This window comes from Callorhinus ursinus, unplaced genomic scaffold (assembly GCF_003265705.2).
Source record: "Callorhinus ursinus isolate GAN/ISIS: 27379988/994484 unplaced genomic scaffold, GSC_fseal_2.0 scaffold71, whole genome shotgun sequence".
Taxonomy (NCBI): domain Eukaryota; kingdom Metazoa; phylum Chordata; class Mammalia; order Carnivora; family Otariidae; genus Callorhinus; species Callorhinus ursinus.
The window spans coordinates 4,729,641-5,001,365 of record NW_027397133.1 but is presented as its reverse complement, the minus strand read 5'-3'; the positions used below and the strand labels follow the sequence as shown (position 1 = coordinate 5,001,365).

Here is a 271,725-nt window from a genome sequence, read left to right as displayed (position 1 = left end):
TTTGACTCACCGGTGCCAGGCCCTGCCAAGCACTGATGGGAGCAAATCATTCCATGGAACTCTCACAGGGGGCCCTGGGGGGTACCTTGAACATCCCCATTTTACAGATGCAGGAAGTTAGGCTCAGAAATATGGTCACCCACCTGGAGAGGGACTGAGCCAGCAGGAAGCCCGTGACAACCCACTCTGCAGCATGGCTGGTTCAAAGGGAAGATGGCCCCTTTCCCAAAATGTTAACTCTTGGGCTGTCTGGGGACATGTGTGGTGATACCATGAGGTGGTATATCTATTACGCAGTGGTCTTGACCAATGGCTTCTTTCCAAAAGTTTCTGGGACTGGCCCCTCTGGTGGGACGGCCTTCTGCCGGGGACCCTCTCATTAGGGTCTCCTGTTAATGCGTCCTGGGTTTCCTGTATGGGGCCTGGTGGCCGCACCCGCTCCCCTCCCCCCACCTTGGCCAAAGACAGCTGGGCAGCCGTTGGCACCCCTTGCGACAGGGCATGTGCCCTTGACCCACCTCGAGGCTGAATGTCAAGAGCCACTTGTAATTATACTTACCTGGCCGGCCTTTATTTAACAAACCCTGATCTCCTATTTCCTGGGGCCCCTGTGCTAAGTGCTCCACAAATAGTCTTTCATCTTTATAACAACCCCTCAGAAGTGGGCCCTATGATTATCCTCATTTTATGGCTGAGGAAACCACAGTACAGAGAGGTTAAGTGACTTGCCCCAAGTCACATAGGCAGTGCATGGCGGAGCCAGGATTCGAACCCAGGCAGTCTGCCCTCAGTCCCCACGCTGTCCTGCCTTGCGCAACAGAGCAACATTCCTCTTCATCCTGGTTTCTGTTAAAAGTGAGAAAACAAGGGGCGCCTGGGTGGCTCAGTCGGTGAAGTGTCCAACTCCTGGTTTCAGCTCAGGTCGTGATCCCAGGGTCATGGGATCTCTGCGCTCAGCCAGGAGTCTGCTTGAGATTCTCCGCCTCTCTCTCTCCCTCTGCCCTTCCCCCTGCTCGTGCATGCTCTCTCTTTCTCTCCTAAACAAATAAAATCTTTTTTAAAAAAAAGTGAGAAAAAAATATACATTCACACAAAAATATGTCCGCACACGTTCATAGCAGCTTTATTCATAATCAACAAAAAGTGGGAAGAACCCCAGTGTCTGTCCACTGATGAGTGGATAAAGGGAACATGGTGCATCCAGACAATGGGATATTATTCAGCTGTAAAAAGAGAACAAAGCACTGGTGTCAGTACTGATAATGGGTACAGGGTTTCTTTGGGGAAGTATAAACGTGCTCTAAAATTAATTACAGGGACGGACACTATATGCAGCAACTCATGTGAATATACAAAAAGTCATTGAATTGGACACTTCAGACATCTCAATAAAGCTGTCAAAAAAAAAAAAGGTGGGGGCACCTGGGTGGCCCAGCTGGTTAAGCGTCTGCCTTTAGCACAAGTCATGATCTCAGGGTCCGGGGATCGAGCCCCGCGTCGGGCTCCCTGCTCAGTAGGGAGTCTGCTTCTCCCTCTCCCTCTGCTCCACCCCCCCCTTGTGCTCACTCTCTCCCAAGTAAATAAAATCTTAAAAAAGAAAAAAAAAGATGGTTTAAGAGGGCTGTAGGTTTTCTAGAAAAGTGAGAGAAAGTACAATTCTGTGCAGAAAAAAGTGAAGGCTGCCCTCACACTGTAAATATTTAAAATTTTATTTTGTGATAGGCTTATTTATTTTTCTATTGATTTGTTTTTGAGGGGGATTCTTTTTTTTTTTCTCTCCAAACATTTTATAATGGAAATTTTCAAACATACGGGTCGGTATATGTTGGAAGAACAGCTCAGCAGCCTGCCTCCCCCTCTCCCGCCAGACTCCACATAGGATTACATTTTGCCACATTGTCTTCATGGCTTTCTCTGTAGCTTGTTTTGGTTTTGCTGACCCATGTGAGAGTATGTTGCAGACATGATGGTGCAGCCCTGTATCTTCTGAGACACAGGAATGCTGCATGCCTACAATTGAATCACCATGCTTAAGAATGTTAGTGAAAAATTCTAAGATGCCTGGGTGGCTCAGTCGCTTAAGTGGCTGCCTTCGGCTCAGGTCATGATCCCAGGGTCTTGGGATCGAGCCCCATGTTGGGCTCCCTGCTCAGCGAGGAGCCTGCTTCTCCCTCTGCCTGCTGTTCCCCCTGCTTGTGCTTGCTCTCTGGCTCACTCTGTGTCAAATAAATAAGTACAGTCTTTTTTTTTATTTAAGATTTTATTTATTTATTTGACAGAGGGAGACACAGCGAGAGAGGGAACACAAGCAGGGGGAGTGGGAGAGGGAGAAGCAGGCTTCCTGCCGAGCAGGGAGCCCGACGCGGGGCTCGATCCCAGGACCCCGACGTGGGGCTCGATCCCAGGACCCCGGGATTGTGACCCGAGCCAAAGGCAGACGCTTAACCGACCGAGCCACCCAGGCGCCCCTAAATAAATACAATCTTAAAAAAAAAAAAAAAATGAAAAGAATATTAGCGAAAATTCCACAGCAGCCCATAATCTAGTCCAGACTCCTATATCCCTAGTTTTCCTCAAAATCTGTTTTCTGGATGGCCCTTCTGGAACGGCGACCCCACGAAGCCTCCTGCGTGGCATTTGGGGCCCGCATTTCCCAGTGGGGCCCTTCAGTGATGGCCCCGCCTGGCCTGGAGGCGTCTGGATCCTCCCCCCACCCACCGCTCTCTCTCCCCTTTCTCTCCAGGGGCCCAGGATGTGCAAGTCCGAGTGCCACCCGAGGTGCGGGGCCACCTGGGGGCCACCGTGCAGCTGCCGTGCCATCTGCTGTCTCCAGGACCTGAAGTCCGAGTCTCGCAGGTGACGTGGCTGCACGTGGACGCAGCCGGGGTCAGCAAGAGCGTGGCCGCCTTCCACCCTTCCTACGGTCCCAGCTTCCGCGGCCCAAAGCCTGGCGAAGAGCGACTGTCCTTTGTCACTGCCGGGCAGAGCCCCGGGACCAGGCAGGGCACGGAAATGGAGCTGCGGGATGCCACGCTGGCCCTCCGGGGACTGACAGTGGAGGATGAGGGCAACTATACCTGCGAGTTTGCCACCTTCCCCAGTGGCACCAGTCGGGGGGTGACCTGGCTCAGAGCCATAGGTGAGCAGTGGCAGGGGTGGGGGGAGGGTAGTGGGAGAGGCGTCATGCGGCTGAGCCCCCTTGTGGATCCGTTTCTCTCTCTGCTGCAGCTGTAATATTGACTTTCCCTGTGGTCTTGAGTCAACTAGCAAATATCCGTTAAGCGCCTACTGCGTGTCGGACTCTGTCCTGCAAGTTGAGGACACAGCAGGCCACGAGGCATACAGAAATATATTATATTGAGCACCTTCTATGTGCCAGGCACTACTCTAGCCTCTAGGAGTAAAGCAGTGAGTGAGAGAGAGCTCCCTGCCCTACTGGGGCGTATACCTCAATAAGGGGGTACCAGAGAGTAAATAACATCAGTAAGAAAAATAGGAGGGAGTCAGGTGGTTATAGGTGCTATGGAAGCTGGGAGGGGGGCAGGTTACAATTTTGGCTAGGGAGGCCTGGTGAAATCTGAACAAAGACTAGAAGGAGATGAGGGAGCCCTGTAGGGCTATCTAAGGGAACAGGATTCCGGGTAGAAGGAATGGCAAGTGCTAAGGCCCTGAGGCAGGGCGCATTTGAGGAAGAGCAAGGAAGTCAGTGTGGCCAGAGACTTGGGAATAAAGGGAAGGTAGGAGGGGGCAAGGTCAAGAAGATGTTGGGGGCCACGGATCACAGGCAGCCTCATGGACCACATGAGAACTTTGGCTTTCGCCCTGAGAGAACAGGAACTATGGGAAGTTCTGAGCAGGGGACAAGTTGTGATCTGGCTTTGGTTTCCACAGGCTCCTTCTGGCTGCACCTTGGGGGCAAGGGTGGAAGCTCGGGGACCACAGGGCAGGAGGTAATGGCAACGAGACCAAGGTGGAGGCAGTTGGGGTAGCAAGAAGAGGTCGAACTTTGGAAATATGTTAGAGGTAATGCCAGGGAATAATCAAATTAGCAAACAAAGGGAACACCAGGATGTTGTGATCCTCCCTCGGAGGAAGCGACCCGGTGGTCCCTTCTAGACAGAACGGACAGCGAGAGCCTCTTAGTCAAGTCCTGAAGTGTAAGGAGTCACCCGTGGACGCGTGTCCTCAAGCAGAGGAATGGATGCACACAGGGAGGGAACAGCATATGGAACAGCCAGGACGTGGGAGTGAGTTCGGCGTGTTCCAGGAATGGAAAGGAGGCTGGTGGCCGGGGCTTGAGTGACCCCTCAACGGGGCAGGAAAACCAACAGGGACAGATTGCGAGGGCCTCCTAGGCAGAGAGGCAAGGCAGCTGGACTTCACGGAGGGCAGACGCAGTGGGGGTGGGGAGAAGTGGGTGGGAAAAAGCCTCCTGGTGTTTTGTTTTGTTTTGTTTTTAAGAAAGATCCTATGTCTTTCTAAATCTTGGGCATTTGCCTGGGATCCCACCTTCCCCCGGCAACGTCCCAGAAGCCACATGATGCTGGACACAATCTTCCCTCTTTCAGCCCCAGAGGGCTTGAGTAGCCTACCCTGTACTGTCCCTGGGAAAAGCCTTCCCTTTTTAACGGAGCCTGAAACCCCAGTTGTTTCCCATAATTCAAAGCACAGATCTCCGCCACACCACCCCTTGCAAAGGTCACTCCCTGTGCCATCATGCATTCTGTTCAAGAGATACGTATGGGGCACCTGCCTCCCACCAGCTACCTCCTGGGGCAGGAGCACAGGACAGAACGGCCAAAGCTCTGCTTTCACGGAGGAGCAGGTGACGTGACTGCCCCTAAAAGGGAGAGTCAGATGTCAGGGAAGCTCCCTTGAGGAAGTGAAGCCTGGATCTGGAGGAGGAGAAAGCGCAAGCCAAGGAGAAGGGAGGCCAGAGCCCTCCAGGCACATGGTCGCCAAGACCCTGTGGTGGGTGGGAGCAGGGACTGAGAGGGGCGTGCATGTGCCCAGAGCGGTCAGAGGACAGATGGGTGGGCGACTAGGGAGGATGTGGGGAGGCCCATGAGAGGCTCTGGCAGTCAGGGCAGAAGAGGGGGGGAAGGGAGGGAAGGAGGGGCGGGCTGTACCACATTGATGAGCTCAGGAGAAACCCAGAGAGGTCCACAAGGTAGCCAGAGCCGTGAGGCAGAAACTCGGGACTGTCTGGTTAAAATTGCAGGTTAGTTGTTAGGGACGTTGTATTGTTTCCCTCCCAATATCTTTCCATGGTTTCCAGGAAGATGGGTGAAAAGGGCAAAACATTTCCAGCTTTAAGAATCTCCACAACCTTTATCCCACTTCTGGCACCACCATCTACTGGTGATTACAGGAAAGAAGTGGAAGGCCTTTTGAGCTGGACCTTTGAACTGCATTATTCTGCTTTGGCTTTTTTGGGAAAAAAAAAATTTCAGCCTCTTCCAGGCTTTTGGACACTGTCTCTGCTTTTCTGGCAGAGGAGAACAGACAGAATAATATCACGGGGCACACTTAGCATAGGGAGCGCCAGGCACTGTCCAGAGGGCTCTTTATATCAATTTAATCTGCCCAACAGCTCTACGGGGTGGGCATTTTAATTCTCCCCACTTTACAAAAGAGGAAACTGAGGTACAGAGCTGGGAAATGGCTTGCCCAAAGCCAGGCACCTGCTAAGCAGCAGAGGTGGGATTTGAGCCCCGGTGGTCGGGACCTCCCTGCTCAGCCCCATTGCCGAGGTGTCCGTGGAAGGACCTCAGGTGAGGAGTGACGTACCCCCTCCATTGCTCTCCCCAGCACAGCCCCAGAACCACGCCGAAACGCAGGAAGTCACGCTCAGCCTGGAACCTGTGCCCGTGGCCCGCTGTGTCTCCGAGGGGGGCCGCCCCCCCGCCCGAATCACCTGGTTCTCGCATCTGGACGGGGAGGCCAAAGAGAGCCAGATGTCAGGGCCTGTGCCCGGCACAGTCACTGTCACCAGCCGATTCACCTTGGTGCCCTTGAGCGGAGCAGATGGTGTCAAGGTCACCTGCAAGGTGGAGCACGAGAGCTTTGAGGAGCCCATCCTGCTGCCTGTCACCCTCTCTGTACGCTGTGAGTGTGTCGGGATGTGAGCGCATCCCCAGTATTGTCTACACTGGCTTTTCTAGGGCACTGTCTACCCTCTACCTGAGCGTTGTCTGCATCAGCCCTCTGGGCCAAATTTGGCACTGCCTTCCTGCCTATTGTCTTTACTGGCTCCCCTGGGCGACGTCTACACCCTGTACCCCCTCCTTGCTCCCCTGGGTGATGTCTATGCCCTGTACCCCCTCCGTGCCTACACCAGCTTCGCTAGGCTCTCTCCTTCCTGCCACCATCAGTGGTAACCTGGAATGGGTTCACAAGGGCCAATTTTATGCATTTTGTCCCAATGCCACGTCCAGTGAAGTCATATCGACAGCTTGAAATCAACCACTGGGGAGTATTTGTGCCAAGGAAATTAGCAAACTACACAAACTGTCTCCATCGACACCCCCAATATTACCCCATGGACCTGGCCAGAGCGTAACTTAACCAGCTCTTCTTCGCCCCGTCCAAACACACCCCAGCCCCCAACTCAGCATTCTCCACGCCAGCTCCCCAGGCAGCGCCTGCGGTTCAACCAATTCCTTTATCTGCTCCGGGCGTGGCAGAAATAACAGGCATTATCTTTGTGGCCCCCTCAGACCCTCCCCGCACTGAACAATAACTCCCTCGAAACGACCCAGGTGGCATCCCTGGACGGTGTCTGTCTCACCTCTGCAGGCGTAGCCCAAATTGATTTGTCCCAGTTTCCATGGGTCCGCCATGCCGACCCACCTCATTTCTTTAGGACTCCCGTCTCTCTGCTGACCTATCCCCTGTTCTGGGACTCTCCCTGTCTCTGAGCGAGTCTCCCCATTTCCTCCAGACCCCCCTGAGGTCTCCATCTCCGGCTACGATGACAACTGGTACCTCGGCCGCAGCGAGGCCACCCTGAGCTGTGACGTCCGCAGCAAACCGGAGCCCACAGGCTATGACTGGAGCACGTGAGTCCGGGGTGGTCCTAGACTCCCGGGTCTGAGGGAGGAGGGGGCTGGGGGCCTGGACCCCTGGGTCTGAGGGAGGAGGGGGCTGGGGGCCTGGACTCCTGGGTCTGAGGGAGGAGGCTCCGGGGGCAGGACCCCTGGGTCTGAGGGAGGAGGGGGTTGGGGGCCTGGACTCCTGGGTCCGAGGGAGGAGGGGCCGGGGGCAGGATTGCTGGGCCTGAGGGAGGCAGGGGCTGGGGGCCTGGACCCCTGGATCTGAGGGAAGAGGCGCCAGAGGCAGGACCCCTGGGTCTGAGGGAGGTGCACCAGGGACCTGAACCCAAGAGTCTCCAGAAGGAGAGAGCTAGCAGTGTCGGGTCCTGAGCATTAAGTTTTTTGTCCCTGGAGCTTGGATTTTTGAAGGCTGTGTCATCGGGGATCAGGCTTGTGCTCCCCTGATGTTCCCCCTCCGGTGACCCCCACACCTTCCAGGACGGCAGGCATCTTCCCAGCTTCCGCAGTAGCCCAGGGCCCCCAGCTGATCATCCACTCAGTGGACAAACTGGTCAACACCACGTTCATCTGCACGGTCACCAACGCCGTGGGCACGGGTCGCGCTGAGCAGGTGGTCCTCGTGCGAGGTGAGCGGGTCTTGGAGGTGGTCAGCTCCCCAAGTGTTCCTCCCTTTGGGGGCTCGGGGGGGGCATGTTGGGGAGGCTGTGCCGCCGGCCTGGGGAGGGATTCAGACCCGCCTCGCCAATGAGAAAGGAGGTCAGTGTGGCTCTTCTCTCTCGCCCCCAGGTGGGATCCGGATTGAGATGACAGGGTAGGACTGGTGGAAGAGTCAGGAGGGTGAGGCCTCTGCTGGGGGCTTTCTAGAAACTAGAGGCGTGGAAAGGGTCTCCAGGAGGAGACCCAGGGACATTGCCCCGGGCTCCAGTTGGAGAGACACATCAGACAGCTAGACAGACACAAACAAACGCATTTGAATACTGATTTCCTATAGTGAGTGCCGGTCAAGTCACATCAGGAAATCAGTTTTTGCATCAGTTGGGACATTTGTGTTTCTAGAAGGGGTGTTTTGGAAATGGCGGCTGATGTGTTTATGGGTTGAAGGTTCTCTGAGTCTCCCTGATAGGAACTCAAACTCACATGGGCCCCAAGACAGGAGCGGAAAAGAACAAAGCCAAACTAGGCCTGTGGCACCGGCTGATGGAAATGGGGTCGAAATCACAACTGTAGACCCACACATCTGGAGGGAGGCTCTGTGCCCCGAGACACAGACACGGGGATCCCAGGGCTGGGAACAGAGTCCCTTTCATGTCTTAGTGGGCAGATGTGCATGCCACATCTCCAGAAACATACTCTGTGCTTTGAGATCACGTCGGAATCAAAACAGAAACTCACCCAAAACAACCCGCACACTCAGACCCACTGTCACCAAAACACATACCCCCCAGAGAGCAGGGGCACATGCACTGAACAAAGCCAGGTGACACCCGGCCAGAGTCCCCCAAGATGTCACGTGTAGCTGAAAAAAAAAAAGTTCTTGGAAACACCCGCCCAGAGCCACCATCCTTGCAGAACACCTGTGCAAACGCAAACACACACCACCGGGAATAGTGGCCTTGGTGGGTAGGAGGGGGGCCCCCCTCAGAAATGTGACCCAAGACAAACGCACATAAGTGTGAGGACAGACACACCCATACACACCTGGAGACGGGCGCCATGGCCAGAGACAGACAGAAACAGATCCCCTTCCTGAGACATAATCTTGTACTGCACTCGTGTACACACACACGCACACAGCCCTGGGGGGAGACACTATCACGCAGACGTGCCAACACGGGGGAGAACCCGCACAGCAACAGTTCCACACACAGAAACCGTCACTCACACGCAGATCCTGACAAAGAACCGCAAAGACGTCCTCAGAGGTGCACACCCGCAGAAACTCTCCAGAAACCCCGCTGCTTTCAACGGATCGTCATCTGACAAATATTTGTTGAGGGTTCCTCTTTGCTGAGCATTCTCCTTGATGTTGGGGATGCCATGGTGAATAAGACTCCGTCCCCGCCCTTGAAGACACACCCAGAGAGGAGGGATGCCCGACTGGAAATCCATCTATCCCAGATACACACCTGAGAAACTGGTCTCCCCATGCAGAGTCAGGAGGCATCTGTAAAGAGGCAGAGCCTCTAAGATACAGATGCAGCCACACCTAAGGGTCATCACAGGGATACACAACCACAAACACATGGATACCTCCCTAAAACCCTTTAAAACACCCACAAATCCCAGAGATGTCCCCCACTGGAAACCACCCCCTCCAAGAACAGACCAGCTTCAAAGTTAAGCCCTTCATCAGTATTCACCCTGTAAAACACATATTTAGCCCTGTCAGGAACTGGTGTGTGTGGGGGGTGGGGGGCAGCAGGGAGTGGAGCACACAGAATCCCCCCCCCCAAGAGAGGTTCAGCCCTGTGGAAAACACCCCTCCTCCGCAGGGAGCCCGATGCGGGGCTCGATCCCAGGACCCTGGGATCATGACCTTAGCAGAAGGCAGACGCCTGACTGACTGAGTCACCCAGGTGCCCCTCACTCCCACCTCTTGAGTCACATCCGGAGGGTCTCAGGGACTCATCACATTCCCACACACGCCCAGACCCAGACGTGTGGTCGCAGACACGTGGTTTGGGGTTCACATTAGCGAAGCCATAGGTACACAGGTCATGCCACAGGCTAGACATCGCCTCAGGGAGACTTGGAGAACTTCTGACCCACAGACTGGTGAACACACCCACCAGTTCCAAAATACCACCTCCAGAAATGCAGATAAACATTCCAGCATGCGCCAAAACAGGTTCCCAGACGTCACTGATGGGCATTCCCACCAAGAAAACTGTCATGCCTCTAACCAGTGTACCGGTGTAGACGTATATTACAGAAAAAAATGTTTCACAAAATAGTACTTACCCTTCCTACTTCGGAGACACTTTTTCTATTCTACCTTTTTTTTTTTTTTTTTTTTTTTAACTGCTCCTTGTGAATCACTAAATGGATTTGACAGCCCAGGGGGTCATGGCTCTATTTGAAAACCACTCTTAAAAGAAACAGGTGCCCTCAGGAGCTTGGGTCCCAGCCCCTCTGCAGGGTGTGGGGAGGAGGGTTTTAGGTGTAAGTGGACTCCTCCCCCCTCCCACCCCACCCCACCCCCGTTTCTCCCCATCAGGGCCCGCATGCGGGGGTGGGGGAAGGGGCGTGTATAAAATGCTTCTAGGTTCAAACTGCTTCAATGTCTATTGGGTGTGGGGCCCAGACCCCCCTCCCTCTTCTCTCCTGCCCCGCCCCCTGGACCCCTAGCACTCCCTGGCTTCCTTCTCCACCTTCCCCAGACCCCTCCCCTCCCAGCTGCTGGCCCACTGCCAGGAGCACTGGCCTAAAGGGCGGGACAGTGGGCCTCATGAGCCCCCATTTTCCACAACTGGGGACATGGCCCAGACAGGAGGGAGGCCACATTGCCTGGACCAGGTGCTCCCAGCCCCTTCCAAGGAGGGAGGAGGATTATCAGGAGGGCCGCCCCCCTTCTTTCCTCCCTCTCTCAAGTCCAAAGGGCTTTGGAATCTGACAGTCTTGAGCCCAAATCCAGCTCTGCCTCTTCCTGGCTGGATCCACCCAAGATTCCATGACTCTAACCTCAGAGCTTTTGTGAGAAACCACCCCAGCCCGTCCCGAGCAGGTCGCAAACTCAGATGCCTACGGGGTCCTGGCCAGTGACCAGGTGGCCGAGGGCGGAACCCCTGTTCCGACCCAAGCAGCCAGTCTTCACTCAGCTACTGCCCATCGCCAAGTGGAGATGAGAGATCGGTGTGGCCCGATCTGAGTTTCTTTTTCCCTGAAAGGAATCTTGGATTTTTTTTTTTTTTTTTTTTATGCAATCGCCTGGTTTTTGCAATGTTTGCAAGTTTAATTTTTGAAAAGCCCCATGCAGGTGTAAGGAAACACATCTGGGGGCCATCGGTCGGCAAACCGTCCCCGCCCCCCGCCGCCGCAGTCCCCCCTCCCCCAGAACAAAGTGCCCAGTGTGCGTAGCACAGAACAGACGGCTTCTCCCTCACCCTCCACCTTCTCCATCTTCTGCCCAGAGTCGCCCCCCCCAGTCTTGCCGTCACTGTCCCTGTGGTGCCCTGTGCCCCCCCAGCCACAGATTTGCCTCTTGAACTCCTGTTTCCCCTTCTCTCTCTCATCCCCTCCTTCTCTCTCCTCAGACACACCCCGGGCCTCGCCCCGAGACGTGGGGCCGGTGGTGTGGGGGGCCGTGGGGGGGACACTGCTGGTGCTGCTGCTTCTGGCTGGGGGGTCGTTGGCCTTCATCTTGCTGAGGGTGAGGAGGAGGAGGAAGAGCCCTGGAGGAGGAGGCGGAGGAGGAGGAGACAGCCTTGGAGGATCCTACGATCCAAAAACTCAGGTGTTTGGGAATGGGGGCCCCGTCTTCTGGACACCAAGCGCCCCTGGTCCCCTGAAGCCAGATGGCAAGGATGAGGAGGAAGAGGAGGAAGAGGAGGAGAAAGCGGAGGAAGGTCTCATGTTGCCTCCACCCAAGGCTCTCGAGGACGACATGGAGTCCCAGCTGGACGGCTCCCTCATTTCACGGCGGGCAATTTACGTGTGACCCCGAGACAGACAGACAGACACAGAAACAGAGCCAGCCATGCCAGCCAAAGGGTTCCAGACTGGTTGGACTCGTTTTTCTGGACGACACTGGAGCTCAAATGCTCCCTCCCACTTCCCCGGGATTGGGAGGGGGCTGGAATCACACACTGGACTTGTGTCTCCAGGGCTGCATGGGGACCCAGAGAGGACCCCCCCCCCCATCCCAGAGAACTTGTTTTTGGCTCCGGCCTGCCCTGGCCCGTGACACTCAGGAGTTAATAAACGCCTTGGAGGAAAACATCGGGGGTGTCTTGTAATACATCAGACCCCCTCACTGGGGGGTGGGACAGGGACTGCTAGGTCCCAGGGGGTGGGAGCCTGTTGGGGGCTAGACCTGGGAGGCCAGGGGAGGGGAGGGAGGGCTCTGACTACTTGGATCATTCGAAGACATACTGGATGCCTGAGACCCCCAGGGCCAGTGCGACCCAGGAAGTGGGTCGCTGGCTTCTGGGCTTAGAGGCTGGGAAGGTTGGACTTGGGGTGTGTGTGTGTGGGGGGGGGTGTCCCAGGACTGAGGCTGCCTTTCTGGGGGAGGGGATAGCCAAACTGTTGAGAGCCCAGAGCTCCCCAGAACGGGATAGGGAACCTGGACTCCTGGGCCCTTGTGGGGAGGGGGCGAAGCTCAAACTCGACCTTCTGCCGTTGCTGAGGATCTCCGGAGGGAGGGAGGCCCCCTTTGTTCTCTGGGCCCTGAGGATACAGGGCAGGTGGAGGTGTTAAGGAACCAGAAGAGTCCCATCTTGATGACACAGAACAGTGGCGTTTCTCAGCCTTCTTCCTCTTGCCCAGATCCCAAGGGGTTTTTCAGTGATTCAGAGGGGGAAGGGCTGCAGCTCTGTGTCTCTTCCCCCTGCTGCCCACTAGAAAATCTCCCAAACCCAGGCCTGGGAATGAGGGACGGGAGTGGGAGGGGGCCGGGGTTCGTCCCAGTCACCTCTGCTGTCCTGAGCCCTCCACGGCCCCCTCTCTTAAGACACAGGTGGAGCTGCCTCTGGTCCAGCAGCGGTGGTGGGGGGCACCAGGGGGGGGCACCGGGGTGGCCGGCCCGAGCCACCAGGTGGGGCTTGGGGCATTCATTTCCCACCAGAATTGATGGCCTCTTATTATTCCGGCGCAAAGGAGGAGATACAGGTGCCAAGAGGCCCCCCCCCCCCCCCCCCCACCTCCCCCGTCAGGGCATGTCGTCAGGATGGCTATGTGTGGACTGAGTGAGCGGCAATTACCATTGTCCCCCCAACTCTGAAGCCCTCCCAAGGCCACCAGGCTGTGGAGCAGGAAGTTGTGGAACCCAGACATTCTTCCTCTAGGCAACTGTATCTCCTCCTCTGAGCAATAGGGCTGACAGAGAGTGGAGCCTGTGGGTGAGGCTTTTGCACAAGTGCAGTTTCCTCATCACCCCCCTCGGGTCCCCCATGCTTCCTCCCCAAAATGGGAGGGAAGCGCCAACAGGCAGGGGCGGGGATTTGGACAGTCTGGCGCGGGGTAGGTCCTTGAGCACTGGCGCTGGGCCCCTCCTTGCACATCTGGCCATCACCAACCGTGTGCCAGGCCGTGCCCCTCGGAGCTCCCAGTGTATTGTGGAAATTGGCAAGTAAACGGGTGACATCAGGGAGCGAGGAGGGCTCCAACCGAAAGGCCCAGGGGGCCACAGCTTCTCTCAATTCCTTTTCCTGTTAGGTTGAAGGAGCCACACCCTCTGTCCAGGATGACTCCATTCCCTGTGAGGAATGAAGGGTTCTGATCCCGATTCCAGAACACCCACCTTTCTGTGCCTCTTAGCTCCGCCCCGTCCCCTCCCTTCCCTCCTCTCCCTCCTCTCCCCCACTTCTCTGGCCCCACGGTCTCCTTGCTGGTCCTTCAAAGTAACAGGAGGCTTCCTCCTCAGGGCTTTTGCACTGGCTGTTTCCTCTGCCTGGAATGTTCTCATTTCCTCGTGGCTCACCCCCTCCCGCTCCTTCAGCTCTTTGCTCAGATGTCACCCCATAGTAAGTCTCTCTCTGACAACCCCTGGGGTCCCCCGCTCTGTCACTTCCTTACCACCGTCCCCACTCTACGTTTTTACCCTCGATCGCTCACTGCCACCTGGCATGTCAGCTGTTGTGTTCGTCTCTGTGCTCCAGGTCTCTCTGCCCAGCTGGAACAGATGTTCCATGGGAGCGGGGGCCTCTATATGTTTTGTTCGCCACTGGCACCCAACAAAGCCTCAGTAAGGACTAGGGAGAGGAGGTAGGCAGGTGGGTGATGACTTAGGGAATAAGGAGCTGTGGCTTCCTCCCGGAGACCCCCTTACGCTGTCCCTCTTCTTGCAGAGACCCCCAACACAGCAGGCGCGGGGGCCACGGGTGGCATCATTGGGGGCATCATTGCTGCCATCATTGCTACCGCTGTGGTCGCCACAGGCATCCTCATCTGCCGGCAGCAGCGGAAAGAGCAGAGGCTGCAGGGGGCAGAGGAGGAGGACGAGTGAGTGATGGGCCCCGAGAAGTGGGTGGAGGGGTCCCGGAATCGGGGAGCCCAAGGGGCGGGGGTAGGGGGAGCGACCCCAAATAACTGACTTAAGTGGGGTGTAGAGGAGAGTTTATTTCTGTCTCCCGTAACGCGTGGGTATGATAGCTGTGCTCTGTGAAGCCATCAGAGCCCAGGCTCCTGCTATCTTGTTGCTCAACTTTCCTTTCACTCAAATTCCAAGATGGCTCCCCATACTTCTAGCACTGTCTGCATACTTGACAACCAGATACAGCTGTCCTGGCCTCAGAGCCCCCATTCCTGCGGGGGCGGGGGGAGACAAATAGAGGGCAGTGAGCTGTCCTATAAGGGAACCCGTCACTTCGCCTCACTTCCCATTGGCCAGAACCTGGTCACATGGTGTACCAGCTTCAGGGGAAGCTGGGAAATGTAGTCCTTACTCTAGGTGGCCATGTGCCCCGCTAAAATCTCTTATAGGAGCCTAGATATGGGGGGGGGGGGGAACTAGCCACACTTCTCTGTGTGGGGCACTTGTTACGTGCCAGGCTTGGCGAAATGCATTTTACATGGGTGACCTTGATGAAGTTTCACATCCGTTCATTGATACAACAAGTATTCAGAAAGTACCTGCTCAGGGCCAAGCCCTAGAGGTTAGGAATGCAATGATGAGACAAACATTTTTAAAGTGTTCACACACATAAATGCAGCATGGAGACAGAAATTCTCACAGGGAACTAATGATACCCATCTTATCAAAGAGGAAACAGGTCCAGAGAGCTGAAATCACTTGCTGAAATTCATCCATCAAGTGAGCATTTGGGGGGCAAAATGATTCTGAAGTAACACTACCCAGTGTGTATGTGTGTGTGTGTGTTTCTGTGTGTGTGTGTGTGGCAGGGGTAGGGACACTTGTTAAAAATGCAGATTCCTGGGGTGCCTGGGTGGCTCAGTCGTTAAGCGTCTGCCTTCGGCTCAGGTCATGATCCCAGCGTCCTGGGATCGAGCCCCGCATCGGGCTCCCTGCTCAGTGGGGAGCTTGTGCTTCTGCTTCTCCCTCTCCCACTCCCCCTGCTTGTGTTCCCCCTCTCGCTGTCTCTCTCTCTGTCAAATAAATAAATAAAATCTTTAAAAAAAATTAAAAAAATAAAAATAAAAATGCAGATTCCCGAGCTTACAGCAAACCTACTGAATCAGAACTTTTACAAGAAGGGCTTCGAAATTGTACTTATAACAAGCTCCCTGAGTTATTCTGATGCACAAGGAAGTTTCTGACCCACTCTCTTTAACATCTGGTCAATTTATTTTTTTAACGATTTTATTTATTTATTTGAGAGAGTGAATGAGAGAGAGAGAGCGCACATGAGAGGGGGGAGGGTCAGAGGGAGAAGCAGACTCCCTGCTGAGCAGGGAGCCCAATGTGGGACTCGATCCTGGAACTCCAGGATCATGACCTGAGCCGAAGGCAGTCGCTTAACCAACTGAGCCACCCAGGCACCCAACATCTAGTCATTTTAAACCAACAACTTGCTCTCAACCTCCTATGCCCAGCCCAGTGCTGAGAGCTAGTGGTGCCTGAGATGGCCCTGGCCCTGCCCTCCTGGGAGACAGACCCATCCCTAGAGAGTGGCAGAGATGGGCTAGAAAAACTGAGGGAGCTGTGAGAGGCCAGAGGGGGCACTTGATGTAGCCTGGAGGGTCAGGGAGGGCTTCCTGGGGGAGGTGACATCTGAGCTGGGGATTGGAGACATAGTAGACACTCATCATGATGTGTACAGGATGCTCTGGTCTGTGGGTATGTATAACAAGGGAATTTTAACATAGTTTGAAGGCCAGGAAAGCCTTTCATTTATTCATTCTTTTTTTTTTAACGAAGATTTATTTATTTATTTGAGAGAGAGAGCATAAGCAAGAGGAGCAGAGGGAGAGGGAGAATCCCAAGCAGACTCCACACTAAGCACAGACCCCCACACAGGGCTTGATCCCATGACCCCGAGATCACGACTCGAGCCGAAACCAAGAGTCGGATGCTTAACCAACTGCACCACCCAAGCGCCCCTTGTTCATTTTTTAAACAAATACTTGCTGACTTCCTCGTAGCGAGTTCTGAGAACACTGCTGAGGACACAGATCTCATTTTTTCCCTCACATTGCTCACAGTGGGATAGTTATTGAATGATATCAGAAATAATATTTCAAATACAAACTCAGTAAGTGCCCCAAAAAGGAAGAACAGCTAGATATAACCATATATCAGGAGTCCCTAATCCTCCTGGAGAATCAGGGAGGCTTCCTGGAAGAAGAGAAATTCATGGGATGAATAGGAGTTAGCTGGGCAAGGGGGCCTGGGGCGGGGGGGCACGACACAGCAGAAAGGGAGATTGGGTAGAGGGAAGAGCATCTGGATAGGAGGGCTTCTTGGGTCTGAGACTCCACTTGACCTACCTCCTACCCAACAGTCTGGAGGGGCCTCCCTCATACAAGCCACCAACCCCCAAGGCGAAGCTGAAGGAGCCTGAGATGGTAAGCACTTACCCCGGAGCCCAGATGCCCCCACCTCCACACCTACCTTTCCCCACTGAGGCCGGGGCTAGGAGGGGGGACTCGTGGGGAGAGGCCAGCTGTGAGAGGGTCCTGACCTGCCCCTCTTCCTTCCCTTCAGCCCTCCCAGCTCTTCACTCTTGGAGCCTCAGAGCACAGCCCACTCAAGACCCCCTACTTTGATGCTGGCGTCTCATGTGCTGAGCAGGTGAGAACTCGGGGGAAGGCAGGGGTGCGTTTAGGGTTTGGGTTTAAGGGCCAAGGATCCTCTCCTGACATAAAAGGTCAAACACTAAAGGTCACAACTCAAGGCCAGCGCTGTATCTCTAGTCCGAGCTCAGAGCACCGAGATGTGTTTAGGATTCAGTGGGGGAGATCATGGTTGAAAAAGTCCAAAAGGACATGAGGTTAAAGCCACTTAGTGAAGATTGGTTGAACATCTACATTTGCCAGATACCGTGCCCAGAGATGAGACAAAACTGAATGAGACAAAACTGAATGTTATTCCCCTCCGTGATCTACTGAATGTCAGGGGTCAGATATTAAAGTTGAGACAAATCAAGGTTCAAGGAGCTCTTTAGGGCTTAGGGCTTAAGGTTAAGTAGTTGAGGTCAAGATTGAAGTCAAAGGTTCATGGAGAAAGGCTTGTGGTCAGGGATCAAAAGACAAAGGAGAGGCCCAGGACTGACAGGCTCTGGGCTTTGAGCTGGAGACAAGCCATATCATTGCTCTAGTGCAGTTTCCACCCAGGCCAACAAGGGATGAGGTCGGGTCTGGTTTGGCATAAGGAGATGGTCAGGATTTGGGGCTGAAGGGGCAGATCGGGATCCTGTGTAATGCACAGGAGATGACCTTGGGCTCTTTTTCCCTCCCTGCCCCCAGGATATGCCTCGATATCATGAGCTGCCCACCTTGGAAGAGCGCTCGGGGCCCCTGCTCCTGGGGGCCACGGGTCCGGGGTCCCCCATCCTGGTGCCTCCAGGGCCACCTGTTGTGGAGGGCGTTTCCCTGGACTTAGAGGACGAGGAAGAGGAGGAGGAAGACTATCTAGATAAGATCAACCCCATCTATGATGCCCTGTCCTACTCCAGCCCCTCTGATTCCTACCAGAGCAAAGGCTTTGTCATGTCCCGAGCCATGTATGTGTGAGCTGCCATGGCCCTGGCCTCTCACCTCTCACTTTCTGATCCCTCCACTTTCTGCCCGGGATCTAGTGCCCCCTGACCTCTGGCCAGGCCACGGTCAGTTAACACACAAAAATGCATCTCATCTGTGACTTCTGCCTTGGTGGCTCCACTATGATCTCTAATCCATGATCTCTGACCCAGAGAAACCGGCCATGACAACAGAAACCTGGTAACCTTATCTCACATGGGGGTGGGGGAGTATGTTCCTGCACAACCTCTGACCCAAGGACTCCTCTAAGACTGTGACCTTAGATCATACCTCTCATGTCCCATCATCTCCGGACTCCCCCCAAATCCCAGAGAAGATCCCAGACCTCCGAGTTGTCCTCGGGCAGTAAAATCCCAATAGTTCTGCCGGGGTAGGTGTCGGGGGGGTACCCTGCTGCTCAGACCTGAGCCCTCCAGGCAGCAGAGCCCCACTCACCCCTCCCCACCCTGTCTGTTCCCCAAAGACAAGAGGAAAGGGATTCCCCAGCCCAAGGCTTCCCCATCTCCTCCCTCCTGCAGGCAGGAGTCTCAGGGTCCAGACCCTTCCCTGAGCCCCCACTACCCCAGTTCCTGTCTACAGGGAATTAAGCCCCAGCCCAGGACTAGATGGGGTAAGCCTCATGCGGTGTGCCTTTCCGGCCCCAGCCTTGGAAGAAGAATTTGCTGTTACTTTGAAGCTACTGAGTCCTTTTACTCCTGCCCAGTGGGATGGGACCCAGACATCTCCCAGCAGGGGGTGGGGGGAGGTTGGAGGCTGGGGATATAATACTGTTTTTGTAATACAGCATTTCCTACAAAATCTGAGTTTATACTTTGACCGGATGTCAACTTGTGTTTTCTGTGGGTTGCGAAGGGGATGGGGGTGGGACATGATGGGAAACAAATAGGGCGCGGAGAGCTGAAGGAAATCAGTAGGCTAGAAGTCAAGATGGGTTACAGGCAAAAAAAAAAGGGGGGGCGGGCAAAGATATAAAAAAATTAAGTGAGGGGATAATGAGCAAAAATGCGTAAACAAAAAACATAATGATGGATAATGGAAGGAGAGGGGGAGGAGCCCAGCGCATGGTGGTTAATGACAAGGAACGGCAGTCTAATGGGTGACGGACGGAAATAAACGGAACAAAGATAGAAATGGCAGTAATCCAGTTTGAGGGACTCGGGTTTAAAGGATAAATGGCAAGAATAGGCCAAAGGCAAAATTAGGAATAATGTAATAACTCAGGGCATTATGGGTAATAGAACCGAATGAATGAGCCAAAGGCAGAGGGATAACAGAGAAACAGGGCCGGCAGGCATGATGGGTAATGGACCCAAAACATGATGGTTAATTAAAGAAGCGTTAGAAGGATGATGGAAGTGAACAGGCAGAAATGGGCTAAGGGTAGTTCAGGAAATGAAGATGAAATGAATGGGGCAGAGGCATGCTGGGTAATGGGAGCGGAATGAATGGGCCAAAGATAGAAGCCGCAGTGACGCAAGTCGGGGCGGGGAACAGAAGGCATGATGGGTAACAAAAGGGGTGGGTCTACGGCAACTGTCGCGTTAGAATAGCTAAGGGGCATTGTGGGTAAGAAGAAGCCTGAGAGGGTTCGCATAACCGGTTAGAATTCTCCCGAGGTACTGTGGGAAGGGCCAGCACTTCCGGTTTTCGGTCGCCGGCTCTGGACTAGGGGGCTGCCCCTCTGCCGCGGTGCCTGGTGGGACGAGAGGCCTGACCTTGCTGCCTAGCAGCCTCTGCCGCGCAACCCACCTTCACCCGTGTCCCTCGACCCTGGCACATTGGCCAATGAATGTACCAGCCAGATTACGTCACCAGGATCGGCCTCCTGTACCCGCCAGAGCCAATCAGGATGCTTCAAGGGCCAAGGCTGACCAATTACAGTGGCCATTTCGCTGCGGGGCGGAGTCGAAAGGGGGGGTGCCCTCTGGAGAGGGGCGGAGGCGACGAGTCAGTGGGCGTTTCAAAATGCGCAGCGCAGACCAATGGCGGGCGAACAACGGAACCCGCGGCGTTGAGAGCCAATAGATGCGGTCTCCGCGGGCCAATGGGAAAGGCGGGGAGGTGTGTCTCGACCTGCGAGTGGGAACCAATAGAAAAGGACGTCCCAAAGAGGTGGGTGGGACTCCCAGCCATGACTCCAATTGCAAGGCGAGGCCTTGAAGCTAGTGGGCGGATCCCAGGGCACGCCGAACCAATGGGCTAGGCGGGGCGAGGCGACGGTGGTGGCAGCGGCGGCAGCGGGTTCGGTTGCGCGTGGCGCACGGGGTGGGAGCGGAGCCCAGGCCGGGTGCGGGCGCTGCCGCCAGTGAGAACTGGGGCCCGGAGCAGAGCGGGGCTTGGCTGGGACTGGACCCGGAGCGCGCGGGCCCTGACCTTCGCCCTCTGACCTTTCCCCTTGCAGGCGACCATGGGGAACGTCTTGGCCGCTAGCTCGCCGCCTGCCGGGCCGCCGCCGCCTCCCGCGCCCGCCCTCGTGGGACTGCCGCCGCCTCCGCCCTCGCCTCCCGGCTTCACGCTGCCGCCGCTCGGGGGCGGTCTGGGCGCTGGGGCTGGCGCGGGTCGAGGTTCGGAACGGACCCCCGGTGCTGCGGGCGGCAGCGCCGCAGGGACCGCGGATGATGGGGCCTGCGGCTGCCTGCCCAACCCCGGCACGTTCGAGGAGTGTCACCGGAAGTGCAAGGGTGAGGGGCGACGGACCCGGCGGGCATGTGAGGGCCCGGATCTCGGGGGGAGGGGGAGCACTCGGAGGACCTTGGGAATTGGCACGGACCACTGGAAACATTTAACAGAGCGTTAGGAGTTGACGTTAGGATCGAATGGTGGAACGTTGGACTTGGGGCATAGAACGATGGGATCAAATGGTGGAACCTCAGGATGGAATGCCAGAGCCGTAGAGGAAAGGCTTAGGGACCTCAAGGAGCCCCGGGGATCAGCCAAGCCAGCCGCCTTATGTGATCGGGAAGGAAACTGAGGCCCAAGGTCACAGTGTCAGCAAGGGTCCAGTGGGGGTGGAACCCAAGGCTTCTGGATCTTGGCTTGGAACAGTTATGATAGCAAGAGTGGTGGTGACTTACTGAGCGCTGTGCTGGCGTTCACTGTATGTTAATTCGCTAAATCCTTGCAATGTCTCCACGTGGTGAGCTTACAGTTGACATCTTACAGGTGACAAGTTTGACATAGTTAAAGTGACTTGCTTTGGGTCACATGGGTAGTAAGCGGTGGCACTGGGATTTGGATGCAGGCAAAGAAAGGCCCTGGTCCTGGCCCTGTGTATTGGGTTAGACTGTCTCTTTATTGGTTGGGGTGCTTTGTGTGATGTTGTGCTTGTGGGTCCCTGGAAGAGGGAGAGCTGGGATGGTAGGGAAGGAAGGGATGAGAGTGTTTGCGTAGGGGTGTGTGTATGCGTGTGGAGAGTGACAGCATTTCTTTTCTTCAGAGCTATTTCCCATTCAGATGGAAGGTGTCAAGCTCACAGTCAACAAAGGGTTGAGTAACCATTTCCAGGTGAGCCTTCCTGGTGCCCTTGCTCTCCAGAGGTCATCCCAACCATCTCCCTGCACCTACGCATACAACCCCTCACTCCCCCTAAAGGGCTAGGCTCCTGGGCACCTGAAAGGACTCAGAGACACAATGCCAGTCTGACTGCTCATTGGGTCCAGTGGAAGTGTTTAGGGACCCAGAACCTGGGGATGCCCCTCCACCCTTCACATCCAGGCAGGACTGAAGCACTGGGTATGTAGCCTCGTCTCCAGCTTATCTTTTCTGTGAGTGTCTAATCTAGTCAGGCTCAACCTCCCAGTCTTCATCCCCTGCCCTACCCAGAGCTGCCTGTCTTTTTCTCCACGATGGGGAAGCCAGGTTGGCGAGTACCTGCATCCCAGGCTTGTAGGGAGCTTTGCTGGGGGCAGGTTCAGCTGGGTTTATTGGGGGGTGGCCCACAGACTCATCCCCACAGCCTTCCCTCCTCTCCCAGGTAAACCACACAGTAGCCCTCAGCACAATTGGGGAGTCCAACTACCACTTCGGGGTCACTTACGTGGGAACAAAGCAGCTGAGTCCCACAGAGGTGAGGTTCCTTTTGTCTTTTGTTCATTGTATCTCTCTTCTAACCAATATGTAGCCAAGCACCAGGCGGAGAAGGCTCTTAATATTAGGAGAGCCGAGCTGCTGAGGGTGGTGGGAGGTGGGGACTGTCTCTCCAGGGTGCTTTGGAACATGGTCACTCCTTCATCCTGAAGCCCTGCTCCCTGCCCAGCCCTGTGCTGGGTCAGGGCCCGGGTCACCCAGAGAAAGCAGGGCTTTTGAATGCCAAACAGGGCATTTGGACTTTCCCTAGGGGGCAGTGAAGAGCCACAGAAAGATTTGGACGGGGAAAGACATGGTCAGATTGACACTCGAGGACCCTACCTTGGGCTGCCATGCAGAGGCTGCGTTAAGGGAATGGGAGTGAAACTGGAGGCCTGGAAGGAGGCTGGGCAGAACACAGGTGGAGCTGAGGGATTGAATTAGGTCTCTGCTTATACTAGCTATTGCCATTCAGGACATTCATTTATTCCACAAACCTTCATTGTACTCCGTTCTGTGCCCAGCCCTGTGCTGGGCAGTGCTGGGGACAGAGCAGTGACTGAAACGGCCTTGGGGCTCATAGTCTAGTGGAGAAAGGGAACGGACCTGTCCCCAGAGAGTGACTGTCCAGGGTAGGCAGGAGTGAAATGTGGGGGGGCGGGGGGAGGAGGCGCCCAGAGGGGCACCTGACTCAGTCTAGGTGGCCAGGGAGGGCTTCCTGGAGGAGGGAACCTCAGTCCGAGGTTTTCTGATGCTAGGCTTCTCACCTAGTCTCACCACACTTGTATTTCTATAATGCTAGACCTCTGACCTCTGACCTTGCTCTCTGCACCACAGGCATTCCCCGTGCTGGTGGGTGACATGGACAACAGTGGCAGCCTCAATGCTCAGGTCATTCACCAGCTGGGCCCTGGCCTCCGGTCCAAGATGGCCATCCAGGTGAGTGGGAGCCACGCCAGCTGCTCCCGAGCCACCCTGAGCACCCGGCTGCCCTCTACCCTGTCCCTCCCCCCTACAGACCCAGCAGTCCAAGTTCGTGAACTGGCAGGTGGATGGGGAGTACCGGGGCTCTGACTTCACAGCAGCCGTCACCCTGGGGAACCCAGACGTCCTGGTGGGTTCAGGTAAGAGCCACGGGCCTGGAGGGCAGTCCAGTCTCAGTTGCAGCTTTCCCCGCAATCCATTCCCTTCTCTGGACCTCCCTCTTCCACCGTCTAGAAATGGTCAGGGGCAGGAGTGACGTTGGAAACACCCGCAACACAGCAGGGAGTGTAGGCAAGTAGGCTCCAGCCCCCGGCTCTGTCCCTGGCTTCACTGCAGCTGTAGGCGAGGTCCCCCACCCCCGTGGGCCTCAGTTTCCTCGTCTGTAACATTGGGCTCCCTCACGGGGCTGTTGAAGAGGTCATTTACGTTCTTTTGTGCGAGAAACTTCAAGAGGTGTGGGGCCTCTACCAGGTCCCAGGGGAATGTGGGCTGCTTCTATTACTTACGGGGCTCTGGAGCGGTTTCGGCGCAGAGATCCCAGGGTGGGTGGGTCCACGTGCAGTTCGGGCAGGTAGTCTGAGTCTGAGACAGAAGCTGACAAGGAAAGTCCCTGTTTGGATTGGTGTAGACAGGGACTGCCTGACTTGTGCCTGTACGTCTAGTCTCTTCTTGGTTCCCCCCCCCCTTTTTTTTTTGGTTTGTCTCTGGGTGTTTCTTTGATTTCTTTACATTCAGCGTGAGTGTTGCTTGGGCATGTACCGTGTACATTCCAGGCACCAAGGATAAAGTGTGGCAAACAAGGAGAATTCAGTTTGTCCTCTGGGAGCTTCCATTCCAGAGGACCGGGACACAAGCACTTAAAAAAAAATGTCAGGTGACGGGGGCTGGGAAAGATTGGGTCATTGGGAGGGGTGTGGGGTGCGGTCCTCAGAGAAAGCCTCTTTAGATAGGTAATATTTGATTAAAGATGAAGGATTTGAGGGAAGGTGCCAAGCAGATTTGTGGGGAAAGAGCTCTTCGGCTGAGGCAACAGCAAGCGCAAAGGCCCTGAGGCAGGACACTTTACTGGAACGCCAGGAGGGGAGTGGCTGTAATGGGTAGGGAAAGAGGGAGAGGGGCGCCTGGGTGGCTCAGTCGTTAAGTGTCTGCCTTCAGCTCAGGTCATGATCCCGGGGTCCTGGGATCGAGCCCCGCATCGGGCTCCCTGCTCAGCGGGGAGCCTGCTTCTCCCTCTCCCACTCCCCCTGCTTGTGTTCCCTCTCTCGCTGTGTCTCTCTCTCTGTCAAATAAATGAATAAAATTTAAAAAAAAAAAAAAAAGAGGGAGAGTTGGAAGTCACAGGGGTAAAGGGCCCAAATCAGCTGAGGCTTTGTAGGACTTCGGCCTTCACTCTGAATGAGTCAGGGGCCTTACCGAGGGTTTCGAGCCTGAGAGGGACAGGAGCTGATTTAGCTTCTAACGGGACCCGCTGTGCTGCCCACCAGAGAGCAGACTATGAGGAGTGAGGAGCGGTCAGGCCCGATGTACTTTGAAAGTGGAGCCCACGGGGTTGGCCAGTGGATTGGGTGTGGGAGGCGAGCGGGAGGAGCAAGATGACTCCGTAGGTTTGGGCTTGAATGACCGGAAGGATGGGAGTGTGGGTTCCTGCTGCCATTTGCTCCGTCTTGGAGAGCAGGCTCTTGGGCATTGAGTGGCTCTGTGAAGGCAGGAAGCCCGAATCCCGGGGAGAGCTCTCAGTTCTGCCTGCTGGAGGCTAGGGAGCCTCCTCCTCAGAGGTATGGCCTCTGAGCTCCCCAAGGAAGAAAAGGGGCTCCCCGGGCAGGGAGGAGGGGGGCAGCTGGAACGGGTGAGGAGAGAGGGAGGGGCCTCCTAGGCGAGGCTGCACCCACGGGTCCCGCGGAGGCATGAGGAACCTCAGGAAGAAACATGTCGTGTTCCCTGCAGACCCGACGTCATTGCCCTCCTCTGCTCACGTGCTTCCTGCAGTTGGGCCACATGAGCTTTTCTGAGACTTTCTGGAGCTGCTGCATTCTTTCTACCCCACAACCTTTTCACGTGCTGTCCCTGCTGCTTGGAGCTCTTCTCCTTGGTCTTGACGTGGCTGAACGAGTAGTTTCAGGGCACAGCTTGCCCTCACAGAAAGACCTTCCATGAGGACAGCCGTGCGCGGTTAGCGCCACATCGTGCCCGGGGCTTTGCAGTGCTTCCCCCGGAGATCTCCTGCCTCCCACGCTAGGGTGGCAGCCCTTCCGGGGCAGGAACTTGCTTGTCTCACTTGCCGCTGTGTGCCGAGCTCCTGGAACCGTGCCGGGAACAGAGTAGGCGCTGAGAAAACCCCGGACAAGGGAGCGAGTGGTGGTAGTGGCATGTCCCGTGTGGTGCTTCTTGCCCTTGGTCAGGCCCTAGGCGTGTGATGCGTATCCTTTCCTTCAGCCATTCTAGGCACTGGGAATAGAGCAGTGAGGAGAATGGCTTGTTGGATTCTCTCAACAGCCCCATGAGGTAGGTGCTACCATTATCCTCCTCTTGCCAAGACCCAGAGAGGGGAAGCGCCTCCCAAGGACGCACAGCGGGTCAGACTCCAGAATCCACGCTCTTCTCTATGGCCCCCGGGCACGGCCTCCCGCACGCACTCGCTGGCTGCTTCTGTGCTTCCCGTGTTTCCTGGCACTGGCCTCCGGGTCCCCCTTCCCCGGTGCCCGAGGCCGCCGGGGGCACTCTTTGTCTCGTAGTTCTTTCCATTCCTTCTAATGACACTGGTAACGGCATCTGTCACGAGGGCACAAAAACGGCACCCCCCCTCTGGGTGAAGGGTCCCGAGTGGGAGTCCGCCTTCGGCTCCCAGTGTGGGACCGGGCACGCGGTTGGGGGTCTCTCAGCACGTCGTGACCCCATGTCCTGCAGCGGGCAGGGGGTGTCCCTGGCTTTCTGGCCCGCATTTCACAGGTGAGGAAAAGGAGGCCCAGGGGTGGAATTGGGTGCCCGGGCTCACACGGCCGGGAAACCGAGAAGCTGGAGTGTGAATCGTGGTCCAACTCAAGGGCCTGTATTCCTTCTGGGTTCCCTCCCCGTGGCCTCGGCCTCATCTCAGGAGCCTCCTGAGAACCTAGCATGTGCCCAGCCCTTGGCAGGGCAGTGCCAGGATACAGCAGTGACTGAGACAGCTCCTTCCTCCCCTCACGGGGCTCCCAGCCCAATTGGGGCCGGGGGCATATGGTTTTATTTTATTTTTTTCTTAAATTTTATTTATTTTTTGAGAGAGAATTAAGGGGAGGAGCAGAGGAAGAGGGAGAAGCAGACTCCCCCCACTGAACAGGGAGCCTGACACGGGGCTCAGTCCCAGGACCCTGAGATCATGACCAGATTCAGAATCAGGAGTTGGACACTTAACTGATTGAGCTAACCGGGTGCCACATAAGTCACGTTTCTTTTCTTTTCTTTTTTTAAGACTTATTTACTTGAGAAACAGCATGCGCAGGGGGGAGGGGCAGAGGGAGAAGCCGACTCCCCGCTGAGCAGGGAGCCCAACGTGGGGCTCAATCCCAAGACCCTGGGATCGTGATCTGAGCCAAAGGCAGATGTGTAACTGACTGAGCCACCCAGGCGCCCCGGGACATTTGCTTTTAAACAAACAATCACACAGTGACTTCAGTACTATTGTGAAAAATCCAACTCGGGGAAAAGTTCAGGTTGCTTAGTGAGAGCTTATAACTACTGCCCCCTTCCCCCCCCACACACACACACCCCTCTCACCTAAAGGCGGGGAACAGCGTCTCTAAGACGGTGGTGTTCAGTCGAAGGGGGGTAGGAGGGCAGTGCTCCTAAGGCCCATGGAGCGCAGGGCGTGGAGAGCAGAAAGACGTCCTGTCTGGCTGGGTCCCAGAACTACACCCCGCTTTGGGTGCTGCCCTTACCTGAGCATCCGCCCTGGGGTGTCTGCCGTTCCTGCCCCAGCTGACTTCCCCAAGGACTCCTGGTGTGGGTCCTAGGCGAGCAGGGGAAAGGCCAGGGGGAGGCGCCCCCAACCTCCCTGCTGCCCCGTCTCCGTCTCCTGCTCCCTGCCCGGCAGGTTGGGGAAGTGGCTCTGGAGGTGCGACTTTGCCGGGTTGCCTGGCTCTGCCGGTTGCCCGAGGCCGCCTCCCTGCTCACAGACCTCACTTGCTTTCTTTCCTTCTCGCGTGGTGTCCGGAGCACGAGGTTCTTCCCGGCCACCCCGCATGCTGCAGAATGGCCCCCGCTTGAGAACCCACAGGGGAGCCCACGGGCCTTGGGGGGCGAGGGGGGCCGGCTGTGGACCCAGCGGCAGGGATTGCCTGGGTTCAGGAGTTAGAGGGGTGAGGACTGTGAGGAGCTGCGGGCAGGGCAGCCCCCCCGGGGAAGAGGCCCAGGGAACGGGCTTGGGGAGCGGGGAGAGCGGGCCGAGCTGTGGAAACGAGGGACAGGCAGTGGAGAGCACGTTGTGACCCCAGTTCTCAGACTTCCAGTGGCCTCTCTCTGCAGACTGCAGGGCAGGGGGAAGGTGAAAGCAGAGCGGGGTGACTGCCCTGGTCCCAGGGTGACCATGGCTGCAATCGGGGCGTCGCCAAATCCAGGAAACAGGTGCGAATATGTAGTCGGCCAGGCTCAGCAGGGGAGAGGGCACCCCGGGCAGGAGAGACAGTGCGTGCACAGGGAAGAGAGAGCTGCTCGAGTTCATTCTGCCTAGAGGGACACGGCTGTGTCCTGGAAAGAGGAAGGGGCTCGATTTTGAAGCTGGGGCCCAGCCATGTAGGACCCTGCAGCTGGGTCTCCTGGGCACTGGGGAGCCATGGCAAGTTCTGAGCAGGAGAACGGGGTTAGGTGTGTGCATGAACAGGATCCCTCTGTGCTGCAGGTGAAATTGGAGAGGGCGAGGCAGGCCAGGAGGTGGGAGGGATGTTCGGGGGGTCCCCAACCCCGAGTCCCGGTGGGTGACAAAGCTGAGAGGCCAGAGACTCTTGAGTTGAAGACGCAGTCTCTCTGTGAGCAAGGACAGTTAACTCTTCCCTCAGGGGCCACGTTTCCCCCCCCCCCCCCCCCGCATCGAGGGAGGGGACAAGCCTGGCCCGGGGTGTGCGACTGCTGGCTGCAGGGGCCGACCCAAGTCTCCTGCTCTAGTGGTGAAGGAGTGCACAGCGAGGCTCACAGAAGCCCAGAGGGGTTAGGTCAGCCGGCCCCTGACCACGACACAGCACCGGAGCCGGGACCCTGGACCCTGGACCCTCGGCCTCCCCGGCCCCACTGGCAGCCCCCATCTGGATCGGGAGAGGCCTCTGACCCTGCACGCTCATTCCTGCTCCGGCCTGGCTCTCCCCCTGCCCCTCACACGTCTGCTCTCTGCTCTCCCCCAAGTCCCCCTGCATCCCTGCCCTGCCTTCCCCTTCCCTCCATCCTCCCCTCCCTCGCTGGCTCGTGACCTCAGCCCGACCGTGTCCTCTTAGTCTCTCCTGGGAGTCCTCGGCCCTCTCTCCCTCCCTCTCTGATTCTGTTTCCACTTCTGCACGTAAGTGTCTTGTTTTCTCCTTCACCGGCACTCCCTCTGCGGCTCCGACTCTCTTCCTCCCCGGTTCTCCGGTAGATCACGTTCGTGGCGTCTACTCTCGGCTCCAAAGACAGGCATGAATGCGACAGTCCCTGGGCTCCAGGAATCCAGCCCGGCAAGCAGACAGTCGCTTGTTAGCCACGCCCAGGGGCCTCGGGGCCAACCCCGCTGCCAAGGGGCAGGGAGAGCAAGCTGTGGGCCTCGGCGTGGCTGGTCCTAGCGATCACTGAGGCCTGGCCACTGCACCGCACCTCATTCGCTCCTTGAGACTTCAGGGCCGCCTCCAGAGGTAGTCCTGCTCACAAGAGAAGTGACCCCAGTGGCCCGCTGTTACTCCACCAACGAGTGGTGGGGCTGGGATTTGAACCCAGGCTGTCTGGCCCCCGGAGGCGTGCTCATCAACAAGCCTCCCAGCGGCGGAAGGGTTCAGAACCCAGGCCAGAGAGGTGGAGAAGCCCAGATTCTGCCCCTGACATAATCTTGTGACTGCGGGTCAGTGAATCACTCCCTTAGCCTCCGTGGACTCCCAAGTGGTGGCGAAGGAATGGCCGCCTCATGGGGCCTGGGAGGCCTGAGGGGTGGGCCCTGAGCCTCCAGCAGGGGCGCGCCTGGAAGGCCGCCTGGAGCAGGAGGTGGGCCCAGCAGAAACTGACCGCACCAAGCCAAGGTGACCCCCCCCCCCAATCTGGCCCACAGGAATCCTGGTGGCCCACTACCTCCAGAGCATCACGCCGTGTCTGGCCCTGGGTGGGGAGCTTGTCTACCACCGGCGGCCTGGGGAGGAAGGCACTGTCATGTCTCTAGCTGGGAAGTACACATGTGAGCCCGGGGCCTGGGGGGTAGGGTAGGGGGCGGGGTCCAGGGTCCCGGCCCCCTTGGTAATCTGCGCCCCACCCCCACCGCGCTCTCTTACAGTGAACAACTGGTTGGCGACAGTAACGTTGGGCCAGGCAGGCATGCATGCCACCTACTATCACAAAGCCAGCGACCAGGTGAGCTGGGCCGGGGACCCACGGCGAGGGCAGGCTTTGCGGGCCTGGGGGGCCAGGGTCCGGTGTGCCCGGGAGCCCGGCCTGGGAAGCTGACCCTTGCGTGTCACCCCGGTCCCTCCAGCTGCAGGTGGGTGTGGAGTTCGAGGCCAGCACGAGGATGCAGGACACCAGCGTCTCCTTCGGGTACCAGCTGGACCTGCCCAAGGCCAACCTCCTCTTCAAAGGTACAGGCCTCAGTTTCCCTGCTTGGAAACCAAGTAGGCATCAGGTGACTCGGCCCTGAGTGGGTGTGTAGGCCAAAGCAGACGGTGGAGGTTGGGGGTGTGACAGACCCATCCCTAGAGAGTGAAGACCTGGAGTGGTCGGGATTGGCAGGAGCGGGGGGGAGGGCCCGGAATTGGTGTGGCCAAGGGCTTCCAGAGGGGAGGGGTCATCAAGCGGGGGTGGGGGTGGGGAAGGGAGAGGACAACTAAGCCAGTTGCTCCGAGGACTGGAGAACTTGGGGTTCGGGAAGAGGTTTCCAGGTGTGGTCAGAGGTCTAGAAGCTGGCAGTCTGGTTGGTGGCTATCTGAGGTGGCCTGGAAGTGTGACTCCACGGGGACAGGGCTGGAAGTTGGCTCACGACTCAGCTGTTTCCCTGCAGGCTCCGTGGACAGCAACTGGATCGTGGGCGCCACGCTGGAGAAGAAGCTCCCGCCTCTGCCCCTGACGTTGGCCCTTGGGGCCTTCCTGAATCACCGAAAGAACAAGTTCCAGTGCGGCTTTGGCCTCACCATCGGCTGAGCCCCTCCTGGCCCCCGCCTTCCACCCTTCCTCCTACAGATCCCCCCTCCCCCTCCCCCTGCCACGGAGGGGAGACCTGAGCCCTCCTCCCCCTCCCTTCCCTCCCTCCTCGGGGGTCAGGGGGGCAGTGGAAAGGAGGGGACCCATCACCCTAGCAGCTGAGGGGGGGATTCTGGAACTCGCGCGCTTCAGGATTCGGAGCACTAGGGACAGGGTGCCTACTGGGCCTGGAGTCACAGGAGGGATTCCGGAATCAAGGGGCACGCCAGGTTCTGAGCACCAGGGGCAGAGGCGGCCAGACAACCTCAGGGAGGTGTTGGGGTATCCGAGTCCCCCCAAAGGGCCCTGGGCCCGGCCCTGAGGGGCAGGAAGAAGAGGAGCTTCCCCATCCCCGGTCAGTCTGCCCCCGCCCACTTTCCCACCCATCCCTCAGTATAAATCATGTTTATAAGTTATGGAAGAACCGGGACATTTTACAGAAAAAAAAAAAAAAACAACAAAAAATATACGTGAACAAAAGTGAACCGGGCGGTGTCTCTTGGTCCGTGTGTCTGTCGCCCCTTTTGCCCAGTGCATCCAGACGGACCTCCCGGGGGCCAGCAGGGGGCGCTGCAGGGCGGAGCCGGGAAGGCTGACCTACCGCCCGGGGAGTCCAGCCTGGCCTGGCCTGAGATCACACATCCTCCCTGTGACTTGTGTGACTTCTGCTGGGACATCACAGGCCCTCCCGCACCAGCAGGGCTGGGTCTTGCGATCACACCCCAGCTTGGCTTGGCCTGGTCTGGCCCGGCCGGAGAGGCTACCAGAAGATTCCCCCTGCTGACTGCAGCAGCAGGGGTGATGTGTCTGTGCTGTGCAAGGATTGCGGCACAAGTTGGGACTTCAGGTTCCGAAAGGGGCAGGGGACGACATCTTAGGACTTCGTGACAGGAAGGCCAGAGCCTTCAGAAGGCTTGCAGGGATTCCAGCACCTGGAAAGACTTCAGAGTCAACTCTGCCTGTGGGGGCAAAGGGCTTCTGGACTTCTGGGCCTAAGGGGCGGGGCTGGAGTCCGACTCTGGTCTGGCTACAGACGGCTCCTTGGCTCACATGGGGGGGAGGAGGTCAGGGTGTGGGTTTTGCCCACCTACGGTTCCTGTAAGCTCCCAACACCCCTGACCTCTCCAGACGGGAACTGAAACCTTGTCTGGCGGGAACACACCCACCACACACACACAGTTTGGGGAGGGAGGCCATTGAGCAGAGAGGACCCCTCATTACCTGGGGAAGCCACCCCGCTCCTTCCTTACCGGCGCCTTCTGACGCCAAAGCCAACAGGCCTGGGCCTGGCTAGCCCTGGGGTTGCCTTCCTGGGAGGAGGCCCAGCCCTCCTTTCCCGTGTGGCCTTCCCCACCTCAGCTGAACCTGGGCTTCTCCGTGGGACAGCTGGGACTCGCCAGCCAGCTGCTGGCGGGGGGACGGTGCTCGCTGGGGCCAATCAGAGCAGGTCGTGCCAGGAACAGCTCTTGGGACTTCGTACATGACAGCAGAGCTTGCATCACCGAGCGGTGGTGTAAGCGTGACCATTTTCCTGGTCTTGTGGACCAAGAAGTAAAGGTGTTCAGATAGGCTAGATCATTTGCCCAAGGTCATGGAGCTGGCAGAGCCCCTACAATGTCCCTGTTAGGGAGAAGGGCCGGATCTTCATCTGCAAGCGGGGAGGGGGGCTCAGAGAGCTGCCTGCCCGTGCCCAAGGTCACAGCCAAAGAGGGAGCGAGGGCTAAAACCCAGGTTTACACAGTCCGCACCCCTCCCATCCCGTCTCTGTTTTGGCCTCCGGTGCCCTTCTCCCTAAGTCTCAGGAGTCTGCGCCCCCGGCCACCTCCCCTCAGAACCCAGGAATCCAAGCCCCCAGCCTTCTCTTTTCCTCTGACCCAGGATTCCGGCCCCCAGTCCCCTACCCAAACTTTATTTATTCATCCACAGGAAAAGAGAAAGGCGGGGAATGGGTGCTGGGGAGCAGCAGCAGCTCCTTGCCCTGGCGTGCCTAGCCCCCCAGAACGGAGGAAGGGGCCTGAGTTACTGGGTAAAAATGTCACCTCCCTTTGTGGGGGCAGGGGGGGGCATCACAGGGCCTCCAACCCCCACCTCCTTCCCCCTGCCTGCTGTGTGAAGGGGAAGGGGACAGCCCACCTCGTGACTGGGGCTGGCCCAGCTCGCCGCGGCCCGGGAGGAGTGGGCGGGGCAGGGCAACATTATAATTGGACGAGTCTGGGATCCCTGAGTCCTACTCAGCCCAAGCGGAGACCGAGGAGGAGGTTCCCCAGGAGCCGGTGAGAAACAGAGTTGAGGGCACAGAAGACCCGCTCGGGGCTTCTGTGAGGGAAGGGCTGGAGCAAGGTGACTGTCATACGCCACGGTCAGGACAGAAGCAGGAGCTGGGGATGAGAACGGAAGCCGGGGTCGGACCTAGGGGAGGAGTGGGCCACAGGGGCATCCCGTCTTGGCTGGAAGGAAGGTGGGATGGGGGAAGCAGCGGGACCTGTCGGAGGAACCAGATGAGCCCCTATCAAGAGCCCACGAACGGTCACTGTTACTTATTGAACACCTCCTGGGTGCCGCCTCAGATCTCCATTAGTTTGGAGGCGCAGGGGTGGCGGCCAGGTCGCTAGAGCGCTCCTCTTTCGGGGAGGGCTTTTTAAATGAGAATTAAGTTAGCTAATAGGTGGAAGATGACGTTTAAATGTGAAGCTGCGGCTTAGAATGTGAAGGGAGAACAAGGAATGTGAAGTCGGAATTTATAAGCCGCAGTCGGGGCTCGCATGGAACTCGGGGCAGGGGAAGTGGAATTTGAACCCTCGAAGAGGGGGATGGAATTTGGGCGGCGGAGGCCGACCCGGTGATGGGGAGAGAGGAGGAGACAATGAAGGAGTTAGATAAACAATGGAGGGACCGCTTGGTGAAATGTTTGTGATTGGATTCGGCCGATGCAGATAATGGGGCGCGGGCAAGACTTGGAAGGCCCGGAACGGGTGGGGCGGGGCTCTGGGTGGGAGGGGTCTCCACTGGGGGCTGATTGACATTTCTCACTCAACCTGACCGATCGCAGGCTGCAAGATGAAGGTTCTGTGGGCTGCGCTGGTGGTCGCGCTCCTGGCAGGTATGTGGACGGGGCTTGCTCAGGTTCCCTGTCCCTTCCCTTCCCGTCCTCACCTGGACCCCCGTGCCCCCCTTTCATCCCTGGGTCCCTCCTTCTGCTGGTCTGTCTCCCCCTTGAGGGGGGGGGGCCCAGGTGTGAGGCCTCACATCCACTGGCTTTGAGCGGCTGTTTTTAGTCTCTCTGGGCCTCAGTTTCCCCACCCTTAAAACGAGAGTTAGAACAGTTCCGAATGCATAGTTGTCAGGCAGGCGGACAGCACTAGATTAGTGTCCGCTGTGACTAGTAGTTCTATTCATCACCACAGCGTGGCCCTGCATGGAGCAGACACAGACACTCAGTACGTGCCCGCCAGTGCTCTAAAGAAGCGCAGGAGCATTTACAGAGCACCTGCTGCGTACCAGGTACTGTGTGCCTGGTGGGGGTGACTGCCGTGAACTTGCTCTGTGCAGGATGCTGGGCCGATGTGGAGCCGGAGTCGCCGCTGGAGGAGAACCTGGAGCCCGAGCTGGAGCCCAAGCGGGAGCTGGAGCAGGAGGTGGAGCCCGAGGCCGGGTGGCAGGCTGGCCAGCCCTGGGAGGTGGCGCTGGCCCGCTTCTGGGATTACCTGCGCTGGGTGCAGACGCTGTCTGACCAGGTGCAGGAGGAGGTGCTCAGCAACCAGGTCACCCAGGAACTGACGTGAGTGCCCCTGCCACTCCCCGGCGGGCAGTGCCTTCTGGACCCCCGGACCTCTGCCGGTGTCCCTGTCACCAACTCTTCGGCATCTCTGGTCATGCCTTGCTTCCTCTTGCCTATGGCGAGCTCCTGGCTTGATGGACCGCTCTCCCTTTCTCCGCTCTTCCTGCCTCTGGCCGCCGCCCCTCCAGCAGGCTAGCTCAGTCCCTCGCACCCTTCCCTTTCACCTCTGCTTCTGCCCGTCCCCGTCCCCACCCTGCCCCCCACGCCCACCCCCAGGGTTTTTCGCCCCGCTTCGGCGCACACACACGCTCCCGCCCTCTCTCGGCCCCCAGGACGCTGATGGAGGAGACCATGAAGGAGATCAAGGCCTACAGGGCGGAGCTGGAGGAGCAGCTGGGCCCCATGGCCTCGGAGACGCAGGCCCGCGTGGCCAAGGAGCTGCAGGCGGCGCAGGCCCGGCTGCGCTCGGACATGGAGGACGTGCGCACCCGCCTGTCGCAGTACCGCGGCGAGGTGCAGGCCATGCTGGGCCAGAGCACCGAGGAGCTGAGGGCGCGCTTCGCCTCGCACATGCGCAAGCTGCGCAAGCGGGTGCTGCGGGACGCCGAGGACCTGCAGAAGCGCCTGGCCGTGTACCGGGCCGGGGTGCGCGAGGGCGCCGAGCGCAGCGTGAGCACCATCCGCGAGCGCCTCTGGCCGCTGCTGGAGCAGGCCCGCACGCGCCACGCCAAGGTGGACGCCCTGGCCACCCAGCCGCTGCGCGAGCGCGTCAACGCCCTGGGCCAGCAGCTGCGCGGGCGGCTGGAGGAGGTGGGCAGCCGCGCCCGCAGCCACCTGGACGAGGTGCGCGAGCAGATGGAGGAGGTGCAGGCCAAGATGGAGGAGCAGGCCAACCAGATGCGCCAGCAGGCCGAGGCCTTCCAGGCCCGCCTCAAGGGCTGGTTCGAGCCCCTGGTGGAAGACATGCAGCGCCAGTGGGCCGTGCTGGTGGAGAAGGTGCAGGCGGCCGTGGGCACCAGCCCCACCACCCCACCCGTGGAGACCAAATGAGTACCCCGCGCGCGCCGCCTGGTGGGCCCCGCCCCTCCCCGTGCCCCCTGCCTCCCCACCCCCCCCACCCCAGCCTCCAGGAGGCGCTGTCCGGGCCCCAACCGGCCTCCTGGAGGGCCCTAGCTTAATAAAGATTCACCAAGCTCCACAGCAGCTGCTGGGCCTCCGTGTGTGATTTCTCCCGGCTCGTGCCTCGGTTTCTCTCTCCCTCCCCACACTGGCCACACAGCTCTGTCCTGTCCCCTCTGCTTGTGCGTCTCTTTGTCTTTTCTGATGTCACTGTTCGCTTCCTTCCGTCCCTTTCAGAGTCTCCCTTTTTGCTCTGTCTCCGCTCAGCAGTGCTCACTCTCTCTTCTCTACCCTCGCTGTCCCTTCTGGTTCTGGACCAGATCCGCCCCTGGGGTAAATCCTGTGGTCACCCCTGACTACCGGGGTCGGGGGTCGGGGGCGAGGGTGGGAAGCAGCCTCTCGGAGCCTGGGCTTGCTCGAGGGCGGGATACCTGCTCCGTGGAGTCTGGACTCCAAAGCCGCGACACCCCTGCCGTTGGGATGAAGCGCTTACTGTCGCTCTCCTGCCTTATCTGATTCTGCCGCCTGCTCTTGGCTGAGAGGCTTCAGTTTCTAGCTTCCTGTTTTCCCCCACCTCTATCTTTTATCTCTTTCTCCTCCAGTTTCTTCCCCCACCTCCCTCCCCGGCTCCGCGGGTTTCTTGTTTCCCTTCTTGCCCCAGCTCGGTTTGTCCTCTCCAACCTGTTCGGTCCTCACTTGGGCCCTCTCTGCCTTTGGCGTTCCCTCTGGGTTAACAGGTGTCTTCATGGGAGCCGTGCTTCCCGGCCCCCTGCCCTCATCCTCCTTCCCTCTGTCCTCCAGCTGGGCTGCTGACCTCTTGTCTAGCCCAACAAGCCTACTGGGTGCTGGATTCTGGCTGGAGAGAAGGCAGCTGCCCTCCCCGCTCCGAGCCCTGGGGTCCACGGCTGGGAGCCAGTTGGTTGACACTCAGGAGCGGCGAGGACTGGAGCCTGGAGCTGCCCCCTGGCATTCTCTCCCACCCCCTCAGTTCTCAGAGGAGGGGAGCAGGGTTCCCAGCCCAGAGGACAGGCCAGGGCTTGAACCTGTAACTCCCAGGCCCAGCCTGCGCTCTCCCATGTGGTTCCTATGGGGCTGGCTGCCCTGAGTGCCACTGTGGAGGCAGGCGCCCCTCCCCACCCCCAGATGACTCACCACAGTCTGGGTGAGGAGGAGAAGGGCCAGTGGGCTCAGAGGCAGGGGGCTTAGTCCCAGCCAAGCATGCTACTGATTCACTGTGTGCCCCGGAGCTGAGGCCAAGCCCTCTGAGCCACAGATGTCAATGGCCGGGGCTGGCCTCAGCCACATCTCCCCCTTGAAGAGCTGAATCTTAAATTCTCCTGGATGAAGACCGCAGTCGGGTCTAGAGGTGGCACAAGGGCTGCAGAAGGAGTTTGGGGGAACAGAGTGGGTGCTGTGGGGCGGAGGCTGACAAGCCCGCAGAGATTCAGAGAGACAAGCCTGGAGTCCAGAAAGTGGAGGGACAAAGAACTGACACCACCGCGCCCCCCCTCCCCGGCGCCTTAGCCCCTGGCTGAGCCATTGAATGCGCTTGGCTGTGCCTCAGTTTCCCCATCTGTAAATGGAAACCCCTGTAGCTGGAATGAGGAGGAGACTGGAAAAGCAAAGTTGTTATTCTGTTCCGGTGGGGTGGGGAAGGAAGGAGAGCAGAACTTTGGGTGGATGGCTGGGGAGTGCTAGGCTCGCAGGGGAAGCAGATGTCTGGGAAGGCAGCTGGGGGGCTGACAGGGACTAGATGCACTGAGCTGGCCAAGGGGTTGTCGCAATCCTGCCAGGGTCATGTCTGTGTGTCCCTTTCACAACCGTCCCCCCCACCACCCCCAGGCTGACACGTGGTTGTGGGGGCACAAGGCCAGCCAACCTCAAGTCTGAGGCCAGGGCCGCCCTTCCCTACAGCTGCCAGGGATCACTGGCGGTCAAAGGCAGCCAGAAGAAGGGGGGAAGCACTGGACTCGAGCCCTGAGGGACGGATGTGGTGGGAGGAGAGACGGGGGGCGGGGGTGCCTAGTGCCAGGAAGGGCCCGAAGGGGTAAGGGCAGATGGAGTGTTTACCAGGGGACCTGGAAGCTTCCAGAGTGGGAGAGCAGAGGGCAAAGAGGGGCCTGGTGGAATGGATGGAGGCACACACACTGGGATCTTTGCAGCTGAGCTTTTGCAGTTCAGACAGGCTGAAAGGACCCCTTCCCCAAAGAGAGATCGGGGGGCTGTGGAATAAAGACCCCAGAGCACAACCATGGAGGTCTGGGATGCTCCCAGATGCAGGGAGGTGGGGGTGGGGCTTGAGGGCTGGTCTGAAAGTGAGACTGGAGGTGGCAAGGGACTAGGAATGAGGGGGCAGGTGGGGTGACCCTAGAGTCTTGGAGGAAGAGTTGCTTGCTTGTGCTGAAGAGGCTTGCTAAGAAGGGAGGGGGGCGGAAGAGGAGGCCTGAGGAGTCGCCGTGAATTGAGTTACAGAGTGACTAAGTGACTGAGAGACCCCCCCCCTTCCCCAGGCCTGGAGAAGGGTGTTCAGCAGGAGAGACCCCCTAGAGAAGTTGGCCACTGGAGAGAGACTAAAGGCAATGCCCCATGTGGGGAAGGGACTACGGCACGCTGAGATCCACCAAGTCAGGGAGATTTGGAGGTGCAGGTGCTGAACAGGCAAGACGCTTTTTTTTTTTTTTTAAGATTTTTATTTATTTATTTGAGAAAGAGAATGAGATAGAGAGAGAGCATGAGAGGGGAGAGGGTCAGAGGGAAAAGCAGACTCCCCGCTGAGCAGGGAGCCCTAAGCGGGACTCGATCCCGGGACTCCAGGATCATGACCTGAGCCAAAGGCAGTCGCTTAACCAACTGAGCCACCCAGGAACCCTGAACAGCAAGACGCTTTAGGCCTAAAGGATGTGCCTAGGCACACCTGACCCACGCACCAGCCAGGCGGGGAAGAGAAAAAGGTGGGTGGGCACAGGGCGGAGGCCATCTGCCGGAGGCTTAAGGGGAGGGATTAATTTGCCCCGCCCCCTCCCCAGCCCAATAAAGGCCTGGGCCGGGCCAGGACCTCCCACCGTGCTGTCCCGCGACTGATCCAGGTTGGTGCTCAATGCGCGCGAGGGCTACCCCTCCAAGAGCACTAGAAAGGAGGTTTGGAAGGAACTCGGGGTAGGGAGGAGGGGTGTCACTGCTCACTCCCACCCCTGCTTCTGCTTCCAGAGTGCCCCTCCGGCCCCCAGCCATGAGGCTCTTCCTGTCGCTCCCAGTTTTGGTGGTGGTTCTGGCGATGGTTTTGGAAGGTAAAAGTGGGATAGGAGAATCCGGGAGTTTGAGATTTGGAAGCTTGAAGCTGGCTACGGGTCTGGGGTCCGAGCTTGGAGGACCCTTGAGAGCTCTGCGGCCCCTTCTGTGCCCTGGTTTCCCTCTCTCTCACCGATCACCCCACCCCCAACGCCGCAAGGTGGGTGAGGGCTCTCTAAGGGGCGGTCCTGCGGGTGGCTAATCTGCCATGGGAAGCTCCAGCAACCGATGATATTATTGACTCGCCCCTCAGGATTGGCTGTCCAGCTTTTACAGCTTGGAAAGGGGAGGGGTGAAGCAGTGCTGAGAGTAAGCTAATTCCCAGCAGCTTGAGCTCCATCTGGTCGCTTTAGTACCCTCTCCCCGCACCCCGCCTCCGAGTCTAACACCGTGACCTCCAAGAATCACTGTCAAGGATCTCCTTTCCCACCCCTGGAGTCTCATCCTAAGGGCTCCCATACTGAAATTTTTGTACTGCTGCCTATCTTCTGGGCAGGCCCAGCCCCCGCCCAGGCGGCCCCAGAAATCTCCAGCACTTTGGAGCGCATCCCGGATAAACTGAAGGAGTTTGGTAACACCCTGGAGAACAAGGCCCGGGCAGCCATTGAGAGCATCAAGCAGAGTGACCTTCCTGCGAAGACCCGGTTAGAAACCTTCCCAGGGCCTGGGAGGGCTGGGGTGCATCACTAACAGATTGGGGAAACGGAGGCCTGGAGAGGCGGACAGCTTCCCTGTGGTCACAGCTGGATCGCAGGGTGCTTAGATGTGGGGCACAGGTTCCTGACTTCCATCTAGGCCACGCTGTAGAAATGGTCCTGCATGGTGGTGAAAGACCAAGCTTGGGAGTCAGTCAGACCTGGGTCCACAGGCCAGCGAAGACTCACTACTCTTTGTGTGATCTCGGGCGTAGGTCTGGACCAGCCTTTTTCCTCGCCTGTAGAACGGATAGTTCTGAGGAGAAGCAAACTAGGGGATTTGCATAGTGCCTGGCACATTGTAAATGCTCGATATGCTGTTTAACCAACATCAACTCCATTTGGCCACTTAGAAAATCATTCATTCATGAACAAATATTTATTGGGCATCGGCTCCGTGTCCGGGCTGTTCCAATGTGGGGAATAATAGTGATGAACAAGATAAAGTCCCAGCCCACAGGGAGCAGGTTGTAAACCAGTGAATGTCCGGGAGATTAGCCCAAACAGGGCTAAGCACTAAGAAGACAACAAGCAGGGTGGGTGTAAACAACCAGCGTGGGGCTTGAACTCACGACCCCAAGATTAAGAGTCGTGTACTCTTCCGACTGAGCTAGCCAGGCACCCCTTTTCATATCTCCATTTAAAGTGTTACTGCTTCGGGGAGCCTGGGTGGTTCAGTAAGTTAAGCTTCAGACTCTTGATCTCAGCTCAGGTCTTGATCTGGGGGTTGTGAGTTCGAGGCCCCATGAGGCCTGGTTGTCTTGCTTAAAAAAAAAAAAAAAAAAAAGTTGAGATCTGAGTGATTAGGAAAATCCAGCCGGGCCTTAGAAACATGGGAAGAATGTTCCCTGTGGAGGGTGAGTGAGAAAGCCCTGAGCCAGGAAGATATGTACATAATCCAGGCCAGAGGGACAGCCTAGGCAAAGACAAAGAGGCTGGAGAGTGCCCTTGAATAAGCAGGAGACAGCTAGGCCAGAGCAGGCTTACTAGCTAGAGATAGCAAGCCTTCTGGGGCATTCTGACTTCAAAGGGCTCTGGTCCCTCTGGGAAACCCAGCCCAGGGCTCCTCCCAATCCCATAGATACCAGAGCCATGCCTTTTCCTGGGGGGAAGGGAAAGGGGAAGGTGGGGGAGGCAGGTAGGGGGCAGGATCTGGGCCCCTGAGGGGAGACAAACACAGTGACTCCTTCCCCATCGCTCCCTGCAGGAACTGGTTTTCTGAGACTTTCAACAAAGTGAAGGAGCAGCTAAAAACTACCTTCTCCTGAACACCAGGAGAGCCGCCCCCACTCCTCTGGGCTGTGCGCCACCGAAGGAGCTCTGAAATTTCCCATGCCCTGGCTCCTGTACCGAGGACTTCATGATGCCCATATCCACCCCCACCCTCCAATAAAAATCCTGTAGAGAATTCTGAGTGCTTCTTCGCTGTGAGGTAGGGGCTCAGGGTGGGGCAGGGTGGGTTGGGGAGAGAGGCAAGGAGTCAAATGTATTGAGCATTGTCTACTTGACCTGTGCGGAGGGCTTTAAACTTCATGGTCTCAAAAAAAATCCTCACAAGAACCTTGCGAGCAGGGCCCTGTTAATTCTGTGAGGGCATTGAAGCCCAGAGAGGTGAAGTCACTCGTCAGGAAGGGGAGAGCTGGATTGGACCCCCAGCCTGAGGCTACTGTTCGCTATATTCTTCCCTGGCCTGGCTGCCCAAGATGAGGGACCTGGTCGGTTCATCACCATGTACACAGCAGGTGTTTATTATACTTAAAATGGATAATAAAGAGGGATGTGGAAGGGAGCAAGGGTAGGACCTGGGCTAGAGCCCTCAATGAGATCTATCTACACAATCCATCACCCTCCAAGGAAGCTTTGATGTCCCCTCCTCCAGGAAGCCCTCCTTCACCCCCAGGCTGGGTCATCACTGCCTAGTGATGGGTCTGTCTTTCCTACTGGACTGTGAGCCCCAGGAGGACAGGGCCGGGGCTGTCATCCCCAGTGTCCCGAGGCACGGTCCGGCGCAGGACTGGGCGCAGTGTGGGAGCTCAGTACTACTTGGTGGAATGATTATTCTCAATCGGAAAAAACACCTAAACATTACACTTTTTTTTGTTTTTTAAAGATTTTATTTATTTGACAGAGAGAGACACAGCGAGAGAGGGAACACAAGCAGGGGGAAGTGGGAGAGGGAGAAGCAGGCTTCCCGCGGAGCAGGGAGCCCGATGCGGGGCTCGATCCCAGGACCCCGGGATCATGACCTGAGCCGAAGGCAGACGCTTAACGACTGAGCCACCCAGGCGCCCCTAAACATTACACTTTTTTAAACAAAGATTTTATTTATTTGAGAGAGAGAGAGAGCACAGAGGGAGAGTGAGAGGAAGAAACAGACTCCCCGCTGAACAGAGAGCCCGATGCGGGGCTCGATCCCAGGACCCAGAGATCCTGACCCGAGCCGAAGACAGACAGTCAACCGACTGAGCCACCCAGATGCCCCTAAACATTACATTTTCACAAAACTCCTCTGAGGTAGGTGCTGTCACTGCCTCTATTTGGCAGAGGAAGAAACTGAGGCACAGAAGTCTCAAGTCACTTATGTGATGTCACATAGCCCAAAATGGGTAGAGCTGGGATTTGAATGTAGGCTGGGGGGTGGGGGGGTTTGTTCCAGGGGCCACATCCTTACTCCACTTTCCTTGTTCCTGAGTCACCGGCCCTACACATTGGCTGCAGCTACACACACACACCCCTACCTGGCCCTGGGGCTCACCTGCATCATCCCCAGTATATTAAAATGCCCCCACATCCCTCATCAGAGAAAATTCATACAAGCAGTCACACTGCAGTTGGCTAGTTGGCAAAAGGATATATTCTGTGCCGATTTAATCAGTTACTCATCTTTACTTGGCCATATTTCCAGCATTTTGGAGGCAGTTTTCAAGCATTTTCCTGACCCCCCTGGACAGCTCTCAGGTTGGAGAGGGCAGGGACAGAGAAGATGGATGGCAAGCAGTTCATGGGGTGTGCTCTCCACCTTTGAAGAGAGGCTTAAGGGGCGCCTGGGCGGCTCAGTTGGTTAAGCGTCTGCCTTCGGCTCAGGTCATGATCCCAGGGTCCTGGGATTGAGCCCTGCATCAGGCTCCCTGCTCAGTGGAGAGTCTGCTTCTCCCTCTCCCTGCCGCTCCCCCTGCTTGTGCTCTCTCTCTCTCTCTCTGACAAATAGATAAATAGAATCTTTTAAAAAGAAAGAAAAAGAAACAGGAGAAGACACCCAGGGTGGTGCCACAGATGTAAACTTAGAACACATGCATGGGGAAGAACCTTGTGGGTTTGAGCTCTGTCTTTCTGAGGACTACTCCAAGCTCATCTGAGGGATGCTCAAGGAAATGAGGGTGGAGAACAATGGTGGGAAATAAATAAATATAAGTCTCTGTACTCAGTGCCCCGTCCCCCGCAAATCAGCCCTCCAAGCTCCTTCTGCTCCCTTCCCACTTGGCAGCCAGAGGGATCCGGTTAGAACACAAGTCACATCACACATACCCTTCCTCTGCTCAGAACTCTCCCTCCAGGGGGCGCCTGGGATGGAGCCCCGCATCGGGCTCTCTGCTCCGCGGAGAGCCTGCTTCTCCCTTCTCCCTCTCCCACTCCCCCTGCCTGTGTTCCCTCTCTCGCTGTGTCTCTCTGTCAAGTAAATTAAAAAAAATCTTAAAAAAAAAAAAAAAAAGAACTCTCCCTCCAGCCTCAGAGGAAAACCCGAAGATGGTATCAGAGTCCACCAGCTCCGCACTACCTGGCCCAGGCACCCCTGTGGCCTCTCCCCCTCCCTCACGTGCAACTCCTCAGGCTCCTCCAACACACTGGGCAGGCTCCTACCCCAGGGCCTTTGCATTTGCTATCCCCCTGCCTGGAATGCTCTTCCACCAGATGTCCAGATATCCACCTGGCTCTCTTGTCACCTCCTTGGGGTCTCTGTTGTGCTCCCCCCACATGGCTCTCCCATCACTCTCCCAACTTCATATCTGCCTTTTTTCCCAGTAGGTGCTACCCTCTAATATATCGTATGTCTATTTGCTTACTTGCTTACTGTCTGTGTCTCCCGCTGCTGAGATGTCAAGTTCGTGGAGGCTGTCTTGTCGCCTGCAGGGCCGCCGAGTGCCCAGAACAGTGCCTGGCACACAGTGAGGGCTCAGGCGATACTTCTGGAATGTGAGTGAACATTTCCATGGGCCAGCTTACATGCAGACCCATGATTCCCATTCATTACCCACTCGTGAACTCATTCATTCTCATTTTAAGATTTTCTTTTTATACTTTATATTTAGAGCCAATGCATTTGTTCTCCTCAGGTTTACAACATACCTTCAGGACCTCAGAGAGCAAATAGCCCGGATCACACCAAGAACAAAAACACGCAGAGAGCCCCAGACGTGCATGTAGAAACATTCCCACTCGGGGAGCAAAGGTGGCACATTTGGACAGCCCCACCCATGGCACACGCTCCACACAGCGGGCAGGGCAGGGATGGGGGCTCCCCGTGGGCACCTGACTCAGCGTAGCTGGTCAGGGAGGGCTCCCTGGAGGAGGGGACATGGCACCCGAAACCCAAAAGACGATTCAGAAGTCGTCAAAAAGAACTGGAGAAGAGCGTGACAAGCAACACAATTTTTGTGCCCATGAATGTTCATTCACAAACTTGATGTGAATGAAAAACTGGATATAACAACGAATGAATGGAACCCCTTTGGAAAAAAAACAGTTTAGCACTTCCTCCAAGAGTTCAACAGAGTGACCATGTGACCCAGCAACTCCATTACTAGGGTGTCTACCCAAAAGAGCTGCTCACAGGTTCACATAAAAATGTGTACGCAGGGGCACCCGGGTGGCTCAGTCAGTTGGGCATCTGCCTTGGGCTCAGGTCATGATCTCAGAGTCCTGGGATCGAGTCCCGTAACGGGCTCCCTGCTCAGCAGGAAGCCTGCTTCTCCCTCTCCCTCTGCTGCTCCCCCTGCTTGTGTTTGCTCGCTCCCTCTTTGAAATAAATAAGTCTTTTTTTATTTTTTTAAAGAGTTTATTTATTTATTTAACAGAGAGAGACACAGTGAGAGAGGAAACACGAGCAAGGGAAGTGAGAGAGGGAGAAGCAGGCTTTCTGCAGAGCAGGGAGACCGATGCGGGGCTCAATCCCAGGACCCCGGGATCATGACCTGAGCCGAAGGCAGACGCTTAACGACTGAGCCACCCAGGCGCCCCTAAAATCTTTAAAAAAAAAAATGTGTACACACGTGTTTGTGGCAGTATTGTTCATGACAGCCAAAAAGTGGAAAGAACCCAAAAGCCCAACAACTGATGAACATCACACAGTGTATGTATATGTGAATATTATTCTGCCATAAAAACAAGGAAACACTGACACACGCCACAGCATGAACGAACCACCGAAAACACGATGCTCAGCGAAGAAGCCAACCGCAAGAGGTCATGCAGGGTACGATTCCAGTTACATGACATCCAGAAAAGGGAATTCCATAGCAACAGAAAGGCGATCAGTGGTGGCCCTGCTGGGCTGGGGGGAGAAGGCAAAGAGAGTGATCCTGGTGGGCTCACGGGTATGGGGGTTTCTTTTCAGGGTGATGGAAATGTTCTGGAATTAGACAGTGGTGATGGTTGCACAACTTTGCAAATATGTTATAAAAAAAAAAACGCCGAAACATTGGATTGTACACTAAAAGGGTGACTTTTACAGCATGTGATTATCTCTGTTTTTTTTGTTTTGTTTTAAGTAGGCTCCACGCTGGGCGGGTTTGAACTCACAACATTGAGTTCAAGAGTCAGATGGGCTTAACCGACTGAGCCACCCAGGCGCCCCAATATCTCTGTGACTTAACAATGAAGGAAAGCAGAACTCTCAAGACAGAAAGCAGAAAGAAGAGATAAAGGAGGGGACATTTCAACCTTTCCTGGGCCCCAGACATTCCTGCCATAACCCAGGAGTGCCAGGATTCTTGGATTCAGGAGTGAGGGGATGGGGTCTGGACTGGGGCAGAGTGATTTTGGTGTCTGGTGGTCTCTCCAACACAGAGCTGCAGGCTCAGAGATGCTCTCTGCCCCCAGACACACGCACTGGGGTCTCCGAGCCCACCCCTCCCACCCCCACTCCCCTCTTGTGACCTCTCTCTCTGCCCCCATCACCTCACACCCAGTTGTTATTCAGCTGACTCTGAGGTCCACCCTGAACGACCTTCAGCCTGTTCCTGTCCCCAAGATGGGCAAACATTGCAAGCAGCAAACAGCAAACAGCCCACACTGACCTTGGAGCCAGGGGCAGGGGTCAGAGACCTCCCCCAGGCCCACCCTGCTGCTAGCCCTGCTCCAACCTCCCTCTTCGCCTCTAAGACCCAGGTGGGGAGGTGCCACAGGGGTTGTCCTGGCTTGGCTAGGTGTGAGGGAGCCAGGTTCAAATTCACCACTTGCTGGTTGAGGAACCATTGGTCCCCAAGCCTCCATGTTCTCATCTGTAAAATGGGAATAATGAAGATGTCCACGCCATAGCGCTGTTGTGTTGATTCAGTGAGTTAAGGCGCCAAACCACCACCTGCCGTGGTGCCTAGTGCAGAGTGTGTGCTCAGAAAACACAAGTTTGGGGCACCTGGGTGGCTCAGTCAGTTAAGCGTCTGCCTTTGGCTTGGGTCATGATCTCAGGGTCCTGGGATCGAGCCCCACGTTGGGCTCCATGCTCAGCGGGGAGTCTGCTTCTCCCTCTCCCTCCCCCCCTGCTCGTTTTCTCTCTCTCTCTCTCTCTTGCTCTCTCTCACTTGCTCCTCTCAAATAAATAAATAAAATCTTAAAAAAAAAAAAAGAAAACACAAGCTTAATAAACAGCCTCTGACCTTGACTGAGCACCCCAGCAGTGTATCTGGTGCTGCTTACAGCAGTTTACGTGAACAGTCTCCTCTACTCTCCAGGGCAGCTGGTCCATGACTCCCAGTCATGGATGAAGAAACAGGCCCAGAGAGGTTAAGCACCTTGCGCCAGGTCACACAGCAGGGCAGATGGTGGAGTCAGGCTCTGAAACCCACCTACCTCGCGGTTGCCCACGATGCACGGTGGGCTTTTCTTTTTCTTTTCTCTTATGGTCAAGTACAGAACATAAAACATACGACGTCAACCGTTTTAGGGGTACGCTTCAATGACATTAGGTACATGCCCAATGTTGTGCCACCATCACCACCATCACCACCATCCATTTCTGGAACTTTCTCACCTTTCCAAACAGAAGCTCTCGGAGATTTCTTTTTTTTTTTTCCAGGAGGTTTCATTTTGCACATTATTGTTAGCCAGGAGCTGCAGGGCACATTTGTTGTGCACCTACTGTGTGCCGGAGCCCATACTGGGGCCCCTGGAGGGAGAAGCATTCTGCTGGAAGTTGCCAGGTCAGCACGAAACTGCCCAGTAGCTGCCCCTTATCTGGGGGGTAGGCATTCCCTGACCCTCAGGGGATGCCTGAAACCAGAGATAGTGCCAAACCCTGGATCTACTGGGGTTTTTTCCTATCCGTACACACCTATGAAAGTTTAACATAAATTAGACACAGTAAGAAATGAACAACAATGATGAATAATGAGCTAGAACAGTTATAATAATACACTGTAATAAAAGTTAGGGGAGTGTCTCTCTCTCTCCCCCAAAGTACCTTGTTGAACTATACTCACCTTTCTTCATGTGATGATGTGAGATGATAAAATGCCCACGTGAGGGGAAGGACATGGGTACTGTGACGTGGTATTTGGTGACTGTTGGCGTATTGTCAGATTATCTGCTTCCAAACCTTAGTTGACCTCCGGTAACTGAAACTGTGGATAAGGGGGGACTACGGTGGGGGGCGCCTGAGGGGCTCAGACGTTAAGCATCTGCCTTCGGCTCAGGTCATGATCCCAGGGTCCTAGGATCGAGCCCCGCATTGGGCTCCCTGCTCGGCGGGAAGCCTGCTTCTCCCTCTCCCACTCCCCCTGCTTGTGTTCCCTCTCTCGCTGTGTCTCTCTCTGTCAAATAAATAAATAAAATCTTTAAAAAAAAGTACCAGGATCCCCGGTCAGATTTGAATTTCAGATGGATAACAAATAATTTTTAGGATACTTCCCAAATTTTGCATGGGGCATACTTATACTGAAAGAAAAACTTATTATTGGGGCACCTGGGTGGCTCAGTCGTTAAGCGTCTGCCTTCGGCTCAGGTCATGATCCCAGGGTCCTGGGATCGAGCCCCACATCGGGCTCCCTGCTCAGCGGGAAGCCTGCTTCTCCCTCTCCCACTCTCTCTGCTTGTGTTTCCTCTCTCACTGTGTCTCCCTCTCTCTCTGTCAAATAAATAAAATCTTTTTTTTTCAAAGATTTTTTTTTTTTTTTTTGAGACAGAGAGAATGAGAGAAAGAGAGAGAGCACATGAGAGGGGGGAGGGTCAGAGGGAGAAGCAGACTCTCCGCCGAGCAGGGAGCCCGATGCGGGACTCAATCCAGGGACTCCTGGATCATGACCCGAGCCGAAGGCAGTCGCTTAACCAACTGAGCTACCCAGGCGCCCGATAAATAAAATCTTTAAAAAAAACATTATTTATCTGAATTCAAACGGGCGTCCTATATTTTATCTGCCAACCCCGAACCGAGGAATCCAGTCCGTGGTCCTCTGGCCAAGCCATGTGCCCTGGCGTCCAAGGAGAAAAGGCTCATTTTCTTTCCACCTGGTGTTGGGCCTGAGCCTGATATTGACAACTTCCTACTACGTGCACCTGGAACTTTCTCTCACGGGACCTCACCCAGTCTTCCCATGGACTCTGGGAGGCAGACGCTTATGAGCATGTGCATTTTACAGGTGAAAACACTGAGGCCCAGGGAAGGAGTTGGAATTTCCCGGGTCACCCGATGAGAGTGTGTCTGGCCTGTAGCCCAGAGCCTAAGGAATCTTAGAAAGAAAATAATCATAAACAGCCATGATCTGTGAGCACCACCATCACCAGGGTTCCGTTAAGATGTTTCCTTGTATCATTTCATTCAGTGAAAGTCCTGCCTCAAGTCTGGGTGGATTGTGGGCCTATTTTTCAGAGGAGGGAACTGAAGCCAGAGAGAGGGGCCAGCAGGTGAGGTGCTGCCAGCATTTGAACACCACTCACTGTAGGAGGCCAGAGAGCCTTCTGTCTTCCTCTGTCAGGCCAGGGTGCCGGGAGGGTAGGAAGGAGGGAGGCCAGCGGGGGCGGGCAAGGCCTCTGCTTGTCACCGTCACCTGGGCCCCTCTCTCTGAAGTCCCTGCCAAGGGGCGTGGGGAGGCAGCCAGGGGAGGGCTCTGATCTCTGCTCTGCACAGCGCCCCCTCCCCCAGCCAGGAGAGCTGAGCGTGGAGGATCGAGGATCGGAGAACAAGAGCCCCCAGAAATGTTGCCTCCTGGACTCAGTCCCCAGGCCCTGCCTTCCCTCTGCTTCTGCATTCTGGTCCTGGCCTGTGTTGTGGGTGAGGAGGAGAGGATGGGCAGGTGCGGGGACCCTGCAGGGCTGTGGGGGGTGAGTGTGACCATCCATATGGTGTGCAGGTTGGCAGACATGCAGGTATGGAGCTTGTGTGTTTCGTCGTGTGCAGATGGGTGTGCGTTTCTGGGAGAACGTGCTGGTGGTGGCCCCGTGTGAGGCGCGTACATGGGGCTGGTGCAAATGACAGTGGTCGTGGATGTGCGTTGCTGTGTGTATTTGCGCAAGAATAGGACGTCATGGTAAACGTGCGTCCATGAACAAACATATATAGGTTTGTGTGCACACGTTTTTATGTAAAAGATACGAGTGTGTGGATGCTGTGAGGGTGTCTGGCACGTGAGCCTGTCTGCATTCTGCACGTGCATTTAAAACTTTAACACTCCAATGTGCAAGGCGCCCTCCCAAGTGCCTCATGCATGGTAACTCTGAGTTCTCCCAGGATCCCCGAGGTAGGGCCTCTCATTATCCCATCCTACAGAAGGGGAAACTGAGTACAGAAGAGGTTCAGTCGTTGGCTAAGGCACTCCGCAGGTCATAGGGGTGCCCCCGTATGTGCACGGACATGCGTGTCCGTGTGAAGGCTGGGATCTGTAGGTGACGCTTTACCTACTGGGCACGAGAGTGATGGACAGGCAGGTGTGTGAGAGGAGGTCAAGTGCGATCCGGGGCAGGACCCCTGGCCCCCCGGAGGGGAGGGAATGAACAGCACAGCTCTGCCAACCTCCATCCCTGGCGGAGCGGGGAGTCTTCCTGTGCTTTCCCTCGGCTGCTAGCAGAGGTTGTTCAGACAGCGTGGGGGTCACGGGAGACCCGAGAAGGCAGCAAGATCAGGTAGTAAAGGAGGCATCAGGAGGGGGGCAGGGGTCAAAGAGGTGGGGTTACACACTGAGGGGGGACACAACAGGCAGCCGGAGGGGTGACAGGAGGGGCCATGGGCACAGAGGGTGACAAGAGATCGACTGATGGCTAAAAGGGGGACAAGGGATCAAAGGGACATGCAAGGTGAAGGGCAGCAGTGATGGACGTCAAGGGGCTGCCCTCGGGCCACCAGGAGGGACAGTGATGGTGAGCACAGAGGCGAAGGGAGGAAGGAAGGATTCTCGGGTCCCGGCCGGCCCATGTGGCCCTCTGGTCCCACCTAGCACGCCAGCAAACAGTGCCCACAGAATCCCCGAGCCCCCGACCAGAGCTAGCAAGTGGTTTTTGGATCCCGGTGCCTGACAATGTGAAGGTTCTGGTGACCAGGACCAGAGAGAAGTGGCAGTGGTTCTGGTGAGTATGTGCAGCTGTGCTTGGGAGGTGGACTCCCGGGTCTGTGGGAGGAGGGCCTGGGAGTCTGGACCCCTGGGTCTAGGGGAGGAGGGGCTGGGGGCCTGGACCCCTGAGTCTGAGGGAGGAGGGGCTGGGGGCCTGGACCCCTGGGTCTGAGGGAGGAGGGGCTGGGGGCCTGGACTCCTGGGTCTGAGGGAGGAGGGCCTGGGGGTGAGGGCTCCTGGTCTGAGGGAGGAGGGGCTGGGGGCCTGGGCCCCTGGGTTAGAGGGAGAACCTGGGTCAGAGGGAGGAGGGGTGGGCCCGGAACTCTTGAGTTCTGAGTGGGGTAAGGCTGTGACCTCCGGGTCTGAGCAGAGCCGAGGGTAAGAGTTGAGGGCAGGCACTCTTGGGTCTGAAGGAAGAGGGGGGAATGGGGCAGCGGAAGGTAGCTGGGGTCTCAACTGTTATATCCCCTCTTCTGCAGGGGACCGGAGGCCCTCCAGGGCTTTGTGCAGACCTACTATGATGACCATCTGAAGGACCTGAGTCTCCGCACCCAGGCCTGGCTCAAAAGCTCCAAAGATAGCCTTCTGAAGCGGGCTCACAACCTGTGCCCCTGGCTTCTCTGTGGGGACGGGGACCAGAATTAAAGTTTCTGCAGCTTCCACAATAAAGTAATGCTTCTCTGTGTTCCTGTCCCCATCCCTTCCCACTGTGGCCACCCCCAGCAGTTCATGAGTAGAGGAAGTGACACCTGGCCAGGGAGGGAGAGCTGGGGGGGGCCTGAGGCGAAGGGGTTGGGAGGATGGCCCCCTTCCCTCAGCCCTGAGATGCACCACTGTGGGCTTGTGGAGGGAAGGAGACACCAGACAGCCGAGCTTGGGATGGAGGAAGAAGGCTGGCATGCAGACGGGGTCAGCAGGCCCCCACAGCGACCCCTCATTCGGAGCTTTGTGTTTGCTTCCCACGTGAGGGGCACCCCAGACCCCTTTCCTGGTGGATGCCCAGAACCCCCAACCTCTTCACAGCCCCCACCCAGCCTGGCTCTCTCAGGAGGGAGTTTTCAGAGTGGGGGCTCCCTGTGGCTTGACCCTTGGGACAGTCACTGCCCTCTCTGCCCCGCACCACCCCCTCAGCAGCCCTGTTGGCTCGGACTTTGGCCTGGGAGACAAGGTGGGGGTGGCGGCTGTGGACAGGGAGGTGGACCTCAAGAGCTATAAAGGCTTTCTCTGCCCGTGTGGAGCCAGTGAGAAGAGCCTGCCAGAGTCGGGTAAGAGAGGGACCAAGAGGGCAACGGGAAGGGGTCCGCAGGGAGGGGGCAAAGATAATATCAAGTCAGAAACCCTCAGGAGTCCCGCCGTTAGAGTCCTCTGTTGGAAGGGCGGAATTTAGAATCCTAGACTGCTTCCCTGATGCCCCCTGGGGTCGGATCTCAGCCTCATCTCCAAACTGAAGATGACAGCAGGGCCTCTGAGCACGGTTGTCGCTGAGCTGAGCCCTTCTGGCATGGGGGTGGGAGTGGGGGTGAAGACAGACGGAAGGCATGCAGACCAGGGCCCAGGGCATCAGAAATGCGCTGAGTCTGTAGGGGTGCATCCCTGTGCCGACAGGGTGTCAGTGGAAGTGTCACCCTCTGCCAAGCCTTTCCCAGGCCACGTGACACGCCCTCCCCACTCCAGAGTGCTTATCCCCCCGGGACACACTGTATTTTTTTTTTCCCTCGTTTAGTATCATTGAGTGTCTTTCTCTCTCACATGGGCTGTGGAAGGGCAGGGCTGTCGCCTATGGTCACAGCTGGGCCCAGGGGCTGTGCTTGGCACACACGGTTAGGTGCTCAAGAAATGCTTCTTGAGGGAATGAATGGATGTTTAAAGGCAGGTGTGAGAATCAGGAGTAGAATCACGAAGTGTTAGACAATGGGGCCCAAGCAGATGCATTGGCAACTGGACTCAGCTGTGGGGGGGAGGGCAGGGGAGAGGGGAAGCCCAGCCCCCTCCTCTTGCGTTTGGCGGGGGTGGGGGAGAACCCCAGGACTAGATGTCACCAATGACCTTGCCCCACGGCCTTCTCAGCATTCCAGGTCTTCTGAAGCCATGGGCATCCGCTACCTCCTGGTTCTGGTTCTTGTCCTCCTGGTATTGGGATGTGGTGAGTGTGTTCAGCAGGGGACCAGGGGTCTGTGAGGGGGATGAGAGGAGCCTCAAGCATCTTCCCAGTCCAGTTCTTGCCTGGCCCTCCCCCTGCCCCCTCCTTCCCTGCCTCATTGTCCCCTGCGCAGGCTCCTCGGCTCTCCTAACGCACTCTCCCCCTGCAGAGGTCCAGGGGGCCCACATGCCCCAGCAAGATGAAGCCACCCCCTCCTCCCTATTCACCCAGATACAGGAATCAGTCTATAGGTACTGGGGGACAGCCAAGTCAGCCGCCCAGGAGCTGTACGAGAAGACATACCTGACCACCATGGATGAGAAAATCAGGTATCATCCACCTGCCCCCACTAGGAACCAGGAGTCCCAGCCCCCAGCCCTGTCCGAACCCTGGATTCTGAGATCCCAGCCCTGTCCTCTCTAGGGATCCAGGAGTTTGGGTTCCTGCCACCTTTTCCCTCGGGACACATGATTCTGGGCCCCCAGCTTGTTTCTCCCTTAGACTCAGGGTACTCCCAGCCTCCTCCCTGCTCTGAACGTCTGTCCTTTCTCCCCAGGGAAATATACAACAAAAGCACAGCAGCTGTGAGCACCTACGCAGGGGTTTTCACTGACCAGTTACTTTCTATGCTGAAGGGAGACCAGTAACAGCTGGGCCCCGACCAGGGGGGAAGGGAGAGTCCAGACCCCTTGGCTCCTCTGACCTACCCCCTACTTCTCAGCAGCTACCAGCATCCTGCTCCCAACGCTCGTCTGTTCTTCTTATTAATAAATTAATTTAAAAAACCATTTATTTTCTTCCATGTGGTTGATTTTTAAGAACTCAGGGGCCAAGATGGTGGGACTGATTCAGTCCATCCAATGGTTATTGAGTGCCCATTGGATGTATGTAGCCCTAACTTGGTCAGTGGGAATAAAGAGGTGAATAATAACAAGGAATAACTATAACAACAAAATTAGAAACTGTCCTTCACCAAGGTCTGGCTTTCTCATACGTAAAATGACAGACCACGAACACAGCTAACTTCCAGCGGCCTCTGGCACTATCTAGGCCCTGGACGGATCCTTTAAATGTACGTCACAGTGAGGTGTCCCGTGGTCCTGTGTCAGAGGGGAGACTGGTGCCCAGAGGTCACTACTGAGCATAGGAAGTCAGAGCCCAGTTTGGCTGGGACCCCAGAGGATCGATCTACAAAAGGTGTGCTCTGTGACCGTTCCTATATGCTTGTCCAACCTGTATTTATTGAAACCCTGCTAGGCCCAGGGAACACTGCAGGGAAAAGACAGAGAGCCCTGCTTTCTGTGGCCCCTTAAAAAAAAGCTATCAATTGGGTCCAGGCCCAATTCTACGCAGTTTTAGTGATTACGGCTGTGTGGTGTGTTCTGTTAGCTGCTCTCTCCTTATTAGCGACAGTAGTAACATCTTCTGAGCTCCCATTCAGGATCAGGAGCTCTGTTCCGTCTTGAGGCCACAGAGTGGCCGGGGGGATAGGGAGGGGGAAGGCAGAGGATGGGCAAGACGACCAAGGGAGAAGATGACTTCAGACGGCGATTTGTGCAATGAAGAAAAGAAGAAGTGAAGAGATCAAGGCCTGGGTGCAGCCCCCTTGGATAGGGGAGGGCCCCCTAGAAAAGCTGGCTGGGCTGGTCCCAGGGGATGCATCACAGTGTAGTGTGGTTGGGGCTGTTGTTGCTGGATTGTGGGGGGGAGGGGGACTCGCTTGGTCGGTTAGTGGTTGGGCAATGGTATCTGGGCAGTGGGGCATTGCCGGCAAAAAGCACAGGGTGTGCAAGTAAGAGCAGAGGAGGTGCAATCAGAGAGGACAGTGCTGGGGCCCCTAGGTAGAGGGCTGGGGGCCTGCCCTTCTGGGTCCCGAGGGAGTAGAGGGTGGTCTGGGGCCCCCAAGTCCCTGGGGTGGGGCTGTTGGCCTCTGAGGATCCAGGGCCTGTGTTTCTCCTAATCTGCTTGGCATTAATCTCCAGCCAGCCTCTCAGCACTCTTGGGGCAGCTTTCCCAGGTCTTGAGGATGGGCAGCTGGGAGTCTAGTAGAAAACGGGGGCTTTGGGGAGGGGCTGTGGGAAATGCCCCCAAGTCCCCAGGGCCTGGGAAGAGCTGAGGCTGCCAAACCCCGGGGGTGATGGGGAGGGGGGACCCTAGAGGAACAATCCCTGCTCTGTCCACTTGTTTCCCACGGACTCAAGCCAAACCAAACCACTGCCCAGGCCAGTTCTGCTTCCAACCAATCCTGGTGCCCTTCCCAGATTCCTCCTTCCTTTCTCAGGCCTCCACCCCAGTCCCACTCTCCCTAGGACCCCGGAGTCCAGGCCCCTAGACGCCTCTTCCCCCAGAATTCAGGAGTCTGGGACCCCAGACTTCGTTTCCCTCAGACTCGGAGTCTGGACCCCCAAGCCTTTTCCCTCAGGACCCAAAAGTGTAGGGCTCCCATCCTTTCCTCCCTTCGAACCTGCAATCGCATCTTCTGGTGGGTGTTGGGCGTCCCCTAGTGGAGGACAGAGGGGCTGTGGGCTGTGACTCACTTAGCTATTAGTAGGAAAGGAAGAATATGGTCACTCAGCAGACATGGGGGAGGGCTTCGCAGGGCTCCTAAAGTCACAGTCTAGCTGAGAGACCTTCATGCTCCAACAGACCAGGACTCTGCAGTTTAGGAGAGAGGAGGGCAGACCGGAGCATTTTGTATCTAGAGTTGAAAGCAGAGATTGGGTTACAGTGAAACTGGAGATTACGTTTCTAAAGCCCCTCACTTGGGCGCCTGGGTGGCTCAGATGGTTAAGCGTCTGCCTTTGGCTCAGGTCATGATCCCAGGGTCCTAGGATCGAGTCCCGCGTCGGGCTCCCTGCTCCTTGGGAGCCGGCTTCTCCCTCTGCCTCTCTCTCTCTTCCATGAATGGATAAATAAAATCTTTGGGGGAAAAAAAAAGCCCCTCACTTGCCTGGGTTTTCTGTGGTCCTCTACTTAAGCTTGTGTATGTAATTTTGTGCTTTAAAAAATTGGCCCACAAGTCTCAATCTGCCTCTTGTCTGGTGGACTTCAATCAATATGTTCATTTCATGCGTAGACTTAAAAACTGGGCCTACCATGTTTTAAAAAAATTTCTATTTATTTGAGAGCGAGAGAGAGCACAACAAGCGGGGGGTGGGGCAGAGGGGCTGGGATCCCAAAGAGGGGCTTGATCCCAAGACCCTAGGATCATGACCTGAGCCGAAGGTAGACACTTAACCAACTGGGCATACAATTTCACAGACTCGTTTTTTTTTTTTTTTTTTTTAAGATTTTATTTATTTGACAGAGAGACACAGCGAGAGAGGGAACACAAGCAGGGGGAGCGGGAGAGGGAGAAGCAGGCTTCCTGCGGAGCAGGGAGCCCGGAGTGGGGCTCCATCCCAGGACCCTGGGATCATGACCTGAGCCGAAGGCAGACGCTTAACGACTGAACCACCCAGGCGCCCCCGTTCTTGCTACTCTTTACTATCTGTGAGTGCACTGGGAAAGACATTCTCCAAGGTAACTTCTTGCCTTTGTGTTGGTCCTCAGAGGTAGGTCATCAACCTTCCACCCTCAGAGTTTCATCCTTTCACTTAGCAATCATCCCCTGGGGCAGTGCTGGAGGGAGAGCAGGGAGCGTGACAGCCCTCGGCTTCCCCCCGGCCGAGAGCAAGACGTGCCACATCCGTCCCTGACAGTGATGACATAAAGTGAGCCGGGATGCGGTTGCGGAGCTCAGGGAACGGGGAAGACTGGGAGGCGGTGCTCGCACAGCCTGGGGGCCAGCAGGGAAGGTTTCCTGGAGGAGGTGGTATTACCAGACCAAGAGGAAAGTGGAAGGAGTAGATAGTAAAATGAGAAATCAATAATTGGAGAATCCCAATGCAAAGCCTGCTCTCCCTTTCAGGTAATCTGTAAGGTCCCTAATAAGAGTGCAAGATATCGATCACTTGCTAAGAGTGAGGTGGGGTTGGGTGGGTAGGTGCTTTACATTCGTGACCTCACTAGGTCTTTCCAAAACCCTGGGGGGGGGCATAAGCGGGAGGGAAATGCTTCGTTTATAAAACAGAGGAAGAAACTGAGACCCAAAGAGATACGTCACTTGTCCGGGATCATTTAGAAGGTCAGCAGCACAACCAGAGTTTAAATCCAGGTGACACCTCCACTCAACTCATAGATTAAGAGCCGCTGATAGTTTTTTCTGATCCTCCATACCACCGTCCCCAGGCCAGGGGTCTCGCAACACGTGCCCAGGCTTGGAACAGTACAAACATACGTAGCTAGGAAAAAGTATGAAGTTCTTTGAGCCCTTGAAGCCGAGTCCAGAGTTGCGAAATCTGCTAGGAAGCAAAGATCACCCCGGAGCGCGCGTGCGGGCTAACCTAGGTGGCCCGAAGGCTTGGGGAGGGGCTGGCGGCTGTGAGAACCCTGAAATAGTAATTCTGAACGCACGGGAAAGCTCTAACCTAAGTGGACTTAGGAGAAAGGCTTGCTTTAGGAAGCGGGGTCCGAAGGTGACGGCATCGGCCGAAGGCCCGCCCTCTGAGTCTGGGTACGGCGGCCACGAAGGTTCATTGACCACAGGAGAGGAGCGCTTCGAGCGGAACGTTTTGAGGCGTTACGGTGGCCGGGAAAGCTCAAGAAACACGAAAACGGAAAGGCCTCGGAGAATCGGCGAGGCGGGCAGGATGGTCTACAAGGCTCACATAAATGGAAGAGGCGGATTTACTCGAGAAAGCAAAGGGAATGGAGCCTGTGGGAAGTTCCTACGCTGGCCGAGAAAGCCCGGAAGTTCAAAGCAGGGAGAACGTCTACTAGGTGAAAGACAGGCGGCAGAGAGGAGGTGCAGTACGACAGCCGGGCTGGGACGTTCTTAGCCGGAAGCGGCTCTCTCTCGAGGCGTGGCTTAAAGCGCTCCTGCCGGATACGGTAGCTGGCGGGCCGGGCGAAGTGTGAAATCTCGCGCGATCGCGCGGGCACCGTCGGGGACGGGGCGGGGCTGGCGGCGGGGGCGGGGACCCGGAGCGGGAAGATGGCGGCGGCGCAGGAGGCGGACGGGGCCGGCAGCGCCGTGGTTGCAGCCGGGGGAGGCGGCTCCGGTCAGGTACGGAGGCCGAGAGGGGCCTGAGGGGTTCTTCCCCACCCGGGGGGCCTCCCACGGGGCGTGTCCTGCCCCCCTTCGCGGAATCCGGTGCACTGGGGGCTCCTTGCCCAGAGGGACCTTGAGTACCGGGCCCAGGCGGGGCCGGGCAGCCCTGGAGGCCGGACAGTGCGGGGAGCGGGGCCCTGTTGCACGCCGGGTCCCCTGCACGCTCGCGCTGGGCGGCCATCAGGCTCCTTGCTCGAGCCGGGAGACAGTGGCACGGAGGGGCGCAGACTTACACCCAAGCGCCCGGGTTCTCGACTCTGCGATTCCAGGCTCCAAGACCTTTCCTAAAGTGGACCGGCGTTTAGGGTCTCCCTTGCAGTACCTGGGATGTGGGCAGTGATGGATTAATTGGGAGTTTTCTAGCTCTGGGGAAGTCAGGGGATCATCGTGGGTAAGGGCACGGGCTGTGGAGGCCGACAGACCCACTTTACAGACGGGAGTCCCAGGAAGAATGAGACTGAGGCGCTTGCAGAAGGTCACCCAGCTCGGGTTTGGGATCCATTCCATGTAGAAGTGACCAGACATTGCTGACCCAGGGTGGTCAGGACTGGGATGGGTGTGCTTTCAGCATAAACTAGTCCTACGGGGGAGTTAGTCCAGGTGCTGATCACTTCTGATCCATTGCTGCCTCAACTAAACCAAAGCTGCAGAACGTTACTAGTTCAGGCATCCATCCTTCAGGCATTTAGGGAATGGATGGAGTGACAGCAAGGTGCTGTCGACCCACCCACTGGGATGTCACTGACATGTGGGAGGCAGCACAGGGAAGGGGAGTGCAGGTTGAGAGGGAAGAAGGAAGCTGACTTTCTGTGTGACCTTGGGCCAGTTCCTTGCCTTCTTTGGGCCCTCGTTTCTCCAGTGGTAAGTATAGGGGTTGCACAGGGTGGCCAGCCATGCGATGGGTCCCAGAGATGGTTCCAGCCATGTCCCTGCCATCAGTGGAGTGGGAGAGAAGACTGACATGTAGAGAATTATAATCCTGAATGACTAGGATGGTGACAAAAGTCTGTGCCAGGGACTGAGGGAGCCCAGAGGAGGGGCAAATAATATCACTTGGGGAGGACTCCAGGATGAGATTTGCGTGATAGAGCCCAACATGTTTGGCTCGGCATCTGTAAGCAGGGCCTGGCCTGGGGGCAGCCTCAGGAAATATTTGTTGAGTTAGCTCTAGAATGAAGACTCAGTCCCTTGTCATCGGGGGGCTTTCTGGTCTTGCTGAAGGAAGGTCTTTTCCCCCCTCTGAGTTTCTGTCGATTACTGGGGGGGGGGAGGAGGGTGGATCAGAGAGACTAGGGTTCAGGTCACCCCCGTTGCCAGGCTTCCAGGGATCCCCTGATTTTCTCTTGTCCTACCTCTGCTTAAAACCTTTCAAGACTTATTCCTTTGCCTTCAGGGTGAAGTACAAATTCTGTAGTAGATCAAGGCCTTGCACGATCTGAATTTTCTTCAGACTAGACTAGGATTCTCAGCTTCAGCATTATTGACATTTTGAAAGGTGGGTTAATTCTTTGTCGTGGGGGGCTGTCCCGTACATTGTAGGATGTTTAGCAGCATATCCCTGGCCTCTCTACACACTAGATGTCAGTAGCACACATACCCCTTTTCCGGCTGTGGCAGTCAGAAATGTCCCAAACGTTGCTAAATGTCCCCTGGGGAGGTGCAAAATCACCCCTGCTTGAGAACCACTGGGAGAGGGGAGTGTCACCCACTGTGAAGCTCTTTTATTTCCAGCAGTGTGCCTTGCTTTCTCTTTATTGCCTTTGCACATACTTCTCCCTTCTTTACCTGGTTGGTCCTTACTAGTTCTGTACGTCTCAGACATCCCCTCCTCTAGGAAGCCCTCTCTGACCCTCTCAGACTGGGTCAGGGCTCCCACGGCCCCTGGGCTCTCCTGTCCCAGGCCTGTCTGCTCTGGGTTATACCATCTGCCTGTCTCTTCCGCTGGACTGAGAGCCCTTCGAGGGCAGAACCAGGACTGCTGTGGTCAATACTGTGGCCCCTGCACTGCCCAGCTTGGGACCAGGCACAGAGCAGGTGCCGGGTGTTTGTGGAATCAACAGAGGTTGAGGCAGAGGCTGGGCTGGGATGGAATTCCGATGGTGGATCAGGCAGTCAGTGAGGATGTGCTGGAAAGCCTGTCTTCATGCTCCCGGCCCAACTTCATGGTCTCAGCTCCTTCTGGGTCCCTTAGCCACTGGTTCTGTAGGTTGCGTGTGAGATTGGATATGTGGGTCCCAGAGCAGGAACTGTGTCGTAGTCACTACTGTGTCCATAGCCGCCATACCCTCCGCGGGCCTGTGGGGCCTAGCACAGAGTGGGTGGACCCTCAGCAGTCTCATGCTCCTGCCAACCTGCTTCTCCAGCCAGGGGCTCAGACACATGGTCCTCAGCCCTGCCTTTCATTCCTTCGGCTAATGTATACTGAGTCCCCATTCCATACAAGGCCCCAGGCCAATGCTGGGGCTACAGCTGTGAACAGAACAGTCCCTGCCCTCTTGGAGCTCATGTTCTATTTAAGGGCTGGGCAGCGGGGATAGAAGAATGGACAGGAAAACAGTGAATAAGATAAAATACAGAGCGGGTCAGATGGTGGTAAATGCCATGGACAGAGTAAAGCTGGAGAAGAGGTTAGGAAGTGAGGGGTGGCTGAGAGGGTTGCAGTTTAAACAAGGTAGTTCGGGAAGGCCTCGCTGAGGAAGTGACTTTTTTTTTTATTTTTTTAAGATTTATTGAAAGAGGGAGAGCGAGAGCTAGCGTGGGGAGGGGCAGAGAGAGGGAGAGAGAAACTTGAGCAGACTCTGCTCAGCACAGAACCTGACGTGGGGTCGGTCCCACAACCCTGAGATCATGACCTGAGCCGAAACCAAGAGTCAGTCACTTAACGGATGGGCCACCCAGGGGCCCCTGAGGAGGTGACATTTGAACAAAGACTTGAAGGAGAGGAAGGAGGGAGGCATGCAGATAGAGAGGGGCGGGAACCTCTCACATAAAGGGAACAGCCCATGCAAAGGCCCTGAGGTGACAGATGCCTGGCTGTTGGAAGGAACAGTGAGAGGCCATGTGGCTGAAGCCAGTGAATGAGGGGAGAGGGGTGAGAGTAGAGAGGCAGGGAGGGAGCCAGATCAGGCCAAGACGTGGAGGTCAACGTGAAGATTTCGCCTTTACTCCAAGGGAAGTGGAAGCCACAGGAGAGTTACCTTTCTTTTGAAGCATAATAGATAACACAGCATTCACCTGTCGTCAGTATGGAGTTCGACGGCGTTTAGTGCAGTACAACCATTGCCACCCGGTCCCCATCCCCTCCGAACATTCCAGTTCCCTTTTGCGGCCACTCTGCCCCCAGCAGGGCTCCTTTTTATGACTGAGTAGCATTCCATTGTATGGATACACCATGTTCGTTAGCAGGTGTTCCTGGCTATTACCAATAATGCCCCCGTGAGCGTTTGCGCATAAGCTTTCCCCTGTCTGTACGTTCTCCTTTCTCTTGGGTAGAGACCTAGGAGTGGGGCTGCTGGTTTGTATGGCAGGTGCACGTTTCACTTTTTGTTTTTATTTATTTTATTTAAACAGATTTTTTTCTAAAGATTATTTATTTATTTGAGAGAGCGCGTGAGGGAGCACGAGCAGGGGGAGAAGCAGTGTCCGTGCTGAGCGAGGAGCCTGACGTAGGGCTCGATCCCAGGACTCCAGGATCATGACCTGAGCCGAAGGCAGACGCTTAACTGACTGAGCCACCCAGGCGCCCCACACATGTCGCTTTTTAATTCTCTGCCGTACTTTTCAAAGCCCCAGCTCCGTTTCCCCACCACTAGTATACAGTCGGTCTGGCTTCCGCACGCTCTCACCGATACTTGTGATTGTCCATCATTTTGATTGTGGCCAGCGTCGTGAAGTGGCTTCTCATTGCAGTTTCCATTTACGTTGCTGTGGGAGGGTTTCCAGCCAGCTTGGGTGGAACCAGGTCCAACAGACCTGGTTGGACCTTGAGTGGAGCCAGGTCCAACAGACCTGGGGGTCAACCAGACCTGGGTTCAAATCCTGGCCTGGACTCATTTTCTGTTTCTTGACGGAAATCAGCTCAGACCTGCTGGAAAGCCTTACTTGGCCCCCGGTGCTCCAGGAGCAAGGCCAGCCCTGAATGAGGGGGCCCTGTGTCTGTCTCTGACCCCGCCTGGTCTCCCAGCCAACCACTTCCCGGAACTTGTCCCTTTCCCAACATGCCCTTCACCCAAATTTCAAAAATAGCTCCTCAGGCAGGCCTCTGACTACCTAATCCAAAGTGGCTCCCTGTCCCCACCCCATCTGCCCCTGCTGCTTTCCTCCAGAGCACTTTTCCCATTTACCAGTTTGAATGATGCCGTTGACTGTTCCGTGGGTGTGTTCCCCTCTAGACCCTGAGCTCCAGGAGGGCAGGGCCCAGAGCTGTCTGCCCACTGCCTACCATGGAGCGTGGCGCATAGTAGGTGCTCAGGAAACATTTTTTTCAACGCACAAAGGAGATAGTTTCTGTCTGTAACACACCAGTACTTTATCAGCCTGGCCCTTGGGTCGGAGACGGGAAGTGACGTGCCCAAGATCTCCCAGCCAGGACCCGCGGGATCCCAGGGCCCCCACCTTCTGCCACGGCGGTGTCCTGCACATCGGGAGATACAGGGATGAGCTCTTGCTGGTGAAGGGGACAAGGCATGACAAACGCCAGGGAGGGGGTGGGCTCGGGGCTGCGGCGGGGGGAAGGCTGGGCAGAGGCGGCCTGGAGGGGAGTGGTGTGGGGGGCCTGGGTGCTGCGGGCAGGCCGTTCGGGGAGCACATGTTGATTCCACAGGGGTTTACTGAGCCCCTGCTCTGTGCTGGGCGGTGCTTCTGCCCAACGGTGACCATGACAGGCCTGACCCTGCCTCTGGAAGGCGGAGCGGTGAGGGTACAGAGCTGGGAGGAGGGAGAGGACCCGGGAACCAGCAGGTGCAAGGAGGGCGGGAAGAGCTTCCCCATCTCAGGCCCTTCCTGGCGTCACGGAATTCCCTGCCTCTGCGCTTCTGTTTCTGAGTGGAGATTCTTCTTCTGGGAAGCCCTGCCTGACCTCCCTGGCCTACCCATGCCCTTGTCATCCCGCTGCCCTTGTCCTTCGTGAGTGACCCAGACAAATGGCTTAGCCCCCCCGAGCCTCCCTTTGCCCGGCCGCAGAGTGGAGGTACTCAGGGCTCTGGCCCCACAGGGCAGTGTGTGCTGTTTGCGGCACGGACCTCTGTCGTGGCTCACACTCTGGCTGTGTTTTTCTACGTCTGTCTCCTGCTGGATAGGAGCCCCTGGAGGGGACAGGCGCCGCACAGGGCTAGCCACAGAGGAGGCCTTAGGAACTGTTTGCCCAGGGAAGGACCTCTCAGACAAACCCGGGCCTTCCAGAATCTGGCTCTGGTCACCCTTCTGCATTTTCCCCAGTGGCCACCTTGCATCCTGAGCTCTGGCTTCAGGGAGCAGTGTGGGCAGTCCTCACCACCAGACTTTTTTCCCCCTTTCCTTTCTGTACTCGCTGCCTCCTCTGCATTGCCCCCTTGTTACATTGTAGGCCTCAGCTCCAATGGTCCCTTCCTCCAGGAAGCCCTCCCTGACCTCCAGGCTGGATCAGATGTCCCCTCTGGGATCCTATAACCCCATCCTGTGCACTCTGGATCATCCCTGTCTGGGGACTCTTTGGCTCCCCGCACTGGACTGTGATCCCAAGGAGGGCAGCACAGGGCTGTCTCGGTCACCTCTGTGTCACCAGCACAGAGTAGGTTTTGGGGGAGTGTTTTTGTCTTGAAGGAATAAGATCCACCACCCTTCCTGGGTGATTTTATTCATTCATTCTCCACTTATTGATCAAGCACCTACTCTGTGCTTAGCCCTGTGCTGGGCCTTGGCATGCAGTGGTGCCTAAGACAGCCCCAGTGCCTCAGGTGGCACCCGCCCTCCTTGAGCTCGTCTCTTGTTTCCTGCAGGTGACCAGCAATGGCAGCATCGGGAGGGACCCGCCGGCGGAGACCCAGCCCCAGAACCCACCACCCCAGCCAGCACCCAATGCCTGGCAGGTCATCAAAGGCGTGCTGTTCAGGTGAGCAGATGACGGTTGGTTTTGTTCACTGAAAAAAATTCAAATAAAGAAAGCATAGAGAAGAAAGGAAAAAGTCACTGGGGATGACCATCACCCTATCGGTGGAGATCTTTTTCTTCTTTTAATATGACAGAGTTTTTTTGTTGTGGTCGTGGTAAAATACACTGTTGTGGGGTTTTTTGTTTGTTTGTTTTTTAAGATTTTATTTTTAAGTGATCTCTACACCCAATGTGGGGCTTGAACCCACGACCCCAAGGTCAAGAGTCCCAAGCTCTACCGACTCAGCCAGCCAGGCGCCCCTAAAATATACTGTATTTGCTAGGGCTGCTGTAACAAATAGCTCAGTCCGGGGGTGGCGGTGCTTAAGCAACAGAAATTTACTTTCTCACAGTTCTGGAGGCTACAAGTCTGAGATCAGGGTGTCAACACGTCTGGGTTCTTCTGAGGCCTCTGTCCTTGGCTTAGATGGTCATTTCCTGTGTCCCTATGTGGCATTCCCACTGTGTGTGTCTGTGTCCTAATCTCTCGTAAGGACACCAGCCCGCTCTAGTGGCCTCACTTAGCTTTAATCACCTGTTTAAAGGCCCTGTCTCCAAATACAGCCACTGAAGTACTCGGGGTTAGAACTTCAACATATGAATTGGCCGGGGAGGGGGGTTCGCGGGGAGGGAACCGGGACACACACACAGCTTAGCCACAACATGCACGTTACCTAAAACCTTCCGTTTTAAAACCTATTTTTAAGTGCACAGTTGTGCAACAGTCACCACCAACCATCCCATTCATCTCCCCAAACTGAAACTGTGTCCATTAAGCACTTACCCCCCATTTGCCTTCCCTCCAGCCCCTGGCACTCAGCATTCTGCTTTCCATCGCTATGAACTTGACTGCTCTACTTACCTCATATAAGCGGAGTCCTACAGGCTGTCCGTTTGTGCCTGGCTGGTGGTGCTTTTTGTATGGGTGCATTCAAATGGTCATTTCCTGGGCTGTGGGAGCGCAGGGCCTGCCTTCTGGAAGCCCGGCCTCTCACCAAGGCCCTCGGGAGATGCTGGGTGGGGGTGGGGAGATTTCCTGGGGCTGAGTTCTTGCCTCTGTAGGCAGTTCTGTGACAGTTCCCTTCTCTGCTCTGGGCCTTTTTTGCCCATCTGCAAAATGGACATTTCTTTGTCTTTCCAGACACATATTTTAGCGAAATGTTCAAGAGACAGGCTCTGCATTTAAGCAGGCACTTTCTGTCCTTATCAGCTATAAGGAGTTCCATGGCAGAGTTGTTTGGTAGTTGGTTTATTAAGGTTTTATTTAAATTCCAGTGTGTTTGGGGCGCCTGGGTGGCTCAGTTGTTAAGCGTCTGCCTTCGGCTCAGGTCATGATCCCAGGGTCCTGGCATCGAGCCCCGCATTGGGCTCCCTGCTCTGCAGGAAGCCCGCTTCTCCCTCTCCCACTCCCCGCTGCTTGTGTTTCCCTCCCTCGCTGTCTGTCAAATAAATAACTAAATAAAATCTTTAAAAATAAATAAATAAATTCTAGTCAGTTAACCTACAGTGTATTAGTTTCAGGTATACAATATAGTGATTCAACAGTTCCGTGCATCACCTGGTGCTCATCATGACAGGTGTACTCCTTCATCCCCGTCACCCATTTTACCCATCCCACACCTACCTCCCCTCTGCTAACCAGCAGTGTGTTCTCTGAAGTGAGGAGTCCGTTTCTTGGTTTGTCTTTCTCCCTCTCTCTCTTTTTTTTTCCTTTACCTGTTTGTTTTGTTTCTTAAATTCCACAGATGAGTGAAATCCTTCTCTGACTTATTTTGCTTAGCATCTAGCTCCATCCATGTCTGGCAAATGGCAGGCTTTCATCCTTTTTTATGGCTGAGTAATATTCCATTACACACACACACACACACACACACACACACACACACACACACACACACATCATCTTTATCCATTCATCCATCAGTGGATGGACATTTGGACTGCTTCCAAAATTTGGCTGTTGTAAATAATGCTGCTGTAAACACCAGGGTGCATGTATCCCTTTGAATCAGTATTTTTTTTTTTAAGATTTTATTTATTTATTCATGAGAGACAGAGAGAGAGAGAGAGAGAAGCAGAGGGAGAAGCAGGCTCCCAAGGAGCAGGGAGCCCGATGCGGGACTTGATCCCAGGACCCTGGGATCATGACCTGAGCCAAAGGCAGACGCTTAACCATCTGAGCCACCCAGGCGCCCTGAATCAGTATTTTTGTATCCTTTGGGTAAATACCTAGTAGTGCAGTTGCTAGGTCTAGGGCAGTTCTGTTTTTAACTTTTTGAGGAACCTCCATGCTGTTGTCCACAGCGGCTGCACCCATTTGCAATCCCACCAGCGGTGCAGGAGGGTTCCTTTTTCTCCACATCCTCACGTGGCCCGAGTTGTTTAAACCAGTCCTCCCCTTGGCTAGGATGGCCTCACATGGCCGTGGCCTGCTACCAGGGAGCCTGGGAAATGTCTTTATTCTGGGAAACCAAGCACCCTGCTGAAAGCAGGAATTAGGTTCCTGAGTAAGAAGAGAGTGGTTTGGGTGAGCCAACTACTTGTCTCTTCCAGGCTGTCTTACTCATTTTTTATTTTTTTTTCTAAACTTATAAATAATACACACTTATTGTAGAAAGTAAACTTGAATACAAATGTGTAGAAAGAAAGTAACAAAAGCGTAACGGATCGGTGGCCATCCCATAAGCACACCCCTGCAGTTTGCCTTCAGTGAGATTGTAGAAGGATGCTCACAGACAGTTGTTGAAATGAGAGAAAAACTGCAAACAGCCTGCTTGTCCACACTGGAGGATCAGCTACGGAAATGGCGGGGGGGCGCTGGTAGAGTCAAATGATGTGTAGGAGCGCAGGTCTGTTCCCACATCTCAGTCCCCCCGCCTCCGAGCCGTGTGTCCTGGTTGGCTGATGGTCCCTCTTGTGCCTGAGTTTCCATCTCAAGAGTTCGGAAGACTGCCAGTCAGCTCGCAGGTCACGAGAGGATGCTACGAGGCTCTGGCGCCCGCCCAGAGTTGGCCAGGATCACTTTTGTTGTTGAGTGTTAAAAAACTTTAGAAAATTACAAAGAGAAACTGCTGGCGCGGGTGGGGGGGGGGGATCCCCACCATCCCAGATGCAGTCAACAGTCACATTTTGGTGTGGGCCAGGCCCGCCGGCTGGTACCCTCCGACAGTGCCACGCAGGATGCGAAATTCCTCGCTGTTCCGCCCGTACGCTTGGGCGCCATCCCTGACGTGCCCCCGATCTTCTTCCACTGCGGAGCCTCCGTCCCCTCCCTTCTCCATTCCACTCTGCCCCGCCGTGTCCAGTAAGAACCTGGAGTTTCTTACCTGTCCGTTTCTTCTTTTTTTTTTTCATGCTCCAAGCAGCTGCGAATCAAGATTATTTTTATCTTTCCCTTTGCTTTTACATAAGAGCAGCCTATTTTACAGAGTTCTGCACCTTGATTTTTTTCTCATTAACAGTATATCTTAGAAATCTCTCCACATCAGTACATAGGGCACTTCCTTCAGATAGACATTTTTAATACAGTCCCAGCTTAGGCTCATTTCCTCCCTTAGAACCAGGCCGCACCGAACAGCCTGGCTGGAGGTCCGGAGAACATCTCATCTGGCATTCTGACAGTGGGGTTCAGGGTTTGTTTTCAGGGACCTGTGAACTCTCCAAAGCTTTGAGTAGACTGCATGGGAATGGCCTTTTTTGGGGGAGAGAGAGTGGAGTCTGGTTTTCAGCGCCTGTTCACGTTATACCCCCTGGTTACCTGGGTGTGGGGGATGGGACGGGAACCAGGTGGGAAAATGGATGAGGTGGGAGAGTTTTCATTCTGTCTTTTCATCTGTTTGACATCTTTCTGAGCCCGTGAATGTAGGATACCTAGGTGGGGTGGGAGGGAAGATTGAACGTCTCTTTTCTTTGCGGAGTCCAGGAGGTTGAAAAGCATTAGGGGGGCGCCAGCCCCCTATAGGCCTGTTGTCAGAGGGTAGGGCTTCATGGCCTGGGATGTGTGGGTGGAGGGGTGTGGCCATGTGCCCTCTGAGAGGACCCACAAAACTGGGTGTGCAGGTAACACACAGGTACTCTTCAGGGCACTGGGGATCTGGAATCCCTAAAAAAACTGTCTGGTCCAGTCGGCCTCATTTTACACATGGGGACCCAGAAGCCCTGAGGGGTTGGGACTCCTGCAGGCCACACACTAAGCCAAGGCAGGGCTGCAAGTGGGTGTCCTTGCTCCCACATCCTTCCTTGGCATATGTACTAAAATGGGAGCCTCTCTTGGAGGTGGAGGGTTCCCCCGAGATTACCAGTTCCAGACCTTCCTCGGCCGTTGTGCGTCAGGGACTTCTTGGGGAGGCAGCAGATGGCTCAGCTGGGCCGTGGCCCCTGAGACCCCAGACCCCAGGGCTCCAGAGCTGCTACAGGCAGAGACCAGTCCCTGTGCCTGATCCTGCCCTCCGGTGTGGTTTGGGGCCCACCTACACTAGAATTCCCTTGTAGTAGTTTTCCATTCCAAAGGGTTTGTCTGCCTCTTTTCCTATGATGAAACTAATAATAGCTAACACTTCTAAAGTACTTACTGAGTATATACCAGGCTTCATTCTGGATGATATATATTTATCATGGGTGCATATGTGTATATACTTAGATAGAGATACATATGCATGCATTTAATGCTTACAAACAACCCCAGGAGGTAGGTAGTGTCATTATCCCCATTTTAACTGTTGAGGAAACAGAGGTCTGGAGAGGTTAGGAGTCTCGCCTGAGGTCACACAGTTGATAAGAGATAGAGCTGGGCTTCAGATCCAGGTATTGCAGCTTAGAGGCTGAGCACTTAACCTCTGCTATATTGCTTTTCATAGTAATTAATAAGTACTTCTCTCATTTAATAATTACACAGCAGCATGTGTCTGAGAGACCTGAATTAACACAAGAGAAGTATTTTATTTCTCTCTCATGTACTGTTCTGGCGTAGACCAGGATTCTGCAGTCTTCTGCAACCCAGATTCTTTCTTGCTTTTTGTTCAACCATCACTAGGTTTTGCCCCTTATCTGCATGGCTTAAGATAGCTGCTGAAGATCCAGCCATCGCATCTGCATTCTAGGAGGGAAGAAGAAATCAAGGAGGCATGCTCTGTCTCTTTAACGACACTTTCCCAAAGCCCAGCACAGTACACGTTGTTTAAATTTTATTGGCCAGGATTTCACCCTGTGTCCACTCCCTACCTATAAGCAGGGCTGGAATTACAGTCTTTATTCTGGGTAGCCAAGGGGTCCAGCTAAAATTTAAGAGTTTCCTTTTTGAGACAAAAGGGGAAGATGGATATTGGGAAACATCTAGCAATCTGCTATAGTTTTGTTTGGAGGCTTTTCTTTTGTTCATTAAAAAGTAAGAAAGAAATTCAAAAAGAAAAGCCTAAAGAAGAATGTAAAAATCACCTACGGATAACCATCATTCGTCATTATTGTATTAGTTGTGATCCTTTTACATGTTGATTCATATAAATGCTGGGGTTTTTTTGTTTTTGTTTTATTTCTTTGTGATCCTTTTACATGTTGATTCATATAAATGCTGGGGTTTTTTTGTTTTTGTTTTATTTATTTTTAAAGATTTTATCTATTAATTTGACAGAGACACAGCGAGAGAAGGAATACAAGCAGGGGGAGTGGGAGAGGGAAAAGCAGGCTTCCCGCTGAGCAGGGAGCCCGATGCGGGGCTCGATCCCAGGACCCCGGGATCATGACCTGAGCCGAAGGCAGACGCTTAACGACTGAGCCACCCAGGCGCCCCTTGTTTTTGTTTTATTTTTTTTTTTAAGATTTTATTTATTTATTTGAGAGAGAGAATGAGAGAGAGAGAGCACGAGAGGGAAGAGGGTCAGAGGGAGAAGCAGACTCCCTGCTGAGCAGGGAGCCCGATGTGGGACTCGACCCCGGGACTCCAGGCTCATGACCTGAGCCGAAGGCAGTTGCTTAACCAACTGAGCCACCCAGGCGCCCTCTCTGTTTTTATTTCAATGTAAAGCAAATACATGGTTTGGGGGTTTTGGGGGCGCATGTGTTTTTTGTTTTGTTTTGTTTTGTTTTTAAAACGGACAGCTTTTTTAAAAGATTTTATTTATTTGACAGAGAGACAGCAAGAGAGGGAACACAAGCAAGGGGAGTGGGAGAGGGAGAAGCAGGCTTCCTGCTAAGCAAGGCGCCCAATGCGGGGCTCAATCCCAGGACCCTGGGATCATGACCTGAGCCGAAGGCGGACACTTAACAACTGAGCCACCCAGGCACCTTGTATTTTGTTTCTTTTTAAAGATTTTATTTTTAAGTAATCTCTACCCAGTGTAAAGCTTGAACTCACGACCCCAAGATCAAGAGGCACATGTTTAGGGTCCCTAGGTGGCTCAGTCGGTTAAACATCTGACTCTTGATCTCAGCTCAGGTCTTGATCTCAGGGTCGTGAGTTCGAGGCCTGCGTTGGGTTCCATGCTGGGTGTGGAGCCTTCAGAAAAGAAGAGTTGCATTCTCTACTGACTGAGCCAGCCAGGTGCCCCAGTGTGGTACTTCTGAAGCTCTCTTGATACCAAATTTTGAGGGTTTTTTTATAACAACAAATTCTGAAACATTAGAGTTCAGTTGTGCTGAGCATCTCAAAGTTATATATAAGAATAATTTCAGGCCTAGGATGAACATATTTTCCTCCAGAGAGGATGTGCTTTCCTTCTGCCGCTGGCTGCTTGGGGCATCATCCATCCGGGGTCTTCCTTGCGCCAAGTTCAGGGCTCTGGCTGTGTCTACCTGGTGACTCCCCGGGAAGACTAGGCCTCGCCTGCCTCCCCTGGTCCTGAATGTGGCACCCTGTGGGGTCTTAACTCTCTAGTTATCCTGTGTGGGCCCTCAGCTAGCATTTCTGTTACCCATCAACATACCTAGCAAATGTCCTCAGACACAAAAAGAAGCTTCTGTTGCTTTTTTACTTCTTCTTTTTTTTTTTTTTTAAGATTTTATTTTTTTGTTAGAGCGTGGGCGAGAGAGTGAGCGAGCAAGGGTACAAGCAGGGGGAGCTGCAGGCAGAGGGAGAAGCAGGCTCCCTGCTGAGCAAGGAGCCCGATGCGGGACTCGATCCCAGGGCCCTGGGATCATGACCTGAGCTGAAGGCAGACGCCCAACCGACTGAGCCACCCAGGCGCCCCTGCATTTTTCCTTCTTTTGGTTCCAGTCTTCCCTTCAGTTTTTGCCTGGTAAATCTACAGTCCTGTCCATTTGGTGTTTTTAAGAACATGTACTTCCATATAATCATATGTAAACCTGATAAAGAACATGTATGAGCAGAATATATTCTTGTTATATCAGGATATGTAATTATGTATGTAAAACTAGTACTGATATGTTCTTAGTATATTCATTCTTACCTAGTTTTTCCAGTTGGCTGCTTCCAGCAGCTGTGTTGGTCTGAATAGCCTAGGCCAATATTACTACCAATTGGGACTAACCCTTTACTCACTCTCCCCTTCTCAAGCGTTCAGTTGATTTAAGCTCTAAAATGTTGCTCTCAAAGCTGCTGTGCGTCTAAAACGCTGAGATTCCAGTTCTTAGGGGCCCCTGACTTTGGGATTCTGGGGGCCTGGTGTACTAGGTTTCCTAGGCCAGAGGGTAGAAGGTCCAAACCCTGCGTCCCTGTGGTCACTGGGGGCTTCTGGAGGACCCATGGGGCGGGGGTCGGCGTGGAAACGGGGGCAGCACCCCAGACGTGGCGTCTGGGGCATCTTGGCTTCTCACCGGTCCGATGACTGCCTCCTCAGGGGCCCTCCCTCCTTGGTTGCCAGCCGTGGCTCAGGCCCGCAGCGCGTGCTGTGTCAGAAGGCGGTCAGGTGGGCCCACGACGGAAAGAAAAGGCTTGGGGCTCACTGTCTGACCCTCTTGCCTCCTCAGGATCTTCATCATCTGGGTCATCAGCAGCTGGTTCCGCCGAGGGCCGGCCCCGCAGGACCAGGCAGGCCCCGGGGGGGCTCCGCGCGTCGCCAGCCGCAACCTGTTCCCCAAAGACACTTTAATGGTAACTGCTGGCTGGGAGGCCAGACTCGGGAGGCGACCATGTGGGGCGGGGGAGAGGGAGTGACATGGGCATTTGGGACAGACCGGTTCCTCGTTGCCGTCAACTGGGTACAGGTCCAGGGTTGAGGAACTCCGGGTCCATCCTCAGCCCATGAGACCTGTGTCCCTCTAGCAACACCCCTGAGGAAAAAGTAAATTCTTTCAGTTTTGTGGGGAAGAGGGACAGCAAAGATTTCACTCAGCTGTTTTGTTTTTTTTTTTTTAAAGATTTTATTATTTGAGAGAGAGAGAATGAGAGATAGAGAGCACGAGAGGGAAGAGGGTCAGAGGGAGAAGCAGACTCCCTGCTGAGCAGGGAGCCCGATGCGGGACTCGATCCAGGGACCCCAGGATCATGACCTGAGCCGAAGGCAGTCGCTTAACCAACCGAGCCACCCAAGCATCCCTCACTCAGCTGTTTAAAAACTGTTTTAACAGGATCCTAACATAACCTATTTCAAAAGTGCATTCAGGTCTTAAAAGTTGCAAAGGGAGAAGAAAAAAAAAGTTGCAAAGGGAGGTGTGCAGGGACGGGAAGGGAAGGAGTGGGAAAAAGAGAGAGAGAGCGGGGGGCCAGACAGAGCAGCCCACGAGAGCGAGCAAGAAGAGGGAGGCGTGTGCTGTCCTGCTGGGTCCCAAGGGGCCAGGGCTTGGGGTTCAGGAACCCCACAGGGAGTGCCCGGACCCCAGTAATTGAGACTTCTCCCACCTTTCACTTCTTGCGCAGAATTCCAGTTAGCAAGGGGTGACCACGGCTCAGCGAGCCTCTCTGTCAGTGGGCCTTCAGGGCTCTGTTCAGAGATGGCCACGGGCACCTGAGAAGGGAGGGCTCTGTCGGCGGGCCAGCTCTGCACTTCCTCTGTGTTGTCAGGAGTCCGCTAGCCCTCTCGCAGCTCTGGGCTTTCTCCGTGAGCCTGTAGACCTCTGACCAAGCAGGCTGTACGAGAAGGGAGAAGATCATGCAAGGAGACTCGATCCCTTCTGACCCCAAATTCTACCTCTTTTTTTTGGTTTTCTTTTAAGATTTTTTTTTTTTTAATTTATTTGACAGAGAGAGACACAGCAAGAGAGGGAACACAAGCAGGGGGAGTGGGAGAGGGAGAAGCAGGCTCCTGGCTGAGCAGGGAGCCTGATGTGGGACTTGATCCCAGGACCCCCGGGATCATGACCTGAACCGAAGGCAGTTGCTTAACCAACTGAGCCACGCAGGTGCCCCCTTTTTTTTGGTTTTCAAAGTAAAAATAATGGGGCTTGAACTCACTCAGTGGCATGCCCTACCGACCAAGCCGGTCAGGTGCTGAGCCCAAATTCTAATTGGCAGGCTGGCCATTCTTCCACTGCTTTTTGCTCATGGATGCCACAGCCTGAGACCAGGAGAGCTGTGGTGGGGGGTGCGGAAAAGAGAAAATGGGTTCTGGGGGCTACTGTTCTTCACTGCCCCCCCCCCCCCCCCCCCCCCCCCCCCCCAAATCCCTCACCCTAGTGCACCAACCGCTGCCCCCGCTCCGGCTCTTGGTCTGCACCTTCTCCGGCTGCCTTCAGAAGCTCTCGGCAGCAGCCCTGAGCTCCCTCCCCGCCCCTCCCCTGCCCACAGAACCTGCACGTGTACATCTCCGAGCACGAGCACTTTACAGACTTCAACGCCACATCAGCGCTGTTCTGGGAGCAGCACGACCTCGTGTACGGCGACTGGACTAGTGGCGAGAACTCGGATGGCTGCTACGAGCACTTCGCCGAGCTCGATATCCCACAGGTGGGGCCGGCTCCTGGGCTCCGGCTCTAGGGCTGCGCTGCTCACGCTGGGGGGCCTTTCTTTGAACCGGCTCCAGGTCCCGCAGCCTGAGTTCGGGCTCCGAGCCTGACGCTGCTGCCGTCCACCTGCTGTGTGACCACAGGGAGGCCCTGGGGGTCTCTAGGCCTCGGCCTCCCCAGCTGACAAATGTGAACAGGGTTGGAATTGGCCTCGGATCTTCCCAGCTACCTACATGGGGCGTGTAAACCTGTGCTTTAAACCAGTGAAAGATGAGTAACCGACCTTAGGGGTGCTGGCAGCCCTGTTTGAAGGTGGTAGTTAATACCGATGGAGCACTTGCTGTGTACTCCATAGTAAGTGGGAGCCTCCCTGCTGCCTTGTGAAGTGGCAGCTATCCGCTCTGTTTGACTGACTGATAAGGAAACTGAGGTACAGAGAGCTTGGGTGACTTACAAGGTCAGAGAGCTTGTGAGAGACTCGAGCTCAGGCTGTCTGGCTCTGGACTGTCACAGCCCCAGGCTCAAATCCTGCCTCCTCCAGGAAGCCTTCCTTGACATTCAGGCTCAGGCAGTGGACCCCCTCTGGGCTTCTGCATTCAAGCCTGCACACTCTGGGTGGTCACTCCTGGGGCTGGTTTGGTCACCGCTGTGTCCCCAGCCCTGCTCAGCATGGGGCCAATACCTCAGCGAATACACGAGTTGGTGAATATAATCAATCAGTGAATCAGTGGGTGTTGATATCTCTTTGGGGCCACCCTCTCATTCATTTCTCCCTAGCAGGTCTTCTCCTCGGCCCCTGGGGGGAGGGGGCATGTCTGCTCTGTCTGGGTGCCTCGAAGCAGGGTCTAGGTTCCGTCTTTCTGAGGCGGGTAGGATAAGTATACCGGGGGAAGGGGGGCGCGGTTCCACTGAGACCTCCGGCCCAGCCCCCAGAGCCCTCCCTGAGATGCGATCCCCGGAAGGCTCAGCGGGTAGCAAGTTGGATGGTGAGAGCCATTCCCAAGCATGCCAGTCAACCCTCCTTCCCAGCTTTGGGGCGGGAGGTAGCCCGTTTGTGCCTGATTTAATTTACTATTTGCATTTCCCATGCGGGGCCACAGGGGAAGCGCCAGGTTTGGTCAGAAGCAGAAGGAAGGGGTGAGGGGGGGTGGGGAGCCCAGCTGGAGCCTTTTCTGGGGTTTCCATGGGAAAAGCAAAAGCAGGGGAAACAGCTTAGGATTGGCTCCTTCGGATGTCGGATGTCAGTGGGCTCTGGGCTAGAGGGGTGGTCTCCAGCTGCATGTACCCCATCCTGGGTGATTTAGGGAAGCTTGGTATGTAAAAGTTATTAGATCAAGGGAGTAGGTGGAGTGTGGGCTTGGGATTGACTGGATTGCATAGGAAAGATGTGTACAAAGGCAGGTGAGTTGTCTCTAGGAATTAGTAGCCCTGGAAGGGGCAAGTCTCCTCAGCCAGCTAAGAATACCCCCCTCCCTCCCCCAACCCCATTGCCCCCCCGCCCCTGCCCCAAGATGTTAAAACAGTGAAAATATATAAAACATGATGAACGCAGAGGTGGGCTTAAAAGGCAGGGAAGTGAAGGGAACAAGTAAATCCAAGTTCTGCACAGAGCTCCGACGGAGGCCTCAGATCGGCCTTGGCTGTCGCCCCGGGGCCTCAGGCAAGTGGCCGCCCTCTTGGGTCTCCTCATCTGTAGCAGGTGGGGCTGAGAATAGTCCCCGTCCTGGGAGATAGCAGGTGACAGGCACAGGCAGAGCGGGGGACACAGATGGTGAGGGGAGAGCCGCACAGGAGCCCACAGACTGAGTTCAGATCCACTGATGCACCACGTTACACAATCCCTGCGTGAGGCCCCGTTGCCTCACATGGAAGATGGGAGTGGTCACACCACGCAAAGCATGAGGTTTACGTGCGTCAGTCATACAAAGGTGAACGCACTGGGTTCGGTGGTTACCATTTGAAGGGCCTGGAGCAGGGCCTGGGCCATTGTTTTACTGTCGAATGGGTTAAGCTTGCTGGCGTGTGTGGAGCTCCTCCTCTGTGCCCACGTGGCTGCGCCGGGTGCTCTCAGATAGTCTTCCCAGCGCTGCTTATCTGCATGGCTCAGGCGGGGGCGCGGAGGCCTCAGTGAGGCGGAGCCTGGGTGTCCCACAGCCAGGGTGTGCTCCAGCTGGGACTCGAATCTGAGTGTGTCTGACATTAGCCATTTGCTCTTGGCCGCTCAGCCCCACTGCCCACCCGAGCGCTCAGTACCGGGGAGCTGGGGGTGGTGAGGCTGCTGGGGCCGGGTGCCAGGAGGGGCTTCAGCGTGTCCCTTTTCCCTGTCGGCCCACCTTGCAGAGCGTCCAGCAGAATGGCTCCATCTACATCCACGTCTACTTCACCAAGAGTGGCTTCCACCCAGACCCCCGGCAGAAGGCCCTCTACCGCCGGCTCGCCACGGTCCACATGTCACGGAGTAAGCACCCCTGCCATGTGGCAGACCCCCTGTGCCAGGGGGGGCCAGGCCAAGAGGGCAGGCAGGAAAGCCTGGGCCCAGGGAGGCTGGGGTCCGCGGGCCGGGCTCGAGCCCCACCCACCCGCTGCACCTCTGCGGACACCTGTGAGCAGACGGGAGAGGAGTCAAAGAGCAGGTAGAGAACGGGACTTCTGAAGGGCAGGGGACAGTGGTCAGAGAAGGGCGGGGCTGGCTCGCGCACGCTTGTAGGCCTGGTCAGAGCAGACACTCAGGAGCGGTCTGTGAATGAACAACAGGAGAGAGCAGGGGAAGCGGGAGGACTCTGGGCTATGTTTGATCCCGTGTGAGGTCTGTAAGTGTGTCTGTGTTACCCCAGTCCCTGCGAATGGGAGCCGCACAAACGTGCCACCCTCCAGGGGCTTTGTGCGGCGGTGCCTGGCTCCTGGGCAGCCCAGTTAGATGGTCCCGTGAGAGCATGCTATGAGGGCCGCGCAGCCGGAGGAGGTCCCCCGTTCTCCTTCTGGCTGGCCACCCGGCCATCCCGACTGCAAGCACAAACCCCAGGGACTGTGAGTGACCCCGGGAAGCCTTGGGTCAGGGCGAGCCATTTGCGACTTCTGACATGGCCGGGTAGTGAGCGGGGGTCTTCTCCACCCAGGGGATCGTCTTCCAGTTCGTCGCTTCTTGCACACAGGTGTTCAGAATTCAAGTAATTCAGCAAGACAGGGCAAGTCCTCCGTCTCGTGTTCCCCTTTCCCCGCCTCCCCCGGCCCCACTCCCCACAGCCCACTGCCTGCAAGTTCCTGTCGCTGTTTCTCCGCTGTTTAACCTCCAGAGCTCCCCCGAGGGGAGAGAAGCCCAGCACGGGAACGAGATTTTTGAGGAGATTAATACTCAGTTTTTAGGTGCCTTTGAGTACGTGGCTTATTGGCATCGGAGCCGCGTGCTGAACGTAGTCCTTTTTCCCTTCGTTTTGTATGAGATGAGTCGTGGTTGTGCAGATTTTCCTTTTTTTCCTCCCTCTTGGGGTCTTTGTCCTTGAATCCACTGTGTCCTGATTGGCAGCCCTGGGCGTCTCTCGCCATACTTGAGTTTCAGCAGATCTAGAGATTCAGTGGCTCCCTCGGAAAGTTCCCTTCCCCCTGTCATGAATCTCGTGTGCCCGCCTCGCTTTTATTTCATTGCCCCTGGGGGTTTAGTTCAGATCCCTCCGGCTGTTTCTGTGTGGGGCAGCAATAGATGCGCTTCTGCTTGTTGGGTTAGGCCTTCCCTAACTTCGGGGCTATAAAAATATCCCAAAGGATGAGAATTTTTTCATTATCCTCTGTAGTGGGCAAAACAAACAGTGGGTGAACCCGTGTCAGCCTCCAAAAAGTGATCTGGAAAAGTCCCTTTGTGTGTGGTGAGCCCTGTTCTGTGAGCGTGTCTGTGGAATGTGGTCCGTGGGGCGTTCTGCCCGGCTGGCTTCCTTCAGCAGGATCTGGTGCAGGCAGAGGCGAGCAGAGGGAGTGTGGCTTGCATGGGTAGTCTCCACAGGTGTGGCCCCGGGAGCGGCATGGATCGGGGGTCCGACTTAAATGTGCCTGACGCCTCAGAGGTTGCCTTGAGTGTGACAGCCGCTCTCTTCCATCCCATTTGCCCCCTATCGACACCACTGTTCTCTTCTGCGGTTCTGCCTTTGGGGAATGTGCTCGGTATCGAGGCGTGGTTGAGGTCACATCCACGGTCAGTGTGACACATGTTGGCATGGTCTGCAAAAGAGAATCTGCGGCCCCTGGACCGGAAGAGCCCACTAGGATTCCCCAGGCCTCCCTCCCCCGTCCCACACCTGGGACGGCTTGGAGCAGGGACGGGAAGGGGCTCAGAGCTGGCCACACGCCAAGTCCAGAGGGAAGAACGGGAGTGTGGGGCCAGAGAAGCCCCCCCCTCCCCGGAAGACCTAGACCTAGTCAGTACCTAGAGCAGCACGGTCCCACGGGTATGACACCAGCCCCGCAAGTCCTCTGTGCTGCCTAGTGGCCACGTGAGTGTGAGGAATAATTTTTTTTTTTTTAAAGATTTTATTTATTTATTTATTTATTCATGAGAGACAGAGGGAGAGAGAGAGAGAAGCAGAGGGAGAAGCAGGCTCCCAAGGAGCAGGGAGCCCAATGCGGGACTCGATCCCAGGACCCTGGGATCATGACCTGAGCCGAAGGCAGACGCTTAACCATCTGAGCCACCCAGGCGCCCATGAGTAATAATTTTATTGACGTCAACATATGGTCATTTCGACATGTAATCAGTGTAAAAAATTAGCGAGCTATTTTACGTTGTTTTTTGCGTTAAGTTTCGAAGTCCACTGTGTGTTTTACACTCACAGCAGATCTTGGTTCGGACCAGCCACCTGGTCAGTGTCCGTAGCCTCACGTGGCCAGTGACTGTACTGGCTGGTGCAGTTCTAGAAGCTGTAACCCCTAGAAAGGGGGACTCTTCTCCCAGACAGAAGCCAGGTCCATCTCATGTTACAATCCAGTCTGAATGCCACCCGGTTGTAGAATGTTCTCCACTTAAACCAAAGCCTCTCTCCTCCTGCGGCGGGGCTGGGCACAGCTCCTGCCTTCCCTGGACAGCCTCTCCCAGGTGTGGAACAGTGGCAGAGCGTGTCCCCCTGGAAGGTTTCCTCTAGGATGCCCACCCTCGGGTGTTTCCTGTGTTCCCCGGAGAGGGGGGCAAGGTCTCACATGAGCTAACATGATAGGAGTGGGGGTTAGCGTTCATGGTAACAAGAAAGAGCAGCAGGCCCTGGGCTGAAACCGAAAGCCAATTCCCAGAAGCATTTTTGAACTTGAGCTCCTCCATAGACTCCAAAAGCCCCAAGCCCTGGTTCTGGGTGGTTGGGAGGGATCTGGGCCCTGTGGTTTGTGGAAGTGTGACGGGCGCAGATGCGGCCTGGCTGTGCTCTTCACAGTGGTCCTGCCAAGAAGGGGTGGTGCTTTGAACCCCCTTCTCCAGAGGAGGGACTGAAGCCCAGGGAAGTGACGTAGCTCACCAACGTCCCTCAGGGAGACAGAGCCAGGATATGACCCCAAAGCCCCCGCTCTTGGCCAGCTCCCTTTTCCATTTCCCCATCTCTCCCGGGCCCGCAGGGGCAGGATGGAGAAGTCACCAGATGGGCAGGCCGTGGTTCGTCCCAGCATAAGGAAGAGTGAAAAGTACCAGGCCAGGGTGGAGGAGGGGAGATGGGGCATAAGCAAGCACCGGCCTCCTCTTCCTGCCAAGTCTTGGCAGTCTTCCGGGCAGGGCGGCAGGGAGCATGTAGCCCACCTGGCCCCCGCAAGAGAAGTGAGGTCCACTCCTGGCTGGGGATTCACAGCCCCATAGTAGTTCTCATATTGGTGGCTCGGGCCTTCTCCAGAACTGTCTGCAGCCCGCCTGTTGATGTTCACGGGGTTCTACTAGCTGTCAGTCCTGGGGTTCGTGGACTGGAGCGGGCAGAGAGCAGGCGAGCCAGCCGACGGGGCGGCGAACTGGGGGCCAGGATAAAAAGTGGGGAGGGAGGCAGAAGTGGCGAGCAGGACAGCAGGATGGCCTCCTGCAGTGGGGTGGGCAGGGAAGCCTGTGGAAGAGGGGCATCTCAGCGGGGACCGGAAGGCTACGAAGGAGCCCACTGGGAAGGTTCCGGCCGCGGTGGATGCGTGCCAGGGAGATGGAGCAGGGCCTCCGAAGGCCCGGGGCTGGCAGATCTGGGGAGGGAGGAGGGAGGCGGGCGAGGGCAGGAGGTCAGTGGGGCCGTGGTGAGCGTCACAGGTGCCCTGCTCGGGGAGCGGGAGCCTTCTGGGTTTCTGGAGCAGCGGGAGAAGAACAGACGCTCGGTTTAAAAAGAATTGCTGGTTGCCCTGTGGAGAGCAGGTCGTGGGGGCAAGGACTGTGGTCATCGGGAGGGGGACGCCGTGGCTGGCCCGGGCTGGGGCCCCGGAGGTGGGAGGAGTGGTTGGATGTGAAGCACGAGCTGGGGCGGGGGTTGGGGGGGGCGCGTCCCTGGAATGGCTGATGGAACAGATGGAGCAGATTCTGGAGAAGGAAGACTCCAGGTTTTTGCCTGGGGCAGTTTGGCAGGTGTGGGTGTCCCAGCCAAGATGGGGAAGTGGACGGGATGAGGTCTGAGAGGGCAGCTTCGGCTCTCGGGCTCCCGTTGCCGTCCCCTCGTTTCGGGGTGCAAGAGCGCAGCCAGGAGACCAGCGGGTGGCTGGCGGCGGGCAGCGGTCTGGTGTCCGGTGCCGGTAGCTCTCCTGTCTGCGCTCTTGCCTCCACCTCCCCTCCCACAGTGATCAACAAATACAAGCGCCGGCGATTTCAGAAAACCAAGAACCTGTTGACGGGAGAGACAGAAGCCGATCCAGAAATGATCAAGGTAAACGGGAGCGGAGCTGTGGGGCCTTAGGGGTGCGTCTGGGCCCTTCACCGCCCGGCAGCCAGCCCCCGTGGGTTCCCCTCGGACGCTACCACTGAGCCCCTGTGGAGGCTTGGTCGGGCTGCCTCACCTCTCTGGAAACCAGGCGAGGAAGCAGAGCTGCCTTTCAGGATGGGGCGGATTTCAGGCAAGGGCATAGCAGCCAGCACCCAGGGAGCAGGTACTTAGACGGACTTAGACGCTTCGCCCCGGCCCCGTCGAGAAGGTCCTGTCACTGTTCCCGTTTTCAGACAAGGAGACTTGCCCCAGGTGTCCCAGGCAGGATGTGGCAGGGCCAGGATTCACGCGCAGGCAGCCCGGCCTAGAGCGGGCAGCCGATAATGAGACTGTAGCAGGAATACTCCCTGGCCGGCTGGGGGCGCTGGCGGGTGCTAACCTGTGCTGGGCCCCAAGAGCCCAGGGAACGGAGAGGGAGGCTCTCTGCACAGGGACGAGAGGGACGGCCCCCGTGCAGAGGCTGCGTGTGGGTCCCACACTCGTGCTGTCACCAGGCCACGCTTTGCAGCCTGGCATATGACCGCATCCACATGCTCAGGCCTCGGTTCCCTGCTCTGTTAGGTGGCTGGGGGGCGGGGGGGCGTGGGATCCAGGGAGGGGGTGGGGAAGACTCTGGAAAGGCTGGTACAGGGGTCGTCTAGAGTAAGCCCTCGGCCAGCGGTCACTGTGGTGGTTTACTCTTCTGCTATCTCAATGTCACGGAGGCCCTCAGGAGGAAGCAGGCAGGTGCCTCTGAGGCCCCCCCCTCCCCCAACCCCGCCTCACCCCATCTTCCCTCAGAGGGCCGAGGACTACGGTCCCGTGGAGGTGATCTCCCACTGGCACCCCAACATCACCATCAACATCGTGGACGACCACACGCCATGGGTGAAGGGCAGCGTGCCGCCGCCTCTGGACCAGTGTGAGCCCCCAGCCCCCTCGGGCCCCAGCCCCAACCCCCTGCGAGATCTGACTGGGTCGTCTCCACCACTCCCAAGCTCCCCCCACCCCGGCACTCCCCTTTCTCTCCTCTCCTTCCTGCACCTCCCGGTGACCCCAGCGCTGACCCCCTGTGTGCCCAAACCAGTCCTCTGGCAAGCCTCATCTAGCCCATGAGCTGTTGCCAACTTTTGAAGTTGAGACGGCATCGTTGAAAAACCCAGATTCCTGACTTCTTTTACAAAACCCTGATATGTGGTCATTGGCGGGGCAGCCGTGGGTTGGAACCAAGCCACGGATGTCCCCTTCAGGTGGGGCCTGCCCAGCCCTCTCTACCCCATCCCCTCCACGGAGGTCAAGCAGCTCTTCAGCTCCCTGTGGTGTAGCCGAGAAGCATCCCCTGTTCTCTGCCCGGGGTCCCCGTGGACATCTGAATCTGCCATCTTTGCCCTTGGAGGCCCGAGGGATGTCCCCGCCCTCTTGGGTGCCGGTGACCTCCGGCCCTGGCTGAGCGGTGGCCCTGCCCCACGTGCCCGCAGATGTGAAGTTCGATGCCGTGAGTGGGGACTACTACCCCATCATCTACTTCAACGACTACTGGAACCTGCAGAAGGACTACTACCCCATCAACGAGAGCCTGGCCAGCCTGCCGCTCCGCGTCTCCTTCTGCCCACTCTCGCTCTGGCGCTGGCAACTCTACGCTGCCCAGAGCACCAAGTCGCCCTGGAACTTCCTGGGTGACGAGCTGTACGAGCAGTCAGACGAGGAGCAGGACTCGGTGAAGGTGAGGCGGGACGGGGGCTTTCCGGCCCCTTCCTGGGCTGCACGAAGGGGAAGTGGGCCCGCCGGCAGCCTGGGGACCTCCAGCCCGAGCTCCCTGCCCAGTTTCGCAACCTCCCGGGCCCCCTCCCCATAGCAGGCCCTGGCTGGCTCTGGGGGGGTCCTGTCTCCGAGGCTTCTGGGGGCCTCCTTGTCATCTCGTCACGGCTTGTCTGTCGCCTCAGCCAGGCCTTTCAGGTCTGGACCTGCGCCCCTGCCCCCGCCCCCAGCCTGTTGCCTTGACCCTGGGCTCCGACTCCGAGCTTCTGCTCCCTCTTAGCGCATCCTTGAACATCTTCTGTTCCCACCTTTCTCTTGGCCTGCGTCTGTGACCTGGAGACTCGGCTGTGCCTCCCTGGGCTTGTCTTCGGTGCCGAGTTTCCAGTACTCACCCCAACCGTCCCTTCATCTGCCTCAGTCACCCTGCCTCTCGCCCCGTCACTGTCACCCCGTCCCCCCGACCCCCGCCCGTCTGCACAGCGCTCACCCGGCCCTCCGTGCCCCTCCGCCCACCCTCACCCACTCTCCTGCTGGCCGGTGTGCTCTCTCCTTCCCCGGGGAAGCTCCGGGGCTCAGGGCCTGCAGGGTCCGGGGGAAGGAGAGTGGGGCTGGCTCGTGAAGGTGCTGCAGCGGTCACCCCTGGGCGAGGGCACGGCTGTGCTCACAGGCATCGCCCCCCACCCCCACCCCCACCCCCAGGTTGCGCTCCTAGAGACCAACCCCTACCTGTTGGCGCTCACCATCATTGTGTCCATCGTCCACAGTGTCTTTGAGTTCCTGGCCTTCAAGAACGGTAGGGTGGGCCCCTGGGGCCGGTGAGGGGCCATGGGGGGGCTGGGGATAGGAGGCTGTGTGGTGGGGGGTAGGGCCTGCCCCCTTCCCCCTCTTCCTCCTTCCCCATAGGTTCTCCCTCTATGTGGGGTCTCTCGGCCCCACTCTCCAGAGGCCTGAGGAGCTGGGGAGGGTAATGACCCCAAAACTCCCAGCCCAGAAACTCCCATCCAGTGGGTGTGGCACTGGGGAAGGAGCTGGCCTGCTGCTCCGGCAGAGGCCGGGATGGCACCACCAGGAAGCGGGGCCGGGGAACTCCGAGGCCGGGATCGATGAGGGAAGCCCCAGAGCCGCTCCTGCTGCCCCACACAGCGGGCTTCTCGTTGGGGGAGACCCCTCGAGGCTGAGTGGGGGCCTACCTGAGTGGGAAGGCGACAGCCCTGTCGCCAGAGGGCCCCTAGGTTGCAAAGTCCAGCAGTGCTGATGGCCAGCACCCTCATCGGTTAGCTTGTGGAGTCCCCACAGCCCCAGCCCCAAGGGGAAGCCTGTCATTACCTCCAGGCTCACAGGTGAGGAAGTGGAGGCTCAGAGAGGTTAGGTAACTTGCCCGCAGTCACGCGGCTGCCAAGTGACAGAGCCAGGATTTGGACCCAGGCAGGGGCTGCGACGCCCGCTTTCTTCCTCGGAGCCGAGTGGGCCACTGCGTCCTTCCCTAGGGAGGCCTGCTGCTCTGTAGCTTGTGCTGGCAGCGGTCCTAGCGGGTGTTGCCGTTACGGACACAATAGTGCCACAATGGACACAATAGTGCCACAATCGAGCGTTACCTTCTAGAAGTTCCTAACATCCAAACTGGACGGTAGGTGGTGGCGACCACTGGGAGGGAGGGAGTTGTTAGCGGGGCCGCATGGAGCACTCACCGTACCCGGCCACGGCCCGGGTGCCCAGACTGCCTGCTGACTTCGAGCTGGGTCGCCCCACGGTCCCACTTCCTCCTGAGAAATGAGGGCACGGAGGGGATCGTCCCTTGCCTGAGGTCACCCAGTGGGGGGCATGGGCCCTGGGCGCCTTTACACCCCATGCTTGTTGCCTCCCTGGCCTGAGGCGGGACTCACATTACCCGTCTCCAACCGAACTCAGTCTCCAGACCCATTCTTCCCAGTCAGTACTGGGGGGCTCTAGGAGTGTCCCCGTCAGGTCTCCTCAGGGCCTGATGGTCCGATAGGGGAGTGGGGCAAGCCTGCCGAGCGTGCTGGAGCTCTGGAATCGGAATCAGAGTGGGTGGACAGCTTTGCACGCTGATGCAGGGCCAGCCGTGTGTGCCCCTGGGCCTGGCTTCGCTTCTGTAAGACCGGCATCATGGTGGGTCGGCTGCCTGTGGCTGCGGGTGTTAGGCCGCACTGGTACCTGCTTTGGCCCCTGGGAGGCTAGGGCTCAGACAGGGGCTGGGGAGGAGCTCTGGTTGGGGACCAGAGCCCAGGGCCTTGTCTGCGCCCCAGGAGTGTCTAAGGTCCTTCCAAGTTTCAGGGTGGTGGGCTAGAAGAGCTGGTCTCGAAGTGCACGTCCCAGAGCCTCCTGCCCAGGGGAGGCGGCCTGGCACCAGGTGGACAGCCAGGTTCTGGTGTCGTGCAGACTTGGCTTGCATCCACATTCTGCCAGGGCAGGCTCTGTGGCCTGAGGAATGGGGCTTCCCTGAGCAGCCTCGGCTCCCAGCGTGTGGCGAGCACCAGGACGTGGCAGGGGCCACCGTTCCCATCCCTGCCGCCACCACCCTGTTGACTGCTCTGGGTGGCGCCCGTGAGGCAGAGACTCTTCATGGGAGGGGAGGGTGGTGTTCACCCCTCCCCCTTGGCAGACCCAGCGCCACGTCGGGGTTTCTGAAGGGGATGGGGCCTGAGGGAGCTACGGGAGGGACTCAGAGGCTCTATAGTCTCTCGGCTTCACCCCAATCCTGCGCAGATATCCAGTTTTGGAACAGCCGGCAGTCTCTGGAGGGCCTGTCCGTGCGCTCCGTCTTCTTCGGCGTGTTCCAGTCTTTCGTGGTCCTTCTCTATATCCTGGATAATGAGACCAACTTCGTGGTCCAGGTCAGCGTCTTCATCGGGGTCCTCATCGACCTCTGGAAGATCACCAAGGTCATGGACGTCCGGGTAAGGTCGGGCCCCTGTGCTGTTCTGGGGGCCGCCGGGGGGTTGGAATGGGGGTTGTCTGCCCCAGCCAGACCCTGGAGCTGGCCCCTGGGGGTTTCCCAATGCCTGTTGCACTCCCAGGACCAAGGGGATTTTCGCACCAGGGGATTTTTTGGGTCACACGTGGGGCAGGGGAACTGGGAACAGTGAGGAAGGGCAGGGGCTGGAACTGGTGGGGGTGGGGGGTGGGAGCCAGGGTGGCAGCTGACCATGACCTCCCTCTCTATCTGCAGCTGGACCGGGAGCACAAGGTGGCAGGACTCTTTCCCCGCCCAACCTTCAAAGACAAGTCCACGTATATCGAGTCCTCGACCAAAGTGTATGATGATGTGAGTGTCCCCCACAGTGGGCCCCGGGGAGGGTCTCCAAGCACCCACACACCTCTGGACCAGGAGATGGGCGGTGGGTGGGGGTCCAGGGCATCTGCCTGCCGACTGACGGGCCCATCCATTCTTTACGGCCTGTGTCACACCCGCCAGTGTTCCGTGCCTGCCGTGTATACTTCCTGTCCAAGTCCAGAGTTCCCAGGGCCACCTGGAAATTCCCCTGGTCTGGCCTGCCAGCCCAGGTGTGGGTGGGTGAGGGTGGGGAGCCAGGGGTGCCAGCCCCGCCCTGTGCCCCACAGATGGCGTTCCGGTACCTGTCGTGGATCTTGTTCCCGCTCCTGGGCTGCTATGCTGTCTACAGCCTCCTGTACCTGGAGCACAAGGGCTGGTACTCCTGGGTGCTCAGCATGCTCTATGGCTTCCTGCTGACCTTCGGTGAGCAGGCCCTCGCCACACTCGGCACCCCTGCCTAGGGCAGACTCAGCAGCGCGCGTTTCTGGGTCCTGTGCTGGGCCACGCAGGGGACCAGCCGGGTCCGGTCAGCCTGGCCCTGTCCTCCTAATGCTCATGGTCCCGTGCGGGAGAGACTCATCCCTAGACGGGGACGACCCAGGGTGGGCAGGGGTGGCACGTGAGGAGCCTTGGAGGGGTGCCCGGTCTAGGCTGGGGGTCAGGGAAGACTTCAGGAGGCCGTGCACGGTACGTTTCAGTCCTTGTGCTCAGGGCCCCTTCAGAGTGGACAAGCAGATAGGCGAGTGACAGCACGTGGCAGGTGCCACGAGGGGCTGAAGTTAAGGGGGTTGGGGAGATGGTTTACATACCTCTCTCAGGAGATGGTATGTAAACTGAGGCCTGAAAGATGCCCAGGGGGTTGGTGAGGAAGCTGTGGTAAGATGCGCCTGGGGGTGGGAGCGGCGAAGGAGGCCAGGGTGGCCAGGGAACAGGGAGGAGAGAGAGACCGGAAGTGTGGTCAGAGAGGTCGGGGGTCAGGGCGCCCCTTCCTCGGCTCACGGGGCTCCTTCCGTCATCACTGCAGGCTTCATCACCATGACCCCCCAGCTCTTCATCAACTACAAGCTCAAGTCTGTGGCCCACCTGCCCTGGCGCATGCTTACCTACAAGGCCCTCAACACCTTCATCGACGACCTGTTTGCCTTTGTCATCAAGATGCCCGTCATGTACCGGATCGGCTGCTTGCGGGACGGTGAGGTCCAGTGGGCAGGCAGGAGGCCCGGCGGGAGGCCCCCAGAGCCGGGCGCAGGCAGGGCCCTGCGCCGAGGGAGATGCCACAGCGTCGGCCTAGGGGCTCAGGCCAGGGGTGCCGGGCGGGCCGCTTCCTCTCACACTGCCCCCCTCACCCCACCCCCAGATGTGGTCTTCTTCATCTACCTCTACCAGCGGTGGATCTACCGCGTCGACCCCACGCGGGTGAACGAGTTTGGCATGAGTGGCGAGGCCCCGACGGCAGCCGCCCCTGTGGTCGAGGCCCCGACGGCAGCAGGGGCCCTCCCACCGCCACCCGCCCCGGCCCCCGCCACAGCCGCCGCCGCCGCCGCCGCCGCCGCCACCACCACCACCACCACCAGAGAGGAGGCCTCCACGCCCCTGCCCGCCAAGCCCACCCAGGGGGCCAGCTCTGCCAGCGAGCCCCAGGAAGCCCCTCCAAAGCCAGCAGAGGACAAGAAGAGGGATTAGCTGCCCCCGGTCCTCCTCTTCCGCTCCGGCTCCTGGTGACCACCACCACCCCCACCCACCCACGCTGTCCTGGCCCCCTCGCCTCCCCTCCCTGTCGCCCTTTCCCTGGACAGATCGGGCCAGGGCGGCGGGAGGCCCCCCCTCGGGCCGGAGCCCAGCGTGTGTCGGGGGGCCGGGGCAGGCCAGGGCATGTTGTCTGTGGAGGCGCCGTCTGTCCGTATGTTCCTCTGTGTTTCTAGCCATCTCGCCCTGCCAGCCCAGCACCATTGGGAATCATGGTGAAGCCGACGTGGCGCTGCCGAGGTTGGGGGCCAGGCGGGGAGAGCGGCCGGGGCCCCTCTGTGGGATGCCCACGGCCATCCATCATCTTGTCCCCTGTCCCCCGGCCACGCCCCTCCTCCCAGACCGCCGCCCTTTAACACAGTCTGGATTTAATAAATTCATATGGGTGTTTAACTTAAACTCAGCAATCCCCCCTCGTGCCTGCCTTCCTCTGCCACCCTGGAGGCTAGCTTCACCGGGCTGCAGGTGGCTCTCCTGGGTCCGCGAGGGAGACCTGCAGGGTGCAGGACGCAGTAGGAGACAGGGACCCTCGTGGCCAGGCCCCTTTCGCACCCCTTCTCCCCCTCCCAGCAGCCCTCTGAGGGCCTTCAGTAATTGTCCCCAGTTCACAGATGGGAAGCTGTTCGCTGGGACCTCCTTGTACCTGGATTCTCACCACGAGGCTGCATCTGACCGGCCGGGGCTGAGCCTTGCCTGTGCCCACTGATTGCCTCCTGGCCTCACACTGCCAGGTGGGGGGCAGCAGCACAGGCCTGGCTCACGAGTAGACGCCCACAGACACCCACTGTCCTGATAACTGCCCATCAGACTCACTCGTTCAGCAGGCCCCGCATGCTGGACACACAGCCTCGCTTCTTGGCCTGTGAGCTCTCCGCCCGGGGTTGCGGTAGGGGTACAGGGGCAGGTCCTTAGGCAGAGGGGTGCTCTGGAGCTGTTGGGGTGACCTCAGCATCCTCGGGGCTCCCCGCCCTCAGGACCCAGCCAAGACCTTAGTGCGTAGCACACGTGTCTTCCCAGCTGCCTGGGTGCTGGGACTGTTCACCCACTTTATAGACAAGGACATAGGTCTCTGGGTGTCCCTGTGCTCCGAGGGCTTGGGACCCCGCATTTCCAGATTTATTGTTTTGGGAGGGGAGGACCACACCAGGCTCCACCTGCCACCCCGTCCTGCGGAGCCAGGCAGGGAATCCAGGAGGGCCCAGGGGGTGTTGGCACATGCAGAGCCCCACGTGTACACACACGTGGGACAACGGGCTCCTCCTCGCCTCCGGCAGCCACGGACCTGCTCCGCCCCGCCCTCCCCCACCTCATCTCACAGTTGCCAGTGCCCCGGGAGAAAGCCCGGGCCCCCCTGCGGGGCTTCTGTCCCATGACTCTGGGAACCAAGGAAGGAAGCTCTCAGGCCACCTGGACTCACTGGCCTCCTTCTACAGGAACACGCCCAAGGCCCCTCAGCTATAACCCGCACCCCCATCACTCGGGAGCCTCACCTCTTCACTTTGTCTGGTCCAGGCTGTTCCCTCTTCTGTGCCAGTCCCGCCCCTCCCATTTGCTCAGCAGCCCGAGGGTTTTCTTTTTTTTTTTCTTTTTTAAGATTTTTATTTATTTATTGAGAGAGAGAGAGAATGGTAGAGAGCGAGCACGAGAGGGAAGAAGGTCAGAGGGAGAAGCAGACTCCCCGCTGAGCAGGCAGCCCGATGCGGGACTCGATCCCGGGACTCCAGGATCATGACCTGAGCTGGAGGCAGACGCTTAACCAACTGAGCCACCCAGGCACCCGCCAGAGGGTTTTCTAAAGCACAAACCTGACCCTACCGGTCCTCTGCTCGGAACCTACCATGGTTCCCGGTACCCTTGGGAGAAGAGGCCAGGCCCCTAACGAACGAGACCTTGAGGGGATGGGATTTAACCCTAAGAGCCGGATGCACCCCCCCTCCTTTAACTTGCCATGATCTCTTACCTTCTGGCTCTAGACCCTGCTCTCCCCTTACCTGGGACATGCCCTAAGGCATACAACTTTACCTTATCCTATGCATCCTCCACATTGTGGTTCCAATGCCTCTTCCTCCAGGAAGCCCTCCCTGACCACCTGCTCGGCCCCCTCCCCCCGCAGATCCCTGGGTTCTCACACCCCAGCCCTGCTCGCTGTGGGTCAACACTGTCTGGAGACAGGTTATTCTCCACTGGAACGAGCCGGGGCTGTCTCGGTCACTGCTCTGTCCTCTGGGAATGTTTGCTGAGCACATGTTTGTATACTCCTGACTTGCACAGACACGCACACGTCCAGAAGTGTGGACATTGACAGGGCCTGCATTAACACACTGGTAGAGAAACTGATATGCAGTCACTCCACAAATTTTTCCTGAGCCCCTCCCCTGCATGCAGGGGTGTGTGTGTGTGTGTGTGTGTGTGTGTGTGTTTTCTGCTTACACAGCAGGGACCAAGACAGCCCAGGTGTGTGTGTGTGTGTGTGTGTGTTTTCTGCTTACACAGCAGGGACCAAGACAGCCCAGGCCTTCCCTCATGGGGCTCAAAGCCCGGCAGAAGCCCCGAGTGCTGAGGATTTCTGACCTGTCCCTCCAGTTATTCACCCAATAAACAGTGGTGAGGCCCGACGTTTGCAAGGGGCAGGGGGGCATCAAGTGGGCTCCGGGTCCTATGGTAGGAGCCACAGTTCGATGTTTCTTATCATGAACCAAATTCTAGTCTAAGGGTTGTTTGTGGTTTGCTTCATCTATCAAATGTAATGTTATTCAATGTCCCCATCACCTTACAGGCCGTCATTCAGTCCTCACGTCCACCACTTCTGAGCCTCCTTGTTGTTCCCTGAACATGCCATGTGTGTTCCCGCCTCAGGGTCTTTGCACTCGCTGTTCCCTGTGCCTTGCACACTTCCCTGGATAGCCACATAGACCCTTCATCAATTCAACTCTGCTCAATGTCATCTCCGACCTTCCCTGAACGTCCTCCCCCAAACCGTGCCCTCCAAACCCAATCCATATATCCCGCTTTATTCTGTAATGTCGCCATCACCACCAGACATACATAGATATTTGCTTCTCTACTTTTCCATCCGTCTCCCCCACCTTGGATTTCAGTTCCATGTAATGGCAGGGGCTTTTGTTTGTTGGGTTCCTTGCTGTGTCCCCGGCTTTTGGAACAGTGCCCAGCACATGTAAGAGCCATGTGCAAGTGTCCACTATTTTTAGTATCTTAGTTAATCCTCACAACCATCCTATTATAAGACCCATTTTACAGACAGGGAAACGGAGGCTCAGAGAGTCAGTTGCCTGAGGTCACATGGCTGGTAAGTGGGAGACCTACGATTTGAACCCAGACAGCCTGATCCTGGACCCTCACATCATAACCTCTCTTGCAGTGCTCTTGTTGAACACAAGACTACAGCCTGCAGGCCAAACCCAGCTTTTCCTAGAGTTTGTGTGATTTTTACATGTTTACGTGGTTAAAAAAAAATCTCAAGAAAAATATTTGCTTTGACATGAAAATTACACAAAATCCAGATTTCAATGTCCATAAGATAATGTTTTATTGGAACACGGCCACGCCTGTGCTGTCTTTGGCCGCTTTTTGTGGAAAAAGTCTGCTTGATATTTTGCTCTACGGCAGTAGCTCTCCAGCTTGGGCTTGAGCTCTCTGCATCACCCGAAGGGCTGAGGGCCACACTTTGAGGCCACTGCTATACACGATTCTGCTTCCCGCGAGCAGGTAGCCAGCCCGGTTTGGCGACTGCTCTGACCTGGTGCCCAGGGCAGGCTCTGGCACACAGCAGGTGCTCAATAAGTGTATGTCAAATGAATCAATGAGGCTGTGTGGGTCATCCATGGAAATTTTACAGAAGCAGACACAGGATGCTAAACCTTGGCTCTGTGGTCTGAGGGTGCCGGGCATCCCAGTTAGGACCTGATGGTCAACTAGTCATTTTCAGGGACAGGGAAGGCCTAGGAATGTGACCTAACCAAAGGGCTGCCCTTCTTGGAGCTTCAGTCTCCTCCTCTCTGCAATAATCCTGATTTGATCACTTGCCTCTGATGCTGGTGCAAGCCGGGAGGCATCTGTGAGGCCTGCAGGTAAGCCCTTTGCTCAGGGGTCAGGCACACAGCTCCGTATATGCACACTGGGAGCTCCCCGGTTGATGTTCCCACGCTGAGTTACCGAGCCCTCGAGCTGAAAGTGTTCTGGGCTATTAGGAAACTTGAAGGGGCAGTGGGAGAGAATAAAACGTCCATCCACTCTAGAAACATTCATTGGACACTTAACTGTGTTCCAAGGGCTGCTCTAGGCCCTAGGGTTAGAGCAAGGAACAAAACAGACAAATCCTAAAACTGGCATTCTAGCCATAAACGTTTAAGTATCTTCAACCCCAATTTACAGTTGAAGAAACAGGCATAGAGAGAGTGTGGTTTTCCTAAAGATCATTACTACCCATGGCAGCTGGAGCCCTGGCAACTTCCTGCTCCCGAATCTTCCCTTACAGCCAGAGAAACAGCAGGTTCAGCTCCCGCTGGCAGACCTGGGGGACGGGCCTCAGTTTCCCGACTTGCCCCATGGGTAGGACGTGAATGGCCCTAAGCAAGCCTCAGTTGTCTCCGCCAGAGCAAAGGGCAGCGGCGCTGGTCCAGCCCCTCCCGTGCGCCCGGCCTCCTCTTCCCGGCCGGCCCCGCCCCCGAGACCACGTGACGCGTGGGGGTTTTCCCGTTCCCCTAGCGTGACGTCACGATGGGGTGCGGGCCAATGGGCGCGCAGGCCGGCGGCGCCGGGGAATTCCGCCGCCCCGCCCCCGCCCGCCGCCCGCCCGGCCCGGCCCGGCGCCCCCCGCAGCCCCGGGCGCCGCGCGTCCAGCCCGGCCTGCGGCCCCAGCCCCTGCGCCGCTCGTCCGACCCGCGATCGTCCTCCGGACCGTGCCTCCTGGCCGCCCGGCCTGCCCGCGTGTGTGTTTTGATCTGGGCCGGCCTCCCGGCCGTCGGTCCCCACTGGTCGGGCCATGCCGAGTCGCCGCGTCGCCAGACCGTCCGCTGCGCCGGAGCTGGGGGCCTTGGGTAAGCGGGACCCGGGTTCAGGAGAGGAGTCTGGGGCGGGGCTGGAGATGCGGGGGTTCTGGGCGCCCCGGAGTAGGCTGGGGGTTCCTACAGGAGTCTAGGGGCTTTGGGGGGCGAGGCTGAGGGTTCAGTGTCCAGGGACAGTGTATTAGAGGGAAGGAAGGAGGCAGAAGATAGTGACGGGGTCCAGCCCGAGGTAAGAGGGAGGCGTCCCACTACAGAGTGAGAAGGGGGCGGGGCCTGACCCTGAGGCAAAGGAGGGGGCGGGGCCCGACTCCGGGAGGGAGGGGCGGGGCCTGACTCAGAGAAGGCGGGGCGGGAGCCGCTCCTGCGGGGTAGGGGCGTGGCCAGGCTCTCGGAGAGGGCGAGACGAGGGAGGGGCCAGACTCAGAGTGGACGAAAATGAGGGTTCTGTCTCACCGAAGGGGGCGGGGCCTGACTCTGAGAGCGAGAAGGGGGCGGAGCCTAACTCTAAGAAGGAAGCAAGGTCCTACTTGGAGTAAGGGGGAGGGACCTGACTCGGGCAGGGGAAAGGGGGAGGGCCTGTTCCGAAAAAAGCAGGGCGGGGCCTGACTCGGAGGAGAAAGGGGGGGGGGGGCTTGCTTCAGGAGAGAAGTGGCAGGGTCTGAGAGGGAGAAGGGGACGGGGTGACACTGAAAAAGTGAAGGGGTAGGGTCGACCCTGAGAGAAAGGACGGGGTGGGGGCTTTCCTAACTGAGGTTGGGAAGGGCTCCTCCGGACCCGACCTTGAGGAAGAGAAGGCGCCGGCGGCCTGAGTGTGGTGCAGGGTGGGGAGAATGACAGAAACTAGGGATCCGGTCCGTAAGTTAGAGAAGGAAGCAAGGCCAGACCCTGCGGGCGTTAAGGGTGAGGGGGCCTGATCCGAAGGGGCGGGGCCAGGAGAGGAACGGGGTGGGGCCTGGGAGACTCTCGGGTCCTCCCGCTGCATCTCCATCACCTCCTGAGACATGCCTCCCTCCCTGCAGGGTCCGCGGACCTCTCCTCGCTCTCGCTCGCCGTTTCCAGGACCACGGGTGAGCAGCCCTCCACAGTTCCGGCCCACCCGCGCGCTCGGGACGGGGGAGGGGGGAATCCTGTGGAGGTGGCTTTGGGCACGCCTCTGTCTGGGGTTTCGCCCAGGTCCACCTCAGCTTTCCTCTGACCGCCTGTGTTCGTCCCCGCCCGTTGAGATGGGGGCCCCAGGTGCCTCTGCCTCCCGGGTGGTTAGGAGCTGGACAGGTAAAACTAACCACCTACTCACCCTCTAAGAGGAGTCCACTTTAAAGATTTGCCATGTTAGTGCAGAGGGCAATAGTGACATGCTGGTGCCCTCCTCGCTCTGTGAATGCCTGCAAATCACTTCCCTCTGGGCCTCAGTTTTCCTCATCTGTAAGATGGACATAACATCACTGCCCTCCTTTGCCGGGGGATTAGGAGGATTCAATGAGCTGATACAGGCAGACTTTCCAAAGCAGTGTCTGGCACACAGTAAAGTCTCCGTAAGTGTTAACTGTTGATAGCTCGTTTTTATTATTATCATTGTTACTATTATTGTTATCAGACAGCCCGTAACAGTGGTTCTTAAACCTTTGTGTGCACCAGAGTCACCCAGGGAACTTGTTAAAACAGATTGTTGGGACCTACCTCTAGAGTTTCTGCTTCAGTAGGCCTGGGATCGGCCCTGAGAGTTTGCGTTTCTAGCAAGTTCCCAAAAGATGCTGAGAACCACTAGTCGGGAAGGTCCCTGAGCCAGTGCCGTCCAAAGTTCAGTGCCGCCCAAGAAAATGCAGAATCATGGCTAAATGACAACATCCTCTCTCTTATAAATCTGCTGAGATTCGGAAGGCAGGGACCGAGTCCTGCTACCATGAAGACTCAGCCCCTAGTGGGCTGGGGCTGGGCCTCCGTCCAGAGGTAGAATCTTGGGATGGACCCCAGCAGTGCTGGCCCAGCTGTGGAGGAGGCTCTGCCAGTTCTCTAACAGAGAGTGAGGACAATAGGGAAAGGTGGGGCATGGCACTGGGGACAGGTACTGCCTACGCACTGGTTCTGGGCAGGAACAAGGCTGAGGTTTTTTCTGGCCCAAGATCTCTGGTTTCAATTGAGAATAATGTGTGATGTCATCTCTTCAATAAATATTTATTGAGCGCCTGTTCGGTACCTCATCCTGTGCTGGGCAGTGCTGGGGACTCGTCGGTGACCGAGAGAGCCCTGACCCTGCCCTCATGGTTTCCCTACCTGGGTGGGGCGGCAGGCGCGTAGGCAATAAATTAAATGTGGATTATCACATGTGATAAAGGCTCTGAAGAAGTCTTGGGGTCAGTGAAATCTAACAGCAGTGTTAGGATGGGAGAACTAAATGCTGTGACAGAGTGGGAGGGGAAAATCTCCCTCATTCTGACAGGCTAGACGCATCCTGGGCCCTGGGTATACAGTGGAGATGGGGCAGACATGTCCCCTACTCTGAGGTGCTCACAGTCTACAGGAGGAGACAGATAAGAGTCCCTTAACACAAAGTCATACCAAATCCTAACCGGCGCCACGAAAATGGTAAAACAAAGGTATGTAATGATGAGTGACTGGAGCTATCTTAGGGGCGAGGGGGCTATCTTAGATAAAGTGGGCAGGGAAGGCCTATCTAGTAGGTGACATTTGAGCAGGGACCTGGAGGAGGAGGCGGCGGAGGAGGCCATGCAAAGAACTGGAGAAAGAGCATTCTGGCCGAGAACAGGCTGTGCTAAGGCCCTGAGGCAGGAAAGACATAACTGGTTTTCTGCTCACGCACGGCCCGTCCTGCCTGTCCCTGGATGGTGGCAGGTCTGTGTGGGAGGTTGGGGTGGGATGGAGTGTTATCCGAGTTGAGCCCTAAATAAGGAGAAGTTCCCAGTGTCTACGGGCTGAAAGAGGATTTCCCTCTCCCCCTCAAAAGATTTATTTATTTATTTGAGGGAGAGAGCGAGTGAGCAGGGGGAGGGGCAGAGAGCGAGGGAGAGGGAGAGAGGATCCTCTAGCGGACTGTTCGCCAAGCAGTGAGCCTGACACAGTCCGGATCCCAGGCCCCCGGGGGATCATGACCTGAGCCGATATCAAGAGTCGGCTGCTCAACGGACTGAGCCACCCAGGCGCCCCCGAAAGGGGATTTTTAGATAATAAGGCTATTAGCTAAGCTTCATGGAGGGGCCAGGGCGGTCAGACACGGTGCTAAGCAATTTACCTGTGTGATTCCGAATCCTCATGTTCACACCTTGAGATGGGAGCTCAGGCCTGATTTTATAGAGACTCAGAGAGGTGGAGAGACTTGCCCGAGGCCACACAGTGAGTGAGTGACAGATAGGCTTCGAACCAGCGTCTGTGTGACTCGACGCTTCATGCTCTGAAAGCAGGTCGGTTACTCTCTTCATTTTATAGACAGGGGGCCTGAATTCTAGAGAGGGAAAGCGGGTTGGTTACCCAAGTCCATAAAATTATGTCTCCCAACACTTTATCCACTGGCAGCCAGCACTTACGCAACACCTACTACTGCGGCAGTTCTGAGTGCTTCCCACGTATTAGCTCATTTAATTTTCACAGCAGCCCAATGAGGCATTATTACTGTGTCCATTTTACAGATGGAGAAACCAAGGCACAAAGGAGTGAAGTGAGGGGCTCGGGGTCCTCCAGTTATCAAGTTGCAGAGCCAAGATTGGAATTGAGGCAGTCCAAAGCTCAGGCCACCGCTGCCTGGGCCTCGGTTTCCCCCTCCAGCCCGGGAGCTCCTCAAGGGCCCAAAGTCTAACTCCTCTTCGGGTCCCCAGGTCATCCAGCACAGATGCCTAAGAGGGTTTTTCCAAGTTGAAGTGACCGGAGGTTGGCCTTGCCAGGGACCTACAGCCTGTCCTTTCTTCTGTCCCAGCCTCAGTGTCCCCAGCGACCAAGTGGGGGTATCTTCCCTTACCCTGCTGAATTCAGAGATCACATGAGATAAGGGGAGCTTTCCGAGGAGCAAAGGTCTGGCTGCCAGGAGCCACTCCCTGGGCGTTGGACGAGGAGGACAGATCTGGGAGCGGGGCAGGCTGGCGTTGATCCATCTGTGGCCAGCGGCTGGGGCAGGCAACCCTGGGAGGGACATCTGGCCCTGGCCAGCCCTGCCTAGCTGTGTGACCCCAGGCTTGCCGGCTCGCTCTGGCCTCCCCCTCGTCCTGTCTATGGAATGACGGGAGGTTTGTTTCGATTTCTCCATGGCCCCTTTCAGGACCGAGCTTTCCTGAGGAGGTGATGAGGGTCTTCCCCAGCGTTGCTGTTACTGTCCCCTCCGGGAGCAAATCTGGAATGGTGGGTGGGCACTCTGGAGGGACTGGGCCAGGATGCAGAGCGGGTGATTGCCTGGAGGTGAAGGGTCAGTGTCCTTGGATCTTCAGATACTAGCCAGTGACCCCAGTGGGGTTCTGTGGTGGGTTTTAGGGAGGGAACACCCCCACATCTCATTTAGAATCTTGGATGTTTAATTTTTTCCTGGTCATAAGACCCTTGGCTTCCTTGGATCCTCAACGATGCTTTATAATTCCCGGCCTCAGTGTTTTTTAGAAGGCACTTGAGGGTACCCTGACCCTGGGGCCCCAATATTGGGAGCTGAAGGGAGGGTAGCCCAAGAAGGTGAGATAGGGGCTGGGGTTTGGCACCCCAGGGAGCCAGAGCCCAGTTTCCCAGGATGGAGGAAGGGAGAAAGGGGGAGGGTTCCAGGTGGGGATGGGGTTGGGGAATCTGTCTTAAAACGTGAAAGTCTTGACCACTTTCTGGACCTCACCTTTCTCTTTCTCTTTCTCTTCCTTCCACAGATGAATTGGGTAAGTATCACAGGGCAGGCCTGGGGTGGGGGTTGGCGAGATGTCCAAGTGCTCACAGTGCGGGATCTGGGCCTTCTTTGCTGTCGGGTAGGACTGTTGGGGGATTTTAATGTTCCTGTTCCCAAAGTACCAGCAGTACGTGATACTTAGAAAAAAACTCCCCATGTCAGCTGCCTTTAGTGTTGCTATTACTGTGAGCATCAGTTAATTCTTTCAGTGAACTGTATTGAGCACCCACCATGTGCCAGGCACTGTTCTAGGCACCGGGGATTCAGCCACGGACCAAACAAGGTCCCCACCCTTCTGGAGCTGACACTCTGATGGGGGAGACAGTAGGAAAAGGAATAAATGAACAAGATCATGTCAGATTGGGCTAAGGGCTGTGGAGAAAATAACAGGAAGAAGAGCAGATGGCCTGGGAAGACACACACTAGATGGGCCTTTCAGAAGAGGTGACATTTGAGCTGAGACCAGAAGGACACGGAGCCAGCCAGCGTGGGTTGAATGGGGGGAAGCATGGACTAGGCAGATGGGGAGTAAGCATAACACCCCAAAGAGGGCCAGGCTTGCTGGGAGCAAGCAACAGAAAAGAGGCCGAAGGCCCGGGACAGCAGCGGGCCATGGCCCACGCCAGGCTCTGTGGCCAGGGTCAGGGGTGTGGGTTTTTGTTTGTTTGTTTTTCTGAGATGAATCGAGTTTGGGGAAGGTATTGTATGGGGAGGATGTTGACCTCGACTCTTAAGGGAGATGGGAGCCATGGGAGGGCTCTGAGCAGAGCAAGGTCAGGGTCTGACGTAAGCTACCTCTGGCTATGTGTGGGGGACAGACTTGGAGGAGGCCAGGTGGGGACCAGGAGCAGTGGTTCAGAGGGGAGACAGTGAGTGTGGACCGGGATGGAGCCAGGGGTGTGGGGAGAAGCAGTGGGAATGTAAACACATATTTGAGGTAAGAGGCGGAAGAAGTTCAAGGATGGGGAACAGTTGTGGGATCATGAGATGTGCAGGCTTCCAGCTTGGGCACTTGGTGGGTTGGTGGTGCAGCTGAGGTGGGAACTGCTGGGGCAGAGCAGCTATTATTCTTGTTATTATTAAACGGGGGCAAGGAGGAGGCGGGGACACCTGTTACCTGGCCCTACCTTTATCCAGGTGAGAGGGGATGGAGACGTGAATTCAGGTGCTGTTAGGGAGGGGAGTGGACGCGAAGCTGCAGGAGAAGGAGAACCCAGGCCGACCCCCGCGTCTGGCCTCAAGAACCGGGGAACTGTTTGCAAGGAGGGTAGAGGCTTTTTGGGGGGTTGGGAGCCGAGCCCCCCCCCCCCGCCCCGCCCCGCCCGCACTCGGCCCACAAGGAAGATGTCTTGAAGAAATGAATGGATGGGGGAAAGGCGGGGCGGCACAGGTCTCGGGCTGGGGTTCATCAGGCCTTTGCTTCTATCATCAGCGTCACCCCCTGTTTTTTGCTTCTCCCGCAGAGATCATCGACGAGTACATCAAGGAGAATGGCTTCGGCCTGGAGGGGGCGCAGCCGGGCCCGGGCGAGGGGCTGCCGCGCCTGGTGCCTCGCGGGGCGGCCTCCCTGAGCACCGTCACCCTGGGCCCCCCGGCGCCCCCGCCCCCGGCCACGCCGCCGCCCTGGGGCTGCCCCCTGGGGCGGCTCGTGCCCCCGGCCCCGGGCCCCGGGCCGCGGCCGCACCTGGTCATCACCGAGCAGCCCAAGCAGCGCGGCATGCGCTTCCGTTACGAGTGCGAGGGCCGCTCGGCCGGCAGCATCCTTGGGGAGAGCAGCACCGAGGCCAGCAAGACGCTGCCCGCCATCGAGGTGAGGCCCGGGCCCGGGGGTCTCGCGCCTCCCCGCCCCCGAGATCCGCGCGCTGGTATTCCTCGTGTAATTCATGGCGGTTATTATTATTGCCGTTGTTATTGTTGGAGCGGATAATACTCTCACCTGGCCCCGGATTCCAAAGGACATTCCAGGAAAGGCCTCCTTCAGGGCACTTGGCAGTGTCGATCAAAATCATCATTGCCGGGAAAGGCAGGGTGGCCTACAAGGGAGGCCCTAGTAATTGGAGTGGCCCTGTCTGAATCCCTATTCTGCCATTTACTAGCTCTGCAGCCTTGGGCTGGTTATTCAGTCCCTCTGTGCCTCAGTTTCCTTCTCTACAAAATGGGATAATAATAATAACAACTAACCACCAGGGGTTGTCGGGAGGCGTGAATGAGTTAAGAACACCTGCCAAGGGCCTCCAACATGCTCTGTGCTCAGGAGAGATGGAACTGGTGTTAGGACTATTGCCATCCTGACTCATAGGCCTGGCCATTCTGCTTCTAGGAAATTGACGATGTAGATAAGCCAGCCTCTGGGTGGAAAAGAGGGATGTGCCAGATTATCCCCTGCAGCCTTGTTGTGTAAAGAGTTGGAAACTGCAGAGGTAATCAGCGGGGCACTGGTGGGATAATCCGTGAACATCTATCTACACATTGGAATCCTATGCAGCCAAGCATCTGTGTGTGTGTGTGTGTGTGTGTGTGTGTGTGTGTGTGTGCGCGCGGATAAATATAAATACATACGGTTCACACAGAAAGATTTTAAAATGAAGCTGTCCCCTAGGTACTGATGTGGAACCATCTCCAAGATATATTAATAAACCAAAAAAAAATTTTTTTGAGGCACAGAACCCTCTGTAGGGGATTATACTACCTTTGGTGTTAAAAAAGGGGGAAAATAAGATTCTGTATTTGTATTTGCTGGTATGTGCCTACAGAAACTCTGGAAGGAAAAAAAAAGTCAAGACTTTTTTTTTGGTGGGGGGAGTGCTGAATGAATAAGGTACAGGTAAGGTTTTTCACTACATGCATCTTTATTTTGCTTTATCGTTTTAAATCATATGGCTCAAAACTTTCCAAAATGTAAATTAATTAATACATATTAACAGAATTTAAATTAAACTGAACAAAAGTTCACCACTCCTGCCCTCAGGCCCCAGGTTCCCCCCGAGAGGTGACCATTTTTTTTGAAAGACTTTATTTATTTATTAGACAGAGAGAGAGAGAGAGCGCACAAGCAGGGGGAGGGGGAGAGGGAGAAGCAGACTCCCCACAGAGCAGGGAGCCTGAGGCGGGACTCGATCCCAGGACCTCGGGATCATGACTTGAGCCAAAGGCAGATGCTTAACTGACTGAGCCACCCAGGAGCCCCGGTGACCATTTAAAAAAAAAAGAGAGATTTATTTATTTATGTATTTGAGAGAGAGAGAGAGAGCGTGCACACACATGTGCACACGCCTGCCAGGGAGGGAAGAGCAGAGGGAGAGAGAGAGAGAGAAATTCAAGCAGACTCCACACTGAGCACTAGCCCAAAGCGGGGCTCGATTCCATGACCCTAAGATCATGACCTGAGCTGAAATCAAGAGTCAGAGGCTCAACCAACTGCATCACCAGGCACCCCCAGAGGTGACTATTCTTGTCAATATCTCACGTATTCTTCTGGGAGGAGTTTATGATTATATAGGAACATATATACATACGTATGTACAGCCCCCCCCTTTGTACATAGAGAGGAGTATAATCTATATACTATTCTGACAGTGGTCTTTTTTGCTTAAGAATGTATCTTGAAGGGGCGCCTGGCTGCCTCAGTCTGGAGAGCATGCGACTCCTGATCTCAGAGTTGTGAGTTCGAACCCCACGTTGGGTGTAGAGATGACTTAAAAATAAAAAAAAAAATCTGGGGCGCCTGCGTGGCTCAGTGGAGTAAGTGTCTGCCTTCAGCCCAGGTCATGATCCAAGATCCCAGGTCCGGCATCTGGCTCCGTGCTCAGGGGGGAGCCTGCTTCTCCCTCTGCCTGCCACTCCCCCTGCTTGTGTGCACTCTCTCTGACAAATAAATAAATAAGATCTTTTAAAAATAAATAAATAAATAAATAAATCTTCAAAAACTGTATTTTGGAGCTCAGCTAAAATAAGCCTATTTAAAGCTGTCCCATTCTCTACCACTGAACCATTGCATGGGTGGGTGCTAATTCACTGTGCAGGTCCTCTCTTGGTGGGTATTTTAGGTTGTTTCCCGTCACCTCTTTTGCGCAAAGCTGTAGAGAACGACTCAGTTCATCTATTATTTCCTTCATGTCATGCAAATAACTTCTGGAATTGGAATTGCTGGACAAAGGTAATTTGATAGATATTGCCAAATTGCCCTCTGTGAGCATTGTACCCACGACTGTTTCTCCTAGCTGGTGTCTGAGAGGCCTGGTTCCTTGCGCCTCCCTGATACAGAGCCTCCGTGTGCTTCTGGATCTTTGCCCAAGTGTTTATTGAGTCTGAATTGGGTACTGATCATTGCACTAGCCCCGGGTTCTGGCCCAAGCTGCTCCCTGGCCATTGGCTCCCAGTGTCCTCTAAATTTCCCCCGACAAGGCAGATGGAGGGGCCCTGTTGAGTTATACATCCGCTCTACTCCCCTGCTCAGAACCCTCTCTTGGCTCCCTAGTGCCCTCAGGAGGAAGCCCAAGCTCCTCCCTGTGCCTCTAAGGCTCTCACTCTCTGACTCCTGTTGCCAGTTCCCAGCCAGCTCCTCCTCACTCACCACCCTCCAGCCACTAGGCCTTTCCCCATGCTGTTCCTCCTGCCTGCAGTGCTCTCCTCCTGAAGCCTGGTCACCCCGTACTCATCCGTGAGGCCTCAGCCCACGTCCGGGAAGCCTTCCTTGACCACCCTCCCCAGGTCCAAACTCCTTCATATGAGGTCTCCTGCTTCCCTCCTCCTCTCCCTCGATGGGATTTGTCCTCATAGGTTTACTAACAGAGCAACCCCGTCCTTCCCCCACCCTGCAGGAAGCAGTCAACATAGTGGTTACAAATATGCATTTCAGAGTCAGAAAGACATGGGTTTTAGTCTTACCAGCTGTATGAATTGCGGCGAGTCCAGTGCTTCTGCTGGCCTCGGTTTCCTCATCTGTAAAATGGGGTTGGAGTTCCCGGCTCCTATAGGATACTATGAGGAAACCAGGAAGGTGGACCAGCACCAGAGGAGAGGCTCCCTCTTTACTCAGTGAGGTGGTTGTTATTTGATTTGGCTCCAGACATTGTGGCCAAAAGCAGCACGCAGGGCAGAACATTCTGGCTAAAAGAATTGTTTACTTTGAAATGTATATTCCATCACCGGATTTTCAGGAATGGGACAAGGGTGATGCATTGAGGGGCATTTTCATAGTCCCTTATTTATCTTTAAGGATTTTGTTTATTTTTCCAATTGGCAGGGGATTTTTAAAAAATATTTTATTTATTTATCTGAGGCAGAGAGAGAGAGGGTGAGCGAGAGTGAGAGAGAGGTGGGGAGGGGCAGAGGCAGAGGGAGAAGCAGACTGCCCGCGGAGCAGGGAACCCGACATGGGGCTCAATCCCAGCACCCTGGGATCATGACCTGAGCTGAAGGCAGACGCTTAACCGACTGAGCCACCCAGGCGCCCCTGACAGGGTTTTTGGTTTTTTTTTTCAACTTTGTATCCCATCTTTTTCTTTTTAAAAATTTAAAACCTACATGCAATAGACAAGAATAGTGCAGTAAACATGCCTGTTGCCTTATTTGCTTCATGTCCTTCTCTCCCTTTACATAGACATTTATAGAGGGAGATTTGAAAGTCAGTTGGAGATAGGATGATACTTCGCCCAGAATGTTTTGGTGTGTGTCCCTCAAGAACAAGGATGTTTTCCAACAATGTAGGAGCTGTATAATCATAATACCATCACCACACTCTAGAAACTTAATACTCCTCCAAGGATATTATCTGATATTAAATCCATATGCTCATTAACCCCCAAATATTCTTTTTCTTTAAAGATTTTATTTTTCAGTAATCTCTACACCCAATGTGGGGCTCGAGCTCATGACCCCAAGATCGAGAGTTGCACGCTCCACCGACTGAGGCAGCCAGGCCCTCCTCCCTTCCCCCAAATACGCTTGAGGGCTGTTGTTCTTGTTGTTCACTTGTTTAATATTTGGTCCAGGATCACCTGCTGCGTTTAGCTGGCAGGTCTTGCCATGGTCTGAATGTTTGTGTCCCCCTAAAATGTATCCCTCAATCCTAGCCTCCAGTGTGATGGCATTAGAAGGGAGGGCCCTTGGGGAGTGCTGAGGTTATGAGGGCTGAGCTCTCATGACTGGATGGATGATTTTATAGAAGGGACTCCAGAAAGCTTGTGGGCCCCGTCCAGCAGGAAGAGGGCCTTCACTGGAGCCTGACCACACAGGCACCCTTGTCTCAACTTCCAACCTCCCACTGTGAGAGAGAAATTGCTGTCATTTGCGTGCCATCCAAGTTCACGGTATTTAGTGTAGCAGCCCACACGGACGAAGACAGATGTCTTTAGTGTCTTCAGACCTGAGTTTGTTTCTCCATCTGACTTCATGTTTGGGGTTGTGGACATTTGCAGAGGACAGGATCGGTGTTTTGTCGAATGTCCCACGTTCCGTGTTTGTTGGCTGTTTCCGGATCAGATCAGGTTGTGTGTTTTGGCGGGAACACCCCAGTGGTGATGCTGTGGCCCTTCTCGGTGTCTCACACCAGGAGACATGGGGCGGGAGTCTGTCCCACTCTCAGTGATGCGGCGTCAGATCCTGTGGTTAAGGCAGTGTATTAGTCTCTCCAGCTGCCGTAACGAACTACCACAGGCTGGGTGCCTTGGACAACAGAAATGTATTTTTTTTTAAAGATTTTATTTATGTATTTGACAGGAGAGAGAGAGAGCACGTACAAGCAGGGGGAGCGGCAGGCAGAGGGAGAAGTGGGCTCCCCGGGGCTCGATCCCAGGACCCCGGGACCATGACCTGAGCCGAAGGCAGACGCTTAACGACTGAGCCGCCCAGGCGCCCCAGCAGAAATGTATTGTCTTAGCACTCTGGAGGCTACAAGGCCAAGATCAAGGTGTCAGCAGATTTGGTTTCCTCCGAGGTCTCTCTCGTTGCCCTGCAGACGGCCTCCCTGTCACCATGTCCTTACTTGTCTGGTATCTCTTTGTGTGTCCAAACGACCTCTTCTTATAAGGACACCAGACAGATTGGATAGAGCCCATCCTAATGGCCTCATGAACTCAATCACCTCTTTAAAGACTCTGTCTCCAGGGCTCCCGGGTGGCTCAGTTGGTTAAGCGACTGCCTTTGGCTCAGGTCATGATCCCGGAGTCCCGGGATCGAGTCCCGCATCAGGCTCCCTGCTCGGCGGGGAGTCTGCTTCTCCCTCGGACCCTCCCCCCTCTCATGCTCTCTCTCTCTATCTCATTCTCTCTCTCAAATAAATAAATAAAATCTTTAAAAAAAATAAAGACTCTGTCTCCAAATACAGCCACATTCTGAGGTCCTGAGGTTTAGGGCTGCAACATATGAATTGCAGGGGGATGGCAATTTAGCCCATAAGAGCGAGTGCCCAGTGGGGCTCTTCATTGTAAGGGGACAGCTTTTCTTTGTAACGAGTAACTTATCTGTGGGGTGATACTTTGAGGCTGTGTTTTCCCCACCAGTTTACTTCTATGTCTTTCCAGGCAGTTTTTCTGGCTCGGTGTCAGTTTTGATTTCAGAGAGTTAGAACCGTAAATATCCAATAATAGGGGATGACCTCGTCTGGATGTGGATTCAGGATTTTTATTCCTATCTTTCAGAGTGGCAAACTGAGGCTCAGAGAGGGGAAGTTACTTGCTCAGAGGCACCCAGCAAGTTTACTGTAGTAATTACTAAGCACTCCTCTGTGCCTGGTACTTAATAATACCCATTCTACAGATAAACGTGGAATAAAGAGGTTTATCATGCAGATGGCCAGTGATAGAGCCGGGTATCAGGTCTGGCTTATCCCAAGGCCTCCTGTGACATCTTAAAGATGAGAAGCTTTCAGGCCTGCAGTTCTCATGAATCCTGAGACTGTTGACTCTGAACTTTTCTGAATCTCCTAATATTGCAGTGGGGAGCTGGTTAAATGAATAGCTTTAACCCCATCTGACTCAGTGGTATTTATAGACAATATTATGTCCCTCTACTCATAATCATCCCCCAAATCCATAATGCCCTAATATGAAGGAGAAATAAAAGGAAAACAATACAGCATAATAAGCACCTTTATTTCCATGTGTAAATGCTCAGGCACAGCCCCAGGGAATCATGATAAAGGTGGCAGTTGCTTGGGACCTCATGAATGCAGGCACCCCTACCTTTTTCTTTAAAGAGAATCTGGATGGGACGTCTGGGTGGCTCAGTCGATTAAGCGTCTGCCTTTGGCTCGCATCGGGCTCCTTGCTCAGCGGGGAGCCTGCTTCTCCCTCTGCCTGCCGCCCCCCCTGCTTGTGCTCTCTCTCTCTCTCTCATAAATAAATAAATAAAATCTTGAAAAAAATAGAATCTGGAAATCTGGAATAACAAGATGTTTCATACTTTTTATTTTTTTAAGATTTTAATTTATGTATTTGAGAGAGGAGAGAGAGAATGAGCGGGGTGGGGGAATGGGGGGTGGAGAGGGGGAGAAGCAGGCTCCCAGCTGAGCAGGGAGCCAGATGCCAGGCTGGATCCCAGGACCCTGGGATCGCGACCTGAGCCGAAGGCAGACGCTTAACCGACTAAGTCACCCGGGCGCCCTTTTTTTTTTTTTTTTATATTTTCTTAGGATTTATTTATTTATTTGAGAGAGAGAGGGAGAGAGAAACTTTAGCAGACTCGGAGCTAAGCGGGGAGCAGGAGATGGGGCTTGATCCCATGACCCTGAGATCCTGACCTGAGGCGAAACCGAGAGTCGGATGCTTAACTGGCTGCACCACCCCGGCGCCCCTGTCTCATACTCTTTAAATGCAGGCTCCATATTTTCCCCAAATTTGAACAAAAATTTCCACTCTTTTTGTAGTTTAAAACAAAGTTTTATGGAGGTATAATGTATATATACAAAATTGCACATACTTAATGCATACATTTTGATGAGTTTGGATGAAACATTTTTTTAATTACAGAAAAATGGGAAGAATAGTACAGTGAGCACCTGTGTGCCCTTAACCTGTATTTGCCAGTTGACGTTTTGCCACATTCACTGTATCTGTCATGCTCCTCCGGACAAACTCATGGGCACGCGCGCACACAGACAAATGCACACGTTGTTTTTGCTAAACTCTTTGCACCGTGCGTTGTAGATATCATATTACTTCACCGCTAGATATTTTAGTGGGCACCTCCTTTGAATAAGCTCCCGTGTGGTGACAATATTATTAGCATCCCTAGGAAAAGTAAAGATATCCCATTGTATCACCCAAAGTGTTAAATTTTCCAGTTGTCCCCAGAACATACTTTATAGTTGTTTCTTCCTCCTCAATCCAGGATCCGATTAAGGATCCTATGTTGCATTTGGTTGTCATGTCACTCTGACCTCTCCCACCTACCCCCCCAACTTTTTAAAAATCAAGTTGCAATTGATCAAATCTTACGTGTACAGCTCTATACATTTTTACATACATATACACTGTGTAATTACCAGCCAGGTCAGAATATATTATTTGTTTGATTTTCACCGAAATATGTTGCCCATCTTTTTACTGTCTTTCACGACACTGATTTTTTTCACCTGATGACCCGCGATTTGGGCTCATTTGAGGAATCACGGTGAGATTCGGGTGACATACTCCCGGAGGGTTGTCACAGAAGTGATGTCGTGCCTTCCCAGTGCACCCTGTCAGACTGCCCAGATCATTTTGACTCTGTATTGGTGATGCTGACCTTGATCACCTGATTTAGGTGGTGTCCAGTGGATTTTCCACTGTGAAGGTGCTTTCCTCCCCTGGTCATTAGTAAATTCTCTGTGTACGGTCCTTGGAGACCCTGTGTGCATCCAAGTTTTTAAAACTCACAGTGGCCAAAGAAAGCATATCTGTGGGGCAGCTATCCTGTTATGAGGCTCCCAGGCCACCAGCCAGAAGCCTTTGGTTTAGGATCTCAGAGGGGTCTTAAGCAAACCCCCTTCCATCATCCTGGGGAAGAAGGTTGGGAGCTATCAAAGGAAGCCCCAGGGAGTTTGGATGGGTGCAGGTGTCTGCCAGGGGACCCCCAAAATGCACCTGTCTCCCTGCAGCTCCGGGATTGTGGAGGGCTTCGGGAGGTGGAGGTGACCGCCTGCCTGGTGTGGAAGGACTGGCCTCACCGAGTCCACCCCCACAGCCTCGTGGGGAAAGACTGCACCGACGGCGTCTGCAGGGTGAGGCTCCGGCCTCATGTCAGCCCCCGGCACAGGTACTTGACCCCTGACCCCCAACCCTTCACCCCAGGTCACAGAGACGTGGAGGGGCTGAAGATCACCCAGGGAGACCTTAGGGCAAGGGGCCACTTGGCCAGATTCTCCCCACTGCATTTCCTGGACAGAGAGACCAAGGCCAGGCCTGGCGGGGGGTGGAGGGGCGTGCCTGGGCCTGGCCCCCTGCTGCACACACCTTCACACACAGTTGTATTCATCCCCATTTTGTCGAGGTGGAAACTGAGACTTGGAAGCATAAAGGAGCACAGATAGCCAATGGCAGGGCAGGGATTTGACTCCAGACCTGACTTAACTGCAAGATCATTCTTTCTTTCGCTTGATAATTTATACGTTTTTAATAAATAAAAAAATAAAAGGTTCAGAAAGACCATACAGTGAAAAATAAATTTCCTTCCACCTTTGGTCGTGCAGCTGTCCGTGGTCCTTCCTGGAGGCAATTACAAATATGCTATGCATGTATATTTTTCCCCCCTTACAAATGGTAGCAGACATTCGTACCTCGTTGTTATGTTCCAGTACATCTTGGAGATCATTCCTGTAAGCATTTAGAGCTGCCTTATCCTTTTTCTTGGCTGCATAGTATTCCAATGCACAGCTGTACACCGTTAATTGAACAAGCCCCCCTAGTAATGGGCCCTTAGGATGGTTCCAAGCTCCTGTGGCCCTGTTACTAAATGCATGGCTTTACGTATATATCATCTCTTCTCTAGGATAAATTCCTAGAGATGAACTCGCTGGCTCTAACTTCGGTGATTTACTCTCTGTAAACTTTCAGTGACTTATAAATTTAGCCAAGGTGTAAGGTCCATGAGAGCAGGGATTTTTGTCTCTTTTGTTCCCCGCTGTGTGCCCCCACATGCTGCCTGGCACACAGTAGGCGCTCAGGAAATATTTGTGGAATGAATGAATGCCGCCATATTGTCCTCCGGTACGTAACTGCTGATTACATTTACAGTCCTGCCCACCGTGGGTGAGAGTGCTTGATTCTTCACAACTTCACCGGTAGAGAACGTCACCAAACGTTTTGATCCTTGCTGTGCTGATGAGCTTTTTAAAAATTGGCATCGCATTGATGTTTAATTTGCAGTTTTCTTATTATAAAGGAGGTGGGCTAGTGTTTTCATGTGGTAAAGATGAAGGGCATTCCCAGGTGCTCTCGGAGAATCCCCAACACTCCTGAGAGGTTGAAACCCCAGGCCGCTCCTAATGCTGGGGCTCCTGAGACCGTGAGCCCCGAGGCAGCATCTTTGCTGGAGTCCTCCTGTGGGTTAGGGCTAGACCTGCCTCTTCATGAGTACCTCCCTTCACCCATTCCGCCCCCCTCCCCATTCAGCTTTAACAATCTGGGCATCCAGTGTGTGAGGAAGAAGGAGATCGAGGCCGCCATTGAGCGGAAGATTCAGCTGGGCATCGACCCTTACAACGGTGAGTCCCAGAAACTAAACTGACTGTCATGTCCTCCTGAACCCCTTATGCCCTCGGCCACCCCGTCCCCTCCCCTTCTCCCTTCTCCGGTATCCACTGTCTCCCCAGCCCTCTCTGCCATCTCCATCCCCCACCCTCAGCCTTCCCATATCTCTCCTACAGCCGGCTCCCTGAAGAACCATCAAGAGGTGGACATGAATGTTGTGAGGATTTGCTTCCAGGCTTCATATAGGGACCAGCAGGGACAGATGCGCCGGATGGACCCTGTGCTCTCTGAGCCTGTCTATGACAAGAGTGAGTCTAAGGTGCTGGGCGTATTAGGATTGTTGTTGGCCACAGGTCCTGGAAAGGCCCAGGGATGATGGCATGGACGAACAGGGAGTTCTTTATTTTTATTTGTCTCATTATTAAGTCTGTTCGTGTTGACTCAGCTGCTCAGCAATATCAGGGCAGTGGTTCAGCTCTGTGATTCCCTTGGTTGTGAGCTGGTTGCCACAGCTTCAGATATCATGTCTGTGTTCAAGGCATGAGGGGGCAGTGTCACCCTATATGGTGTGCAGGCTGTACACTGCCCAATTCCAGTGGTCAGCATTTATCAGGTAGCCCATGGAAATGAGGCCTCCTTGTATTGTAGAGTGCACAACCTGTCCCACTATACTAGGCAATTCTAGGGAAGACGCAGCATGAGCAGTGATACTTTTTTCTCTTTTATATGGAACATAATATATTCCCCAGAATCCCCCCGGTAGACTTCTGCTTCTGTCTCATTGGCCAGAACGTGGTCTCATGGCAGCCCCTAGTTGCAAGGGAGTCTGGAAAAGCAAGTATTTAGTTAGGGTTTCCATCATCTACAGAGGGAGATGAGCATGGAAGAAGAGATTGGGAATGGCTGTTAGGTTTTAGCAGCCACAAGCCTCAAAATGGGGAGGGAAGTTAATCCAGCCACGGCTTTCATGTATGCAAGTGATAGAATTCCAATTCAAGTGGGATGAAGGAGAAAAAAAGAAGAATTTGTTTGTTCCAGTAACTAAAAAGGTCCAGAGGTCGTGAGGTGCTTCAGGTCTGGCTGTATCCAGGTGCTCAGTGATGTCATTAGGGATCCGTCTCTTTCCAGCTCTCAGCTATCCTTTCTTCAAGTTAGAGTCATTTTTGGCACAGCGCTCCCACGGTGGGAGCAAAATGACTGTATGCAGCTCTAGGCTTATATCCCACCAGCTTGGAACCTCTTCCCCAGATGCCCAAAGAGAGCTTCTCTTACCCAGTATTTTTGGTTGGAGTCTCAGGGCTCTCATTGGCCTGGTTTTGGTCATGTGCTCCTCTCTGACCAATCAGCTATGGCCAGAGGGAGGCAATGCTCTAATTGGTCAGGTTTGGGGGCACGTGATCACTGCTGAGCTAGGGAGTGGGTTCCGCCCTACCCGATCCTCAGGACTGAAATGGGGCAGGGGGGCTGTTTCCCAGAAGGGAAATAGAGGGGCTCTTAACAGAAGAAGGGCCAGGACTACTAGATAGGCAAAACCACAGGTCTCCACTATGCGTTTCAGGCCGTTGATCCTCGTCTAAGTAGGGTCTTGATCCCTGACCCTGCCAACTCTCGTCTGAGGGCTGATGGTCTCCCTTTGGCGGGACGCTCACATGGAAGACTCGCGACTGTCCACTGACCCCTCTGAGCATCTTCTTTTTCTCCCCGTACCACGGTCCCGGGGAGGATCGGACGCCCCGGCTTCCCCATTTCCCATCTCTGCATGGCGGGGGGTGGGCACCCACGGGGTACCTGATGAGGGTTTGATGACTGAATTCTCCTCTTTTCTTAACATACCACTCCCTCCTGCGCTTGCACAGAGTCCACAAACACGTCAGAGCTGCGGATTTGCCGGATCAACAAGGAGAGCGGGCCGTGCACGGGTGGCGAGGAGCTCTATCTGCTGTGCGACAAGGTGCAGAAAGGTGAGGGACCTGGGACAGCGTGTGGGTGGAGTGGCATTGGGTGGCTTGCCGTGCGCGCGGGAGCCGGGGAGCCCGGGAGGGTGGGAGCATGAGACAGAGCTGGTTAACACGGGCAGCGCAGTGGAAGGATCCAGAACTCTGGTTTTGGAGTCAGACTGCAACAGCCCATGGGTTCATTCACTCACGGAGCTCCTCACTCACTGGCTCATGTACAAAGATGGAGAGCCCTGTGTGATGGCCATGCTGGGTGCCAGGCAGGGCTCCCCACCACGAGCTGGGGTTGGGGGGGAGGAACTCCGACATTAAAATCCGCAATTACATAAATAAATGCTTTATGGTGACTTGATAAGGAGATGAAGAAAACAGAATGGGAGAAGTATCTTCTCCACTTCATTCATGTCTGTTTAAATGTCCCTTCTTCAAATAGGGTTTTAAAAAAACAAGTGTGGGCACCTGGGTGGCTCAGTCGGTTAAACCTCTGACTCTTGATCTCAGCTCAGGTCTTGATCTCAGGGTAGTGAGTTCAAGCCTGGCGTTAGGCTCCATGCCCAGCTTGGAGCCTACTTAAAACAACCGCAACACCATAAAGCCAGCGACAGGTGCACCCTGCATTACCTGGCTGGCGAGAGCTTTCCCTCTGACTGTATATATCTTTTCTGTATCCTTTGCATTTTTTATCCTGTGACTCTATTGTAAATAACATCACCACCAAGGGTATTAAAGAGCTAACATGTATCTTGCTCTTACTATGTGCCAAGCTCTGTTATAAGCACTTTCTACACCTCACTTATTAGATCATCTGATTGCCTAACAGTTCTATCAGGTAGATCCAATTATTACCTCCCTTCTATAGATGAGGAAACTAATGCACAGAAAGGTTAAGTAACTTGCACAAGGTCACACACGGAGGCAGGAAGAGACAGGATTTGAATGGTCTGTGCTCATAATCATTCTTCCGGAAAAATAAGAAAGAAAGAGGGTTGAAAAAAACTTCAGGAAGATGGAGAAAAAGTAGTATTTGGAGAAAGGAGATAGGGAGGAATGGCTGGAGGGGTTGTGGGCACAATTTTACTCAGTGGGGCCAGGGAAGACCACTGTCAGGAGATGCCATTGGAGCCATGAGGCATCCATGTGAGTCTCTATAGGGAAGAGTAATTCAGCAAAGGGAACAGCAAGTGCAAAGGCCCTGGGGTGGTAGCAGGTCTCATTGTTGGAGGAACAGCAAGGTCAATGGGGCGGGAGGGGAACAGAGTGGGAGAACCTGTCACAGCCTCAGGGATCCCTTCCCATCCTTTCTCATGCTCTGTGATTATACAGTTAACGTCTGTCTCCCCCCTGGGTTGTATGGGGCAGGGCTCTCATGGTGAGCAGTTGTTTCCCCCAAACTACCCAGTCCAGGGTCAAGCACCCATGAAGTTCTCAGGAAAAAATATTTATTTTTTTTACTTGTTCATTTTTTGGGGGGGCCACAAGTTTCACTCTTTAAAAATTTTTTTTAAAACCATTTTAAAGTGTAAATTCAGTGGCACTTAGTACACTCACAATGTTGTAGCACCACTGCTACCTAGTTCCAGGACATTTTCATCACCCCAGAAAGAAACCTCATACCCCATTATGCCATATAAGCACTCACTCCATTTTCTTCCCTCCTCTAACCCCTGGCAACCACTGATCTGTTTCTGTCTGTGGATTTGCCTCTCCCGGACATTTCGTATAAATGGCATCCTACACTATGTGGCCTTGTGTGGCTGGCTTCTTTCACTTAGCTTAATGTTTTCAGGAATCATCCACATGATAGTACGTATCAGTGCTTAATTCCTTCTTATGGCGGGATGATAGTCCATTGTATGGATATCTAATTTGTTTCTCCATTCGTAAATTGGTGGACATTTGGGTGGTTTCCAACTTTTGGCTATCATAAAGTGTTGCTACAAACATTTGGACGTTTGCGTTTAAGTTTTTGTTTGAACACCTGTCTTCAGTTCTTTTGGATATGTGCCCGGGAGTGGGAGGTTCTTATAAAATTTTGAGTGAATGAGCAAATGGAGATTGAGTGGTTCCTCTGCGCTGGGCCCTTGTGTTAGGCAGTGCTGGGACATAGTGAGGACAGAAACAGGCCCGGGCTCTGCTCTTGCAGGGCTCCCAGTTCAGGGGGGTAGGGAAAGAAACACAAATTACAAGTGTGAGTTCTGCTGAAAGGGAAGAAGACCAAACGCTAAAACTGGATGGAAGCACCAAAACAACAGGAAGACCAGATATGGGCTGGCCATGTTGGAAGGCTTCCCAGAGGAGATGATATTTGAGCCAAGATCTGAGGAATGCCAAGAAGATGGTTAGGGTCCTGGGGGTTGGGGCCAGAGCAGGGAAACCGTTCCACATGTGTGCGAATAACTAGAGGCAGATGTGAGTCTTGTTCCATCGTTTGTTCACTGTCCAGCCTCGGACTGGTGATTTCACCACCCTGAGCCTCTGTTTCCTTATCCCTAAAATGAGTTGGTGTTAAGATGAGACAGGATCTTACTTATCTAAGAACTACACTACAAAGAGTTAGCATAGACTGAGAATTTCTGAGCACCAGGCATGAAGCTAGTACTTTGCGTTCTAAAATAAAATAAATAAAATCTTAAAATATTTATTTTTTTAAAGATTTTATTTATTTATTTGACAGAGAGAGAGAGCACAAGCAGGGGGAGTGGCAGGCAGAGGCAGAGGGAGAAGCAGGCTCCCCTGAGAGCAGGGAGCCCAATGTGGGACTCGATCCCAGGACCACGACCCGAGCTGAAGGCAGTCGCCCAACCAGCTGAGCCACTCAGGCACCCATTTATTTTAGAGAGAGAGGGAGAGAGAGAGAGAGAGCGAGAGCGAGAACGTGTGCGTGCATGCCTGAGTTGGGAAGGGGCAGAGGGAGAGGGAGAAAATCTCAAGCAGACTCCCCGCTGAGCATGGAGCCCAAGCAGGGGGTCGGGGTTGGCTCGATCTCATGACCCTGAGGCCATGACCTGAGCCAAAACCAAGAGTCAGACGCTTAACCAGCTGAGCCACCCAGGTGCCCCTCTTAGTTTTATTCTCAAGAATATCAATATTGGGGGCACCTGGCTATTTCAGTTGGTAGAAAGTGCAAGTCTTGTTCTTGGGGTTGTGAGTTCAAGCCCCGTGTTGGGCACAGAGCTCACTTAAATGTATTTAAACTTAAAAAATATATATATATGTGTATATGTATTTTTTTAAAGAGAATATCAATATTGATTTGGGGGGAGGCTGAATGAGTTGGGGGCCCGGTGGGCCAGTGTCCTGGCTCAGCTGATGTCCCCACTTTCCCGCCAGAGGATATATCGGTGGTGTTTAGCAGGGCCTCCTGGGAAGGCCGGGCTGACTTCTCCCAGGCCGATGTGCACCGCCAGATTGCCATTGTGTTCAAGACACCGCCCTATGAAGACCTGGAAATCGTCGAGCCTGTGACCGTGAATGTCTTCCTGCAGCGGCTTACGGATGGGGTCTGCAGTGAGCCTCTGCCCTTCACGTACCTGCCTCGGGACCATGGTAACCATGGCAATCCTGGGTGACCCCTGCTGCCCAGAGACCAGGTCTTTGGCCTAGAGGGGCCAAGAGGCAGAAGTAAAATGCAGGCTCATAACTGCACAGACTGAGGTTCAGTTCCTGGCTCCACCTCTTACTGGTTGTGTGACCTTGGCCTCTCTCTGAACCTCAGTCTCCTCCTGTGTAAAGTGGAAGTAATAGTACCTATCTGATGGCATGTGGGGACTATTTGATTATTTCTCCCCTCAGCATGCCTGCTCATGCCTGGCCCTGTACTGGGTGGTGCTGGGGACATAGCAGTGACCCATGATAGCCCCAGCCCTGCCCTCATAAATCTCACAGTCCTTTAGTGGGGATGGAATTGCTCAGGGGACTCAGATTGCTCAGAGGGGGCATCTGACCCAGGCTTAGAGATGAGGGAGGGCTTCCTGGAGGAGGGGGACGGCTGAGCTGAGAATGTGGGGATGACTAAGCAGTTCTCCAGGGGAATTGGGAAATAGTGTTTTAAGCAGCTGGAATAGCAAGTGCAAAGGCCCTGAGGCAGGATTGTGCCTGCAGTGTCCCAGGAAAAACAAAGAGGCCAATGTGGCTAGAAGGGGATTTGGGTTTCATTCTGATTAAGATGTGGACATCTATTTGCATTAGTTGGCCAAGAACTAGAACAGCTCAATGACTTCCTAATGGTCTCTATAATTCTTAATTATTATTATTGATGGATAATGTTGCCCCTGGTATCTCCTGAACAGACAGCTATGGCGTGGACAAGAAGCGGAAACGGGGGATGCCTGACGTCCTCGGGGAGCTGAACAGCTCTGGTGTGTCCCCTCTGCCCCTTTCCACACTCATCTCCAGGTTCCTGGGAGGGGATGGCTAAGCCCTAGGCTGGGGAGGAGGGGCTCTGAGGGTCCAGGGTTCCTCATCTCTGCCTTCCCTCAGACCCCCATGGCATCGAGAGCAAACGGCGGAGGAAAAAGCCAGCCTTCCTGGATCACTTCCTGCCCAACCCCAGCTCAGGTGAGTCATGGCTCAGGTGGGTCTGAGGGTGAGCTGCAGCCCTGCTTCTGGCCTCTTCAGCGTCCCCCCACCAAAGCTCCCCGAAGGCCAGGAACTCACATCTTAGGCAGCAGCATGAAGTAGAAAGAGCAGTTCTGGACACAGTCTGGAGGCTCCCATCTCCGCTGGGCCATTCCCCTGCTGTGCGATCCTCACCAAGTTGCTCCATCTCTCAGAGCCTCAGGGTCTCCTCTGAGAAGTTTCACCGTATACCTCCCTCATTGACCTTTTAGATTTTAATGAATTTATTTTTACAGACACTATATAACGGGCACATAAGTGCAGTTTGTATGTTTACTCACTGAATTTAAATCGCATCACTCCCCCCCACCGTCGTTTTACTGGTGAGGAAACCGAGGCCCAGAAAGGTGAAGTCTCTTAGCTGAGGTCACCGAGTCTGCGGTGGAGCTGGGAGCTGTACCTGGGCACATGTACAGATGAGGGATGAAACACTATGTAGAATGGGTAGCAGGGAATAGATGGTAGATAAACAGGAGGGGTTGTCAGAGCCAGCCAACCTGAATTCAGAGCCTGTGTCTAGCCCAGCCACCCTCTGGCCTGTTCTCCCCACACCTTTATCTCAACTCACACGCCAGCCTCCACTTCCCATGGACTGCAGCCCTATCTGGCTGCCATCAGAAGCCTCCCCACCTGCTGACCACTAGCTCTAAGAATGCTGCCCCCCAATACCCCAGCTACTGCAGGGTCCCAGCTCCCAGCCGACCCGCCAACAGCCAACCACTCAGAGTCTGCTGAGTCTGGACCACTCCAGCCAGTCCCACCCGGGAGGTTTCAAGTATCACCTGTTGCTCCCCCTATCCACTGCACCTGGTAACCAATGCCCAGAGCTCCACCTATAGCAACCACCAATCCTAGCCCGCTTTACCAGCCTTCAATCCCGTTTCCAGAGCCTCTCCTCATTGGCCACCTGCCATTCATCTACCTCCTCCATCACCCCAATTTCTCAGTGCCTAAAGGCCCCCCGCCCCTCTCATCCTTGGGGAAAAGCTGCTCTGGCGTGATAGTATAATGGTTAGGGGCATGGCCTCTGGAATCAGACCAAGTTTGGATTCTGAGGCCTGAATTTAGCCATCGTGTGACCTCTTTGGGATCTCATTTGTCAGATGGAAACCTTACCTCTTAGGGTCCTTTTTGGAATTTAGTGAGGTCATATGACACAGTTAGTTAGCATAGTGGCTGGCACAGAGTTAGTGCTCAGATCTTAGGAACTTGCCAGACAAGAATGCCACCTGCATTTGTGATGATCATGTTTAGCTGCTTTCATAGTAAAACCCAAGTTAACAGGGGCTTCAACAGGCTAGAACTTTATTTCTCCTCTCAGATAAACAGAGGTAAATAGTCCTGGGATGGTTTGAAGGTTGTATGATCATCAGAGACCCAAGCATGCTCTTGCCATTTTCAACTCATAGTTTCCATCTCATGGTCCAAGATGGCTGCCAAAGCTCGAGCCATCATGCCCACCTTCCAGCCAGGAGAACTTAGTCACATGACCACATTTAGCTGTAAGGGAGGCTGGAAAATAGAGTCCCAGCAGCCCTGGGTCCCTTTCTGAGATAAGCATAATATGCCTTTGCTGGTGAGATTTGTCTTGTCTCAGAGAGAGACTCTCCTAATGACACATAATTTTACCTTCCAGTGTGGGGACTGGTGACTGCTCATTTGGGTCTCCCGTGTGTGGGGATTTCACTTTTTGGGTGGCCTCTATAATTTGGGGGAGAGGGGACTTTAGAGCCTCTTCAACTTCCTTATTTTTTGGAAAAACTCCCCAGCCCTGCAGGAGCATGGTTTGAACCCTGGTGCTACAACACTCCAGCTATGTGTGACTGGATTATTTTGCCTCAGTTTGCTTATTAAACGAGAATGGTGATAGTCCCTACCTCGGGGTTCTCCTTGGGATTAAAGGAGGCCACAGTGATGATGCATTTAGTACTATCAGGGCACTGGTGTTAGAGCGTGGCCAGAAGTCGCCGCTAAAGCCATCCTACTTCCTTCTGCCTTTTCATCCCTGCAGGCCCGTTCCTCCCGCAGTCAGCCCTGCTGCCGGACACAGACTTCTTCCCTGGCACCGTGTCCCTACCCGGCCTGGAGCCCCCCGGTGGGCCGGACCTCCTGGACGACGGCTTTGCCTACGATGACGCTGCGGCCCCCACACTTTTCACCATGCTGGACATGCTGCCCCCCGCGCCGCCACTCGCCAGCGCTGTCGTCACGGGCAACGGGGCTGTCGGGCCGGCTGTTGGAGAGCCTTCCGGCCCCGAGCCAATGACGCTGGACTCATACCAGGCCCCAGGCCCCGGGGACGGGGGCACTGCCAGCCTTGTGGGCAGCAACATGTTCCCCAACCAGTACCGCGAGGTGGGCTTTGGGGGAGGCCTCCTGTCCCCAGGGCCGGAGGCCACGTAGCCCCGAGGCGCTGGAGGAGAGGCGCTGGGTGGGGAGGAAGGGAGGTGGAAGGGGCCGTGCAAACCCAACCAGGATGTCCAGCACCTCCATCCTTGGGCCACCCTTGGTCAGTCTTCCGACCTCCTCATCCTTCTGATTGGGACATCTTCAGCGCTGGTGAGAAGCTCCGTAGCACCGGTTTCCCCTGAGCCCATTTTACAAATGAGAAAACCGAGTCCGGAGAGGAAAAGGGGCTTGGCTCCCACGCACCAGCTTGTAAAGCTGCCTCAGCCCCCACGAGTGGGGGCACCTTCTCCAGGCGGATTCTGGAGTGTACATATGGGAGAAAGGTGCAGATCCTCAGCTCTCCTACCCCGAGCTTGAAGGTGGGGGGTAAAGGTTGTTTGTTCTGAGTCTTCCCAAATAAAGATGAGTTTTTGAGCCTCTGGAGTCTGGTCTCTTCTCCGCTGGGGAAACACCCCAGGGCCCGCACGCCGGATCCCTCCGGGAACTCCTCGGCTCCGCCTCTCACGGCCGCACCCTCCAGGCCCCGCCCCTCCCCTTCAGGGCCCGCCCTTCGCGTCGGCGGAAGCGCGCTGAGCCACGTTCCGCCCCTCCCCTGCGTGCGGCCTCCCACTTCCGCTTCCGGTGCGGGCCGCGCGCGAGCGCTGCGGTGGGAGGCGGCGACGAGCCGGTGAGTGCAGGCAGCGGGCCCCGACCTCTTGGCTTTCGGGCGGGCGTCAGCCCAGCTTCGCCCTCGTCTCGGCCTCTCCCCGGGGTGCTGTGAGCCTCTGCTCGGCCCCAGCCCCGAGGGCCGCTGGCCCCCGCACCCCCTCCGGCCTGCGGCGCCTCAGGCCGCGCCTCTGCCCCCGCTGTGGGCCCGAACTCGCCGTGTCGGACCCCGCCGCTTACCACAGGCCCCGCCCCCTTGTCGAAAACCTTCGCCCGAATTCGGAGGCCCACACAGGGTCCTCGATCCCAGTCCAAATCCCTGGGCTCCGCCCCTGTCTGCAAGCCTTGCCCCCGAGCTCAGCCCACCCCCTCCTGTCTGCCGGCTCCGCCTTCCTCATTCTCTACTCCGTTTTTCACCGTCCCACCTCCCCCCGCCCCCGCCATTCAGATTTCTTCTGTAGCTCTCAGCCTCTCTCCGGTCTTTATTTACAGCACCCCCACCCATGTTCCCCACCTCCCCCAATCGTTGTCGTCTTCCGTCCAGGCCCTTCACCTGCCCTCCATCTCCGCCACCCCCCCATTCCCCCATCTCCGCCCCATACCACCGCTCTGTTCCCATAAAGTCGTCTTTTTCACCTGCATTCGTCCCTTACCCCCACGGGTAGCCCCATTTCAGCTCTTCTCCCTCCCTTGAACTACAGCCCCACTTGCCTAGGGTCTGCCTCCAGACCATACTTCAAACACTCACTCCTAGCATTCCAAAACCTTTCATCCTTGATTCTAGTGCCCTGAACCCAGGACACTCCTTTCCCAGGGATGCTCGTTCCAGAATCTCCTGGGGGGTTTTCAGAACGCCCAAGGTACTGGATCAGAGTTGTCAGGAATATGCTTTGGCATCTGGCACACAGTTCTGCAGCCTCACTTCCCTTCCCTGAAGCTGGTGTTTAGGATCGGCTCTGTTACCGGCTTGTTAGGTGACTTTGATTCTGCCCATATGGTTTCTACAGCCCGTCTGACCCTCCTCTCTCATCCCCCAGGTTGAGGCCCCCAGCTCGGCCTCACCACGATGTGGCACGAGGCTCGGAAGCATGAGCGGAAGCTTCGAGGCATGATGGTTGACTATAAGAAGAGAGCAGAGCGGCGGCGGGAGTACTATGAAAAGATTGTGAGTAACTGGCCTTGATCTGGAGTGGGACCTTTCCTGGAGGGTGGGGCCCCGGTCATCCTGGTGGGGTTTTGGGCTTGGAAATATGCCAAAACAAGAGCCCAGCTTTCCTCAGGAGAATATTTAATTCTTGAGCATCCTCATGGGTAAAAACGAGAGGCATTCTCATAGTTCTGGTATGCTGTCTTGTTTGGTGTGGCCTCAGAGTACAGAGCTGGTGTTAGCAGGAAGGAGGAAAGTTTTGTAACACTCAGAGCAGTCCACATATAAGACGACCGCCTCCTGAAGGCTGTCTGTCTTCCTGCTGTATTTGCAGTGCCCAGAAAAGCTCAGCTGTTCTTGAGATTTGGCTTGGCACCCTGTGGGAGTGCCATCCATATTCATTTAAATGGACTCTGACCACTTTCCTCTGCTGTTTGATGCTTCGGTTGCTTTGGGAAAGAAGACCACACTCCATCTGTGACCTTAAAGGCCCTTGTGGTCTGACGTCTCCCAGGCTCTCAGCTTCATCCTTGGGTAGCTCCACTGGCCTTTTTTCCCCATCTCTGTCACCACAGGGCATTGTGCTTGTCATGTCTCTCCTTACCTCTTTAACTCCTACTTGCCCTTGAGACCCCAGCTTGAAATGGTACTTGTGTACTGGGTTCAGTTCTCCTGTTAGACGATAGTAATATAGATGTTCCCATTTACTACTGCATTTCTGCTTTAGCCTCCTACCTGGTCTCCTGGCCTTCATTCCTACCCCCCTCCAAGCCATCCTCTTCAGCAGGGCTAGAGAGGTCTTTCTAAAGCACAAGGCTGGGGCCCCTGGGTGGCTCAGATGGTTAAGCATCTGCCTTCGGCTCAGGTCATGATCACCAGGTCCTGGGATCGAGCCCCATGTCTGGCTCCCAGTTCAGCAGGGAGTCTGCTTCTCCCTCTCCCTCTGCCTCTCCCCCTGCTTGTGCTCTCTCTGTCTCTCTCTCTCTCAAATGAATAAATAAATAAAAATCTTAAAGCACAAGTCTGACCCTATCCTTCCCTTGCTCTGAACTCCTCCATGGCTCCCTAGTGCCCTCGATAGAAAGCCCAGGCTCCTCAACACAGCCTTCAAGCCTCTGCATGGTCTGCACCGCACCCCCCCACACACACTTAGACTCATGCCACTCTGTTTTCTGCCTCCTTCCTTTACTCAGGCTATCTGGCCTCCTCGTTATCTAGGGTGACTTTCTCTAACGCAAAAGATGTATAAAGAGTATCGGTTTAGCTCTCAGAATTACATAGCCACAGGGCCTTTGCATGAGCTCTTCCCATACCTGGGTAATGACTGACTGCTCATCTGTCAGATCTCAGTCCTTGAGGAAGTCTTCCCTCATCTCCCACACTCAGTCAAGTGTCCCCTATAAAAACCATTACAGCTCCCTGTTCTTCCTCTTTGGAATTTAACACACATATATCTAGCTCTGTAAGATTGGGGACTAGTATTCAGGTCATCTTTGCATCCTCAGCTCAGGGCCAACAGATAACAGCTTGAAAGAGTAATCGAGTAAACCTACTAATAGTAGCAGTTACCATTTTAATTTTTTTTTATTTTTTTTAAAGATTTTATTTATTTATTCATGAGAGACAGAGAGAGAGAGGCAGAGGGAGAAGCAAGCTCCCAAGGAGCAGGGAGCCTGATGCGGGACTCGATCCCAGGACTCCGGGATCATAACCTGAGCCGAAGGCAGACGCTTAACCATCTGAGCCACCCAGGTGCCCAGCAGTTACCATTTTAATTGTTCCTTCCAGGCACCCGGCTCTGTGAGAAGAGTTTTAGATGCATGGTTTCTTTGACTCCTGTGAGTCCCCAATGAGACAGAGGCTGCTATTACTCTAGGAGAGGAATATCTGAAAGCTCCTCACTTGCCCTCTGTCTCCCAGGAAGGAACCACTGGATCAAGGCGAGCCCCTCCCTGGTGGTGTTGGGAAAACTGTAACATGACCATGAGGTCAGGGTCCGGGTCTGTGCCGGTCCTAGTTGAGGCGCCAGTGTGGGCCAGGAACACGATGCTTAGGAAGAAATGGCTGCCATGAGCTATAGTGAGGGCTCATGGTGTGCCAGACCCAGTGCCCACTACTTTGGTGCGTTCTTTCTAGTCCTTTGAGCGGCCCTAAGAGGTTGGGGTTGATCCCTGTGTTAAAGATAATGCTGGTAAAAGCAGCTGGTGCTGTTGACACACACAACACACGTAAATATGTGTTGTCCATTATGTATTATGTGCTTGACATGCGTTTACGCTTCATCAAGTCCTCACTGCAGCCTCGGACGTGGTTCTTATTTATGTCCATTTTACAGATGAGCGAACTGAGGCTCGGAGAGTCATGGTCTGCAGTCACATAGCAAGAGGGCACAGCTGGCATGCTCACTCAGACTCTCTGAACCTTGACCTCTCCTAGCACTTCACCTGGGCTTACTGCTGCAGAAATAGAAGTTCTTTTTTTTTTTTTTTTAAGATTTTATTTATATATTTGACAGAGAGAGCAAGAGAGCACAAGCAGGGGGAGCTGCAGAGGGAGAGGGAGAAGCAGGCCCCCCACTAAGCAGGGAGCCCGATGCGGGGCTCGAACTCAGGACCCCACCATGATCGTGACCTGAGCTGAAGGCAGACGCTCAACCTACTGAGCCACCCAGGCGCCCCAGAAATAGAAGTTCTGAAAGGTGCAGCGACACATCCGAAGTGACACAGCGTGGAGCCAGAATACTAAAATGGTTAGGTCCTCAAAGTTTGAGTCCTAGGGCTCTGGGTTCCAATTCTAGCTCTCCTGCTTACGTACAGTGTGACCTTGGGCGAGTGACTGTCTCCCTGAGCCAGTTTCCTTTTTTGCATGTGAAATGATGAATTACGTCGAGTCAGGTTTGGCTGTGAAGATAGAAGTTTCTTTCTTTTTCCCCTGAAAGCCCCAAAATAGCCCTCTCTGCTCAAGGACCATTTTGTTGTTCAGCTGAACGTGGATCCTCTTACCAGTGTCCTCTGAAGGTCTAAGAGGGCTGCTCACACTCTAGCCATCGTGCCTGCATTCCATCCAGCCGGGAGGAAGAGGGAGGGAAAAACCTGGCTCATGCCAGTTTTTAAGAAAGTTTCTAGATGTTTGCACCCAATACTTCCATTCGTCCCACTGGCCAGAAAGTAGTCCCAGGATCATATACAAGTGCAAGGGAGCCTGAGAGGCCTAGGCTTCATTCTGGGTGGCCTTGTACCAGACATATTGGGAGGGGGAATAGATGTTGGTTGCCAGCTACTGGTCTGCCACAAATGGTGGGGGCCGAGCACCTCCCTCACAGGGCTCTTTGTTTTGATGGGGCACATTGACCTCTGCTAGGCCTGCCCAGGGTGACTGGCTCGGTAAATGCTGGCTCTTGTTGTTCCTCAAGTTCTTCTTACCAGGTGGAGCTGGCATTGGCATGGTGTAGAGGAAAGAAGCCTGCAGTTGGGTCACTCTGAAAGGTCTGGGACTCCAGGCTATCGTTCTTGTTAGCAGGGGAGCTTCCTGAGCTTTATTTTCCCCCTCAGGACAGTGGTGATCGTCGGCCCCTCTCACTGGGTGACAGGGGAAGGAACGTCAAGAACAAGAACAGTGTCTGTGGGGCACTTTGTGGTGTGGGCCTGTACAAGCCGCCATTGTCCCCTCGAGGGAACGTGATCAGCATGCAGAGTGGAGCTGTCAAGCTGTGGGCAGCGGCTGACGGCTGCTTTGAGGAGGGGATGGGGCGGCTCACACGGGTCTCGTCTGATTCTTGGCTGGAGAGGAGGCTGTGGGGCGAGCGTTGAGGAAGCCAAGGAAGTTTATGGCAGGCTGAATGGGTGGCCCACACAAGGCTGGTTTCCCTGCTCCTGGTTTGTCCTTGGCATCTGCTCTCTCCCCCTAGCTGACCCTGGTTCTGTTGTTGCCCTTGTCCTTGTCAACTTTCTTCTTTAATCGGTGGTTTGGGTAAAGAAACAGAATTCCCTGTTGATAAGAAAATGGGAAATAGTTCTCAGTTCAAGCCTCTCCTCCTCTAGAAAACCTCAGGCTGACCCCCCTCTTTACCCCCACCTCTGCCCAGGCTGAGTCAGGCATTTCCCTGGGCTCTCCCATCCCAGCGCTGCCCACTCTGGGTCGTTACTGTATGGGACGGGTCCGTCCCCAGCCCTGGACTGTGAGCCGTGAGGGTCGGGCTGGGGCTGTGTCTGTCATGGCCGTGGCCCTAGCATGGGGCCTAGCACATGGTGGGTGCCTGCTTATCAGTTGAATGAGTGAATGAAAGAGTCCATGAACCCCTCTGACTCCCATCTGATCCTGGAGGCAGAATAGTCCAATGGTTAAGAATGGACTTTGGATCCCACAGAGGTATTTGTACACCCCATGTTCCTTGTATTGTTATTCACAATAGCCCAGGTGGGGGAACAGCCTAACTGTTCCTCGACTGATGAAGGGATAAAGAAAAGGTGGTATGTCTGTACAGTGGGATATCGTTCGGCCTCAGAAAAAGGTCTCCTGTCACGTGCTGCCACGTGGAGGAACCCTGAAGACATTATGCCTAGTGAAATCAGCCAGTCACCAAAAAAAAAAAAAAAATGATGCAAGATATGAGGTATCTCAAGTAGTCAGGCACTTATTAACAGGAAATAGAAAGGTGGTTGCCAGGGGGGAGGAGAAAAGGGGAGTCATTCACTGGCTACGGAGTTTCAGTTTTGCAAGTTGAAGAAGTTCTAGAGATCTGCTGCACTGCAAGGTGCATGTAATTTGACACAGCTGTACTGTACGCTTAAATGTGGCGAATGTGGGGGCACCTGGGGGTTCAGTCCGTTGGTTGAGCATCTGCCTTTGGCTTAGGTTGTGATCCCAGGGTCCTGGGATTGAGCCCCGCCCATGGGGAGTCTGCTTCTCCCCCTGCCCCTGTCCCTGCTCGTGCTGTATCAAATATTTAAGTAAAATCTTAAAAAAGAGAAAAATAGTTAATGTAGATTTTTTATCATATGCTTTTCACCAGAATTTAAAAAAAAATTACTTTTGAAATAAAAAGGAGTGGATTTGAGGGTCAGGCCCATTTGGGTTCAAATCCTAGTTCTGTGTGTTACTGGCATGATTTCAAGCGAGTGGGCCACACCCCTCAGTTTCCTCGTCGGGAACACTGCTAACCTTTGTCCCATACTTGAGAAGTTTGAGAAAATATACATAAAACAGTTCAGGGCCTGTCTTTTAGGACAGTTCATTGGCTTTTCCAGAATCTCCCAGCAGAGCCAGGCCCTGGACTTAGATTTTTATACCCAGCCCGATGCTTTTTCCCTTCTTCGTTTGCTGGCACAGCCTGCGGCTTCCCTGCACCAGTCAGTGCACTTATTGCAAGCAGGGTCCCGCGATGGCTGTGGGACCTGGGCATTGGGCCTGCAACAGCCCCAGGGGCTGTCACGGGGCTGAAGGAGCTATGGGGCCCGAGACGAGGCATTGAGGGAGGGAAGTGAGGTGCGGGATAAGCAGCTGGATTCCCGCAGCACCACCCCTGCTGGACTCTGTGGTCTTGCGCGGATCGCACCTCAGCTGAGTGGGAACAGCCTGGCACAGGATGGACAGTAGCCCAGCATTGGCCGTGGTCGTCGGTGAGTGTTCTTCTCGGCCCTTTGTGGGTGGGAGGTGGAGGCAGTGAGGAAGTGCAGGGTTTTGGGAATTTGATGCTGTGGGTTTTGGGGGCTCAGTCTCCTCATCGGTCAGGATTCATTCTCTCTTCCCTTGAGTCAGTGCTCCTGAGCGCATGCTGTGGGGCGGGCCCTGCTCTGGGCACTGGGGATACAGTGGTGAACAGAGCAGCGATCCCTGCCTCATGGAAGTTATGTTCTAGTGCGGGAGATGACTGATAAATGAATGTAAGGTGGGAAACCGGGTAGTGGCAGGCATTGTGAAGAGAACAGGTGGGGTTAAGGAGATCGAGAGTAAGTATGCACTTGTGCAGGAAACTACTTAGAGTTGATGAGGAAGGCTTCTAGAAAGAGATCTGAAATAAGCCAGAGGGCAGCCACCTGCCAGAGCTTTGCAGGCCGAGGGAAGAGCGGGCACTGAGGTCCCGAGTGGAGCATGAGTGGAGTGGTCACGGAGTGCTGTGGAAGCTGGCATGTCTGGGGCAGAGGTGGGGGAGAGAAGTCAGGGATGTGGCCTGATAGGTTTTAGCAGCAACCCCCCCCCCCCCCGCCCCAGGCCCTGTGTGGGAGATGGACTGCGGAGGGCAGGCTGACAGCAGGGAGCCCAAGAAGAGGCTGCCAAGGGGTCTGGGCTGGAGACAGGCTGGCTGGACCAGCTTGTGGTGAGGGGGGTTTGGACCCTGGGGAGGTGTTGCTGGGAGCTTGGCCAGCATTCAGTGGATAGTAGCAGTAGCCCTTCTTGTGGCTCTGGTGGGTTCCTCGGATGTGGCCCGCAGCAGGAGCCCAGCCAGGGCCCGGCACTCAGGAGGCTCAGCAGTGGGAGCGCTGGTGCTAGATTCTGCCCTTTCCTGCCACACTTGGAATCCTGACGTCCACACGAGGGCTCAGGCTGGAGGAGCATAGACTCAGGGGACGCGCTCCTCTATGTTGGTGCCTTCGTAACAGCTTTTATTGAGGTACAATTCACAGACCATACGATTCTGTGGTTTTCAGAATATTCACGGGGGGGGGGTGTGCATCCATCACCACAGCCTAATTTTAGAAAATTTTCATGACCCCAAAAAGAACCCCATACCCATTAGCAGTCAGTCCCCCCCAGCTTCCCAGCCCTGGGCAGTCAATCATCCGCTTTCTGTCTCTGTGGATTTGCCTATTCTGGACGTTTCACATGAATGGAATCCTATAACGTGGCCTTTTTGACCGACTTCTTTCACTGAGCGTTCTGTTTGCAAGGTTCGTCCACGTTGTAGCACGTCAGTTCTTCACTCCTCGTTATTGACAAGGTTCCGTGGTCTAAACATACCAGGTTTTGTTTATTGGCCATCCATTGCTGGCCACGTGATCGTTTCCGTCTTCTGGCCGTTGTGAGTCGTGCTGCTTGAGTATTGGTGTACAAGTATTTGAGTATCTGTTTTCGGTTCTGGCGGGTATATTCCTAAGAGTGGAGTTGCTGGGTCTTAGGGCAGTTCTTTGTTGAAGAACTCACTTTCTGCACTTTCTTGTCAACGTTGTTCACGTCTGTCCTTTCCGTTTTCACTGTCCTAGTGAGTGTGAAGTGGTGTCTCATGGTTCTCGTTGGCATTTCTCTGATGAGTAGTGACACTGATCATCTTTGCCTGTGCTCACGTGGTTCCGGGGTCTTAGAGGCCGGTCTAGGCCAGAGTGCTCACACCTGGCTCCGAATGAGTGACCTGGGATTGGGGGAGGGAGGTGATTTGGGGAATTATATTTTTGGGGCAGAAGGTCTTGGTACTGACTGTATAGAAGGTTGGGCCAGAGCCCAGAGCCTTTCTCCACCATCTCAAGGTCTCCGTCCCTAGAACTGAGGTGGCCCCTGTGAGTGCTGCCACCCCCCCTGCAGCTTAGTTTACCTCTGAGGCATGGCCCACTTGACAGAGGTGCACTTGCTGCTGAGCCAGGTTGCGCGGGGGTGGCAGGGTCTGGAGCTCAGCACGTTGGTGACCTTCACACTGTCTCTCCCCGCAGAAGAAGGACCCAGCGCAGTTCCTGCAGGTGCACGGCCGAGCGTGCAAGGTGCACCTGGATTCTGCAGTCGCCCTGGCCGCCGAGAGCCCCGTTAACATGTAAGACTGAGAAGGGGGAGGGTTGGAGGTCAGGAGGGACCTGGGGTGTGGAGAGACCTGTGGGGACTCAAGCAAGGATGGCCTGACCTGCATGAGGAGCCTACAGTCACCAGCCGAGGATAGCTGGCCCCGGGTTGGGACGGAGGCCCCAGGGTGCAGGGGTGCTTGGGGGACTTAGAGGGGAATGGGTGGAGCCAGGACCACAGGCCCAGATGGCATGGCAAGTACGTTGCCAGAGGGGATGTTTCAAAGTGACCGGGGCTTAGGAAGTGGCCCCTGAGACCTGGTTCGAGTTTCCCACTCTTGCTTGGTTCTGAGAAATAGGGCCCCAGTTTCCCAGGATCCTATTCAGGCCAGGAGCCTGAATGTGGATTCAGGGGGATTAGTGACATAAGAGACTGAGAAGTGGGGGGTGAGGGTGTGGGGCCCATGGCCTGGAAAATCACAGGAAACTGAGGGCCAGGCTCCTGAGCTTGAGGTGACAGGGAATGGATGTGGACACTGGGGATCCTCAACTCCTTGCTCCCCATTTCAGGATGCCCTGGCAGGGGGACACCAACAACATGATTGACCGCTTCGATGTCCGCGCCCACCTTGACCACATCCCTGACTACACCCCCCCGCTGCTCACCACCATGTAAGCCAACACCCCTCAGGCTTGCCCAGCAGGGAGTCTGCGCCCTGCTGCCTCTCCTTTCCCAAGCCCTTGCCCACCTGTTCCCTTCCTGGGAAGGAGGAGGTGTGCCGGCGGGGAGCCTCCCAGCCCCAGCCAGGCTCCTCCAACCCCACTCCTGCTGGCTTCGGGTGGGGCCTCTCCTCTCCCTCTGATCTCAAGACTTTGGTTTCCCCCAAAGCTCCCCAGAACAGGAGTCAGACGAGCGGAAATGTAACTATGAGCGCTACCGAGGCCTGGTGCAGAACGACTTTGCCGGCAGTGAGTGAGCTGGGGCATGGCAGGCGGGTTGGGCATCCGTGGGCATGGGGAGGCCACTTTTACCCCAGTGCTTTCTCCTCCGGGACCTCGAGTTTGCTCCCCGCTCTTTTCTCTCGGGCCTCCTTGTCTGGACCCAGTACGGGCCGAGTCTGCTGAGCAAGATGGTCCTGCTGGGGTCACTTCTATATCCCACACCCTCTGCCTCTCTGGTCTCTTGTCCTAAAAAATTGGGGAAAATAGCAAGAACACATTGTGTTCCCTCTGTCTTTCCCCCAGCCTGTTTGGGTCGGAATATCACTTGTGAAGAGGAAATTTCTTTTAGGAATTGTTTAGGAATAGTTGCCAAGCTGTTGTATCTGTCGGTGTCATTCTCCAAGCTGTCACCATGCTGCTTCACAAATGAGAAAACAGGCTCACGGTTTTCCCCGCTCTGGGCTTGCCTGGGGAGGTTCAGGCCCTGACAGACTTGGACCTTTTTGTCGGTATTATATCTCATCACATTGGCACAACCACCTATCGGTGGCACCCATTTTACGAGTGAGGATGTTGAGGCTCAGGAGTTGGTGGGAACATGGTGTCCAAGGAGCTGGGATTCTCACCCCGCCCTTAACCACCGCCGCCTCTTGATGGACAGCTTGGAGCTTTAGCTCATCTCCTGAGGGCTGAGACGCCCCCTCCTAGGGTTTCCCTGTTGGGTCAAAGGGAAGATGGACCACACGAGGCCCTTCGCCTGGTGCGTCTCGGTCTCCTCCCAGAGAAGGGTGGTCATGATGGTTTCTGTCCCCCAGGGTGGTTGTAGGGGCCCAGCGAGGGGCGCGTGAATGCCTGGCCCCGAGCCTGGCGCGGTCAGCCCCTGCTGTGGTTTGCTATTCCCTCGTTTCTTTGTCTCTCATACCAAAGTTCGCCAAAATTCTAGCAATCAGCGAGGCCTTAGAACCAGGGAACTTTATCATCTTTCATACTGTTGCTGTTTTTGCCTTCACCCAGGGCCATAGGGGTTCTTGGCCATGGAGCCAGGGTTTCCCTTAGTTCGGTCTGACTCCGCATTTGTCCCTTGCCACCGTTCCTGAGCACCTGTGGTGTGGCTGGCGCACCTCTGGGGTCGGGGGTCTCGTGGGGGAGAGGGCAGCAGCCACACAGTCGCCAAAGCGGGTGGCGATTGCAGGCTGAGGTGGTGATCTAACAGACGGTGGGCTCTTCTCGGAGGTGCTTGACGGAGGCTGGCGTCGGGGTTGGGGGGGGCATGAGGGGTGGAGCTCTGGTGAGGAGAAGGAGGCTGCAGAAGAGGCCTGTGGGAGGGTGGGCACAGGCAGCCTGCGGGGCTGGAACAGGGAGAGCGAGGCAGCTCGGGTGAGACAGGCCGGCCGAGCCCTCTCTGCCTGGGCTTTGTGTGCCACAGGTGGGAACCGGGGAGGGGGGTTGCTGCGGGAGCAAGGGACGGTGCTCTTCGCCCAGCCCACCCACCTGACTTGACAGAAAAGCTGAGACCCACAGAGGGAAGGGGACTTGCCCGGGGGCCCACAGCCAGTCAGGGCCGTGCGTTTCATTGCAGGGAAGATCAGGGAAGGCTGGGGTACAGTGGGAAGCTCCCCAGGTCAGGTGTTGTGGGTAAACGAGAACCCAGATGGCTCCAAACACCGGTAGTTTAAATGGAACCACAGGCCCGCAGTGGAGTGGCCCTGGAGTCCTGCTGACATTCAGCGCTCCGGAGAAGTTTGTAGTTCTGAAGGGTCCACCCAAAGGCCTCCCTTGCGGGGATAATAGTAGCATTGCCCCCGGGCCAGGCGCTCACTCTTGTGTCCCCCCCCCCCCCCCCCAGGTCCTAGTGGCCCCCCCCCCCCCCCCCCCGCTGCTTGCCTTGCTACAGTCTCAGAGGAGCAGTGTCTGTACCAGATCTACATTGACGAGCTGTACGGAGGCCTCCAGAGGCCCAGCGAGGATGAGAAGAAGAAGTGAGTTGGGGTCTGGGGGCATGCTGGCACTGGGGAGGCGGGAGGAATGTGTGCCCCACTAGGGCACGGCCTTCTCTGGCTCGTCCCCCTCGGCTTTCCCAGAGTCAGGGCCAGCGTGTGGCACACAGTAGGTGCTCACTTAATATACGCTTAGAAGGGGAAGTGGTGGGCAAAGGAGAGAATTGGCTGCAGCACGTCTGCATCGCGTTTCTAGCGTGGGGGTCAGTGGGAGGTGCAGTCCGCGGAGCCGGCCGCGTGCTGACCCAGGCCCGGGTTTGCACCCTGCCCGCAAAGACTCCCTCGCTGAGCTTTGGGGCACTCCCCTGCATCACGGGCCTGCAGGAGCCCCCCTTCCTGCAGCAGACGGAGCTTGTGGGTCGCCTGTCCTGTGCCTGCCCTGCATGCGCTCGGTAGCAGCCAGTGTCGCCCCAGAGAGGGGCTCCTCAGGGCTGTGTCCATCGGCGGGGGTAGGCAGGGCCTTACGTGGAGCCGCCTCTGGCTCAAGGAGGTCCCCGGCAGGCAGTCTCCCTTCTCTCTTTGTTCCCTCGGCCAGGGTGGCCCCCTTGTCCTCAGCGGTGCTGGAGCCTCACTCCTTTCCTGCTGCCTCGTGCTGCCGAGGCTTCCCCTTTGTGAGCCTAAGCACTCGCTGCTCTCCTCCTCCTGGAGTTTCCACGGATGCCACGGAAGCTTCTTGATGACTGGTCCCCACTCATGAGCCCACTTTCAGGAGGAGGCTGACACTCGAGGGATGTCTGGGAACGTCGACTAAATTAATTTAGCAACACACGTGCATGAGGCCCCTCCTCTGTCCTGGGCAAAGCTAGGCCACATTGTTACCCAAGAATTATTCTGTTACCCAGAATTCTGGGTCCTGCCCTCTTGAGCTTAGTCTGCTAGGGGGAGACAGATCTGTCCCCCGACAGTCAGGACCCCACGTGGGTGGGACTGAGGAGCTCAGGATGGTGCTTGACCCTGCCTGGGGGACACTTTCCTGGGGACACTGGGGCTGGAGCTTGGGGGAAGAGGGAGGGGCTGGTGGGAGGCAGGTGCGGAAGGTTCTAGGCTGAGGGAGAGCGCGCGTGAGGGGCCGCAGGCAAGGGCGCCCTCCAGAGGCTGGAGCTCAGGGAGTCCGTGTGCCCTCGAGGTTTGGCTCTGGGCTCTGTCCTGCCCGTGGCCCTCCTGTTCACGGGCTTCCCCGCCCCAGGCTGGCAGAGAAGAAGGCTTCCATTGGCTACACCTACGAGGACAGCACCGTGGCCGAGGTAGAGAAGGTAGCGGAGAAACCAGAGGAGGAGGAGTCAGCGGCCGAGGAGGAAAGCAACTCGGACGAAGATGAGGTCATCCCCGACATCGGTGGGGTCCCCTCTCTGCCCTCCCCCACCCCGCAGTCCCTGGGCATCGTTTTCGTGTCTTGTTCCTCACCCTCTATGGGGCACCCCGCACTTGGGAGCCCCATCTGCCCCGCCCCTGCCCTGGGGCGCCCCAGCCCCTGCCGCCCTCCCTGTCTTACTCGCGTGCTCCTCTGTGCTGGCTTCCCTCTCTCTGTCTGCTCTCATTTCTGGGACACTGCTTCTGTGGTATTGTCCCCACCTAGGTTCTGTCTCTGTTCTCTTCCGCTTGGGTCAGCCTCTCCATCTTCCTCTTTTTCTGTCTCCTCTGGAGATCCAAGTGTTCATTCAGTTCTAGAACCATCCCTCACCCCTCCCCCACCCTGCCGTTCACCCCCTACCTAAATACCCGTGGCTCCAGCCATCCACCTGTCTCCCCCTCCTCCTTTCAGCCAGCTGCTGCTTACCACACATCCGGAAGGCATCCATCCCCCCTTCCACTTCTTCATAGTGCGTCTGGCTCCTACACACCTGCCACCCACACCCCAACCCCCACCTCCCACCCACCCACTCAGATCTTCACCCAGCCCGTCCGTCCGTGTCCACACGTCGTACATCGCGCTGTCCACTGGTCTCGCCCGTCCATCCCAGTGCTCATTTGGGCCCTCATCCATTGCATCTCTTCCCCCCCACCCCCACCCCCACCGCCCCCACCGCCCCTTGCCTCCGGCCAAGCCCCACGCCTGCCTGGGGTTGCCGAGATGAGCAGACTCGTTCCCTGCCTGCAGAGGCCTCCGGTCTGGTGGGCATCCCCTCGTGCCCCCACCTCCCGGGGCCCTGCCCCTTTCCCCCCGGTCCTCTCGCTCAGCTTTGGCCCCTGACAGCTCTTCTCTTGGTGCAGACGTGGAGGTGGATGTGGACGAACTGAACCAGGAACAGGTGGCAGATCTCAACAAGCAGGCCACGACCTATGGCATGGCCGATGGCGACTTCGTCAGGTGAGGCCTGCTGGCGGGGGTCGTTATCTCTGCTGCTGACCGCCACTTTGTTCCTGAGCACGAGTGTGCACGGCCCCTGGCCTCCCACACACAGGCTCCTGGGATGGGTACTGACCCCCGGGTGGCACCCCAGCTCCCTGTGGCCTGTGGCCGTCTGACCCCTAAAAGCTCCCGGGGTTCCTGGGCCTGGTGGACGGCTCCCCCTGGTGGAGAGCAGGCTTCGTTCAGCAGATCATTCCCTGGCAGCTGCTGACCCGGCCCCTTCCCTGGGCCACGGCCCGTGTGGATGCCATACAGCAGCCCCGGCTAACACAGTAGTGAGTCGGAGTCCGAGTGATCCCATCTGAACCCAGCACCCTTTGCTCAGAACCCTCCGTGACTGCCCCGTCAGCCGGGCAGCCGGGGTCCTCACCTCAGTCACGAGGTCTTACCCGTCTGGTCCTCTGCTCCTCCACCCACACGCAGCGCGGCCTCCGCGCCTCCTCACTCCCTAGGCCCCCCGATTTCCGGGCTCCTGCAGTGCCGGCTGTGCTGGCGTCTGTGCTGCGTGCTCCCCGTGGCTCTCCTTAGCTGTTCCCTTCCCTGTGTGGCTCCCCGACCTCCCTGTTGAAAGCCGTAGCATCTCTGCTTGTCTGCTGGTACTTCCTCTCCCGTCTACAATGTCTCTTCCCGGCCGGGTTTTCACCGTTTAACACACTACATGTCGCCATGTTACCTGGGCCATTGTCTTCTGGAACATGAGCCCGTGAGGGCCGGGATTTTTGTTTATTTTCAGTAGTGAATCCCTAATCCATAAACTAGCATTTGCACGCAGCAGGCGCTCAATAATAGTGTTGCACGAATGAGAGACCCCAGGATGGAGTGGGATCCCTCACTGCTTGTGGCCTGCCCCCTCCTCCGTTGTGACCCCCCGTGTCCCTCTGCAGGATGCTCCGGAAAGACAAAGAGGAGGCGGAGGCGATCAAGCACGCCAAGGCCCTTGAGGAAGAGAAGGCCATGTACTCGGTGAGGGCTGGGCCGGGGTGGGGTTGGGGGGAGGCAGGGGGGTGCCCCAGGGAGGGCACATCTCTCACCAGCATGGTGCCCGCTCTCCGCCAGGGCCGTCGCTCCCGGCGCCAGCGGAGGGAGTTCCGGGAGAAGCGACTGAGGGGCCGGAAGATCAGCCCACCCAGGTAGGCTGGGCTGTCCCCTGTGCTGCTGCCCTGCCAGCCTCATTCGGGGCTCTGGGGGAGGGGCTGGGGCTCAAGGAGACTCTTTGGGGTTAGGCTTGGGCCTGTGAACAGAGTCCCCCTGGTAGGGCAGGAAATAAGGAAGGCTTAGGGTAGGGATGGCCTTGTGGACACCCTGCTCCGCCAGCTGCCAACCCCCCACCCCAACCCCCCTCCCCCGCTGGACTTGGACTCTTGCCGGGTGTCGCAGGCACAAGTGGGGAGGTGGTGCGGGGCAGCCGAAGAATTGAGGGCAGAGTCAAGGGAACAGCCCTGTCCCTGAACTTCTTCCTGCTTCTCCTCCTGGGCCGTGACCTCGTCAGATCGGGGGCAAGTGACTTCCCTTGGGTTTCAGTTTCCTCCTTTGGAAAAGGGGCACCGTCACCTCCCAGGATTGGGGGCGCACCAGTGCCCACTCTGAGGTCTGGGGCAGGTTGGGAGGAGGCGGTCAGGTGTGGTGTGGAGAGTCGGCCTAGGTCGAGGGGCCTCCAGACAAGCCTGCCGCTGCCTCTTAGCGCTGGAGGCCCAGTGCCAACCCAGGCCTCTTGCTGCACTGCCTCCAGACAAGGAGAGTCCCTCAGGGTAGCTGCGGGGCTTAAGCAGCCTGGTGTGGGCTCAGGGCTCGGTGTGGGATCCGGAAAAGCCACACTGATTCTCGCCATCATCCTGCTTCCCATAGGGATGCAGTCCGTGTAGTGAGTAAAGGCGTGGGCTCGGGGCCCCGGGGCCTGGCTTGGGAGCCCAGCTCCTTCATTTATGAGCTGTGTGGCGCTGGGCAAGTGACTCCACCGCTCTGGGCCTTGGTCTCGTGAGCTCTGAGCTGTGAGGGACGCCAGCAGCCATGTGAGAGTTGTGAAGAACAGCTGCGTTCGTGGAAGTAAAGTGCTCAGTGCGCGGCATGTAGTGAGCATCCAAGACACCGTGGCGTTTCTAGTTTTCCCATCGTCCTTGTCTACGAGCCGGGACCCAGGTTGCAGAGCCAGGGACTTGGAGTGGCAGGAGGGGTGCTTCCGCCTGGGGTCCAGAGCTTAAGCAGGACTCAGGCTGCTGGAGTCCCTGTTGCTCAGGGTCGGGAGGGGCCCAGGACGTAGTTTGCGGGGTGTGGCCAAGGTTCAGATCGGAGGTGGGGTGTGCAGAAGGATCAAGGCAGGGGCCTAAATCCTGGCCAGCAGCCCCCTCCTGACAGTGCCCGGTACCTGACCCTGGGCTCCTTGGTTGGGTGAGTGGGCCCAGTTCCATGCCCGCTCGGATCCCAAGCCCCTGCTTGTCCTACCCTGCTTTTCTCTCCATAGCTATGCCCGCCGAGACAGCCCCACCTACGACCCCTATAAGCGGTGAGTTCCCAGGGCCTGAGGAGGGGCAGCTGGCAAACCTTGATGGAGGGGTATGGCTGGGGAGAAGGGGCGGGGGGGGGAGTAGAGGGGGGAGAGCAGTGTGTTTTGGGGGGAGTGGGGCGATTCTTAGCACCCAGTGTCATCTGTGGGTCTGAATCATTTTTCTGCTTTCCAGAATGTTACTCTGCTTTCCCAGTCTTTTTTCCTTTAAATGTGAACCTTCTTTAATTTTTTGATTTAAACACAAGATAGTCGTGTGTTAAAAATGACCCAGCGTGGCAGAAGGGCTTGATACAGAAATCAGAAGTCCCTTTGATCTAAACTCCCAGAAGTAAGCAGTGAGAGATTGCACAGGAGGGCCTGGCCTTGCACACGCGTGTCTCCGGGATGTGGGAGTGACGGGGCAGGGGCCTTGAGGGTGGACAGCCATCAGCCTGACCCTGCTGTGCTCATCAGCATGCAGTGGGAGGGGACTGTCTCTCTGGGCTTGTGAGAGCATAGGAGATGAGGCAGGTGCCTTTGGGTACAAGGTCAGGCACAGGTAAACACTCAATTCAAGGACATGGGTACTTTCCTTTTATAACAATGGAATTGTGCCACACTTTTCGTTGTAGAACTTGCTTCATGGATGTCTTTGTTGAAGTGATCTTTCGAGGTTAAATCTGTAGATCTGCTCATCCCTTTTTAATAGTGATACAGAATCGGTCCAGCTTGTTGCTCACTTTCTTGCTTATTTTGCAGAGGCTCCGCGGCGGAGTCAAACCCTTGCACAGCTGGGTGCCTTTTGGGCCCTCGGCTCTGTTCATGCTGGGTGTCCGGCGGTGCTCGGTGCCACACTGGCCGCGGTTCTGGGGCCCTGCACTGTGCGTGGTTAGCTGGTGGGCTCCCAGGGACCCTGGCAGCTGAGGCCCTCTGCCCTGCCTCGTAGGTCACCCTCTGAATCCAGCTCCGAGTCCCGCTCCCGCTCGCGCTCCCCGACCCCAGGCCGTGAGGAGAAGATCACGTTTATCACCAGTTTTGGGGGCAGCGACGAGGAGGCAGCAGCAGCTGCAGCGGCAGCAGCCGCATCTGGGGCCACCACAGGGAAGGCCCCCGCACCCCCCCAGCCCGGCGGCCCCGCACCGGGACGTAATGCCAGCGCCCGGTCGGTAACGCTCACGCCGCCCGCCCTACGCCCCAGCCACCGTGGGGGGGGGACGCGGGGCAGTGGGGGGCCTTGGCCCAGGCCCGTGCTGACCGGCCCTCCGTGCCCCGCCTGCAGCCGCCGCTCCTCCTCCTCCTCCTCCTCCTCCTCTTCTGCCTCGAGGACCTCCAGCTCCCGCTCCAGCTCCCGCTCCAGCTCCCGCTCCCGCCGCGGCGGGGGCTACTACCGCTCTGGCCGCCACGCGCGCTCCCGCTCTCGGTCCTGGTCCCGCTCTCGGTCCCGCTCCCGGCGCTATTCGCGGTCCCGTAGCCGCGGCCGGCGGCACTCGGGTGGGGGCTCCCGAGATGGACACCGGTACTCCCGCTCGCCTGCCCGGCGCGGTGGTTACGGGCCCCGGCGCAGAAGCAGGTGTGTGGTACGGATGGGGGAGGGGCCTGGGGGGAGGCATGGCCCCATGTCAGCCAGACTTGGCTCTGAGGGAGGGGACCAGGCCACAGCCGCTCTGTGAGGAAGCGCTCGGTTTGCAGGGGAGGTGTGCTTCCTCTCCTCCCCACGTGTGGTGACGTGGGCTGGCGCACAGCCACGTTCTCAGGGGACCGAGCTGGTCCTCTTGTGGGGAGTTCCCGGTGTGGGTGTAGACAGGTGTGCGGATGCTCAGGGTGTCCTGTGGTTTGCAGTGGGGACCCGGCTGGCCTCTAGGGCTGGGGTGCTCCGCCGGTAGAGAGGCGCTGCAGACGGGGGTAGGAAACGAGGCATCTAGGGAGTGGAGCATCCTTCCTGGGTTCTTGCTTGGCGGGATCAGGCCTGCCTGTGCCACAGCAGCGTGGCTCAGCGGGGGAGCCTGGCTTCAAATCCTGGCTCTGCTCGGAAACTTCTGGGCTTCGGTTTTTTCATGTGTAAAATAAGGACAGTGCTTCCTTTGTGGAGTCGTTTGGAAGGTGTGACAACACGCTTGAATGCTGGGTACGGGGCCTAGTGTTGGGCGACTGCTGCCGCCACCAACGTTGTCCCTTGTATTGGGGCATGCGTCTCAGCATCAGCTTTCTATTGGGGCTGGCAGGTAAAATAAGGGGCCAGGTGGGCCCGGGGGGACTGGGGTACACGTGTCCCATCCAGTCACGTCGTCGGCTGTGCAGTGGTGGGCCCGACGTCGCCCCATCTTGTGTTTCTCATGAGCAATTGAGAGTCTGGATTGTTAAAGGATAGTTCATTTTCTTAGCATTGCCCACAAATTGGGGTTTTGTAAAAAGTTGGCCAGCCCCAGCAGAATCCATGTATGGCCTAGACTTGGCTTCCAGGTCAATCCCTGTAGCCTGACCCAGGGCAACCACAGGAGAAAGGCCTGGGGGAAGGAGGGGGCCTGGCCACATCTTGAACCCCAGCCTGAGGGAGAGCCCTTGCTGAGGAGCCCCCAGGGTCCCGAGTGGAGAAAGGATGGGGCCGCACATCCCCCGACTGGGTCTCGTGGGTCCGTGCTGTAGATTGGTGGGGAGAGTGGGCGAGGGGTGGTCCCCACTGGACCCTAGCAAGGTGAGGAGGTGGATGAGGTCGTGGCCCCCAGGTGCCCAGAGCCGGGCACCGTGGGTAAGCGGGGGGTGGGGGGTTTGGGCGCTGGTCAGCCAGGTCCCGCCCTCCCAGGGGAGCCGGTGAGTGTGTGTCACGAGTGAGAAGCGAGGAGCCGTTTCAGGATGGTTGTATCTGGAGGGCGGGCTCTTTGTAGACGTGGAGCAGGGCCAGGGAGAAGCCGGGGAACAGCGGGGGAGGAGCGGGTGGCCAGCCCCGGACCTACCGACCTACTGCGGGGCCTAATGGGGTAGGGGGGCTGTAGCTTCGGAGCTGGGACAGGGGTATGCCGACGGGGGTCCCTGGCTCTTCACGGTCCCCCTCCCGCCATGCGCCCAGAAGCCGCTCCCGCTCCGGGGACCGATACCGACGGGGCGGCCGGGGCCCCCGACACCACAGCAGCAGCCGCAGCCGCAGCAGCTGGTCCCTCAGCCCGTCCCGCAGCCGCAGCCCGTCCCGCAGCCACAGCCGCAGCCTGTCCCGCAGTCGCAGCCGCAGCCCCAGCCCCAGCCGCAGCCGTTCGCCGTCGCCCCCGAGGGAGAAGCCCACCAGGCCGCCGGCGTCCCCCGCTGTGGGCGAGAAGCTGAGAAAGTGAGTCGGGAGGGCGGGGTGGCGCAGGGTGGCTGAGCTCCGCTGTTCTCTTTCTCAAGAGAGCTCCTGCCTTGGGGCGTCCGAAGGGGACAGTGCTCTGCCCCCCGGGGTCTGGCCGTGCTAGGAACACGGCCGTGGCCTGAGGGAGCCAAGTGGGGGCACAGTCCCTCCCCGGGGGGAGGGGGCGGTGTCTGAGGCCCAGGGCTTCGCCTCTCTGGTCTGAGAGCAGTGCTGAGGTGGCCCGGGGTCCAGGGTGCAGCCTCCTTTTCTTCCTCCCAGGACCGAACCTGCCGCTGGTAAAGAGACAGGAGCTGCCAAAGTCAGTAAGAATTTGGAACTCGCCCGTCTAATTCCCGCCAGCAGCAGTGCCCGAGAGCTGGGCCCGGTGGGCCTGCAGGGGGGACCCGGGGGGGGGGGGGGGGGGCCGGGAGATCCAGCCCTGGGGTTGAAGTGGGCTGGGAATGCTCTGCCCTGTCAGGTTCCATGTTCCCCTCCCCTCCTCCCTGTCCACTGGGGCTCCAGCTGTCCCCAGGCCTCCCAGATCCCTGGTGGTGGGCATCTGTGGCCGGTCCCTCTGCCCCACGTTCCCCCGCAAGTCCCAGGCTCTTGGCTGAGGTGGGTGGTGGGAGCTCCGGACACCCACCCCCTCTCCCGCCTCTTCTCCCCCTTCCCCAGCCCAAGCTGACGCCGCAGGAGAAGCTGAAGCTGAGGATGCAGAAAGCACTGAACAGGCAGTGTACGTCCCACCCCGTCCCGGGTCTGCTCCGCTCCTCTGCCTGCCCGTCTGGCCTTGCGGGGGGACACCCTGCCCGCCCGCTCCTGGACAGGCAGGCGTCAATGAGGTGTGGCACTTTGGGGGAGGAGCTAGTGTGTGTGCCATTCCGTTGCCCCCATGGTAAGGGCCGTGGCCCCCATGCTAAGGGCCGTGGCCATCTGGTTGGCCTCCCTGGGTTCAGTGTTGGCGTCTGGGAAGGGGGGATGCTTTTGAGGGCTCCTCCTCAGCCACCACGTCTCTCCTTGCCCACAGTCAAGGCGGATAAGAAGGCAGCCCAGGAGAAGATGATACAGCAGGAGCATGAGCGCCAGGTAAGGGCAGCAGTGAGGGGTGCGGGACTGCGGTAGCTGGCCGGTCGGCCCGCCCTCACAGCCACGTCTGCCACAGGAGCGGGAAGACGAGCTTCGAGCCATGGCCCGCAAGATCCGCATGAAGTAAGACCATTGCACTCCCCGTATCCAGGGCCACGGCCCCCCGCTTCTGGGCTGCCCACTGTTCCCCACCAGCTGGCTCCTGGCCCTGCTGCCCGCGCTAGCCCTTGGGGTGGGAGAACGCCCACGCGCCCGCCCAGCCCTCTGTCAGCTTGCTCGGTCCAGCCGCTGCGGCCCCTCCCAGCCGTGCCGGCCCCGGATGCACGGGGCCTCTGTGTTCTCCTTGGCTTCACTCGTCGGGGGCCCTCCCTGACCATCCTGTCTAGAGTAGCACCCCAACACGCTCCATCCTCTAAGCCTGCTATGTTTTCTTCAGAGCACTGACTCCCGCCTGGCACGCCCCGTTTTGTTTCCTTGCTTGTCGTTGATGTCTCGGGAAAGGGGACGAGCGGGCAGGTCCGCCTGCCGGCTTCCTGCTGTGTGCTCAGCCCCCAGATCAGAGATGGTGCTCCGCAAGCCAGCCCTGCGGCAGGTTCTTCCCGGTTCGGGGCGGGGCTCCGCCCTGTTCCCCTTAGGTCTCTCGGGTCTTTGCTCCAGAGGGAACAGGCTCGCGTCCTGGACCAGGCAGCCGTGGAGTCCAGTCCCGGCTCTGTCCCTCTGTGCTGTGACTGTGGGGCCCCAGGGGTGGGCGCTGGCCCTCTCAGGCCTCACTCCAGCCTCCGCAGCCAGGGCAGAACTCGGTGACGACCTCGCAGGGCAGCTCGGGGAGGAGTGCTCAGAAAGCACAGGCCCGCTCGTGCTGGGGTGGAGGTGGGTCTGTCAGTGGCGGGGCTAGGTCACCGGCCGCTTGTTCGTGGGTCCTCGGAGCCGAGACTCCTTCCTCTTCCTCTCTTGGGGCCCCTGCTGCAGGGCTTCCCGCGCGGTGCCTAGTGTGTCAGCAGGGTGCTGGGTGTATCGTCACTGTTCCTGCTTATTGCTGCCGTGTGCTGGGCCCGAGGGTGCTGCCTGCCTCCGTCGGGTGGGGAAGCAGAGTGCCCGGGGACGCGGCATTGTGGTCAGTCGGATCCCGAGTTCTGATCCTGCCTCCGCTGCCCACCAGCTGTGGGCCGCTTTCTTGTCTGGGCCTCAGTTTGCTCATCAGTGAAATGGGGATGGAATAGTTGTCCCAGCCCACAGGCTTGTTGGGCGGATTCAGATCCGGAACAGGCGAGTAGCAGGGGCCCAATAAATACAGCCCTTGGGGTCGCGAGCCTCGGGCAGCCTGACGAAGGCTGAGGAAGCACTTAGTATGTGTGAGTCCCTGTGTTGTGAGACTACCTGAGCATGACGGAGAAAAGTCGAATTTTCCAGCTCGATCCCGTGTGTTTAGCAAGCCTTTCAAAGCAAGGCGGACTGAGGCTCCAGTCCTGGCTCTGCCCAGCCTGCATCCCTCCGAGCCCAGCACTCTCATTCCCGCCACACCCTCAAGTTCAGGGTTCTGGCCGCGTGCTCACGCCTGCCCCTGGGCTCCATCCCTTTCCCCTGCAGGGAGCGGGAACGCAGAGAGAAGGAGCGAGAGGAATGGGAGCGTCAGTACAGCCGGCAGAGCCGCTCGCCCTCCCCCCGTTACAGTGAGTACCCCGCGGCCGTGCAGCCCGCCGCTCTCACCTCAGAAGCACGGTGCGGTTTCCTCCTTAGCTCTCCAGGAATTACAATGCTTAAGACACACACTTGACGTGATGGCTTTAGTCACGAGGGGAAAAAGGCAGGCGTTAGAAGCAATGCTTGTTGCCAGGCCTTGGAGCAGGCCAAGGGGCCTGGCCCCTGAGCACTGGCTTTGTTCTTTCTTTGCAGGTCGAGAATACAGCTCCTCCCGAAGGTAAGCTCCCAGCCCAGCGCCCTGAAGATGACCTTGTCCCTGCCCTGATTCTTTCATCTCTGCCCCAGTTGCACAGGCTGGCCTCGAGCCTTGTTAACATCCCTCCCCCTGCAGCTTGCTCCCCTCATCATCACCGATGCCGCGGTGGTCACGAGTGTGTTGGTGTGCGTGTGCACAAGCCCTCACGGGGGGCCCGTTTCTTTCTGCAGGCGCTCAAGGTCCCGGTCTCGAAGTCCCCATTACCGACATTAGGCAGAAGCGGGGGCAGGGGCAGGGGGGTGGGGGGGGTGAGGGCTCAGGCTGTGATGCTGCTGGTTTTGTCTCTAATGAAATAAAATCACTCGTTATTTAATTCCCTTGACCTGGCCTCGGTGTCATCTGTGTGGTCTGCGTCGGCCAGCCACCGAGGGCAGCTGGGGAGGGAGGTGGTCGGGTTTCAGGGCGGAAGCCAACACTACGAGCCTCGTGGCCAGCCCTGCCCACGTGTGGGTGTCTGGGTGGCAGCTCCTGGTTCGGCAGCACCGTTCCTGCCACAGCCCGGCGAGGGCAGGGGCCTGCTCGTTGGGGAAAGGGCGCCGGCACCCCGCATGTGGAGGATGGGCCAGGACTTTGCCCAGGGGCCTCTGGTGACAGGTCCAGGCTTCCCCCCCGCCCTCGCCTCGCCCACACCAGGAACCGGGAGCACGGCTTTCTGTGCCAGTCTTGCTGTGCCCGGGGCGCTGGGGGCTGGCCTTTCCCCTCACCCCCTCCAAACCGGTCCGTCCAGCCGTCCACCCCAAGGAGGGAAGCCACCCGCCCCCCCCCCGAGACACCCCGAGAAAGCCAGAGTCCACACACGGGTGTGACTGGGCGGGAGGCTTTACTGGCGGCGGAGGAAGGACAAGGACGTGGAGCAGCAGCGGCCCCCCCCGCGCGGTGCCAGGACCAACAGGGAGGGCATCCCTGCAGCTCAGGCCTCCCCGCCCACGTCGGGGTGCTTCTGCCGCAGGTGTTTGTCCAGGGTGGCGCGCAGGCCGAAGGGCACGCAGCAGTGGGGACACTCAAAGCGGGCGCTGCCGGGCCCCAGGCCGTGCATGCGGCGGTGGCGGTTGAGCTTGCTGCTCTGCGCGCAGGCGTACGAGCAGAGCTCGCAGGCGTACGGCCGCTCGCCCGTGTGCGAGCGCCGGTGCACCGTCAGGTTGCTGCTGTTGGTGAAGTGCTTCCCGCAGAACTCGCAGCTGCCCCCGGGCCCGCGGCTCTTGCCCGCCGGCTTGGGCATCTTCTTGGGGGACGTCTGGCTCTTGGCAGGCTCAGCTGTGTGTTCCTTGGGGGTAGGTCCCCAGCTGGCCCCGCCGCCAGGAGCCCCGGGTTCCTGGACGCCCGCTGTGGCTGCTGCCCCGGCGCCCTCCCCACTGCTGCACAGCAGGCTGCTGGCCGGGGCAGCTGCATGGGCGGCGGGCTCCGGAGGGGCGGTAGCAGAGGCCTGTTCCTGACTGGCTTTGGCCCCGCAGGGGCTCTGAGGCCGCAGCTGCCGGTGGGTCTTCTTGTGGCGGTTGAGCTTGCTGCTCTGGGTACAGGTATAGGGACACTGGTCACATGCGTAGGGCCGCTCGCCGGTGTGCGAGCGCATGTGCACTTTGAGATTACTGAAGGAGCTAAGGGTCTTCGCGCACACAGGGCAGGTGGGGCTCCGCCGGGGCAGGATGCTCACCCGGGGGCCCTTGGCCTCCGCTTCCGGCCCCACCACTGCCGACACGGCGGCGGCCACCTCCGCCAGGCCCAGCAGCGGGGCTTCTGGGGCCTCAGGTTCCGTCTGGTAGATGGACAGCCCGTGGTCCCACTGGGCATGGCGCAGCAGTTTCCAGGCCCCTGTGAACTGTCTCCCGCAGCGGAAGCAGCTCAAGGCCTTGGGGTCCCTGCGTTCTGCAGAGAGAAGGGCCGAGTGTTAGGGAGATGCATGAAAGCAGCCCTCTCACGCCTGCCAGTTGGTCGCCTTCTGCAGCAGAGGCCCTTTTCAGAGGGCTGAGAACGCACTGCAGGGAGACAAACTCCCTGCCCTCAGAAGCCGAGGTGCAGAAGTGGGTGGACAGACAAGTGAGAAAAATCTGTGGAGTGGATGATGACTACCTGGCGATTCTCTTTGTGTCTTGAGAATCTTCCAGAAAAAAGGGACAGCAGAGTGAGGGATGGGAGGAGTGCTATTTTCTATTGGGGGTGGTGGGGGTGGGGGTCAGGAAGGCCTTACTGGAAGGCATGGCCAAATTCTGGGTGCTGGGCGCCAGGCCATGCCCCCTGCTCACTGAGCTTCCTAACCTAGACAAGAAACAAGAGTGCCATTTTCCAGATGGGAAAACTGAGGCAGACACACTTCTCCAAGGTCACAAGCTTGCAAGGGAGGAGTTGGCATTTCAATCCAGAAACCTGGGGAGTGCGAGACAGATTTTCCAAAAAGACTTGTTGGCTTGATTACTGAGTGGGTTTCTGTGCCAAGCTCCAAGTTCATGTGTTCCACGCATGGTCTCCTCTTCCCTGCCTCACAGAAGAGGGGGCCAAGGCCTTTGGCCCTAAGTGGGGAGAAGGCTTAGCAGCTACCTAGAGGTCGGGGTGGGGCAGTGAGTTAGGTGCCCCCCCTCGACATGGACCCCAAACTAAGAGCCCTCCAAATTGGATGTTTTCTCTAGACCCTCCAGGTACTATCAGTAAAGTACTTGCCTTTACCTTTCAAATTCTAGACTGTCTGGGATGGGGGTGGCTTTCCTGATCCAACACCAGGGTCAGGAACACAGATGGGGGCTGGAGAGTGTCAGCCTGGCCCGACTTCCAACTAGTTCTCCGGCTCCCTAGCTGTGTGGGCGAGAAACACTCCTCTCTGGCCCTCAGTTTTCTCGTTTGTCAGAATATGGGGATCCTCTCCCTTTTAGGGCTGTTGTGACCTCGAATGGAGAAGAACTGAGAGTTCTGGTCCATGTCAGCCCTCGGTAAACATGAGCTGAGCCCACGTGGCTGAGGTGCCCACACCGCTCCAAGTCCAAGCACCTGGGAGTGTTCAGTGATTCCATCAAGGCCCCTCCCTGGGCCACCAGATAACCTGCTGGCTTCAAGTCTACAGCTAATTCACAGTCCCTCCTTCCCCTCCCCGACTACAGGGAACCCCCCCACCCCCCACCCCACCAGCCAGCCCAGGCCTGAATGTAATTCCATCTCTCAAAAATCCTAGGAACTCATGGGCCAGGGGATGGAAACACGTAGGTCTGGAGAAGCCTCGGCCTGCGATGACCAAAAGTTTACCACTGAGTCTAGTACCATGTCAAGGGCTTTCATTCCCTCCCAAGAGAAGGAACCCAGGTGTCCAGACACCCAGGAGCTGGCCCAAACCAGGGGCTTCCCAGCGTGCAGGGCTGGGAGATTCCATCAGAGAGGGAAGCCAGAGGCCCCTTCCCTGACTCTGAGCAAATGCACCGGCGCCTCAATCAGAAGTGATCAAGAGGTGGGACAGGGTGGCCATGCCACGCTTCCAGCTGGCCTCGGCTTCCCCTCCCCCAGGTTCCTGCCCTTCCCAGAGGTCCCCCTACTGCCACAAGGGTCCAGCCACCTGGCCAGTTATTTCTGGCCAAGGGGAAGGAGAAGTGAAACCAGATTGGGGGTGTGTGTGTGTGGCAAATCCCCAGACCAGTCTTCAGGGGCTGGCCACACCCTGTGGGCGGCCCTCGTACAGGCCCCGCCCCGCCCCCACCTACCCCCCCACCCCCACTAGTCCCAGCCCTAGGACAGGGCAGGCCCTGGCCACGCCTAGGCTGCACCCGATGGGGAGCGAGAAAAGGGAAGTAGTGCTCACTGCCCCGCCTGTCCAGCTCAGCCCCTTCTCCCACAGGAAGCCGGGCCCTTGAACTTGAGAGGGGGACTGCATCCCGGCTTGACTCACCTGAGCCCTGGCAGGGGCTGGGGCCTCTGAAAAGCTGACAGTCCACCTTCTTGTGGTCCATGAAAGCAGTGATGGCCTCCAACGGAAAGGTCTGCAGGCAACGGCCGCAGGTCAACAGATCTGGGTGTTTGTCAGTCCAGGGCTGGCGGTCTGCTGGGAGGAAACGGGTGGTAAGCGTGGGGTGGGGCCAGGATGGGGGCTGGGGGTTCCGAGGGAGAGGGAAAACCCGAAGGTCAGAATGGGGGCTGGAGGCCAGGATCAGGCAGCAGAAATAAGGCGGGGTCCGAAGGTCCGGGGTCGGTGCCTGGAGGAAGGCGTCCCACGTAGCCCCCCAAGCCCCCAGAGTGAAGGGGAGAGAGGCTGGGCAGGGGTAGGGGGCGCTCACCGCGAGGGTTGAGGATCAGTGGCGTCCACAGCGCCCACTGGTTCCGCTCGCCCGGGGCGTGGAGAGGGCTCCCGGCGGGCACGGGGTCGGGGGAGTGGCGGGGCTCGCCCTCGAACAGCCCCGGCGCGGGCACTTCCTTCGGGGAGAAGGGCCCCAGCCCCGGGGCCTGTAGGGACCGCGCGTCTGGCTCGGGCTTCACTTCGATGACGAGGTCCGGCATCTCCATCTCGTCGTCTGTGTTGGAGGCGGGCGCGGGGTCTACTCGGCGAGGCGTGCAGCCGGCCTTGCGGCGGGACATGAGTCGAGGGCCGGCCGGCCGGGCGGGCGGGCGGGCTGGCGGGAGGAGGACGCGGGGGCCGTGCGCGCTCAGTCCGAGGCGCTCAGGTGAGTGACTGCGGCGACCCGCGGCGAACTCACACGTGCTGGCCCGGCCCGTGGCTCCGCCCACCAGGGCGGGGCCTGACGGGAGAGGACGGGGCGGTCCCCCAGGGGCCCCGGGCGGCAGCCAAACTCGATCAAAGCTGAGCCCACTGCATTTTCTTAGGGACCAAACCTTAATGACGTCCAGGTCCCACGGCCACGCACACGAACAGCTATTCCTGATCCCGTTTTAGGGCCGGTGTAACTGAGGCAAAGGGTGCCCACACCCATCCCCAAGAGAGAAAACAGTAGGGGCCACGTTTCTCGCTAAGCGCCTATGAGTAATCGGGACTATTTCATTAAATGCATTACAATAAAAATTCAGTGGGCAAACATTTATTGAGCCTTTACTGTGCACTGGGTTCTGTTCTAAGCACTGAGGATACCGCAGTGAACAAGACAAAATAATCCCCGGCCTCACGCAGTTTATTTGTTGGGGAGACAGACTCTCAACAAGGTAACGGCAAAACTTAAAGAGTGCCTCCCAGGATGACAAGTGCAATGGGGCAAAATAAAGCTAGGAGAGGTTATAAAGGGACAGGGTTGCTGGGGTGGGGGTGGGGGGTCAGCTTTCTCCAGGGCAGAGCATGGTGGAACTGAGACCGGAGGGAGGTGAGGGGGCCAGCCGGCCTTGGGCATTCAAGAATAACAAGGAAGGGGGATGGGCGTGGGGAGAGGCGTGGGTGATTGAGTTTTGTGAGAAAATGAGGTGAGACCCAAGAAGGTCTTTTGATCACTTTAAGGTCTTTGGTTTCCTGAGACCAGAGCCTTGACGGGTAGGCTTTAAGGCAAGGAGGGTTGTGATCAAATAGATCTCCTCTGCTCTGGAATCACCATTAAAACCAAACAGGCAACTGTCTCACCCCCCCCCCACTCGGGCCTCCTTGAACTTCCCTCCGCAAAGCAGCTCACTCTGATCGCTGTTTGAAGTGGCATCGACACCCTGCCCCACCCTCCAACCCTGACGAGTTTCTTTTTCTTCCCGGCACCCGCCACACCATAACATAGACCTATTTGTTGACTGTCCTCTCTTCCCTCCCCACCCCCACCCAACACAAGCCCCCTGAGGTCAGGGCCAGGGTCTGTCCTTCCCGGGCTGTCCCCAGCCCTGCTCCGAGTGAATTTCACATGCTAATCTCCCCAGAGTACTGCTCCAGGCCAGAAGGTTCCTCATATTGTTATTCAGGGCTGAGCTCAATTGTCCTCTGGGGAGCAGAGGACCTCCCTGACCACTGTATCTAATGTAGCCCCACCCTGCTGAAGGCCTCACAACCATGACCTCCATCCGTCCCCGCTTCTTTCCTGGCCCTCAGCTTCCCCATCTGTTACCTAAGGGGGCTTCTTCATGGCCACCCAATTAAAGAAGCTCCCCCAACTCTACCACCATGACCCTTATTTTATTCTTTTTATATCACTCATCACAAGCCCTGAAGGATCTTGTTGATGTATTTGCTCATGGAGACCCTGTATCTGCCCCTCCCGGCCCTCCTAGAACGTAGGTTCTAAGAGGGCAGTAGTCAAGCCAGCCTTGTCCACAGGGCCCCCGGTCGTTCAGAGGTTACCAAGTGTGTATTGAGCTCCTGCTCTGCACGGGCTTTCAACAGATATCGCAGAAGGCCCGTGTGCCAGGCACTAGGCAGGCCTTGGGGATCTGGTGGGGTGGAGAGGCCCGCGGAGCCTCTGCCTTACTGAAAAAGTGTGGGAGAAGGGAATTCTGTCTGAGCCCAGAGGAGCGAGGCTCCCTAGCCTTCAGGCCAGACATTCCATCTTTCAAGGCCTGTTTCCTTCTTTGTAAAACGGGGGTGGGGGTGGGGGGCTGCAGGGAGGTCTGCGAGACAGAACCACCACCCGGGGTCCATCCCAGCTGCAGCTCTCTCCAAACCTCTTTCCTCCTGAAACCTGGCTGCGCAGGGCTTCAAGGAAGGGAGCTGGGGTTTGGCCTGCAGGTGAAGGGTAGGAGTGTGCACGTGTAGGGGGTGGGGGTGCAAACACCAAGCTCCGTGCTTAACTCAGCCAGGAGGAAGTCTTCCCCCTCTCTGCGCCTCAATTTCTTCTTCCGTAAAGCGGGCTCCCGGACAGGCCCCTACGTCGCAGGCGGGCGGCTCCGGGGGCAGCGCGGGGCCAGGCTGCGGGCGGGGCGGGGCGGGGCGGGACGCCGGGGCAGCGCTGGCTTCCGAACCCCAGGGCCCGCCCGCCACCACGTGGGGCGGCGGCGCGGGCGGAACCTAGGCGGGGCGGCGCGCGGCCCGCCCGGGCCTCTGCAGCCGGGACGCCGGCGGAAGTGGGAGCGCCGGCCGTCGCGGACCTCGGTGAGTGCGGGGTGTCGGTGGCGGGGCGCGAGCGCAGGGCAATTCCCTCCCCCGGGCGCGCGCCCGCGTGCGGAGCCGGGAGTGGCGGGAAAGGGGCAGGTCCGCGCCTGCCACGCAGTTCGGATCCCCCCCCCCCCCCCCCCCCCCCCCGCGAGCGCCGGCACCGGGACTCCGGTCGGGGACGTCCCCGCGCCCGGGTCGGAGGGGTGAGGAGCCGGGGCAGCGCGCAGTGCTCCCGGCTCGGGCAGGTGCTGGCGACGACGGTCAGGACAGTGACCACGACAGCAGTCCTGACGCCCCGCCTCGCTGGGACGGGCTCGCTTGCCCGATCTGAGCCGGGAAGACACCCAGCCCGGGCGGACTGGGGAGTGGACGCCTGGGGGCCGGGAGGACCTCCTTAGTATAAGAAAAGGCTAGCGGTGGGTGGCCAGGGCAGAATTGAAAGAAGGAAACTGACCGGCCTAGGGGGCCCAGGGGAGGGGAAGGACTCTGTGCTGGAGCTTCTGGGGGGTGGGGGTGGGGTGTTGTGTGGACATATCAGCACCTTGGTTCATTCGCGGGCGTCTGGGGTCTTCCCTGTGAACCTGGTAACTCAGCTAGTTCCCTGCCCTGGCAACGGAAGGGTTAGCTAAGTGCGTGTCCACTGAACGGATCCATTGCCATTTCCTTGGAGGTCAGCCCCGAGGCCCCTAGAAGGGAGGTCTGCGAATCTCCTGCCCTCGCGCCCACCACCCAAGTGATAGGCTCTGGAGTTTTTATGCAAATCGTTTTTCAAGTCGTGGGGGATGGGTTTGGGCATTTTTCTGAAATCTTCCCGCGGGAAATCCTTGGCTTGGAGACTGAAAAGGTAAAAGATTCTGGAGCCTGGTCACCGGGGAGCTTGGATAATGCCTGCTTTTGCCTTCTTGGGCACACCCTGCCGGACCTTTCCTAAACCGGTTTCCTATCCGATCACACCTTGGTTCCAAATCCTCCAGTGGCCCTCCTGTGCTGGACGAAAACAAATCTGTCCCGCAGAGAGCAGGGGTGATGGGCCGGGTCCGTTGTCAGACCCACCCGGGTTTGCTCCGTTTTCCGTCGTCTCAGCCGGCTTGCACCCAGTAAATGATTTGGCATTTCCCTGTTTCCAGTTTCCTCCTCCGGGAAAATGGGGATCGCGTGGCCTGACCCCAGTCTCTGTTTGTTTTCCCCTCACGGAGAAAGCAAGTCTGCACATTGGTCCACCCTTACTTTTTTGTTTTACCCAGGGATTTAACATCATTTGTGGCCATTTGATTAATTCCCATCAGTTCTTTAATTTTATTTATTTATTTCAGAGAGAGAGAGAGAGAATGAGAGATAGAAAGCACGAGAGGGAAGAGGGTCAGAGGGAGAAGCAGACTCCCCGCCAAGCGGGGAGCCCGATGTGGGACTCGATCCCGGGACTCCAGGATCATGACCTGAGCCGAAGGCAGTCGCTCAACCAACTGAGCCACCCAGGCACCCAGTCCTTTAATTCAGTACTAGCCCTAGAGACTAGGGTGTTTCTTTTAAATCACTCAAGTGTTAACCTAGGTTGCTTGAGAGCCCTGGGGGCTGATGATTCTTGACTAAGCTTGGACTTCAGCGGTCAGATAAGTTAGCAAATGTGTGTATCCCTGAATCCCATTCGCAGTGGTAGTGGTCAAATAAAGAAAATGTATATTGTACACCTGAAACTAACAGTGTGTATTAACTAACTGGGATTAAGATAAAAACACAAAAGAAAAAAAGAAGAAAATGTATATATCCCATAAAGCCCATTTACTGTGGTCTTCCCCATTAGGGAAGACCCTGAGAGTCTGCCTTGGTTCTCCCCTCAGTCCATCAGCAAATAGTGAGGGCTCTCAGCCTTCAAAATAAATTCTAATCTGACTACTTTTCCCCACCTGTGCGGCCCTCAACCTGTCCCAGGCACCATCGTCCCCCGCCCTCCTGGGCCACAGCGGTGGCTTCCTCACTGGGCTCCCTGCTTCTCCCTCTTCCCCTCCCAGTCCGCTGTCCCCGCGCGCAGCAAACAGAGGGATCATGTGAAAATCCAAGTCCCTCTGGGTAGAGAGCCGGGTCATCACCTCAGTCTTCAAGGCCCCTCCCTGTAGCATCTGCCTTTGCTCCCGTGCCGCCTCCACGCTGGCCTCCTTGCATGGGCTTTGCATTTGCTGTTCCCATGGACTGGAAGGCTTTTCCCCCAGATCTCTGCATGACTCCGTTCCTTATTCCATTTAGGTCTGTGCTCAAATACGACAGCCTTCCTGGCCAGCTCTCTCTCTCGCCCCCGGGCTGGGCCAAGCGGCCCCTCTGGGCACCTGGGGCCCCCAGCCTCTATCCTTCCAGCCCTGCCCACTCTGAGTCAGTCTGGTCTAGAGACAAGTCTGTGGCAGCCGCTGAACTGGGGTGGTTTGCTCACGGCTGTGTCCCTAGCAGCGCCCCAGGTGGGCTGGACCCTGAGCAGGCCCTTGGATAATGTGGATGGGTGAATCTTTTCATTCCTTCAACAAATATTTACCAAGCTCCCCCTGTTTGCCTGGCTCTGGCTGGGGCTGGGGGTGGAGTCATGAAATAATGGGACTTGGCTTTTCTCTCAAAGTCCTGTGTTCGATGGGACACCAGGGTGGCTCAATTGGTTGGGCATCTGCCTTCGGCTCAGGTCATGATCCCAGGGGATCGAGTCCCGCATCGGGCTCCTTGCTCAGCGGGGAGTCTGCTTCTCCCTCTGCCTGCTTGTGCTCTCTCTGACAAATAAATAAATAAAATCTTAAAAAAAAAAAAAAAGTCCTGTGTTTGGTGGCAGCACAGACAGACACACAGGTAAACAAATACATGCATATTGTCAGGAGGGGGTCGTACCGTGGGGACAGGAGAACGCAGGGTGAAGGGGCTACTGTGTCCCCCCTGTAAAGGCGATGTTTGAGCAGCGACCTGAGTGCAGTGAGGGAGGAAGGTGAGCCGTGGATCCGGAAATATGTAAGTCTCCCATCTGGAAGAGGGTTCCGGGCAAGAGTGTGCTTGCAATGTTCGAGGACTAGAGCAGTGAGGCAAGGGTGGGGGGCGCGGGATAGGAGGTCAGAGAGGGTATGATAGGGTCTTGGAGCCACTGTGAGGACTTGGGCTTTTTGCTCTTGGGGAGGTGGGAGCCATGGGAGGGCTCTGAGCAGAGGAGGGGTGTGCTGGGACTTAGTTCTAACAGGATCTCCCTGACAGCTTTGTCTGTGCAGGGAACAGACTGTAGGGTAAAGCTAGAAGCTGGGGACCCAATGGGGAGGAGACTGGTATAGTCCAGGTGGCCGGGGATGGTGGCCGGACCGGGGAGGAGGCAGAGTGGGGCAGGGGGTGAAAAGTTGCTGGGTTCTGGATACTACTTTGAGGTGGAGCTGCCGGGCCTTACTGATGGATTGAATATGGGTGGCAGAGAAAGCGAGGAGGGGTCCAGGACACTGTGGGATGTCTTTTGCCTGATCACCCTGAAAGATTCTCCCTTCTCCTGGAAAACCTAGGAGGTCTTTTTTTTTTTTTTTTTCCTTCCTTCATCGTTTCAGAGATGAGGAACCAGAGCAGGGAGGCTGCCATAGAGTCGCAGTGACCTGCCCAGATCCCTGGTAATGAATCTGGGAGGGCTAAGAACCCCCCGGGCTCCCCGAATCCACACCTTCATCCTCTCTGCTGCGGGGTAAGCTATGGCCTGCCTCCTGGTCTGGTATGGCCCACCAGCCAAGAGTGGGTCTTACATTTTTAAGTGCTTGGAAAACTTGAAGAAATCTTTGTGGGTGCATGAAATAATATGAAATGCAAATTGCAGTGTCCTGGTACGGAGGGTTGTAAGGAGAATGGCCACGTTCCTTGTCACATCTGTCCGTGGCCGCTTTCTTAATACTGTGGCGGCGTTGAGTAGTTGTGACAGACCCTATGGCCCACAAAGCCTGAAATATTTACTTTTAGGCCCTGTACAGAGAACATTTGCTCACTTCTAGTAAGGATTCAATCTGGGCCACCAGTGAGGGTGTCTGATCTGTAGGGCTTGAACAGCTAGTCCCTAGGAAAGGCCTGGGCTGGGACAGAAAGTTTGGGGAGCGGGTAAGGATGGGAGAGGAAGTTCAGATTCCCGAGGGGGAATCTAACATTTTTATTTGTATTTCTTTAAATTTTATTTTAAGTAGTCTCCACACACCGCCCTGAGATCAAGAGTCGCACGCTCTACCAAATGAGCCAGCCAGACGCCCCAGGAATCTAACGTTTTTATTTATTTATTATTATTTTTTAAATGTCCAAATACTAAACAGTGGAAGCTTTTATTTATTTATTTATTTATTTATTTATTTATTTATTATTTTTTAAAGTATTTATTTATTTGACACAGAGAGAGCGAGCGAGCACAAGCAGAGGGAGTGGCAAGCAGAGGGAAAGGGAGAAGCGGGCTCCCAGCTGAGCAGGGGCTCCATCCCAGGACCCTGGGAATTACGATCTGAGCCAAAGGCAGATATTTAACCAACTGAGCCACCCAGGCGCCCCGGAATCTAACATTTTTTAAGGGACATGGGAGCATTACAATATGCCCCTTCCTTCTTGAAATTAGAATTTAAAATTTACTTTGATGGCGGTGCCTGGCTGGCTCAGTCGGTAGAGCATGTGATTCTTGATCTCGGGGTTGTGAGCTCCAGCCCCAGGTTGGGTGTAGAGGTGACTTAAACCAAATAAAATCTTTGAAAACAAATTACTTTGAGTAGTAGGGACGGCAAAAGGTATAAAAAGGTAGACAGTTAAAAGTCCCCTGCCCTGGGCTCTTCAGGGGCTGAATGACCAGCAGTGGTTGCAGTTTTCATGGATACAAACTGCCGCCCTTTGACACTGTCCTCATTTACACCCTTAGTCCTAAGGGCCATGAAGACGTTTCTCCACAGATGCACCAGCACGATGCTTCATCAGCCTTTAGTCAACTCCCTAATCTGGGAGGTGAAGAATCTTACAGTACTGTAGCTTTAATCTGCATTTCTCTGGTTCTCTGTGAGGTGGTGAATATGTTCAGGAGTTGAGTAGCCATCTTTTTCTGGCCCCGCAACCCCACCTGTTTATCCGCCCTGATGTTTTATTTTGTTCCCCCCATATATGGAGAGCTCTTTTTTTTTTTTTTAAGAAATTATTTCTTAAGAGTGTATCCACTGAATTTTATTTTTATTTATTTATTTATTTTTAAGATTTTGTTTATTTGTCAGAGAGAGAGGGGGCACAAGCAGGGGGAGCTGTGGGTAGAGGGAGAAGCAAGCGTCCCCCCAAAAATAAAATCTTTAAAAAAAAAAAGAGGGCGCCTGGGTGGCTCAGTCGGTAAGCGTCTGCCTTCGGCTCAGGTCATGATCCCGGGGTCCTGGGATCGAGTCCCGCATCGGGCTCCCTGCTCGGCCGGGAGTCTGCTTCTCCCTCTCCCTCCCCCCACTCTCATGCTCTCTCTCAAATAAATAAATAAACAAATCTTTAAAAGGAAAAAAAAAAAAGGCTTTATTGAGATGTAATTCTCATACCATACTATTCACCAGTGGGTGACGATTTTGGGAGTCACAGCTCGGGGTGGGGGATGCTACAGGTGTCTCGTGGGCAGAGGCCAGGGCTGCTGCTAAAATCCTACAGCTCTGCATCCAACAGCCCCCCACAACAGGACAAAGAGTGACCCCGCCCCAAATATCAACAATGCTGAGGTTGAGAAACCCTCATCTGTTGCCTTGGCCCATTTCTCTGCAGGGTCCTTTCTTGCAAGGAGCTCACGGGTGAGCTGCAGACACAGGAAGAGCCTAACAAGGAAAAGGTTCATCTTAATCTCCCCTGCACGGTGAGTGGCCCCGGGATGGGACACCGGCTGCCTAAAATCTGTCATCACTTGAGAGAGGACTAAGCCACAGACAGGGGTGCAGCCACCGGAAACTTGGATCCCCCTCTCCCTCTCCCTCTCTCTTGCACACAGAACCAGCACTTCCCTATAGGCAACCAGCATCATGGTCGTGGCGCTTGACGTGTTCCAGGCCTGTGCTCAACACTGTGATTGTTCGTGCATGTAGTCCCCGGGCCGACCCTGTGGGGTTGGTCCTCTTACCATGCCTATTTCACAGATGGGGAAACTGAGGCACAGACAGGTTAAGCAACTTACCCCAGTCGCACAGCAATACTAATAATAACAATTGTAACTAAATTTTTATGGAGAAGCTACCGTGAACCAGGCGCCCCCATCCTGCAGGAGCCTGTCGCATCCTGATAACCCGCTGAGGTCACCCAGCGAAGCAGGCCTGTGAGCTCAATCTCCACTGCATTCGTTCATGCAGGAGCAGTGTTGAAGGGGCCGGCTCTTTGTGTCCCTGCCACACAGGGTTCCAGGAGCTGGGGATACAGCCGAAGGCAAGAAGCGAGGCCGCTGCCCATGGGTAGGCAGGCATCTAGCAGGGGACAAAGGGCATAAGCAGAATGACAAATATAGCCTACGTCAGAAGAGTACTGTGTGCTACAGAGAACGACGAAGCTGGGGAGGGCAGGAAAGGACGTGGGGTGGAACTTGAACATGGCGTGCCCAGAGAAGGCAGACGGCACGTACAAGCAGAGGGATCCTCACGCGCAAGGGTGTGAGAGGCACTTCCGTGCCAGGTGTGCTTGCAGACCCACAAGGAGGCCGGCGAGGCTGGGGTAGAGACAGAAGCGTGGCAGACCACGAGGGTGCTGGCAGGGTCCGGAGCCTGCAGGGCTGCTGAGGGCTGTGGGGAGGACTTTGGCTTCGACTCTGGGCAGGGCGGAAGCCAGGGGAGGGCTGTCAGCAGAGGAGGGATGTGACCTGACTCAGGTGTTAGATGGTGGGTGTCAGGTGTTAAGCAGGTCCCTCTGGCTGTGTGGGTGGGGATGGACTTGGGGTGAGGGGACAGTGAAGGTGGAAGCCAGGGGCCCAGGGAGGACGTGTCTTCAGTTGTCCAAGCAGAGAGCGACAGTGGCTGGGCCAAGATGTGGGCAGTGGAGAGAGAAGCGTTAGGCTCGGAATACAAAACAACACTTGATCCTTGAACAACACAGGTTTGAACTGCATTGGTCCACTTATACATGGATTTTTTTCCATAAATACAGTACAATACTGGAAATGTATTTTCTCCTCCTTGTGATTTTCTTCATAAACTTTGCTTTTCTCTAGCTTGCTTTAATGTAAAAATACAGTATATGATACATGTAACATATGAAATATGTCTCAATCAACTATTTATGTATTTATGTTATCAGTTAGGCTTCCAGTCAACAGCAGGCTACCAGTAGTTATGTTTTTGGGGAATCAAAAGTTATACCTGGATTTTCAGTAGTGCATGGGGTCAGCGCTCTAACTCCCATGTTGATCAAGTGTCAAATATATATGTTTTCCTTCTCAGGCTATGTCTTTTATGACGTTGATTTTTTTTTTTTTAAAGGGTAAAGAGAATGCACTTCAAAGATTTTGTTTATTTGTCACAGAGAGAGAGAACACAGGCAGGGGGAGAGGCAGAGGGAGAAGCAGGCTCGCCACTGAGCAGGGAGCCCGATGCGGGGCTCGATCCCAGGACCCTGGGATCATGACCTGAGCTGAAGGCAGACGCTTAACCAACTGAGACACCCAGGCGCCCCTTGATCTTTTTTTTTTTTTAAGTAAACTCTGTGCCTCATATGGGACTCGAACTCATGACCCCACGATCAAGAGTCATATGTTCTACTGCCTGAGCCAGCCAGGCACCCGATGACCTTGATATTTTTGAAGAACTCAGGCTCACTTTTTTTTTTAAGATTTTATTTATTTATTTGAGAGAGAGAGAGTAGAGAGAGAGCATGAGAGGGAGAAGCAGACTCCTCGCTGAGCAGGGAGTCGGATGCAGGGCTCGATCCCAGGACCGTGAGCTCATGACCTGAGCGAAAGGCAGACGCTTGACCGACTGAGCCCATCAGGCTCTTTTTTTATAGAATGCCCCTCAATTTGAGTTTCCTCACGGTGAGATTTAGGTAATCCATTTTTGGCAGGAATACCACAGAAGTGGTGCCCCATCCTCAGTGTATCACCTCAGGGGCACATGGGGTCCATTTGTCCCACCACTGCACATGATGGCTTTGATGCCTAAGTTAAGGTCGTGTCCACCAGGTTCCTCTATTACAAAGTTACTGTTTACTCATTACGACAAATAAACATTTTGGGGGAAAGTACTTTAAGACTGTGGATACGCTGGCCCTCACCCAACACTCGTTCACAAATTTTAGCGTCCGTTGGATTTTAGCTCCTTCATTTATTTACTCTTTTATTTACTTATCATTAGTAGGGACTCATGGATTTCTCTTTTATTCAGTGGGTTATAATTATCATTTTTTGTTTATTTCTTTTAAGATTTTATTTTTAAGTAATCTCTACACCCAAAGTGGGCCCTGAACTTACAACCCCGAGATCAAGAATCACATGCTCTACCGACTGAGCCAGGCAGGCGCCCTGTGTAACTATCATTATTGTAATGTTCACATCATTCCAGAGCTGGCCACCGGAAGCCGTTGTAAGCCGGCTCCTGTGTGATTGGGAATGTATTCGGGAGAGAGCATTTCCCTCTGGATTGGATAGGCTGTGCGTGAGAGAGTTGAGGAGGCTGGAGTTTGTTCTTTTCAGCAAGTATTTATAGCCAGGGACTAGGAATAAAACAGTGATAAAAGCAGTCAAAAGTTCCTGCTGTCGTGGACCTGGAGAATGGTGGTAGCAGCTCCTGCGGAGGGAGGGCACGGAGTTTAGGAGGAGAATCCGGCATGGGTTTTGGACAAGTCGAATTGAGGTGGGGTTAGACAGACACCTCTTGTTGTCATTGCACACTCCCCGTGTAACGGCTTCTTGCTTTCTTCACCCACCAGCCAGGACAATGCAGACTCCGCTGACCATTCCTGTACCTGTGCTCCGGCTTCCCCGCGGCCCGGATGGCTTGAGCCGTGGCTTTGCCCCAGATGGACGCAGGGCCCCCCTGATGCCAGAGGGTCCCGAAGCCCCGGGGTCTGCCGTAGTTCGAGACTCTCGGGAATCCCAGGAACAGCAGGCACGAGCTGCACTCCGGGAACGCTACCTCCGCAGCCTGCTGGCCATGGTGGGTCACCAGGTGAGCTTCACACTGCACGAGGGCGTGCACGTGACTGCCCACTTCGGAGCCACCGACCTGGACGTGGCCAACTTCTACGTGTCGCAGCTGCAGACGCCCATTGGTGTGCAGGCTGAGGCACTGCTGCGGTGTAGTGACATTATTGCGTACAGCTTCAAGCCCTAAACACGTTACTATGGTCATCTTTCTGCTTTGGGCCTCGCCCTGGGGCCCCAGCCCTCCACACATGGTCGTGGGCCCCAGAGAGTTTGGAATGCCCTTGGAATTTTGAGCCGGGCTCCAAGCACCTCTGGCTTCCTGGGACCTCCAGGGTGCAGTCAGTAAGATTCTACAACCCCAGGAGTTCTAGAGCCCCTTGAAATGAAGGCTCTACCTCACAGAACTATAAACTCTAAAAACAGGGCCACTTGCCAGTTCCTGAAGACTGGGGGTTGGGGGTGGAAGGCAAATCGCAGAGTAGGAAATTGTTTCTTGAAATTGCAAAGGTCAGCCACCCTGAAGATACTCTCCTCCTACTAAAGAACCAATTATCCCAGGAAAATTCGCCTCCTGTTTTTTTTTTTGTTTTTTTTTTTGTTTTTTTTTTTTTAAGTGTACGACACAGGGATGGAGCCAGATTTAGGAAGTGGAAGGGTGGCTAGCCAAGGGCTGGATCTGGTGGATCTGGGACAAGAAGAGGACACATCACGGGGCTGGAAGGAGCGCGGATAAAGGTGGAGACTGGCTTGGTCCGGGAATGGCTGGAGCTACCTGAATGCCGGGCTTGGGACATTTGGACGCGATTTCTTTTTCGGGATGGGCGGGAGTGTTTCCAGCCAGGGGCGTGGCTCTCACTGGGTGACCTGGTCGCCCCGCCCTAGAGCGGTGTGGACCTCACTCTAGAGACGGCCGGTTCGCTTCCCCGCCCACTCCGGAAGGGGTCGGACCCCGTGCGGCGGCGACACAGAGGCCAGGCTGAGGACTAGGGGTTGGGGTGAAGCTTCACCCTCTCCATTTCGCTCCAAGCTGTGTGACCGTCCATATCATTAGCTTCCCTTATCCCCGTCACCAGCTGTCTGTCAGCAGATTCGCCTTAAAACAGTAATTGCTGCCCCCCCTTGTAGTCCCATCAACTTTAGAACGCAAGTGAAGATCCCATTAAGTAGAGACGAGATTTGCTTTGTTCATCTGCAGTCGCGAAAGTGCGGCGGTTGGAGATGCTGAATGGGGCAGGCGGAGAGCCTCAGCTCCCATAGGTCCGTTCGCGACGCCGCCTCCAGCGAGTCCGGGGCCTAGCTCCCGAGTTGCCTTGGCAACGACGTCGCTCGCTCCTCCCCGAATCCCCCCTCCCTTTTCGTTTTAGCCCCGCCTCCCACCCCCGACCCCCAATTGGGGATATGCTAGGAAAGCCTGGCGAAAGTGCGGAGGCGAATATTAAGCGATTGAATTGAGGGGAGGTCTGGGGGTTGAGCTCGTGCCGGTTCCCTCCGGGCTTGGTGATCTAGCCGCTCCATCGCCCGATTATTTTGGTTGGCAGATTCGTCTCTTGGTTTTGGAACTTCTTCCCTTTTCCAGTTGTTGTTGTTTTAATCAGGGCTATGATACTCCTCATGGGCTCATATTTATTTTAGTCTTTGAATTTAAATTGCATTTCACGCAACGAATACAGAGAACTATTGATGAAACCGCTGTCTGCAAATGGAGGGCTAGAGAGTAAGTAGCCAAGAGGCACAGGCTTCGTCTCCAGGCAGAGGATCCGTCTGTCAGCATCCATCACTTGTACTCATATATTCAGTACGGCTAATATCGCCTTTCCTTTCAGGTTCTCTGCCCCTTTGCCTCTCTTCTTATCAGTTGGCCTAGCCCCGCCGAGCAGATGTTTTTATTTTTATCAACTCCATTCCCCTCTCGGTTGCCCGAGCTCGTGACGAATGTGCGTGAGTCTGAACGTTAGTTACCTAGATTGAGGCGGGGAGGCGGGGTGGGGGCGGCTCAGGTTCGCGCTTGCGCGCTGCTCCGGGAGACGGCGTCCACCTCGCCCCGCCCCTCGTATTCTGCAGTTCCGGCTCTGCAGATTCACTGCTCACGTTTCTTTTGCCCGTGGTTCTTTCTGCCTCTTGTTACCGGTTTCAACAACCCGCGAGACAGCCCTGCCCGCAAATAGCTTAAATTGATTTTCTGCTTTCCTCAGTCCGCGACGGGCTCACGGGCTCTTAACGAAAGTGCGGCTGCGAACGAGCAGGCGCGCGCGAGGCTCGGGGGAGGCGCGCTCGAGCTCCCGGCGGCGACGACTACGACGACCAGGAGAGCGGTCGGAGGCGGCGCCTGAAGCAGCGGCGGAGCCCATGCCCCGGGACGGCGGGCGGGCCCGGAGAGACGAGCCCGGGGCCCGGGACATGTCCCCGGGGCCCCCGTGAGGAGGCGGCGGCGGCGGCGGCGATGGAGATCCCGCCGCAGGAGGCGCCGCCCGGGCCGGGCGCGGACGGCGACGCCGAGGAGGCCCCCGCCGAGGCCCGGTCTCCGAGCCCCGCGTCGTCCCCCGCCGACGGGCGCCTCAAGGCTGCGGCCAAGCGCGTCACGTTCCCCTCCGACGAGGATATCGTGTCTGGAGCGGTGGAACCCAAAGACCCCTGGAGACACGGTAGCTACCGCCGGGGCGCGGGGGCAGGCTCGTGGCGGACCCGGAGTCTGTGCAGCGCCGGGCCCCGAGGTGGTGCTCAATAAGTTGCACCTAATGAGGATTTAAGGAGACTGTCGTCAGTTTAGAGCAGCAAGATGTGAGAGACGGCGTGCCTGTTGGGTTGGGAAGGTGAAAAGTAGCTGGCTTATCCGCCCCCCCGGATCCCCCCAGTCGCTGAAGGTGGTCGTTTTAGGAATTAAAACGACAAGCAGTTAAAGTTTGGAGGCTTGGGAGATCGGTGGGGCGGTAGTCTTTGAGTTCCTAGTCGTCCTCCCCCCCCCCCCAGAAGGATAAAGCGAGCAGTCAGGGAAGGAAGAGTGGATCAGCATTGGCGTTCAAAGGGCAGGTGGAGTTTGATGGGCTCATAGGGATGGAAAGAGGTTAAGTTGCGGGTCTGCAAACCTCAGGACAAGGGGTAGTCATGTTGCTCACTTTTTTGGCTGAAAGGAGAGGAATAAACCAGCCTGGCCTGTGGCTGCGGAGGAGTTGGTAAATCCTGGGGTTGGGAAAAGGGAGTCAAGGTAAACAAACTTCCAGGAAAGGAGCAGAGTTGATGGTCACTTTGGAGGTGGGTGAGATAGCCGGAGGAGGTGTTAGATGTTGACATTAAGAAGAAAAGTCACTGCATGCCTCCTTTTCTTCTCCCCAAAAGGGAAACAAAGCATTATCAGTCATTAAGGAGCAGAGGACCTTTGGGGTCTGGGTATAGAAGGATCTCTTTTAAAAAAAATCTTCGTTTCCTGAGAAAGAGTTGGGGAATTGGGAGTTGTTGGTCGGTAGACGGTGAGGGCCTGAAGAAGTTTGCTGGCCTGAGATGTTGGTAGAGGGAGCAAGTCTGCAGATTCTAGGTCCCCTGAAGGTCAGATTTGTGTTGGAACTGAAAGGGCAGCTGGAGGAGTGTGTGTGTTTTACCTATAGGACTAAAGTTGGAAAGGCACTCAGTAGATGAGTTGAGCGTTGAGTCTTTCTCTGCTTGTCTTGCCATGGTGGAGCCCACAAAGGGGTCACAGACTGGTCCTGGCTCAGTAGATGTTGGTCACTTGACCCCAGGAAAGAGGAGGCACTGTTGCTAGTCTGGCAGTGGAGGAATTGTGGCTTTTTTGTGAGAGTGGGAAACATGGTAACTGGAAGCTGAGCACATAGGTGGCCTGCCATAAATGCCAGTTTGGCTAGTTCTCGTTAAAGAGACAATTTATGATTGTTGGCATCGAGAGCCAGCCACGTCTTGGGCTCTGGGCCCCAGGGATAGGTGTCACTTTTGGGTTGGAGGACTTGGGCTGGGGAGGGGAAGGGTCATATGGGGCCCTGGCTATAGCATGGTACCCAGTCCAGGGAGTTGAGAGCGGGAGGAGAGAAAGACCTGGATAGGAAGAGTAGGGTGCTGGAGAGCAGAGGTTCCAGTTCAAATCCTGACTCCCATTTACTCACTTCATGACCTCAGGCTGGTTATCTAATTCCTCAGAGTCTCAGCTTTCCCGACTGTGAAGTGGGTGGTAATAACCCCTGCAAAGGCTTTAAGAGAGGACTAAATATGGTTGTGTATGAAAAGTAATTGGCCAGGATGAGCTTTCATGAAGTTGCAGTTAGTGTTGGTCATTTTCGGGGTGATGCTGGGTGATACTTGTCATTTTAGGGGCCAGTCTAGACGTTCATGTGCTTGGGGCCTGGATGTTTCTGCTTCCCAAGCCTTCAGGAGAGGGACAGAGATGGTGGTCAGTTTGTGGGCCCCGGGCAAGCAGGAAGGAAGATGAAAAGTTTGTGGGCTGGAGGGCCATGGTTGAGGCAGGGGGAGAGTTGGCACGGGGTGGGGCTGGGGGCTGGGGGCAAGTTTCTGGTGTGCAGGTTTCCAGAAGAGGAACAGCTGTGTGTAACCAGCTGTTTGATTTTTGAGTAAGCTGTTTTCCTCTCTGCACCTCCTGTTTCTTTCTCTGCAAATGGGGGTGCTAATTTCTACCGCGGGTAGTTGTGAGGATTAAATAAAATAGTCCTTGTCAATTCTTGCCACAGAAATAGCAGCTGCTGTTACCCAGGCGGTGAAGGAGTTTGAGGGGAGGGAAGAATGTCAAGAAAGAGGGGTCACTTGGAGTCTGGCTGGGAGGAGCTGAGAGGACAGTTGCTGATTGGTCTTCCCCGGGTAGGGGGAGGTGGTAACACATTACAGGCTCGGGGAGTCTCTCATTTCTGGAAGTTTAAAGAGGGACGGCAGGGACTGGTCAGGGGCTGGACTCACACTTCGGAGTCAGTGGGTCTGAGGTAGAGCGGTGATGATACGGAGAAGTTGAGAAATCAGTTTACGGGCTGGCAGAGATGGTCTGTCTTGGCTGGGGAGAGGGGCCGAGGGCTTGGCCTGGCAGTGAAGGAGTTGGGGGATCTTGGTCCCCAAGCAAGGTGACGTTGGTGAGTTTAGACAATGGAATTTGCAGGACAGGAAATTGGAGGGCCTGTCAATGCTGAGGAGCAGGTGGCTAGCCTCTGTGCTTGGGGAGGACAGTGAGTTGCTGCCTGGCTCGGGACCAGGGAAGGTGGAGTCTTGTCAGGCCGTAGAAGAGGAAACTCGGTACAGAAAGTTGGGCCAAGGGGGTTACCTAGTTGGGAGGCTAAAGGGTCTTCGCTGGGGGCTGCGGGGTGGACTTGGTTGGTCTTAGAAGAGGGGCGGGAGATATGTCGGACTTGGTCTTTAAGCCATGGGAAAGCACAGGGGCGGTGTCTTCGAGCTGTGGACCTGGTGGGAAGGGTGATGGAAGAGTCATTCTGGGGCCTGCTGTGGTGATGTGACCCTGGGATCAAGGGTGAGGGGAGAGTTGGCCGGTCTGATTTGGGAGAGAGGTCATTCAGAGGCTGCTCTTTCATCATAGAGATGGAGAAGTTGCCTGAGCCAGGAGGTGCAGGAGCATCCCCAACCTAGAGGAATCGGGGGCCCCAGCACAGGTGACCATTCAGGGAGGAGAGCTGGGCCAGGCCCGGACTGGAGTGGTGGCCCAGCTGGGTGGGAACCTCTAGGGATGTCTGCCTGAGGGCGAGAGCCCCATCAGGCCCTGCCTGAGGTCACATGTTGGGGATCCCTGCAGGTGAGACGATCTGGAGTAGGGAGTCCCAGGCCTTTGGAGGCACAACCCAAACCAGTGCTCAGAGGGGCCTTGCCTGGCTCCCGTCTCACATAGTGTCCCTGCCTGCCGGCCCCCAACGCTGGGGTCCTGCTTATTTTCCTCTGGGCACTAGTGGTCATCTGCTGTTACTTCACGTGCTCGTTTTCATGCCAGGGGTCTCTCTCCCCCACTGAAATGGGAGAGCAGATGCTGTCCGTCCTCTTTCCACTTCCTCGGCCTCTCAGAGGGCACACGGTGATCATGGTTGAATGAGCGCCGGTGGGCCTGTGTGCAGCTGTTCTGGAAGGGGTGACAGCAGGCCACACGTGGGACCTGTGTAGCCAGAGTGCGCTTCCCGGCCAGCCCTGGCAGCCGTGTGCAGTGGCCTCCAGGAAGGCACTCGTTCTTGCTGAGCTTGTTTGTTTCCTCATCTGTGAAGTCGTGATCCCTGCCCTGCTGACCACCCAGGACATCTGAGCAGATGGGATGAACCCGGTGGGGCAGGACCTCCTCTGCAAGCCAGTTGTGTGTGGACGGGAAGTGAAGCTTGGGGAGGAGGCGGGGTGGAAATTGTGAGTGGAAGACGCTGCCTCAGAGCTGCCAGACTGGCCACCTGTGGGCACTGGTGGAGGAGGGCCTGGCTGGGTGCACCCCACCCCCTGGTGGCAGGCCCTGTGGTTCCATCTCTCCTGAGGGACTTGTGCCAGGGACCCTTCCAGACCAAACTGCAGGAATGACCCAAGGCTCGGCTCCTTTTCCCAGTCCCATGAACGCTGTGTGGGGAGGAGATGTGGGCTCTGCAAGACAGGTGTCGGGGAGCGTGTGACACTGGCCCCGGTGTGGGAGGCTTGGCTCCCCTCCCTCCAGTCCTTGCCAGTGACTCATTCCTCACTCCTGGACCTCTGGCCCACGAGAGTCAGTCCTGCAGTGGGGGAGGAGGGGGAGTTTTGCCCACCAAGAAACTCCTCTTGTGACATGTCTGCAGGGGGAGGGGGCTCCAAAGATGAGGCCACCTCTGGCCGCCTGAGTTTGGGGGTTGGAAGGAGCGGTGGGGGCAGTGGCCATGGTGTTCTCAAATGGGGATCAAAGAGGGTGGACATGCTTTACTGTTGGTTCTCATTGAAACCCGTGCTGTAGAGTTAGTCCTTGAAACTGGTTTGACAGGTGGAAATGCAACTGTCAGTGGTAGAAAGAGGCCCTCCATTAAAAGACTCAGCTCAAATAAATAAAATCTTAAAAAAAAAAAAAAATTAAAAAGGGCGGCTGGGTGGCTCAGTTGTTAAGCGACTGCCTTCGGCTCGGGTCATGGTCCCAGGGTCCTGGGATCAAGCCCCGCATCGGGCTCCCTGCTCAGCAGGAAGCCTGCTTCTCCCTCTCCCACTCCCCCTGCCTGTGTTCCCTCTCTCGCTGTCTCTCTCTTACAGATAAATAAAACTCAGCTCAAGGGGTGCCTGGGTGGCTCAGTTGGTGGAGCATGTGATTCTTAATCTCGGGGTCATGAGTTCGAGCCCCACGTTGGATGTAGAGATTAAAATAAATAAATAAACTAAAAAAAAAATGAGAGACTCAGCTTAATTTAGCCTAAGTGGTGGTGTTGCTGGAGAGTAGGGGATGGGGTCATGGGGGGGGGGGTGGCAGCTTTTGATGCTTTTGCCCAGATTTCCATCTGGGCCCAACTTCACATCCTCCTGCCGGCGTTGGCACATAATCTGCCGTGTGACTTTGGGCGATTTGCCGTGTGACTTTGGCCAATTGTTCTCCCTGCCCGCGATTTTTCGGTCTATAAAATGCAGCTGACAATAGTACCTCCTCATAGGGTGATCGTGAGGATTAAGTAAGACAACAGAGTCCATAGTGAATGCTCATCAGATGTCTCCCTCGTTTTTCCTGTCCTCGCCAGCCCCCACCAGCTTCCTGTCTCTGTTGTGCGTTTGCACTCATCTTTCTCCCCAGCATCTCCCCCATCAGAACCCTGCTGTCCTGACCCTCACCGGGCATGGGAAAGACCTCAGGCTCCAGGCATGATCCCATCTGTTACAAGGTGGGTGACCCTGGGCAAGTTGCCCAACCTCTCTGAGCTGAAACTAAATCAGCCTGTCTTGGCCCACTAGCCTGAGAGGTGGCAAGGGTACCCAGATTCTAGACTCGAAGTGTTAGCCTCTCTGGATACCGGCCAATGACTTTGGACGAGTTACACCTCCTCCCTGAGCCTTAGTCCTGTCTGTAGCATGGACCCCGCCCCCCAGCCCTCTGCGCTATCGGGCGCTGTGCTGGGAGTGCCGCTGTGCCAGGCTGGGCCCTTTGCACCCTCGAACTCAGGCGGCCTGCGCTCCTTCTTTCCACCTCCAACTCTTTATTTGTGTTCGTATCGTTTTTCCCTCTTCAAGGGCAAAAACCGTATGCGAGTCACCTCTGTGACCTCAGCCTGTCGCACAAGAGGGCCTGGGCACTGAATGAATGTCAGAGGAGTGAGGGTGTTCTCACATCTAATAACCGGTGGTGGTGGTGGTATTTGGGAGAAAGCTTTCGGAGTAGTTAATCCAGTCTGTGCCAGGGGCTCTTCGTCAGAGATCTGCACGCTGGCTTTGGCGTCCGTCACGAGCCCCCAGAAAGAGCACACAGACTTAGCGGGCAGGAGGCAGTAAATAGTCCTTGAGTGAGTGAGTCAGTGGAAGTGCACGTGGGCGTCTCTGGGAGCAAGGCACCCGTGGCTCTCCTCTGTCTCATGCTCCGAAAGTTAAGAACCTTGGAGCCAGATGCCCCGGGCTGGCCTGGCTATGACTGAGGCAGCCCTCTGGAAATGGGGGCCAGGAATCTATGTTTCTAGAAAGCTCCCCAGGTGGTTCCAACAGCCAGGTTTGGCTGACCTGCTCAGGGCTCAGGCCATTCAGTACTCAATCCCAGGACTGCCTTCCAGCCCTCGGTTCAGGGCCGGCTGTGGTTGACCTCATAGACTGGTTTGGAGCAGATTGACATATCTGACTTGAGGTAACTGCAGAAATTTGAGCTGGGAAGGCAGCCTGCTGCAGTGGCACGTAGAGGGGCCTGGGTTGAAATCCCTGCTCTCCGGATGACTTCCGGTGCTGTTCTTCCAGTTTGCAGATGAGGCAGTTGAGGCACACAGAGGTGATGCAACTCACCTGAGGTCATAGAGCCAGTAGGCGCTGAAGCGGGGATTCAAAGCAGGCAGTCCTGTACTCATCCCCTGTGTACTGGCCACAAGAGCTGTGGGGATGGCAGTTCTAGCCACCCACAGTCGTGGCTGGGATGAGAAACTGACCGAGTAAAGGGCCCAGCCCAGTTGACAGCTCAGGACGGGGGTTTGTCGTGGTGCTTGGCAGCTCCAGAGTCCTGGGAGGTCCATGCAGCTCCCCTGTCCTCAGCATTAGGTCCTCATTCTGACCCTTTGGCCGAGTTCTTCCTGTGCTGCACACTGTCTGGTACTTGGTAGGTGCTCGGTACCTCCTGGCTGAATGTGTGACTCGGTTACCCCACGGCCAACCATTCATTTAGCTCGGCATGGCCATGCCAGGTGTTAGGGGGCAGGCAGTGAGACAGGCCCAGGCCTTGCCTCCCTGGAAGTCACAGTCGAGTAAGGGAGACACACGGTAAACAATTCTAATCAAACCAGGGTGCCCAGGACTCTGATTAGGAAGAGCTCACAGGTGTGCTTGGGCCAGCAGGTGGGCAAAGGTGGCTTCCTGGAGTCAGGGCCATCTGAGGCCTAGAAATCACAGGAGTCAGCCAGGTGAGCAGCAGCTGGAAGCACGCAGCAAGGGTTGGAGGCAGAGAGTGAGCCAGGCACGTCTGCAAAAGCCAGTCGTCCTGGAGGTGGAGGCAGGAGGGTCAGAGGTGAGGTGCGCAAGGCAGGAAGGAGACCACCCAGCTGGGGCCTCATAAGCCGTGTTAGCCTCATGGCTGTGGGGAGCCAGCAGAGGATTTTTAAAGGGGCATGCCTGGTATTTTTAGGAGAACTTTCTGGGTGGTGTGAAGGGGGTGCGACTGAGGCTTAGAGACCAGGGAGGTGGCCCTGCATGAGGTAATGGCTGACATTTGACTTCATTGATTTACTCGTGGGCTTTATCTGAACTTCCCCTGCCCCCTGAAGGTTTTGCCACTGCCGGTGTTTCCATGACACTTCTAAGGTGACAGTTTTCTCCCATCCATTCTCTTCTTGGATCTCCGAGCACCGCTCCTCCCCAGTTAGTTCGTCCCGCCCTTGGGTGGGGTGGCGGGCAGCTTGTAGGCTGTGCATTCAGATGTGTGTGCCACCTCCCTGTGTGGTGGCACACAGGGAGGTGGCACACGTAGCTTCACCTGCACAGTCCCTTTAGATCCCACGTTTCCCAGATCCAGAAAGTTCTAAAAGCTGTCCCAGACCCTCCTGGGGTCTTAGCATAATAGAGCTGTCTTATTTCTCTTCTAAAATCCAGAAAGTTCTGAATCCAGAATGCATCTGGCCTAAGGGCCTCCAGTAGGAGACCATGGAGCCCTTAGTGGGCCTCATTCCCCAAAACGTGAAATGGTAGCAATACAAGAGGCCTCCCAGGGCTTGGGCTCCAGCCCACTGGGGCCAGTCCAGCTCTGCCCCTAGGCAAATCACTCAGCTTCTCCGCGTCAGTGTCCCCATTTGTATGGGGATTGAGGATTAGATTTTTCCGTACTTGGAAAGACTGGAACAGTGACTAGCTATTATAGTCAGTCAGTAAAGATTTGGTGAAGTTGAATGAGGTCATGCCTCTGCTGTGCGCCTGCCCCGGCTCCCTCCTCTCTAAAAGCAAGAGGACAGACAGCCCCACCTCCCCAGGCTACATGGCAGAGGCTCAGGTGTGGGTTCAGCTGTGTGAATGTGGGCATGTCCTGAAACATCCCTGTGCCACACTGTCCCTGTTTGTGAAGCCATTTTGGCAGACGAGTCTATTTCAAAGCTTTCAGACGCCCCGGGAAAAGGGCCAGGCCTAGGACCTTCGCAGCTGGCAGCACACCCCAGGCTCAAGCAGCTCTGCCGAGAGTGCCTAGGGTCCTGGACATGACCGCTCCCAGGCAGGCACTGGCGCTGCCCGTCCTGACCCTGGATGGACCCGTGGCCCCTCTGGCAGCTGGAAGAGATGTGGGGCAGCCCTCCATGGCTGGAGTGGCACAGGAGGCTGGGGCCTGAAGTGAGTGTGGGAGGGGTAGAGGGGTCCCCAGTTCCAGGAAGGGGTTCAGAGGCTGGACGCCCAAAAGAATTACAGACGTCATTGTGCTCTGGTTATATTTCCCCCCATTTGGAATACAGTTCCATGAAGGCAGGGCCCATATCAGTTTGGCTCCCCTCACCGTCCCCAGAACCCTTTGCGGTGCCTGGCATTCCGCAGGCCCTCACATCGGCTGGAGGTACACGGTAGGTGCTCTAAAGTTATTCTCACCTGCTTCCTTACTCTGCAGCTGGTGCCGAGCTGTTGCCTCAGGTGGGGGTGGCAGTTTGGGAAGTGTCTGCTGACAGCCACTCGGCTCATGTGACTTGCCTGACGCCCTCTTCCTTTCCGGCCTGGGTCCAGAGCCCTGCGGTCTGATGCTTCGGTGGCAGGGGGGGGGGGGGGGGTCCTGTTGGATCCCAGCTGGGATGTCCTGCCTGGCTGGGTGGCCGGGCCCCTCTTGGAACCCACTGGGGTCAGACCCATGTGCCACCGTCACAGCCACCCCTGCGTCTCTCCACTCTTAGTCTCCTGGCAGCTGCCTGCAGGCACGCCGTGGTGGAGCTTCCAGCGGTCTCTGCAGCCCTCCCCTTTCTGCAAAGCAAAGCCCCTTCACAGCTGGACTCCCTGCCTTCCTGGAGCATGAAGGCAGACACCAGGGAAGTGACCCGGTGGGAGGGGTCGTGCCCCTGGATGATGGGGGCGGCGGGGTGGTGGTGATAATCACAGCTCACTTTCATGGAGCCCTTACCAGGTTTGAGCTCCTCACATGCATCTACTCGTTTAATCTTCACAGCAGCGGGAAGGCGAGAGCCGAGGCTGGGGTGGGCGGGGGGAGCCACGTTCACACCAGAAGGAGTGGTTCTCGTCCTCTGCTGTGTTCCCAGAAAACCTCTGAGGACCCCTTCCGAACCACAGGATGGGGTCCACGCCTCTGAGCCTGGTGGAGGCCCTCCCTCCTGACCCAGGGACACCGATTCCCTCTGTTCAGTGTGCCCCTGGCCAGTCCCCTGACTTTCCTGACCAACTTCTGCTCATCCTCCCCATGCTGGGGGCTCAGACGCCACCTGCTCAGTCCCTGGGCAGAGTCCTGCTGCACTCGGGTTCTCGTGATGCCTCGGGCTGTTGCTGTTTATTGGGTCCATATCCCCCGACTGGACTCAGACACTCCCCGAGGGACCGCATCTTGTCCGTCGGCTCCCCCGAGGAGGCACAGCGCTTCACACACCCAGGCACGTTAGGGATTCAGCTGAAGTGGGTCGGCTAATGAGTGCCCCAGTCTGGGTGCCTTGGAGCCCTTGAAACCCAGTCGCCGGGGCCTCAGAAAGTCGGGAGCCCTGAAGAGCGTCGGGGAAGGGGGATGTCTGTCGAGGGATCATTTGTTCACCCACCCATGTATTCATTCTTCACGGGCACCCGCTCACTGTGCCTGCTGCCCCTGCTCTCTCATGCTCCCCCTACATGCTCGGGAGGGCAGACCCGCTTCCTCTCTCACTTCAGATCACGCTCTCTGACCTGCGACCCCCAGTCCAGAGTCCCTGCACCAGCTTAGGAGGCCCGGCCCCTGCCGCCTCACTGACCGTGACTGTGATCGCCCTCCTCACGTCTTCCCTGGGTTCAAGCATGGTGGCAGAACATGGGAGGAACTTCCCCCATCTTGTCCTAGAATGCTGGCTTCGCTCTCACCATTCTGGTTTGTCCTTCAAGTACCAGTAGACCCTTTCTTCCTGGCCCTCTGAATCCCCTGTCAGGTGGTCTATTTATCTGTAGGCCTGCTGATACTCTCTCTTGCCCCCTAGACTGTGCACATCATTGAGGCACGATGGCTTGGATTTGGTGCCCCTGTACCCCCTGGTGCCCACACCATGTGGCACTGCTCCTGGCTCTGAGCAAGAGCTTATATGGCAGGTGGATAAGGAAGCAGTATGCAGTGGGGGGCCTTGGGTACTAGACAGGCCCTGCCCTCGTGTAGCCCATGTCCAGAAAAGGAAGTGTGAAGAGGGGAGGTTGCCTCTGATGTCCCCCTGCCAGATTTGGCAGACCCCAAAGCTAGCCAGCCTGGTAGAGCGCAGGAGAAGCTGGGTTTGCTGTTGACTTGCTGTGTGTCGTAGGCCAAGGCACTGCCCTCTCTGTTGCAGCAAGATGGTGTCTGAGGTCCTTTCCCACTGTGTGTGTTTCTCCATCTCTCTACATAGATCACCCCCACAACTGAAGGAACCAAATCATGGCATGGAGCTGAGAGAGCCTGGATTCTGGTAACTGATCTGCTTTTCCACCTTTGTGGCAGGTGACCTGATTCCCTGTTCCCCCCAACAGGAGGGAGGTGGAGGACGTCAGTGGCATGCAGCCACCCAGCTCAAGCCTCCATCCTCCCCCTCCTTCCTCCGTCTCACTCTTTGTTCTGTAACTCCCCTCTTTCCCTGGGTGGGGTCCTTGCTTCCTGATCCAGCTCTCCCCACTTTGATCAGAATACCAGGAAGTGCTGTGTTCCCTTGGGGAGCCTCCTTCCTTGCTGGGCCTGGGCTCAGCCCTCAGAATCTGCAGTGCCAAGTTTTTCTGGGCTCCCTGTCCCAGCCCTGCCCACTCCGGGTCGTCCCTGTCTGGTGATGGTCCATCTCCCCTAGTGGACCGTGAGCCCTGGCAGGGCCAAGTCCGTCTCAGTCACTGCTGTGTCTCAGGCACAGAGCAGATGCTCAGGGAATGTCATAACATTAGGATGGAGGTCCGGGGGCGGTGGGTAGGGACAGGGCCCAAAGAGGATGCCCTCGTGGAGCCCTGCTTAGACCTGCCATGTCTGACAGCAGCCTGACTCTGTCTGGTCCAGGGGAGGACATCCTAGGCCAGTGAGCCCAGTGGGTGGAACAGGCATTCGAAGGCGGGCCTCTGACTTACGGTGCCACCACCAGCTGTTGGCTCCGATTGCCTGTGCTCACTAACCACCCAGCCAAGAGAACCCAGGGCTAGCACAGACCCCTTCCCCATCTCCGGAGTACGGATTATCAGAGGTGGAGGCGTAACCTCCTTGTTTTATAGATGAGGCAGCAGGCCAGAGAGAAACGGCCTGGAACTCAGGACAGGGCTCCCACTGCTCTCCTCCGCCACCTCTGTAGCTTTGAGGGGCAGGGTGGCTCATCCTGGGGCAGGATGGGGTCCCCCCAGCTGCCTGTGTGAAGGTGGTATTTAGAGAAAGAATTTGTGCTCTGGGGAAATGGAGACTCCCCATCTCTAGCCCAGCATGGAGCCCCATGAGCTTATTGGCTGCCAAGGTCTTAGTTTTCTCCTCTCCTGTCCTGGAGCTGGTAAGGGGAGTCGGGGAGAGGGGTGTGCAGTCACCCTGGAGGCTGACCACTAGGGAAAGGATCGCTGCCTTGATCCCCTGACTTTAAAAGTGAAATATGTTCATCATAAAAAACAAAACAAACTTGGAAAGTCTAATGAAGAAAATTAAAAATTACTTGTTAATTTCACCATCTGGAATTTTTTTTAAGGGCTCGACTGAGCTGTAATTCATACATATTTCACCCATTTAAAGTGTATGTTCATTGGCTTTCAGTTCTTCCCAGAGTTGTACATCTATCATCACAGTCGATTTTAGAACATTTCTTCCCCCCCTCACCATAGAAACCCTGCACCCCCTAGCCATCACCCTCCCCAGCTTAGGCAAGGGCTGATCTGCTGTCTGTTTAGATTCCGGCCATTTCATATAAATGGAATCACACTCTATGCGGCCTTTTGTGTCTGGCTTTTTTCATTTCGCTTGATGTTTTCGGAGCTCACCCACATTGTGGCATGTGTCAGAACTCCATCCCTCGTTGCCGAAGAACATCCCACCGTATGGCTGCGTCACGTTCTACTTCTCTCTTCATCTGTTGGTGCACGTTTGGGTTGTTTGCTCTTTCTGGCTATGATGAATAATCTGTGGATGTTAAGGTACAAGTTTGTGTGTGCATGTATGTTTTCATTTCTCCAGGAATGAAATTGCTGGGTCATGCGGTGGCACTGTTTAACCATTTGAGCAGCTGCCACACTTGGTTTTCCCCTCCCCAGCACATGAAGATTCTGATTCCTCCACACCCTGGTTATTAATGTTGTGTCATCTTCTTTCTTCTTCTTCTTCTTTTTTTTTTTTTTTAACGTACACTCTACTGCCAACATGGGGCTCAGACTCACGACCCTGAGTTAAGGAGTGATCAAGAGTCGCATGTTCCACTGACTGAGCCAGCCAGGCGCCTCAGTGTCTGTCCTTCTGATTCGAGCCACCCTAGAGGGTGTGAAGTGGTATCTCATTGTGGTTTTGATTTGCATTTCCCTGATGGCTCGGCTTGTGATGTCGAACATCTTTTCACGTGCTTATCCGGCACTTGTGTATCTCCTTTGGAGAAATGTCTGTTCTGATCCTTTGCCCATTTTAAAATTGGATTGTTTGTCTTTTTATTACTGAGTTGTAAGAGTTCTATATATATTCTAGATGCAAGACTCCTATCAGGGAAATGATTTGCACCACCTGGAATGTTTTCAACATTAAATGCCAGAGCATTTCCTTTCCATCTCTTTTCTATAGCTAGATGCATTGCCACAGCTAGATAAAAATAAAACTGGGAGGATACTCTGTATACGTTTGACTATCCCGTTTTCATTTTCTAAAAAGGAGGATTAAAATACATCATTGGGCCATTGTAATTACTTGTAGGCATTTCCGCATTGCTGAGCATTTGGGTCCTTTCCCATTTTCAGTAGCATAAATAATGCAGCGATGTTCATCCTCGTCCATGAATCTTGATGTTCATTACGGGGAGATTTCTCAGAAGTTCTTAGAAGGTGGTTTTACGAGGTCAGAGGGTAGGAACCGTTGAAACCTTAGATAAGATACCATCTGTGCCTGCCTAGGACTGTAGGCCTGGAGTGACAGGACTTGGTTTTATCTCTTGATTTCTTTTTTTTTTTTTTTTTTTGATGAATGAATGAATAATATTTGCATTGGGCTATCTTGATGCCAAGATGGTGTCTTGTTTTTTTTGCGGTGGGGGGCGGGTATTTTAGAGAGAGAGAGCATGAGGGAGGCGGGCGGGGCAGAGGGAGAGAGAATCTTAAGCAGGCTCCAAGCTGTGCGTGGAGCCTGCCACGGGGCTTGATCTCACGACCCTGAGATCACAACCCGAGCCAAAATCAAGAGTCAGACGCCCGGCTGACTGGGCCATCCAGGCGCCCCAATGGTGTCTTGTTTTAATGAGCATTCTTTTGACTGGTAGTTAAATCTATTTATTGTTACCTTGTTACATTCTTTGGGAGTTCCTTCTTCAAGCTCTTTGCCCATTTTTGTTTTGGGACCTTTTGTAAGGACTCCTTCCCTATTGAAAATAATTGGCTCTTTGGAATTTTATTGTACTGGTGTATATTTTTCCTTGTGTATCATTGGCCTTGCCCATGAGCAGAGCAGGACGCCTCTTTCCTTCTCTCTTTTTTTGTTTTTTAAAGATTTTTAAGTAATTTCTGCACCCATCGTGGGGCTCAAACTCATAACCCTGAGATCAGGATTTGCACGCTCCACCCACTGAGCCAGCCAGGTGCCCTCTTTCCTTCTTAAAAAAAATCCTTTTCTCCCTTGCTCTTTCACCAGATCTGCATAGCAGGGCATCCATCCCAGCTGGAGCAGCTCAGAGTGGAGGAGCTCTGGTGGCCAGGTCTGAGAGCAGATGAGGCGGTATCAGCCTGGGACCTCAGGGCGGTGCAGCATAAGAGCAGGGCTCTTCAGTGGCGACCAGGCCGGGGCCAAGCAACAGTAGATTATAAAGATGATCCCTGTAAACACAACTGCAGCCGCTGTTTGCTGAGCACCAGGCTGAGGGACCTGGTGAAGCTCGTGGGGCCCTTCATTTTGTGACTTGGAGCCATCAGTTGCTTCCGGAGGTCGTGCTCCTTTGCAGAAGGCAGCCCTGTCTTGGTTCCTGGACACGTCCAGTCTGCCACAGCTGCAGGGGCTCAGCAAGTCCCGAAGCCCAGAGTCCAGCTCCCCCCGTGGCCAGGGCCACCATGTTGTCAGCACCCCACGGGTGAGGGTCCTTTTTATCATATGCCATCACCCCTGAGCAGCTCCCCAATCCCTGTAGAATACCATTTCCTGGCCCTGTGGGATGCGGTTCCAGCTCACGGCTCCTGCCTCGTCTCATGCCGCGCCCCCCTCAGTCCCTAGGTTTTGCTCCACATGCCAGGCCTCTGCATTGCCTCTTTTCTCTGCCTGGGAGGGTTTCCCCACCTTTGGTGTGCTACTGTTTGCTTAAATCTGCTCACTGTCTTCTGCCCCCACTGTGCCCCGGTGTAAGCGGCTTGGGAGAGGATGTATGATGATCACGTTCACTGGGGCAGACCTGGCATCTAGAACAGGGCCTGGCCCAGAATAGGCACTAAGGGAATATTTGAAGGAATGAATCTCTGACTCTTAACTCATCTTTTTGGTTTCAGCTTACACGTTCTTTTCTCTTACAGGTTTGTCCTAACTCCTCCTTCCAGTCTTAAGTTTGCATGCCCCTATTTTTCCTATAAGAGTGTTTTTTTCTAATAACTTGCTGTTTTTAATTGTATGTGTATTTGTCTTCCTAGCAATTACTCCCTAGGGGCAGGGATCAGAATGTTTTGTTTTCCGTTGCCTGCCCAGCCTATGTCATTTGGTAGAAAATTGAGGAATAAATATATCCTTTAGTTACCAAACGACCTCATGAAGGTAAGCGGTGTTGCTCACCTTCTGTAGATGAAGAAACTCAGATTGGGCAACAAGAAGTTCCAGGCACCCATTTCCATCCCCGGAGCCTTTGCTGGGCCAGTAAACAGCTCACAGTAACTTGATTTTAATTCTCAACTCAAACTCTCCCAGTGCCTCCGCATTCAGCTGGCCATCTGGTGCCCCTGACCGGAAGCCTGAGGCGGGCAGCCTGAAATAGCCCTCTTGGTTCTGGCAGGGCTGGTTGTCCCCTGATGGGCACCAACTTTCTCAGAGGCCCCCTTCACCGAGCTTGGCCCGTGGCCTACATGGGATTTCAGTGGGTGGCAGTGATAAGAAGCTGTGAGCCACTGGGTGACTTGCAGTCCTTTTTCAGGCACATCGGCGCCCCCGGACGTGTGCTGGGTTCCTTTCCCGTTTGCTTCCTTTGACCCTGATGGTGACCTTCAGTTCCCCAGAGGCACCATCAGCTCTGTCTCCACAGAGTTTTTGCACATGCTGTCCCCTCTGCTGCTACAGTCTTCTCCCTCCTTCTGCTTTTTTAAGTTATTGTAATTAAATCCTTTTCTGGGCATATGAACTATATGTGTAACATACACGTTAAGTGTTAAAGTGTAATGTAATGAGGACCTCTGAGCCTACCTTCCAATTTAGGGATGAGAACATTGCCATTAACTCTCCTCTCCTTCTGGGGCGTGGGGGGCACAGAACTCCAAGAGTACTATCCTGAATGTCTGAATGTTATGACTGTCATGCCTTGTGGGGTTTGTGCGTGTGGTTTTTTGTTGTTGTTTTTTTTTAAGATTTTATTTTTAAGTAAGCTCTACACCCAACGTGGGGCTCAAACTGACAACCCCAAGATCAAGAGTCACGCTCCTCTGAGCAGCTGGGCTTCCTCTTTAAGTTTTATTATGTACATGTGTGTGTGCCCGTGCACACACCGAAAAATGCCGTGTTTAGTTTTGCTTGTTTTTGAGTTTTATAAAAATGGTGTTGCATCGTGAGTGGACTCCGGGGTCTTGCTTTTCCTCTCAACGTTATGTTTCCCATTTTCATCCATGTAGGTGCTCTAGAATCTTCCACTGTCTGACCATGCCTCAGGTTGTCCATTGTGCTGTTTCTACTTTTCAGTATTACAAACTGGTGCAGCTGTGAACTTTCTGGCACATGAAGCCTGGGTTGTGAGCAAGAATTTGTCGAGGTGCATAGACGTAGGAGTGGGATTGCTGGTTGTAAGTTGGTGGATCCACACAGCTTTACCAGTCGTGGCAGACTATCCAGTGGCTCTTCCCTCTGTTACTTGGCTGCTCGTTCTCCCTGGCTCTCCTTCCCACCTGTCTGGGGAGCACCTGCCTTATGCCAGGTACAGTTGCGTTCTGGAGCGCAGTGGTGAGGGCCACTTGGTCCCTGCATGTGCATGACCAGTAGTATTAGGTAGCTCTTCTCCCACAAAGCCCTTTCTGACCGCTAGACGGGGTCAGGCACTCTCCTGGGCTCCCCTGCCCCAGCCCTGCCCACTCTGGGTCATCACTGTCTGGAGACGGGTCTCTACCCCCTACTGGACTGGGAGCCCCGTGTAGGCAGGGGTGAGAGCTGTTTTGGTTGCTGTGTCCAGCATCACTCCACACAGAGTGCGGCGTAGAGCAGGTGTTCAGTGAAGGATCTGTGGGGTTACTGCTGAGACACTCACCCTGGGGGTAGGTGGGATTAAGAGGAGGAAATGGTGGGGCTCCTGGCTGGTGGAGCATGTCGTTCTTGATCTCGGGGTCGTGAGTTCGAGCCCTATGTTGGGTGTAGAGCTTACTTAAAAATAAAAAAAAAAAAAGAGGAAGAAATGGAGCCCAGGGTCCAGAACGTGTCAGAGGTGGACCTGAGCCCCAGGCCCATTTGGCCCAAAGCCCACCATGTCTCCAGGGAGTGAGCACACAAGGTGCTTGGATGTGTGCTTGGCCCTGTGGCAGATAGAGAGGATACAGCCTTCGCCCTTGGCAGCTTTGGGTCGAGTCATGCCCGACCGCTGGCTCCTGACAGTGTGCGGGGCCGGGGCAGAGGTGCCCTGAGAAGTGTGAGGTCCCCCCAGTCCTCTGGGAGTTTGACAGCAGGCGTGGGTGTTCTCTTGAAGAGGGCTGTGAGAGCCCTCACACAAAGTGGACAAGGCAGGAGCCGTGCAGTCCCAGAGGACGGTCGGGGCTGGGCAGGGTCACTGTGGTTTGAGGATCACTAACAACAGGAATCATCCTGCGCTGTTGGCAGAGCGCCCGTGGGGGGCCGGCGGGGCGCCAAACGCTCTGCGTGCTGTGGCTCGTTCTCTCCTTCCCATAGCCCACGAGGGAGGTAGGATTGTTGCCGCATTTTACAGATGGAGGGGGACCCTGAGACACAGAGGGTAAGTCCAGCTCACCTGGACGCCCGCCCTGGGAGCCTGGCAGCTCGCGGGCCTGCCCGGAGCACCCGGCAGAGGGCTGTCCCTCCCGTGCACCTGACTTCTCGCTGCAGAGCCGTGAGATCGGAAGCAGCGGCTCCCTTTCACAGACAGGTAGACTGAGGAACAGAACTGCGTGGCCCCCAGCGCCACAGGCACACCTGAGTGGGAGGCCGTGAGCCCGGGTGGTTCCTCCGCCTCCCCTGTCCCTGCACCTGCTTTCTGGCCACTCTGTTGGTGCTCACTTGTCCCCAAGTCTTCGCTTTAGCCCCCTGAAGAGGCCAGCCCTGGGTAAATATTTGCGTACGGGCCGATGGGAGCGTGTGTCACCAGTGCTTCTGAGCCGGGTGGCAGGGGACAGGTGGAGGCAGCGAGTGGGGGGCAGGTGCGCCGTGAGCCTCTGGCTGGGGCTGATGGCGTCGTTTGCCCTTTGCTCATCCGGCTCCCGCCCCGAGCTCTTGCCCAGGTGTCAGGCCCCGGCCCAGTGATGACAGTGGCCACTGTTTACCAAGCAGCAACCAACCCCGTGCCAGACGTTTCACAGGTGATCTCGGTGGTTGCTTCTAGAAGCCTCTGTTGTGTGTGTCTCGGTCTCATTGGCTCCATTTTCCAGATGTGGAGACTCAACCCTAAAGAGATTAGGGCCCTCTCCTGGGACAGTTGGGGTCCGCTTAAGTTGTCAGGGCCAGAATTCACTTGGAGCTGTGTGAGGTAAATGAGGGTGTTCGTTGGGAGGACATGGGGTCCTCTGCCAGTTCCCAGGGGTTCTGAAAGCCAACAGGAACCAGGACTGGTACCAGCTGCCTGGGCCACATGCACTTGTGATTTGTTTCTCTTTTTATCTGGTCGTGGGCCAAAGAAGCCTGGCCTTCCAGGTGGCCAGGATGGGACTGATCAGTCCAGGTGCCTGCCCGGGCAGTTCGTGCAGGCTTAGCAAAAATCCACATCCTTCCTGTCCAATGGGGCCTGCGAGGGCCTATGTCACCCTTGTGGGGGCAGGGGGAAGATCTTAGAGAAGGGTGCCTGGGCCCTGCAGACACCCTGGTGTGATGAGACCCTGAAGGCCATGCCCTCAGCCACCAGGCTGTACTGTTCCTCAGGTGGAAAATCACCAGTGTCCTCAGATGTACATATCCCCTCGGGAGCCCCTTCCAGCTGGGGGCTCACCGAGGTTACAGAGGACCCCCACATACGTCCCGGCAGAATGCCGTTGCTTAGTGGGGCAGTCTTGGGCACTTGTGTTTTGTGGATGTCATTAGTCTCTACTCACCATGGGATTGGATGTGTTTTCTTGGTGGTTCTGACCATCAGCCAGCCAGTATTGAGGTCTGTGCCCAGGCCTGTGCTGGGGACACAGCGGCCGCCAAGACAGACCTGGCCAGGCAGCCAGCGGAGCCATTATAGACAGACAGAGGCATGTGGAAGGGAATGAGCCAAGGGCTGGGATAGAGAATAAGGGAGTGAAGCCGATGGGTAGGTACCTGGCCTGCATAAGAATATTGAACGTCACAGCTGTTCCCATGGGGCTGGGTCACCCCCTACCCCACGCCTGATGAGCTGAGCTTTGAGGGCACGGTCCTCTCTGTCCTAGCTGTGTGTCTTTGGCAAGTGCTTCTCCCTACCCGCCCCTGCCGCCGCCTTGGTTTCCTCTTCTGGAAAAGGTTGGGGAGGGGTATCTGTACCCTAAATGGTGGTTGTGACCAGCAAGGTGGCAAAATGTGTTAAAAGCAAGAACTGCAGAGCCAGACTGTTGGACTTAAATCCTGCCCCTTCCCTTTACTGGCTCTGTGACCGTGGGCGGCCTTCTTAATTTTCCCTTGCCTCAGTTTCCCATTTGAAAAATAGGGATAATCGATCTCATGGAGTTGTTGAAAGCAGTAAGTGGAGTTAACATATGTAAAATGCTACATAAGTGTTGGCTATAGTTAGTGGTAATAATTTAGAATTAAAAGTTGCCTGTCATATAGCTGGGACGTGGGTGTTTAGTGTGCCCTGTGCCCCTGGGGACCCAGGGATTGGGGTGTTGACTTCCCCCTTCAACCAAGAGCACCATTGGCCTTATCAAGCTCCTGCTGTGTGTGAGGCTCTGTAGGGGGCCTGAGGTAAGTCCTGTGGTCTGCCTCCTTCCTCTGCCCCACCAGACTCGGAAAGCTACAGGCATCCTCTGATCTCACATGTTACTGTAACAGGATCTTCATTCAGTTGGGCCAAGTGGCTTGGAAGGTCAGGATGAGGGGGGGGGGCGGGGAGTGGGGCAGGCCCATGGTACCTGCTATCTGTGCCCTTCACTGGAGTGGGCAGGCTCTCCCGGGGCCCTGCCCCTTCCTGGCTGCTTCTGCAAGCCCAGCCCAGCCTGCCCCCTGCAGCTGGCCCGCCACAGGCAGCTCCTGGCAGGCGACAGGCAGGCAGCATGGAGAAGAGCCACTTGCCTCCCTGGAGGGGGCAGGGAAGAGCACAAAGCACCCACAGACTGAGGCCATCTCCTGTCCAGTGCAGTTGGGGTGTCCTCCCCTTTGTCCCTTGGGTCCCTGGGGAGAAGGGAGGGGAGGCTTTGCCCCTCCTCCCCCAGAGTAGTCATTTACTGCAGCGAGGTTCCTGGAGCCCTGTCAGTGGGAAGAGCGCGCTCTGCGGGGGAACGTACTGGTGCCCAGCTGCAGCGTGACCCGCAGGCTCCCCTGGTCCCTCTGAGCTACTGAAAGGCTGATGGGGATGGAGGAAGCTTGCATGATTGTTCACTGGGAAGAATTGCTCATGACCAGTGTGCCTTTGTTTTTCCTGGGGAGTCACAGGCAGAGGTTTTTCCAAGTAGGTGGGGCTGCCAGAAGTCCGCACCTGGCCCTCTACCCACTGGCTGCTCCCCTCCCCTCTGTCTGGGCTATGTCCCCGCCCCACTCTAGGTCCAGGCCTCTTGGCATCCAGCGGCTGTCCCCCAGAGTCCCCTCTAGTATGCTGATCTATGCCAGGTCCTGGAATGAGCGCCCAGCCTGGCAGGATAGGGGGTCGTCCCCCAGGGGCAGTGGTTTTAAAGCCCAGGGCGTCAGGGGTTGTAACTGACATGGGCAAGGGCGCATTTCACTCTCTGTTGTGGTTTTGGGGGCAGCTGTGAGGCCCAGGGAAGGGGCAGAGTGCCTTCATTCCCAGATTCCTGAGCTGCTGCACTTGGTACTCCATCTCTGTGTTAGTTTTGTTAGTTTTTTTTGTTTGTTTGTTTGTTTTTTAAAGTAATCACTACACCCAACATGGGGCTTTAACTCACGACCCCGAGATCAAGAGTCTCACAATCCACCGACTGAGCCAGCCAGGCTCTCCCATGTTCGTTTGCTTTTTAACAGCACGGAGTTTTATTTTCTGTTTCATGAAAGGTAGCATTCATGAGCACACTGTTCTGCACCTAGCTTTTTTCCCTTGAGCGTATCTTGGCTACTGTTCCCTGTTGGCTCAGAGCAAGTGTCCTCATTCTCTCTGGCCGCAGAGAGTTCCGGTCCCTGAGTGGTCCGGGTCTTTATCAGCTGCTCCCCCATTGTTGGGTAGTGCTGTCGGGCCCCGTTCTGCAGGTGCAGACGGTCCTGCAGTGAATCACTGGAGAGGCATATATCTTTGCATCTTGGCAAGGGTATCTGTACACTGCGTCTCCAAGAGTGGAATGGGGGGGGGGTCAAAGGGTATCTGCATTTGGATTTTGGAATTCTGACTGGTATTGCCAGACTGCCTGTGGAAGGGCTTGTACCGTACGGTTGGCATATTCAGCAGCCGCTTGAGGGCACGCCTGCTTCCCAGTGTCACCAGTACATGCTGTCCAGCGTGTAGGCTTTGGCCTGTCTGGTAGGTAGAGAATGGTGTTGGCATACTTTTGTTTCATTTGTATCTTCCCTTATTCTCGGATCACAGAGTGTTTAAGTGTTTTAAAACTCAGTTTTCTGCCTTGGGGAACAGACTGAAAGAGGCCGTGCTGGTGGCTGGCATGGAGACGTAGGTAAGAGCCCACAGACAAGCCAGCCCAGTGGTCAGGAAGGCAGCCGTGGAGACTGGCAGATGAGGACCAGACCCTCCCTCTGCTTTCAGCTGGAAAAGTGTCCTTGGGCGAGTCACTTCCCACCTCCAGACCTCTTCTGGGAAGCTTCCCAGGGCTGTTGGGAGTCATAAACGAGATCGGGCTTGTAAATCAGTCTGGGAGTCGGGGCAAGATGATGGCTTCTCAGAGCACCAGAGAGGCTCCTCAGGCTGCCCGTGTGCCCAGAGGGGCTTGGGGAGGGGTTTGGGGGTGGGGACAGGGCAGCTCTGTCTGCACCTGGGCAGCATAAGATGCCTGGCTCTGAGGGGACAGGGACCACACAGCAGAGGTGGTGGGGCCTCAGGCGCCTGGGGCTTTGCCTCCTCCCTATGTCAAGCTGCAGGAGGCTTTGTGTTGCTGTGCCCCTGTGCTGCCCCCTGACCCCCCTTTGGGACAGCCCAGGCCATGGGAGGAATGTGTGTGGCATTTCAGGAGAGCAGGAAGGAACTAGACGCCTGATGAAGATGCTTGGAGGGCATTTGCCCTGATCAGCTGGGGGCTAAGCGTGTGCTCACCCATGACCTCATCACAGCTAGATCCTCACTGCCTCCATGCGGGTCCCAAGAGAGAAGGAACCTTCCCTGAGTCCACCCAGCTGGCCTGGGTGGAACTGGGGACTCAGACTCCTTTTCTTTCGATTCCAGAGACCCACTCTTTGCCCCACCTCTGTTCATTTGTTCTAGCAACGAATGTTTATTGTGCACCTACAGTGTGCCCTCTGCATACTCTTCTGGGGATACTTCAGTGAACAAAAGCAATAAAATCCTTCTCATTGTCTCCTAAGCAGAGTATAAAGCTTTGTCAGGTCGTGAGAAGTGCCACACAGAAAATGCAGCAGGATACAGGAATGGACAGTGACAAAGGGGACTGTTTATTTAGGGTGGTCAGGGAAGGCCTCTGAGGAGGTAATGTTGGAGCAGAGACCCGAAGGCAGGCAGGGAGGGATAGAGCCATGGAGAGAAAAGGTGAAAGAGCACTCTGGGCAGAGGGTAGCAGGTGCAAAGGTCCTGAGGCCTTATGAACAGACACCTCTGTCGTTGACAAGGACTGAGTAGGTACCTTGACTACTGGGCCAGTTCTGCTCTCCTGCCTCTTCTGCATATAGGCTTTGCCACCCACGGCTCTAGGATGACACCCCTATCCCATGCTTGGTGACTGAGACCCTCCATGGGTGCCCCCCACCTCCTCTCACACACCCTAGGCCCTCCTGATTGTGTGGCTCACTGCCCAGGTACACTGCGCAGTCTCCATGCCTGTACCTGTTCACAAAATTCCCTCCGCCCAGGATGTCTTTCTCTCTGCTGTCTCACTCTTCAGGTCCTCGCTGAGACTTTTCTAGGTGTCCCCTTTCCAGCAGATCCCAGTCTGCCCATCCTCCCTGCCTCCATGTTCCCTCCCTACCCTCTGTTGCAGCCTATGGGGCTCCTCCTCTGTGATTGCTTTCAGTTTTGTCTCGCAGACCATGCAGGGAGGCTCTGGGATAGGGCGGGGCGGGGTGGGGGACATCAGTGGCTACTTATTGTGGGGGCATGGGGGAGAGAGGGCTGTCCCGGGACGAGAGCACACCAGGCTGGCCCCACACCTGTGCGTCTCATGCCCAGCCAGTGCAGCCACTCGGGTCTCAGCAGGCACTGTGAGGAGCCCCGGAGGGTGGCTCTGCTAAGGGACAGGACTCCAGATCCTGGCAACCCTAAAGAGAAAGAGGAATCCTTCTGGCAGCCTCCCTAACCTGATATTAGAGAAGGCTGCATGTCTAGGCCCCAAACCTGTTGGTCCAGACTGCAGCTGAGGGCCTGAGGACCTCTGGGCACCAAGGTAGGACGGGGGTGGGCAGGCGGTGGGGGGGTGGTTCGACATTCCTGCCTTTGACCATCCCTCTGCCTCCTCCCTGCTTCGTGACTTAGGAGAGCATTTAGTGTCACGAGAGGTCTCCTCCTCTGTGTGGTGGGCAGTGGGCTGGCACGCTCCTCGGCAGCATTCTGGTGAGGATGAGCAGCTCAGCGCGCAGTGCCTGGCGGAGCGCCTGGTAGGGAAGCGGCTGAGCTAAAGAGCAGCTATTGCCATTCTGTGCAAGGAGCGCTCTGTCACAAAATGAGTAGTTGCTGGCAGGGCTAGGCCCCGGCATCCTCACCTCCCTCCAGGCTTCCTGGTCCGGGAGGCCCTCGGCCAGGCCTCCACAGTAGTCTCTCCCCACGGAACAGGTGGGCCCCTCCTGCTCAGAGGCCTAGTACAACAGCCAGATGTGAGCTCGTCCCTCCGTCTGCCACTCCCTCCCCCGGTCTTGGTGCCTTCTCTGTGCCTGGCCTCCATGCTGGGCAGTGTTGGTGACACGGCCTGGACCACACCCCTGGCCTGTCTTCCTAGGGTTCTCAGTTCAGTGGAAGGAGACAGGCCTGTCTCCAGACAGTGACAGCTCAGAATGGGCAGGGCTGAGATGGGGAACCCTAGAGAAGGGGGCCTGACCCAGCCTGCAGGTCAGAGAGGGCTTCCCGGAGGAGGAGACATCTGTGCTGAGAGTTGACCTGAGAGAGGGGAGGGAGGGTATGAGGTGTGTGGAAGCACTGGGCCTTCTGGGAAGAAGAGTTGGGGGTGTGGCTGGAGCACCGTGCCCTGGGGGAAGGAAAGGGCCATGGACAGAGCTTAAAAGGGGCCTCTGAGAGCTGACTCCCTCCTGACTATCACATTTTAGCTCAGTCTGGGGTGTTCGCATCGCCTTCCTACGGAATACCTGCCTCCACCCCCCAGCAAGGACCCCCAGAGGGTGGGGGCCAGGTCAGAGCCATCCCCGTCTCTCTGCAGCACAGAACTTGGCATGTGGTAGGCCTCGGGAGGTATTTGCTGAATGAATGGCAAGATGGCACCTAAGTTGGAATTCTCCTGGATTAGAAGCTGAACTCCAAGCAGCTGAAGGAAAAAGGGAGAATTTGTTGGATATGGACCTGAGGAATCCTGAATGGTCAGGCTTCAGGCCTGGCTGGGTCCAGGATCTCAAACGTCTGAGCTCACCTTTCCTCTGAGTTGCCTGGGGAGGCCCTCTCCTCCTGGTGGATGCCAGGATGGCCACCAGCAGCTCCAGAAATGAGAGGTAACCTCAGCCCCAGCCCTGCAGAGGAGAGCTCTTTCTGCACAGTTCCAGCATGGCCCTGGGACCGTCTGTGGCTGGTTCCATGAGGGTCAGCCTCGGGGCTGTGGACTGACTGCTGTCCACCCCTGGAACCTTTGGGGGGGGCGGTGGGGAGTGGAGGTAATGAGCATGGTCCCACTGGGGTCCCAGGATGGCAGCGGGAGAGTGGCCAGGGAAGCAGGCCATTCAGTACTTTGACTGGCATTGAGGCCAAGGCAGCACTCCCTGGGAGGACGGGTTGTGTGTCTGACACACACGGTGACAGCCTCACCGCGTCCACAGTGCAGCTGTGGGTTTGTAGGCCTGCCTGTGCCTTGAACACCAGCCGGGTCCCCTCTGAGCCAGGCTTCTGCCCCAAAGGTGTGCGCCCAAGTGGCCTGGTTTAGGGCAGGATGGTGGTTCCACAGACCTCAAGCCATGGGAGCACCAAAGCCTGGGGAGTCATGCAGGAAAGAGCCCCGAGAGCCCGGTTCCTGGGTCCCACATGGAGAGATGCCGTCCTGCTGGGGCCAGGCCACCCACCTGCCACGAGATTCTTGGTTTCCTGTCTGTCGAGTGGGTGGATGTGATTGTGCCCCTCCCTCGTGGCATAGGAAGAGCGAGGCAGGCAGCCTCCCAAGTTAGGCTCTGCTGATGCTGCAGGCCAGCCCTGGGAGGTCATGGCCACGTGCTGTGGGTTGATCGGGGGGGGGCGGATTAGGAAGGGGATTAGAACCCAGGCCCCGGGCTCTGGGCTCCCCCACACTCTTAAACCTCACTTGTCTCCTCTGGTGTCCCCACCCTGGCAGGCTCCTTGTTACTGGGCACAGTATAAAGCGGTCTCCAAGAGACCCCGTTCCTCTGGAATAGAATCCTCCCCAGGCCTCAAGTAGCTCCTGTCACTGCCCTGTGCCCAGCCCTGGTGGCTCCTGTCTCAGGCAGAGAGCAGGGTCCTCACTTCCCAGCTCTGCCCTCCCATGCACTCCCTCGTGCTGTGCTAGATCCTGCCGGGCCTGCTCCTGCCCTGTTACACCTCCCCCTCCCAGGGGCCGCTGCCCACTGCTCTGTAGCTGTCTTGTCCATGTGAAGCCCCAGCGGGGAGAGCCGGGCCCCTGCTCCCTTGCCCCTTCCCTTTCCTCCCCACACTGTTGCTTCTTGGTTTTTGATTCCCACTGGGATGACTTGTGTCTTCTCTCTCCCACCAGCTCCAGGCTGGCAGGGATGGCCTGAGTCATTGCCGCCCCCTGGTGCCCAGCCTCTCCTTGTGTCTCCGGGGTGCCTTTGCACCTGTGTGCAGCCAAGAGCCCCGCACCAGACACAGATGTCTCTCTGCCTGTCATCCGATGCCTGGCATTGGATTTCTCTCCCTCCCTTTGTGAGGGCCAGCACAGCTGGGAGGGGGAGGCAGGCTCCGTGTGCCTCACAACCGCGTCATGGCAGACTGGCATGAGCTGCTGGGGCGAGCTGCAGAGCCTCACCCCCGTGGGAGGTCCCACCCACCGACTGCTGCACAGCAGCATCCCTCCCCAGAGCTCACACTGTGCCCCACCCAGAGTCCGGGGGGGCCCCCCAGCCTGCCCCTGCCCCCGGGCCCTTCCTGCTCAGGCCAAAGCAGTATGAGAAGCCCTGCTCCAGTGTCAGACCAGCGCGGGTCTGCTGTGTGTTCCCGTCCCGCCTCTCCTGGCCCCAGGACCTCACGCAGATGACTTGCCCTCTCTGAGCTGGCCTCCCCTTCTTAGGAAATGGAGTCGTAACTCTGCCAGCCTCGGATCTCCGAGCTGTGCCTAGAACGTACCTCAGCATCGGGTCTCCCACCGTGACTTCCCAGTTCCTGGAAGCGGTGCCCGCCATCCGTGTCCTCTTGGTCTACTCGTGCCTCCTGCTCAGACCTGGCACCGTGCGGCTGCTTAGCAAGTGCCCTCGCAGGTCATCTGAGACCCTGCAGATGTCCCTTTCAGAGAGGGGAAGCGGTGGTCGCAGTTGTCAGTCACAGCCTCGCCAGGTCAAGGACGGCTCTTCCGATCCCAGGCCAGTAGCTCTGGATCCCCCTTCCCTGGCAAGCAGGCGCGTGCTCTCCCTTACTTGCTGCTGTCCCCTCCTCTCTGACAGCCACTTGAACTCCAGCCCCTGCTTGAGTGGGACCTTCAGGGTACTGGACTGGGGAGTTGAGTGAACACGTTTGAGCCCTGACCTGACATACACACGCACATGCACACATGTCCCCCCTGCTCCCACACATGCGTGTCCACCCGGCCTCACCGGCCATTCTGTAATGGACAGGTGCTTGCGTGCCTCTTCTGGGTCCCTGCTTTCCAGCAGGGGAGAAAACACGGCCGTGACGGGTTCGTGTGCACCTATGATGAGTATGCTAAGCTCTGGTCGGAGGGATGAAGTCGTACTCTGTCACCAGAGGTAGCCGAGGAGTTAGTCACCCTCGCCCCATTTTAGGGATGAGGTGATGGAGGCACAGAGGTGAAATCGCTTTGCTCAGCGTCAAGAGTTTTAAATTAGGAGTCAGAATCCAACCCCAGGCGCTCTGGTTCCAGAGCCCGTGTTCTTACCCACTTTGTGAGACCACGTATCTCAGGTAGGGAGCCCCAGGTGGACGGGGAGGGAGGCAGCGAGGACTCAGGGCCTGGCTGTGCCCTCACTCTGCAGTCTCTAGGCTGGGCCGGCCGGCTGAGGGAGCTGCTCACTGACTCGTGCCTGCCGTGGTGAGGCCTGTGTGGTTCCTTAAGGCTGTGGAAGCCCGGGGGTGGATGACCCCAGGCTGGAGACCCCACACCGGGGCTGGGGAGCTTTGTCTCTCTCAGTCCACGCTCCTCAGACTTTCACCCTGTTCTCCCCTTGACCATTTCGCCGCAGCATCACAAGCGAACAGACGTGCAGGGGGGCCAGGCCTGGGGTTCTGCCGGCTTATGGAAAGCTGGGCATGGGGCTGGCACAGCGTGAGCCGCCGCCTAGATGCCACGCGGTCTTTTCTTGGCACCACCCATGCTGCTGTTACCTTTCCACTTTTTCTTAAATTGGTTCAGTTTTGTTATACTTGAATACGTTTCATCTCATTCCCAAACAATACGGTAGTTTGTTTTCGTTAATCCGTCTATGAAGCCCGCATACGTAACGATGACCGTAAAGTCACTGCTGAGCCACCTGACGCTCTCCCGTGTCCCCGCTGGTGCCGCGCCAGGACTTGGGGTGTGCTGGTGGTGCTGTTGGGGCCATCGAGGTGGGGTGGGGGTGCCCTCAGGCTGCCGTGGACTGGCTGAACACCTCCCTATCCCCCGCTCTTGTGCCTTCAGTGTCTTTCCCCAGTGCTGTCCCCTCTCGAAAGTGTGTCTCAGCTTGAGAGGGGAGTGACAAAGCTGCAGTTGTTATTCCTGTCACCAGGGGGCGCCAAGTCACTCCGGGCCTGAGGAGCTCTCCCACTTCTGGAAATATGTCCACTCCTCCTGGCCCCTGTTCTGTTTCCCCTTCTGTAAGTGACTGGGTGGATGCGACCTCTGTGAGCTCTGGCGGTGACCTTGTGTGAGGCTGTGCTGCCTGCAAACCCCACGGACGCCTGGCTGAAGGGGTGGCCGGCCGGCAGCTGTGGCTGGTGCGGAGCTGGCCAGGTTAGAGACCCTGGGCTTCAAGCTTACCGGGAGGCTCCTCAGAACAAAGACCAACCCAGCGGGCAGGGCTGGGATGCTGGATCTGGGATGTCCAAACTGAACACCTAAGGGATTGATTGCAGCTTGAGAGCGTCCTTAGAATTCTTACTTCCTGCAGGCTCTAGGACGCTGAGAACCGCTAGCGATGGCACCCCGTGTGCCCACGCCCTCCTTCATTCCCATCTGATGTGACCAGGCCACCCAGCCTTGGGGCCTTTCTTGCAGTGAGCTTGCCTGGGGGAGCATCTGATAAAGCCTGTGCACCCCTTCTCAGAGTGATGATTTTGTTCTAATTTTTTGTTAAGCTCTGTGCCCAACGTGGGGCTTGACCTCACCACCCCGAGATCAAGATTCACTTGCTCTACCAACGGAGCCAGCCGGGCACCCTTTGGAGTGATGGTTTTGTTTTGTTTTTTTTTAAGATTTTATTTATTTGTTTGTTTGACAGAGAGAGAGCACGCGCACAATGGGGGGCTGGTGGGGGGAGGGAGAAGCAGGCTTCCCACTGAGCAGGGAAACTGATTTGGGGCTTGATCCCAGGACCCTGAGATCATGACCAAAGGCAGGTGCTTAACCGACCGAGCCACCCAGGTGCCCCTGAAGTGATGATTTTTATTTTTTTATTTTTATTTTTATTTTTTTTTAAAGATTTTATTTATTTATTTGAGAGAGAGAGAGAGAGAGAATGAGAGAGAGCACGAGAGGGAAGAGGGTCAGAGGGAGAAGCAGACTCCCCGCTGAGCAGGGAGCCCGATGCGGGACTCAATCCCGGGACCCCAGGATCATGACCTGAGCCGAAGGCAGTCGCTTAACCAACTGAGCCACCCAGGCGCCCTGAAGTGATGATTTTTAAAGGCAAAAACTAAAGTAGGATTACAAAGGATATCCAAATACAGTTAGCAAAAAAATTTTTTTAGATTGCAACGCGGTGTTTGCGTTCTTCCTCACTGGCGCAGGGAGAGAGCAGGAGCTCTGGTGACTGCCACCTTCAGAGAAGTGATGTGCTTTCAAAATCTGCGGCAGCCCGTGCACCGCGTGGAAGCACCTGTCGTTCCTAGCAATGACGAAGTCGCAGGGTCTGCTAAACACTATTTCTCTTCTCTTCTCTCTCTCTGTGTTTTGCCCATGTTAATAAGGAAGAGCTACATTTCATTGTAGTTTACTTAGTGAAAGTAGAGAGGTCATTTTTCCTCCCTCATGTGTGAGGAACCCTCGGGGGTCAGTAGACCCAGCTTGGTTGGACCCCCTGAGGCAGCTGCTCGAGCCCCGGGGACTGCCTTCCCTGGCAGGGCCAGCTCCTGAGCTGGGGGCCACCAGGCGTCAGAGAGCTCCCTCGCTGGGTGGGCAGGAGGTGGCTGGCACCGGGGAGGCTGCTGGTCACCTGCATCTCCGCTCAGGGAGGAAGCGAGGGGGTAAGCTGGGGCCTCTGTCCGCTTCTTTCTTCCAGCACAGCGGGTCCAGCACAGTGGAGAGAAAGCTCTGGAGCCAGGTGCACAACTCTGCCCTGTACCAGCTGCCCAGCCTCGGGGAGGCAGCTTTCCCCCCTGAGCCTCAGTTTCCTCCCCTAGAAAACAGGGTAGTGCTTGATGCGATCTGGAGGGAGAGTCCACTGGGAGACGCTTACCTGGAAGCTTCGAGAGGGTCTCCTGCTGGCTCCGAGGGCCAGGCCAGGGTGGCAGCAGGGTGAGGGTAGGCCGAGGTGTGCCAGAAGGCCCCCTTCCTGCTCCATTCCTTGCCTGCCCTGTCGTCCCCAGGCCCACTCCATTCTGCTGACGCCAAGAGCTTTCTCCACCTGAGCCGGACTCTGCCCCTCCCCTGCTCGGAGACTTCCCTTCCTGTTCTCCCGGTTGCCCTGGGGCAGAATCCAATATTTCATAGACAAACACTGAAAACAGTGTGAATGTCTTATCCAGTGAATGGATAAACAAAATGTATACATTAGGCATTTACTGTGCAGTCCTGTGAAGGGGCCGGAACTCAAAACCCCTGTGCTCCACAAGAGAGGCTGGCTACAAAAAGCCACATACTGCTTATCTCCGTCTTTTTTTTTTTTTTTTTAAAGATTTTATTTATTTATTTGACAGAGAGAGACAGCGAGAGCAGGAACACAAGCAGCGGGAGTGGGAGAGGGAGAGCAGGCTTCCCCCCTGAGGAGGGAGCCCGATGCGGGGCTTGATCCCAGGACCCTGGGATCATGACCTGAGCTGAAGGCAGACGCTTAATGACTGAGCCACCCAGGCACCCTGCTTACCTCTGTCTTTATGGAATGTCCACAGAAGGCAGATCTGTGCAGACAGACAGGCCAGCCTTGTCTGGAGTGTGGTGATGGGTCCTGGACCTCCCAGGGACTGTGCTGTGCAGCTGTTGAGCCTGGGCTCCATCCCTTCATTCTGTGAGCACTGCCTGCTACCCTGGGCACCCGGGCCATACCCCGTCTCCTCTGACTGCCGCCGTGTCCCCCAAACTGGAGGCCCCGTGCCGAGTAGCTGTCGGGGGATGTTTTTTGCTGTTGAGGGTGTTCTTTCAGGAGTGGGGACTCTGAGAGGCCACATGCATCACAGTTAAGAGCAGAGTTCACTTCCCCACTCCACCCCTCACGGCTGTGTGTCCTTGGGCAAGGTGCTTCACCTCTCTGGGCTCAGATTCCTCATAGCATCAAAGTACAGATTCATTCTCTCATCTAGGAAAACACACACACACACACACACAAATTGAACACCTGCTCTGGGCCTGGCCCTGGGCTGGACAGTGTTGGGACAAGGTGGTGACCAGGATAGAGCCAGTCCTGCCCTCCCCATTTAGTAGGGGAGACAACCAGACAAGCAGAAAAGTTCTGTGATGTTAGTTGCGTGATGTTTGTGCAGAGCTGCTCGAGGAGCCATGGGAAGGTGTGGAGGGAGGGGCTGACTCATTTGGGGGCCCTGGGGCCACCTCCACAGGGCAGCAGTGGCATCGAGGGGCCTTGACGGGAGGGCAGAACTCAATGAGTCATCGGAAGGGGCGTTTTGTTGTGGAGGCTGGGCGTGGGGGGCAGGGGGTGAAGGGGCGCCCAGGGTGCGGAGCATCACAGGCCTGGGTCCTCTGTACCTGCAGCCCAGAACGTGACCGTGGATGAGGTCATTGGTGCCTACAAGCAAGCCTGCCAGAAGCTGAACTGCAGACAGATCCCCAAGCTCCTCCGGCAGCTCCAGGTACCCGGACAGGGGTGGGGTGCAGTCAGAGCGAGGGGAGGGGGACGGGGGGGTCCCCAGGGTGAAGCTTTTCTTTCTCTGTCCCCTCCCCCCCCCCCCCCCCCCCCAGCAGCCTCCGGGCCTCTGGGGTCCGCCCTGAGCAGGGAAAGGTGCACAGAGCACCCCCCCGCCCGGCTACCTAGCCCAGGGCCCATGTAAATACATCCTGGAAAGTCCTCTGTTCAGTCGTAAAAGCAATCAGGCTCTTTATGAATATTTAAACAGTGTGGAATGATATAAAGTAAGAATTTTAACTGTCACTCCCCGAAGAAATTCAGTTCCCCAGGGGAAAAGCCATACGTACGTTTATTCTTTATGGTCTCTATACGTTCTGCATACACTTTTTTTTTTTTTTAAGTTATAATACTACAGGCATAAAAAGCAAAATCCACTTCTCACTTCTTACTCAAGTCCCATTTCCTGGGAGTTCCGCTGTTGGCAGCTTGAGGTTTTCGCCCTCTGGCCCTGCCTGTGCGTTTGTCAGAGGGCAGCTCGTTGTCCAGAAGCCCACAGACCCAAGGACACATTCTTTGTCTACGTGAATGGGGTGCAGCTGTGCCCGTGGCATGTCCCCTGTAGCTGTGTCCCACAGGTGCCTTTCCTGCTGCCTGCCCAGCCTGGGCGTGTTGGTAAAGCACCACCTTAGTGCCTTCCCTCCGGATGGGTCATTCCAGAATGTTCCAAGGTTGCTTGTTTCTAGGGTTGTCGCTCCCTCAGACGGCATTGCTGTGAGCAGACATGCTCTCCACCCAGCTCTGCACCCCAGGGTGAAGGGTTCTCTGGGGCAGTTCCCAGAAGGGCCTGTTGGCAGTTCCAGGGAAAGACGGCCCCTCAGTGTGGGAGCCAGCGGTGTGGGTCCTGGGGCCCCCAGCAGCTGGATCAGACCAGCCTGTCCCTCACTAGCAAGTGGACTTAGGCCAGGCCGGCCCATAGCCTTTTGTGTGTGTATGGCTTCGTCGCAGCACGGGCCGCACAGGCTAATGTGTGTGGAACCCAGAGAACAGAACCTGGCACCCAGTGGGGGTGGGGCTGGGCTCATAGCCAAGGAGGGCCGGGCAGACATCTGACTGGTGCCTTTCCTCCTCCTTACTGAGTGCTCTCCGTGTGGGGCCTGGTGCCCGGCCTGCACCCCCACGCCTGTCCGCCTTCCCCACCTTTGCACCTGCTTCACGGCCTTTGTGCTGGCTGCCCCTTCTTGCCTGGAATGCTCCATTCAGCTGAGCCGGAGGGGCGGTGCCCCTACCTGGCCCAGGCCCTGTGGGTACAGAATGCCCCGCTCTCTACCCCAGAACACTGCCTCACCTCAGAAACAGAGCCAGATCAGAGCCCCGCCTGCCCCACTGTCAGGGTCCAGCCCTGCTCCTGAGGGTGTCTTCCTGCCTTCAGCCCTGACCCCTCTGTTTTCCTAGGAGTTCACGGACCTTGGACACCGCATTGACTGTCTGGACCTGAAAGGTGCGTGTCGGGACAGAGGCCGGGACTCCCGGGGAGCGGGCAGGGCCAGAGCCTCTTGAGGTGGGTCTGGGCCGGCAGATCCTGCCGTAAGAGCAGGCTAGCCCAGGGCCGTGGGGTTCCTGAGAGGTGTGGGTGCCCTCCCTGAGGGGAGGCGGGTACAGCGAGTCCTCCCTCTGCCCAGAGCCCCCATTTCCAGCCAGCCCCCCAAGCATGCGAGCACACACAGAGGTGCACTCCATCGTGTTCCAGGTGAGAAGCTCGACTACAAGACCTGTGAGGCCCTGGAGGAGGTCTTCAAGAGGCTGCAGTTCAGGGTCGTGGATCTGGAGCAGACGAACCTGGATGAAGATGTGAGCAGCTCCTGCCACCACCGCGACCTATGCCCCCAGCTCCCTGTCCCCTTTGAGGTTTGGGGGGGGGCGCACTGCAGGAGGAAGAGTCCCCTTTGGCAGAGGCTGGGCCGGGCCTCTTGAAGGACAAGATGAGGAAGGAGGCAGCCAAAATGACCAGAGTGGATGTGGGGCATATGGGACTCTGGGGCAGGGCCCAGAAAAGGGATCTCATAGACCCCCCCCAGAGGCAGGGCCTTTGTAAGCAAGGGAAGGACTTGGGGAGCTGGGCCTTAGTGGGGGCAGGTGTGTGGCCACCAGAAACCTTTTCAGGAACCCCCACTGGGGATCACAGTGCTTGTAAGAGAGAGTTTGAGAAACATGCAGATAGCAGCCTCCCCATTTGGGCCCAGGTGTCCTCACCTCCCCAGACTCAGAGACCACCAGGAGACCTGGGGGTGGGGTCCTGGAGGACTGAGGCCCAGGTACTCCAGGGGCCTGTCCCAGTTCTGGGAAGTATTAGCCCACCTGCTGGCAGGGGTGGGGTAACAAGTAGGAGAAAGCAGATGGATTCCAGCAGGAAGGGCGAAGTTGGTTCGTAGAACCCAGAGGTGCCGGGGCAGGATCAGGGCCCTCCCCACCCCTTAGTTGCTTGTCCCCCACCTCCTGGCCTCCTGGGTCTGCTTCAACCTGAGTCTGAACCCTGTTGTCTCGGCCCCCAGGGTGCCTCGGCCCTCTTCGACATGATTGAATACTATGAGTCAGCCACCCACCTCAACATCTCCTTTAACAAGCACATTGGCACTCGGGGCTGGCAGGCCGCTGCCCACATGATGCGCAAGGTAGGCGCCTCTCATCTGTGCCCCCCCCAGGGTAGAAGGGGCTCGACCGCAGAGGGGTCCAGGGTGCCTTCTCAGGACACCCGTCCCTTAGGGCCTGGTTTTCATGAGCCCTTGGAGTGTCGTTGTCCCAATGCCAAGGGGTGCCCTGCCTCAGGCCAACCCTGGCTCCTTTATCTCCTTTCAAGCATCTTTCCTTCTTCACTTGCCCGTAACCCATCCCTAGGAGGTGGCTGTGGTTGCCCCCGCTTCACTCATGTCCAGGGCATCTGCTGCACAGGAGTCCGGGAGCTCAGGTGTCACCAGCCCTGCCTGCTTACCTGCAGGCCGGGCCATCCCTCACAGACACAGTTGCCCCGCTGCACACTGGGACGTGGGGCTGGGAGATCCCTGGGGACTGGGAGGGCTGGGGCCAGCCTGTTCCAGCCCTGCCCCTGCCCCAACAGACGAGCTGCCTACAGTACCTGGATGCCCGAAACACACCCCTGCTGGACCACTCGGCGCCCTTCGTGGCCCGCGCCCTGCGCATCCGCAGTAGCCTAGCAGTGCTGCATCTGGAAAACGCCAGCCTGTCAGGGCGACCCCTCATGCTGCTTGGTGAGCTCTGGGGCCAGGGGAGGCGGATCAGTAACATGCTGCCTGCTGGGGCCCTGGGCTCAGCCAGTCACTGTGCTCTCCCCGCACTCCCCCAGCCACGGCACTGAAGATGAACGTGAATCTGCGGGAGCTCTACTTGGCCGACAACAAGCTCAACGGCCTGCAAGACTCGGCCCAGCTGGGCAACCTGCTCAAGTTCAACTCCTCCCTGCAGATCCTGGACCTCCGTAACAACCATGTGCTGGACTCAGGTGTGTGAGAGGCCTGCCCACGCCCACCCCACTCCAGCCACTGAGCACCCACTGTGTGCCTAGCCAGGTGCCCCATGGTGCTGGAGACAAGGGGGTGGCCAGGATGATCCCAGCCCTGCCCTCATGGGGCTCACAGTCCAGTAGGGAAGACAGACCATCCCAGGCAGTGACAGCTCAGACTGGGCTGGGCTGTGGGAGCCCAGGGAGGGCGTCCTAGAGGAGGGGGCAGCTCAGCGAAGACCTGCAGGTTGAAGTGAGGTATTGAACAAATAATTAAAATAATTATTCTCTGGAAAAAGTGACCTGAAGGAAACAACCCTTGTTGGGACAGAGGGTCAGTCAGAGGCCATTTAAGATGGTGCAGGGAGGTGACCTCTGGGCAGCAATGTGGAGGGCAAGAATGGAACCAGCCCTTTTAAAAGCCTGGGAAGGGGTGCCTGGGTGGCGTAGTTGGTGAAGCGTCCGACTCTTGGTTTTGGCTCAGGTTCCCCACGTCAGGCTCCGTGCTCGGCGCAGAGTCCGCTTAAGATTCTCTTTTCCTCTCCCCCGCTCTACCCTGCTTTCTTTCTCTCTCAAATAAATAAATTAAAAAAAAAAAAAAACTGGGAAAAGAATCCAGGCAGAGTGAATAGAAGGCCCTGAGTTAAGAAAGAGCCTAGATGTTGGGTATTTGCGGGGGAAAAGCCAGAGTGGGCTAGAGGGTAAATGGGAAGGGAGAGGAAGTAGCTAGTGGTAGGAACTCTGTGTCCTCCTGGTTCACTGTTGAGCAGGGTCTCCGGGCCTCAGTGTGAGGAGAGCGCTGGGGAGACAGCATAGGGCATCCAGGCCAGTTCCTTCGCCCAGGGTGGCCGGGCCCAGACAACCACATTTACTGAGCACCTAGCACGTGCCAGGCCTGTTGAGACAGAGATCTCTGCCCTCGGGAGAGACACTGCCACGGTAAATTAATAGAATATGCAGTCTGTCAGATGGTGAGATGTGCCCTGGAGAAAACTGAAGCAGACAGAGGGATGTTCCAGCCCAGGCACCAGGGAGCGAGCCATGGGTGCTGGGCCGAGGCAGGAGGTGGCCAGGCCAGAGTCTGGGGTGGGGGGGGGGGGGTGCCGGGCAGGCAGGCCGACGGGAGGGCGAAGCTCCGGGAGGTTCTGCGCTCTTCTGGGGTAGCAGTGGCTCCCCACCGGTGTCCCCTGGAGAAGCGCCTGGACCACAGTGGGGACTTGCCCATGGGTCCCCTCCAGGTCTGGCCTACATCTGTGAGGGCCTCAAGGAGCAGAAGAAGGGGCTGGAGACCCTGGTGCTGTGGAACAACCAGCTGACACACACGGGCATGGCCTTCCTGGGCATGACGCTGGTGAGTCGGGCCGGGGGTGGGGAGGGGGCGCCACGGCTCCAGCACCGCCTCTCAGCCCCGTCCTCTGCCCCCCGTCTTGCCCACCCTGCCCCTCAGGGACCCTTTGCAGGAGCCCTTTCAGCGCGGGTTGCTCTCCCTCAGCCTCCGCAGCCTCTCTGTCCTAAGGAAAGTAGCCTTTCTCATGTTGCCCTTGTCTCCCTGCGTCTGGCACGGTAGCCTAGTACCATGTTGTGCACGAGGTGAACATGTTCTGCATAGAAAGTTAGTATTCTCTGGAAGCCTTCAGGGCGGGTTACATCTTTTTACATAAATACATGGTATTTAAAGCAAGCCCACAGGCTACAAAGACTCACGTCCAAGTTAAGAATGACCAACGGCCAGGTGTGTGCGCCGAGCCCTCGGGATGCGGGCCCGGGCCGGGGAGTGGACAGGGCAGCTGGCTGGCACTGGGGCGGCTTCCGAGTCCACGAAGCATCTGGCCTTAAGCAGGACTGTCTGGGTGGCACTGCCGAAGAGGGAGCGCTTGGGTTTGCCTCTTTCCTGATTGGCCTTCTGGGCCTTTCCTCACTCTTCACGTGCGGCCCCCTCTAGCCACACACACACAGCCTGGAGACGCTGAACCTGGGCCACAACCCCATCGGGAACGAGGGCGTGCGGAACCTCAAGAACGGCCTCATCAGCAACCGCAGTGTGCTGCGCCTTGGCCTCACCTCCACCAAGCTCACGTGCGAGGGTAGGGCGCGGGGCCGGGCCGAGGGGGCGGTGCAGGTGGGCTCGGCGGGCGGCTAGCCCATGGCCAGCCCCTGCGGTCCCCCTCCCAGGCGCGGTGGCGGTGGCGGAGTTCATCGCCGAGAGCCCCCGCCTCCTGAGACTGGACCTTCGGGAGAACGAGATCAAGACGGGCGGGCTCATGGCACTGTCCTTGGCCCTCAAGGTGAACCACTCACTGCTGCGCCTCGACCTCGACCGTGAGCCCAAGAAGGAGGCGGTGAGCTGAGTGGGCTCTTCCCTGAGGCCTCCAGCGGTGGGGGGGGGGAGGGGTTGGGTTCCAGGCTGGCCCAGGGCGACTGCAGGGTCCGTCGTGGGCACTGGCTGTGCAGAGCCCTAGCCAGGCCCGCTCCACCTGCAGGTGAAGAGCTTTATCGAGACGCAGAAGGCGCTGCTCGCAGAGATCCAGAATGGCTGCAAGCAGAACTTCATGCTGGCGCGCGAGCAGGACGAGAAGGAGCAGCGGCTGCAGCTCTCCGCCTCCATGCCCGAGATCTCCATGACTGAGCCGCAGCCCGGCCAGGAGCCCAGGGCCCAGGAGGCTGGGGACGAGCCCGCCACCAGGGCCCAGCAGAATGGGGCCCCCGGCCCCAGCGCCCGGCCGCACTCAGACTCAGACTCGGACTCCGAGGAGGAGGGTGCGGAGGAGGAGGAGGGGGAGAGGGCCGAGGCCCCCTGCCCCGCCCTGGTGCCCCCCTCGGACTCCCTGGGCCCTGGGGACAGGAGCCCCCCAGGCAGCCCCGCCTCCCCCACTGAGCAGCGCATTTCTGTGTCCAGCCCAGGCCGGGGCCACAAAGTGTTTGTGGTGACTCGGGTTGAGAGTCCGCCCGAGAGGGCAGAGCTCCCGGCACCCCCCGCCCCTCCTTCTCCCCCTTCCCCCCTTGCTCCTGCTTTATCCTCCCTGCCCACCTCACCTGGCCTGCCACCAGCTGAGGCCATCGGCACTCTGGACCCAGGGGTGTCGGAGCCTCAGTCACAGCTGGAGCCACCTCAGTCAGGGCCACCGCTGCCCAACGGCCTGAAGCCCGAGTTTGCCCTCGCACTGCCTCCAGAGCCACCCCCGGGGCCTGAGGCCAAGGCGGGCAGCTGTGGCCTGGAACACGGTGAGTGGGGCTCCGGGGCAGGGTGACAGCAGGCCCTGGGTGCTGGTGTGACCCCGGGTAAGCACCTGCCCCTCGATGGGCTTCAGTGTTCCCTTTAAAATGGCCTGTGAAGGGGGTAGGAACAAGAACTTGGTCCTCGGCCCCCACCTTGTTTCCCTTGGATCCCTGGGAGCTCTCCCTGGTATGGAGCAGGCGAGGTGTGCTGACTGGAGTCTGATGGTCTCAGTGGTACCCGGGCCCTGTGCTGCCCTGAGGGCCAGACTTGGGCAGGGCTGGTGGGGATGGCCTGGGGTCCCCCCCATCCCCACCTGCCTGACTGGAGGTTGCTTGCCCCTTCTCCCCTTGCAGAACTGAGCTGCTCCAAGAATGAGAAGGAGCTCGAGGAGCTGCTTTTGGAAGCCAGTCAGGAATCTGGGCAGGAGACACTGTGACACTTTAGGTGAGGCGGGGGCCAGGGCCAGAGGGCAGGGGTTCTGGGGTCCGGCAGTAGAGCCCCTGGCTCTGACAGGCCCTCCCCCAATCTCTTCTCCCCAAGTTCCTTTTTTCCGGTCAGTCTTCGATGAGCTGAGGCCAGAGCCATGAGAATCTGCTCACCCTCACCCCCAGCCTTCCTGAGGCCTGGGCCACCAGGGGTGTGGGGGGCCTTTCTGGGGACCCCTGCCCCCCACAGCAACACTACACAGAGCGCAGGAGCCACAGGGACTGCCCTCCCCGCCCTGACTTAAGCACTATTTCTGTGTCCAGCACTCGAAGGCTCTGGGTTGGGGGGATGGGAGGAGGAGCTCTCCGAGGACATCAGCCACGAGGCTGGACGCCTTTTCCAGACGGCCTGTTCGGCCAGGCTTGCCCCGTGGAGGGCAGCAGTCCTGGGTGGTGGTGGGATGGCGCCCCGGTGCCCCCCAGGTGCAGGGCCAGGCAGGAGGCATGACGAGGGAGGGGCAGTGAGTGGTGGTGGAGGACATTGGTAGAGCAACCCCAGGCAGAGTGAGGGCCAGGGCTGGGGGGGGGGGGGGGGGGGGGGGGAGGGGCTACTCCTGTCGGTGCAACTCTGTTCACACCTTTTCTAATAAACCAGAGCTGGGTTCACCGCACTCGCCTACTCTCTGCTTGTGCCGTGCGGGAGCTGTGGGCACAGGGAGTGGGGCGCGCAGGGCCCAGCCAGCCCCCCGGGGAACGTCTGCGGGGCTGGTGCTAGGGGTCCCCCCAAGGAAAGCAGGGAGGCCGGGGAGGCAACAGCCACATTTCCCACAACACTCCCTGCCCCGGTGCCCTGCCCCCCACCCCCATTTTTTTTTTTCCATGTCCGCGCTCCTGTATCTCCCTTACCATCCAGTTCACAGTCCTGTTTCTCCAGAGGAAAACAACCCCAAAAATATCTTCCAGCTTCAGGCCTAGGCTCCCAGGGTGTGATGGAGGTGAACCACCCACGGCACAGGGGGAATAGGCCCCCACTTTTGCCCCCGTGGCCTCAGGTGCTCCACGTTTCCGAGGGCGCGTGGCCCTGCAGACACATTTTCGGACTTCAAGCCTGGGAACCAGGAGAGTACATTTCTGGTGCTAGGCCACCCAGGTTGTGGGACTTGGTCCTAGCAGCCCCAGGGGACCCCCAGGCACCAACTGTGTGGTGCTCCTGATTTTCCAGCTGGATCCTGGATCAGTCCGGGATCGCAAGGGGGGGTCCCTTCGGCCAAGTATTTTCTCCCCGTTGCCTTCAGCCACCCAGACACTCCTGGAACTTGTTGTGAAGACACACCGAATCCCTTTTATTACTGGGCTAGACGCTGTACCCAGTCGTAAAGATCTCAGTGCCACCACATGGGAGATGTTATTTCCACGCTTGTGGATGGTTAGGTAGCGGGCAGCTGTTCTCCCCTAAGTGACAGGCGGGTCCAGGCCTCGCCCTTGTGGCTCTGCCACTCCTTAGGGCCTCAGGAGCCCCTGTATCCGGTGGGCAGACGGGGGGGGGGGGTAGGGGAAACTGGACAAGGCAGACCTTCTTCACTCGTGGGCACGATGGGAAGGGGATGCACATCACTGGTGCTCCCTTCCTGTTGGCAAGAATCAGCCCCGTGGCCTCCCCGAGGTGCAAGTCGCCAGCAGGAAAGCTCCACGGACCCCACAGAGGGGACCGTGAGTGCTGGGGGACAGTGAGCCTTCCCGGCTACACCAGCCACTCTGGGACATCCCAACTCTAGCTCTGTCGGACTCAGACTTTGTCAGAGTCTAAGAGACACAGTGGCCACAGTTTGACCACCGCGTGGCTCCACTGAACAGGGACCTACAGCTCCTTCCCGGGGCCTGGAGTCCACAGGCCTGCTCCCAGCCTGTTGGCAGGTTAGTTCACGCCTACTCCTGCTGCTAATGTGTGTCAGCCTGGACCGGAGGTGGTGAGAAATGGAAGCCCGAGCCAGGTCGGCTGAAGGGAGGCCAAAGGGAAGGGACATATCGGCCCCAGTCCCACACCTGCAGACACCGACCTAACTGTCACGGTCCCCGTGTGTCTCTGGGGAGCGTCGTTCTTGGGCAGGCTCCCCGCTGCCGTTGGAGAACCTCCCCCAGCAGGTGCAGGTCTGTACCACCGGCTTAGCCATGCAGCTAAGCTGGCCGCCCCAGCGGAAGTCACAGGCCGGCGCTCTGCCCTGTGTCCACGTGGAGGCCATCGTTGGCCAGTGGAGGTGGGATGCTGTGCCCAGCCTTGGAGTAAGGAATGTGAGGTCAGTACCTCCACCAGGCCCCAGGGCCTGAGCGTGGGTGACTTCACAGAGCTCTTGGCTCCCTCTGGGTCTGTCCCCTCAGAAGTCACACTCTCGAGCTCTCGTCATGCAATGTAGGTTAAGTGTTGGTCCCGTCTCCCAACTGGACTGGATCGGGCACACCACGGGCCCGAGTGTGTGGCTCCTTGACCAGTGAGAACTCTGAAGGTGCCCAGAGGGGTGACACCAGCATCCTAGGTCCATGTCACACGGGTGGGAGGGGAAAGTGGTTAAGACCCTCCACCCCCCACCACTCTGTGGCCTGGCACAGGCTCCGGTTCTGTATGTCCCACGGGTACCCCATCTCTGCTCCTCAGCTCCCCAGTCCTCATCAAAGGGCTCATCGGGTGGGCAGTCACTTGTTCAGGGGAGGCCGCGCTGCCTGCCCCAGCCGGCTGGAGTGCCAGGGAGCCCTCATTCATTCATTCCACCAGGGCAGAGCCACCCCTTGAGTGGAGCAACCTGCTGAGGTCAACGGGACACCACCCTCGGAAATGCCAGCTCCGTGCCTGCGCAGGGGCAGGTAGGGCGTGGGGATGAGGACCTGGATCCCCTGAGGCCTAGACGCTCTCCGTTGCCTGAGTCAACCCGCACATCCGTCCTCCCCTGCCTCAGGGGCCTCACCCACCGCCCCCGCAACCCCTCCTGCCACCAGAGATGCCAGCAGTGAGGCTGCCAGCTGAGGCTGCCCGGCTCCCTGGGGGTGACGGGGCTTGGCAGGGTAGGGCAGGCCTGGTAAGCAGTCCCTGCTGAGCCAGGGAGCCCAGGACGCAAAGACCAACGGGGGCTTTCACATCTCCATTTATTGCACTTGAACCCGGGGTTCTTCCCTGGTCACTGGCTCAGTAGCCTGCCACTGCCAGCAGCTCTCTGGCTCACAGTTTCACCTGGGTGGGGGGCGGGGGGGGCACCACAGTCCTCACTGCAGACCCGGACGGGCGGCCTTGGGCCCAGTCGCACCCTTCACTCCCTCGTCCGGGCAGACGGAGCAACGGTTCCCTCCCGCTGCTCCCGGAGTACTCTTTCAAGACCCACCTGGGCTGTAAGGGTTCTCAGGCCACGAGTCGTGGCTTGCCCCCGTGCGCCCCGTCCCGGGGCTGGTGGGCGTTGCCCGCATGCGCCGGGGCGTGCCCGGCGCCCTGACCGGGCGGGAAGGCCCCGGCTGCATGGTTGGCTCCGTCGGCAGCGTGGGGGGCGTCGTGGGCTGGGGACTTGGGCGGGCTGGGCGGCTTGAGCGCGCTGACCGCCCGGATGAGGCCCATGCGGCGGCGGATGGAGTGGTCCAGGTTGACGGTGCAGCGCAGCAGGGTCTGCGCCTGGGCCACGGTGAAAGGGAAGTCGGCGCCCAGGAAGCGCTCGAAAAGCTCAGGGTCGCCGTCCAAGTCCAGCACGTTCTGCAACGCCTTGGTCATGGAGTGCAGCTCGCGGCTGTTGTCGCAGAACACGTCCCAGAGGCGCGCGCGGGCCTCGGGCGCGCCCCCCGCCTGCTGCCGGTCCTCCAGGCACTGCAGCACCCAGCTGAGGCGGCACGGCCACTGGTTGGCCAGCACGACCCAAGCGACGGCCTGGCGCGGCGTGGGGCCCGCGAAGTCCCCGTCCTGCTGCTGCAGCAGGCGCACGGTGATGGGCACGGTGTTGACGATGCGCCGCATGGACACCACGTTGTCGGGCACGTACTCGTAGAGGCAGTCGCGCTCGTCGTGCAGGCAGAAGAGTGCCTCCTGGATGCGGCGCGCCGCCTCGGCGTCTATGCGGCTCTGTGCGCCCTCGGCGCCCGCCTGCGTCTCCACGGCCAGCAGCTGCGCGCCCTCGCCGCCGCCCCCGCTGCAGCCGCCCGGCCGCGGCTTGCGCGTCATCTCGCGGTAGAGCAGGTCGTCGCGGCTCTGCACGGCGTCGTGCAGGAACTGCAGCTTGGTGCGGCGGCCCATGATGGGCACGGAGAAGGGCAGCGTGACGGTGCGGTTGAGGAAGAGGTAGCCGTTGTCGGCCGTGCCCTTCATGGAGCCGGCGCTCTCGAGGCACGCGGCCAGGATGCTGGGGTCCACCACCAGGATGAAGATGAAGGGTGCGTGGCTGTCGGACAGCAGCGTGTTGATGGCGTTGAGCACGCCCACCACGCGCTCCGGGTAGCACGTGTCCAGCCCGGTGACCTCGAGCACGACGCGCAGCCGCCGCCGCTGGTAGATTTCCAGGAAGCACAGGAAGTCGGTGAGCAGCTCCACCTCCTTCTTCACCTCGCACATGAAGCCCAGCTGGCTGCCGAACTTCTCGCGTGACACCAGCCGCTCGATCTTCTTGCGCTGGCTCACGAACAGGTGCTTGCCCACCGAGTACACGGCCATGAGCAGCCCCGAGCCCGACAGCGTGGTGGCCGCGCCGCCGAGCCCGCGCAGCAGGCTGCCGCTGGCCGCGCCGTGGCCCTGCGCGCGGGGGCCCACCGACAGGTAGAGCAGGCCCACGCCGAGGCCGAGCGCCGCCAGCAGCGCCAGCAGCGCCAGGCACACGCGGCGCCGGCAGTGCCACTCGCGCTCGCACAAGCCCGGCGTCGCGGCCGGCTTGTTGCCCAGCACCGAGTACACGCTGAAGGGCAGCGCGCCGTAGTGGTGGCGGATGCCCTCGCACAGCGTGGTCACCAAGCCGGCCCAAAGCTTGTCCGTGCCCGCGTAGTGCCAGGCGCTGAAGCGGATGAAGAGGAACTGGACGTTCTTGCGGTGCAGGTGCAGCTCGGTGATGACAGGCTGCAGGAACACCAGGTACCACAGCAGCTGCGGGAAGCCCCAGCCGCGCACGGGCCGCGGCTGACACCGCACGCGCCGCAGCTCCTCGGCCTCGCGCTGCGCCGCCTCCTGCTGCATCAGAGCTGCGGGGAGGGAAGGGGTGGGGAGGGTGCACCGGGCCGTGAGCGGCGGGCCGGGGGCCCGGAGGCCCGGAGCGGCGCACGGAGGGGCAGGAGTATGAGGGCCAGGCCCGAGGCCAGCAGTGGGCAGAAGCAGCAGAGCTCCCAGGGGAGAGAGGACGGGAAGGGACGAGGAAGGAAAGAATGTGTGCCAGGTGCTGAGGAAGCGAAATGCTGGGCAGCGCAGTACAGCCTCTGTCTGATTTTCCTGGCTTGATGCTCCTCCTCCGGGTCTCAGCTCAGCCGTCTCCTCCTCCAGGAAGCCCTCCCTGATCTCCAGGTTGGGTCAGGTGCCTCCCGGGCTTCCGCACCCCAACCCTACCCACTGTTGGGTCATCGCTCTCTGGGGCCAGGTCCGTCTCCCTCTCTGGCCTGTGAGGGCACGAAGGGCAGGGCTCTGGTCGTCTTGGTCATCCTGTGTCCCCTGGGCACCAAGGAAGGGCTGGGGGAATGTCTGAAGGATGGATCATGAGAGGTTGGGGGCAGGGTCCATCTGCTTATTGAGGTCAGTGAATGAATGAGTGGGAATGTGCCAGAGTCACCTAGCACAGAGGAGGAGCTCCCGAATGCTGTTTCCTTTTTCCTTATAATCGCATGTTTTCTCCTCCCGGGACCCTGTTTATCACTCTGTGACAACACAGGGGGGCAGATGCAGTCTTGTTTAGTAGGTGCTCACCAGGGCTGGGCTCACAGAGGTGAGCCGCCTCCAGCCCCTCTGGCCACAGTCGGGGCTGGGGTCTGAGCAGGGCTAAAACCAGGTCCAAGCTGCCGTGGATCCTGGCCGCGTTTCAGCCCACGGGATCGGTTAACCTCTATCCGTTAGGGCCCTTGTGGGCGCCAGGCCCTGGGTCCGTGCTGAGAAGAGATGGGTCTGGGGGGCACAGGAGGGACTCTGCAGGAGCCAGTGAGGAACCTGAGCTTTCTCCCTAGAGTGCTGGGGAGCCACGGAAGGCTTTTTGAACAGGGGAAGGACAGGGCTAGATCTGTATCTTATCTTTTTTTTTTTTTTAAGATGTATTTATTTGAGAGAGAAATCAGGGGGAGGAGCAGAGGGAGAGAGAGAATCCCAAGCAGACTCCCTGCTGAGCAGGGAGCCCAGTGCAGGGCTCCATCCCATGACCCCACAGTCATGACCTGAGCTGAAATCGAGAGTCAGACGCTTAACCACCGGAGCCACCCAGGCGCCCCACCAGAGCTGTATCTTAAAAAGATTCCTTGGAGTGGCTCTGGCAGGGGAGGGGATGAGACTGTTAGCCAAGAGGCCAGAGAGGGAGTGAGCAGGGACCCAGGGACAGAGGCTGTGGGCGTCAGGAGGGACCTGGTTAATACTGACTTACAGGCATCCGGACTGGGGCCCAGCGGGGTCAGGAGCGAGTGGGGCTTGGGGGAGCCTGAGGCTGGGCAGGGACCAGGGGACCGGGGACCAGGGGCTCTGTCCCCTCACCCCCTCCCCAGCACACACGGGGCCTCACCAGTGATCTTGTCCAGCATCATGTGCAGGCGGCAGCCAAAGGGGGCATAGAAACCCACGGTCACAGGGACAGGCACGTGGCAGAGGGTCTTGGCCAGGCAGCTACAGTAGACATCATCTTCTGTCAGGATATCTGGGGGCCAGGGTTGGGGAAGGGGGGTGAAACTGAGTCAGTAAGGCTGGCCCAGCACCACCCTCCTCCCGTCTGCCCTCCAGAGAGCCCGCCCTCAGCTCCTCCCTTCCTCGGCATCCCTCTGCCCAACTCCCTGAAGTGACTCAGGTCAAACCTGCAGATGGAGGTTTCTGGCACAGTAGGCACGCAACCCCCTTCTCCAGGGTCTGATGTGCGCCTCTGAGCATCCCAGGAGGAGCCGACCCCAGATCCACCACGTCAAGGCTGGGAGGCTAGACTCCCCACCGAGCCCCTGCACAGAGGCCCAGAGGATTTGGGCTGACCAGGCCCTAGGTCACCAGGCTCTGCCACCAGCCCGTGGTTCCCCCGGAAAAATGCCGTGGGCCTGTCTTGGGACTCGAGGCCCTCAGATAGCTTAAGACACCTCTTGGCACGCTCTAGAAGTTTCTCGTGTCAGTTCCTGCCTGCTCTTCTAGCCTGGGTCCAGTGCGGAAGGGCTCCGACAATCCCAGGCTCCTCTCAGCTTCCTGTCCATCCCTCGCCCTGATCTCTCTCCTCCAGGACCCCATGCCCACAGCCTCTCATCCTGCCCCGAGCCCAGGCAGACCGGCCTCTTGGGCCTGGCCGTGCCACCTTTTCTGCATGACCATTGAGAGCCTCAGTCCCTCCCTCCGAAGAGGGGTTACAGAGACACCAGGCAGCACGGATGCCAAAGGGTCAGGCCCGGGGCGAGCCCTCAGTCAATGCCATGGTCTGGAATGACCGTTTAGGGAGCAGATTCAAGTTCAAATCCTGGCACCATGCACCAGCATCACAGTGTCCACTCGGCTGAGGGCGTCCTGGCCCTCCCCCCACCCCGGGCCCCCACCGGATGCTACTTCTTGGACTGGAGTTGGGGCACCAGAAAGGGAGGGTTTAGCTGTGGGCAGCCCTGGGCCAGCCTCCCCGTGCGTGGTGGGGATAATATACCCACCTTCCCCAGGGGCCTGGCGGGGGGGGGGGGGGCTGCAGGATCCCTCCCTCCTGGAGGGTCAGCCCCAGTAGGAGGACCCAGTAAGGTCAGCCGAGGGGGTGGCCTAGGCGGCTTTGACCCCGCTCTGCCTGGTGGCCAGGTGACCTCACCTCGCTGGGCCTCTGGTAGGACATGGGCGGCAGGGCCCCAGAGCCTGCAGGGATGAGGGACTGCCTGACCTGGAGCCCGAGTCCTTGCTCAGCGGTTGCTCCGCTTTCAAGGCAGACCCGGAAACCCACCGCCGTGTGTCCCCACGCCCCTGCCATTAGCACCTCTCACCCCGACTTCCGCTCCCCGCACTCCCACACCAGCTCCCGTCCCTTGTGGCTCCCGTCTGCCCCAGGGCCCAAGCCCCAGCCCTCAGCACAGCCACAAGGGTCCCCGGGGTATGGCCCTCGTCACGGCCCCGGGAGCAGGCCCACCCTGCTGCCACTTAACTGAGCTCAGATGTTGCCCTAATGGAGGCTTGCCTGATTGACGACCCTATTTGCAAATCCCGATGCTCCCTTACCCCTCTGCCTGCCTTGTTTTCCCCCAACGTGGTTATCACTGGGTGACACACTGAAGCTCGCCTTATCTGGCTTCCTGTACCCACCTCCCCCCCCCATTGCCGAGAGCCCTGTGGGGGCAGCAGTCTCTGCCCTGCTCCCTGCAGCCTGCACCCCCGCCCTGAACAGAGCTGGGCACCCACCGTGCGTATCCAGTACCTAGTCACAGGATGGACGGATGAACAAAGGAACGAGTGAATGAGTGAAGGGATTCCCTCCCCTTGCCGCACTGTTCTCTCCAGCCCCCAGGCCACTCCCCTACCGCTGCCCCTCTCCCCCACACCAGAGCTGGCCAGCAAGCTGGTGCCTGTCACCCCCTTGCCCCAGGTTCTCTCTGGCCCCTGGGCTGGGGGTGCGGGGCTGGGAGGGCCGGGAAGAGAGAAAGCAGAGCCAGGCTGTCCGCAGAGGGAGAGAGCCAGGGCCCAGCCCCCCCCCCCCGACGTCTGCCCCCCCTCCCCCGCCCTCCACTAGCCGGGGATGAGGCACAAGGGACAGGCCTGGCCTGGCAGCTGTGGACAAGTGAAGCGAAAGGTGAAGCAGAGGCGGCTGCCTGGGAGGGGAGGGGCCCAGGGTCAGGGCCGAGCACCCTCCTATACGCGGAGCAGAGTGAACGAGGAGGGCAGGCCGAGGGGCCAGGGGCCCGGGGGGAGGAGGCAGCGGGGACAGAGCCCGCAGGAAGGCTGGGTGAGCACCGGAGCTGTAGGTGAAGGGACCGCAGGCTGCTGGGGAAAACAGGGGGCGGGCGGCCCGGGGCGTGCTGGGCTCCAGGAGGGCGCTGGCCGTGGCAGGTGCGGCGGTGGGTGACATGCTGAGCTCGGGGGGCCGCTGGGGGGCGCTGGCCAGCTGCCTAGGGGCAGCAGCGGTTGCAGGCGGCCCCTTGCGGGCCGCTGGAACGGAGCAGAGCCGCTGCCGCAGGGGGCTGGGAGGCAGGGGCTGGGGCTGCCGCCGCTGCTGCAAGATGGGGGGCTGGGGGCCCCGGCAGCAGCCGCTGACACCCCCCCGGTGGCTTTGGTAGGCCAGCTGCCAGCACACCTGTGGGGGCAGCCGACAGGGCCCGAGGGCTCGAAGGGCCGCTGGGTCATGGCACCACTGGTGACAGCATCCTGGAAGGAAGGAAGTGGGGGTGACTGGGCCTGAGTCCCTGCCCCTGGGGGGGCACTGGCAGGAACCAGGTCGAGTCTTCAAGTGGAGGCCCCGGAGAAATCAGAGAAAATGCAGAGGGGATGTGGGGGGGCAGTCTCTGTGCTCGCCTGTTGGGGGGCAGAGGAGAGGTGCAGAGACCTGGGCTTAGCCAGGCGAGGGGCTGGAGTGGGGACAATGCCTTGGAGTCCCTGGGGACGGGGAGGGTGTCCCTGGGGTTGGGGGGGCAGAAAGGAACCCATCAGGAACTGGCCTGGTTGGTCCAGAGGAGGCTGGAGTGATGGGAGGTGACCATGGAGAGGGGACAGGGTGGGGACTGAGAAGGGCGTGGGCCTCGTACCCAGAATCGGGCAAGGCTGGGGGGAAGGGGGCTGCCCTGGGAGGCACAGGCCTCAAGAGGCTGAATTGGCCAGATGGGCGGTAACTGTCCCCACCCCACCCCCCAGCAGGCGCACCTGTGGTCACCACCCCCCTGGAAGCTGTCCCCCCACTCATATTGTCCCCCCCAGGGGTGGGGGCAGCTTGTTCTCTCTCCACACTGCTCCCCCCAGGTTGGGGTGAAATCCTCACAGGCCTGGCGATTTGGGGTGGGAGAATTCTACCTGGGAAGGGGTAGGCTGGGTGGACCCCCCTGCTGACATCCCCATCCTGGGCTCCCACTCTCGGTCTCCCCGGGGCCTGTGTCTCCCACACCATGACCCCTTTATGTGGAAGCCTCTGTGAGGAGTGCTGGGAGCCCCTCTCCCCTGGGGCCTGATGTTCCCCTTATGCTCAACAACCATCCACTCAGCAGCCCCCTGACTCACAGACCACGCTCCCTGCCAGGACCCCCCAAACTGAACCCCTACCTTTTTGCGGCGCCAACTCTGGGTCCAAGAAGTAGCGCTCGGTGGGGGTCCGAAGGGGCAGGGCGCCCTTGGTGAAGCGGACGGTGTAGTGTTTGTGCATGGCGGCGGGGGGCCTGCTCCGGGGGAGGGCAAGGGTGGGCTCAGTGCCCGGCTCCCTTGGGTGCCAGCCAGAAGAGCCCACCCCCGGGATGTGACCTGGGACAGGTGGGAGACCCCATCCCTGATGTTGGGGTCCCGCGTTACCAGCTGGGGTGGCAGTGCCCTTCAGAGTAAAAGTGAGTGGTCAGGACCGGGGAAGGACAGCTAGACAAGGGAGAATGAAGAATGGTTACTGGGGCGCTAAGGGCTAATGTGGGGTGCGTGAGATTTCCAAAGTTGGTGACTGGGTGTTTGGGAGCCCCTGGGAGTTTCCAAGAGGCTAGGACGATGGGGGTGCTGAGCAGATGTGGGCTGGGGAAACACAGGAGCCCGGGGGGTGGCTGAGTAAACTTCGGGGACCACTAGGTATTGGGGGTGCGCACTGTGGGAGGCGCAGGGTGGCGCCATGGGAAGCGCGGGCTGGCACCATGGGAAGGGACGCGTAACCAGCGCGGGGAGAGCTGGGAGCCCCGAGCCACCGCAGTCAAATGACTGAAACTTCAGGGCTGGTACATCTAGGGTCTGAACGAGGGCGGGAGCAGGGAGGGGAATTCTGGGGGCGCACATTCAATCAAGGTGGTCCAACTGGGGAAGAGGTTCAGCAAACTCAGGACGAGACAGGGTGCACAGGCGTAAAATGCAAAGAGCCGAAAGCAGCAGTGAGGGAAGGATGCTGGGTGTGGGGTGGGGGGAGGCAGGCAAAGCCGAGGATCAGAGGAAAGGGGATGAGTTGGGGCTCAGAGAGGGTTGGGGGCCCGGCGCCTGGCCCCTGCCCACCCGCCCCTCGCCAGGGGTCCTCTGTACCTACCTGATGGCAGCCCTTCGGCCCCAGCTCCCTGCCCTGCCGAGCTGCTGTGTCGGCCCCACTGGAGAGAGGCCCCGAGCCCGGGGCCAGCCGCCCGACCGGTTTGCCTGCCCTGTCCCCGCCCCTTCCCCCAGAGCACCCGCCCTGCCCGCTTGTCCCACTCTCGAGGACTGGGGGCTGCCCCCGGGCGTGGTACCCCGCATAAGGGAGGGAGGTGGCAAGCCACCGAGCTGCCTGGGGCTCCACCTACCGGGGGCTCCTGGGGGGGGCTCCATGGGACTGGGGGGTGGGAAGCTGGCGCAGGGATTAACAGTCCAGAGCTGAGAGAGGACAACAATCCCAGGTCCGGATGCCAGTTCCTCCAGGGCCCAGCTGTGTGACCTCAGGCAAGTGACCTCACCTCTCTGAGCCTCGGCTTCCTCATTGCTGAGTGGACCAGGGACAACCACCATCCCGCAGTTGTCAGGAGGAGTCCGCTGAGCACAGAGCCAGGCACTCAGGAATGACCGCAGCTAACGTGTGCCGGGCACGGACTGACCCATTTACCAGGCTGCTCTAGATGCTTCTCATAGAAGGACGATAACATGCCGGTGAAGGCTTACCAGGAACCGCACACAGTTTATGCACTTTTCCCACAGTTGGCCCCTCTTCCTCATCACAGCCCGTCAGGGCAGCTGTGACACCCACGTTACAGATGAGGAAACTGAGGCCCAGAGAGCTGAAGTTCCTTGCCCCAGGTCACGTGGAAGCAGAGCGGGGCTTCTAGAAGCAGGGGTTTGCAGGGGCTGCAGGCTTGCTGAGGCTCTGCCTCCTGTCTGCTTGGATGCTTTGCACATTGTTCTCTGAGAGGTTCGAGAGCAGGGGCAGGGCTGAGCAAGAGGGGCTTTCAGTTGTGCAGGGCGGGGGGAGGCTCTGCTCTCCAACCCCCGTGTCGCTTCAGCTTCTGGCACGATGGGACAAACAGTCACTGCCCGGGGTAGATGGGTGACCTGGTGGGGATGCGGGAGGCTACCACCCAACAGTGCCCGGGACAGAGGGATTCAGGACAAGAGAAAAGGGACCCCACCTGGTCCAGCAGGACGCCCCTCTAGGGGTTCTGCCTGGGTGACCAGACCCTGCCCCCTGTAGCCATAGCCAAGCATCCTTCCGTCAGCTGGGGGCCGGTCCTGTCTCTCCTCCCCAGGTCTTCAAGCTGCTTTTCCTGGGGAGGCTTCCTCCCTGTCCTCCATTAGTTGGGGACTCTGCCCACCGCCCCCAGCCCTGGCAGCAGTCCAGACAACTGGGGGGCAGGACTAGTATGTTTGAGTGGGGGGTGAGTGTGTGGGGGAACCTCCAGGATGCGCTCAGGAGCTTCTTGAGGGCAGGTTGGGGCTAACCCTCTGCGCCCCTGCCCACCTGCACACAGTTTAGCTGAATAACCAGTTCATTCGGGGAGATGTCTGCTAGGCTCTGTCCTGGGCAAAGGGATCCAGAGGGACCCAAGAAGTGCACTGGAATATAAGAAACCACCACAGGGCAGGAAGAAGCTGTCTAGGAGTCCTCCCGGGGCTGTGGGCACAGAGGGGGGCGGTGGCCAGCAGAAGGCGAGTGGCTGCTGGATGCCCCAGAGGGGGCAGGAGTCTGGGGAGTGGGCCGGGGCGGCCCAGGCGGGGACTGGTGTGTGCAAAGGCCAGAATGTGGAGCGCCGCTTTCTGGGCTGGGGGTGGGCAGGCCAAGGCAGGGGCCAGACGGGCTGCCTTCACAGGACTCTGCAGAGGTGGAGACCTGTCTTCTCCTCTTCGGGTCTCACCCCAGCCTCAGTTCACAGCTCTGATGCGGGGGTCCCTACCCTCGGCAGGCGGCAGAGCCTGGGCAGAGCCTAGGTGTGTGGTCCCCTCAGGTGCTATGAATGTAAAGTGGGGGGAGGTGGTGCCGGCGGGGGGAGGCAGGAGGCCAGGGAGGCCACACGGCCCAGGGGCAGGTCAGCTGGGCTGTTGTTCTGGGTGGGACTTCCATCTGCCGGCTCCCTCAGGTGTGTTTGTGGGGTTTGCGGGGGGGTGTGTGGAAATGAGGGAGTCTGGCCCGTTTCCCCCCTCTGTCCATCCTCGGTCCTGGCAGCCCCAGGCCTGCCCCTGCCCATGCTCTCCCTAGGGAGAGGGCCATTCGGTGCGCCCCACCAGGGGAAGGGCAGCCCCAGACTTGTCGAGGCCAGCAGGGCTGCCGGTGCCCCGGGCCACCATCCCCCACCAGGCGTGCAGGCAGGAGGCGGTGAAGCACTAGGGCTCGGGGGCCACGGGGCTGGGGATGCAAGGGGCCTGCAGGGGGAGGAAATGAGCGGTGGGGAGGCACGCAGGGGGCTCTACTCCCCCCACCCCTGCAGGACCTGTGACAGAGCACCCCCCCCCCCACCTTCCACTTTTAAATCTGGCTGCACATATAGAACCTTTATTGGGTATCCGCCATGCAGAGGCAGGAGTCTGACGCAGGGATCCTTTCACACTGGCCCCAACTTGGGCCACCTTGTTCCTAGGACACCCCGACCTCCCTATGACACCCACTTGGGGAGCACACATGATGCCCTAGGGCGGTTGGACCCCTGCACCCCCGCTCTTGTCCATCACCCACAGAGCCTGGGGTCCCCGACACGAGCCCTCCGGCCACCCCCAAAAGCGGTGCTCCGAGGTCCCTGGGCCTGCGGTGGCCGTGAGGCTCAGCGGGGGGTGAGGGCCTGGGGCTCCTCAGGTTTTCTGAATCACCACCTGGAACTTACCTGGAAGAGAAGGGCAGGCTTTAGCTCGAAGGGCTGGGATCTGAGGGGCGAGGCAGAAAGCACCCGCAACAGCTCAGAGATGCGCCTCCCTGCCCTGCACCAGCAGACTGGGTGGCCTCGGGCTGGTCCGAGGGGGTGCTGCTCCCCGCCCACCTGGCCCACATCCCAGCGCCGTGTGGGTGACTAAGAGCACGAAGGTCAAGCATGCAGGCTGCTAAGGAGGAGCCGGCACGGGCTTCTTCGGCATGTGTTGCTCAGGTCTTGGCCACTTGGCCTCAGGTTCCCCCGCCATAAGAAGGCCTGGGGGACCAGCAGAGGGACAAACACCGGGGGGGGGGGTGGACAGCAGAGGGCAGGCTGGCCCCAGGGAGGCATGAAACTTCAGCTCGTCTGATGGAGGGCCCTGGGGGTCAGGAGGACACCCCGTCAGGCAGGCTGCAACCCACAGGCCCTGGCTGCCCTTTGGGGACCTCCATCGAGCATCAAGCAGGCTGACTTCTATCATGTCCACCCAGAATAACATTCACAACCAGTAGACCAGTGCATGGTCTGTCAGCAGTTCTCTGCTCCGGGCTGGCACAACCTAGGGAAGCAGGCTGGGGGTTGGGGGGCATCACAGGGCCAGGGGCGTGGATGGGCTGCCCCAGCCATGTGGTCTGGGCACGTGACTTAAGCTTTCGGGGCCTCAAATTCCCCATCTGTCAGTGGGGCTCACCAGCCCGGCGCCACCTCCCGGAGCTGTGGGAGCAGGGACAGAACTCTGGAGCCCCACCACACCTGAGGGATGGAGAGGGATGGGGAGGGATGGGGAGGGCCCCCTCCCCCACGACTCACAGGTGGGCAGGGATGCCACGGAGGCGGTGACCAGGCTCTTGATGCCCAGGATGCAGAGGGTGCCTCGCAGGAGGCCGCAGGTGAAGGCCAGGAACTGGGGACCGGGAGCGGGGGTACACATCACCCAGGGAAGCAGGGAGGCCCACACCCAGGCCCGGGGCTCCACACACAGTGGGGGCAACTCCTCCCCTGCGTCCTGGGCCATGGGCCAGCCCCTCAGGTTGAGGGTAGGCCACCTTGGGGTGGGGCTGAGGAAATAGGGGGAGGTCAAGTCCAAGCACCTTCCCTACCTTGGGTGCTTCCTCCAGATACTGCAGGCCCGAGGCCATCCGGATGAGAAGAGGGAAGCTATCGTCCTGCAGGACGTAGGTCCCCTAGGGACAGAGAAGAGCCCAGTAGGGGCTGGGGGGGGAGGGCACCTGTGCATTTGTAATGGGGGACGGAAGGCCAAGACCCAGCGCCCCCTGCCCCGTTGGGCTGCGGTCTAGAAGGACCCGGGCCTCAGAACCCCTGTCGTCATGGGCCCCATCCTTCAGAGCTCCAGAAGGGCCCAGGGGCTTCCCAAGCTGGGCCGGGGATCCACCCATGGGGTGTACTGGTCCTAACCCCCCTAAGTGGCCTGGCTCCCGGAGTAAACAGTCGCACAGGCCCTTCCTCCCGGGGCTGTGGTGAGAAGCTGCAGGCCGGGCCGGGCACAGCCTGGGCACCTAGTGGGGACTCGGCTGTCAAGCCAAGGAGGGGTGCTGCCGACCATGGGACAGCCTACTGCTCACCCTGGGGCCCCATCTTGGGAAGCTTGTGGACATTCTGGAAATAGCTGTGACCACCCCCCACCACGCCCTGCCCATTGCGGCCTCCTGGCTCCCCTCAGAGGATTGGGCGGAGGCCCAGAGAGGGGCCGTGTTGCCAGTCGGGAAACCTGGCTCTTGCCAACGAGCTTAGGGCCACCCCCCACTTCCCCCCACCCCCCAGCCCAGCGGTGGCCGGGCCGCTGTGCCCTCCCTCCCAAGGGGCTCTCCTCCTGCCTCCTCTTGGCTGCGGTGTCCGCCTGGAGTCGGGAAGCTGGGCCCCAGGCGCGCGCAACACACCTGGTGATTGGTGCGGAGGCTGTCCATCTGCTTTTGGAACACGGCCACCCACAGGTCTTTGCACAGGAACTTGAGGATGTCCACCTCCTCTCTGAAGGCCAGTGTCTCCTGGGGCAGCCTGGGGGGCAGTGGCAGCCGCTTAGGCCCGGCCAATGCTGTGGGGCCGGGAGGGGCCGGGATGGGGAGCCCAGGGTAAGGAAGAGGGAGGAAGCCGGGCTGGGCTCCTCTCTAGAGCAGCACAACCCCTGCAGGGACTTGACCTCAGTTCCTGCCTGCCTCCAGCCAGCCAGGGCAGGGGCAGGGCAGCAAGCACCGGCTCTCACCTCTCGCCCAGGGCCTGGCCCACACGGAAGCCCATGCCCTCCAGGACAGACAGGCTCATCTTCTGTCCCTAAAAGGTCAGGGAAGAGAGGCTCAGGGGCCCACAGCCACCTCCACCTGGGACAGTAGCCGCAGAGGGTACTCTAAGACCAATGTGCCCGTCCCTGCCTGCTCGGGGCTGAGGAGAGCCAGGAGGGAGCACCTTCCAGGGCAGCTTCAGGCCTTCGGATGCCTTCAGGTGCCATCGCTCTTGAGACCGGCGCCCCCTTGCCTCGGGGAAAAATGGGGGTGTTCCCCAGGCTCGGCCTCAGCCTGCCTGTCAACTCCTTCCTGAGACCACCCGTACACTTGTCGCAAGCGTTTCCAGCCCTGTGTGGGTAGGCAGCATGCTCATCACCCCAGTCGGGGGCTCCAGGTGACTGGCCGAAGGGCTCGTGTGGCAGTGGGCACGCGGCCATGGGGCCCACCCTCCTGGCCAGGCCGGCAGGAAGCTGTAACAATCAGCTGTGATCGTCATGCCTTAAAACATCAGCCAGGAACCCCGGGAGGGCCCCACGGGGGCTCGGGCCAGGAGATGCCCGCTCAGGGGCTCGGGGAAGGCAGGCCAGGGTCCCACGGTGGAGGGGGGCAGAGGCACGGGGAGGGGGACAGCAGGCTGCACGTGGTGTCCGGGCACAGGCCCGCGGTGCTGATGGCAAGGCCCGAGGAGTCGGCCTGTATGTAATTCCTCCGGGGGGGGGGGCCTGAAGAGAACGAAGCGAGGCAGGCATCAACCTACCAGGACAGCGTATGGAGTGAGGCACCCTGCTCCTCCAGGAGAGGGGCCCCCCGGCTCACTCACGGCCCCATCCCCACGCCCGGAGGCCTCCCTTCCCCCATGCCGCGGCCCGGATCAGGTGCTGGATCCCAGCCTGAGCCATCCGTGGGGCGGGGCCCTGGGCTGACCCTTAGCAGCCAGCACTGGCCTCGGCACACGGGGGCCACACGGCCACCAATCGAAGTGAGCAGTGGGGATCCGAGCATGCACCATGCGCCGGGCGCTTTGTACGAACCTCCTGTTTAATTTTAACAACTCTGTAAGGCCGGTTGTATTTCACGCCTGGAACCCGGGGCCCGGAGGAGCGAGGGGACGGGGGGCCCGGCTTGCAAACCTGGGCAGGGCTGGCTGCGAAGCCTTGATGGCTGGGGGAGTGGGGGGGCGGCGATGGTCAGGGTGACACCCCCGGCTGTCCCGGCCTTCAGTGGGGTGGCCAGGGCTGTGGCCCATCTTCGGGCCGGGGGGGAGGTTCTGGGAGTAGGGAGGCCTGAGAAGAGGTCGCCCGTGTCCTCGAGCAAGGTGGCCCTCTTCTCTGCCAGGCCGCCCCGGCTCCTCGGCCCTTGCCCACCGTTCCGTGCTCCTCCTGCGGCCAACCGGACCTGGTGATGACACAGCTTCCCGCTGGCTGGCGCTGGCCAGCCCTCTGGTCCCTCTGTCAGCACGCGCCTCTGGTGTCCTCAGGCACAGCTGATGACTAAGGCATGCAGGGATGAGCTCAGGTGGGAGAGACAGTGAGGGGGACGTGGGCCCCGAGCCCCGGCCTCCTCCCAGGGAAAGAGAGGATGGTGTTAGCCGTGCCACCTCCCTCCTTGTGTCCTTATGAGGATTAAACACGGGCCAAGTGCTCCCAGCCAGGCTCAGCAAGGGTTACTGTCCCTATCACTCACCGCCTCTGCGTCTGTCAGCCTGCGTGGCCAGCCCCCGGTGGAAGGAGAGCCCCCTGAAGGAGGGGCCCCGATCTGTGGGCCGACTTAGCTCAGCACCTAGAAGGCCGCCTGCCACGCCCTCGGCTAGCCTTCTCTGACAGGTGGTAGGGTGACCGCGCTCCCCTGTCCCCTCCCTTCCAGAGGTGAGCGCCTTGAAAGAGGCAGGGCCAGCCTCCATGCTGACCGAGCACATCTGTGGCCCTGAGGCCTGCCCGGCGCGTGGGGACTCTCTCTCTTTCATTCCATAGACATTTCCTGGTGGCCTCTAGGGGCTGGCCACTGTGCCCGGGGGGGGGGGGGGCCGGGGGTGACAGGTGCCCAGGTGACGGACAACCCATATGCGAGGGGAGCCGGGTAGCTCCCCCCAGAGCAGGGGTCCCCAGAGTGCTTCTCAGAGGAGGAGGCTGAGAAGGGGAGGGAACTCGCAGCAGAGGCTGTACGCCACGGCAAGGCGGGAGGAAGGGGATTGGGGGGTGCAGCTCCGGCCACGAGGGTCGGGGACGGCGGTGAGCGCTGGGTCGGGGCGCCCGTAGACCAGGCTGAGGAGGGCGCCGTGGGAGAGGGTGCGCCAGTCCCTGCCCCGACCGTACAGGAACTAATGGAGCCGTTAGTGGCTTCAGCCGAGGCAGGACATCGGGGACATGGCCGGGAGAAAAGCCACGCTCTGAGCGCTCCCCTGGGGCCACGTGTGAAGGGAGAGGAGCGAAGCAGGGAAGGGAGTGGGGAGGCACCCCAAGCCCGGGTCAGAGCCAGGACAGCGGCCCTGAGGGTGGACAGCCGGGAGTCAGCAGGGTCCTCAGCCAGGCCAGGGAGCCCCCCTCGGGGTGGGGGGGAGGGGAACGTTCTGGAAAGGTCTCCCTTCAGTGAACTTCAGACTGCCTGGGTTCAAGGCCTGGCTCCGCTGCTTACTGACCTTGGGCAAGCTATCTCATAACCCCAGGCCTCAGTTTCCCCGTGTGTGAAATGGGCCTGACGGCTGGCCCTACCTCACAGCGGTGGTGTGACCCGCACTGGGCAACAGCTCCTCCCCAGCTGGTGGCACCGCCGGACTCAGCCCGCGCTGGAGGCCGGTGACGTATGTGCGGAACTGGAAAGATCGGGGCGGTGGGGTACGGGAACAACAGACAAGGGAGGGGAGAGAGGCAGTGCAAGGGAGGGGCCGAGGATGAGCAGGTGACAGAGGAAGAGGGTGGAGGAGGAAGGGAGCAGAAGCCTCCCGGCTCTATCACCGCCTGCCTCCCCTGGTCCCTACAAAAGCTCTTCACGGATTAGAAGTTTATCATTCTTACGAAAGCCTGGGCAGGACTCTCATCCTCCTGGCCCAGCCCAGAGCCAGAGCCAGAGCAGTTCTGGGCTCCTGGCACCCGCCCCCCACTTCAAATGAGTCTGCACAACAGCCCACTGAGAGGAAACAAGATCATGCAGGAACAGAGGGGAGCCCCTTCGAGAAAGCCCTCCTAGCATCCCCCCAACAGCACGGGAGCTGGGAGGAAGGGGCAGCCAGAGGGGCAGCCCTGGGAAACGGGAAGTATGGTAGCGAAAATAACAAAGGGAGCTGCTGGACAAACGCATCTGTAAGGGGGATGAAGCCTCCTAGGCTGTCAAGGAAAACCCTTGAGGTAGAAAAAAACTGGCCAAGAAGTTGTAAGTCACGCGGAAGGGACCCAGACAGTCCAATGCTCATCCAAGAGCCAAGAAGACGCAATGGAATCATGTGGAAGAAGGACTGCAGACAAAAAGAAGAGGGTGCTCCACTGCAGGAAGGTTCGAGTGTTTGGACGGAAGAGCGCCACCGAGCCCCAAGGAGGAGATGGGGAAACAAGCGATCCGATCGGAGCCTCCCCACCAGCCCGTGCATCCTGAGCCCCGCACTCGCAGAGAACATCCTGGACTGAAGGCGGGGAGCGGGCAGGGGCCCCGTGCCAGGCTCCTTCCCATCTCTTCTGCTGCCCTGGCCCTCAGTGATCTGTGCAGGCCCTGCTGGGGGACCTGGGGGACAAGCTGCCCGGGCTCCTGCCTCAAGAGGAGCATGGGGAGAGGGGATGTCCTCGCTCCCCCAGGTGCATGGGTAAGAATGAGCACGCCTCCCACCCTGTGGCCCTGAACTCACCTCTCGCATCCACCCAGGTGGTCCCAGATACCCCCAGAGCCCACCTTCTCCTCCCAAAGCCCCGCCCCCCCCGCAGGCCTAATTCCTCCCACCCCAAGGCTGAGGGTCTGCTAATTTGGGACTCGGGACTCAATCCCAGGACTCTGGGATCATGGATCATGACCTGAGCTGAAGGCAGATGCTCAACCGACTGAGCCCCCCAGGCGCCCCAAACAGCAGTTCTCCTGATATGGCCCTGAAAATGGGGCTTCCAGGTGGCAGGCACATGGGAGACCCACTGCAGACCTCACCCCTGGCTGCACCCGGGAAGCACTGGCGAGCTCCGGGGTAGGACCCCAGCACGGGAATCCCAGTGGCAGCTGGGTCCCGGGCACGTTCGTGTGCTTTGAAAGCCCCTGGTGAGCAGAGCTGAGTAACCCAGCATTTCCCACACTTGCTTGACCACAGAAACCCATTAAAATCCTCCCAGAGAGTGCCAGGGAAGGGGCACTGAGAAATGCGGGCCAGGGCTTACAGCGCGCAGGCTCTGGAGGTGGGAGGCCTAGTTACATTCCTGACTCTGGCACTTGAGAGCAAGCGCTCCTGTCCATCAAAGCCTTGGTTCCTCAGGCTCCAAAGCCTACAAATCGGGGAGCATTGTGCTGACTTCTGTGGGTCAGTAGGAGGATCAAATGAAATCGGGAGGGTGAAGCCCATGAGCGCGTGCAGGAAACATTCATTTGGGGCAGGTGCTCTTATTATTACAAATCCAGGTCCCCACCCCCGCCTTCCACAGCAGGGGAGCTGCGTCCACTTCAACAAACCCACGCTGAGGACCTACTGTGTGCAGAGGACCTACTATGTGGTGATCAGCGCAGACCTGGTCCTAGCCCACACGGCGCACAGTCTGGAGATGGGGGGGCGGTGACTGTGAATCAAAGGCTCACAGGGACCTGTAATTCAGATACATACTTGGGTGTGATAGGGCTCTCAAGGACAAATGGGAGGGGGCTGCAAGAACATCACAATGACACCTGCCTTGGATTGGCGCCCAGGGAGGGCTTCCTGGGGGAGGAGGCATTTGAGCCAAAGTCCGAAGGATTAATCGATGTGAACGCAATGAAGATACAAGTGAAATGAGCTGAGAGATGAGGGAGGAGGCTGGTACAGGGGCAGAGAGGGGCCTGGACTACAGGGCAGGGGTGGGGAGAAGTGGCAGGGCCTGGATAGGGGCTGCTGGTGAGGGAGAAAGGCCTGATGTCGGGGATATGGGAGTTTCAAGCCAGGCTGGACGGGGTACCGAGACACTGCAAACCGCCCCCCCAACACAGGCCAATGAGCACTCTCTATCCCACGCTTTATCGTTCTCGTTCTCATGGCATTTCCTTAACATTCTAGACTTTATTCATTTATCTTAGTGCCCCCCTCCCCCACTCCAGGAGGGCCAGGAGTTTTGTAGGGCTCACTGAGGAATTCCCAGAGCCTACCACAGGGCCTGACACTTTAGTGGGGTTGAGATGAGAAGCAACACCCTCCTTGGGGCTCCTAAACCATAAAACCTAAGCCAGTAAAAACATCTTGCCTACTGATGATGACAATGATCATGCTAAGAATAATAATGAAAAAAAGGTTAATCACAGCACTCACTTCTCAAGCACCTTACTCTCTCCCCAACCCTTTCTTTTTAGTAACAGATTTTATAACAGGAGCTCCCATGTTCTGGGGGCGGATTAGGTGCTTGACATCACCCTAAGTGCTTTAAAGTTTGAGTCATTTATTCCTCAGAAGAACCAACTTCCAAAAGGCCAAGCAAGCTCCTACCTCAGGGCTTTGCACCTATTGTTCCTTAACTTCTTCTGGAATGCGCTCCATCCACCCCTACCCCCACCCCACCCCCACCCTGCCTTAACTTCCTACAGTCTGTGCCTTGGGAAGGCTTTCCTCCACCATCAATCACTCCATCCCTAGTTTTTTCATGACTATGGAATTTTTTTTAAAGATTTTATTTATCTGAGAGAGAGCCAGAGAACACAAGCAGGGAGAGCGGCAGATGGGGGGGGGGGGATGCAGGCTCCCCGCTGAGCAGGGAGCCCGAAGTGGGAATTGATTCCAGGACCCTGGGATCATGACCTGAGCCAAAGGCAGACGCGTAATGGATTGAGCCACCCAGGCGCTCCTCTATGGAAGTTTTCTTTATGGAACTTCTCACTAGGCAGTGGCGTATTTTTGTTTGTTTGCCTCCCCTCTAAGTTTCGCAAGGACAGGGAAACAGTGCTTGGAATACAATAGGTGCCTAATTGTTCGTTGGATGAGTACATGTCCCTCTCTGAGACTGAGGTGCTGTTACAATGCCCATTTTACTAAGGAGGAAACTGAGGCACACGGGATAGAGTCACTGGCTCTCACACCTAGTTAGTGGCGCAGGCGGGATTCAAGCCAGGAGTAAGTCCTTGGTACACGTCCAATAGTAGTAATTATGATAATTACTACCTGCTGACTCTGTGCTAGGCCTTGAGCTAAGCTTTAGCCGGAGCTGCCTCCCTCACTTTTAGGAGTAACCCGCGAGGCCGGCCCTGCTGCGATCCCCACTTTACAGAAGGAGTCAGCGCCCCGCGAGGCAGGGGCGGCGTCGGAGTTCGACCCGGGCCGTTGACACGCCCTCCGCACTACCCAGGGCCTCGATCCGCCCTTCCCGCCGCGGCCCGCGCCTCCTACCCCCCAGGGCCCGGCGCTCACCCCAGGGCCAGGGTCGGAGTGGTGCGCCCATAGCTCCGCCACCATCTCCGTGTGCAGAAACTCGAACAGCGCCGCGTCCGCCATGCGCCGGCCTCGCGCCCAACGGCCGTCCAGCGCTTCGCGCTCTCATTGGCCTAGCTGTGCAAGCCCCGCCTCCTGCACCAGGCGCGAGGCCGCCCACCCCCGCCTCCATTGGTGTTTCAGGCTGGCCCCGCCTACCGAGCTCGCATGGTGCGCGCGTGAACCCGGGAGACTTGGAGGGGGGCCTCTTTTCATTGGCCACACGTGACAGCATCTCCGCCCTTCCCCCCCGTCTCCAGTCTGTTTCCGGGTTGCGGAGCATTTTCATTGGCCGAATCACTGGTTACACGCGACAAACCTCGTATTTTAAAAACTGCCATTTGTCCACTCGCCAAGCAGCACAATCCGGAAGCGCCAGCCCAGCCGCCTTCCTATTGGTCGTACCTATACTCACGTGACTACCCCCCCCCTACACACAGCTGGTTTTGAGCGCTTGCTTTCCGGGTAGGTAGTCGAGCGGCCCACGTGTTTGGCCGCCGTGCCCGCCCAACGTGCTCGCGTATTGGTTGGGGCTGTCACCCTCTTCCCACTGTGAAGACGGCGCGCTTCGCCTGCGTAGCGGATCCTGCAGGGTCGAGGCTTCGGTAACCAGGTACGGTGTTCGGTGATAGCGCTGCCCCGCGCCCCCACTCGCGTACCCTCCCCAGAGTCCAGCTGGGCTTGTCACCCTTTCTGAGACCCTGGTCTGGAGCCCGTGTGTTTCCGGATCTGACAAAGCCTCCGAGGACGGTGTGGCGGGTGTGGCCTCTGCTAGGAGGCAAAATCGCGGAGCTCGGGTGCGCAGACCTCGGGCCCCAGAGCCTTCATCCCATCTGGTTCTGCGTTCCCCCGTCAGTGCACAAAGAGGGTGGGGTCCAGTGACTTCCTTTATCTCTGGCAGCAGGGATGATGAGCCCGTTTACAGAAGAGGAAACTGGGGCCCAGGCAGGGGACGCAGATGGCCCCAAATCGCTCAGCTAGTCATTGAAGGGGTTGGGAATCCAGAACCTGCGCCTTTGAACCACCGCCAGGCGCCTCTCATGCCGTCCCTTCGCCCCTCTTCTCCCTAGTTCGGCGCCATGGCGTCCCAGGGTCGTCGGCGGAGGCCGCTGCGGAGGCCCGAGACAGTGGTGCCGGGGGAGGCGGCCGAGACGGACTCGGAGCTCTCTGCGTCCTCGTCGGAGGAGGAGCTGTACCTGGGCCCCTCGGGCCCGACGCGCGGCCGCCCCACGGGGCTGCGGGTGGCCGGGGAGGCCGCGGAAACCGACTCGGACTCGGAGCCGGAGCCGACCGCCGCGCCGGGGGACCTGCCTCCGCTGGTGGTGCAGCGGGACACGGCCGGGGAGGCCTGGGGCGCGGAGGAGACCCCGGCGCCGGCCCCCGCGCGCTCGCTGCTGCAGCTCCGGCTGGCCGAGAGCCAGGCGCGGCTGGACCACGACGTGGCGGCCGCGGTCAGCGGCGTCTACCGCCGCGCGGGCCGCGACGTGGCCGCCCTGGCCAGTAGGCTTGCGGCCGCCCAGGCGGCAGGGTTGGCGGCGGCCCACAGCGTGCGCCTGGCGCGGGGGGACCTCTGCGCGCTGGCCGAGCGCCTGGACATCGTGGCCGGCTGCCGCCTGCTGCCCGACATCCGCGGCGTGCCGGGGACCGAACCTGAGCAAGACCCGGGACCGCGTGCCTAGCGGGAACCCAGAACCCTGGCCTGGCTCTGCGCCCTGGGGGTAGTCCTCGAGGCCTCTGGCACCTGGTCTTGTTATCCTGTGTAGCTCCCCGCGCATCTTGCTCTCACCCTCAGGGCGAGGCTTGCCCGCCGGCCGGATAACGCTGCGTGGTGGGGGGTGGGGGGTGGGGATGATAATATTGTGCAGCCTGGCCCTGCCTCTAGCGTCTGGTTCCTCGCTCTGGCCCTGCCCCTGCTTCCCGGTTCCCAGCCTGTCCCTGAGGCTTGGCTTCAGCCCCTAGTAACTAGTAGCTCCTTGATCTTTCTCCATCCTGGGGTCTCACGTTGCTTCTCCTCTCCTTGTGCTCTGCTTTTCTTGACTTTGGTTTCTGCTCATGGGGGCTGCTCTTGCTTCTTCCCATAGGAGCCCCAGAATCTGGCGCAGATTCCATAGCATCTTCCTTCACTACCTTGTCTCTGCCTAGCCCCCCTTCTGGAATTTTGTGCCCCTAGGCTGGGCCCTTTTTCTGCTCCTCAGGTTTGGCCCTGGTTCCATCTCCTAGTCCTTGTGCTATCTGCTAGCTTCCAGTCCTTGGGCTTAGCTCCAACCCCTGGGCCCAGTGTTGTTTTCTGAGTCCAGCTACCTTTAGGATTAGTTTTGCTTCTTTTGCCTTTCCCATTATGCTTATACTAGCTACCTGATCTTTAGCTTCATAGACGCCACCCACCCCCATGGTTTCCTTCATCAGGCAGAAGATGAGGCCCCCTCCTGACCCAAGGGAGTCCTCCCAATTTTCCAGGCCCAAGATTGCGTCTGCTCCAGATCCTCAGACCAAGTTATGTTCTCCCCATCCTCCAAGCCAAGGTGGCATTTTGTGTCCAAGCTCTAGATACAATGTGGGTCTCCTTCTGATTCTCCAGGCTGACAGTGGCACTCTTCAGGCACTTAGGGTCTAATACAGTCTTGCCCGGGTACTTTGGGTACATTATGACTCCGATTTGCAGATAAAGACCACCACACACATGGTGTCTGTTCCCTAGGTTGGCCCCTGCAGGCTGTAGGGATTTGGATTTCTGGCTCGGCTCAGGGTCTGGGGTTAGCAGACTCTCTGCCCTCTCTTCTGCCACCAGCCCTGGCCCCCAAGTCCCATTCACATTTATTTATCCACCTCCCCCACTTTGTAATCCCAACCTGAAGCTGAGATCTGAGCCCCCCACCCCAGGATGGAGAAGTGAGGAAGAGTGCTCTGTGCCTGTCTCATTGAAACTCAAAATAACACTTACTGCTATGGGGAATTTGTCTTGTCTCCCCACGTAAGCAGGGGGTGGGTTTGTTGATGATTTCCCTGAGAACGGGGCTCCCAAGAGATCTTTCATGCCCGGCCTATTGAAGGGGAAACTGTAGCTGGGAAATTGGGACCCCTAGGTTTTTTTTGCCCGGGTTCTTCATTTACTCCCATTTTGTTAGTTCAGCACACCGTTACCGAGCACCTGTTCTGCACCTGTCCTGTGCTGGGCATTGGGGGTACAGCAGCCAGCCCAGGCCCTCACAGAGCTTACAGCCCACTGCAGGAGACAGACACTAATAAAATATTCTCCTAAATAAATGGACAGTTTTCATAATTGCAATTTTATACTTTAGCTGTGATTTTTCTGGCACTATGTTGAGTGCCGGGAAGACATACGGGAATTCTGTGAGGGCGGAACCAAGATCTCTCTGACCTTGTCTGGGCAGATGGGGGGAGGTCACATGGCTTCACCGAGGAAGCAGTGCGTGAGTTTGAGCTGAGCCCTGACGCTGGAAACAGGTGAAACTGGATTGAGTGGAGAAGAGTTTCGGGGGTGGGGGGCAACAGCATATGCAAAGGCCCTGAGTCAGAAGGGAGCATAACTATTTAACAGAAGAAGGCACAGTCTTCCATTGGAGAGAGCAGTAGGGCGGGGCGGGGGGGAGCTGGGGAGAAGGTGGGGTGAGTGGTGTAACCAGCAGAGGCCAGATGAAGCTGGGCTTTTAACCCAGGTGAGGAGGGCGCCTGGGTGGCTCAGTTGGTTAAGCGACTGCCTTCGGCTCAGGTCATGATCCTGGAGTCCCGGGATCGAGTCCCACATCGGGCTCCCTGCTCGGCGGGGTGTCTGCTTCTCCCTCTGACCCTCCTCCCTCTCGTACTCTCTGTCTTTCATTCTCTCTCTCTCAAATAAATAAATAAAATCTTAAAAAAAAAAATAAACCAGGTGAGGATTTGGCCTCTATCAAACAACCAGTAAGCAGAGAATGGTGCCACTGAATGTGTATTTCACAAAGGAGACTCTGGGACTGGTGCTTCTGTAGGGTGGCTGCCTCTGGAAAAATACCCAGAAATGCTGGTTTAAAAATAAATGAACTGGGGCACCTGGGTGGCTCAGTCGGTTAAGCGCCTGCCTTCAGCTCAGGCCATGATTCCAGGGTGCTGGGATCAAGCTCCACATCAGGCTCCCTGCTCAGTGGGGAGCCTGCTTCTTCCTCTCCCTCTGCCCCTGCCCCTCCCTCTCCCTCTGCCCCTGCCCCTCCCTCTCCCTCTGCCCCTGCCCCTCTACCCGGGCTCATTCGCTCTCAAATAAATAAATAAAATCTTTAAAAATAAACAACCTTTAAATGTACAGTGGAGCTCAGAAGAGAGCATGGGAAATCTCCCCGGCCCAAATTGCAGAGGTAGCTTCAAACTGGGGGCCCTGATAATATTTGCCCAGAGACATAGGACTTTGGAATTTAACGGCTGCCAGGCCTTGGGCCAGGCTGTTTGGAGAGAAGCAGAGGCCCCTGCATAAAACTCTTGGTCCCTCAGAGTGAAGCTACGCCTCCAATGAGAGCATGCGGTGGAAAAAGGCTGATTGACACCATGGAGGCACACCCAGGAAACTTGCCCATCTTGGCTTGGGCTCTGGGTTGAGGGAATGTTTCCTCGGGGACTTCCCAACCCCCGGCTTGACTGGGGTTTGGATTTACCCTGTGGAACAGGCCAGGAAACCCCCAGCATAGAAATGAACTGAAGAGCTCTGGTGGAAGCGGGGGGACAACATCCCCAAGTGACCTTGTGCCGAGTTAGAGCAGGCTCGGGTCACCCAAATTTAAGGACATGATCGAAAATTGCAAAGCACACCTGAGGTTGATGTGATGAGCTAGTCTGGGCTGCTGGTTCCCTTCCCCAAATTTAACCTTGGAGAACCTGGAAGAAAGAAAGCATCCTGTCGTAGCGTTGACGTGTCTGGTCGGATAGCGGCCAGTTTGTGCGCTAAGCATGCAGACACCCAGCAAATGGGGGATGAGCCTAAGGCCAGAGGTAAATCTATGGGATCCATTTGGAACGTCTCGAGGGGCAGTGTGGGCCCTGCAGGGTTACCCAGGTATGCTGTTCTCCCCTGGAAATCTGGTGCAATTCACGAAAGGTGCACTGGGAAATGATTTGGTCAGAAATGTGGATGCCACAGCAGAACCGACTCTCCTGCAGCTCCTTGGCCATCCCTCGTCCGCACACAGGTCCTGGGATTTGCCACTGATAAGCGCAAGCCAGAAGGTCAAAAGAAGGGTCACGGGGCCCAGCGCGTAATCTGCCCGATAATTGCTTAGCAGCCTTTGGTGTCCATTTGTCTTGTTCAAATTGCACGGCATTTGCCTGACCAGCTAATCACATCGATCAGGGACGAAGGCAGATTTATACACACGGTGGAGAGAGGACAAGGGATCCCTTTCGGGCTGTGTATTTAGCCGCCTTGTCGACTCTGTCCTTCCCTAAACATACAGGGTCAGCGTCCTCAGGCCGGGCTCCCCAGTGCACAGTAGCAGTTTTAGCAGGAGGAGGAATAGCCCACACTGGGGCAGCGTTGCTATACCACTGGCAATAGGAGTCCCAGCAGAGGTTAGGAATCTGCAGGATTGGGGCGCCTGGGTGGCTCAGTCGGTTAAGCGTCTGCCTTCGGCTCAGGTCATGATCCCGGGGTCCTGGGATTGAGTCCCGCATCGGGCTCCCTGCTCGGCGGGGAGTCTGCTTCTCCTTCTCCCTCTGCCTGCTGCTCCCCCTGCTTGTACTCTCTCTCTCTCTGTGTGTCAAATAAATAAAATCTTTAAAGAAAGTAAAATAAGGGGCGCCTGGGTGGCTCAGTCGTTGGGCGTCTGCCTTCGGCTCAGGTCATGATCCCAGGGTCCTAGGATCGAGCCCCGCATCGGGCTGCCTGCTCGGCGGGAAGCCTGCTTCTCCCTCTCCCACTCCCCCTGCTTGTGCTCCCTCTCTTGCTGTGTCTCTCTCTGTCAAATAAACAAAATCTTTAATAAAAATAAAAAAGTAAAATAAAATAAGTAAAGTCTTTCAAAAATGTATATATATATTGAGGAAGGGAAGTTGGGTCCATATATATATGGACCCAACTTCCCTTCCTTTTTTATAGGCGAGATTGGGGTATCGCCAGGTGAGGAAGTAAAGATCAGGGCATCCTGCTATAATAAGTCTTGTGGGTTCAATTCCTTGTTTTGCACACGTTGTGGGGGAGAGGGTGAGGTGGAAGGGGGAGCAGAGGAGGGGAGAGAGGGAGGAGGGAGATGGGCCCCCATGAGAAAGCTTTATTCCTTTCCAGGCAATGCACGTGGGTTCTGCATAGTAGTAATCCAACTCTGTTTGTATATGAGGCCCAAAGACTAATCGGGACCTTTTTTCCCCCCAAGATTTCATTTTTAAGTCATCTCTACCCCCAACCTGGGCTCGAACTCACAACTCCGAGATCAAGAGTCACATGCTCTACTGACTGAGCCAGCCAGGCGCCCCCAATTGGGACCTATTTTAAGGCCGAGTCCTCCTCAGAGGGATTTACATCACCTCTATCAGGGCGAGTAGGAGGTTGGAGGTTCGGTCTGAGGGCAGGGACGTAGAAGACACTCTCTTTATTGCACTGTATGGTGGCATTGCATTTACAGAACACGTCTCTACCTGTACGATGATTTGCAGGCTGAGGAGACGGAAAACCCACCAAGGCCTGGTGGGGGTAACGAGGGCCTGAGGATCTCAGGGGGCCTGAGGGAGGCAATGCAAAGGGTTGTCTGGAGACTGTGCGGTCTGGGTTGAATTCAAGGTGGAGGCCAGAGGTGAGTGCCCCGGGCCAGCGGTAGGCAGAGTTGCACCAGTTCCCATCCTCTAAGTAGCAGGGGCTGGGGTGTGACTGTACTTGCCCCACGGAAGGGGGAGAATGGACCTTCCGAGGGTGCGGGGGTCTCTGGAGATAGTTAAGCTTCCCTTTGTTTTGGGTACAGGACAGTTGTTTGCCTAGCGCCTTGGCCTTGGCCAAGAAGAAGAAAGGAGGGAGCATGAGCAGGGGGAGGGGCAGAGGCAGAGGGAGCTGAGCAGGGGGCCCGATGCGGGGCTGGATCTCAGGACCCCGAGCCGAAGGCAGACGCTTAACCCACTGAGCCAGCCAGGCGCCCCTTAACCTTGGCTTCTTGCAGTATCTGCAATGGTCTTGGCCCAAGCAGGTGAAGCTCTGCAGTTGGCAAGAGAAACGGGTGGACTTTGAGTCGCTCCTGGGGCCAACTTCTGTTTTTCTAAGGACTCAACCTGCCAGGCCAGGCCTGCTGACTTTAATTTCCTTTTTCCTCCCGCTCCCCCTGCAAGCTGTTTTCGAAGAATCGAGAAGAAGTGTCTATGACAGCGCTGAGAGATGGTCCAGCCCGGCCACCCACGCCATTTTGGATTTGCCTCCTTATAACCGGGGGGAGATTTCCAATTAAAGCGGAAACGAGGAGGTGTCTGTTGTGGGGCTTCTGAGTGTGCTGCGGTGTTTCTGAGAAGCCTGTGTAACATCTGCAAAGGCCTTCTGTGGGGGCATGACCGAACCCCCCGGGGCCAGGTTCACCTTGGGGGGGAAAGGCTTCTAGAATCCGTCCTGTCGGGCCTTGACCAGGGCGCCCGCCTGTGTCACTTCCTGGTCATCTGGAGGAGGGTTGGGAGGGGTTCTTGCGCTGTTTCCCCAGCGTGGGGCATTTTTCTCCCAGAGGCCTTGGCCTTTAACTACAGTCTCATCATGGGTGGGAAGGACACCCCTTAAAAGCCAGTCAAGCTCCCGAAGAGCGGGTTACAAATGACCACTAATCTCTCCAGCGTGTCTCTAAGTTAGGTGGCATCTTCTGACAGAGGAAGAAAGTGGCTCTGTAGTTTAAAAGGCCCTGCAGCTGGCCAGGGGCTAGAAGCTCTGTTCTGTGGGGGTCCAGGACGCATTCCAGAAGGGCATTGCAGGGGAAGGCCTGAAGCCGATGGGTTTCCATTACGGAGCCTTGGGAAGTAGGAGGAGTCGGCAGGGGGCGACGAGGACCTTATTCCCGGAGCCTCTGCCAAACTATCTTCCTTTCCGTCAGCACTTTCAGAGGTAACCTGTGTCCCCTGGGCCCAGGCATCAGGCCAGAGCGCTTTCTGGAATTCTTGCAGGGAAAGGAAAGTTCATGCTGGCAGCTGGGTGTTTGAGGGATTTTTCTGGGTAAATCAGAGGAGTTTTAGGGATGAGAGGAACTTGCTGAGGAGGTGAGGCCAAAATTTGGAGGAGGCTGGGGTTAGATCAGAGGCCCAGGGACAGGGCATTGGGGGTAAAGGGACATAAAGAGGACGGAGAAGGGGAATTTACCGGAGAAGGGGCGTTTACCGTGAATGGAGGATTTTAATTTTTATTCTAACTCTGGTCTCTGTTATTTAATCTTGTTAAGCGAGCCCCTAAGGCTAGCCCCAAGCTCTTTTGTGTTCTTCTTTCAGTTTGATCTTAGATACTGTTGAAAAAACAAGATTAGGGACTCCTGGGTGACTCAGTCGTTAAGCGTCTGCCTTCGGCTCAGGTCATAATCCCAGGGTCCTGGGATCGAGCCCCACGTCGGGTTCCCCTGCTTCTCCCTCTGCCTCTGCCTCTCTCTCTCTCCGTCTCTCATGAATAAATAAATAAAGTCTTTTAAAAGAAATTCAACTGAGTAAACTTGAGGGTCTAATTGCCTTTATTAAACGCTTCGTGAATCAGGCAGCAGCCCATCCAGCAAGCAGAGGGGAGCGCCCCTGAGCTAAGGTAAGGCTACATTTCTGAGGAGGTTCAAACTGCAGTTAGGTTAAGTATTAAATCTTGATTTACTGATGTTGGGGGGCCTCAAGAGGCTCCATGAGGGGCCTGTGGTTTTCTTTTTAAAGGTACAAATAAGACATTCATTGAGGATGAACGCTCTCCAAAATCTTTTTCCAGCGTACAAGCTTTTCCAAATCAAAGGAGCCCTCTCTGGCTGTTGACAAGTAGGCTCGTCAGAGGTATACCCGGTCCGATAGCGACTCAAACCTGAAAGTCCTTCCGTGGAAAGACCCAGAGTTAACTTTCCTGAGTTAGAATGAATGTTGAGCAGGGTTACGAGAGGCATCCCCAGATGGGTGCAGGAGATGTAGCTGCCAAGATCCCAAAGGCCTCTCCAGAAGATATCCAAGAAAGCAAAGACCACCATTGCCACAGTAGTGGGGGGGAAAATTGCATTTACTCGTGTCTGCAGTCTCCCACAAAAATGGGACACCTGCAGTCACAGACCCAATAATCTGTGACAATAGGCAGCTGATACTGGGATGGGACTGTCCCAGCACTGACAGGACAATGAGAGTAGAGATAACACGGCCCCTTGGGGACCGGGAGCCCTTATTAAGACGAAGTCCACCAAGGGGCGCTGTCCAAAATGCTGTGTGTCACTTGGCATCTTGGGTCCCTAGCCTGCCCGCTAGCCACTCAATGCAAGCAGACAGCCTGCAGCAGCGGAAACCAGAGGGAGCGTCCCCAGGGGTTAGAGCCGAGCTCTGAGAAATGACAGGAAGTGAGAAGAGCATCTCACCCGGTTTGGTTTCTTTTATTGGCGACCCACAGCAAAGTGTGTCCGGGTAGACGCCAGGCTGGCGAGAACTGCGGACTCGCCGGGCTGTGAAGCCAGCTTGAGCATCAGGCTGGTAGGACCCATGCCTTTGTCCTACTCTGATTTTCTCTATGACCAAGGGCACAAGAGACAGATGCAGAGGAACACAATGACCATCTCTGGAAGGGAAAGGATCGGGTACCAGCAAGAGCTTTCCTACAAAAATCACAAGGGTCGCCCCACCCAAAGAACTGGTTGACACAAATATTTTCTCAACTACTGGCAATTTCAGAAGGGAAGACATGACAGAGTTTTGTATGACTTGACTTGATTGGACCCAGTGCAGAAATCCAGGAGACCGAGAAGAATCCTTACCTTTTCTGCCTCGCCAGGCCCCAGGGACTCTCAGTTGCAACCTCTGGAGTGAGCAGAAGGTTCCAGCCAATGATACCCCATCACCGTGGCCAGAAGCCATAGGTGAGAGAAGACTTTCCTTCTACCCTCCTACGTTCAATGGCTGGGTCTACAAATAAGCTGACAAATTAACAGGAGAAAATGTGTACAAATTTATTAATTTTTTTTTTTTAAGATTTCTTCATTTATTTTAGAGAGGGCGAGAGCACATGTGTAAAGGGCGGGGCCAAGAGAGAATCTTCAGGTAGACTCCCTGCTGAGTGTGGAGCCTGATGCAGGGCTCCATCTCACGACCCGTGAGATCATGACCTGAGCTGAAACCAAGAGTCTGATGCTTAAAGGACTGAGCCACTCAGGCATCCCCCAAATTTATTAATTTTTAATTTCACATGCATGGGAGTATCAGGAAAAAAATGTCTGTTTTTTTAAATGGTCAATTATTTAAAAAGAAAAAAAAAAGGCCAGTTATTTTCAGCAGGGGTGCCAAGAGCATTCAATAGGGGAAGGATGGTCTTTTCAGCAAATGGGCTGGGAACACTGGAGAGTCACATGCAACAAAAAAAGGGGGTGGTTGCTCCCTTACCTTCTATCACATACAAAAGTTAAAACAAGTCAAAGACCTAACGTGAGAGCTAAAGCCACACAACTCTTAGATGAATCATTGTAAAGATGGGAGAAAAATCATAGTTTTAAAAAAAGTATTAGAAGGGGCGCCTGAGTGGCTCAGTCAATAGGCGTCTGCCTCTGGCTCAGGTCGTGATCCCAGGGTCCTGGGATCGAGCCCTGCATTGGGCTCCCTGCTCCGCGGGAAGCCTGCTTCTCCCTCTCCCACTCCCCCTTCTTGTGTTCCCTCTCTCTTTCTGTCAAATAAATAAATAAAATCAAAAAAAAAAACTATTAGGAAAAAACAACATGGGGGGGGAGATCTTCATGACATTGAAGGATTTTGCAAGGATTTCACAGATAGGACACCAAAAGCACAGATAAAAAATAGATAAGTTGGCCTTTATCAAAATTAAAAACTTTTGTGCATCAAAGGACACTGTCAACAGAGTGAAAAGGCAATCCACAGAATGGAAGAAAGTATTCACAAATCATATGTATAGTGAGGGATTAGTATCCAGAACATATAAAGAACTCCCACAACCCAACAACAAAAAACAATCCAAGTCAAATATTGGCAAAAGACTTGAATAGACATTTCTCCAAAGAAGATATACAAATGGCCAATAAGCCCATGAAAATATGCGCATTAGGGAAATGCGAATCAAAAGCACAGTGGGAGGGGTGCCTGGCTGGCTCAGTCGGTGGAGCTCATGACTCTTGATCTTGAGGTCCTGAGTTCGAGCCCTGCATTGGGTGGAGAGATTACCTAAAAATAAAATCTAAAAGAAAAAAAAAACAACACAATTGGATGCCACTTCACACCCAGTAGGATGGCTGTTACAAAAAACAATGCCAGAAGATAACAAACGTTGGCAAGGATGTGGAGAAATCTCACCCCTCACACATTGTGGTGGGAATGTAAAATGGTGCAGCCGCTGTGGAGAACAGTATGGGGGTTCCTCAAAAACTTAAATATAAAACAACCAAATGGTCTAGCAACTCCATTCTAGGTTATGCCTCAGAAAAATTGAAAGCAGGGCGCCTGGGTGGCTCAGATGGTTAAGCGTCTGCCTTCGGCTCAGGTCATGATCCCAGGGTCCAAGTCCCGCATTGGGCTCCCTGCTCCTTGGGAGCCTGCTTCTCCCTCTGCTTCTCTCTCTCTCTCTCTCTCCCTCTCTCTCTCCCTCTGTCTCTCATGAATAAATAAATAAAATCTTTAAAAAAAAAAAGAAAAATTGAAAGCAGGGGCTCAAACAGATATTTGCCCATGAATGTTCATAGTAGCATTGGTCACAGTGGCCAAAAGGTGAAAACAACCCCATGTCCAGCAACAGATGAACAGATAAACAAAATGGGGTCGAACCGTACAAGGAAATCGTATTCAGCCTTAAAAGGGAATGAAATTCTGGAACATACCACAACAGGAACGAATGAAAGCACTACACTCAGTGAATAAGCCAGATGTTAAAGGACAGATGTGTATGGGGATGCCTGGGTGGCTCATTCGTTAAGCATCTGCCTTCGGCTCAGGTCATGATCCCAGGGTCCTGGGATCAGGCCCCGCTTCGGGCTCCCTGCTCCACAGGGAAGTTTGCTTCTCCCTCTCCCACTCCCCCTGCTTGTGTTCCCTCTCTCACTGTGTCTCTGTCTAATAAATAAAATCTTAAAATAAAAAAAAGGACAGATATGTATGATTTCTCTTACGTGAGGCATCTAGAATCCACGAATTCATTGAGACAGAAGGTAGAATAGGGGTTATCAAGGGCCGGGGGAAGGAAGAATGGGGAATTATTGTTTAATGGGCCCAGAGTTTCGGTTTGGGACGATGGAATATTTCTGGAACTGAATAGTGGTGGTTACACAACACTGAATATATTAGTGGCACTGAATCATACCCCTAAATAGAGTTAAAATGATAAATTTTATGTTGTGTATATTTACACTAAAAACAATAAACACTGAGAACAGTGGGGGAAAAATAGCATTTGTAAACAGGAAACGAGGAACCAGGTCACGTGGGAGGCCATCATAAGTGCTGTGGCTTTTACTCGGCCTGAGCAGAAAATATGTAGGTCACGTTTTTCTGACAAACTGTGTGTTGGCCAAACTCTGGTAATTGGTGCTGTCGGAGCAGGCCCCCACCAACAGCCAAGGTGAGTGCAGAAGATGTCTGTCCTACCACTGCCCCCTAGCCCAGGGCCAGGCACAAAGATGCTGTGCAAGTGTTTGTTGAATGAATGAATGCCCTTCACACCATCACACAGCATCGACCCCTCAAGTGCACGAAGCTGTTGAGATGTTTGTGTCCAGCCTCCCTCCAAAGCTGATGGACACTCAGTCCCACATAATCTGTCACCCTCAGACATGTCAGTCAAGAGGGTCAGAATCTGTTTCGAGGGGAAGGATGTTCAGGGCAGAAGGGGCAATACAAGCAAAGGCCCAGAGGCAGGAAAATTCAGGGGTTGCTTTTGGGACTAGATGAGCTGTCTGCTCTAGGAGAGGCCAGAAGGTACAGCTGAAGACTCGGGCAGGAGCCAGGCCACTCAAGGCCGGGGTAAGGAGCTTGGTTTTGTCCCAAGGGTCCTGGGGAGTCAAGGCAGGTTCTGAGCGGGAGAGGAGAGGCGGAGGCATATTTGTGCTTTGGAAAGAGCCCTCTGGCTACTGAGTGGAGGGTGAAGGGGAGGAGAAGAGACTGGGTCTGTTGTGGGCACCTTGTGTCCCCAGCACTACCCAGCAAAGAGCAGGTGCATTTGGAATAAATGTACGAAGGAAGGAACACAAATTATTGGATTCTTATATGACAGAATGAAAGCCAAAGCCTTTCCTGGGGCATTCGAGGCCCCACGATCTGGTCCCTTGCCCACCTGGCTGAGCTGCTATACAACCAGGAGCATTGCGCCGTGCACGCTGGGCTCCATGCTGTTCTGTAAACCGCCAGCCTTTGTACCAGGGCCTTTGCACTTGCTGTTCCGTCTTCCTGGAATACTCTTCCCCAGAACGCTCCCTGCGGGCAGGTGTTCGCTTTTCTGTTTTGTTCACCTCTGCATCCACAGCACCCAGGACACTGCAATACTCAGCAGAGTGAATTTGTGGAATTAGTGAATAAATGAATGAATGAGAGCTGCACATCGGCCTCAGCAGTAGAAACCTGAGCGAGTCGTGGAGCACGGGGCAGAAGAGAAAGGTGCGAGAGCCAGAGGCTGGGCAAGTTTGGGGGACGGGGTGGGGCTATGTAGGGGCGTGGCTATGGCAGAAGCGTGGAGAGGAGGTTCCTGCTGCATCTGGGCCAGGGAAGGAGGGGGGAAGGTGGGGGGGGCGGTAGGGGGATGAGGGGTGGGATTGAACCGGGAATAGGGTGGGAAGGACACCGGGGTGGTACTGGATTCCAGTGAAGGGCCTGGCTCCCACTGCCCCCTTCCCAGAGGGGCTTCATGGCAGGATCCATCCTCCAGGCCGACTTCATCCGGGGCTTGGAGATCTATGGAGCCACTGAGGCAGGACTGAAGGACCTGGAGATTTGAGAACTGGGTATGTCTCCATGCCCGATCCAAGGGCCCCTGCCCTAAACTGCCTCTTTGTCACCCTGACCCAGAGCCCTCTGGTGGTCGCCTTCCCTCTGCCCCCACCTGGCCTCCCTGAGACTGTTGGAGTGACGCAAACTATTTGTCCCCTTTCGCTCACTGAACAATGCAGTGTGCACCCGGCTTGAAAAACTGCTCCAGTGTGAGGCCGCCAAAGCCAGTGCCCAGCTCCTCTTGCTCACACTGCTGCCCTCTATCGGAAAACCCACGCAGTCCGCTAGCTTTGTTAGAACCAGGTACTCTATTGCCTTCCGCTGGAAATGTTTTTTTTCCTTTTTGGAAAATTGTTTTAAAGAGCTACAAATGTGTGATGTCCAGGACGCAGAGGAAGTCCCTTTCCACGGGGCACCCCTGTGCAGTGCCCAACCGGTACAACTGTTCAAGCTGAGTCTGACTCCGCCCTTTTATATTCCTTGGTGCTAACTTTAAAGGGGATAACCCACATGGGAAAACCAGTACCTGACCTTTGGAGTGTGTGATTTTCTAGATTTTTATTTGGGATCATTCTTGATTGGCTTCTTTTCTCCTAACCACCTATACACATATCCCCCATACTGACTGAGCCAGCCAGGAACCACGAGTTTTGTTGTTTTATTATTTTTTTAAAGATTTTATTTATTTATTTGACAGAGAGAGACACATAGCGAGAGAGGGAGCACAAGCAGGGGGAGTGGGAGAGGGAGAAGCAGGCTTCCTGCTGAGCAGGGAGGCCGTTGCAGGGCTCGATCCCAGGACCCCGGGATCATGACCTGAGCTGAAGGCAGACACTTAACGACTGAGCCGCTCAGGCGCCCCTTGTTGTTTTATTAAATCAAAATTATAAAGAGTCAAAGAGTTCCAAGGGTTGTTAATGAACACAGCATTCCCCTTTCTCATTTCCTGTCCTGGAAAGCAGAGTTTCTCAACCTCTGCCCCCCTGACATTTGGGGCCAATAATTCCGTTCTGGGGGCTGTCTGTGCATTGCAGGATCCCTGGCCTCAACCCACTAGATGCCTGTAGCACCCACCTTCCGGCTGTGATAACCAAAAATGTCTTCACATGTTTCCAAATATCCCCTGGGGAGCAAAATCACACCTGGTCGAGAACCACTGCCCTAGAAACTACTACTTTCAACTTATAAAAAAATATAACTCATACTTTTAACTAATACGTGTATGGTATACATCTTGATTTGTCAGTTTTAACCGCATTAGTGACTACCCACAGTGGAAGATAAGGATTATTTCCTGTTCACAGACACCTGTGCCCACACCGAAAACACGCACCCTCCCCGGCTTCCCATCCCCCAGTGTATTTCATGGATGTGGCTACATCACATCACTGTGCATAGGAAAACACTGTCCACGGCCAAGTCATGTCGTGGACTATGATGATCTTTTCCTTTCTTTAACAACTTATATTCTTCCTGGAGTTAGTCATTGCCTTGATTTTTCATCTGCTTGGGTCGCTAGCTACTTACTGCTACTTCAACTCCAAACTATAATCCAAATATATAAAAAAGTTCAAAGAATTTCATCTTTTTCTTTTAAACAAAATATTGTTGTAAATTGAATCATACAGTTGCACTAGAGAAATTTGTTTTTATTTGTTTAGTTTTAAAGTTTATTTCTAAAGGTTTTTTTTGTTTCTTTGAGGGGGGGGGAGCAAGGGGAAGGGCAGAGGGAGAGGGAGTGAGTGAATCCCAAGCAGACTCCATGCTGAGTTGGGAGCTCGTCGTGGGGCTCAACCCCATGACCCTGAGATCATGACCTGAGCTGAAATCAAGAGTCAGATGCTTAACCAACTGAGCCACTCAGGCACTCCAAAAGTTTATTTATTTTTAAGCAATCTCTACGCCCAACATGGGGCTTGAACTCACAACCCTGAGATCAAGAGTCCCATCTTCTTCTGACTGAGCCAGCCAGGTGCTTTCTGTCCTGCTTCTGTCTGGACTGGTTACCCTCTGTGCTACAAATCCTGGGACCTCCCTTTCTCTTTTTCCTAGGAAGCCCCTGTTTTCATGTGTCATATGAAACATCACAGCATTTTTTGGTTTATGCCCTCATTTTGTTAGAGCATATCCTCTAGTAGCCTCCTGATAAAGGATGTATAGGTGGAGATAACTTCAGCCTTTTTTTCTATCAGTTATGTGACTTCAGTAAATGACTTCATTTCTCTTAGCCTCAATTTCATAGCTATAAAATGGGAATAAATCTTTTTGCTGTTTTGACAATGGAATGAAATAATGCACATAAACCTAAGTTGTATGCTTGGGGCGCCTGGGTGGCTCAGTTGTTAAGCATCTGCCTTCGGCTCAGGTCATGATCCCAGGGTCGTGGGATCAAGCCCCGCATCGGGCTCCCTGCTCAGCGGGAAGCCTGCTTCTCCCTCTCCCACTCCCCCTGCCTGTGTTCCCTCTCTCGCTGTCTCTCTCTCTCTTTCAAATAAATAAATAAAATCTTAAAAAAAAACAAACCTAAGTTGTATGCTCTGTAAGTATTGACTCTTATTATCAGACATAGACCAAACAGAAGATCAACATGGTTTTAAAATTTTTAATTTTAAATATTATTTCAAATGTAATGCATACCCTCATTTTATAAAATTTGGAAAGAGGCTAGCTGTGTATTCTCCTTCTGGAATTAGAGGAAGTTGTTTGAGACGAACCATGCAAATGAGAACAATTAGGAAAGCTGGATAAAATATTTTATTTTTTAAAAAGATTTATTTATTTTTTTTTTAATTTTTTATTGTTATGTTAATCACCATATATTACATCATTAGTTTTTGATGCAGTGTTCCATGATTCATTGTTTGTTCATAACACCCAGTGCACCATGCAAAACGTGCCCTCCTCAATACCCATCACCAGGCTAACCCATCCCCCCACCCCCCTACCCTCTAGAACCCTCAGTTTTTCAGAGTCCATCATCTCTCATGGTTCGTCTCCCCCTCTGACATACTCCCCTTTTCTTCCTCTCCTGTTATCTTCTTTAAAAAGATTTATTTATTTATTTTAGAGAGTGAAAGGGCACAAATGGGAGGGGCAGAGAGAGGGAGAGAGAATCTCAAGAGGACTCTGCCCTGAGCACAGAGCCCATAGCATGACTCGATCCCATGACCCTGAGATCACGACCTGAGCCAAAACTGAGAGTTGGCCACTCAACCAACTGTGCCGCCCAGGTGCCCCTGGATAAAATATTTAAAAAATAACTGTCTGAGGGGAGCCTGGGTGGCTCAGTCGTTGGGCGTCTGCCTTCAGCTCGGGTCATGATCCCAGGGTCCTGGGATCGAGCCCCGCATCGGGCTCCCCGCTCGGCAGGAAGCCTGCTTCTCCCTCTCCCACTCCCCCTGCCTGTGTTCCCTCTCTCGCTGTGTCTCTCTCTGTCAAATAAATAAATAAAATCTTAAAAAAAAAAAAAATAACTGTCTGAGGGCACCTGGCTACCTCACACACCTGGTAGATCATGTGACTTTTGATGTCGGTATCAAGAGTTCAAGCCCCACAATTGGGTGTAGAGATTACTTAAAATAAATAAACTACAAAATAATGATCTTTAAAGAGGTATTGAAAAAAGAAAACAACACTGAAGACATCATAGAACTACAAAGGCAATGAGGAATCGCAGCCCCAAGATTTGAGGGAGGGAAGAATCCAAGAAAGGCGAATTTGACATTTGGAGCAACATTTCCCTTCAAGGTGGCTGAGAGTTTAAGAAGCTAACCAGGGCTTTCAACATACTGTTGGTGCTGCAACAAAGAATGTAGTTCAAAGCTTTGGAAAATACCCAAGGCTTTGGTTGGGACCCTGAAGAACTCTAATCCCGGAGTTAGGGCAAAGCGGAAATACACTAGGTTTCACAGGAACTGAAGCCGGGTTTTAAATGATCTCCATCCCTGCGAGGATTAAGGTGATACGATATTTTAGCGCCCCCTAGTTTAGCGGCCTGGAAGGAACCAAACACACAGGCGCACACCAAAACCCCACAAAACCCCCCTGTCATCTTCCCATACAGCCCAGAGCCTCAAATTCGCAATACCTTTCTTTATACTAAACATCCAAGCTTTGGGTAGTACTAAAATCTCAGCAATATCAGGAATATTAGACAAAAAATCATGACTGAAAACAGAAGAAATAATAGGTTAAGGTAAACAGGTCCCCGTGTGACCAAGATCATGGAAATATTAGCGTAGATTTTTTTTAATTGTGATATGTATAACATAGAAAATTCCCATTTTAATAATTTTAAAGTGTACATCCCAGCGGCATTAAGTACATTCACAGTGTTGCCCAGACATCACCACTCTCTATTTCCAGAGCTTTCTCATCCCCAACAGAAACTCTGGACCTATTAAGCAGTAGCCCCCACTTTTCCCTACTCCCAATCCCTGGTAGCCTGTATTCTACCTTCTATGTCTATGAACTTGCTGATTCTAAATACCTCATACAGGTGGAGTCGTAGACTATTTTTCCTTTTATGTCTGTCTCATTTCACATAGTATAATGTTTTCAATTTCAGCCATATTGTAGCGATTATGGGAACTTTTCTCCTTTTATTTTCTTTATGTTTTGTTGTATTTTTTTATTTTCAAGGAGGCTCAATGCCCATGTGGGGCTTGAACTCACCACCCTGAGATCAAGAGTCACATGCTGGGGCACCTGGGTGGCTCAGTTGGTTAAGCATCTGACTCTTGATTTCGGCTCAGGTCATGATCTCAGGGTCCTGAGATCTAAGCCCCATGACGGGCTCCACGCTAGAATATATGTAACATAAAATTTGCCGCTTGAACTGTATTTAAGTTCAATTGTGAAACCATCACCACCATCCCTACCCAGAACTTTCTCATGAGACTTTCTCATAGAGACTTTCTGTCTCTATGCATTTGACTGCTCTCAGTACCTCATATAAGTAGGATCATACAGCATCTGCCCTTATTTGTGCCTCGCTTATTTCATTTAGCATATTTTCAAAATCCATCCGTGTTTGTAGCACGTGCCACAATTTCCTTCCTTTTTAAGGCTGAAGAATATTCCATTGTATGTACGCATCAATGTTCACGAGGGATATTGGTCTGTGAATCTCTTTTCTTGTAGAGTTCTTTCTCTGGCTTTAGTGTCTGGGCAATGCTGGCCTCATAGAATAATGTTTGGTAGAATTTATCAGTTAAGCCATCTGTCCGGGGGTTGCCTTTCTTGGGAAGTTTTTTACTACTGATTCAATCTCCTTACTAGTTACAAGTCTATTAGAGTTTTCTATTTCTTCCAGATACAGTCATGGTAGGTTTTGTGTTCCTAGGAATTTGTCCGCTTCATCTAGATTATCCAGTTTGTTGGTGTACACCTGTTCATAGTGCTCTCTTATCATCTTTTTATTTCTGCAGAATCAGCAGTAATATCCCATCGTCTTTTCTGAGTTTAGTGATTTCAGTGTTTTCTCTTTTTTTCTTAGTCAATAAAGGTAAGTGTCAATTTTGTTAATCTTTTCAAAGAACCAATTTTTGCTTTCATTGATTTGCTTTATTATTTTTCTATCCTTTATTTTCTCTGCTCTAATCTTTATTTTTCATTTTCTTCTCTTAGCTTTGAATTTAGTTGGTTCTTCTTTGTCTAGCTCCTTAAGTTATAGTTGTTATTTTGAGATCCATTTTTTTAAAGATTTTTATTTATTTATTTGTCAGCAAGAGAGCACACAAGCAGGGGGAGTGGCAGGTAGAGAGAGAAGCAGGGTCCCCACTGAGCAAGGAGCCCAATGCAGGACTCATAAAGGCAGACACTTAACCGACTGAGCCACCCAGGCGTCCCTAGATAGATCTTTTGAAAATGCAAACAACCCAGTTAAAAAATGAATAGGCACTCTACAAAAGAGGAAATCCAAGTGACCAGTAAACACATGAAAATGTTTTCAATCTTATTTTTTTTTTCCTTTGGAGAGAGAGCACGTGTGTGCGAGAGCAGGGTGGGGGTAGGCTGTGGGAGAGGGAGAGAGAATGCTAAGCACTTCAGGCCCAGCGTGGAGCCCCATGCAGGGCTCAGTCTCACCACCCCAGACCATGCCTTGAGCAGAAATCAAGAGTCAGACACCTAACAGACGGAGCCACCCAGGTGCCTCTCAACCTTATTCTTACTGAGGAACTACAGATTATAACCGCAGTAAGACGCAACTACACAGCCACTAAAATGGTTCACCCTAAAATTACTGACAGTACCAAGTGCAGTCGGGGATATGGAATAACCGGAATTCTTAAGCTTTGCTAGTGGGCATGTAACTGTGCAGGATCAGGAAAACTGGCAAGTCCTCCTTAGATTGGAGATATGCATACTCTGTGATCTCTCCATTGCCCTCCTCGTTGTCTCTGAGTGCACATGGGCTCCAAAAGACACATCCGAGAGTGCTCCTAGATGAATTATTTGTGACAGCCCCAAACCAGACACAACTTAAATGTCAGTCGATAGGGGGATAGTTGAATACAACATGCTGTATTCACACAATGGAAAATTACAGCGATGAACAGGGATGACCTTCTGCTACACCCGGCGCGGATGGATCTTCGAAACATCACGTCTAGCCGAGGAGGCTAGAGATGAAAGTGTACATACTGCGTGAGCCCACTTACATGAAGTTCAGAACTGGACAAAACTATTCCAGAGCGCATTAGGGGTCAGGACAGTGGTGAACGAGAGAGGAAGCATGGGGGGTGACTGCAAGAGAAGACTCTGGGCAGCTGTCACTACCTTATTTCTTCATACGGTTGGAAATTAGGGATTTGTGCTCACTTTTTATGTTAAAGATCTGTGTACTTTGGTGTGTGTATGGTATGCCTTTATAAAAAGTTTATACACCAAAAATCCAGAAAGAGAATTTTTTTTTTACAATGAATCCTAATTAAATGCACCTGGCTTTTTTTTTTTTTTTAAGATTTTATTTATTTATCTGACAGAGAGACACAGCAAGAGAGGGAAATACAAGCAGGAGGAGTGGGAGAGGGAGAAGCAGGCTTCCCGCGGAGCAGGGAGCCCGATGGGGGGCTCGATCCCAGGACCCGGGGATCATAACCTGAGCCAAAGGCAAACACTCAACGACTGAGCCACCCAGGCGCCCCAGAAAGACAATTTTATGAAACGAAGGTGAAAATCTCCCTTTGTTCTCTATCTCATTCCCCAAAAGTGACCCCCAATTAAAAATGTGGTAGATTTTTTCTCTATTAATAGTATATATTACACGTTACACGTTATATACGTATGACATGTCATGTTATTTATACATATGTATAAATATATGTACATATGTATAAATGACATATGCATAATATGTATAATATGCACAATATGTATATGCATATATGTATAAAATTTATGTATAAAATCATTTAAAATATACATTATATATTATATACACATATATGTGTAAGTAACATATATGCACATAACATGTATACATTATATATGTGTAATATACACAATATATGTGTATATATATAAAATCTGGAGGGCAGGCAGCTTGCTGTTCTGCCCATGCCTTTTACCAGGATGCATATATCTTGGGGATGGTTCTAAGCCGAATGAACAGCCAACCCACCCTTCGTATAGGCTGCCCAGTGATCCATCCACTGGCTACACTGTACCTTTTTAGTCATTCCTCATTGATGAACATTCAGGATGTTTCCTCTTATGTGTGACTACAAATAGTATTGCAACCAACATCTTTGGACATATTCATTTCCTGCACGTGGATCTTGGAAAGCAATAAATTTCCAGAAGTGGAGTTTTTGATGGGTCAAAGGGTGTGTGCCTTTTAAATTCTAGCTGCTGCTACCTTTTAGAAAATGTGTTCCATGCTCAAAGACAAGTAAGCTAGGAAATAAGAAAATGGGAGTGGGACAGGGTTAGTGAAGGGAAGAACTGGTTGGTTCTATCTTCTTCCCCATACACTCTTGGATATTGTAAACTGCAACATGATGTGGGTGGTCCAGGTGAAACCAGGCTGGGAGCGACGGTGTTTAAGGACAGCAAAGCTCTGGACACTCTGCAGGCGACCCAGCCAGCATCCGCCAGCCTCAGCCTGATGTGGAGGAGAATCCCCGGGAGAGTAAAGAGATGGGAGTGAACTTGAGGAAGAGGGGCAGGTGAAGGGATTGGAGAGAGAAAGATGCGGTGCTCCCTGCTCTTCTCTTCTCATGACTGGAACTGTCCTGCCCCAAGTGGTCATCAGGTAAGACGCAGTCTCTTTCTCTTCCATGCTGGATCGTCCCCGACCCAACCTCTAGGCTTTTTCTATTCCCAGCTGTCCCATCCACGTTTCCAGCTCTGCCCTGTCCCTCTGACTCAACAGTAGGGCGGTGCTAAGGGCCAGTGGGGGTGTGGGAATCAGCTGGATCCTCTTGTCCCCCTTGGTGGTGACCACCTTCCAACGAAGGCGTCCTCCTCCAGGGGCAAAGACATCATCACCAACATGTCTGCAGTGATTGACAAGAACCCCTATTCTATTGTTAGCAATGTACTCGGACCCCACAGACCCGGCCCAGGGCTGTCCTGCCTGCTTTGCTGCAATCTCCCGCTTATAGCCTTTGTTCTGGCGTTGAAAGTTACGTGCAAAGTCTGTGTGTGTGTGTGTGTGTGTGTGTGTGTTTAAAGTGCCACCTGCGTCTGGGGCTCCTAATAGGTCAGACAGACATCTGGGGCACAGTCCAGTGAATAGGGCAGGGTTGCTTGGTTTGTTTATTTGCTTATAGAGAAACAGGAGGCTAGGGGTCAAGATGTGAGACTGGCCCAACTAGAATGCTGGGTGGGTGCATGGGAACAAGGGTAGGGCTTAGAACACGCAAATATTCAGGTGTTAAGGGGAGGACTTGGGCCCTGAGTCTGGAGGCTTTCTGGAGCCACGCAGTGTTCCAGGATCAAGGACGGCGCTGGGCAGGAGCGGGCTGGCGGAGCCCGCGCAGGGAACGCTCTGGTCCTGGGACCCGCCCTCTCCTTCCTCCGCAGGCCTTCACGTGAAGCTTCTCCGTGGCAGTGGGCACAGAGTGCTCCTCTCGGGCGTCACCCTGCAGGTGCCTAGCCAGAGTGGGCAGCTCAGAAGGGGAGGGGCTCTGGCAGGGGCAGGAGCTTAGGGACAGTGGAGCGCAGGGGCTGGGGCGGGGGATGTCTCAGAGAAGGCGGTGACTCAGGAGGGCTTCGAGGAGCGGCGCTCAGCAGCGGTGGGTTCTCGCGGGGGCGTGGTCGAGGGGGCGTGGCCTCTGCGGGACGCGCCCCTCGGGTGTGGCCGCCTGGGGGCGTGGTCTCGGGGGGAGCTCGGAGACCCAGGGGCAGAGCCGCGGGTGGGTGGGACTCTGGGATTCTGAGAGGGTCTGGGAGCTTGGGCGGGCGGGGACCGGAGTTCTTCTCTTTACCCCCTTCCTGCAGACAGTGAGCCCCTTTATGGCCGACACAAATATGACCAGACACGTGCAGTACGGGCTGCTAGCGTCTGGTCATATTCCGAAGACTGCTTGGCAGATGTTCGACAAACTTGGCCTTACCTCCCAAACCTCTGGGTGCCTCAGCCGCACTGTGCAGGGTGCCTTCGTGGGCAGCCACGGGCAGAGAGCTGGACATTCCCTGGCCCAGCTCCGGTAGTCCTCAGAAGCAGGGGAGGTGTCCAGAGGAGGGGAGGGCCCCCACCTTGGGCTGGAGAGAGAGGAGAGGAGGAGACAGAGGGACCCAGGAGTGGGGTGTTCCTGAGCCCTGGTACCTCTCTTTCCCAGGATTTCCTGCCACCCCTCCTCCTGCCCAGTTGGTTTCTCTCGGTGGTCGCTGGGAGTAAAGTTTACAGGTCGGTGGAGGAGCTCATATCACGCAAAGTTCTTTGATAAAAGCCCTTGAAGAAGTGTGGCCACATGTCCCCCCTCCCCCATCCAGGGCCAGGGCTGTTGTTAGCAAAGAAGTCCCACACGTGGGAATAGAGGGACAAGCAGGCCGATGGAACAGAACTAGACCCCGAACACCTGGGCACTCAGTGACAACTGGGACATCTCAGCCTCTGGCAGAAAGATAGAGCTTTTAACATATGGTGTTCAGACAACCAGATAGGAATTTGGAGAAAAACAAAGTTATATATAGATCTAAAATTGTAGTGGTGGTGATTGCAAAACTTTGTGGATATTTTGAAAAGCAGTGAATTGTACACACTTAAAGCGTGAATCTTATGGTAGGTGAATCATATTATGATAAAAATAATTTTTCCAATAGAGTTCTCCCCCCACCAAGTGTATTGATGGCTGCAACTTATTTTGAAATGCTTTGAAAAGTTAGGTGAATTATCGGATGGGTAGAAGGATGCATAGAGTGGACAGAAATATGAGAAGACAAAAATGGTAAAGTGTTAGTAATAGAATCTAAGTGGCAGACACGTGGGTGTTTGCTGTACACTTCTTTTAACTTTCCTGTGTGTTTGAAAATCTTCATAATAAAATGCTGGGGGAAATTCAGGGGCAATAAAATCAAACTTATAAACAAAACTCCTTAAGCAGATTTAGAAACTGGTTAAGAAAATATGATCCCATAAACAAAGTAAAAATGTGACAATCTCAGAGAAAATATTTACAACTCACATCACACACACAATGTTTATCTCCTTAATATATAAGAAAAAACCAATAGCCCAATGTTTTAAAATGTACAAAAGAATGAACAAACAGTTCACAGAGAAACAGATATGAATGGTCCTTAACTATATGGAAACATGCTCAACTTCGCCCATAATAAGAACAATGCCAATGGAAACTTCTCTGAGGTAGCTTTCTCCCCTATAAAATTGGCAAAAACTCATAAACTGGAAAGCACACTCTCATGCATCGCTGGTGGGGCATGCCAAATGATAACTTTCACGGGGAGAAATTTGACAATAGCTAACTAACAAAACAACATGCATTTACTCTCCCACTTCGCAATGCTCTTTCCAGGAAGATACCATGAAGACCCACCTGCGCCTATCAAGCGATAGGGTGTGAGAGTGGAATCGAGCCAAATACCTTCAAAGAACAGAAAGGAGGCCCAGCATCTCTGAAAGAGGTGGGGCTATTTTTAACTTTCTATTTTGAAGACTAGTATCCATATACTATTCATCTAGATTCACTGCTCATTAATATTGGCTTAACTTGCTTTTATCTCTCTCCATGCATATGTGATGACGATGAATGGCCCATTTGAAAGTAAGTTGAGACGTCTTGATCCTTTACCTTGAAATACTTTAGCGAGTAATTCCTAAGAACAAAGACATTATCCCAAAGACAACGGTGATGGAATTTAGGAAATTTATCATGGACATGTACTTTTTTTTTAAGATTTTATTTTTAAGTAATCTCTACGCCCAATGTAGGGCTTGAACCTACAATCCTGAGATCGAGAGTCACAGGCTCTACCAACTGAACCAACCAGGCTCCGAGACATGTACTATTTTTAATACACAGTCTATATTCAAAAATGTCCGAGTGTCACAAAAATGTCTTTTTTAGCCCTGTTTTTTCCAAACCAGGATCACACATTGCATTGAGTTGTCCTGTTTCTTTAGCCTCCTTTAATCTGCGGCACTTCTCACCATGTCTTTGTGCTCCGTGACATGAACATCTTTGAAGCAGAACTGTTTTGAAGTTGAAAAACACTGTGAATTTTGTGGAATCAGGGCTTTATTATTGGAATAAGATCTTAGACAATTGCAGATGGTGGTGGGGAAAGAAGGTCCAGAGAGAGGAGTCAGGGGGAGAAGTGGAAAATCACCAACCAGCCCTCCCGAAGAGCTGGCGCAGGTGCACAAGTCAGAGCTTCCAGGAAAATATCTGGGAACCTGGCATATCCAGTCTCCGGAAGGCTGTTGCCTCTGCTTCTGGTGGTGGGCCTGGGGGTCACCGCTGGTCAGCAGGGCAGAAAGTTGAGATGAACAGAGTGTGAGGGAAACAGGTCACAAGGTCCTGTGCTTTTGTTTGTCTGTCTGTCTCACAACAGCAGAGAGCAAGAGTGAACTGGAACCCACTGGCACATCCATATTTGTCTCTTGCCACGTCTGAATAGAACCGCCAGTCAGAAGCAATGACCACGCTTCACTTCTTCCATTGAGTTTTCACATGGTTTTCTCTGTGGCCTGCTCTAACCTTGAACCATGAGGGGAAAGGGGTTCTGAGGAACGTAGGCACAGCTCAGCCCAGTTGACCCAGTACAAAATGACCAGAGAACGTGCCCTGTTTCTTCGAGTCCCTAGAAGAGCTTCTGTGATATTGGTTATCAGTTAAGTGTCTGGAAGATTTCACCAGTGAGACCATCCGAGCCTCGAATTTTGCAGGAAAGTTAATTTGGTGTTAAATTTCTTTGGTAGATACAGACTATTCAGATTCCCTATTTTTCCTTGGGTCAGTTGTGGTCAAGTTTTATTTTTCAAAGAATTTATCCACTTCATCTGAATTTTCAAATGCATTGACATGAAGTGGTTCCTAATATCCTCTTATTACATTTTTCATGCTTGTAGGATCTTTAGTGATGTCTCATTTTAATTCTTGATATTGGTAATCTGTTTTCTCTTTTTTCCCCCTTTATTGCCCTTAATAGGGATTTGTTGAGTATATTAACCTTTTATTTATTTATTTTAAAGATTATTTTTTTATTTTTTATTTTTTAAAATATTTTATTTATTTATTCATGAGAGAGAGAGAGGCGGAGGCAGAGGGAGAAGCAGGCTTCCCGCTGAGCAGGGAGCCTGATACGGGACCTGATCCCAGGACACAGGGATCATGACCTGAGCTGAAGGCAGATGCTTAACCATCTGAGCCACCCAGGCACCCTGATTTTTTTTTTAAGTAATTTCTACACCCTGCACAGGGCTTGAGCTCCTGACCCCCGAGATCAAGAGTTGTGCACTCCACGGACTGAATCAGCCAGGTGCCCCTAACCTTTTAAATAAATGACCTTGTCTTATTGGTTTTTACATTGTATGTTTTCTATTTCACTGAGTTCTGCTCCTACTACCTATATTACTTTATATTCTACTTTGTTTTTAATTTGTTGTTCTTTTTCTACCTTCTTAGATATTTGACTTTAATTTTTACTTTTCTAATATACACATTAAAGCTAATTTCCCTCTAAACATAATGTTTACAGCACCTACAAGTTTTGCTGTGTTGTGTGTTTACTAGCACTCATTTAAAAATGATTCCTCATTCCCATTTTATTTCTTCTTTGACTCATGAGCCATTTAGAAGTATGCTGCTTAATACCCAAACATGGAGGGTGCCTGGGTGGCTCAGTTGGTTAAGCGACTGCCTTCGGCTCAGGTCATGATCCTGGAGTCCCGGGATCGAGTCCCGCATCGGGCTCCCTGCTTGGTGGGGAGTCTGCCTCTCCCTCTGACCTTCTTCCCTCTCATGCTCTCTCTACCATTCTCTCTCTCTCTCTCTCTCTCTCTCTCTCAATAAAGAAATAAAAAATCTTTAAAAAAATATCCTAACATGGAGATATTTTAGTTACCTAAGTATTGCAGTGCTCTGATTTATCTTTTTTTAAGATTTTATTTATTTGAGAGTACGAGGGAGAAAGAGAGAGAGCATGAGCAGGGGAGAGGGAGAAGCAGACTCCCTGCTGAGCAGGGAGCCCGACTCAGGGCTCGATCCCAGGACCCTGGGATGATGATCTGCAGAGGCTAACCGACTGAGCCACCTAGGCGCCCCTGCAGTGCTCTGATTTAATTCAAAAGTGACTGGAGAACAGGTGTTGGCAAGGATGTGGAGAAAAAGGAACCCTCCTGCACTGTGGATGGGAATGCATATTGCTTCAGCCACTGTGGAAGACAGTATGGAGGGTCCTCAAAAAATTAAAAATAGACCTACCCCATGACCCAGTAATCGCACTACTGGGCGTTTAACCAAAGAATATAAAAACACTAACTCGAAGGGATAAATGCACCCCTGTGTTTATTGTAGTATTATTTATAATAGCCAAGATATGGAAGCAGCCAGTGTCCATTGATAGATGAATGGAAAAAGAAGATGTGATATATATATTTTTTTCAGCCTTAACAAAGAATGAGGTCTTGCCATTTGCAACAACATGGACAGATCTAGAGAGTATTATACTAAGCAAAATAAGCCAGTTAGAGGGATGCCTGGGTGGTTCAGTCTGTTAAGCGTCTACCTTCAGCTCATGTCATAATCCCAGGGCCTTGGGATCGAGGCCCGCATCAGGCTCCTTCCTCAGCAGGGAGCCTGCTTCTCTCTCTGCTTGTGCAATCTCTCTCATTCGCTCTCTCTCTAACAAATAAATAAAATATTTTTTAAAAAACAAGCCAGTCAGGGGTGCCTGGGTGGCTCAGTTGGTTAAACGACTGCCTTCGGCTCAGGTCATGATCCTGGAGTCCCAGGATCAAGTCCCACATGGGGCTCCCTGCTTGGCGGGAAGCCTGCTTCTCCCTCTGATCCTCCCCCCTCTCATTCTCTCCCTCTCTCAAATAAATAAAAAAAATCTTTAAAAAAACAAAAACCAAAAAATTAAGCCGGTCAGAGAAAGACAAATACCAATGATCTCATTCATGTGTGGAATTTAAGAAACAAAACAAAGGAACAAAGGGTGGGGGGAAGGAGAGAAACCAAAAAACAGACTCCTCTATAGAGAACAAACTGAAGGCTGGGTGGGGGGGGTGAACTAAGCAAAGGGGATTAAGAGTACACTTAATCATGATGAGCGCTGGGAGATGTACAGAATTGTTGAAACAATTATATCGTACACCTGAAACTAATATAACACTGTATGTTAACTATACTGGATTTAAAATAAAATAATTTAAAAAGTGATTGGAGAGGGGCGCCTGGGTGGCTCAGTCGTTAAGCATCTGCCTTCAGCTTGGGTCATGATCCCAGGGTCCTGGGATCGAGCCCCGCTTCAGGCTCCCTGCACCGCGGGAAGTCTGCTTCTCCCTTCCCCCACTCCCCCCCCCCGTTTTCCCTCTCTCTCTCTCTCTCTGTCAGATAAATAAATAAAAATCTTAAAAAAAAAAGTGGAGAATATATTCTATAAAATTGTCATCCCTTGAAATTTTTATTTTATTTTTCTTAAGGTTTATTTATTCATTTTAGGGGGGGTAAGGGCCGAGGGAGAGGGAGAGAGAGTCTCAAGCAGACTCCCCACTGAGTGCGGAGCCCAAAGCGGGGTTCCATCCGAAGACCCTGAGATCATGACCTGAACCGAAGTCAGACACTTAACCTACTGAGCCACCCAAGCACCCCTCTATTTTATTTTTTAAAGATTATTTTTATTTTTATTTTTTTTAAAGATTTTATTTATTTATTTGACAGAGAAAGACAGAGCAAGAGAGGGAACACAAGCAGGGGGAGTGGGAGAGGGAGAAGCAGGCTTCCCGCGGAGCAGGGAGCCCGATGCGGGGCTCGATCCCAGGACCCTGGAATCATGACCTGAGCCGAAGGCAGACGCTTAACGACTGAGCCACCCAGGCGTCCCAAGATTATTTTTAAACATTATTTTAAAGATTATTTTTAAGTAATCTCTACACCCAACATGGAGCTTGAACTCACAACTCCGAGATCAAGAGTTTCATGTTCTACCGACTGGCCAGCCAGACGGGTGCCCCCGTCCCTTAAAATTATTAGAGGTTTGATTTATGGCCGGGAATATGGTGTACTTTGGTAAATGGGCCAAATGTAATGCCCTTCTTTATCCCTGATAACTTTCCTTGCTTTGAAGTCTGCTCTGTCTGAAATGAATATAGGTAGATCTACTGGCAGCACACATAATACTAAAGATCCATTTAGTTCCTTTTACCCAGCACATCGTGTCTGGCTATCAAGAAAATCTTACAAGGCATTTACCAAAAGGAAAAAAAAAATACAGTTGGAAGAGACAGAGTGAGCACTGGAAGCAGGTATAGCAGGGATGTTGGAGTTATCAGACTGGGGATTTAAAGCAACATATGATTCATATGCTAAGGGCTGTAGTGGATAAAGCAGACAGGGTGCAAGAACAGACGAGCAATGTCAGCAGAGAGATGGAGATCCTAAGAAAAAAAAGTCCAAAAAGAAATGTCTGAGGTGTTGGGGGGAGAGGAAGTGTTCCAGTCCTGTGATTAGCGAACCTGCATCACTAGACCATGAGCTTCACAAGTGTTTTTAATTTTTTCCCCCCTTCTTAAGTTGGGGGGGACAGCTGGGATGGGCTGGAGGCGGGGAGTTCTCTCCCCGCAGGTGCGCTAGGATCTCGCGAACTAGTTTCTCCTTAGGGTGAGAGCCTCGTTAAGAACAGAGTGCTCTGATGAATTTCACCTCCTCTTGCTGCCAGAAGCACAAGTGGGTTTTTCTCTAATATTTACTCTGGGAACCAGCTTGAGCTCCTGGAGGCAAATCTCGTAAAATTGTGGGGTTCTCCGAGGACTGGGTCCCCCTGGGGTTTTTTAACTCTCAGAATTGTCCACACCGGGCCTCCAGCAATTCATCAATGAGAATTCTGCTGTTCCCGGCCCGGCACCGGTCCCCGCAACGGTTTCTGCCTATGAGTCAGCCCGGGTGAGTTATTCTCTGTATTCGCCGGTCAGTCTCTCCGATCGTGGGGGGCAGGGGTTGGCCGTGTCCTCACCTCTCTTAAGGATCCCAGTAGAGTTGTCGACTTTTCAGTCCGTGCAGCTTTTTATTCGGTGTTAAGATGGAGTGGTGACTTCCAAGTTCCTCACTTGTGAAACTGGAAAGCAGAAGCTACCTTTAAAGGGCACTTGAAAAAAAAATGTGTATTTTGCAGTTGTTGGATGTAGTGGTCTATATGTGTCTATTAGTTCAAGTTGATTAATTGCATTAGTCAAACCTATATTTTTTCCTACCTTTTTTGCTTGTCCTATCAGTTACTGCACAAAGCATGTTAAAATACCCAATTATGATTGTGAATTTGTCTCCTCCTTTTAGTTCTGTCGACTTTTGCTTTATGCTTTTAAGATACATTATTAGGTGCATGTAAGTTTAAGATTATTATATGCTGCTCATCACTTTAAATTATAGAATGTTCCTCTTAACTCTTGTAATACTTCTCTCTAAAGTCTATTTTGTCTGATATTAATATGGCCACACCAGCTTTCTTTCTTTTACTTAGTATTTGCATTGTATGAATTTTCCCTTTCTTTTACTCTAAATCCATCTGTGATTTTTATATTTAAGGTAAAAAGAATAGGGGCACCTGGCTGGCTCAGTCAGTGGAGTGTGCAATTTTTGATCTCAGGGTTGTGAGTTTGAGCCCCATGTTGGGCATAGAGACTACTTAATAAAGAAAAAAAATTTTTTTAATATAAAAAGTATAAGGGCACCCAGCTTGCTCAGTCAGAAGAGCCTGTGACTCTTGATCTCAGGGTTGTGCATTTGAGCCTCATGTTGGGTGTAGAGATTACTTAAAAATAAAACATTAAGGGGCACCTGGATGCCTCAGTCGTTAAGCGTCTGCCTTCGGCTCAGGTCATGATCCCAGGGTCCTGGGATGGAGCCCCACTTCGGGCTCCCTGCTCAGCAGGAAGCCTGCTTCTCCCTCTCCCACTCCCCCTGCTTGTGTTCCCTCTCTTGCTGTGTCTCTGTCAAATAAATAAATAAAATATTTTTTTTTAAAAAAGTAAAAAGTATATAATAAGATCTTGTTTTTAATCCAGTTTGACAATGTTTTCCTTTAATTGGAGTGTTTATTTTCATTTACATTTAATATATTTAGGGATATGGTGTTTGAGATTACTGTGTTAGTTGTCTATTGCTGTGTGACAAATCACCCCAAAATTTACAGGCTTAAATCAAGAGTAATCATTTATTATCTCAGTTTCTGTAGATTAAGAACTCCTGAGTAGCTCATCTGTATGACTCAGAATTCTCTGCATTCTTGCCAAGACTTGCTACTATCTGCCTTTTAATTATAGCCATCTAGGGGTTTGAAATGGTATCTCACTGTGATTTTTTACTTGCATTTTCCTAGTGACTAATGATTTTGAGCATCTTGTCATGGGCTTTTTGGACACTTGCATATGTTTTTTGAGAAATGTCTATTCAGATCCTTTGCCCATTTTAAAATTGGGTCCTCTTTTTATTATTGAATTGTAAGAGCTCTTTATATATTTTAGATACAAGTCTCTCATCAGATCTATGGTTTGCAAATATTTTCTTGCATTCTGTGTATTCTTTTCACTTTCTTTATGCTATGCTTTGAAGCACAAACCTTTTTAATTTTAATGAAGTCCAGCTTATCTATTTTTCCCTTTGTTCACTTTCATTTCTAAGGCTGTTACCGCTGGTATAGAATTCTAGGAAAACACTTTCTTTTTCCTTTTGGTTCTTTAAATATGTTATTCCATTGTCTTTTGGCATCTGTTATGGATTAAATTGTGTCCCCCCCCCCGAAAAAAAAAGACAAGTTGAAGTCTAATCCCCAGGACCTCAGAATGTGACCTTATTGGGAAATAGTGTTACAGATGTAATTAGTTAAGATGAGGTCATACTGGAATAAGGTGCACCTCTAATCCAATATGACTGGTGTCCTTATAAGAAAATGGCCACGTGAAGTCAGAGACCAAGGAAGAGGGCCATGAGAACATGAAGGAAGAGATTGGAATTACACAGCTACAAGCCAAGGAGTGCTAGCTGTCAGAAGCTAGAAAGAGGCAAGAAAGGATTCTCTGCTTTCAGAGAGAGCAGGGCCTTGCTAACACCTTGATTTCATACTTTGTAGCCTTTAGAACAGAGACAATAAATTCTCATTTCAAACTACCTACTTTGGGGTACTTTGTTACAGCAGCCCTGGGAACTGATACTGCTCCATTGTTTCCAATGAACGTTTAGACACTCTTCTCGTTTTCCCTTTGAAAGTGATGTGACTTTGTCTTTTTGGATGCTTTCTATTATTGTTGTTTTCTTTGGTTTCAGTACTTCTATCAAAATGCTTAGGTGTCCCCCTCCTTGGTTTTTATTTTTTTAAAGACTTTATTCATTTGACACACACACACACACACACACACACACACACACAGAGGGAGAGAGAGAGAGAGAGAGCACAAGTAGGCAGAGCAGTAGGCAGAGAGAGAGGGAGAAGCAGGCTCTCCACCGAGCAAGGAGCCCGATGTGGGGCTCAACCCAGGATGCTGGGATCATGACCTGAGCCGAAGGCAGCCGCTTAACCGACTGAGCCACCCCCTTGGTTTTTATAGTGTTTGGGGTTCACTGAGATTCTTTAAACTACGAGTTGATGTTTTTCATTCATTTTGGCAATTTCTCAGAAATTGCTTTTTAAAAAATTGCTCTGGGACCCATGCTCTCTTTTCTCTTCTGAAGCTACTCCAATTATACACATGATAGATAACTTAATGGTGTCCACATCACCCAGGCATCTGTTTTATGTTTTTCTCTCCCATTCTTTTGTTTTAGAGCTTCCTTATGGATAATTCCTCTTGACCTGTCTTCAAGTTCACTGTCCTTCCTTTCTGTTATCAGTAGTCTCCTGTTAAATCTAATGAATGAATTATTTTAAAATCAACATTATAGGAGCACCTGGGTGGTTCAGTCAGTTAAGTGTCTGACTCTTGGTTTTGGCTCAGGTCATGATCTCAGGGTCATGAGATCAAGCCCTGCACCAGGCTCCGTGCTCAGTGCAGAATCTGCTTGGGGTTCTCTCTTGCCCTCTACCTCCCCCTCTGCCCCTCCTCCTGCTTGTGGTCTCTTTCTCTCTAAAATAAATAAATAATAAATAAATAAAATCTTTAAAATAAATAAAATCAACATTATAGAAGTATAACTTACATATAATAAATTGCTCACAGTACATGTATATGGTTCATTGAGTTCTGAAAAATATATACACTTGTATGATCACCATACAAATCAAGGTATAGAACATTTTTGTTATTCCAGGAGGTCTTTTGTTCTTTCCAGCCAATTTTCCTTAACTCCTCCCGATGATCACAGATCTGGTTTATATTATGATTGATCAGCTTTGCATAGACTAGAGTTTCATTTAAATGAAATGGTATTATCTGTACACTTTTGCGTCTGGCTTCTTTCTTTCAGCATGATGGTTCTGGATTCACCAGTGTTGTTACCTGGATGTAGCCTATTCCTTTTTATAGACAAGTGACATTGTATGACTATACCGTGATTTGTTTCTAATTACCTAATTACCTATAATTAATAAACATTTGGATTATTTCCAGTTTTTTTGATATTATGAGTAAATCTTCCACAAACATTTGTGTAAAGTCTTCTTGTAGACATATGCTTTCATTTCTCTTGGTTAAATACCCAAAAGGAATTTCTCAGTCATCAGATAAAATTATGTTCATCTTGACAACAATGTCTGGTGTTGTCAGTCTTGTAAAATTTTAGCTTTCCTGGAAGACGTGTAGCGATAACTGTTTGTGGTATTAATTTTCATTTCTCTGGTGATTGTAGATGTTGAATATCTTCGTGTGTCTGTTGGCTGTTCGAATATTTTCTTTTTGAAAGTGTTAAGGGTTTTGCTCACTTGGAAGGTGGATTTTTAAAATCTTTTTATTATTGGAGCACCTGGCCAGCTTAGTTGGTGGAACATGGAACTCTTGATCTCGGGGTCATGAGTTCAAGCCCCACTTTGGGTATAGAGATTACTTAAAGAAATAATTTTTAAAACTCTTTTTATTATGGAGTTGTACAGGTCATTTATGTATTCTGGATCCAGCTTCTCTGGCAGAAATACATATTGCAAATATTTCCTACCAGGTTCTGGCTTAGATGATTATTTCCTTAATTATGTCTTTTGAAGAACAGAAGTTTTTAATTTTGATGAAATCCCATTTATCTTTGTTTTTTTAAGTTTATTTTTTTCGTAATCTCTCCACCCAACATGGGGCTTGAACCCATGACCTCAAAGATTTTATTTATTTATTTGAGAGAGAGAGAGAGAGCATGAGAGGGGGGAGGGTCAGAGGGAGAAGCAGACTCCCTGCCGAACAGGGAGTCCGATGCAGGACTCGATCCTGGCACTCCAGGATCATGACCTGAGCTGAAGGCAGTGGCTTAACCGACTGAGCCACCCAGGCGCCCCAACCCATGACCTCAAGATCACAAGTTGCTTACTGTTCCAACTGAGCCAGCCAGTCCCCACCCCCCCGTTTTTTTTTCTTTTGTGGCTAGTGCTTTTAGTGTCTTGTCTATAATATCCTTGCCTGTTTATTTTAAAAATAAAATCTTAAAGAGTAAATAAACAAATAAAATATCTTTGCCTACCCCAGGTTCACAAAGATTTTCTCCAGTGTTTTCTTCTAGAAGTTTTATAGTTTTAGCTTTTATGCTTAGGTTTATGATTAATTTCAGTTAATTACTGTGTGCTGGGCACCTGGGTGGCTTGGTGGGTTGAGCGTCCGACTCTGGTTTTTAGCTCAGGTTCTGATCCCAGGGTCCTGGGGTTGAGCCCTGAGTCATGCTCCCTGCTCAGTGGAGAGTCTGCTTCTCCCTCTCCCTCGGATGCTCCCCCTCCACTCATGCTCTGTCTCTCACTCTCTCTCTCTCAGATACATAAATAAGGCCTTAAAAAAAATTACTGTGTGAGCCAGGGTCAGTTTTGTTCATGTACATATCCAGTTGTTTCAGCACTTTTTACTGAAAAGACTGTCTTTACCTCCCATGAATTATAATGACATATTTATAGAAAATCAACTTTGGATCTATTTTGGGCTCTTTCTTCTGTTTGTATGATCTATATACACTGTCTTGAATACTGTAGCTTTATAGAAAGTCTTGAAATCAACTAGAAAAGCTCTCCATCTCTGATTTTTTTAAGATTTGTTTATTTATTTTTGTAAGTAATCGCTACACCCGTGTGGGCCCCAAATCTACAACCGTAAGATCAGGAGTCACATGCTCTAGCAACTGAGCCACCCAGGCATCCCATCTTTAATATTTTAAGTCCTTGAATTTCTATATAAGCTTTATAATCAGTTTGTCATTTTCCCTAAGAAGATGCTGAGATTTTGATTGCATTAATTCCTAGACCCTTTATTCTGTATCATGGATCTATTTTTGTTTTTGCCAACAACACACTGTTTGAGTACTCTAGTTGCAAAAAAAATCTTGAAATCAGATAGTGTTAGCTTTGCACCTTTGTTGTTTTTCGAAGTTGACTTAGCCATTCATTCTTGGTCCTTTGTGTTTCCGTGTGAATTTGAGAATTTCTACCAAAAAAAGTAGCTGGGATTTTTATTAGGATCGCATTGAATCTATGGGTAAATATGAGGAGAATTGACATCTTAACAATATGAGCTTTGAAATTCATGAATATAGTCTATCTCCCCATTTATTTAGGTTTTCATTAAATTCTTTCATTAATGTTTTATAGTTTTCAGTGTCCACATGCTGCACATATTTTGTTAGCTTTAGTGTAAGTACTTTATGTTTTGTGGCACTGTTGTAAATGATATTTTAAAATGTTGTTTTACAATTGTTAGTAGTATCTAAAAATACAGGGATGCCTGGGTGGCTCAGTCAGTTAAGCATCTGCCTTCGGCTCAGGTCGTGATCTCAGGGTCCTGGGATCAAGCCCCGCATTGGGCTCCCTGCTCTGCGGGAAGCCTGCTTCTCCCTCTCCCATTCCCCCTGCTTGTGTTCCCTCTCTCGCTATGTCTCTCTCTGTCAAATAAATAAATAAAATCTTCAAAAAAATAAATAAAAATGCAATTAATTTCTAATGTTTACCTTGTATCTTGCAACCTTGTTAAAATCTCTTATTAGTTTCAGTATTTGTTTTATTTTTTTTAGCTAGAATACTTCGGATTTTCTATCTACATAATCATGTCATCACAAGTGGAATTTTACTTCCTCTTTTCCAGTCTGTTGCCATTTATTTCCTTTTTCCTGCCTTATTGCCCTGGCCAGGATCTCTACTACAATATTTAATAAAAGTGTACAGGAGACATCTTTATCAGGTGATCCTAGAGGGAGAGTGTTCAGTCCCTCACAGTAAAAGTAAAATGTTAGTGTAACTCCTTGTAGATGCCTTTTTTTAAGTTAAGGAAATTTCGTACTGTTTCTAGTTTGCTAGGAATTTTTACCATGAATGTTGAATTATGTCACAAAATTGTCATTTATTGAGATGATGTGGCTTCTCTCCAAAATTCTATTAATGTGGCTATTTCACTGATAGATTTGTGATGGTTAAATCCACTTTGCAGTCTGGAATAAACCCCAGTGGTCATGAAGTGTTTTCCTTTTTATATGTTGCTTTAGTAGATCTGTTAATATTTTGTTAAGGGTTTTCATATCTATATTCATGGGGGACATTTGTTCTGTTTTTCTTTTATTGTAATGCTTTTGTCTGATTTTGATTTCAAGGTAATGTTGGTCCCATAAGATGAATTGGTAAGCACTCTTTCCTCCTCTCTGTTCTGAAAGAGTTTATGTAAGATTGATATTACATCTTACGGAAATGTTTAATAGGATTCAACTGTGAAGCCATCTGTCTCTTACACTTCCTTTGTGGAAAGGTTTTGAACTATTAATTGATTTCTTTAATAGTTACAATGCTATTGAGATATCCTAGTTCTTCTGTGTGAATTTTGGTATAACTTGCATGTTTCAAGGAATCTGTCCATTTCAACAAATGTGTCAAATTATTGGCATAATATTGTTCATAATATTCTTTTTTCTATACTTTTAATTTCTTTGGAAAATGCAGTGATGTCCTTTCTTCCATTCCTGAATTTAGAAAATTTTATCATTTATTTTCTTGATTTAATCTAATGAGAAATCTGTCAATTTTATTAACTTTTTCAAAGAACCAACTTCTGCTTCTCCCTCTCCCTCTGCCCCCCCGCCCCCGCTTGTGCATACACTCTTTCCCTCTTTCTCTCTCTCAAATAAATAAAATGTTTAAAAAAATAAAGTATACTTCTTGTAGGCAGCACACAGTTCATAACAGATAGTCCAGCTTGACAATATCTGTCTTATAATTGGGTGTTTCCATAATTTAGGTTCAATGTGATTATTGGTATGGTTGGGGGTAAATCTGTCATCTTGATGTTCTTTTTTTAATCTGTCTTATGGGGTCCTTGTTCCCTTTTTCCACCTTTATTTGGATTGAGTATTTTTTATGATGCCATTTTATATGCTTTTAGGTATATTAACTATAGTTAATGTTCATTAGCTATAGCTCTTTGTTTTGTTCTTTTAGTGTTTGCTTAGAGTTTATGTTATAACATTAACTTATCACAGACTATGTTCAAGTGACCTACTAAAACTCACATATGGTGTAAGAACCTTGCGACAGGACCTTTGCACATCTCCCCTCCCTACATTTGTGCTGTTGTCATGCATTTTACTGTTACATATGTTAAACACTCCACAACAACATTGTAATTAATTTTGCTTAATCAATTGTCTGTTAAAGAGACGTGAATAATAATAAAAAAAAAAACAGCTTGTGTACTTACCCACCATTTCTGGTGGTTACTAAATAGTCACCATTTCTGGTGTTTGTCATTCCTTCGTGTAGATCCACATTTCCATCTGGTATCTTTTTCCTTCTGCTTGAAGGGCTTTTTGTAACATTTCCTGTTTTGCAGGTCTGCTGATGATAAATTCTTTAAGCTTTGGAATGTCAAGAAAAGTCTTTTTGGCCTTCAGTTTCTTAAAGTTTTTAAATTTTTAAAAATCGTGGTCAAATATACAGCACATAAAATTGACCATCCTAACCATTTTTTTAAAGATTTTATTTATTCATTTGACAGAGAGAGAGAGTATAAGTGGGGTAGCTGCAGTGGGAGGGGGAGAAGCAGGCTCCACACTGAGCAGGGAACCCGATGGGGGACTCAGTCCCAGGACCCTGGGATCATGACCTGAGCTGAAGGCAGATGCTTAACCGACTGAGCCACCCAGGTGCCCCCATCCTAACCATTTTTAAGTGCATATTTCAGTGGCATTAAGTATATTCATCTTGTTATGCAACCTTAACCACCATCCTCCCCAAGAACTTTTTGGTTATCCCAAATGGGAAACTCTGTACCCATTAAACAACAACTCTTTATTCCCTCCTGCCCCCCCGCCCCTGAAAAGCACTATTCTACTTTCTGTCTCTATGAATTTGACTGCTCTATATACCACATCTAGGTGGAATCATACAGTATTTGCCCTTTTGTGTCTGGCTTATTTCACTTAGCGTAACGTTTTTAAAGTTCATCCATGCTGTGGCAGGTATCACCATTTCCTTCTTTTTTAAGGCTGAATAATATACCATTGTATGGACATACCACATTCTGTTTATCCATTCATTTGTCGATGGATACCTGGACTACTTCCACCTTTTGTCCATTGTGAATAATGTTGCTAGGAACATTGGTGTACAAGTACTGTTTGAGCCCCTTAATTCTTTGGGAGCATATAACTAGAAGTGGAAATGCTGGATCTTATGGTAATTGTATGTTTAACTTCACAAGGAACCCCCATACTGGTTTCCATAGTGCTGCACCATTTTGAATTCCCACCACACTGCACATGGGTTCCATGTTAGTGCCATGAGATGTTATCCATCTGGGACACACTCAAGGAGCTCCTCCTCCTCTTCCTCCTCCTCCCCCCCTTCTCCTCCTCCTTCTTCTTCCTCCTCTTCTTTTCTTCTTCTTCTTCTTCTTCTTCTTCTTCTTCTTCTTCTTCTTCTTCTTTCTTCTTCTTCTTCCTCTTTTCTTCTTCTTCTAATTCTTCTTCTTCTTCTAATTCTTTTTCTTCTTCTTCTTCTTCCTCTTCTTCCTCTTCCTCCTCTTCCTCCTCTTCCTCCTCCTCCTCCTCTTCCTCCTCTTCCTCTTCCTCCTCCTCCTTCTCTTCTTCTTCTTCTTCTAGAGAGGAGAGGGAGAGAGAGAATTTTAAGCAGGCTTCACACGCAGTGCAGAACCCAATGTGGGGTTTGATGCCCGGCTCAGTCTCACAACCCTGAGATCATGACCGGAGCTGAAATCAAGAGTCAGGAACTTAACCAACTGAGCCACCCATGCGCCCCTCAAGGAACACCTTACAATAAAGAGGTACAATGCTGTCCCAGTCCCACAGCCAGAAAAATGTGGAATCAGAACTGAATACACCTCCATCTGAGTCCAAACAGCTAATGTTTTCCCAGCACTTCCCATGGGTCAGGACCTGGCCTGGATGCCTCAGCCAGGAGCACCTCGCTGTGCCCTCCCAGCCAGCTGGCTCAGAGGAGTGGCTGTTAGTACGAGCCTGGGGTATACAGGTGGGGTCCTGCCCCTGGTACTGGTTGGGTGGTGACTCTGACTGCATTCCTTCTCCCTCTGTTTCCAAACCTGCATGTTTGTGGAGAAGGGGCACTGAGGGAATCCTCAAGAGCATGGTCCTTGGCATGCAGTAGGAGCTGAATTAATGCAGCTGTTAGGACCTTTCCTCCTGTTTTATCCAAGTGGAAACTGAGGCTCAGAGTAAGGTCAGAGCTGCTCAGGGAACCAAGAAAATGTGTGCAATCTAGAAGAAAGTGGGGCACCATATTCATAACAACCAAAGAGAAGAAACAACCTAAATGTCCATCCACCGATATGTGGATGAATAAAATGTGGTGCATACATACACTGCAATATCATTGACAGTGAAAGGGAGGGACATACTGATGCAGGCTACAACATGAGTGAACCTCAAAAACATCATGCTAAGTGAAAGAAGGGAGACGCAAAAGACCATGTGTTTATTCACAAAGAGCCGAACTATGGAAAGAGCCCCTAATGTCCATCACCAGATGAATGGATAAAGAAAATGTGGTCTCTCCATACAACAGAATAATATTCAGGCTGAAGAGTAGGCAATCCTGACCCTTTGTGACAATATGGATGGAGTTGGAAGATTTTCTGCTAAGGGAAATCCACCAGTCCCAGAAGGACAGATTCTGCATTGTTCCACTTCTATGAGCTCTCTCAAATCCTCCAACCCACTGAAGCAGAGGAGAGGAGGGTGACTCCAGGGGAGGGGGCCGGGTTATATGGGGAGTTGTTTAGTGGAGATGATGTTAGTTATACAAGATGAGTGAGCTCCAGAGATCACTGCATGACCCTGTGCCTGTAGTTAACAATACTGTGTCAGACATGTAAGGGGCAGGCTCAGTCGGAGGAGTGTGGCTCTTGATCTCAGGGTCGTGAGTTTGAGCCCTACATTGGGTGTTGAGATGACTCAAATAAATAAAACTTTTTAAAAAATGTGTTAAGAGGGCAGATTTCGGGGCACCTGGGTGGCTCAGCCAATTAAACGTCTGCCTTCAGCTCAGATCATGATCCTAGGGTCCTGGGATCGAGCCCCGCATCGGGCTCCCTGCTCAGCAGGAAGCCTGCTTCTCCCTCTCCCACTCCCCCTGCTTGTGTTCCCTCTCTTGCTGTGTCTCTCTCTGTCAAATAAATAAATAAAATCTTAAAAAAGGGGGCAGATTTCATGTTAAGTGTTCTTTATTTTTTTAAGATTTTATTTATTTATTTGAGAGAGAGAGCACGAGTGGGAGGGGAAGAGAGAGAGAATCTCAAGCAGACTCCACGCTGAGCATGGAGCCTGATGCAGGGCTTGATCCCAGGACCCTGAGATCACAGCCCGAGCCAAAGCCAAGAGTTGGATGCTTAACTGACTGTGCCATCCAGACAACCCTCTCATGTTAAGTGTTCTTAACACACACACGCGTGCACACACACACACACACACACACACACACTCTATGATCCCATTTATATGAAATGTCCAAAATAGGCAAATCTATAAAGACAAAAAGTAGACCAGTGGTCACCAGGGCCTGAGGGGGATAGACAGCTAAGGGGTACAGGGTGTCTTTTGGGGGATGATGACAATGTTCTAACATTGAGTGTGGTGATGGTTGTGCAAATCGGCGAATATACCAAGGGTGACTGAATCGAACCTTCAAAGGGATGAATTGTCTGGCATGCAAATCCCATTTCCATAAAGCTGTTTTTAAATGGGGGACCCAAATCTGGAAAGAATACTTCTACACTGAGGTTCACAGGTCCTTCGTGAAATGCCTACAAATTGCAACCCGTCGTTCGTTCCTCAACTCCTCTGTTGTACATCAGTGACATTGAAAGTGTCCCCTTAGGAGTGGAAGTGAGGGGGGGTACGTCCTCTGGATGGCTCACCTTGGCCCAGGGAAAGAGAGGTTAAGTGGTTCCCCAGAGAGGGGCAGCTTCCTGCCCGAGGTCACACAGCCCAGAGGCTCTAAGAGTCCTGAGTCCCCACCTTCCTGAGTTCACATGTGGGTGAGGTTTCAACCCCAGCCCCAAAGCTGACCCCTGGCTGCCTCCTCCTTCCCACTTCTCAGGGAGAACACACACACACACACACACACACACACACACACACACACACACACCAGGAAGCATCCATCATAGGCTGTCCAACAAGGCCGGAGAGGCAGGGGTCAGCAGGGAGGTGACCTCAAGGTCTCCATGGGGATCAGGATCAGGCTGGAATTTTTCCCACCCTGAGATTTTCCTGCATCAACCCAGGAGGGCGCCCTGGATGCCGCCAGCCCTGCCCCCAACCTCCTTCCTCTCTTGACACAGCTTCCCGGCTAAGGATGGATGGAGGGGGGGTGGGGTGTGCCAAGGTGGAACTACCAGGCCCAGAAACGAAGGAGAGGCACTTTGGGATTTACGAAACGAGGGACCCTGGCCAAGAGTGGCCGAGGGCCTGCCCCGGAGTCCCGCAGCCTGGGGCCTCGGGGTAAATGGGACAACCTTGTCTGCTTCTGGCCTGTGGGGCCTCTCTCAGCCTCCCCTGCCCTGCCCAGGAGTTGGACCCCAGCCCAGCCTCGGGTGTGTGAGAAGCCCTTGGCCCTGGGCCCTGCCCCCGGTCCTTCCTCCCCCACACACTGGGGACTCAGCCCTTCCTTGTGTTAAATAGAAACCTCTTTATTCTAAGTATCGTACATTCCTTAATACGTTGGACTGGGGCCAGACCTTGAGGTGAGGGGAAAGGGGGGGCCTGGGATACTTCTGCAGAGCCTTCCAAAATGCCCCCCACTGCACACTGGGCCGGGAGCTGGTGCTGGGAATGAGCTTCGTGGCCTTGGGAAAGTCCTTGCTCCCTCCGGCCTGCTTCTCTTCTATTCCGGGGGTGTAGCGGTGGCCAAGAAGACTTCTGAGGATCTTTCCATCCCCCCGTGGGGGGAGGTCTGTGGTCCCAGGCAGGGAGTCAAGAGCGAGCCCATACAGGAGGACGGTTTGTCAGCAGCAAAGATGGGGGGCACTGAGGTGGAGGGCTGGGACAGTCTCAGCGTTGGGTAGGGGGCCGTGATGGAGACAGAGGCCGAAGCCGGGGCAGACAGGCCAAATCAGGCCTGGCCAGCCGGGAGAGGGGAAGGCGGCCCAGGAAGAGAGGGAGGCCAAGGCAGAAAGGTGGGCGGGGCACGGAGATGTCTGAGAAGAAGGCGCGGTCCCGAGGGGGTGACAGGGCTCCCCCCTCAGACAGTTCCAGGTCCCGGGCCACAGCCAGGATCTCCTGGCGGGCGGCTGTGTTGTGCAGGCCTCGGATGTCGAGGAGGGCTGCCACGTGCTTCCGCCTGGGGAGAGAGGAAGGGACAGGTGCATGGGGTTCTCCGTGCGAGACGCACACCAGCCCACCCGTGAGCCCCATCTGGCCCCCATCCGTCGCAGAACCTGTCTTAGCTCTGGAGCCCCTTTAAAGCCCCCTTCCAGGTTCTTTCCCCAGACCAGCAGCCCCCCAGCCCTCCCCGCATCCCAGCCCCCATTCCCTCCCCATTTCTATCCTCCCAGCCCCTCCTCCTACCAGCATGCCCTCCAGAACTTCGCTAAGCAACCATTTCCAAACTGACTCCAGAACCCGCACCTCTATACCCAGCACAGGAGTCTTCCTATGCACCCTGGTCTTAGCTCCTGATTAGCCTTCAGTCTTCAGCCCCAACTCGGCTCAGACTGCTTCTCGGCTTCCTTCTCGTCCCCTCACACCTGCTTAAGCCCCAGAATCAGCAGCAACCCTCTCTTCATCTTCATTCACACCTCCAACAGCCCCCTACCATCACTCAGATGCTGCCCAGAAGGGTTCGTCCACATTCCCATCTGAACCCTCACCTCCCCCCTACCCCCAGGCCAGGTCTGGAAGCTTCTCCACCCCTGCAGTTCCAGAGCCCGTATATACGAACTCAAGCTCTCAACCCAGAGCCCATCCATGAGAGCACCTCCATCCCCTTGGAACATTCGCTTCACCCCCACACACACACCCTATCCCCAGAATCCTGCGCAACCAAAGTTCCACTCTGGAACTAAAATTAACCTTGGGGCAGGGGGCCCTCAACCAGAAACTCTGTCTCAAAACTAACTCTATTTTCCAACCCTTGCCCTTAAATCTGACACAACAAGCCTTCCCTTCACGCGTATCTCTGCAACAGATGGCGGGTCCAAAACTGCAGGACCATCACCACGTTTCGACTCAAGAGCCTGAACCGAACAGTCATTTCCAGAACTTTCGTTTCAGACAGAGCGCTGGGGCCTTCACTACCCCCTTCAAACGCAGCTCGGCGTCTTCTCTTCCCCACATCCCCAGTTTGGAATCACCACAGCTCCAAAATTTGCTCATCCAAAAATGTGGCTCAAGAGACTTCCAGCTCAGACAAGCTCCACAAAGTCGGCTTTGGAACCACTCCAAAACTTGAGAGCTTTCAAACTGAGCTTCATGTTCAAGTGCAGATTCCAAATCAGAAACCCCAATCCAGGAGGAAGGCTGGGATTCCCACCCCCGCCAAGGACTCCACAGGACTTTGTGTCTTCCCAAGGACAAAGAGCCCCACACCCCAGAGCCAGACCTGTCCATCCTGCATTGCATCCAGAATCCTCACCCTCCACCCCAAGTCCTCAGCCCTGGAGCCTAAACCCTGCTGGTGCCTCACTCCCTGGTGGTGTGGGGTTTTGTCTCTCCCAATACACAGAACGTCTGGGAGCCCAAAGAGCTCTCAGGGCTACCACCACCAATCGCATTTGGGTGGGGGGCGGTGATCAGGTGCACCAGCTTGAGCCAGCCTGCCCCAGGGTTCAGGTCCCAGCTTGGCGACTTGCTAGCTGTAGCATTTGGGGTAATCTACTTAATTCCTGCCTGCCTCAGAGGATGCTAAGCATTTAGAATAGCACTGCCTTTTACTTGCATATCATTTTCTAAAATAACTTATCATAGGTCTTACTTATAGAGTGGGCTGATACCATGCTTTCTTAGGTCTGACATAAGGACTCAATAAACAAGAATTGGTCTTTGGTCCGGCTGCCCCTGTGGATGATGAGGGTAATGCTGATGCGGACAAATGATGGAGAATTCCACCCCCGACAATCCTATGGGAAGAGGGCTATTATCCCCCTGGGAGAGGCTCGGAGAGGGTCCCACAGAGAGGAAATGATCCACCAGGATCTGAGCGGCGCCTGCCACTGTCCCCAGTACGTGTGCGCCCGTGTGCCCGTGCGTGTTCCTGTGTCCTCCGCGGCTCCCCGGCTGGGCCGGCCCTTCCTGCCGCCGGCGGCCCCGAGCCCCCCCTGCCCTGGGCTTCCTGTGACTGCCTGTTTGTTTGCGAGCCCTGGTGGCGGCGGCGGCAGGAGGAGGAGGGAAATCGTATTAATAATGCCCTGGTTCCAGCAGGAAACGGCCATCAGACACGCTCGCCGCCTCCCTCCCTTGCCCAAGAGCAGGAAACGCCGGGACGGATGCCAAGGCCCGGAGTCCTCGACCTGGCGGCGGCGGCCGCACCAACAACAAGGGACCCAGGCCGGCGCTGGGGGTGGTTGGGGGCTCTCACCTGATGTCGGGGTAGTCCCGCACCAGCACCCCCACCTCCACCTGGATGCTGGGCGTGTCTTCCAGCTGCAGAACTTCGGCCAAATGGGGCACCACGGCGTCCAGCCACGAGGCCTGGGACTCCTGCAGGGGAAGGCTCCAAGCTCATACTCTGGCCCTAGGTCCCGCTCCCTGTGAACTGCACCCCTCCTGGCCTTCTTTCTCTCCGTAAAGCCGGGCAGAGGACAGGCCTGATCAGAGGTTTGGGAGGACCTGGAAGCTTCGGAAATGTGAAGACAAATGCAATCGAAATGTATCTACTCCCAGTGTTGCAGACCATCTGGGGCTCGGGGACACCCCTCCAAACCTAGTCCTCGTTTGCAAAAGGTGACCCTTAGGGGAAACTGGATTACTTGTGTGAGAGGCCTCCCTGCGTTCTCAGTAAGATGAGGCAGCCCTCGCCCCCCCCCCCTTCGATTCCAAGTACTGCAGACTAGAAAGTCCTGGAAATGCGGATGAGTGAAGCCCTTCCGGTCCTGCTGATTACAACTGGGTACAAATAAGAGTTGGTCATTTTACATTCTTGGATTTGGGAACGCCAAGATTCTCGGGTTTCTGTTGCGTTTAGCCTCTCTCTGTGCTCAGAACAGCTCCTGTTTTAGGGAGTGGGAGCACTGGCCGGGGAGGGCCCTAAGCACCTCGCAGGACTGAACTGATCGAATCCCCACCACCAGGCACAGGGAACACGATGCCGGTTTGCGCCCGGAGACGAGCTTTCCCCGGGAGCAAGCCGATTTTTACGCGCGCAGGGCCAGGATCAAAGTGTCACTGTGGACTGAAAGTTGGGTGAAGGCCTTCCTCGAAAGCCCTCCGCCCCGGCTATCGGGTCCGGGGATTCCCGGCAGCCCAGGTTTTCCCGGGGTTTTGGAGCCCCCCGCCCCCGGGCCGCACTGACCAGCCGCCGGAACAGGCGCTGCAGCTGCGCCGCGTCCTCCCGGAGCCTCCCGGCCACGCGGCTGCGGGTCCGAGCCGAGCGGCAGCGCAGGCGTCCTCGGAGCAGGGGCCGCACGTACTCCACCAGCGCCCGCCGGTGCAGCTCGGCCACCAGAGCCTGGGGACCGGGGGAGACGCGAGGGCTGGTGAGCAGCCGGTGACGCCCTCCCCCGCTCCTCACCCGCCCGCGCCCACCCCGGGCACCCCACGGGCACCCCTCTCCTACCCCACAGGGCGCCGCGCCCACTCGTCGCCCCCAGCCCCCCAAGCAGCCCTCGCGACTCCCGACGGGTGACCTCTGTCCTGCCGGATGACACCCTTCTCTGCCCCCTAATCGGCTCGCCGACACCCCCTGCCGGCCCCCAAAGGCTGCGGCGTCCCAGCCCTCTCCCCACTCTCCGGAGTTCCCCCTCGCAGAGGCCCCAACCCTGGGCGCGCCGCACCCGACACCCCAGTACCCGCGCCTCTGCCAACCCGCAGACCCCGCGCAGAGCCCCGCCTATCTCACCCTGAGAGAGCTGCTCCGCACCTTGAAGGGGTCTCCCCCTGCGGCGCGCTCCCCCTCCCCCACTCTCACGCCCATCCCTCCCACCCCCCACCCCGACGAGCCCGCGCACCTGGTAGGGCTCATCCTGCATCCTGCGCAGTGCCAGGGCCTGAGCGCCCAGCGTGCCCACGATGCCATCCAGGGCCTCCGGGCTGTTCAGCCACTTCCTGCGCATCAGCTTGTTGAAGTGCGGCTGGGTGGGACAGAATGGGGCATGGTTTTAGCTCTCTTCCCTTCCACCCTCTTTCTCCACTTACCAATTCCACAGAAGAGAGCTGGACCCGCAGTGCTGTGCTGTGCCCTCCTGGGGCGAACAGTCCAGGGAGGGAGGCAGACCATCCCCAAAGATGGACCCAGAGCGGTCAGGGCTGGGACGAGGGAACCGGGAGTTTAGGAAGTCCAGAGCGGGTGCCTGAGTCAGCACAGAGGGTCAAGGGGGGCTTCCTGGAGGAAGGGACACCAGAGCTGGGGCCAGGAGGATGGTCACAGTTAGCCGGGTGAGGGGTATGGGAGGGAGTGGCTCCATCAGCCTGTGAAGGCGGATCACATTTCAGATGAGCCTTCATGTCAGAGGATCAGAAAGAAGGTCAGTGTGGTTGGCAAGATCATCTGTATAATTTGTGGGGCCCAGAGCAAAATGAAAAGGGAAGGCCCTTGTTCAAAATTATTGATAACTTCAAGACAGCAGCGGCAGGGCAGCGAACCAAGCAGTGGCTCTTTCAAGCAGGGGGTCCCGTGGGACTGCTCGGTTCCACAGACCCCCCGAAGCCGGAACAGGTGACAGGGAGACACGGAGATGTGGCAAAGCGGGTGGTTGGGGCTGGAGCACAGAGGGCTGTAAGGCGTCCCAGCTTCCTCCTGAGGGCACTGGGGAGCCACTGCAGGTTGGAAGCAGACAGAGAGGGTCAGGCTTATACATTACGGAGATCTCAATGGGAGGGGCCAGGCTGAGGCAGAAATGGGGGGGGGGCTGGAAGGAGAGGAAAGAGGGAAAGAAGTAAGAGGGGTGAGGAGGGAGAAAGCAGAGCCCAGATAGAATTCGTAGGATTTCTCTGGGGGGAGGGAAGGGAGGCACTTGAACGTGATCCAAGAGCTGGGACAGGCAGTGGGTCTGTCCCTGAGATGGATCTGGGGGTCGTGGGAGCAGATGCTGCGATCTGGGTGGACCCTGGGGAATGGACATGCGGGGTTGGCGTCCACGGTGTCTAAAGCAGGTCCTACCCCAACTCTGCCCCGCATCCACTTCCTGCTCTCTCATTCCAACAGTAACCCGGCTGTCCAAACCTCCCAAGATGGGGCCTTTTGTTGAAAAGCAGGTGTGAATTAAATGAGCCAAAGCTCATGTGCCTGGCTCAGGGCGTGTCACTGTTGCTATAAACCCTGTATTCGTCGCAAGATATCAGCCAGGACCCGCGGTCCAGGATGGAGCTAAGCATTCTATAGCCATGTTCCCATTGCTTCCTCAAAGCCACTGCCCCTGCCCCCCCCCACCACCACCAGAAGCCTGGAATTCCTGTGCCCGTTTTTCCAGATGAGCAAACTGAAACCCCAAGAGGACAAGTAACTTGCCCCATGTCCCCCTACTTGGAAGCAGCGCAGGCAGGCCGGGAACAAAGACCGTACCCGTTTCCTAGCGCCCCCATAATCCCCCCACTCACTCACTTTCCCGCACACACCTATCCATGTAGTCATTCAACAGCCACTGTGTGAGCCCTTCCTATGGCTCAGCCATGGGTGGGTGGCTGGGGACACATGGAGAACACTTGGGGGACACAGCGCAGAATGAGACAAACAAAACTCTAAGCCTTTGATCGTTGTAAGCAGGTCAGGGGAACCCGAATACTTCTCTGGTATTTGCTATATATTTTTAATATATATTACATATATATTTGCTGATACTAAGGAAGTATTGTTCCCTGTGTTAGGTATGAAAGCGGCACTGTGGTTATGTTCATTTAAAAAAGGATTTCTTATCTTTTGGCGATGCCGGCTGAAGTGTTGATGGATGATGACAGGATGTCGGGGATCTGGGGGCAGGCGGGGGGCAGGGGTGGAGGTGAAACAAGACTGGCCAGGCCTTGACAACTTGCTGGAACCGGTCCACCAGGGGGCCATTCTATCATTCTGCCTACTTTTGTGTATGTTTGAAATTTTCCATAATAAAAAGTTATTTTAGAAACACTCCAACAAACCCTGCCCTTGAGAAGCTAGCATTCCTGTGGGAGGAGCTGGATTGGGGAGGGAAAAAAAAAAGAAAAAGAAAAAAAAAAGCAAAGGCCATAGCAGAGCGCAGGTGGCCGCAAGTGCTTGGAGGAAAACATCGCAGGGAGTGAGGAAGGGAGTCTCCTCTCAGGGCTTCTATTTTATTTTTTTTATTATTTTTTAAAGATTTTATTTATTTATTTGACAGAGAGACACAGCGAGAGAGGGAACACAAGCAGGGGGAGTGGGAGAGGGAGAAGCAGGCTTCCCGCCGAGCAGGGAGCCCGATGCGGGGCTCGATCCCAGGACCCCGGGATCATGACCTGGGCTGAAGGCAGACGCTTAACCGACTGAGCCACCCAGGCGCCCCTAGGCCTTCTATTTTAAATAGGGCGGTCCGAGGAGGTCTCAGTGAGAAGGTGAGACTCAGATGTCAAGGCGTGAAAGAGGGGAGGGAGCAAGTGATGTGGCTCCTGGGGGGGAAGAGGGGTCCAAACAGAGGGATCAGCAAGTGCCAAGGTGCTTTACTCTGTCGTGTGAAGGAACAGTGAGGGGGCTGGGAGGGTGGGAACGGAGTAAGTGAGGAGACAGGTGGGAGGAGGCGAGGTCAGAGAGGGAAGGGTCAGCTCATCATCATCCGGGGACTTGGGGACCACAGCAAGGACTTTGGCTCTTGCTCTGAGTGAGCTGGGATGTACGGCATGGATTGAGTACGCCTTACAACCAGGCATACACACACCTCTCTCATTCCCAGGTACTCCCACCG

General features: G+C 55.5%; 16 protein-coding genes and 1 non-coding gene across 33 annotated transcripts in view; 12 read left to right on the top strand and 5 right to left on the bottom strand.

Annotated features, from left to right (window-relative positions):
* NECTIN2 (nectin cell adhesion molecule 2) overlaps positions 1-18,749 on the top strand; it is a 26,380-nt gene extending 7,631 nt beyond the window's left edge. Inside the window, exons 2-9 of one of the 2 annotated variants that reach the window (XM_025849920.2) lie at positions 2,744-3,139; positions 5,812-6,108; positions 6,944-7,061; positions 7,533-7,681; positions 14,063-14,216; positions 16,676-16,739; positions 16,879-16,965; positions 17,640-18,749. In XM_025849920.2, the coding sequence (XP_025705705.1) occupies positions 2,744-3,139; positions 5,812-6,108; positions 6,944-7,061; positions 7,533-7,681; positions 14,063-14,216; positions 16,676-16,739; positions 16,879-16,965; positions 17,640-17,906 (1,532 nt within the window). In that variant the 3' untranslated portion in view covers positions 17,907-18,749. Of the gene's footprint in view, positions 1-2,743; positions 3,140-5,811; positions 6,109-6,943; positions 7,062-7,532; positions 7,682-11,308; positions 11,994-14,062; positions 14,217-16,675; positions 16,740-16,878; positions 16,966-17,639 lie in introns of those variants that run through there. The other variant, XM_025849921.2, reaches the window with a different exon arrangement.
* A 1,392-nt stretch (positions 18,750-20,141) lies between these two features.
* Positions 20,142-30,841, top strand: TOMM40 (translocase of outer mitochondrial membrane 40). Its single transcript, XM_025849731.2, has 10 exons — positions 20,142-20,238; positions 20,335-20,614; positions 21,370-21,437; positions 21,907-21,999; positions 22,836-22,937; positions 23,017-23,122; positions 29,239-29,361; positions 29,458-29,534; positions 29,656-29,758; positions 30,178-30,841. Exons 2-10 carry the CDS (start codon positions 20,341-20,343, stop codon positions 30,315-30,317), a joined length of 1,086 nt encoding a protein of 361 aa, XP_025705516.1. The 5' UTR covers positions 20,142-20,238; positions 20,335-20,340; the 3' UTR covers positions 30,318-30,841.
* Positions 30,842-32,522: 1,681 nt separating this feature from the next.
* APOE (apolipoprotein E) lies at positions 32,523-35,337 on the top strand. The gene is made up of 4 exons (XM_025849730.2): positions 32,523-32,629; positions 33,406-33,456; positions 33,906-34,134; positions 34,467-35,337. Exons 2-4 carry the CDS (start codon positions 33,414-33,416, stop codon positions 35,182-35,184), a joined length of 990 nt encoding a protein of 329 aa, XP_025705515.2. The 5' UTR covers positions 32,523-32,629; positions 33,406-33,413; the 3' UTR covers positions 35,185-35,337.
* Positions 35,338-38,335: 2,998 nt separating this feature from the next.
* Positions 38,336-40,644, top strand: APOC1 (apolipoprotein C1). The gene is made up of 3 exons (XM_025850070.2): positions 38,336-38,540; positions 39,038-39,185; positions 40,444-40,644. The coding sequence occupies exons 1-3, from the start codon at positions 38,483-38,485 to the stop codon at positions 40,502-40,504; spliced, it is 267 nt and encodes an 88-aa protein (XP_025705855.1). The 5' UTR covers positions 38,336-38,482; the 3' UTR covers positions 40,505-40,644.
* A 7,871-nt stretch (positions 40,645-48,515) lies between these two features.
* APOC4 (apolipoprotein C4) lies at positions 48,516-50,659 on the top strand. The gene is made up of 3 exons (XM_025849423.2): positions 48,516-48,717; positions 49,877-50,006; positions 50,470-50,659. The coding sequence occupies exons 1-3, from the start codon at positions 48,642-48,644 to the stop codon at positions 50,633-50,635; spliced, it is 372 nt and encodes a 123-aa protein (XP_025705208.1). The 5' UTR covers positions 48,516-48,641; the 3' UTR covers positions 50,636-50,659.
* Positions 50,660-51,204: 545 nt separating this feature from the next.
* On the top strand, positions 51,205-52,918 carry APOC2 (apolipoprotein C2). The gene is made up of 4 exons (XM_025849980.2): positions 51,205-51,255; positions 52,058-52,133; positions 52,300-52,459; positions 52,687-52,918. The coding sequence occupies exons 2-4, from the start codon at positions 52,079-52,081 to the stop codon at positions 52,775-52,777; spliced, it is 306 nt and encodes a 101-aa protein (XP_025705765.1). The 5' UTR covers positions 51,205-51,255; positions 52,058-52,078; the 3' UTR covers positions 52,778-52,918.
* Positions 52,919-56,419: 3,501 nt separating this feature from the next.
* CLPTM1 (CLPTM1 regulator of GABA type A receptor forward trafficking) lies at positions 56,420-87,058 on the top strand. 3 transcript variants are annotated; one of them, XM_073886691.1, is made up of 14 exons: positions 56,420-56,997; positions 63,257-63,370; positions 71,329-71,452; positions 73,085-73,243; positions 75,583-75,700; positions 80,008-80,093; positions 80,931-81,051; positions 81,608-81,852; positions 82,587-82,680; positions 84,615-84,805; positions 85,078-85,173; positions 85,470-85,605; positions 86,207-86,374; positions 86,540-87,058. In XM_073886691.1, exons 1-14 carry the CDS (start codon positions 56,426-56,428, stop codon positions 86,863-86,865), a joined length of 2,550 nt encoding a protein of 849 aa, XP_073742792.1. In that variant the 5' UTR covers positions 56,420-56,425; the 3' UTR covers positions 86,866-87,058. The 3 variants fall into 3 exon arrangements, with proteins under 3 accessions (XP_073742792.1, XP_025705458.2, XP_073742791.1); XM_025849673.2 differs by lacking the exon at positions 56,420-56,997 and adding an exon at positions 57,095-57,237 and having other exon boundaries at positions 63,258-63,370; XM_073886690.1 differs by lacking the exon at positions 56,420-56,997 and adding an exon at positions 57,973-58,143 and having other exon boundaries at positions 63,258-63,370.
* Positions 87,059-91,741: 4,683 nt separating this feature from the next.
* Positions 91,742-117,880, top strand: RELB (RELB proto-oncogene, NF-kB subunit). Of its 2 annotated transcripts, none has more exons than XM_025849600.2 (11): positions 91,742-91,985; positions 92,972-93,019; positions 98,280-98,626; positions 106,895-107,052; positions 108,408-108,499; positions 108,662-108,793; positions 110,342-110,446; positions 113,771-113,986; positions 114,730-114,798; positions 114,920-114,997; positions 117,069-117,880. In XM_025849600.2, the coding sequence occupies exons 1-11, from the start codon at positions 91,931-91,933 to the stop codon at positions 117,458-117,460; spliced, it is 1,692 nt and encodes a 563-aa protein (XP_025705385.1). In that variant the 5' UTR covers positions 91,742-91,930; the 3' UTR covers positions 117,461-117,880. The 2 variants fall into 2 exon arrangements, with proteins under 2 accessions (XP_025705385.1, XP_025705383.1); XM_025849598.2 differs by lacking the exon at positions 91,742-91,985 and adding an exon at positions 92,623-92,852.
* A 200-nt stretch (positions 117,881-118,080) lies between these two features.
* Positions 118,081-141,413, top strand: CLASRP (CLK4 associating serine/arginine rich protein). Of its 6 annotated transcripts, XM_025850101.2 has the most exons (21): positions 118,081-118,133; positions 119,149-119,276; positions 126,899-126,996; positions 127,532-127,633; positions 127,851-127,930; positions 129,798-129,882; positions 131,087-131,235; positions 132,112-132,208; positions 133,135-133,213; positions 133,307-133,380; positions 134,709-134,750; positions 135,679-135,894; positions 136,012-136,302; positions 137,797-138,048; positions 138,328-138,367; positions 138,724-138,784; positions 139,076-139,134; positions 139,211-139,257; positions 140,722-140,804; positions 141,028-141,052; positions 141,262-141,413. In XM_025850101.2, the coding sequence occupies exons 2-21, from the start codon at positions 119,178-119,180 to the stop codon at positions 141,302-141,304; spliced, it is 2,022 nt and encodes a 673-aa protein (XP_025705886.1). In that variant the 5' UTR covers positions 118,081-118,133; positions 119,149-119,177; the 3' UTR covers positions 141,305-141,413. The 6 variants fall into 6 exon arrangements, 2 of the variants coding, with proteins under 2 accessions (XP_025705886.1, XP_073742594.1); XM_073886493.1 differs by having other exon boundaries at positions 135,679-136,302; XR_012376354.1 differs by lacking the exons at positions 141,028-141,052; positions 141,262-141,413 and having other exon boundaries at positions 138,328-138,371; positions 138,724-138,890.
* Positions 141,414-141,894: 481 nt separating this feature from the next.
* On the bottom strand, positions 141,895-145,752 carry ZNF296 (zinc finger protein 296). 2 transcript variants are annotated; one of them, XM_025850102.2, is made up of 3 exons: positions 145,339-145,752; positions 144,954-145,106; positions 141,895-142,954 (listed from the first exon to the last, which is right to left on the bottom strand). In XM_025850102.2, exons 1-3 carry the CDS (start codon positions 145,634-145,636, stop codon positions 142,002-142,004), a joined length of 1,404 nt encoding a protein of 467 aa, XP_025705887.1. In that variant the 5' UTR covers positions 145,637-145,752; the 3' UTR covers positions 141,895-142,001. The 2 variants fall into 2 exon arrangements, with proteins under 2 accessions (XP_025705887.1, XP_025705888.1); XM_025850103.2 differs by having other exon boundaries at positions 144,954-145,103.
* On the top strand, positions 144,933-157,727 carry GEMIN7 (gem nuclear organelle associated protein 7). Of its 7 annotated transcripts, XM_025850107.2 has the most exons (5): positions 147,994-148,067; positions 150,986-151,049; positions 151,622-151,752; positions 153,813-153,900; positions 156,948-157,727. In XM_025850107.2, the coding sequence occupies exon 5, from the start codon at positions 156,956-156,958 to the stop codon at positions 157,349-157,351; it is 396 nt and encodes a 131-aa protein (XP_025705892.1). In that variant the 5' UTR covers positions 147,994-148,067; positions 150,986-151,049; positions 151,622-151,752; positions 153,813-153,900; positions 156,948-156,955; the 3' UTR covers positions 157,352-157,727. The 7 variants fall into 7 exon arrangements, with proteins under 7 accessions (XP_025705896.1, XP_025705895.1, XP_025705890.1 ...); XM_025850109.2 differs by lacking the exon at positions 150,986-151,049 and having other exon boundaries at positions 147,987-148,067; XM_025850111.2 differs by lacking the exons at positions 147,994-148,067; positions 150,986-151,049; positions 151,622-151,752 and adding an exon at positions 144,933-145,063.
* Positions 157,728-159,268: 1,541 nt separating this feature from the next.
* PPP1R37 (protein phosphatase 1 regulatory subunit 37) lies at positions 159,269-198,994 on the top strand. The gene is made up of 13 exons (XM_025850100.2): positions 159,269-159,806; positions 191,146-191,243; positions 192,692-192,737; positions 192,987-193,087; positions 193,789-193,908; positions 194,352-194,502; positions 194,598-194,753; positions 195,992-196,104; positions 196,696-196,837; positions 196,926-197,092; positions 197,234-197,975; positions 198,324-198,414; positions 198,511-198,994. The coding sequence occupies exons 1-12, from the start codon at positions 159,605-159,607 to the stop codon at positions 198,404-198,406; spliced, it is 2,121 nt and encodes a 706-aa protein (XP_025705885.1). The 5' UTR covers positions 159,269-159,604; the 3' UTR covers positions 198,407-198,414; positions 198,511-198,994.
* Positions 198,995-201,513: 2,519 nt separating this feature from the next.
* NKPD1 (NTPase KAP family P-loop domain containing 1) lies at positions 201,514-212,743 on the bottom strand. The gene is made up of 5 exons (XM_025849889.2): positions 212,622-212,743; positions 208,777-208,889; positions 207,481-207,891; positions 205,097-205,228; positions 201,514-203,588 (listed from the first exon to the last, which is right to left on the bottom strand). Exons 1-5 carry the CDS (start codon positions 212,672-212,674, stop codon positions 201,781-201,783), a joined length of 2,517 nt encoding a protein of 838 aa, XP_025705674.1. The 5' UTR covers positions 212,675-212,743; the 3' UTR covers positions 201,514-201,780.
* Positions 212,128-221,427, bottom strand: TRAPPC6A (trafficking protein particle complex subunit 6A). The gene is made up of 6 exons (XM_025849890.2): positions 221,280-221,427; positions 214,714-214,781; positions 214,391-214,508; positions 213,593-213,676; positions 213,303-213,396; positions 212,128-212,468 (listed from the first exon to the last, which is right to left on the bottom strand). The coding sequence occupies exons 1-6, from the start codon at positions 221,361-221,363 to the stop codon at positions 212,437-212,439; spliced, it is 480 nt and encodes a 159-aa protein (XP_025705675.1). The 5' UTR covers positions 221,364-221,427; the 3' UTR covers positions 212,128-212,436.
* A 337-nt stretch (positions 221,428-221,764) lies between these two features.
* BLOC1S3 (biogenesis of lysosomal organelles complex 1 subunit 3) lies at positions 221,765-224,625 on the top strand. Its single transcript, XM_025849986.2, has 2 exons — positions 221,765-221,952; positions 222,410-224,625. Exon 2 carries the CDS (start codon positions 222,419-222,421, stop codon positions 223,016-223,018), a length of 600 nt encoding a protein of 199 aa, XP_025705771.1. The 5' UTR covers positions 221,765-221,952; positions 222,410-222,418; the 3' UTR covers positions 223,019-224,625.
* A 22,170-nt stretch (positions 224,626-246,795) lies between these two features.
* On the bottom strand, positions 246,796-246,868 carry TRNAE-CUC (transfer RNA glutamic acid (anticodon CUC)). The gene has a single exon. It is a non-coding gene; the product is annotated as a tRNA-Glu (tRNA).
* A 17,475-nt stretch (positions 246,869-264,343) lies between these two features.
* Positions 264,344-271,725, bottom strand: part of EXOC3L2 (exocyst complex component 3 like 2) — a 20,730-nt gene continuing 13,348 nt past the window's right edge. Inside the window, exons 9-12 of the mRNA XM_025849445.2 lie at positions 268,828-268,950; positions 268,173-268,328; positions 267,240-267,361; positions 264,344-265,004 (exon numbers count right to left, since the gene is read on the bottom strand). Coding sequence (XP_025705230.2) covers positions 264,716-265,004; positions 267,240-267,361; positions 268,173-268,328; positions 268,828-268,950 — 690 coding nt within the window. The 3' untranslated portion in view covers positions 264,344-264,715. The remainder of the gene's footprint in view (positions 265,005-267,239; positions 267,362-268,172; positions 268,329-268,827; positions 268,951-271,725) is intronic.

Coding starts and splice junctions, on each gene's coding strand:
- TOMM40 (XM_025849731.2), top strand. CDS start 20,341: ATGGGGAACGTCTTGGCCGCTAGCTCGCCGCCTGCCGGGCCGCCGCCG. Junction 29,535..29,655: donor ATCACAAAGCCAGCGACCAG/GTGAGCTGGGCC, acceptor CGGTCCCTCCAG/CTGCAGGTGGGTGTGGAGTT. Junction 29,759..30,177: donor GGCCAACCTCCTCTTCAAAG/GTACAGGCCTCA, acceptor GTTTCCCTGCAG/GCTCCGTGGACAGCAACTGG.
- APOE (XM_025849730.2), top strand. CDS start 33,414: ATGAAGGTTCTGTGGGCTGCGCTGGTGGTCGCGCTCCTGGCAG. Junction 33,457..33,905: donor GGTGGTCGCGCTCCTGGCAG/GTATGTGGACGG, acceptor TGCTCTGTGCAG/GATGCTGGGCCGATGTGGAG. Junction 34,135..34,466: donor CAGGTCACCCAGGAACTGAC/GTGAGTGCCCCT, acceptor CTCGGCCCCCAG/GACGCTGATGGAGGAGACCA.
- APOC1 (XM_025850070.2), top strand. CDS start 38,483: ATGAGGCTCTTCCTGTCGCTCCCAGTTTTGGTGGTGGTTCTGGCGATG. Junction 38,541..39,037: donor TCTGGCGATGGTTTTGGAAG/GTAAAAGTGGGA, acceptor TCTTCTGGGCAG/GCCCAGCCCCCGCCCAGGCG. Junction 39,186..40,443: donor GACCTTCCTGCGAAGACCCG/GTTAGAAACCTT, acceptor CGCTCCCTGCAG/GAACTGGTTTTCTGAGACTT.
- APOC4 (XM_025849423.2), top strand. CDS start 48,642: ATGTTGCCTCCTGGACTCAGTCCCCAGGCCCTGCCTTCCCTCTGCTTC. Junction 48,718..49,876: donor GGTCCTGGCCTGTGTTGTGG/GTGAGGAGGAGA, acceptor GGTCCCACCTAG/CACGCCAGCAAACAGTGCCC. Junction 50,007..50,469: donor GAGAAGTGGCAGTGGTTCTG/GTGAGTATGTGC, acceptor CCTCTTCTGCAG/GGGACCGGAGGCCCTCCAGG.
- APOC2 (XM_025849980.2), top strand. CDS start 52,079: ATGGGCATCCGCTACCTCCTGGTTCTGGTTCTTGTCCTCCTGGTATTG. Junction 52,134..52,299: donor CCTCCTGGTATTGGGATGTG/GTGAGTGTGTTC, acceptor CTCCCCCTGCAG/AGGTCCAGGGGGCCCACATG. Junction 52,460..52,686: donor ACCATGGATGAGAAAATCAG/GTATCATCCACC, acceptor CTTTCTCCCCAG/GGAAATATACAACAAAAGCA.
- CLPTM1 (XM_073886691.1), top strand. CDS start 56,426: ATGAAGTTCTTTGAGCCCTTGAAGCCGAGTCCAGAGTTGCGAAATCTG. Junction 84,806..85,077: donor CCAAGGTCATGGACGTCCGG/GTAAGGTCGGGC, acceptor CTCTATCTGCAG/CTGGACCGGGAGCACAAGGT. Junction 86,375..86,539: donor GATCGGCTGCTTGCGGGACG/GTGAGGTCCAGT, acceptor CCCCACCCCCAG/ATGTGGTCTTCTTCATCTAC.
- RELB (XM_025849598.2), top strand. CDS start 92,783: ATGACAGAAACTAGGGATCCGGTCCGTAAGTTAGAGAAGGAAGCAAGG. Junction 92,853..92,971: donor AGACCCTGCGGGCGTTAAGG/GTGAGGGGGCCT, acceptor CCCTCCCTGCAG/GGTCCGCGGACCTCTCCTCG. Junction 107,053..108,407: donor CATGTCAGCCCCCGGCACAG/GTACTTGACCCC, acceptor CTCCCCATTCAG/CTTTAACAATCTGGGCATCC.
- CLASRP (XM_073886493.1), top strand. CDS start 119,178: ATGTGGCACGAGGCTCGGAAGCATGAGCGGAAGCTTCGAGGCATGATG. Junction 129,883..131,086: donor AGCGAGGATGAGAAGAAGAA/GTGAGTTGGGGT, acceptor TCCCCGCCCCAG/GCTGGCAGAGAAGAAGGCTT. Junction 138,785..139,075: donor GAAAGCACTGAACAGGCAGT/GTACGTCCCACC, acceptor CCTTGCCCACAG/TCAAGGCGGATAAGAAGGCA.
- ZNF296 (XM_025850102.2), bottom strand. CDS start 145,636: ATGTCCCGCCGCAAGGCCGGCTGCACGCCTCGCCGAGTAGACCCCGCG. Junction 145,107..145,338: donor ACTGATCCTCAACCCTCGCG/GTGAGCGCCCCC, acceptor GTTTCCTCCCAG/CAGACCGCCAGCCCTGGACT. Junction 142,955..144,953: donor CAGCCCCTGCCAGGGCTCAG/GTGAGTCAAGCC, acceptor TTCTCTCTGCAG/AACGCAGGGACCCCAAGGCC.
- PPP1R37 (XM_025850100.2), top strand. CDS start 159,605: ATGGAGATCCCGCCGCAGGAGGCGCCGCCCGGGCCGGGCGCGGACGGC. Junction 191,244..192,691: donor AGCTCCTCCGGCAGCTCCAG/GTACCCGGACAG, acceptor CTGTTTTCCTAG/GAGTTCACGGACCTTGGACA. Junction 193,088..193,788: donor AGACGAACCTGGATGAAGAT/GTGAGCAGCTCC, acceptor CTCGGCCCCCAG/GGTGCCTCGGCCCTCTTCGA.
- NKPD1 (XM_025849889.2), bottom strand. CDS start 212,674: ATGCTTGACCTTCGTGCTCTTAGTCACCCACACGGCGCTGGGATGTGG. Junction 205,229..207,480: donor TCCCTTCACCTACAGCTCCG/GTGCTCACCCAG, acceptor CCTGGCCCCCAG/ATATCCTGACAGAAGATGAT. Junction 203,589..205,096: donor GATGCTGGACAAGATCACTG/GTGAGGCCCCGT, acceptor CCCTCCCCGCAG/CTCTGATGCAGCAGGAGGCG.
- TRAPPC6A (XM_025849890.2), bottom strand. CDS start 221,363: ATGGCGGACGCGGCGCTGTTCGAGTTTCTGCACACGGAGATGGTGGCG. Junction 214,509..214,713: donor GGCCAGGCCCTGGGCGAGAG/GTGAGAGCCGGT, acceptor ACTGCCCCCCAG/GCTGCCCCAGGAGACACTGG. Junction 213,677..214,390: donor GCCTCCGCACCAATCACCAG/GTGTGTTGCGCG, acceptor CTCTGTCCCTAG/GGGACCTACGTCCTGCAGGA.
- BLOC1S3 (XM_025849986.2), top strand. CDS start 222,419: ATGGCGTCCCAGGGTCGTCGGCGGAGGCCGCTGCGGAGGCCCGAGACA.